Genomic DNA, 278209 nt, shown 5'->3' with positions numbered 1-278209 from the left:
CACAAAGGAGAAATGTTACACCTTTCTTTACAGTGCCAACTATGTATTTTGGATATTTAATTTGTAATATTTAAAAAATTTTACCAGATTATGGGATGCTCTGCATTTGAGTTCCCTTTTCTGTTCTTGCTTGTCAGGTTATGCAATGTCATTTTACTATAGTTTCAGCCTGCCAAAAAGCTACACCATCACATTTTTCTGTCTGTTCTATTTTGGAAACTGCCTTGCCAGTGCAGACAAGCAATAAAGTGTGAAATGCAGAGAGAAAGCAAATACAAATTGAACTTGACCACCTCCCTATAAGATCTGTGTCTCCAAGCAGAACCATGTTATTATAATTAAGCCTGTTCTGGTTACAGCAGTCACACAAAAGTTGCTGGTGCCTGCACTTCACCCTGCCCATACTGTTGATTTCCATCCCAAATCAGTTCAGTTCCCCACTGCAGTTGTCTCAGTGCCAAATGGATCATAAAGCAGCAAACACTGTATTTGGGAGGACTCAAGGTAGGTCCTTATCCTGTGGGATGTACCTGCCTGCGATGTTGGAGCCAGGGGAAGGATGAGGAATACACAGTCACGGTTCCTGTTCCTACCAGGTTTCAGTCAGTTTCTCAACTATATTAAGTAGCTGTGTTTCATTTCACAGCTCCAGTTTGGAGCAGACTCTCCTCTGGGCTAATGCTTTCCAGTTCTGGGAGGACATAATCACACCTTGCCTGAGAAGAGGAATAGGATCAGTCCCAGAAGCCACCAACACACTGCTCTCCAAAGGTGTTTGCTCCCCCTCTGAGTGCAGAGCTGATGCTTCCCAGGACTAGCACAGGCTCCCCAACTCTGTTTGAGAGCTGCACCAGCAGTGCCAAAACTGCTTTTCTCATACATCTCACATTGAAAACAGGAAGTGAATTGCTCACTTGGCTGCCTACCTAATGTGAGGAAAGAGAGAGATGGACCCAGGGGAGATACCGTTTCTCCTTGCATTGTGTTCAGACTACACAGGATCTGGCAGTTTTGGTTGAGCACCAGAAACCCTTGCACACCTAAAGCCAGTTCTGAAAGGACAGTGTGTCAGTGACCACTCACATGGACATACTCACCCATTGCAAGGGAAAACTGTGAGGTGGTTCAGAGGAAGACTAACAATATCGATGAGAGTTCCCGAAGCAGTCCCTGGATACCTTCCAGTGTAATGAGATGACTGGCTGAGAAGTGCTCTGGGAGCTTTTCACAGCTAAGCATGGAGTCACCCCTCACTACAGCTGACTGCTCTGGAGACTTGCAAGGGGGGATTTGCTCAGACCCTCAGTAAGAGGAGGGAAGACGTCCCACATCCAGCTCCTGCCCTGAACACTTTGGCCCCACAACTTTTAAACTTAGAGTTTGGTAATGGAGGAACGTTGTACCAGGAAAAGGTAGTTGGTGTAACCCACCTCCCTGCTTAGTGATGAGCAGCAAATCTTGTATTTTCAACTTTTGGCCATGCACTCACCTAACACCTTGAAGTTTCTGGGAGCTCTCCAGCTGGTTCTGTTGCTGTGAGCCGAGGATCTTTCAGTGCTGCTAATCTTAATTATGAATGGCTCTCTCAACTGGGAGATGAATCACCAGCGGGTGTCACATCACCACACATCACTGGGAATGAGCTCTCCCTTCCCCTGCAGTGAACAATCCACAGTCTGCAGCACTTCGAGGAAAGTGGGAGCTTCTTTGGGTGCTGAGTTAGTCACCAAGGATGAACCCAGGGTAGGAGTTTCTCAGCTCTGTCAGGGCCAGGCACAGTTTCAGTCACAAAGGCACCTCCTTGTTCCCTTGCCTGCCCTGCAGAGCCAGCACAGGCTGTGGCTGTCAGTGTGTCTGCTCCAGGCTCACGGGGTCCCTGGTGTCACCCACCTGTGCAGACTTTTTGCAGAGCACTTACCCTGAGGAAACCCGAGGGTGTGAGCAGAAGCTGGGCCAGGGCGAGCAGAAAGTCAGGCTGTGGCTCCCTGCCTGTGCATCCCTGAAGAAGCACACCAGATTTTCTCTGTTGTAAAAGTCCTGTGGAAACTTCTAGCATTTGTAGGAGCTACAAGTAAACCTACTAAGCTAAATTCCAACCCATCCTCTGTTTTAGCTACACCAACGATGGGCACCTGTGGTCTTGTCAACTCTGCTAAAAATAGAGCCAAGGCATTTGCAGCAGGAAGCACCTGACGTCCCTTCTCCTGGCTCCAGGGCTCGCTCACTCTTAGCTCCCCTTCTCTGCTCATTCTTACTGTCCCAAAGTGGGCTGTGTCCTTTCCTGAAGCACAGTTTTCTGAACCAATTCTGATGAAAAAAGATTTTAAGAGCAACATTTTCTCCCCATGAGATTCTACACATCACTCTGTGTCACCTCACACACTCCCATTGCGGCATCACCCAACCGTGCAGACAACATCTGCATCAGAACAAACCACAACAAAACACCACATTTTCTTTGGAAGCTTTTCCATTTTAATAAATAAGTGGTCCAAAAGTGCCAGATCTGTGCATCAGGGCTCAGGAGACAGGGGTTCTCTTTCAGGGCTGATGTTCCTGCAGCCCTGCCCAGGGACTGGTGCCGTTTCTGAGGCTGGTGGCTGTGGGTCTGAGCCTCTGAGTTGTTGCTGGTTCTTTGTATCGTTATAAAACAGATACTGAAACATGAGGAAAACTGCCACAAGCTGTGGATAAGGCAGGGATTCAATCCTTGTTAGCTTTTGTGAACAGGTTGGTATCTCATTCGGCTCCAGAGAACTACTGCTGTTGTAAATACAACCTCTGCCTTGCCTCTCTTGTAGGAAACTGCTTCTGTAGGAAAGCACAGGAACTAAATCAGAACATAATCCCTATGACTTAATACCATCATGCATGAGTCACCCTGACAAATTAAGTAACTGGCTGCATTACTGCTCAGCAATTTAAGGATTCATTTCATGCTTGAGAGGAGAAACCATTGCGCACACTGGCCACCCTCCCTCGAGTGGAGTGCAGGGAAATGAGATGGGCTGATGAGGTGGGGCTTGCCCGTGGTCACTGTGGGCAGAGCTCTTCCTCCAGTTGCAGGTTTGCAGTCGGACTTGTGTGGGTCTTCAGGCAGAGCATTTCTTCCTTTCAGTAACACCCCTTCTATGTGATTGTGGGTACAATTTTGAGAAGAGATTTCACTGAGGGATGGAAATCTCCCCTCTGCCCTTGTGCACGCTCACCAGGTGTGCTCCCACAGCTCAGCAAAGGATTTCTTCAGACTTTATGCAGAATACTTGAAATAAGAGGGGAAAAACCAGTGAGTTCACTGACTTTTAATCCCTGATTTCAATTTAACTCTTCTGCCTGTGACATTTTCTTTCCACGGATAAGTAGTGAAGTACCCTACAAAACATCCATGTCTAAGCAAAAGCCTCAGTCCTGCTCCCAGAGGATGATCCCTGAGCAGAACAAGGGGCACAGAGGTGTCAGAAGCACATTTCTGCATTCAGCTTCCCTCGTTGGAGAACTTCTGCTGGCATTTCTTGGTTGAACACAGGGATTTTACAGCTTTATTCTGCTAACAAAGGCTACAACAGAGGCACCTCTTAGACTGCTCAGCCTCCAGGGGGACTGCACAGGCCATGAGGGTTTTGGGGGCTCCTGTTCACAGCATGTAGCGACCTCACTCAAGCTGCTCCAAAGCAGCTCAGAGTTCCCATGCCTGTTGGAGGAGGGCAGTGCTGGAGCTGGGACATGGATTTGACCAATTTGTCTCCGTGGTCAGAATTAGCTTGGCATCAGCCAGAGATATGGCAGAGCACAGGGTGGGCTCCTCATGCTCCCCCACTGCCCACATGGGTTGCTGTGCATCAGCTGGCACTGCCAGCAAGGGCAGAGCTCCCACTGAGTCCCTCTGGCACAAACCCAATCCTCCCATCCTAAATAAACACCATAAACCAAATCCTCCCCCCCTGCATAAACACATCAACCATTTGCTCAGCTATTACCTTTGCTTTGATAGCAGGGCAGGGACTGATGCAGGAGCTGTGTTGATGTAGTCTGGCTCCTCATCTGGGCTCTCTGCAGGGTTGTGGGTGAGGATGGGAAACACTGATCAGTGAGTGGGTTGATGGAAAAACACACACACCCCCCACAGACACTCTGTGTCCTGCCAATATTTAGCCTTTGGTACTGACATGTTTCTGTGCCTGGGCTAAAAAACCTCATGTCAGTGTCAAGGTCTCCTTGAAGAGGCTTCAAAATGGTCAAGCAAATTTGTAAATACTCTGGAAGGAGCAAGCCTGGACAGCTCTTCAGAGCCTAAAGAAATGGACTTTGATTTAATCTAGAGAGTGTGGAAACAGGGTAACAAGATCAGTTGGCTTAGGCAGCTCTCACACCAGAGAGAGAAAGCTCTTAAATGTGTATGTGTGCATTCACCACTCTCCCCCAGGCCAGGCTACCCCCCTGCCTCACAGGAAGCCACATGTTAGATTAAACTGTGGTTAAAAGTTCAGCTTGAGAAATAGGCAGCCCCAATTACAGCAGGGGAGTCACAGGCTGCCCCACTGGTGTGTGCTGTCTGATTCTCTGTCAGAGGTGTGCTTTCACAGGACAACTTAAAATGCAGGAGGATGTAAGATACGAAAAGCAACATTAGTCTGTAACATCCCATGGTCAGGGTTTAGGCACAGGCACCTACATGGTGGCCCTGTGAGTGTGAGCATCAGATACAAGAGTGTAGCAATTTGCACATTACCTTGGATGTTCATCACAGAGAGTCAGGAAAAAAACAATCACTCAAGACAGGCGATGCATTGCCCTGGCATGGTCTATATGGTTCCAGTGCACCAGGCACCTGCCCACAAACCCCATCCCCAAGCAACAAACAACTGCTGAGCACGTACCTTCCTCTTGCTGCAGTCTCCATGTGTGTATGGCCGCACTGTTCTCGTAGTCTGCAGCCTCATCTGTGACTAAGAAGAGTTTGGAGAGGATGATGCTCAACAGCAAGTGGACTAAAAATGGACCTTTGTGAAACCCCCTCCTGTTCCCAGCCAGTGCTGCCACAGATCTGCTGATGCTGCCTCATGTCTTTCCAGCCCTGGCCACGTGCCCGGGTGACTGCAGGCACGGATGGGGATCAGACGGGCCCCTGCTGCTCCTGCCTCCTCTCATCGCCCCATCCACAGCCAGGCAGGAGCAGGGCAGGCTTTGGCTGTGCACAAAGCGTGTGCTAATTCGCTGAAGGAAACCAAACTGACTTCCTATTTTGATTGCAACATCCCAGGACTGGCGCTGGAAGCCCTGAAGCAGACACTGTGGCCCAGCATCATCCTCCAGCAGCTTCCTGGCTTCAGCCTTCTTGGACTGGATGTGGTGAGAAGCCTGAGCTGGGGGCTAGAGCCAGGATCAGCCTGGTGGTAAAACACTAAAAACCCAGAGATGCAGATCAGATCCCAAAGCCCCTGAATTGCTGCAGAAGCCCCAAGTCAAAGGGATCAGCTTGGAAGTATCACAACACATTTTCTTGCAGAAAGAGGAAATGCTCTGCCTGCAGCAGCCCTGGCACCCTGACTCCACAGCACAGAGCTCATAGGAAGAGCTGAGCCTGAAAACAACAGGATTTCCCTCAGCTGAGCAGGTTCCCATCCCTCTCTGCACTTCCAGATACGTTTGTGTGACACACGAACCATGACAGCAACACACCTACCCAGATCAGAGCCATGAGACACTCCAATGATGACGTTTTCATAGGAATAGGAATCCTCTTCTTTCTCTGGTGGAGGAAAGAAAGAGAGGAGACAAGTGTAAGTGACTTGGAAAGATCCCTCAGCACCTGCAAGAGGGATTGTGCTTCCCAAAATGAAACACATATTAGCTAAAGTGTCATTGGTCTTTGTGATGGCCTGTGCTGACCCAGGGATGGGGTATCCCAGCACACATGAACTGGGCGGTTGCTGCTTCACGGGAGCACCTTGAAGCTTGGACATCCCTCAAGCCCCAGGGCTCTGCTACACCCTTTAATGAATGCATCTCCTGGACCTGCACTTGCTTCAGTGATGCACAGACCTGGGCAAGAACAGTGTCACGAGCTCCCTGGAGCTGCGGGAGAGCTGGGCTGGAGAAAAACCCACCTCACTCACCTGGAGACCTACCCTGGGGTCGAGTGAAGAACCTGGCACTGTTGTTGTAATCCAGAGAAATGGGCTCCCTGTGGGAAGAGCAGCACTGTCAGCTCCTCCCACCCAGGACCCCCACAGGCTTCCCAGGCCAAGCTATGGGAGCAGCAGGACAGCACTGGGACCAGTATGGCTCCACTCAGTCGTGCTGGTGGGCAGCACCAGGTACTTACACATAGATAGAGTTCTCTTGCAGGTAGTCCTCTGCAAAACAAGGGTTTGGTGTCAGCACCCCACACCAGGGAATCAGCCCAAACCACCATCCCTGAGCACAGCTGGACAATCCCCTCGAGCACAGCCATGCCACATGTCCCCAGCAGCCACAAAGCCCTGGCACAGCCCCGAGCCCGTCCACAGCAGAACTGTGAGGTGGCCAATCCAACTTCGACCCTGAGAAAACCCCAGCTCACCATTTCTCATGGACACATCCTGCCAGCTGGCAGGGAGAGCGGGAACATCCTCCCCAGCTTGGGAAAGGAGAGAACAGCCCTGCACCCCAATAATCCTCTTAGGGCAAGCACCAGCTCACACTGCCCCGGCAGGGAGTGGGGGGCTCGGGAACATCTGTCCCCCTCTGCTCTGCCCAGTAATCAGATCAGTGTGTCTTACAGAGCAATGTCTAACTGACCAAGCAGCAGCTCTGCCAGCTGCAGTGCTGGCTGCCTGTGTGCTCCCTGCTGGCTCCCACTCCCAGGAAGCTCCCATCCCCTCAGCAATCTTCCCTCCCAACTCCAAAATGTGTGGCTGCAGCATTTACCTGTCAGGAAATTCTGGTACCTGGACTCATTCCTGCTCCCTGGGTCAAGAGAGTGGCACATTACACTTCAGTGATGGGATCACTTCAAGGATGAAGCAACTGAACGATTCAGCCCCAGCAGCTCTGCCCTCACTCAGCTCTGAGCTCAGGGGACATGGCTGAAAGGTTGGACACTCCAGGGTAGGGGTGCTGGGACAGCCAGGGGGGATATTAAACTTGGACCCAGGCTAGACCCAGATCATCCAGCTCAGGGCCCCCAACACAGGATGGATGTGGACCCGTTGGAGCAAATCCAGAGGAGGGCACAAAGATGCTCCAAGTGCTGGATTCCCTCTCTGCTAAGAAGACAGGCTGAGAGAGCTGGGGTTGTGCAGCCTGGAGAAGAGAAGGCTCCAGGGAGACCTTAGAGCCCTTTCCAACGCCTAAAGGGGCTCCAAGAAAACGCGAGGGACTTTGAACAACAGCCTGGAGGGACAGGACAAAGGGGAATGGCATTCCACTGACAGAGGGCAGGGTTAGATGAGACATTGGGAAGAAATTCTTCCCTGTGAGGGTGGGCAGGCCCTGGCACAGGTTGCCCATGGAAGCTGTGGCTGCCCCATCCCTGAAAGTGTCCAAGGCCAGGCTGGAGCAACTTGGGATAGTGGCAGGTGTCCCTGCCCATGGCAGGGGGTGGGACAAGATGATTAATTTGAAAGGTCCCTTCCAACCGAAACCACTCCATGATTGTGATTCACTGAACCTGGGTCTGTCCCAGGGACACACTCACCATATCCAGAGCGGTGGGAAGCACTGAGCTTCTTCTCAGTGGCTTTCCTGAAAGAGAGAAAAGAGACCTAAAATCCCAGGTCTGAGCAAACCCTGCCAGGGGTTACAAACCACCAGAGGCTCCATCCACAAAACCTCCCTGCAAGGTTATCACAACATATACATGGAGCAATGGAAGATGAAGGAATTTGAGGTCAAATCCCCAAATGGGATAACTGCCTGAACACTGCAGCAGAGTTATTGTGACTATGTAGTTCTTAGGGGGTTTAGTGATGGGGAGGAGGAGATTTATCACATCAAATTGTTTTTAAGCAAAGAATGGCCATTTCTTCTCTGTGATATACCTACTATGCAGAGCCACAGCTTGTTTCCTTGGGTTTGATTTAGTGGGTTGCCAGAGGAATGCAGTCAGTCTGAAGGAAGTCCAGAAAAACTCTAAAGCTACTATTGACCAACAATAAATTAAGAAACCTGATGGAGTTGCAGATGTCCCCACTCCTTGCAGAGGGCCTGGACTCGATGACCTTTAAAGGTCCCTTCCAACCCAAAGCATTCTTTAATTCTAAGCACAGCCCAAGCCACATCTACAGGGCCCAGAGCCCAATGCCAAATCCCAAACATTAATGTATCTTGGGTGAACTTCATCCAACTTTGCCTCTACAGCTAGATTTGGTTTGGTTCTTTTACCTACCTTGCTACTGATACACTTTCAAGTCCCTCAGTTTTTTCCACCCTTTGGGTTACACCTGGCACCAAGAACAAAACAGGTGTTAATTGTTACAGCAGCAGCAGATACTGCAAAGAGCAAAGAGCATCCACCAGTGAGGATTCCCCAGGACTGGCAAGCATTTTCCTAAAGTAGCTTCAAAATCATTCCTTGAACATTTATAAATGGTGAAAACAGGAAACAACTTAGAGGAAAAAGTGGTGTCTGGGGGGTCCTGGGGCTCTAGCCCAGCAGGGTGCAGGCCAGGGCAGAGCCCATCTGCAGACAGTGACATCTCATGCAGACCCAACAGCGGCTCATTGTGATAGAAAACTCAAAAGGTCAGCGCCAAACCCAACCTGGTGCAGGAAGCAGTGAGGGGGGATGATGAATGAGTCACTCCTGTCACTTCAGGCTCACCCACACCTTCATTTTCACAGGGTGCTCAGCATGGTTTGAAGATCCCCACTTACTGAGTGTCGCTTTTCAATGACATCGCTTTAGTGAATTATCTTCTATGCAAAGGGATTTTTTTTTTTCCTAGAGCTTAGAATTTGCATCCCTAGAAGCATCTGAGGTGGCTTTGATAAGCCAGGTCTCATCATTTCACTGCCTGGTGTCAAGGTGAGCCTTTGAATTTTACTCTGCCCCTGCAGTGTGCACGCAGGACCCCCACCCCACAAGGCAGGGACCCCGTGCGATGCTGATACTCACTGAAATGGGAGCGAATCACCTCAAAACTCTGCTGGCTTTCAAGCCTGGAAAAATAGCAGTACAACCTCAGCTGAATTTGGGGGTTCATGACAAGAAAAAGAGATGCAAGAGACCTCCAGCACCAGCCAAGGGCAGGGACTTCTTTGTGGAGTTACCAATTTCTCTGCCATATCTCAGGCCATGATAAGGACTTGCCCTTCTCTCCCAGGCCTTTTTTCTACTAGTTAACAACACACTGGCATCACAGTCAGAGCTTCAGTTTCATTTTGGATTATTCTTTTTAAAGGCATTACCCCTTTAGGAGCACCCTGAGCTGAGACACATTGCCCTTCGTGCCCCATCCTGGCATGATTTTATTTTATTTTATATAAATCTGGATTTCAGCTCCGGTGTGGCTCTGGCTCTGGCCAGGGTCACACCCTGGATGAGCTTTCTGGGGGAGAAACACGACTGTGAAAGGCAACTTACTGGCTCCTGTGCTCCCTCAGCTGCATCTCCCTCTTGGTAGCTGGAAGACAAGGGAACAAAAAGCTCTTAGAAAGTAGGTTTGGGAGTTAGAGATCAGAAAGACCAATAAAACACATTCACAAAACTCCTTCGACACAACAGGAGAGCAGAGGCACTGAGCAGCAGTTGCAATAAGGCTTTGATTCATTTTCTTGGACCCCTGTTTAAATTGTGGGGTTTGGCTCAGACCCCCCCAAAGCAAGGCAGCCATTCCTGTCCCCAAACCCCAAACTGCAGCCTCCCTTCCCTGCTTAAAACACACCCAGTGCTCAGGGAGGGGCCTGAACCCCCACTGGGTGCTCACCCCACTCTCTGTATGAATTTATCCTCCAGACTCCCCATCCTGCCTGCCCCAGACCCTCTGCAGGATTTGTGCATCTGGAGCTGGTCCTCCTGGTTGGGGTGTCCCAAAGCCACCACCATGATGCCCATGGAGAGGGCTCTGCAGCCCCATGTTCCACCCACCCCAGGGAAGGGGTGCTGCACTTTTGGGTGGTCCTTCCCCGCCAGCAGAGCCCATTCCCACTCAAGCTGTTGGGAGCATCCCTGCGAGGGCAAAGCTCCTGAGCTGGCACATGGCTGAGCACAACCAAACTCACCCCGAGGGGATTTGCCAAGAGGAAAGGCCATGCCAGGGGTGGGCAGGACTCACCAGAGAGCTGGCACTTGACACAGAGGCTGATGACAGCCCCAAGCAGCATCAGCGCGGCGGCCACGCCGAGCAGCTCCGGCTGCACCATGGCCTGGCCACGTCCAGCCTGCAACAAACACAGCAATGAGGGCAGCCCGTGGGCATCAGGGGCACAGGGGGCTTCCAGGCCATTGCTGGGAAAGATCAACCCCCAAACAGCCACCTCCTGTTTGCCCTCACACCCCACAGAGCCGGGGGGGTGCTGAGGATGCAAAAGGGGCGTTCAGAGGCACTGCCCTTTCCCCAGGCTGCTCCCATTCACTCATTGCTCCCATTCACTCACTCCCAATCCCCAAACCCACAAACATTGTCAGCAGACACTCATTTTTACGTATCTCAAAGACAGGGCAAAAAGGGAGGCACTTGGCAATATTCAAACTGCACAACGTGCTCTGGCTGTTTCCTGCAGCTCAGAGTGACTTTCAGTATTAAATTCCCCACACTTTTCTCTGTGTTGAGCTGGCTCAGCCACCAGCTCTTCCCCTGCTTTCCATGACAGGCTCTTCCACAAACAGCAGCTAACATTTTGTAATAATCAGCACGATTTGGCTTTAACTTCCTTAAAAATACAAAACATCCTATAAATATCACAGCAAACAGCCTGCTGGCACTGAGATGGATCCTTTAGCCCATTCCTATTTCCCAGGGTCAGATTTTCTTTAGTTACAGATTATTTTAATTTATTTTTGGTTTTAATAAACTTCTTTTATCCCTAGGGATGAAGACACTTTGACTTGCCAAAGGCCAGTATGTCATTGCTCCTGGCAGGAAGTTTTCCTGCTGCCTACCTTCAACCTCCCCTTTTACAGCTTCAGCCTGGATTGTGTTGGCACAGACACTGTGGATGGGAGAGGAAAGATACAAGTAAGAACTAATAATTAAAATGATTCAAAATAATTAAACAAATGGCAATAACAGACCATAGAAAGCAGCAATTTGATTCTGCCCTGCTCTGAACCTTCTGCCTCTGCTTGTGTAAAGTGGAATGAATTGACCTGAGATGAGCTCAGGTGGTTAAAACTTGGTTGTAATAATGCCAAGGTCATGGGTTCAATCCCCTGTGTGGGACATTGACTTGAGTTGGACTTGATGATCCTTGTGGGTCCCTTGCAACTCAGAATAGTCTGTGATTCTGTGAAATCACATTTGTCTGCCCAAAACACTCCACTCATAAAACAAACTCCAAAGCCCCCTGTGGCAGATGAGCCTGTGGGTGCTCAGCAACACTCTCCTGTCCCTGCTGGGTGCTTGGCACAGCAGCTGAGCATGTTGGGGGGAGGTTTGTGGTCCAGTTTGGCTTTGGAGTCCCAGTTCCATGTCAGAGTTCTAATTAATTACCAGGGCACGGTGTAAATAAATGTGGTGTGGCTTGGAGCAGGGAGAGTGAAGAAAGACCCTCATTTCTGCTCCAGACAGACCCTGGAGGAAAGCAGAGAATGATGGCCAAAGGGGTTTGGTGTCAGCATCCTCTAAGTGTTCCCAAGCACAGTCTGGCTGCCCCAAGGGGCCCCAACTCAGCTTTGAGATCACCCTTTGCTTGGGAGCAAACTGGGTTTGTTCCTACTTCCTTCAAGGTTGCCTGGGCCTCCCAGGAGCGGGCAGCTCCCGGCATTTGCTCCACCAGGGCTCTGCTCCTTACAGACCCCCAGGGGCCTGCACAGTTTCCTGCAACACTTTCAGAAACAGATGGTTCCAAATTAACAACATGCCCAGACCCCCGTGGAGCCACCCCAGAAGTGCAGAACCAGCACCCTCAGCCACTGCAGGGACATCAGGGACAGAGCCTGCTCACAACCATGTGGTTTCTCACATCAGTTTTCCTTGGCTCAGCATCTCCCACGGAAACCATGAGCTATGGATCATCTCTGAAGCATCTGCAAGAGGCAGCTGAGGGAAGTTGACTCAGTGCTGGTCACCAAAACACAAAGAGCTGCAACGTTGCTGTTTGCTTTGTAGGTTTTGGGGCTTGTTTTCTTTTTTTTTTCTCCTTTTGTTTAAAGTGAAGGCACAGCAGGGCTGAAGGCCCCTGGCAACACTGATCTAGTGTGTCCCATTGCATGACAGGCCATCATTCTCTTTTAGAGCCAGTTTTATTTCTTCTGCAGGCAGTGAGGCAGTTCCTGATCCCCCCACTCACCAGGAACACCAAAGGTGGTCACTGAGGGGCTGCCAAGAAGGGCACAGTGTGTCCCAGCCCATCACAGCATCCCCCCAGAGAAAGCTCCCAAGCCACAAGCACCCAACAAGCCCAGAGGTCATTTGTGCTCCCCAAACACCCAAGTCCATGGAAATCCTTTCTTTTGGAACAAACCCTGCTCTGGTAAGGAGCGGACAGAAGGAGGTGATGAACAGATTTATGACAAGCAGAAAGCTGGAAGCACTTACTCATGGCTGGCAGGATATAAATAAAATATTTGGAAGGCTGAACGTGCTTCCCTGTGCTCTGCCTTAGGGAGATAGAGAGAATAAATAGACTGGAGCCACTGAGGTCTCAGCACAGTGTGGAGTTCATGGCTGGCCAGCCTTGCTCTCAAGATGCTAAATCCAATCCCAGGGAGCAAACACATTCCCATGTTGTTTAGGAGTGACATTTGGATCGTGTCACAGTGCCCTGTGCTGGTCACACACTTCCCTCTTCTCCTTTGGCCCGTTTTTCCCCTTTTTGTGCCGGCAGAAGTTTCTCCCTGCACAAGAAGCTGGTGGGGCTGTGGCACCCACTGGCAGAGCAGCGGGCACAGCCTGACCAGCACAGCCCCAAAAATCCCCTGGGAATAGCTGCTCCAGAAAAACAACTCCCAGGAGAACAACACACTGGAGCCTGGCACCTCTTCTCAGAGGGAGAAGCCTTCCCAAACAGAGGCTGCTCCTTCCACGGCCTCAGATGATTTTAGCAATAAAGGAAACGGGCTTTTTTTTTTTCAAAAAATGGGAAGATTAACAAACTTGCTAAAGCTCATTCTCTCTGTGCCAGGTCTCTCAGCCTGGCTGCTGGTAGGGAAAGTTTCTAGTCCTAAATTAAAGATTCACGCCAGTAACAGGGCTCATTCTGGAGAGCCAAGGGAAGGAGAGGTGGTTTAATCCAGCAAGAGCAAAAGGGCTTTTAAATCCACTAAAGTGGAGAGTGAGAGGAAATGGTCCCTCATGTCCAAGAGCGACACACCAAAGGGAGAAAAGCTTCTTGAATTAAGACAATTCTGGCTTATAAAATGAGTGGGGATAAACTGAATATGCAGAGGTTGGAAATAAAATTCCTAATGGATGGAATGTCTGTGAGAACTTTCCAACATCAGCAGAAGAGGCACAAAACTCACCAAAAAAACCCCTGCAAGAACACTTAAAATGAACTTAAACTTTTTGCTGAGAAACCAGGAGAGTGAGGAATGTGTTGATGTGGCCTCAGCAATGTCTGGTTTTCCATAAGATAATTTCTCATGAAGAAATTTTAGCCCCTTTGCAAGTGTCAAGTTGCATAAGATAAAGACACAAATTGCAGGTTTATGTCATGAATTTAAACTATTTATCCAAAAATACCCAAAAGGCAAATATAAGCCAGTCACCTTTCCTTCCATCCAGAAAGTTTTGAGCTTTGCACCAGTTTGCAGTAAATTAACTCTAATTCAGGCTGGTGGGATGAGTCACTGGTATGAAATATAAAGTGGAGAACGTATTTAAAGCCTCACCATATGAAATTCAGCACACTGACTTGTTGAACAGATGCAATATTCAGCTTGACTCAATGTCTCTAACATGTCTAAGAAAAGCAACTCCACTTTCTGTTTGCCTGTGTGGCACAGATTGCCACAGAAACTCCCATCAATTCAGAAATTAAAGTCTCAGACCAAGGAAGCTGCTGTGGCTGGAATCCCTTCCATGACCAGGGCTGAGCCTCCAGAAAAGCTCCTTTCCAGAGGGCTGCACATCCCATTTATGCCAGTGTGAGGTTTCTTAGGGAAGCTGCTGCCATAGAGCTTGAGTCTGTTTTTTCACAGCTATTCAGGCAGATCAGGGTTTATTTTATGCCAGGGGAGATGCATTTCAGTAGAACACAGGACAAGAGGGGGAAATTGGAATTGATAAACCAACTTTCATATGGATTATCGCTTTGGAAAATGCTTTTAAGAAACCTCAGGTGGAAAATAGAGTGCAAACCCCATATCACAACAGACATGCCAGCACAAGGAGAAAATGCAAAGAAGTATCTTGTGTTTGTGACTTCCCCTGTTCCAGGCGGCATCAAAGCCACACAACATCCTTCATCTCCACTGTGAGCCCAGGGGATGCCACGTTAGCAACACAGGCAACCCCCATGCAGGCAACTACACACTCCAGAGCCATGAAAATGAGCCAACCTCACACAAGACCATCCCAAAATTATCCTCTTCTGCTCAAGTACCTGCCTCGTGGCCCATCTTACACTGAACATTGATCACAATCACAGAAAACTGATGCGAAGACAAAGCTCTTTCCATCCAGGATTAGCAATTTCAAGCACTCACAGGCAGTAAAATAAATACACTCATATCCACGATGCCACTCAGCCCTGAAACCCATGGAAACCCCAGGAAGTGCCGTTGGAATGGGCTGTTTCAGAGGATTGGGCTTTGGGAGGGGGAGCCGCAGTTCCAGAAGGTACAGGCAGAGCCAAAGGCAGGACCGAGCAGATTTGGGATAAGAGCTCAGCATAGACTGAATCTTCCAGAATATTTTAGTAGATGTAAATGCAGAAATAACGTAATTAAAACCCTTCCATGTTGCCATCAGCAGTGAAGAACAGTAGTGGAATGCAGGTGGGACAGACCCATCTGAGCTGCAGGGGGTGAAATGCTGCTGAGAGCTGGTCCTTTCCTACCTCGGAGCCTCGCAGGGGATGGCCAGGAGGAGATTCCCGCACGGTGCTACTCAGAGAGGTTTTACAGGGCTGACCTTGAACCCTCTGTGAAGGCTCACGGAGGTGCAGCCCAGGCTCTCTGAGCTCGGGGGGACACCCCACTGCCCTGGCAGGCTCAGGCGCCTTCCCTTCCCTTCCCTTCCCTTCCCTTCCCTTCCCTTCCCTTCCCCTCCCCTCCCCATGGGTCCCTCGCCCAGCTCACCCGCAGCCTCAGCCGCTCTCCCCGCGCTGTCCCATCCACTCCGGCCGCCGCTCCAGCCGGTTCCTCCGGGGCTCCTCACCCGCTGCTGGTTTCCTGTCCCCACGTGAATCACCAGCCCCAACATCCGCCGCTCCAGCCCCTCGTCGGCTCCCCAGAGCCTGCACAAACCCCGCGGGCAGCCCCTCGTGGGCTCCTCAGAATGGAGTTTGGAGAAACTCACCCAGGCAGCCCCTCGTGGGCTCCTCAGGCACAAACCCACCCGTTCAGCCCCTCGTGGGCTCCCCAGGATGGTGTTTGCACAAACAGGTGCCACCCCGGAGCACTTTGGTTTGTGGGGAGAGGAAGAGGCTCAGATGGGCATTGTTACCAAACAAGTTAAATCTCTTCAAAAAGGAGCCCGTGCAGCAGTGGGGGAGAATGTTGGGAGATTTAATCTGTGAAACAGATACTGGATGGTGGGCAAGCTCTGGGACATGTCCAGGTGTTAGAAAAGTAAATTAAATTTCAGACTTGATGTGCTTCAGTGCCCTCAGACCTGGGAGAGGACATTAATGTGGCTTGGGAAGAGGGATGTGCCACTGGGAATGGCAGGAGTTGGGGAGCACAGGGACATTTGGCAGGAGTTCCAAGATCAGGGGACAGTAACGGTGCTAAGATCAGCTCCAGAGGTGGTTCTAGTGGGGACATTTGTGAGCACCGACCCAAGAAAGCCCCAATCCAACACAAGAGACAAACTAAGCATGTGGATCAATCAGCATGAGAAGTGAGAGAATCATTAACTAATTGAAGTTAGAGTACAATTAATAAGAGAATTATGTAACGTGTATCCAATACACACGAATTCCTGTGGCTGCTAAAATGTGTTAGTTTCAATGACTGGTGTACATGTTCCATGGACTGATCCCCACATACATTCAGTGCTGAATATCAACTTTCTAACGCAACAAACTGGTTAGAGAGTTTATTTCCCAGTTTTCAGTGACAGTGTGGAACCACACCCAGCACTGAGGTCACTTTCCAAGCAGCTCTGGACCTTCAGATGGGGTTGGTGCCCCCAAATAGCTCAAGTTTCCTTCTCAGGATTTAACACGACTCACTGGAAGCAGCAGATGCTGCCTGGAAACACTCAGAGCAGACACAGCACACTGCAAATCCTCTCTTGGTTTTTACAGAAAAGATGATATCAAGTGTCAAAGGCAGCAAATAACCCAGGGCCACCATTGCTAATGGCCAAACCTGGAGCTGTAAGAATGAAAGCATTTCTTATGTTGGCAGTTTGCAGCCACAATTTCACTGCATTCCTAAAAAAATACATTTAAAAAAATCATTACTTTTTTTTGGTGCCTAAATAGTGTATGGAGTGTTTATGAATAATGTGGAACTTACATACTTAGAGCTCTGTCCCAGACCATGAAATGCAGATGCTGCTCCAGCACTAGGAATGTCTGCACACACACATAACTCCTCAGTGCATCACCCACAGGACACACCAACAGAGCACCTCGTGCTGCTCTCACCAAGGCTCTACAAAGCCTCTCTTACACACAGGCATGTAAATTATTCAGTAAAGGGAAATTTCGTTATATTTAAATTAGAGCACTCAGAAGCTGCCACAACCAGCCACCTACACCCAGCTCCCTGGGAGGGAAGGTGACTCTTCTCTCACCAAAAGGATTAAGTAGCCAAGTGGTTACAACTTTTGCAATTCTGGGATGAAATTTGGCCATCAAGCTTGCAGAGGAAATGTTGCCTTGATAAGATAATTAACCGCTGTAAGTGCAAATAGACTTCTCTCTTTCAATTCTAACCTGAGATGCAAAAAATAACTTTTGGATGCCCCTCCCAGAGCTGTTCCCAGGCAAAATCCAGGTGCAGAAGCCTATCTTAAAATCAGTAGCTGTAATGTGAAGCAAAGATTGGAAGAGGCAGGACCAGGTTTGAATTGCTTGCACGGTTTCTGGCTGGTCTGTCTGTGAAGGACAGCACAAAACATGAAATGCTCTCCTGACTGCCAAAACAGTTGGTACAAATTTGGCATCTCCAGCAGAGGTTTTAGCCATGAAGTAGCTTATTAGCAACCTTCTAGCAGGGCTTTTTACATGTTCAAACATCAGGTGACAACAGAAGTTTTGCAGGAGTTCCTTGCAGCAGAACTGATACTCTGAATATGCTGGAGACATTCACGGTTCATCTTTCGCATCAGAAATGGATTTCATCAGGAACGGCCACTGCTAAAAAGGTGCCACATATTTGCTTACAGGTTCTGTGGTGGGTCCCACAGCTCCAGGGATGACTCAGTGCTGTGGCACAGACGTTACCACAGTTGGCAGGAGCTGCACCTCCCGTGAGTCCTCAGCCTGTGTCCTGCTCGGCCACTCAGCCTCTCTAGAGCTGAAGCTGCTGCTGTGCCCTCACAGAACAGCTCGTGGGCAGGGTGATGACCTTCAAAGATTATCAGTCCCCTCAAGAGGCCAAACCACCTTGATTGGAGGGGAATTACTGCAGGAACACACGCTCTGTGCAAATTTTGTCTCACTTCTTCCCACTGCCCCTGAGCTGGGCTGGGTGTGGGGCTTTAGGATGAGTCTGCACGCCAAGAACCTCCCACCACAGCCACGGGCTCTGCTCTGTGTGAGGCCAGACCAGGCTCCTCCAACACACACAGAACCCCTCAGGCACCAAACCCAGCCTGGGATACCAGGCTCTCCCCTGTGTCTGTCTATCCCAACTGGAACCCCTCTGCCTCATCCAGACCTGCTGCTAGAAACCACTTCTGGTCAGACAAAAGTTCACAGACACAGGGGAGCCGCGTTTTTATCTACTACCAGCAGTTACAGAAAACACCGTGATACAATTTCACCTTTCATGTCCTTTTCAAAGCTCACTCATTTCAGCTCAGGTTTGTTTCCCCCTCCTCTTGACAAACACATAGTTTCGAATCCTTCAGGCAGTTTCCCCAGCAAACCAAACCACCTTTTTCATCTTTTGGTACAAAGCTGATCAGGTGCAGAAAGACCTATTAATTCAGAGAGATCAGGAGAACCCTCTTCCCCCCTGCCCAGCTTACCTGGGGTCTGGGAGGCCAAATGCCCTGTGGGGCTTTACATCCTTTCAGATAAAGGTGGGGGCTGCTCCAAGCCCAGCTGGCCTTGCTTGACCCAGGTGTTGTGACTAAGACTGATCAGAAATTAGCAGTGAAACAAGGGCTGGAAAACAGCACATCACCTAAACCAAACACACTCAGTGCTGGAAGGTTTGAGGAAGCTCCAAGTTTTCCAAGCTCCAACAGGCTCTTCCTCCTCAAGCTCACAAGTTTTGCAAGGCAAGTGCTGCCTGTTGTGGAGGAGACCAGAATCCAAACGCCCTGTGCTTTGGGGCAGAAGGAGCACGTGTGTCATCCCAAACACTAATTACTCATTTTCCCAAATTTTCACGGCAGCTTCAAGGCAAGCCACGTCTTAGAGGGAATTTTCTGGCGTGCTGAAGTAGTGCTGGGTATTTTTGTATACAGCAAGAAACAGCTTTTCTCTTGGCTGGAGGGGAATGAGCCTTTCCCCAGGCAAAGGGGAAGTGCCACCTCCTCCCCTGCCCCAGATGCGCTGTCGGATCTCCCCGAGCTGAAACCGAAAGCGGCTCCGTTCCTGCTGCAGGAAGGTAAATGCTGCTACCACCCAGTGGAAAGTCAGCTCACAGCCCTGCGTGCTTCATAAAACTTTGCCCAAGCAAAGTTTGCAAATACTAATCCTGAACATCCCTATGGAGCCACAAAACTTCTTCCCATTCTCAATTCATCCTTGTAGACACAATAATTCTGAAATTGGAACACAAAAACCTAGAAGGTTCGAATGCTTTTATTTGAATTTTTATACAGCGATACAAATTATACAGATTTGTTACAGTACAGGTTTTGCAAGGGGTTTATAGAGGTACTTTGTGAGTTTTTGGTTTATTTAAAAGAAAGAGGCAGATCTCAGGAGCTCAGTGACATGAACAAAACAACCTCACGGTAGGAAGCAAATCCCTACCATGGGGAACACTAACCTGGCTGAAACCTACTGGGCAGAAAGGTGGTGGCAGCGTTCCCAGCAATAACATCCCCAAAACATCAACCCTGGGATACTCTGGAGCTTGATACAGGAGTTGGTGAGTGTACAGGTAAGGGGGTTTTCCTGTAACAGCACTGAATGTCCTCACAGCCCTTGGATGCACTTTGCTGCAGAGGGGCAGAAATGAGGGAAGCTGAGCAGATGTCACAGAACAGAATTACTGCCACGATGGAAAAGGAAACCATAAAATGCTTCAGATTTAGTCACTCAAACAGGTACACCGAGATGGGGAACGTGATCTCAGACTGACACTGCGCACACTGTGACACCGCAGGTGCCACCAGGCCATGACTGCCCATTTCCTGTGCCCACCTCAGTGCTGGGTTCAAGGGATGGCACACAGGAGGCACAGCAGAGCTGCCCTGCAGTCCCTGGCACACAGGACAGGTGCCAGCCACACGCCCAGAGCTTGGGAGTGTTTCTCCAGTTAGTCCAGAACACAAATGTCATCGAGACACTGCTGTTCCTAACGTGCATCAGGCTTGAGTCAAGTGTCTGGCAATGAAGAATTAAAGCCTTTCAGAAAGCAGGGTCAAAGAAAAGATTACACCATCCTAAATGCTTCTATCCAGTTTGGTTTAATACTCTATAGCAAGTGGTATCACGAACAACAGCATAAATTACACATTATAGAGAGAAAAAGTATGCACCAAATAAAAGATGGCTCTGCCACTCCCAATACACTTCGCTCCTGCAGCGGGTCAGTGGCATTAGAGAGGAGGGAGTCGGTTTCCAGATGAGAAAATTCCAGCCTCAGCTGGAAATCAAATTCCTCTTCAGTCACAGAAACTCCCCTTTCTAAAGATTTAGAACAAGCAACATGTACTAAATTTCATCCTGAGAGCCAGTCCCAGAGAAGCCCTTGAGAACAACACAGGTAACTGATTCTAGGTTGGGATATGCCAGGATAGAGGAGCAACCTCGTTCTTTCAGAGCCTTTGTGCTCATCTGGTAGTGAAACACAGAAACCATTGGAATGCAAAACATAAACTTAACACGGATTTCAGGATGCTCAACATTAACAGCTCATCGCCCTCGTTCCTGCTGTGAGTGTGAACAACCAGGAGACCTGTGGAGAAGGAACGAGGTCGGGACAGACAACCAGTGAGTGGAGCCAACCTGGCACTCGCAGCCTGGGCACAAAACAGACCAGGGGGGATGGGGATTCCTGCTGGAATCACTCCAGGCAGCCTTGCCCAAAGCAGGCAGTGGGACACGGGCTGCTCTGGAAGCTGCGACACGCCAGTGCTCTGGTGAAGGGGTTGCACATGCATTCCAAGATTTGCTGGCTTTAGTATTAAAACTTTCCTACAAAGAGAGGGATTATAATATCACAGGATTTGCTCTAAAACTTTCACTATTTTATCATCCTTCCTGAAGACAAGTCAGCAGCCAGTACTACAGGTGGCAAATGCTCCTACTCGACTATGTGCCAAAGTCAGGGTTGAAACTATCATAATATTCATAAGACAAGTGAAAAACATCAGCATCATCCAAAACTGCCCTGGGGTGGTGAGGGTTGGTCACAATCCCCATCACCCCCAGCCCTGGGACACTGACAGCACATCAGGAACTCATGGCAGCACTGGAGACTTTGAGAAGTGCCAGCACATCTCAGGAGCAGGTGAACAAGTCGTTGCTGCTTTAGGAAGGCCAAGAAAGCCACACTCCAGGGTATAATTCATGGTGACTCTATCATCACCAGCCCATTACTGGAGTGTGTGAACACAACTCCACCTCTTTCTTCAGCCATCAGAGCAATCTTAATGGCCACAAGCACAAACAGCCCCCTCAGGAGCTGCTCCAGGCTGGCACAGCCCAGCGAGTTGGCAACAGCTCCATGCCAGCAATGGGTGCTGCCCTGAGGACTGGGATGAGCTCTCCCAGGGACACTCCTGGGCTTGGGAGCTCAGTGGAGTTTAATTTCAGGTGGTTGCCAGAGAGTTTTGCAGCATATCAGATGCTGCTGTTCACTCCTGCAGTGTCCCACAGCTCTTCCAGACACCCACCTTCCCCACCTGCAACTCAGCTGGAGAAACACACCAAGGCACTTCCTACAGTAGCAAACCAAAATTCCAATTTCAAAAACTGCCTGCTGCCTTCCTACCTTCAGTTTTATTTATTTTTCTAAGTTTAAGCTCCAACAAAGCTCTGCACAGCTACTAGAAATAACTCAAACATGAATAGCCACAGAGTGAATGATCCAATTGCTACATTGCTGGTACCTCCTTGGTCTGGGCTTTGCCATGCCAGGCTTAGCTTTAAGCTGCAGGTAAAGTTAAGCATTACAGGTTAAACCTCAACTGCTTTTTGCTGGTGGGATGGGGAGAAAATAATCTTGCTTCCTCCTACAAAACCTAAATGCCACATCCATGTATTAAATATAGTTGTGTCAACTGTTGACACAAGCTGGTTTGATGGGCTTCTGGATAGGAAAATATTCATCCATTACAATTTGGAAGGAGAGAAAGAAAAAGGACTGGAGGAGTCTGGCCCTGAGCTGCATGGGAAGCAGCAGTGGAATGCTCCAAAGAAACCAGGCAACCCATGAATATTTGCACATGAAGAACAAGAAGGAAAACAAAGGTACTAAATGATGTTGGGATCAGGCTGCATTCACTGGTGGAAAACCCCTGACCAAACCAATAGTGGCAGATACAGAAAGATTTCTAGAACTAACATGAGCCATTTGCCACCTCTCACAGATCAGGGTTCCTTCCCTCCATGCAGTGGTGCAATCGCTGCTGCCACCGGGGGGTCTGACAGAGCAGCTGTGGCAGCAGCAGCAGGACAGCAGCTCCCCCAGCCAGCCCTGCCCTTCCACACACACCTCAGGGCCAGGGAGGACACCCAGGTGCTCCAGCAGCAGCTCCAGAGCAGGGCTGGGACTCTGCTCGAGCTGTGCTAAGAGCAGGTTTTAAGAGAAGGTGGACTAAATAGCCAGAGGAAGGAACTTCCCATCCTTTCAGGCCATGGAGAGCAGTAAAACCAGCAGGGAGGTCAGAGCTCATTTCCTCAATTAAAACATGGCTCTGCCTCTTTTAAATTACTCTGCAATAACCATGTATTTCAAAGCCACAAGGCAACTGTCAGGTCTAGTGGGAAAGGTCAGTTGGAAAAGTTGGGAGAAACGCAGTTTGTGGGACACAGCACGAGGAGCTGCACCACTCCCAAATCCCACCTGGCAGCCTCAGCAATGGCACTGAAGTGACCCTGAAACCACAGGGTGAGGAACTTGGGCTCGTTTCCACCCATACACAATTTTTACTTCACTGTTCCAGCACTGCTTAGATTACATTCCTCCCCTTTTATCTTTTCTTCTTCCCCCCTTATTTTGTATCAGAATGGCTCTGGTACAAATTAACACAATATTTGAAAACTGAGGGGGGAAAAAACATGCTAGAGCAGACTCAAATAAAGACCAATGTTAAATATTACTTAATGTTTTCTTTTATTTAAAAGATCATTCACAAAATACCATATCCATAAATTTATTTTGTTATGAAGCAGAATGTGTTAAGTGTTTGGAATTTTTTTCTTTTTTTTTTGTCTTTGTTTTTACATTTAGAAGTCAAACTGTCTTGACTAGAGTTGAGTTTTTATATGGGAATTTGTTCTTAAAATCTTTTCCACATTTAAGATGTAAATAGATCAATTATTGGTTTGGAATACAACCACACAAATGCATGTCTGTCTTAAATTAAGTATTAGTGTTAGACAAATGGTTCTTATCTCAGAAGCAGAGTAAGTGAAAGGCAGAAGGAAGGAAAGAGTAGTTCTGTAAATTGCTGGGACTCTGACTTACAATAGGAACTTTAGGGAAGAAATTCATCACTAGCAGTGGTGCTGGTAGTGGGGCAGCCATGCTTCCAAACTCCTCCTGCAAGTACTCTGGGGTGCTGGCTGTTCTGTCTGAAGGCTCCCAGCACTGGCATTGGGGCCTGAGCTTTTCCCCATCCACTGGACACGTTCACACCTCAGTGTGGTAGAGCCAGATTTTGGCTTTCAACATCAGTGATCTCTCCTTTTGCTCCAGCCTCCCCTCCCTCCTCCCACACAACACTGGCAAGAGACATTTCCAAGTGAAGAGCGGAGCAGCAACAGCAGATGCTTTTTACCCAAATTTCTACATCAGAATCTAAAGCAGAAGGATTTCTAATCTGCCCATTTTCAAGGTATTCAAAATGCTGAGGTCCTAAAACTTTACCCCACTGGGCAAAGAAATACAGGGGATAGTGGCGATCAAATACTGTGTGGCAAAGTATACACTCCTTCAACAAAAATTAAAAAGTCAATTTTATTTGTAGAAATTTCATTTAAAAATTTACTAAACATGTAAAACCCAAAAAAGTAAGCTGAAAGAGCCAGTGAGCAGTGGTGCTCAAACAGGCACGTTTTTGCAGCACTAACCTTGAGCTCAGAGGTGTAGTAGTATCGTACCATTTGGAAGTCAACAGCCAGCAGGAAGAGGCTGCTGGCAGAGGCTTTATCTATACGGATTCCATCAGCTATTCCCAAGACTTGTCAGGCAAGGCATCCATTGAAATGATCCTTCCTGGCAAACCCTGTGACAGGGCAGCTGCCCCTCTTAGGGGCTCTGCTGTGAACAGTAACTATCACCAATTGTCAGAAATGGTATTTCATTGCTCGATTAGAACTGTAAATTTCTGTTCAACTCATCTGGACTTTTCAGTTTTCCTCTTCAGAGCCACAGCAATACAGAACAAGACATGCAGGTCAGAAGAGGAGCACTGAGAAGTAAAAGGAAATGATAGAGGGAAATAACTAAGTCTAACCTGTGCTTCTAAAGTAAAACAAACCCAGAAAGGAAGAAGTGAAGCAGCACCTTTGTCCAGAGACCTCCACACTGGTGGAAGCAGCCACACTGCCTTTTCTACTGGCAACTGTGCTGCTTGGAAGGAAACAGAAGAGGGAAACTCAGCACAAAGCAGGCACTAGATACAGCAAAGCCAAGAACGTACTAAAAACCACTTGTTAACAGCTGACATGCATTCACAAGCTCTGTGTTTTCGGTTTCAAAGAGGACAAATACCAGATGGCAGGAATGGTAAACTGCAGGGTTGACATTCCAGCAGAGCTAGTCACTCTGTACTGTCTTGCTTTTCCTCCCGCCTCCCCATTCCCCCTCAACCCCAGCCTCAGTCGTGCTCTTTTACTACTTCCTCCCGGGGCTTGGCTCCGCCGAAGATCGCAGAGTTGGGGTTGGCTACTTGATTGAGGGGAGTATCGACCGTTCGAGGTTTGAGCTGCAGTCGGGGTCGCTGTGCTCTTTCCTCTGGAAGACAAAACATCCCTGTCAGGTGGCTGCCAAGGGCAGGAGCTCCACCCTGAGCAAGGAACCAGGGGTCTCCTTCACCAAGGAAGGCTCAATTGCAGGAGATGAAAGGAGTTTACCTTCTGTTGGCTCTCTGAAGTCCATGGAAGACCCACGAAGGGGAGGCCCATCTCTGAAGCGGCCGGTGCCGCCACTTCCCATGGAGGCACCTGGTGGTCGCCGGTCTCCAGGGCGGGTTCCTCTACCCCGACCCCCCAGGAAGTCATCGTCCTTGAATCCTGAAGATGGAAGACAGTCAATTTAAAGAGTATATTTTGCAAAGCGTTTTTAATCTAGATTTTTATCTGGATGACTGGAAAACCTCTCCAAGTCACTGCTGTCAGTCCAAAGTGGTGCACTGAGCATTTGTGTGCAGACAGATTTGCCTCACAGAGGTCTAACACGTTCTGGAAGAGTCATTCAGATTCCATTATTTGAAACCAAGTATACTATGCCAAGTTCAGAAAGTGCTTTATCCACTTAGAGGCTTATTGGAGTGTCGGAGAGTGGGTCAAGTGAGCTTAAAATATGAGCTTCAGCTGCAACTTCTGATTGTTAACGCCATTAGCTGACTGCAGAGACAACACTACAAGTACTCAGAGTACTTCCACAGCCAGAAGATCACACGGGCTGCAGCCTTAGCATGAAATCTGTGGGAGCAGAGAAAATGGGAACATAGCAAAGGAGTAGTGAAATACACTATCCTTACAGAACAGAGCAAAACCCCAAGGCTTTTTAGTTTACTGTAAACTGACAAGGTATTTACTAGACTGATTAAAGGGCTGAGAAAAAGAAGAAATTCAGACTTTAAATTAACTGTATTTTTTCAGTTTATGTATCAAAAATATCACCGAGCAGAGTCCCAGTCTGTACCAGTGACTATGCTGGAATATCTCTCCAAGCCTCCACTGCCTGCATTGAACTGGAGGAGGATACTTCAGGTTAACAGCACACAAAAGGGAATATACTCAGATTTTCAAAAGCTGCCTGGAAGAGAAAGTTTTTTGGTTTCCAACTGAGATTTTCCTTCCCACTTCAGTGTTTGGTAGAGTTGTAGAGCTGTCTCTTACTTCAGTGCCAAACAAACCATCCTTAAAGACTCGATCCAGAGCAAGGCTGTACAACCTGAGAAGAAAAGCTTCTGCAACAACGAAGACTTAAATGCTAAACTTTCGGCTCACGAATCGCTCGTCCAGCATTTAACAGGCTGAAATGCATCCACATTTGGAGAAGCTGCCAAGGAAGGTATGAAGCTGTGGCACTAAAATGCTTAGCTCCAAAGGCAGGTTAAGCACAGTGCTGTAAGCAAGCTCCTCTCTCCAGCATCGCACTTCAGTCCATGCTGGTGGCAAGGGCACACTCTGGCACTGCTCCTACATCGTCCGTTCCACTCGCGCAGAGAGAGCAGACACTGCAAAGTTGCACTTGCCAACATCTCCCCATCAGAAAATGGACCAAACCCACAAGTTCAGAGGACAAAGCAATTCTGTTAATGCCACCCTGGATTCTAATAGGTAGGACTGGAAGGCAAGAGCAAACCCAGTGGCTCTGTTACTACCTTGCACTCAGCAAGCTCAGTCACTTGCTGCATTACTGTAACAGGTCTAAAAGTTCAGGAATATTTTGTATTTAAAAGTACTTTGGAACATCTTTGGAGAAGTCCAGGAATACACATAAAATGTCTCATCTCCTTGACAAGGTGAAAGCCTCTGCTCTGAAAGAGTATGAGCTTTTCCACATGATCTGTCTGTTTCTGCTACTATTGACAAATTTACTTAGCCATGTTTTGGAGAAATGCTTAAAACAGACAGCATTGGCTACATCTGGACAAGTATTCTGTCACTTTGGGTTTCATAGAATTTACAATCAAGACTCTCTCCTCTGTTACAAGGCAATGGAAGATTCCCCTTGAGGAATCCCACCACAGCTGCAGGATGTCCAAAGTTGGCACACACAGTAGATTCAAAGCAGTAATGGGAACAAATGAAAATGAGAACATTTCGGTGCCTTTTAGGCTTCCTCTCTGTATAAGTGTGAATACTGATACCAGAATTGAAGTCATCTCTGGAATCCCATCCACCTCCTCTGGATTCTCGGGAACCTCCTCCCATTCCTAGGAAAAAAGCCACAATTGTGTTCAGATCTGAAGCTGTTTGAAAGACTGAGCAAGGGGATACCAAACCAATGCTTCAGTCCTTCAATGTCCAAAGTCATGCTGCTGGAAAATCCTTTCCTTCCGGCATTACCCAGTTCCATTGCACAGGAACAGTCAGGTTGAATTAACCAAGAATAAATGGTCAGAAAAGTTTCTCCAATGGAAACCTTTAGTGAGTCTGGTTCAACCAAGCTTTAACTGCAGCCAAGCCTCTTTTCACACTGGAACTGGAGACATAGTCCAAAATAAGTATTTGTCTACTTGTGCTTACTCACTTTTCTTACATCATTATAAAATAGTAGCAGATCAGACTATTGGGCTTATGATTGTCCTCTGCAAGACACAGCACATTGTAAGGGGTATTGGTCTCACTTCCTGGGCTAGGAGTGACAACATATCCAGCCTTTGGACACAAAGCACAGCTAAATTCCAGACACCTCAGGAGCAGCAGCTGGTTAGAAACGTGTATATGCAATATTTCTCTTTGCAATAATTTCATGTTCACTTGCATGCCTTGTCTTAGCATTAGCCAGCACCAGACACAACCACAAGCACTACATTTAAGAAGCCACTTAGAAAAAGGGAAGTCACCTCTGTCATCAGGCCCGCCACCTTTTCTGAAGCCAAAGCCACCTTTGTCCTGTTTCCTGCCTTCCGCTATGTCCACTCGGAGTGATCGGTCACCCAAAAGCTGTTAAATCAAGGGGAGAGTCTGTTCAGGATGTATCACAAGGGCTGCCAAGGAGTTTGAGACTTATGCTGATCTCTGATTTCACAAACTAATTGCCAAGTGTACTTACTGCACCATCGTATGTGAGAGCTTCCTTGAGTGACTCCACCTCATCGAACTCTACGTAACAAAAGCCTGTAAAAAACAAACCTCAAGTTAACAGCATTTTAAAAGGCCTTTGGAAGAAGCTGTTACTCTTCCTGCATGTCTGCTAATAGCCTCTCTTCTCTCAGACATGAGCTGTGCTAAGAGCAAGATGCATTAACACTGAATGCATTTATCTGTGCCTGTTAATGATGGGGCAAATCCTGAAACAGAACTCTGGGCACCATGGGAATGCCAAGACCCCAATTCACTTTTCCACAGAGGTCTCATTACACATCACATCTGATCTACACCTTCAGACAATGGCTTAGCTGAATATTGACACTTTATATTTTTAATCAGGAAGTTGAGATACCTGCTTGGCCAGCAGTCTCATTTTGTGTCATCACATTATTTAGTGGATTTATTGCTTTTCAAAAAGACCCTCTCCCAGTTAAACTTTATCCACCCCTAAAAGTAACTTAGAAATATAGTTCCATTCCACTGGCCAATTCCAAGGGAAATTAGATTTGTACCCTCTAAAACTGTTGCCTGAATGGCTTATCTACTTGCTTTTTCTCTCTATCCAACAAAAAAGGACAGAGCTGAAGCAATGGTTGTCCTCTGAAGTACAGAAAGATTGTGTAAGTACTCAATCCTTAAGGTCATGGGTTGTAAGTGGGTCAGACACTTCAGGTCTGGTAGAATTCATACAAGACAAGCAAGGTTTGTGAAAGTCACACAGTCACAGACTGTTCTGAGTTGGAAGGGACCCACAAGGATCATCGAGTCCAACTCTTAAGTCAATGGCCCACACAGGGGATTGAGCCCAGGACCTTGGCATTATTACAACCAAGCTTTAACCAACTGATCCAATCTCAGGGTCCTTTCATGGCAGGGCAAATATTGACTCCTGTCACTCACTACATCAGGTGTCTCTTAAGATGATGAAAGTGAATCTCATTCAAATGAGACAAATGAGAAACCTGCGTAATTCAACATAAAGAGCACAGATCAACTGTGCTTTACACTGAAATTCCCCATCAAAGTGGCTTCATTTTCTCCTTCCACTTATCCATCTGCAGCCAAACCAGCTGGGAACACTGACCTTTAAATTTGTCTGTCTCCTTATCCCTGACTAGCCGCACGCTCCTTATGCTGAGATCCTTGAAGATGGCATCTATGTCTCCCTGGACAGTGTTGAAGGGCAGATTCCCCACATATGCTGTGAAAGGGGGTTCTGTTGGCAGCTCTTTGTTTCTGCGGGAGCCAAGGCCACCACCACGAGACCTGTGGGAAAAAGCAGAGTGCCCTGGAACTGAGTCCCAGCACAGCCACCATGCAGCTCATGGCACTGCTCAGTGCTGGGCCTGCCTGCAAGGGGATCCTCACACAGCTCTGGGCAGTTTGTCCATCCCTTTGCCTGCACCTGCCACCTTCACTGCTGCTCAACTCCCTTCCAGTATTACCAGATGCAGTTACTTCCATGGAAAAACCAAATGAACAATGTATTTAAATGCATTAGAGGAACTCAGTAACAAAGCAATGAATTAACTTCTTTCTCATCCCACAATTCATTAAGAAAATCTTACATTGCCTGTCTCTACTGTCCCCTGCTCAAAAACATTCCCTCTCCAAAACCACATCCTAGACCAGAGTTTAAGAATAATTTATAGCAGGGAAGAAACACGTGTATGGCACAACTTTGTCCATTTATCCTGACATTAAGCTGGATCCAATGCTTTTAACTAAACAGTGTATTATCAACACTCACCACAACCATCTAAATTATTTCAGCAGCATTTATCTTAACAGCAACACCTTCTCCTAAGTCTGAAGTTGTTGCCTGTCTGATACCGGGGCTGGAATGCTTTGAATCAAACACACAATAAAACACTTGGTTGAGCGAGGCAATCCAAGGCAGAAAAACCAATTTCAGTGCTGTCTGGAGGTTCACTTCTTCCTTTGTGTCAAGAATTACAGACTGAGGTAAACTAGGTGGTCGTCTCCTGTCTTGTCCCTCAGTCTCAGTTAAGCTCTTGGCCCTGGGTGCTGAGGACCTGAACTGTCCCAGCTGAATTCTTTACTGTACCAATGTAACACATCTGTGTGTGAACTTCCTGCAGAGCCTCATCTTCTAAAGCCAACGTGGATCTCCTGTAGAGAGAGCATGGCATGTACAAGGCAACCTGAAGTTCAATCAGGCATTGGAATGGGCTGCCCAGAGAGGGGGTGGATTCCCCATCCCTGGAGGTTTTTCAACTGAGCTTGGCCGTGGCACTGAGTGCCATGATCTGGTAAAGGGACTGGAGTTGGACCAAGGGTTGGACTTGATGATCTCGGAGGTCTCTTCCAACCCAATCCGTTCTATGATTCTGAAGCTTCTGGACCTGCAGACTTCAGGATGCCACGGGTTCCAACACCATTTCAGTTCACAAGCAATCTCTGACTGTCACTGGGGATGCCTCCCCACTCCTCTGCTCCATCCTCCCCTGACCACCTTCCTTTTCCCTTTCCCAGAGGCTCCCTGTGCCTTTCAGAGCACAGTGGAACACAAGCTGTACCACAGCACACCTGCCAATGTGACATGGACCAATGAGATTGCTGCAGAGTCCTACCTAAAATCTAGAAGGTCAAATAACTGTTACTGCCTTTTATTCTGGCTGGTTGCAGGCAGCCAGAAAATCCACTGGGCAAGCAAGGTACTTGTCAGTATTTTTCTTCATTCCAGAATAAATATTTTATTACTAATGAATCAGATAATGCATTAAGCTTGACTAAGATTCCTTAACTTCTCCTAGGTGAGCCTGTCATTTGTGCCTTTTTATGGCAGCAACTCCATGCAGGAATCATTTGTCACCAACATTATCAACATGCTGCTAAACATACTTGAATCACAACCTACATATCTTTAATTAGTGTCCACCCAGGTTTGGATTTTAGCATTTTTGACAATATTCCTCATCTGCCTTTGTCTCATTAACAAGTCAAAAACATCCTGGGTTCTGTGAATGTAGAGCAGAATTAACTTCAGTCACAAGGCCAAGTTTTAAGGAGGAACTCCAAGGAAACTGAGTTGCTCTTCTAAACAATTCCATAATATGTAGGATCAGTTCTGTGTCTTTGTCCTTAATTCACATCTATGGCATTAAGAACATCTATTAAAACATATATTTAATTTTCAGAAAGAAAAAAAAGAAGAAAAGCAATGTTTATGCTGTACAGGAACATCAGAATTGCCCCAGCTGAGTTTCCAAGGGGCATCTCCTCCCTGTGCACACTCTCAGCATGTTCCCTGAGCTGCCAATCACACCCTTGCTGAGCTGATTCACCCAAAAACCTGCCCTGGAGTTGAATCCTCAGCCAGATCAACAAGGTGATCTGGACAGCTGCAGAGAGCACCATGCCAAGATGGGAAGGAGAAGGAGAACAAGGGCTGGAACTTCAGCTTTCCTCAGCAACCTCCACTAAGCCCCACTTGAGCTGCTTCAGGAACCACACCCACAATCCCCAGAAGGATTCTCTGTGCTGCAGACAAACCCTGTTCCTACCACAGCTCACCAGAACTTCCCAGGGTGCCTGTGTGCAAATCCATGCCCTGTTGTGCAATCTGACTGATTTTAAGTCAGAAAATATTCTTTCTGAATTTGGTATTAAGGTTATCAGATATACAACCATGTATTTGGTATTTCAGTTTCTATTTGAAGAACAGGAATGGTCAATGACTAAGTTCCAAACTGTTTCCTACTGAATCCAGGGTATGGAAACAAAAATAAAGTATTTTTGTACTTCCCTACATTTTTCCACTACTGAAACAGTGAAATAAATTTTAAAAAAGGGCTGACTTCAGTAACCAAACAATGAGATTGGAAGAAGATTCTCTCATTTGCAACACAATAGGACAAAAGTGAAAAAATAATTGAAAACATCTCTGAACCAAGTGAACTGGGTCACACCACAGTGTGAATGAGTCTCTGCATTTCCCACTCAGTGTAACTTGCTCAGACACAATTAGGTAACAATTATGTCATCTTAATGTGGGAATCTGAAAGACATGATTTAATTTCCTTTCCAGAAAACCAAAGCAGAGCTGAAGAGGAAAACTTGCTTTGAGCCAACACCCTGTAACTGAGCTTACCTTTTGGGTAATGACTTTGGCCATCCTGAGGTGAAAGAGCAACTGAACTATGATTTTGAAGCTACTCTCTTGGAAAGTTTAGTTCTGTCTCTAGAAAACAAGATCTGCCAAAAGTTCCAAACAAAGGATATTCTGAAAGCCAGTGTTTGAGTGAAACTGCCCTTCCCTGATCAGAGCTCGGGGTTTACCAGGGACAGGAGCCCAGCTGGGTTCCAGCACTGAGGCTTTACTGGGGCAGGGTGAGGATCAGCAGGATGCAAGTTCTGTCAGGAGCCTCCAAGACCACAACTCTAAATCCTTACCCAATTTATTCAAGCCACCACATCAGATGTCTTCAACAAAAAGCTTGCCCAAGGCTAAAAGTGAGGAGACATCCATTACCATCAGATGGGTGAGACACAGGCCCCAAACTGCCAGAAGGGTAAGGACAAGCTCTCCATTCTCCCTGACCTGGTCAGTGTTTTAGCAGGGAAATCTCAACCTTTAGTAGAGTGGCCAGTGCTCCAGGCCACACCTGAACAAACAGCCCAGCAGCCAGTCAGGAGTGATAAAGGCTGTTTCTCTCAACTCTGCAGATGTCCAGAGTTTCAACCAGGCCTCAGTATGAGTAATTACAGGGGTTTGTGATAAACTTTGGGCTCCAAAACACTTTCCAGAAAGCCTTTAAGATGAGCCTTTTGTCATCAATGTCAGCAGCACATTCTCCATCAGGAATAAGGTGAGTTCTGCACCCCCCAGTGCTGTGCTGCAGCTCTCAACCCACCAGACACCTGAGGGGCAGCACAATCCTGTCCCATCTCACCACAGGCACAGTGTGGGGCTCTTATACCATAATTCTGACATTATGAGAAAGAGGCAGCTCTCACTATGTCAGAACCTGCTGGGCACTGATTTCCCACCTGTCACACTGAAACTCACCCTCCACACACACCAAAGGTTATGAAAAATGCTTCTCTCACAAAAACTACCACATCTCAACTGAGTTTACACTATTTTTACAGTCCCAGAGTACCTAAAAATGAGTAGGAGCCACTTTCAAATTAACAAAGGATTCTTTAATCAGAACCTTCAAGAACAGTCATGTTTCTGTTACACTTCACATATTACAGGACTATATACAAGGTACAGAGACTGAAATTGTAAATTAACTGTTAGTACCTTATTAGTAATATGTTCAATAATATGCAAGGACAAGTTGTACTCTAATATTAGTAGTGTCTGTGGCTTAAAACTGAAGCTAAATCAGAATATGTACATTTCCTCATCTGTAAATGCATCTACTAATTTACAGGATGCCTTTAGTTCACCAAACAAGGACCCAGACCTTGCCTGAGAGCAAACCGAAATTCTCTGTTACAGAAATCTGGCTATGAAATAACATTTTAACTATAAATTTATTACTTGTAGAATGTGCCTACACTGAGTAGGACACACTAAGCAACAACTTCTGTATTTATTTTGTGCCAAGTGCCACTTTAGGCCACTGGCAAGGTTATTTTGTTACAGAATTTTCAAAAGAACCAAAACAGAAGAGTAAATGGCTACATCATCTGTTTGCCTCGGGACATCTCTGGATTAGACACGAAGGGTAACTGTGCATGAAAATGAGCTTTAAAAGCTTAAGGGTCAGAGCTTAATGGCATTTTCCCAGCCAAGAAAACTTACTGCTGTTCTAACCCCAGCAGCAGCAGCAGCAGCTCCTCCCTGCTGCCCAAAGAGCCTGAAATGAAACCAAGTTATTCCCCTAAGAGCAGGAAAGGACATGAACACTGTTGAGCAGGAAACACACCTTGGAAGATCGGATAAGACAATAATATACATGTGGAGATTTGCTCACCAGGAAGTTTATTGCACAGTTTTAGGCTTGCTGTTTCATTTTGGTGCACAGAGAGACTTACACCAGCACCAGCCTCCAAAAAAGCCCATTGTTCGATTGCACCTCCCTAACCTCATTCAAGACAAACTTCTAATTGCTGGTTATTGTCTCTGTAGCTCCTCCTCTACACGCGCTCTCCAGAGGAGCCAGGGACGAGCCCTGTTCCCAAGGATCAGGATCTGGAGTCGCACCCGGAGCCGCGGATAACGCAGCCCGGCGGCTCCCGGCGCTCCCCGAGTGAGGCACCACAAAGCCCTCCCATTTCCTCCCGCCGCAGGCGTCACCAGAACGCTGCCCGCTCCCGGGGGCGCCCCGTCCCGCCCCACAGCGGCCCCTGCCCCGCTCCAGCCCCCCGGGACGCTCCCTCCGCCCATCCCGGTGCGGCCCCGTAGAATTCCTCGCGGCCTGCCCTGGCTCCGGCCCAGCACCTCCTTAAATCCCCCGCTCTGCTCGCGGCCGGCCAGCGGGGTCGGGGACAGGGGCATCCCCCTCCCCTCCTCCTCCTCCGGCCCCTTCCCGGCGCTGCCGGCCCCGAGCCCCGCGGGGGCAGCACGGCCGGGACCCCCCGGGACCCGCAGCCCCCGCCCCGCTGCACAAAGCGAGGCTGCCGCGGCCGGAGGGAGGGCACGGCGGCGCCCCGGGGGAGGGCGAGCGTGGGGCAGGGCGAGCCCAAACGGTTCGCAGAGGCCGCGCCGTCGCCCCGCTCCCCCCGCCCGCCATCCCCACAGCGCGGGGCAGGCCGGGCCCCGCGGCCGCGGCTCCGGCCCCGCCTCACCCGGCCTGGGGGCGCCGCTCCCCGCCCCCGCGGCGGGGGCAGCCCCGGGCGCGGCCCCCGGCCCCGCTCACCCGCGGCCGCCGCCGAAGCTGCTGTAGGCCCGGTCGTCGTAGGGATCGAAATCCGCCATCGCCGCCGCGGCCTCGTCCCCGTGCGAGCGCGACAGGACCGCGCCCGAGGACCCCGCAATGCTTATATACGGCGGCGCGCGGGCCGGGGCTGCCCCGCGCACTGCCTGCCTCCAGCTCCGCGCGCTGGCGGGGCTGCCCGCGCTGCTGCCTGTGCGGAGTCACGGCGCGCTGCGCGCTCCCGTCGGGACGGGGCGGGGATGGGGATCCGTCCGGGATGCGGTCGGGATGTGCTCGGGAGCTGCCCGAGGCTCCCCCCGGGGTCTGCACGGAACCCGCGCGGGGGCTCCGGTAACGCCTCCACCGAGCGGTCGGGGCTGGCACGAGCCCGGCCCGCGGCTCTGCAGCCGCTGCAGCCGCCCCGCCGCTGCCCCCCGGCTGTGTCCGGGCATCCCGCGGGCGCTGCGGGGGCGAGCGGGGCAGGCACCGCAGTGATCGTGGAGGTGGATCCTGCCCCAGGGGTCACATTCCTGCTCCGGCATCCCAGGGATAGATCCTGCCCCAGGGGTCACCTTCCTCCTCCAGGGATCCCAGGGATGGATCCTGCTCCAGGGGTCACATTCCTCCTCCAAGGATCCCAGAGATGGATCCTGCCCCAGGGGTCACATCCATCCTCCATCTTCCGGGGATCCCAGGGACGGATCCTGCTCCAGGAATCACCTTCCTCCTCCAGGGATCCCAGGGATGGATCCTGCTCCAGGGGTCACATTCCTCCTCCAGGGATCCCAGAGATGGATCCTGCCCCAGGGGTCACATCCATCCTCCATCTTCCGGAGATCCCAGGAACGGATCCTGCCCCAGGGATCACCTTCCTCCTCCAGGGATCCCAGGGATAGATCCTGCTCCGGGGATGCATTCCCTGCACTCCTGTGGCTGGCACGGGAGCCTGGCAGGGCAGCTGGAGCATGGCACTGGATTTGACCATCAATAAAGACAATGGGCTGCACCCGAGAGTTTTACAGTGTCCTTAAAACGTACCACGTGCACCGACTGTTTTGTCTCCTTTTCCCAGGCCACTATTTCAGTTTTTATAATAAAACCAAACAACACATTCTCACGTGACAACTGTGCCCACACCTCGTGTCCATCTTGTCCTGCATGGCTGCTGTGCCTGCTCACCCCTCGGGCTCTGCCCCCACTGAGCCTCAGGGGGAGAGGATCCAAAATTCCCTCCAGAACGGCAAACCTGGGAGAGAGGAGCCCAGGGAGCCCTTGGAGCAGGAGAGGGAGGAGAACCCAGGTATGGGGAGCCCAGGGATCCCTTGGAGCAGGAAAGGGATGAGAACACAGGTAAGGGGAGCCCAGGGATCCCTTGGAGCAGGAGAGAGATGAGAACACAGGTAAGGGGAGCCCAGGGATCCCTTGGAGCAGGAGGGGGATGAGAACACAATTAAGGAGAGCCCAGGGATCCCCTGGAGCAGGAGAGGGATGAGAGCCTGGGAAAGGGAGCCCAGGGATCCCCTGGAGCAGGAGAGGGATGAATGAGTCCTGGGAAGGTGCTGGGCTGGGGGTCAGGGAGGAAATATGGTCCTGAGGGGAGCAAAGTTGTTGTAAAATGTGAAATGTGTCAAGATTATCTTAAGTCAGGATGTTCTTTGATGTAAGAGCTTTGAACACTTTCAAGCCTAATCAGCCACAAAGGAGACCTGAGTGCAACAGGCAGCAGGAGCTTCCCTTACTCAAGGACATCCTGGAACTAACAAGCCTTAAGGATGTATTAAAACAAGATGCTGATGAATGTCTCTATATCCATTGCTAAGTCAAGAAAATAATTCAGGTACACGTATCCTGTAGCTGAACTATGTTCATTACAATACTTAAAATCACACTTACAGGTCCAAAAGGCCCTGCCCAGGTGAAGATCCGTCCCCTGAGCATGGAAAGAAGTTACTTGGGGTTACGTGCCTTGTATGGACATCACTAACCAACCCTAATAGATGCACCGTACCTGGAAAGTTACTCACTGTGAATTTCTGTGTGTAAATAATGGCACTTAAAGTCCGGTGGAGTGTTTGATTTGTGGAACAGGCCAGCCACTGGAGCTGAAATAAATAACCAACGTGTCAGTCGAGCTGTGCCATTATGGGCTTGTTGCACAGCAGGAAACGAACCTGATTTTGTGGGCTGAGGGGGAACCGTGAGGGGAATGAGTGTGAGGGGTGGCCATGAGGGGAACAAAGTGTGAGGGCAGCGAGGCTGAGGGGCGGCCATGAGAGGAATGAGTGTGAGGGGTGGCCATGAGGGGAACAAAGTGTGAGGGCAGCGAGGCCGAGGGGCGGCCATGAGAGGAATGGGGTGTGAGGGAGGGGTGGCCATGAGGGGAGTGGGTATGAGGGGAGTGGGTATGAGGTGAGCGGGGTCGAGGGGCGGTCATGAGGGGAATGGGGTGTGAGGGAGGGGTGGCCATGAGGGGAGTGGGTATGTGGGGAGCGGGGCTGGCGGACAGCGGGTCTGGGGGCCCGCACGGCCGCGGCTCCGAGTGCGGCCGGGCCCGTCCTGCTGCGGCCCCGCTGCCCCGGAAGGGGCGGAGCGGGCGGGTGGCCCCCACGTGCGGCAGCGGCGGCGGCGGCGGCGTGGCCGGGATGGCGGGCATGGAGGAGATGGAGGAGATGGAAGGCACGGAGGAGATGGAAGGGATGGAGGAGCGGGCCGGCGGCACGGCAGTGAGCGACCCCCGCGGGGTGCTGCGGCAGGGCCGCGCCTTCCTCGACTTCTTCTGGGATATTGCCAAGCCAGAGCAGGAGGTGCGGCTGGCGGCCACCGAGAACCTCCTGCGGCACCTGCGGGAGGGCAAGAAGGTGAGGCGGGGGCCGGAGGGGCTCGCTGGGTGCGAGGAGACCGGCCCGGCCCGTTCCCCTCTGCCTCCTGGCAGCGCTCGGTGCGGCCGGGCCGGACCGGACCCCGCTGAGCTGCGCTCTCTTGCAGGACGATGAGCTCAAGTACACCCTGAAGAGGCTGGTGGAGGGACTGGGAGCCACCCGCGAGGCCGCCCGCCCTGGCTTCAGCCTGGCCCTGGCGCAGGTCAGTGTTTCACGGCGCTCTGTAGCCCCTCGCCAGCCCCTGTAGGTGCCTGGGGTGCCTTGTGGTGTCTGTGCGGACCCTGGAGGGCTCTGCCGGCTCTGCGTGCACATGGCAGGGCAAGGCTCTCACCAGAGAAAAGAGGTTTTGAATAGTCCTAGTCTGCTTTAGGAACAACACACCTTTAAACTATACCAGAAGCACGTTTGTTCCACAGAATTCTGTCCTGCTTCAAGAGTGATCCCTAATTTGCAAACTTTGACCAGGTTTTCAAATAGGCAGCGTGTAATATTATTGTAGTTCCTTGAAACTGATTTGCTTCTGGCTGTTAAAGTGGGAGATCTGAAGAGACAGCCCTTTAAAAAAGACTTCAAAGTTTGGGTTTTTCCTTCATGCTAGTTCAGTCTGTAACATGGCAGAGTCCCAGCAGTTGGGGTCACTAACTGAGCTCAGCTAACCTGAGAAGTTCCTAAAGCAGGAAAGTCTGTGTTCTTCCCACTTTGATCAGGGCCTTGCCCATGCCAAACAGTTTCATTGCTTCTGTTACAGGACCAGGCAGTTGCAGTAAAATGTGTGCATTTTTCATCTGTTGTCTTGTACAGGGCAACAAAAACAAAAGGAATGTCAGCAGGTATATTTGTGTCTGCACAGAATCCCAAAATGGTTTGGGTTGGAAGGGACCTTAAAGCTGATCTTATTTCCACTCTCCTGCCATAGGCAGGGACATCTTCCACTAGCCCAGGTTGCTCCAAGCCCTGTCCAACCTGGCCTTGGACACTTCCAGGGATGGGACAGCCACAGCTTCTCAGGGCAACCTGTGCCAGGGGCCTCACCATCCTCACAGGGAAGAATTTCTTCCCAATATCCCATCTAACCCTGCCCTCTGGCAGTGGAACAGCATTCCCCCTTGTCCAGAGTCCTCCAGCTCTCCTGGAGCCCCTTTAGGCACTGGAAGGTGCTCTAAAAGTCTCACTGGAGCCTTCTCTTCAGGCTGAACAGTCCCAGCTCTTCCAGCATGGTTGCTATTCAGACACATCTTTACTGATCTGGTTGTCTCTATTCTGGCCCAATAAAGCATCACGTCTGCTGTTATGCTGAGCAACTGTTCAGCTCTATTTTAGCTGAACCCAATGAAACTTCATGAAATGAAAGCCCTGCAAAATGAGCTATTCCATCTCTCTCCTCAGGTTTTACAGACTTTTGAGGAAATTTCACTGTGCAGCGTCCTGGAACAGATAAAAGAAAAACACAATCTGGAAAAAGTGAAAAAGGTGAGTCAGGTTATGGCATTTGCCAGCTGCTACTTCAAGTCAATTATTCTCTATTCTTTGAAGTGTAGACTCTAGTTTTGGGGTTCTTGCTGAAGTAAATGGCTGTAATGAAGTAACAAATATTTGTGAAAACCAAGTTAATGAAGTTGTCATTTGGCCCAGTTTTAGCTGAGATTTGTCTGATGAAAAAATAATCTAGGACAGTTCTTAAATACCACGCAGGGGGTTGTTTTCAGTATGTTACCTGCCCGTGGCAGAGCTGTAGCTGCATGTGCAATCTTAACTGAAGAGTTTTTTTAATCTCTTTTCTTTTTCCTTTTCAGAAACTTGTGAGGAATGCTGCTTTTGGGAACTTTTTTGGAGTTATGTCTCTGTTCCAGTCTGGGCGGCTTGTGAAGGTAGCGCTGCTGTTGGGTGTGTCAGTCCTGGCTCTGGGGCTGTCTGGTGTGGAAGGAGGATCCACAGAGAAAGGGTCATGGCCTCGTTGATACAGTGGGATTTGAAGCATCGAGTTCAGTTCTTTTCTATTGCATTATCCACTTTCTGTGCCTTTTAAATGTCTGTTCCTGAACAGAATGTAGGAACTGTGTCAAACAGTACAGGAGGTTCCTACCTAGAATCATAGAATGGATTGGGTTGGAAAAGACCTCCAAGGTCATCAAGTCCAACCCTTGGTCCAACTCCAGTCCCTTTACCAGATCATGGCACTCAGTGCCACATCCAGTCTCAGTTGAAAAACCTCCAGGGATGGGGAATCCACCCCCTCTCTGGGCAGGCCATTCCAATGCCTGATTACTCTCTCTGGAAAGAATTTTTTTCTGATCTCCAAGTTAAATTTGCCCTGGCAGAGCTTGAGCCCATCGTGCCCCCTTGTCCTATTGCTGAGTGCCTGGGAGAAGAGACCAACCCCCACCTGGCCAGAACTTCCCTTCAGGGAGTTCTAGACAGTGCTGAGGTCACCTCTGAGCCTCCTCCAGGCTAAACAGCCCCAGCTCTCTCAGCCTCTCCCCATAGGATTTGTGCTCCAGTCCCTTCACCAGCCTTGTTGCTCTTCTCTGAAAAGAAGGAATTTGTTGTCATATATGGCCAGAAAACACCAATTTGGGAAAAGCTGTGTGGCCCATGAGGAAACAGTTGTGTATGTTTTTTTATTACAAGTAGGCATAGACATCAAGAATGGGTTATTATCTGAACCTTCAGCTTAATCTCTGATACATCCTCAGGTTTTGGCTTATCTTTCCTTCCTAGGACCGCAAGGCTCTGCTGGAGAGCATCCAGCTGCTGCAGCAGCTGACAAACCACCAAACACACCTCCGGGATCTCCCGCGCAAAACTCTCATCGACATCACCTCTGAGGTACAGGCACAGCACCTGGTGGGTGGGAGGGGGAGGCTTGGCTCCAGGGTTGGCTTTTCCCCGAGTTGTTCACAGCTGGAAGTTAAAGGGGATGTGGAAGAGTCAGTTTAAACTGTGGGAGCTGTCTCCTGTATTGCTTGTGGGCAGATGTTTGTATTCTGGGGAGGATGCTCTTAGCTTAGTCTGCTTTCCTCATGGACAAACCCATAGTCTGCTTTTTCCCAGTTTACTTGCTTGGATGGTACATTGGACCATCTGCTCTTTTGAACAGAGGTATGTTGAAAACTCTGGACAGCAAACCTTCTGTTTTTATGCATCAAGCCTGAATTTTGGGTTATTGGGAGTGAAATGATGCTGTGACAAGGAGTAAAGGAACTCTGAGGATGTAGTAAAAGATGAGTTTGTGTATTTCCTTCTTTTAAGTGCATATTGTTTGTGGATATGAAGACTACCAGTGTTAAATCAAAATAGTTTCCTGCTCCCTGGGCTGCGTGGCTGTACAGACAGGGGCAGGCAGAGAGCCAGAGAACAATTGCAGCTGGAGTCAGTTGACCTGAATTGCTGTCTGATGACAACGTGCTGTCCTACTCCCCATGGTTAAGCACCTGAGACTGTATGGCACTACTGGACACATTTTCTGTTTATTTTGAGTTGTATCACCATGAAGATTATTTCTAAAGTTTCCAGAACACTACAGGCTCTCAGTAAAATGCCCTGCAATGCAGATCCTTCAATATACTGCACTGCAAATCAGTGAAATACCCTCAGATGTTCTCATGTGCTCTCACTCTCATTCCTGTCTAGGTTCCTGAAAGTGTGTTTGAGGAGGTCCTGTTTGACATCTTGCAAGGTGACCTCTCTTCAGCCTTCACATCTCCAGAGAACCTGCACCTTTTGCTTGTGGGCATGCAGAAATTCCCTGGTGTTCTGAAACCCAAAAAGCTTAAGAAGCTGTTTGGCTCACCTACAGTTGTAAATGAGGAAAATATTCCCAGGTAAATTCTTAAATAAGGAGCATTAAATCCAACACTCTTCTCCTCTTGGTTAGCAGTAAGAGAAATGTGGCTCTCTATTCTGATACCTGTATTTGCCACTGCAAGTGCTGTTAAGGGTTAGGTGTTAACTGTTATGCAGGTTCCTAAATTACAGCTTTGTCATTTCTCCTGGGAGACACAGCCTGCAGTGCTCAGGAAATGTTCCATGTCCTTCAGCAGGATGAATTTTGCCTTCAGCAATCCCCTTCCAGGCCAGATCTCCCACATTATTTTATTTCTTCTTCTAGACTTGTAGAGCTTCTGAAAAGTGCTGCCAAGTCTGAGAAGGAGGACAAGAAATTGCCCAGTGTAGTGTTTGATTTGCTGCAAGTTGCACTGAAGGAAGGTGCCTTTGAGCTGTTCTGGAATGAAGTTGTGGAGAATGGGCTGTTGAAGGAGAAATCAGGACCTGTGAGGTTTGTTGTTTCCTGATTACCCTTCACTTTCTTGACCCAGAATTTTTGACTGCCCCACCACTGCCTCTCTGTCTTACCCCTGTGTGTGGATTTCCTGCTGTGCCTCAAGCTGAGGGAATGTTCTTTATTCCCACCCAGTTCCATGTGCTACCGGTTGCTGGGCAGTGCTCTCCCCGTGCTGTCCCTGGAGCAGCTGCAGGTGGTTCTCAAAGGGAATGTGATGCTGCACTATGGAGAACACGTGGTAGCAACTCAGGTAGGTCTTCTGAACGTGGTGCTCGGGGCTAAAGGCCCTGTCCTGAGCAGGAGTTGTCTCTGCTCCCCTTCTGGTTTCACATCATCCTGTATGAAAAAGGTTTATGTAATCTTAGACCTTGAACTCTTACTGAAAACAAGGTTATTGTATGACTGCTGGTTGCAGTGGACTGAGTATAATTGTAATACAATTATAATTGTTTAATTGTAATGTCCTGTTTTAAGGGTTTTGAAGCTGTTCAACACTGCCCCACCTGCTTTCATTGCAGCTGCTGAGAAAGCTCTAACGATGTGGGGAGCAGAGGAGGGGCAGCCTCAGCATATTGACAGTGTCAGATGTTGTCCTGTAGCAGTCCCTTTGAATCTGTGTGTCCAGAAGCTCTGTTTTATCTGTCATTGTGCTGGGTGTTGCATGAACATTTGAAGGCAAAGACAAAAAGGGACAGGTCATGCTTTTGTTTGGTAGTGCTTGTTTCCATAAGCACATCTGAGGTTTAAGCACAAAATTGATTTGAAATTAGATTTGGAACCCCTCTTCATCCTTCCTTCCTGGGAAGCCAGCAAACAACACAGCCCTGTTATAAAGAGAGGAAGAATGAAAAAGAAATACTAATAGAACCAAGCTTTATCTCAACTTACTGCATCCAAATTCTGTAAAGTGCTTTACTGGAAATGTCTAAGGCCAGATTGGACAGGGCTTGGAGCAACCTGGGCTAGTGGAGGGTGTCCCTGCCCATGGCAGGGAGTTGGAATGAGAAGAGCTTTTGAGATCCTTTCCAACCCAGTCCATTCAATGATTTGTACTTACCGAGCCACCCAGACTGAGTATGAAGTTCCTGACCTGCTTGTTTGACCCTGTTTTTCAGTTTCCACAGGGATTTAAGTTTGCTGCAGAAATGGAAGGCTACATAGACAAATTCCTGAGTGAGTGTGATGACCCGGAGAGGCAGCTGGCTGTGATGATGGGCTTCTCTACCCTTACCCATCAAGGGAAGCCGGTATTGATGAGTGTTTCCAGGGTAGTCAGACACCTGCAGGCAGTGACCTTGCAAAAATACGTTGACTGGCTCAAAGACATGTTCCTGAGGCCCGACTTGGACTGTTGTTTAGACTTCTCTGGTAACCGGCAAAAACAGAACCGGGAGAATGCAGACAGGTGAGTGGGGGATGCACCTCCCTCCTGCTCTTCGGGGGTTTCAGTAGTTGCCTGTGAAGTCTGGCTTGAACAGACAGTGTTTGCTGCTTCCCTTGCTGTGACCTGACATCTGAAAATTGTTTATTTCCTCTGTACCAGAAAGTTTAGCCCCAGCATCTGACTCTTTTGCTGGGACAAAACTCAATTCTGCAAATAGCAAACACAGTGAGAACCAGCCAGCCTGACCAAAACAGACTGGACTACCAGAAGAAGCTTTTTTCTTCTTTTTTTAGCCCTTGTTTTGGCAAAAATATCCAGTGGCTTCCTCTTTCACTACAGCTTCTCAGGTCTTTGTGGAAACTGTGCCTCTCTTTTATCTGTGAATGAAACTGGCCTGAGTGCCAGTGTGTCTGTGTGTTACCTTTGCACCTATAACCTCACTCTACTGACTGCTACAGTTCTTGAAGAACTCTTTGCTCACCTGCAGTCCTCAGTGGGGTAAATATACCCTTTTTTGGCACAGTAAAAAGCAAACTTGGGAAGATTATATCCCCTCTTATGTACCTGTTGCTCTCATACTACATAAGTGACCATCTTTGGTGTAAAGCCTCTAAATACCTGAAAATCACCCCTTGCTGCAGTGGATTGTGTGGTTTGTGTTTATTTTGAGTTGGTGTTCAAACTACTGTTTGTATCCACTTCCTTATTCAAAGAACACAGCACAAGATCTCTCGACTGAGGAGGTGGATCATGCACAGGCTGGTTAACATCACTGAAAGTGCAATGAAAAAAGAAGAGAGCCTTGTGATGGATATTGCCAGGTGAGAATGATTTAGTTGTGTGCTTGTGGTAATTCTGTTTAGTTCAGCAGCAGTGTTCCAGGTAAGCTGTCCTCATGACACTGAGCAAATTCAGTAGTGGAAATACTCCATAACATAAATTATTTTTGACTAGATTTTGTTTTCAGAATACCTTCTGCAACCTTGGGCCAAACTGTGTCCTAAATAATTGGCACTTAGAATCACGTTAGTCCCATTTGGTTTAAGTAAATTTTCAATTATTGCCTAAACTGCTTGAAGATACTACTTGTAATATCATGTCTTATATCTTGGAGAATGTGGCCCAAATCTGACTGAGTATTGCATTTTGTGGCCTCAAGTGCTGGCGCTTCACTTTGGTGAAGTCCCAAGTATTTTTCTCTCTTCTCTCTCCTGTGTACCTTGAGCGAAGGGTCTTCTAGTGAACAGTGGCTCTTTTCACTGCTTGGACTCCCTTGAATAAGAATGTGGTGAATATGTGGCACTGGTTTGCACACAGGGACTGGTTTTGCTTTGTTGTGACCAAGCTGGATCTTCATTTTGTTCTTGTTTCTGTCCGTTCCAGGTTTTGCTTCTTCCATGCTTTCTTTGTTGCTAAGAAAAAGACTTCCCAGATAGGTGAGGCAAGTGTCCTTCCATCAGAGCCCCTGGATGGACAGGATCACACAGAGACAGAAAACTACTTCTTTGGGTAAGGATTTCCTTGTGTGCTTTAAGCTTGGAAATTTCTCTCTTTTCCTGAGGATAAGATCAGCCTGTGAATGGCAAAAGGTTTGGAATTGTAACCTGCTACTGGAGCATTTCTCTGACTCCAGCACCAGGGAATGGCTTTTTTTTAAGGAGATCCTGAGTGTGTTTTCCAAAGATCCATGTTCATGGCAAAGCTGCTGAGTGTCTGCTGATCGGGTGGGTGTGGAGTTGAGCTCAGACTGCATTTTCCCAGGAGATTTCCATTGCCTTAGTTGCAATCTGGAAGGGGAGGAACACCAGAGAGGTGGTGGGGTTACACTGGTGAATTTTGCCTCTCTGTTCTCTGTGTGAGCTGCTGATGCCTCCACAGCCCTCTCTGTTCTGAGGGAGATGGAGTTGGTAATAGATGTTTTTAGGTGATTGCTAAACCTCAGCAGAGGGAAGGCAGAGGACATGGTGAGACACAGAGTGGGGAAGAGCTGAGAATAAGTCAGTGTTGTTGGGAACACCAGGTGTGCTTGGGACCAGCAGGACAATGAGCTTGACATTGCTCATCTTGGGTACAGGCGTGGGTTGAAACTTGAGCCCTGGAATCTGGGCTGCAGTGAGTGACCAGAACTCTGGGATGAGGGTGCTCTCCCAGTGGGCATTATTTTGGAAAGTGGGAGAAGACCATCTAGTTCCTCTAACAGCAACGTGCTGGCTGTTTTCCTTTGCAGGTTGCTTCAGACTTTAAACACCCTGCCTGTTTTGGGGGACACAGCAAAGGCTGCAGCCTTGAGGGAGAAGCACATCCATGGTGTGACTGCAGATGGGAAGCTGTGGATCTTTCTCCTGGCTGAGTATGCCAACAAACTGCTCTCCAGTGACCATGTCAAAGCTGTGAAACCTTTTACCAAGGAACAAAAGGATATCTGGGAGAGGTGAGAGGCTCAGGAAGCTGGGTGTGGGTTTGGTGAGGTTCAGGCATGTTTCTCCCTCTAGTTTGTAGCCTTGTGGAAAAGCCTTAGTCTTGGTCTCCCTTTTCTCCTAAAAATGCCTGTATAAACTTCTCAGTGACTCTTTTTCTGAATTTGATTTTCCACAAAGGTCTAGGCCTTGGCTGTGGTCTTAGGAATTGAGCCTGTGCTCAAGTGCAGGCTTTTATAAGCCACACTCAGTAAGACACTGTTGTTGGGTTAAGATTGTGTTCTATAAGTATGTCCAATTTCAATAAATTGAATGTTAAGTACAAAAAATGGTACAACAGTTTTTTCATGTTTTCAGTCTGTTCATAAGAGAAAAATTGCTCTTGTAATTGTGAAAAACTCAAGAGCTTTCTTTCTTCAGAACACTTCAATCTGTGAAGAATCTGCAGAAGAAGGAAAATAAATCAGACAGTGCCAAAGTTGGTGCTTTCCAGCAGCTTTTGCTTTCAATGGCTATTCATCTTTTCAAGGTAAGAGCTGTGAAGAATATTTCTGTGGAATGAAAAGGGCTGATTGCTGGGCTTTCTGCACACTGAGCTGGAGGGTTTCTTTGTGTTCTTTCACAGCCTCTGGCTTCTGAGAATGGGCAGCTGGCAGTTAATAAACTATGATTCTTGCACTAACTGGAGACATGTAGGGGGCAAAGCTTGGCCTGAGCATTAGTTTTGCCCTTGATTTGTTGCTGAGTGGAGCAATTTTCACTTGATTTCATGTTTTCTTCTGCAAAGGGGTTGTAGTAGCTGGTTGTGATATCTGTAGCTATTTAGAGTGGTCCTTAGATTTGGAGTAAATCCCCTCTGTTGCTGATGGGAGTGGGGAATTCTGAGGGTGTTTTATTGTGTGCTTGTGATCAAACAGAATGAGCCTGAAACAGTGGATGTTCTGAGTGACCTCCTGAACTGCACAGAGAGGGCGTTCAGCAAAGAAGCCAAAAAGAAAAAGACTGGTGAGTCTTTCCTACAGAAAGAGAGTGGGATTGTTAGTCTGTCTAAAGACAGAAGGTGGCAGTTCTGCATTAGTGGTTCTGATTGCACAGGTTCTGGCTTGATGCATGTATACCCAAGAGAATCCTCTCTCCTTCATTCTCTGTCCTTGCCTTTCTAAATCTCTTGCTCCAGGTCTTTATCTGCACCCTCAGTGTCTTGTGTGCCTCAAAAAGGAAAGCTGAGCTTCACAGCTGGCCATTGTTCAGATGAGCAGTGTCCAAGGGAGCTCACTCCTTTTGAGTTCTTGTTCTGTTCTGGCCAAGAACTTGACTGAAGTGGTGGATCTGCCTGGACAAAGCTGTGGGCTCTCCAGATCCCTGGCAGGCCCAAAACATGGTTCTTTCACAGCTCAAGGTCTGGGCAAAATAAATGCATCCCCTGTGTAGATACAGCCTATTTGCTGGTTGAGGCTGGTGCTTGTTTGGAGCCTGCAGAGCCCCCGGGCTGGGACTTGACCAGGAAAGAACCTGACTTGGTCTTGTGACTTCCTCTCTAACTGTCCTCTTGTTCTGCTGAAATCTGTGTAAATCAATTTGAGAGTGCTTTAAAAATAAAAGCTCTAATTCTATGTTGGCTTGGTTGTTTGTAGATCAGGATTCCCAAACCTTTGGACTAGTGGACAAGTTTTAAATGCCATCCCTTTTCATGGGCTGCTACAACTCCTGATTTCACTGGAAACACTATATATTTTGCTGACTAGGTGCTGATTTCTTTAATGTGACTAAATGGGTGTAACATGACTTGCAGAACTGCTAATCCAAGTAATGGTTTAAAGAATAGTAGGTTTTGTTGCTTTCCAGTTGCCAAAACATCATTTCAAGCATGTTTCTCCCTCTGCTTTGTAGCCTTCTGGTCTGTGTTGCTGAGTGGGTGCATCTAAGTCACCTGAAATGACAGTCTTTTTTCTGTGGTGAATTTTCCTGTAGTTCCTTACAGATGTGCCAGTGCCCCTTCCTGTCACTGTTTGTTTGTTCCTGTGCAGACAACTCGGAGCCAGGATGGGTTGAGGTGATGGTGGAAATCCTTCTCTCCCTCCTTGCCCAGCCCAGCGTGCTCTTACGGCGCATTTCCAAGAGCGTGTTTGTGTGGATTTGCCCAAGTCTGACCAAGAGGGGCTTGCAGCTGATCTTGGATGTAAGTGAGGCACTAGGAGGGCATTGTACTCTTTGCCTGTCTTGTCCCTAACAGATGTACAAACTTACCTCTATTTTGGGATTAAAGTCTACTTGATTTAGAAAATGTCTGGCAATGCATGTTACTGAATTTGAAATGTACCTTAGAGAGACTTTTGGGGGATTTTACTTAGTTGTGGGGTTATGGGAGCCTGAGATCTGTGCTCTTTGGTAGTTCTAGGCTGAAGAAATTTCTGGGTCAGTTTATATAACTAAATTTTGTATGTGACTATAAATGGTAACAACATTTTTCTGGAAAGGTTAATCATAGAGGTGCTGAAAGTAAGTGACACTAGAATTCTGAATTGGTCATATCACTGAGTGTGGTGGGATCTTCTGGGAGAGGAATATGTGGGTTGTGAAGATGGGCTGGCAGGTACTTTATGTGATTAACCTAATACTTCATTTGTAACAAACTAAGATGTGTGATGTCACCAACCTCATCAGTTTGTTCCTTGTTTGTTACTTACAGAAAGAACTTGGCATATTAACAAACAGAAAGTTAATGCCCTTGTGTACTGTTTCATTATTTTGTTGGTTTACTGTGCTGAAATTTCTGTCTTTGTACTCAGAAAATGTATCAAAACAAACCACTGAAAATACACAAGTCCCTTTTTTTATTTTTGGTAGGTTTTTGACCCAAACCAAGAGGAAAATGAAGAAGGTGCTGTCGTTGTGATGGAAGAATCAAAGAAAAAGACCAAATCTGCAAAGGACACGGTAATTTTTGTAGCATTGGCAGTGACAAATACTCTTCAGATCTTCACACTTTAAAAATAATATTTCTCCTGATCTGTGGTAACAGACTTAATTGCATTTCTCTGTCTTGAAGAAAAAAGCTGTTGCTCTATTAAGATTTGTTTTAAAGGTGCAGCACCCAGATGGCTTGTTGGAAGTGCAGTTATAGGTGTGGCTGGTTGAATAGGTGGCTTTCTGAGAAAAATTGACTTTATCCTGCAGTCAGCACAGGCCTCTCCTTTTTGCAGCCACAGACCAAATCGTGTCTGTGATGCTCAGCCAGCTGAAGGCCAGATCTCACATTTTAAGAACTGCAGAGATTCCAGTCGAAAAGCATTACAGGCATTAGCAGAGAGAGAGTCAAATGGGTGCTGTTACCTCAGATGTTCCTTGGAAGCTTCTGTTTGATACTTATTTAGTATGACAGAGAAGTCTGTATTGTGTTCTGCTTTTAGCTCTTGTGAAGATCTGTTACCTCAGTATCTGAGCTATCATTACTTGGATCTAAGGGTTGGAATCAAGACTGGGGTGTAGGGGAAGCTTGAGGTTTTATTTCTGAACAGTGACACACATGGGAATGGAGTAAGGCTTGAAGAATGGTGGGGTCAGGAGATGAACTTTTCTTCCTCAGGACGAGGAAGGAAGCGACGACTCCTCAGATGAAGATGACACTGACAGTGGAGATGAGGAGACGAGTGAAGAAGTTGATGATGATTTTCGCAGTCAGCTGATGAATGTTCTCCAAGCAGGGAATGCACTGGTATGTTTTCACTGCCTACCTTCACACAGATACCAGGAGGTTTGGGGTGGTGAAAGATGATCTCATATCCCACATCCTGTGTCAACTTGTGCAATGACAGCCCTGGCAGCCAGCTCTGTATGGCACTTGAAGCAGGAGGCCAGAACCTTAAGTAAGCTGTGGGAATAAGTCACTTTTTTTCTGTTTATTGTTAGTATGTCTTGAGCACTTTAGCTTGTCCAGTCCAGCCTGACACAGCCTGTGCTCCTGCCTGTAATAAATGAGATTGATGTGAGCTAAAGCACTCAGATACTGTACATGGTGACTGCACTGGCTGGCCTGTTACAAGAGTGATCCCTGAAGGCCACTCTGGAGTCTTCTTGTAGCAGCAATAGAGTTTGGTTTAATGATTCTAATAAAGGCTGCAGACATATCAACCTATGAACCTCTTTACTGAAGGAGCAACAGCACAGAGAGACTTGGGGTCAAAACCTCAGCCTCTTCCCTGTCCTGATCCTCTGGCTCTAAATGTTAGTGCTGTGCAGCCAGGGTTACCTGATGAGAAATACAAGTGAGATTTCTCAAGGGCCTGAGCATCTGTGTTCCCTCAGCAGTGGGAATGTCATTATTCTGGGTCTAGAGGCAGCTACATCCCCACTGTGAGTCTGGTCTTGGCTGTGGTTCTCTCCCTGCTGCCTTTTTTAAGTGTGTGAGTTGACACGTTTTTGTATTCTAAAAACAAAAGGGAGGAGATGGGAGTGATGAAGAGCTGGATGATGAGGCTATGATGGCTCTTGACAAGAACATCTCAGCCCTTTTTGCGGAGCAGCAGAAACGGATCCAAGCGAAGAAGGATGAGAAAGACAGGATGAGGAAAGAGAAGATCCTGCGGAGGAATTTCAAGGCTAAGGTGGGAGAGGAGTGTTTGGTGTGGAAACCTCTGGCTTAGTAGTCCCTTAGTTGAAGCCCATGCATGCCATGAGCTACCTGACACTGAACAGCTTGGTCACTCACCGTGTGCATCAGGAGCTCCTGGAGACTGAGACTGGATTGTTCTGGGTTTGTACAGCACCGGGCACAGAATTGTTGGGATCAGTGACTGGGGCTCCACAGGCCTGCTTCAAAAAGAAAAGAGGGTACTGTGCTTGCAGAGAGTGCCTCATAGTTTCCATTTGCTGATCTTAAATGCTTCCGTTTATTACATCCTTCCCCACACCTGCCCAAAGGTGTCTGTCAGTTTTTGTAGACTGGACAGGCTTGATGTTCAAGGAATTGTGATGAACCCCTTGGTTGGTTGTGACTGTAATGCTGAATTCAGGCCACCTGGTGTCAGCATGAACCTGGACATTCAGGGACTGCTCCAGCTGCTCCCAGACAGAAGTGTTTGGAGTCAGGTTAACCAAGGTAAAGGCTGAACAGTGGGGTGAGCCAGTGGATTTACTGCATTTCTGTTCTTATGCTGTTCTGTAAAAGAGCTGATTTTATGCACTGGTCTGTCTGGGAGTCAAGGGGAGCTTGCAGCAGGGAGAGCTGTGAGTTGGTGCTCACAGACACCTGTGCCAGGTTATACTGACTGCAGGTCTGGCCAAGTAACTGATTCTCACAACTGCCCTTTCTAAAGGATATCACTGCAAAAAATAAAGTTGAAATCAGCAGACAACCTTTAATCTTTAGTTTCAGTTTTCAGTTTCTCGTGCTCTAACAGGACAAATGATAGCAGAAGATATACAGATCTCAGCTGTAAATTGTTTTCTTCAGCCCACTCCAGTCTGGAGGAACTGCTCTGGGTAAATCCGTCTTGTTTCCCTGTCTGCTTTAGATCTCATGTCAGTAACTCTGTGTTTGCAGGTGCTGGATCTTATTGATGTGTTCCTGATGAAGCAAGCAGAGAATCCCTTGGTGTTTGACATCATTGAGCCCCTGCTTCAATTGATTGAACAGTGCATGAGCTCAGACTCTGACAAGCAGGAGGTCGACTTCCTGCGGAAGACAGCCAGTATCTTCAGGTGAGTGTCCTTAGGCTTCCAGATAATACACATTGGCTTGATAAACAGCAGTGGTGTTGGTTGAACCCCAGGAGTTGGTCTTTCTAAGACTGAAGACAACTGCTGTGCTTATACATTGTGTAGGATTAGATTACCAGCACCAACATACACACAGTGCTTAGTCATAACCTACAGGAAAGGAATTAGGATCTGGGCTTTCTAATCTAAGGTACTCCAAGTGTCAAACCTGTTTGCAGATGGAAACCTCAAGAGTAAAAGTTAGTATTGCAGGCATAATACCATGTCACTGATTATCTCCACAGGCCTCTGACCTCTTGAGTCAGACCATGCATGAACTCCCAAGGCTTACAGAGTGGCTGGAACAAAACTGCCCCCAAGTTATCATTGAGACAGACAGTGGAATTCTCTGTTCACAGCCAGAAGTGAGGGATATGATACCAGTAAAACAGACATAATGCCTATTGTGTGTATCATGAGTTGTCTTCTGTATACCACTCCTTGACATCCTCAGCGCTGCTCCAAAGCATTTTCAGTCCTGCTTTCTCCCCCCATTTGAGAAGCAGTTGTGAAGTAACAAGGTTTGAGGCAGCCAGTCCCTTCTGTGGGAGCTCTGCAGGAAAGTCGACTGTGATGCCTAAACAGGTGCTTGAAGGTGAAGATCAGGATGTCCTCACTCTTCTAGCCACAGCCATGTGCTGCCCACATCTTAGTGTTAGTTATGTGTTTGGTGTTGTTCTCACCCACCCTGCTGGGTGCTGAAGGTTCCTGGTGGGTAATGGCTGTGGTTGGTGTGTGATGCCCTGCAGGAACTCGCTGTGCCGCAACAAGCAGTACTGCCGCAGCGTGCGGGCCCTGCGCGAGGACGTGCACGCCCTGCTGCAGAGGCTGGTGAAGAAAGCCTGCAAGCACAGCGACTCTGCTGTGGCGCTGTACTACTTCAGGTGAGTGCCCATGAGGAGCATCTCTGCTGGTGCTCTGAGCACGTGTGATGTTGCATGTTAAAAAAGGTCTGAGAAGCAAGAGAATCACTGAAGGCTTGGTGCAAGCATCTGTGTCTTAATGAGGACTAGTCAATCCTGGCAGTCTTAAGACATTTTCAAGCAGATGTCTCTTTTTTTGGTGATAATCTTCTATGGGCTCTGTGACATAAATATGGTCTGAAACAGCTTTGCTGGTAGTGGTGGGAGGCACTTCCTTGAGACTTCCTTGAGGAGTAATGCAGTGTGTGATTTGGTGGGGGATGAGTGTAATTTCTGGTCAACTGTCATGTGCAGGAACCCTGATACTTTTGGCAGCACAGGGCTGGCTGTGTGTGCTGCATGGCTCCCTCACAGCTTCCCAGCAGTGGCAGTCCTGAGTGGAGCTGTGCCCAGTTAATACATTTTCCAAAAGCAGCAGAGTGTCTGCCTGCTCTCCCAGTTGATGTGTCCCACTTCTCTCCAGCACGGAGCTGCCTGGGCTGAGAGGCTGCACTGCAGCACTGGCTGAGATCTGCAGGCTCCAAAATCCTGGGTGAATGCAGAAGTCCTCAAGTGCCAGTCAAAAGCACTAGCTTGAGGAAACCAGGCTGATACTGACGGTGTCTGACTGCAGTGATGGTTAATGAAACATGCAGATTGCTCCTGAGATTCAATTGCCAGTAGACCGGCAAAAGTGGGTTAGACTGAGAGAAGGGGCCTTCTCAGACTCTATTTACAACAGAATAAGCTGCCTACACTACTTGGCCTGTGCCCTCAGGTGGCTTTGCAGTGACACTGTGGTAACTGATACATTCTCCCTTTTTCTTTTTTAGTGCCTCGTTATATCTGCTCAAAGTGTTGAAGGGAAACACATCATCAACTGCTCCTCCCCCTCAGCCAGAGAAACAGAGTGACAGCAGAGCAAAGCAGGTGTGTCAGGTAGGACACGAGGCTGCTCCTGAGGATGTGTTTTTGCTAGTGAAGTTGCATTACCTGATTTTACTGAGTGGGCCTTGCTTGTTCAGTGTCACTGGACCTGCTGCCTGCAGTGACCTATCTACATGGTTTCCATAAAGCCCTTCTGGCCCTACCCTCCTGCCTTTCAGTGCCTGCTTCCCCATAGCCACAGGGCTGCTGATGCACAGAGGATCCAGGTTAATGGCTGTGTATTTGTGCTGCTCTCCTCCCTGATTTGCTGTTTTTTCCATAAACCTCTTGGCAGTCCCTCTGAGTTTTTTCCTGGAAGCTGCTGAGGAGCACAGAGACACAGGACAGTAGTGGGTGGTTGTGAACTCCTGTCTTCCTGAGCATTGGGCTGAGTTATCTCAGGGTGAAGAGCATGTGGAACAGCCCTGATTTCAGTGGTACTTGTTTGCAGGAAGGCTTCATCTGGTTGTGCTATGAGTGTCCGTTACTCAGGGAGCCTTAATGTTTGGTCTCCTTTTACCTGCTGTCTGTGCTGCATTTCACAGGTCTCAGAGCATGGTGACCCTTTATACTGGGCAGCCCACTGCAGTCACCTCCACTAGAAACCCAGCAAGTGTTTCACCAACTGACCTGATACTTGACTCTGAACCTCTCCAACTGAGTACAGGAATTAGTGCTTTAATCCTGTTGACATCTTGTGGGGGAGAAAAATAAACAGGGCTACCTCATGCCAAGGGAGGGCCTGGAAATTACACACAGTGAGCTATTATTGGGGGCTGCAAAGGCAGCCAGTGTTTCTAGGGCTTAGTGAGAGGCTGAGAGTGTTAATCCAAGCAGCTCTTGTGCTCTGCTGGCCTTCATGGAAACAAAGTGGGGAATGTAAACAACATACTTGATGTTGAGGCTGGAGTGGGACATGCTTCAGAGCATCCTTGTGCAGCTTAACAGGGAAGGCTCTTCCTGCTGTGGGAGCAGAGCTGTGGTCTTGCCCAGGCAGGGTCAGAGCCAGCAGCTGACTTGAGCTGCTCATCTGAGGGAAGTGACAGTTCAGTTCACGTGCTGCTGCTGGTGCTGACATTGTGTAGAGGCCAGGAAGGTTATACAGTGAGGAACCAGAGACAAAGGTGTGGTGTGTTTCCAGTGAGTTCTACTTTGTGAGTGTCATCTGGAGCTTTTCAATAATCAGGAAAGAGCCCAGGGTGCACTGGCCAAATTGATGGAAAAACTACAGAAGAAATTTTTTTACTGTAAATGTATGCATGGGAGGATAAATCAGTTTTCCCCCCTGCAGATGTCAAACAAGTGATAAATAGAGACACTAAACTAGGAAACTGAGGTCACATGTTTCAAGATCCATCTGCCCTGTTCCACTTCACCCTGTGTCCAGCTGCAGTAGCACTGGGACTTTGACCTGAGAATGGGACACCATATTGACAGTTCCTTGGGAAGAGGTTCATAGAAGGCCCATCCACTATTGTGAAAATCACAGCTTTGGGAAGATCTTACTTCCCAAAGAGCTGTACTTCCCTGGCAATATAAGAACAGTCAAGAATACTGGGATGTGATGCCACATTTGGCTCTTCATTCATTCCTGTGTTTGTTCAGATCCATGTGGCCTGTGCAGGTCTTGGCTGTTTGCTGTGTCTGGAATCCTTGTTCTCCACCAGAGGGGGATATTGGAGCATGGACAAAGTTCTGGGATTGCTGGATCACCGCTAGGACTAGTCTGCTGAGGATCTGGGAGTCCTGGACATAGTTGCTGAGTGTAGATCTAGATATCCACACACTAACATCTACAGCTGAGAACACCATGTGCACAGCCCAGCCCAGCTGCTGCAGGATGGTCTTGGAGTGCTCTGTGAGCCTCATGTGTTAGACATGCCCATCACAAACACAGAGCATGTTTGGGACCCACTTGGTTGTTTCTTCATCGTTCTGTGTCATGTCTCATAGGCCTCTATCATACAAACTACCCAAGAATATTTAGTTGTTGGAAAAAAAATCTCTGTGCACTGATAAAAGTTAATTTCTTCATTGCTAATGATTCATCCTTGTGTTTCACTGGCAGTGTTTTTGTTCTGATTGTTCCCCACAGCTGTTGAACCCAGGCTGTTTGGATGTGGAGAGGGTGGCTGTCACCTACCGACAGGCACTGACCCAGTTCTTCAGCAAGAGGAACAGTCCCCTCACGTGCTCCATGTTCCATGACCTCTTCAAACGCTTCCCAGTAAGTCTTGTTGCCTGTGTGCTGACTGTCTTCTTCTGGCTGTGATTGTAATTCTGGGGGAAGTAGGGAGAGAAACGTTTCTGTTTTATTGTGGGCTTTTAAACTGCTCTGAGGCTTCCTTGGATCTTCATCTCCTCAGACTCTTAGGAGTGTGTGTTTTAATAGCAACACTGCAGAAGGCCAGGATCTCTTTTGTGGTTTGGACTGGGATTCTACATGGAGAATGCAGGTGAACAGAAAGCTGCTCTTTAAAGCATAGCATAAGAAGCTCTAATTTTTTACCAGTGTTCAAGACAGCATGGATGAATAAGGTTTACAAAAAGGCAAAACAGGCCATCTTGTTCAACCAGCCAGTGTAGCTCCTGTCCAGCTCTATCTGATTGCATACTCAGATTCTCAGTTTTCTTCCAAGAAGGCTGAGGAGTGTAGAGACTAATTGGGATCTAAACTGTAAGGCTGATGTTCAACCAGTGTTGGTGTCTGAAACGTTTGAGGTATTTCCTGCAAACTTGACCTGTGCCTGGGGCTGGTCTCCACTATGAGGACAGCCAGTTTTTAAGAAACAGACCTTGAGCCTGAAAGTCATGCAGTTCTTCAGGGATTTTTAGGTCAGAGCAAGCAGAGGCAGTTGCCAGAAGCCCTTTCTCAAAACCTTTTAGAATTGATGCCTGACATGAGGGTGGGAGGAGATGTAGGCTTGTGTAACTGGGGGAGGATGCTTTCAGGCTGAGGGAATCCATCCAGGACAGAGTCCTGCTTACCAGGTTTCTTAGGACACCAACCCACAGTGCCACCCATGTAAGCTTGTGAAATGGGGGAGGAGCAGGGTTGGGTGCTGCCCACATGGACAGCAAACTGAACATCCCAATGTGCAGGTCTAGAGCCTGTGGATTCCATGTGACTGTTCCTTGCAGAAATGTCTTTTAAAATCACCACAACCACACATCTTTTAAATACCTCCAGGGATGGTGACTCAACCAGTTCCCTGGGGAGCGTGTTCCAATGCCTGACAACCCTTCTAGTGAAGGAATTTTCCCCAATATCCAACCTACACCTCCCTGGCAGAGCTTGAGGCCATTTCCTCTGGTTCTGTCCCTTGTTCCCTGGGAGCAGAGCCTGACCTGCCCTGGCTCCCTGTCAGGGAGTTGCAGAGAGCCAGAAGGAACAACTTTAGGATGGATAACCTGTCTTCAGGGAGGCTTTCCTCCTGATATAGTTGTTTCTGGCCACTCCAGCAACTGATTTAGATCTTTACTGTGTACTAATGTTCTCCAGTCTAACTTGGCATGTTCTCCTTTGCCTGGGACTGTGCACAAAGTGAACTGACACTGCTTAAAGTGTCAGGCAGATGCAGACTAGTCATTACCAGGCAGAACACAGGAGGTGAAATACTCACCTGAATTTTCCAAATGAACAGTTTTGCTGCTGATTTTTGTTGTGATCAAGATTTCACTCAGGGCTGGTGTGAGCAAAGCTGTTAATTTTCAAATAAGCTGTTGCTGATTTCTGGGCATTTCTCTTTGTTGTGGCATTTTCATCTTACTCAAGAAGCTGTAAAATACAGACTGCTTTGCTTGAAAAATAAACCTGCCTGTCAGCAAACCATTAATAAGAGACTGTGTCTTTGTTACAGATCATGTGTAAGCCACTGGTAGATACTCTTGTCGAGTTTATCACAGCAGCAACCAGGCAACATCAGCAGGTAAGAATGGAAGTAAACAATCAAAGCTGTATTAAACAGTCAGTCAGAGAAGTCACTTCTTTATGGCAGCTCAGATGATTCTTAATGTGCTTGTTATATGTCCTTAGGGCTGCCCAATTTTGGAAGTGGCTTCTGAAGGGCTGAACTTTTTGCAAATACTGCCTTGCTGCTTCAGGTGTGTGACTGAAGGTGTGGAAGTGCCTTGTATATTCAGTCATGGAGGTCCTTTCAGCATCTCCTTTAAAAACTGCCTGCAGCTTTCAGGGTTGAGGCCTGATTGTGGGAGTGGTTGACTCCAGTTGCTTATTCCTTGATTGCTTCCTTCTTGGGAAGGTGTTCCTCTGTATTAATGGAGCGTGTTGTAATCCCTGCCTCCCCATGGCACCCCAGGTCAGGGTTAGAGCCTGTGCTGTGCCTTGCAGCTGTCCTGCATTTTCTGGGCCATGTGCTGCTGTGTTTAGTCTAAAACCACCTGTACCACAGACCTGATTTTTGATGGTTGATTGCATGTGCCTGACTAACACAAAATTAGTGGAGCTTTATCAATAAAACATTGCAGGGTGAGTGCACAGCTCAGTGTTGCTGGAGCAGGGAACGAGGCCTGTCTGCATTTTCACTGCAGTGGGGGGGCCTTCCACACAGTTAATAACCCTTTAGGCCAGTAGCACTGTCTCAAACTTTCCCACCCCCCAGCTGTACCCTGTGTCTGTCCCCTGCAGAAGTGCATCCTGGATTGATCTTTCTGTTTCATAAATAGCTGTTTTATTGTTTCTGATCATTGGAGAGACTGTGAAGGGATAGGTATATGTTTACAGTAAGGCTGCTTTATGTTGACAGTGTGAACTGCATTTCAGGCTGTTTTACCCAACAAGGATGGCTTTGATTTAGAGAAAAAAAATAAACAGAGTGAATTAAGCTATTAATGATTTCAGTGGATAGAAATAAGGATGTATTACACAAATAACAAACAAATTAATTGTAAGGCACATAATTGATCCCATCCTCAGGAGAACAGGACAGCATCCGAAGCAGACAGCTTCATTATGTGGGTATCTTTGCTTCCCCACAGGGAACAGCATTGTCCTTCTGCCAGGGCTTCCACAGTTATCTGCTCCAGCTTTGTTTGCAGAGCCTGTTTATCTGTGGGTGGGAGGAGTAGGGGAGGACGTGTGTGTGTGGGAGCTGAGTACAGAACATGGATATACTGCTGTTCAAACAAAGGCAGTGTGCAAAGTGAGCTCTGCACAGCCTGTGGAGCCTGGAGTTGCAGCTTTACATTTTTTACACACTACTTCCTTTTCAGGAATTCTGGTTTCCCATCATCAGATGTCCAGTTTGACAGTTCTTCAATTAAATGATTCTCGGGTGGTATCCTAAAGAGTAGGGTAGGAGTCAGGCTAGGTGGGTGTATGTGGCAAAGTGCTGTGGATAAAGCAGGGGGATAACTTCTCCCTGGTAGCCTCTGGGAGAATGAGGTGGAGAGACTCACCTACCAAAAGGGCTGTCCTAACTCAGAGTCCTGAAGACACCAAAGGTCTCAGGAGACCCTGAATTTAGCCAACTCTAATGGATAAGGGACAGGTGGGTCAGTCTCCCTTTTCAGCCCTGAATACTGGCTTCTAGTCATTAAACTAGCTTAGTCCCAGGGACAGGAGGTTTAAATTCCCTTCTAACAGTGCTGTTATTAGTGCTGGTCGTTCTGGCTATGCTGCTGGATGTGTGGACAGCTAATCCCAGTGGGATTCTGCCTTGGCTCTGCAGATCCCTTTGGCGGGGCGTCCTCAGGGCCGTGCCAGGTGGGGAGAGCCCGTGCTGTGCGTGGGGAGGGGCAGGCTCAGCCCTGGGCAGGTGTCTCCTCTTGGCCTGGTTCTGAACCCTGGGGCTCTGGCCCAGCAGGACTGCTGGCCACGGGCCCAGCCAGCCCTGGGGGAGGAGGAGATTCACCTTCAGGTTGTGAACTAAACAAAAAGTGGTTCTTGAAGAGGTTTAAGGGGGATGGTTCTTCCTCCTCACCCTCTGTACCTGGGAGTTTGTGAGACAAGCAGAGAGGCAGGGGATCTATTCACATCTCCTCTCAACCAGGCTGTTCCCTAAGGTTTCAGAATGTTTAAGAGAAGGTCTTGTGGCTGCTGGCATACATGCCCAGATCCTACTTCAGGGGCCTGTGTTCTTGCTGGGGCCTCTAATATAAAGTCAAATTTGATCACTGAGGGATCACTTTGGACCAGCCTGGCTGAGGTGATTTGCAGAATAACAAGAGTACAGTAAGGCCTGGACCTGCCTGGGCTCTTGTCAAGAAGCAGCAAACCTGGACTGTATTTGGAATGTCTTTCCTCTGCCTTCTGTTGTTGGCTGCTGCAGGTCTGTCAAACTCAATTTCTGGGCCGTTGTAACCAAGAAAGGCTCCTCTAGGAAATGCAGGAGCTGTTCAGATGCTGCTCAGCTGGTGCTGGCTGGGAGAGGAGCGGTCTGGCCTCTCCAGCCCCAGCCATTTGTCCTGCCCCAGGGGACCTCCCTGTCTGCTGCCCAGGTGTTCGTGCATTTACTTCACAAAATGGTCACGGGGATGATTTGGCTGAAAACTTAACCTTCCTCTTTCACACATACTTTTATCCCCCCCTTTTGCTGTGTTAAAGTTGACCTTAATCAATTCACTGGTCTTGTTCAGGGCACAGGGTTGGTCTGTTCAGGGCGGGAGTGGCAGGGTAAAAGCTGTGATTTATTTCATCAGCTGCAGTGCTCATTAACATGAAATTATGGCTTCTGTGAAATCAGTACAAGAATATTGGAAAGCAGAGATTGTCTGTGCACTCTTGGCTGTAGCTGTTGACTTTGCCAACTGGGTCTTGCACTGCTGCAGCCTTGCTGTGCATCCTGTCTCCCTCAGTCGCTCACCTCTAAAACCTGGAGAACATCAAAGCCTCAGCAGCAGTATTGTGACTGTAAAGACAGAGGTGTTTGTAGCTATTGGATGGGTGTCACATGTTTTTTTCTGGGAGGTGCATTTCTTTGGCCTGAGTGATTGCTGTAGAGGAGGGTGTTTTGGAAGTATCCAAAGGGTGCATCTTGATGCAGAACTTAGCAGAAAAAATGGAAGCTTGAGCTCCAAAGCTTCAGGTAGTGTGACTGAAATTGTGAGCCCTTTTCCTCTGACACTGTTCTTCCATGCCTAAAGCAGCAGGGAGTTTGTTCAGCTCCATGTTGAAGTAATTTGTGAGATAAAATAAACAGTACTTTGTTGGGATGAGAGCTCTTAAGGCAGTTTTAAGCGTGGCTCACAGTGGTTGGTTTGGTAGTTTCCTTAGCACTAAGCTCAACCTGTTCAACAAGTTTTAAACTGGAAAGGTGAATTTGCAATGGTCTTACTGAGACTGAAGCTTATACATGTGGCCAAGTTCTGCTCCTCTGATGTTATTCCTGGAGCTCAGATGCCTGCAGGAGACAGTAATACAGCAGTTTCCCTGGAAAAGGAAAGAGATGGAGAGATTGGTGTCATCTGTGAGTGGGGGAACAAAGGCAAGGGATGCTTGACCAGGGAAGGGGGGTTGTTCCCCACTCTGAACTCATTTAGTACCTGTTTAAACTTATACATCAGAATGAGGATCTGTGTGACTGTGGACCTGCAGGACCACCTTGTTTCAGGCAATTCATGCATCTGAGCTGGACTTCTTGCCTGTTGTGAGACCCCGCTGATTACAGGACCCTGTGAATCATATTCTGCCACTTCAAATGCACTGTGACCATGGCAGCTGTGAATGCTCAGTGTTACCCGTTTCAAACTCTGCATTTCTTCAAGTGTGGAGCTCAAGTCCCAAACATGCCTGTGTGCAAGTTAGAATGCTTCAGGGTTTAAAAAAATGAACATACTAATGTTTGGATGTCATTCATTTATTGAACTGAGAAACCTGGTGGGTTTTGTGTTTGTGGTTTCCTTTTGTTTTGTTTTTTTTTTACAGTAGCAGTGGGGATCTCTTTCCCAAACTGTTTTTGGTCCTTGCCTTCCCATATGTGTAAGTTAAACCACACTTAAACAAACTCAGACTTGTCACTTAAAGCTGCACTCTGTCTTCTCAGTCTGGCCTGCCTTGTGCCTGCCTTGTGTCCTTGCAGTGTTGTCTGCTCTAGAAAGAAGTGACTAAAACCATTTGAAATCCCTTGATTGTAAGCAACTGCTGTGAAGCTTTTCAAGAGGACCTTTAGTGTAGGAGAAGTGCTGTTAAAGTGAAAAAAAAAGAAGGTGGTAAAGAATGACATTTTTTGTGCAATCTAATCCAGCTTGTTGGATGCAGTTCTGTGGACTGAGGTCCTGATAATCTGACCCTGTCCTTGCTGTAATGGCCAGCAGGAATGTCTGCAGGGACAGGAGAATGGGGCCAGTGCACCCATCACAACCTTTTGGTACACACAGGCACATCTGAGACTTTCTCTTACCAGCAAGGTGCTTGCACCTGAGTGTAGCTGACATTTCTAGAATGCAGTACCCACACACATTCCTGCACACACAGAGGAGCTCTGAGTGGCTCAGGTACAAATGGTAAGTCCTCAGAGGTAAGGCTGGGAAAATGACAAGTCATCACAAATGGTTGTGTTATCCCTTTGAGTTGTCCTGGTGCTAATGAATTGTGCTCAGTGTCTGGCACAGATGATGCCATTGGCCAGCAGAACGTGGTGCTAACAGGGGGGGAGGCTCGTGCTTTTTGGCTGACAAAGGATGTTGCTGTCAGCCTTGTGTCTTCCACAAGCACTAAACACATTCTCTCAAAGTCTGTTTGGAAAAAATAACATGTGTGAGCTTGTCCTCACTTCCTCCTTTCTTAATTCATTCTTACTACTGTGATTGTTTTCCAGGAGTCCTTGACCTTCAAATTGCTTCCTTGTGCCTTGTTTCAGTGGGTGCAGTGTTGCTTTTGCAGTATGTACAAAAGCTTGGTTTTTTGGTTTGTGCTGATGGAGCATAAACCAGGGATCAAGATGTGTTTAGTTTAATGATTATTGCATGACTCAGCTACATACCAGAACCCTCCTGAGCCTTAGGTGAGGAATGTCTTCCTGGTTTATTTTTAGCTGTATTGGTGTGATGAGCAGAGCTACAGTAACACCTAATTCTGTAATTGTGCAGTCCTGGGCTGTCCCTCTGCTGCTGCTGCAGCACAAATCCCTGCATTGGTGATTGTGGTGAGGTTCTCACTGCAGTGCCCCCCTTTGTCATACCTGAGGACTGGATGAGTCCATGAACTAATGCTCCTACCCTAAAAACTCCCTCTGTATGCCTGAGGATCAGGCAAAGAGGGAAAACATGTGGCTGGTTGCATTGCGGTACCAACCTTACTGCTGATGCAGCTCCTTCAGGCAAGGGCATATTCCACCTGCCAGCTCCAAATTGGAAACAGGAGGCTGAGGCACAGCCTCTCTGGAAGCCTGGCCTGGAACAGCCATGCTTTTCCCTGAGAAGTCCACCTTTTGTTGGCCAGAGGTATTGGAACCAGTCTGGAAAGGAGGACTAGTAAATGGAACACCACTGCTACCAGGAGTAAGGTGGTGTCCCCATCTCGCTTGTGGCAGACACTGAAACCTCTTCTAGTCTGGAACTTTTTCCAAGGATTTATCAAATGTTTTGATGTCCTCCCGTTGTTCTTTTCTTTTGGGAAAGGCACTGGCAATGTACACATCAACACAATTGCTAAGAGCCTCTGCAATTACTTTTGCACTGTGGTCACACATCAGTTTGAATACATTCCTGTCTTATTTACATTCAAAGCTCTATTGATTGAGGATGTTGCAGTAGCTGGGAGCATAATGAGGCTGTATCTGTCCGTCAAGTGGGTTTATTTTCTGTGATTTGGCTGGAACTCTGCAGAGCTGATGTAAGTGCAGAGCTGTCATGAAAGTAATAAAAGTAATTTTACTTAGTGTGGAGATGAGAATGGGCACTGAGACAGAGTTCAAAATGTCATCTTATGTCATTAGTATTTCAGAATGTGTTTTTATAAAGCTGTCTGTGACAAGGAACCCTTTAAGATCTATCTAATAGAGAGTGTATTTTAGGTAAGTTGCTAATTAATCTTGGTGCTTTGGCAGTCTCCCCAAAGGGATCAAACATACATAGACATAATTTTAAAGAACTGAAGCAGGTCTATGCCAGAGCTGCCACGACCAGAAGTGTAAAATATGATCCCAAAGTCCTGCCAGAGAGTTCTTGGCTGGTTGACAGTTACCCTTCTGAACAGTTTATGTTCTGTGTAAATAGCTAAGTTAAAAAGTAATTAAACTTTAATACAGCAAGGGCAGTAAAAGCCCTGCAAAGCCTCAGAAGGCAGCACCCCTGTGTGTGTGTGTTTGGGAGTATTTCACCTCATGCTGGAATAGATCAGTGGATCCCTCCATTGCTGCTCCATGCCCTGCCTGTGTGCTCGTGGATGGCTCCCAGCAGGTGGGAGAGGAAGAACTTATTGTGGAACATCTTGTGTAGTAATGAAGCAAAATAAACCTCCCCAGATAAGAACCAGCACCAGTTCAGCTCTACCTCCTTTGCCTCAGGAATGAGCACAGGTAGGGGAGCAACAGGCCATGAGTGGAAGGCACTGTTCCTTTGGAGCATCCTCCATCCCTCAGCACAGGTGGGCACCCTGTGCCTGTGTCCTCTGTAAAGTGTCACTGGGAGGGGCTTGTGGTGAACAGACCTTCAGAGGGTGAGTTGTCCACAGGCAGAGAGAGCTTCTCACACAGTGCAGTGCTGAAGTGGCTGTTGCCTGCAGACTTCCTTTTTGTCTTCCTCAGTTCAAAATGTTCCCTCTCCTCAGTGAAGAGAAATCATTTGCAGCTGGATACTCCATGTCAAACTGACCTGCTTTGGCTCCCATAAGTGTCCTGTTCCTGTTTTTGTTTCCTGTAAGGTGGTGGTCAAGGATAGCCTGTGTTTTGCAAGGTGAAGCTGAACTTTGGGTGGGCTCTTGAGCATTTTTGAGCTATTTCATCCTGAGCCAGCAAAGCCCTGTGGCATGAATTAGCTCTAGGTATGTAAACTGTCCCTCTGAAGCTGAAGGGGAAGCAGTTGAATGCTTAAGTGCTTTGCTGGGTCAGGGCCAGGGTGCTCTACATTGTTGTGTAGAGATTTTTAATTCCCAGACCTTTAGGATGGTTGTGGATGTGGATTATTGCATCCTAACCTTTCATTTTTGAGAATGTCTCTTGCATGAGGATTGCTCAAAGAAACCATTTTGCTTCGGGGAGCTGGAGGACATTGACAGCCTCTATAAATAGTCCCTGATGTTCTTTGGAAAGGTGTCTGATGCCACAGCAAAACATGTCTCCCTGATGAACTGCTTTCTAACCTGCATTTCTCTCACTTGTGTGAGACTGTTGAAAATTTAAAAAGGTCTGTTTAAATTTTTCAGCTCCTCCTGACTGCATTTAATCAAAAATCCCAAGGCACAGGTTTTCACTTGTATTTGCATTGAGAGCTTTGTGTGCTCGTGGTGTATTTCAGTGGAATGTGGGACCCCATCGCTGAGCCTGCAGGGTCTCCTGGGAGCATTGTGCATGTTGGGAGGTGTTTATATGTTTGTTTTTTCCTCTATATAGCTTTTTGTTACATTTCTTGGTGCCTTTGAATGGCTCCTGTCTGTTGCCAGAAGTGTCCAGACAAATGTCTGCATTGCCCACAAACAAATCTATAGTGATTCCAGGCATTAATTGACTGGCAGAGAAACACTGCCCTGTTATCAGTCCCAGCCTTTGTATTCCACCATGCTCAGTGCAGCACAAACAGAACATGAAAAACTCCTGCTTGCCTCTCTGTTCTGATTCTGGAGATACAGGCTGTGTTTATTCTCCTCAGTCCTGATTGTGTAGCAAATCCTCAGGAGTGGAGGAAATATTCTAGTCTGTTGCTGGGAAGAAATAAGAAAATTAAAAGGTCACATACACTCGAGTTCTTACTGTGGCCACAGCTGCTGGCAAGAGCTGTCCAAGGAGGGAGGTGCTCAGGAGCATGAACAGCTCTGCATGTTGGGTGGACTTGCTGAGTTAGATCTACACCAGACTGCAGTGATTTTCCAAGTCTTAGTAATTTCCTAGCCTACTAAATTAAACTTGCCATCTGACACATGGGGAGTTGATAGTTTTTAAAAGGAGAGTGAACCACCCAAGTGTGTTTTGCTCAGCCTGCCAAACACAGCCCCTTCCACAGTCTGAGGAGTAGATGTTTGTGCAGAGCCAGTGGGACAAGTTTGCTTGGAGTTGGGGTCATTGCCATGTATTTAACAACAGCATAGCAGGAACTGGAGGGGAGGAGGTGGCTGTGGTGTGATAACACTGGTGACTGTCTCGGGCATATGGACTTGAGTTATTACGTTTGTGTTACAAAATACGACACAAACATCAAGATAGAATCCTGTTGAAGTTCTGGGGAGTGATTTCTGCTGTGTTTACAGTGTTGGATCTTGGTGTGTTGGAAGGGTGTTTTGTTGGCAAGTGAGGAAGGATTAGGGCTTTTGCAGCATAAAATGAAGTGCCACCCTGGGCTCTGCTCACTGACAAGGGTGTTCTCAAGGGTTCATGTAGAAGGGCCATTTTTGTTATGGTTTGGGAGGAGTGGGCTTGGGTTGCTTCTCCTCCTGCTTTCCCTTGCCATATATTACTAAAATGCCACTTTGCAAGAGTTAAAGCACAAGAAAGGAGTTTGGGTTGCTCTACAGGATTTCTCAGTGACTCCCAAGCAGAGCAGGGTCTGCAGCCCCATCCCTCTCCCCAGGGGCACTGTGCACTCTTGTCATGGTGCTTCTCTCAGTGGATTCTGCAAAATGAAGAGAGGTCTGCTGGTGAGCATCCAAAAATGAATCTTCAAAGTTCAACCCAATATAATTTCCAACCTTTTTTTTTTTTGCTTAGCAATGATTTTTATTTCAATATTCCAAGCTAACAAAATTACTGACGTGTGAGTCCCTTTTTTTTAATGCTGCTTGAAAGCTAAACTTCAATGGTTGGCATTTGACTGAATTGGAATTCTAATTTCTCATTATATGCTGATAAATGTTCTCAAAAGATGAAAACTTTTGTCCTTGCAACATCAAGCCTGGTCTGGTGAATCGGGGGCAGCAGCTAAAAGCACACAGTGTCTTGGCAACATGGGCTCTTTTGGAGCCTGTGCTGCTCTTAAATCTCCTAAATTATTAAATTTGACTTCAGCAAAGTCTCCTTAAATAGGCTGCATTATGCTGGAGCTGCCTTCTGAATTGCCTCAAGAAAATCCTATTGCAAGTCTCTCCTGAATTGAGGAAAATGGGCTTTGTTGTGCAGAGGAGACATCTGGCTTGGAAAGTGTTGGGAGGAGCAGCTGCTGAGGGAACTGGAGGGGACAGTGTTGGTTTTGGTCTTACCAGTGTGTGTGAGTAACTTGAGGTGTCAGTGAAGCCTCTTGGTGTTTGATAATACAATATAATGTGTAAAATAAAAACTGACAAAGTGAAAGCCTTGGGCTTAGGTTGGTTTGGTTTTTTTCCAAGAGGAAAGCCAGGGTTGAGAGACAGGAGTGTCCTGGATGATTTCCCCAGAGGTTTCTTGGTACTTGGTCATGATTCTTTGAGCCTCAGCTACTGGGATGTTCTGTGAGAGACTTTGCTTTGATTTCCTAACAAAAGAACATTTCTTGCTCTGATGTTGAGGGGGAGGAACTTGTAAAAGCAAAGTAGAAATGCTCCAAAATAAACAAGGTCATATGAAGAAAACAAATTGTCTTAATTTTTTTTTTTAAATCACATGACTGTGTTCTTAACTTGGGAGAAAAGTATTTGGGAAAGAAGAGGGAAATGGGCATATTTCTGATTATTACTTTTTAATATGGGAGAGTCTTGGGTACATAGCACAGAATCCACTGCTGTTCTTTTCTCCTCTGGTCTTTGCCCTGTGGTACCAGGATTTCCCAGCAGTGTTTCAGTCCTGCAGTAGGGCATTACAGAAAGAGTAAGAAAACACCAGAGCTCATGGTTGCTAATCTGTGTTCTGCTGCTGATTTATCTTGTGTGCTCATTGCTCATTTAATTATGCCATCTTTTCATTTTTCAAGAATTTAGGATAATAAGATATTGACTTTTTGGTTTTGGAGCAAAACATTAAGAGTGATTGGCCCTTCTGATCTGGTAAGTGGTTACCCTGGGGAGAAATGAATCTCTGTGTTGACCAAAGCTGCAGACCAATATATGGATTGTTGTATGGATTGCTGTGTCCCCAGGGTCTGCCTGTTGGCCTCTGGTGGAAGAAGAGCACAAGGTTTTCCCCAGCCCTGAATGCTCACCAGCTGCATCTTTGTGTTATGCAAATAAAATACTCAGAGCTGGTGTCTAATACCCTCAGCCAGGCCTGGTCCAGGAGTCCAGTGTGACATTTTATAGGTTCATTGTTTTGACTGGTCAGATGTCCTGCAGACCCTTCATCTCAGGCTGAAATGCTGCTGGTGGAGCCCAGAGTTTAACAGGCAGGGATCCTCTGGAAAACTGCACGGGCAAACCTTCTCCCTGTGTGCACTGACCCATCTCTACTGCCTTTAAAATCCAGCAACATCTTACTTCTGTCACTGCTTGTTAAATTGTGGTGACCATAGGAGGGAGCTTTGATTATTATTTTTAAATGATTATTCAATGATTTTTCCCCCTCCTTTCCCAGCTGAAGGAAGCAGCTGTACATGGATTGGGTTATTTTATGGGGCACAAATGCCCTGTTGGCGTGAGCAGACTCTCCCAAATGGGCTCCTCTGCTTAGGCAAGTACAAGATGAGGCTTTTACTCTGACAAGAACATCCTCCAGAGCACTGTTTGCAGTGCAACCAAGCATGGAAAAAATCCCCTTCTCAACAGCAATGGAGAGAATGTGATCTGCAGAGTCCCTGGTTAAAGAAAGCACTGCTGACTTAGGGCATGAAGGAACCCCTGTGACAGTGAGTGCTGTGTCTGTGGTCTGCAGGCAGGCTGAGTGCTGTCCTGGGGCTTCTGCTGGCTCAGGGACTTTGCAAACCCCTCCTTGGTGTGATTCTGTCAGTGAAATCAATGAGCATTTTTACCTGTAGGGTCAGGACTGACATAACTCATGTAGGTGCATCTGCATCATGTAAAGGTGGTTTCTGTCAGGTGTAGCTCACTCCACATCTTCAGCCAGGCTGAGCAGTGCTGGTTTGTGTGCTTGTGTCTTGAAATAGCTGTTTTCAGGTTGTGGAGGAGGATGTGCCAGTGTAGCTGATGGGATGAACATCCTGTGGTACAGACGAGTCCAGTGACCTGAACACCCATCTGATCAATTGGAAGCTGCTCTTCAGAGCCTCGGGAATAGTGGGGGAATTGTACAGGTTGCTTAACTTCTCATTGCTGCTGCTGCTGCAGGACACCTGAGCCATGGGTGGAGAGGTGTATGAAGGATAATAAAAACAAAGAGCAGAGGGGAGTCAGCAGGAGTGATAGGAAGGTGGAGGTTTCCTCACAGTCAATTTTGTCTCGAGTGCTGCCTTTTCAAGGACCTTTGTTCTTTTCAGAAGCAAAGTAGCAAATCCTGGAATCCAAAGGTAGAGTACCCAAAGTGGAGACCGAGATCTGCGTGTTTGGTTTTCCTCTGCTTGCAGTATTTTAGCAAGAGATTTCCACCAACCCCAAGTCACTGGTCTTGAGCCTCTCTCATGGAGGTGAGAGATCCAGTTCACCTGCTGCAAAGCAGGTGGACAGGTGATTACTTTTCCAGTTTTTCCACTGCTGAGATAGTGACTGGGAAGTTGTCCTGCACTGGGAATTACTGGGGTGTGTGTTCCAGCAGCTTAAGAGGACACAGAACCCCTTGTGTTTGCAAACTACTCTTCAGCTTGTCTAGAAACCAGCCAGAGAGAGATGTTGGCTTTTTCAGAGGTCTAGAAATAAAAGTTAATACACAAAGCCCATAAACTCAACGGAGTTCATTGATGATTTTTGCACTCAGGGAGGCCTAAACAGATCATGTACATGATGCTGATCAAATGAGCAGAATGTGTCTCGTGTGACAATTATTTTCAAAGTGCTAATATGCAAGCTGTTGTGAGGGGTTTAAAGGTTCCTGGATGGAAAGTCTCCTGCCAGAACTGTGGAAAACTGCTTTTTTATTGGGAGGGAAGAACAGGTCCAGGCAGCTTTGCCTGAGGCTGGGGAGCAGTGCAGGTTGGCTTGTTCTAAACCACATTGCAAGAACCTGATGACGTGGGATGTTTTTTGGGAGAGCACTGAGGGAGTTTGCCTTTCTCGTCCAAGGCTGTAAAATGTGATTTAGGTGTCACTTAAATGCTTTACATGTTGTAATTAACCAGCCTTGCAAAATTTTTCACATCCATTTGTCGCAGAAACTTAATTTAAGCTGTAAAACATCATTTGTTTTCATCACTTTTTGGCAAGGAGAATTTTATTCCTCGGTTCATAAATCTCCTCTCTGGGTTTTTTTTTGGCAAGGCCAGACTGAGGGAGGGTGAGGAGGAACCTGCTCTCTGGCCCAGAAGGTGATGTTTGGGGCACAGGGAAGGTGTGGGAGCAGGGGCTGATGGAGGGTTCTGTTCAGTGTTTCCTTCTGTTGCATTCTTGTGCCTTCTCTGTCTCTGGGGGCAGGAGGGCAGACCTGGAAATTGGCACCTGACGGTCTGGCAGCTTCTGTGCTGCCCAAACCGTATCGGGCTTGTGTCTGCCAACCTCAGACAGCAATTACCACACCTTGGCAGGGCTGAGGGGGCGTCTTGAGAAAGCCCTTTGATTAGTCTGAGCACACTGGGTTGTGGCAGGAGTTACTGAATTCAGCTGCCAAGCCAGGTGACCATACAGGAGATGTTTCCATGATCTCCCTGGGCAGTGTGGGTTCTCTCTGACTGTGCCTGTACCTGGCAATGTCTCTAGGCCAGGCAGGGCAGAGGAGGCAGCCAGGAACAGGGTGCAGGGAAAGCACTCCCTGCATCCCTTCATCAGAGGGAGGACAGTGTAAATTTGGGGTAAAGGGACATGTCTAATTTATGGTGCCGCTTTGGAGCACTGACAGCACATTTTTAAACTAAGAAATAGTTATGGAGGTGCTCAGGTGTCCTGGCATGGGGAGTTCTGCACAGCTGAGTAAGCCAACCATGCTCTCCCAACAGTCCTACTTAGCCCAGAAGGCACAAGCACTTTGCACTCTGAAACCTTTAGACATCTGTTAAATGGCAGTCTTGGCTCCACTGCTTGTGTGCACCTTGTTTCAGTGGTGGTGAGGAAGTTAAAAATTAATTTTTGTTCTCAAAAATAGCTTTCTTAAGCCACAGCCAGGGCTTTGCCTCATCCTCCCTCCCCCTTCAATTTGAAATATGTCTGTGTCCTTTTGAATAAGCTTTGAGGCTGTTGGTAACTTGAGTTCTGACTGCCAACCTGTTATCAAACAGGCCTGTAGTGCACAGCAGAGATGCTCAAACGCATGAGGCAAATGTGGTAGAGAAATAAAAAGCCCTGAAACTCAGGAGTGCTTTGTTGGAGCTTTTGTCTCCATCCCACATCCAAAGTAAATGCACAAGTGAAGTAGTTTGGCTGTAAGAGCAGAAATGGGGGTAGATTGGCACTTGCTTCGTGGCTCTGCATGCTCTTGGTTTTCTTTTTTTACAAAAGCTTTGACAGTAATTGGAAGACTTCTGGTGTGGTGTTCTGGGTCTCCTGCCCTGCAGTACCAAGTGACAGGTTGTTCTCCTGTAACTAATAGTCCTGTAAGCTGAAGCTTGTGGTGGGTGTGGGTTTTGGAGGGGGTTGATCTTTTAAACATCTAACAAGGTGCAGGTAGCTGAGGAATTTATTTTGGTTTATTTCTTAAAATTTGAAGAAAGCTCATTCAGAATTCCCCATAATCTTGGCTTGTGTTCCTCTGCCCACCTTTCCTGGTGCTGTTTGTCATGTGATTCCTGTGATTGCAGTCTCAGAGGGCTTGAGAGGAGAGAATTTCTAGAAGTGCAATTATTTTATGCCATATCCCTGTGGCTGTAGAATAGTCTTAATGCTGAGGATTACACAGTGAGAGCTGCTGTTCTGTGCTGTGTGCTGGCTCTGAGTCAGAGGTGCTGGAGCTCTGCTGCAGCAGTCTGGGAGCCAGGAGGGAAACATCAGTGCTCTGAAACACCAGGAGCCTCTGGGGAGTGTTGCCACCTGGATATTTTTGTCTCCTGGACTTCCAAGAGCAGTGAACTGTTGATAGCACTGAAACTCCTGGTGCTTCTTCGCTTCTGAAAATGTGTCTGAGTTTCACAAAGCTGTACTTTTCCAGGTAGGGTTTTCTTTATGTGTATATATATATATATATATATATATATATATATATATATAATATATGAAGGCAAAAAGAGGCTCTTGCCACACTGACGACGTGTTTCACCTTGACAAACTTTGTCCATGCTGCAAAAAATAGGCAGAAGATGGGGAAAATCCACCTTGATGTCTCTGGTAAGCATCTAAACTCCCCACTGCTTCTGTTAAAATGTGCAGGGAGGTCTCATGTAGTTCAAACACTGCCCTGGGGAACATCTGCTGGGAGTTTGTGGCCTGCCATGTGCTTCAGACAGGCCAGGTGACCTTGCCCACTCTCCCCTGAAAGCTGGAAATGCCATCAGGGAGTTTGGCAGGGTCAGTGAGCTGTACCTGCAAACTGCTTTGAGATCACCCAGCAGAAGAGCTGGGTGAGAACTCAGAGCTGCTGTTTGGTGTGTTGCTGTGCAGGCACATCTTCAGGTTCTTGCTGCTCTGATGGTGGCAGTGGTTACTGCTGATTTCAGTGGCTTTTCTCATGGGAGTGTGCCAGTGTGGTGTCCTTTTTTCACTTGCAAAGCTACCTCCAGCCACCCTCCTCCAGCACTTGGGACTGAAAAGTGTTTCTTTTTACACAAGAAACAAGTGTCCTCCTATTAACAACGTGCTTTTCTTTGAAAAAAACAACCCTGGATTTAGGTCATGCCTTCATCTCTTCAGGCCTGCAAACAGAATCTCTGCACCACTGCAAAAGCTTGTTTGGTTTTGTTCTTTTTCACAAACTGCAGTCGTTGAAAGACATCTGGATCTGTTCCCCTCCATCCAGTTCACCTGGATGGTGACTGGGGAGGGCAACTTGTGACCTACCTGTGCTTGACACCTGCTTTAAATAAGAAAACAGTGGCTGGGTTGGTGGGGTTTTAATCCACTGCCATATTTAATAGTCAGGCCACATGTCCTGTCCTTTCCTGAGCAGGGTAAAGGTGGGTTGTACAACCCAGCAACCCCAGCTGAGGTGTGTGAGCACACCTGGGCATGACCAGCACACCTTGGTTACTGCAGAGAGCAGGTTGCCTGTTCCAGAAACAAATCTCCACTATTTACACTGACTAACATTTTGTGTAATCATTGTAGATAAGAAAGAAATTACCAAAGCCACAGAAAATCCCAGGGTCAGCACTGCCTTTAGTTATTGTTTGTTCTCTGCTCCCACGTGGACTGATAATGAGCCTTTCTGCCTCATTTAGTCATAAGCTTGATAGATATATGTGGGAGTGTATATGTGTATCTACTACCTCTGCATGAATAGACTTCCCTTGTATTTATTTTTTCACTCTTTTATGGTTTTTATTTTTTAAAAAATGACTTCAAGGACAAAAGGTTTTGATGAGGCAGCTGGGTGGTTTCTAGTGCACGGGATGCACTGCAACATTCTCCTCTCCTTATAGAAAGCCCTAATGTTGTAACTATTCCCATTTCAGAGATTGTGCATAGTGGGGGATGACAACCTTCTCTTCTGAACTGGACTGGAGTTTGGTAGCTGGGACTCCTGAATCCTCTTCTATTTTTGCCCATTTGTGAAGTGTTGATAATACTTGGCTCCCTCATAGGGTGTCAGGAACACAGCAGGCTGGATTTGGCACTGAGAAAATGCAGAGAATACTCTGATATTTTCAGGAGCAGCCTCCAAAATTGCCAAGTGCTTGTTGGACAATCCAAAATCCCAATGGTGTTGGGGAGGGTAGGAAGGGAAAGGGATAACTGGGTAGTTGTTGAGCTCCAGGTCTGTGCTGGATTTTGTGGGAGTACTTTTCAAATTTCAGATTGCTGCTGGTTAACCAGCAAGTAAATATTTTATTTTTGTTGTTTCAAATGAGCAAAGTTGTTCATGGTTAGCACTAAATTATCTTTGGGGTAAAAAAACAATCAGGAAACAAGATAATGTTGAGTAAAGCAATAGTGATGTTTTAATTAGGTGAAGCTCAAAACATATTTCACTTTGCTGGGATCTAATCCTCAGGTTGGAGGTGTGAAAGCTCCCAGTGTGACCAAATTACTAAAGAGTGATAGCACCAGCCAGGATGCTCAGATGACTGAGTGTTCTGACTTCCTCACTGATGACACACAGAAGGGAATGTTCATTCAGTAGTGGGGGGTATTTTTCTTCTTTTAAAATTATTTCCAAGCTCAGTGGTTAGTGAGGACTAGGTCCCATTCAGGGCCTGTTCTGTTCTCAGGGAATCATGGGAGCCTCAGGTCTGCAGAGCTCCAGTTCCTTTGGATGGCTTTGATTCCCTTAGAATTCTTCTCTTCTTGACTTGCAGTGCTCCCACCCCTGCTGACTGGAGCAGTTCCTTGTTACTGGTACCTCTGGAGTAAATCTCTAGTCCTGAGGTGTCTCTGGATACCTTACCAGGACCCTTCTCTCTGCTTTGCACCCACTTGCAGGATGACTGTGTGTGTAACTGCCAGGGAACAGCCAGTGCCTGGAGCTGTGTGACCCTGCCTGAGCCTTTCAGAATGAATTACACTCTCTCATCTGCTCCCAGGGTCACGTTCTCTTTGTAATTGCACTGCAGTGACTTTCCACTACATTTGGTACATGCATGCAGACATGCCATAATTTGTTCTGGAAGACACAGTCTCCCCATAATTACAAGGAATATGTGAGCCTGCCTGCCTTGGAGATGGCATTAGGATGTTCTCTCTCATTAAATCAGCATAAATCCTTGACGTGGTCTTGTTGGCTCCCTGCTACATTTTTGCCCTCCAGTAAAGAGCAGAATTTGTGTGTGTGAGTGAAAGCTGGATTTGGGTGATTCTCCTCACTGGCCATACTGGTGCAAACTGGAGGGAAGCTTACAGGGATGTGTGACCCTACACTGTGCTGGTATTATCCACTGAGGGCTCTGTGTTCAGTGTCCTGTCCCTTCCAGAAGCCTGGAGTATGTTGTGCAGGAAGCAGAGACCTCCTCGAGCTTGTGATGGGTTCTGTTTGACTGCCTACAACACCGGATGGTCTTACTGCTCTCAGGAGATCCAGGGATTTCTTCTCTGTGCTCTCTTTGAATTATTCAGTAAACAGTTCCCTAAAAACACTCCCGTGGAAGGGTTGGTGCTGTACAGCTGGTTGGAGCCTCCTGCTCTGTGTTTTCCAGGTTGCTTTGGACCCAAGGGGTACCTGGGGGCCAGGCTGGGTATCACCAGGCTGTTTTTATTCTTGAGATCTCTTAGGCTTTTGATCTCAGTGATGTCTTTGATAAGGAGCTTTACAAACTGTGACATGTTTAAGAACAGCAGCCCTTGTTTGGATGAGATTACCTCTTATTGTAATTCCCTGTGATTTTTGGTGTCTATACCTGCACTCACTTTTGGGCTGTGTGATGGCAGCTAGAGGCAACACTTTTTTCTTTAGGTATGAGTAGAATTTGCCCACTCTATGCTGCTACAAAAAAAATTCCCTTTTAAATCCTCTAAGCTATTTGCACTAATCCTTATTACTGTATTTTGTGCATTTTTATCATCTGCTTTTCCCTGTTGCTGCGAGTTTTTTTTCTTGTACCTAAGAAAGACTTAAAATAGGAGTTCTAGAATAGAAAAGGACATGTAAGAAGATTGCAGATTACTGTTGGTTTTCTAGTGGCCCTTCTTTTCATAATGTGAAGGCTTAATGAGCAAGTTTGACTCCAGGGCAAGGCTGAGTGCTGCCCTGGACAGGAGTTTCCCTCAGGATTCCTTTGGAATGAAGCAGCTCTTGTTTTTGGTTCTGGTGCCTCCTGCATTCGTCAGGGCACAGTGAAGGGTGCAGGCACACAAAGGTGCTGCCTGGAAGCCTGGGGAGACTGGGAGTGATGCACTTGGAGCAGCTCCCAGAGCATGCCTTGGATATTAATGCCTAAATCTAGAAGTGACATGATCTCTGCTGCCCTCTGACCTTCTGTTTTATGTGTGTGCTTTCAACCAAACTCCGCCACCCTGTCTCCCAAGGAGTGACTCTGAGGAGCTGGAGAATGTTTTCTAACAGAGCCCTAAGCTGGTGGAGTGTGGGTTTAGGTGGGATATCAGAAGAAATTACCATTGTGAGGGTGGGCAGGCCCTGGCACAGGTTGGGCAGAGGAGCTGTGGCTGTCCCATCCCTGGAAGGCCAGGTTGGATGAGGCTTGGAGCAACCTGGGCTGGTGGAAGGTGTCCCTGCCCATGGCAGGGAGGTGGAACAAGATGAGCTTTAAGGTCCCTTCCAACCCAAGCCATTCCATGACACATGTTGGTGAGGATATGCAGCATTTGCAGCATGGCATTCCCTGGATGGGCTGAGCTCTTTGCTCCAGCAGAGTATTTGAGTTGCTAAGACATTTCCTAGAGAGTACAGAGTTTCATGTTCTCCTCTCCTTTCTCTTTCAGGCCATGGCTTGTTTGCTTCTCCACAAGGTTCTGCTACTTCATGAGCTGAAGCTCTTCATGACAGAGGAGGAGTGGGAGGAACTGATCAGCAGAAGCATCAGCCAAGTGACAGAGGTAACAAGCTCTGATGTGTTAAATGTACCAAGAACATGTGGGTGCTGCTTCCCTGCTGTGGTGCTCGGCCTCAGAGCTGCAGGCTGGGACTGTGCTCAGCTTAGGTGGCCTTACAGGCCTCATGCCCTGCTTGCACCAGGTGTGAGGAGTGCCCACCAGCATGGCAGAGTTACTGGAACATCCCTGATCGGGTGCATTGGCACAGAGTGCAAGAGACGTGCCTGGAGCAGCTCAGTAGCACCTGTGTCTGGATCCAGTAGGCAGAGCTCAAGTTTTAGAGGATACACTCATACAGATCAATTTAGGGGTTTCTCCTTTTTTTTTAAAGTTGAATGGAAAGGTTTTGGAAACATTAATTGCTGTCATGGAAGTTCTGTACTGGAATGAACTTCAGGGCTGAAGAGGTAGAGCTGAGGTGCCCTTGACTTTTAGCTCCTGGTGCTTTGCAGACCTTCTGGACCAGACTCCCTTGCTGATAATTGTTTATCAGGGAAACCTTAAAGTACATGGGGAAATCATTTATACAGAAAAACCAGTGACAGAAACTGCAGGGCTCCTGATGCAGTGGCAAGGACAGGTGGTACCTGAGGGCAGTTCTTGGGTGCAGCTGTTATGTGGGAGATGATCTGTGGGACAGGAAGATTGAAGGAGCAAATGCCATTCACTTGTGTTCTCGTGCACTGATGTGGGGAGAACCAAGCAGCCAAATTAGTGTTGTGACGTGGTGACTAAACTTGATGACATGGGAGATTCCAGACTTGGAGTTCCTATGTAGCTGTAATAATGACCTCTTTCTAAGAGCAGCTTTCATTCTCCACTTACTTCTTCAGCTGTTGGTTACATGGTAATTTAGGCTGTGCTGTAATTTGCTGTATTGAAACAGAACAAATAGATCTGTTTCCTTTTGTCAAGGAGAGACAAAATGTAAGCAAATCCAAGTCAAGGAACTTAAAGGTGTTGTTTATAATTCTTCAGGAATCAAGTAATCCTAGGTTACATTAAGTAGTTTTTATTAAATGATTACATCAGGAACCCAATGGGTGGAGTTAGGTATGATTTATTTCTCAGCTACATAAAACATTCCACTCCTCCCAGCCTGGTCATCTCCATATTTCTCTCTAGAAGCTGAATACCTGCAGGACTCAGTGATGCACTGGGAAACCACAAACATTTACAATGCCTTTATGTTGTTCTTGTCAGGGAAGGTTAAAATCCTGGTAGCCCAGCAAGGATTTTAGTGAGCTTTGCTACCAAAGCTTCCTCAATGCCTCTCATTTCTGTGGTCATGTGTGTTTAATGAAGAATTCCTGAGAAATCCTGTCAGTTTGTTTGGGTTGTCCAAGGTTTACCCTGTGGGCAGGAGGCCTCCCATACTGTTAACTGACAGTGGCATATAGGTACTGGTTCTTTTTTTGGCCTGAAAAAGCCCTGAGATAACATTTTTACACAGTGCTATTGGTGTTCATACCTGTACTGGGTTTTATCTCCCTCCCTCTTGTTCCTCCCCTGCACTAACCCAGTGCTGATGTGGCTCTGTGGGGCTGAGGCAGCTGCATGTCTTTAAATGTTGCTGTAATTAGGAGGAATCAAGGTCTTTCTATTCCATATAACAGTTTTGATTCAGAGCCAAAGGCTGGCACTTGTGCTGCAAAACTTCCTGAAGCTGCAAAATATATATTTGTGTCGTTTTGGTGGTGTAGAAATGCTCATTTAACTGGTAATAGTTGTGAAAACATGCAGTGGTTCTGTGGTGTGGTAGAACAACACTCATATTGTCACTCATCTTTGGAGATGGTATGGAATCCCTTGTAGCAGCAGTCAGAGGCTGGAAACTGAGCAAATGTAGAATCTGTAGAAAGTATGAGTTTGCCAAAGATAATCCACCATTAAAATAACTTGCTGGAGGGTTTATTAGCCCTGAATGTCCAGGTGTAAGTTGTGTGTTTGACTGAAAGGGAAGCTGCAGGTTGGGTGAAGTTCCATGGCTGGTGTTGAAGTTATGAGGGGAGTTTGTTTGGGAAGAGTTTGGGCTGAACAACAGCCCTTCCTGTCCCTGATAACCACACATTGCTGCTCAGCCAGAGGGCATGTGCAGGACTGGGGGTTTCTCTTGCAGCTCAGTCTCATCCCTTTTCATCCAAGACTTGTTTCCATGGGCCATTCCAGGTCAGCCATGATTATGGAGGTGAGTATGTAAGCAAATAGATGTTGGCATGTGAGTGCTTTCCCATGAGAACCTGGATGATGCTGTGGAAAAGAATTGAGTTCTGCTGCCTTCCCTCTGGTGGGAAGGTCTGCATTTATTCTCACTGGCCAGTCCTGCCACTGTCCCTCACAAATGGAAAAATGATAATGTAGAGTTTCATACCTTTGGCCCAGGGAGAAGTCTGCAGCTCTGTAACTGATGGGCACTTGTAACTCAAGCAGTGCTGTGGGTCACAAGGAGAGTGTCACCTGAGGGCTTTGCTACACTTTGTCTTGGGTCAGATTTGCAGCTCTGGGGCAGCATTGCCATGGCAGGTGTAAGGCTGTGAGAGAGGATGGGATGTTCTCTCCTGGTGTCTGCCTGCTTGTCCTGCCCCAGGGCTGGCATTGCCTTCCTCCAGAGATCCCTTAGTGAGGAGCATCCTGGCCAGGGGAGCCTGGGATGGGTTTAGACAGTGATACGTGCCTGAACTGGGGAAGAGGCAATGAGAAAAGTGCAGTCTTGGATATCATTGAATTATGCAGGCAAAGCTGTGAGGCAGATGAGGGAGAATGAATGGCCAGGGACGTTCAGTAAAGAGACAGCTGCCCAAAATAGCAGCCCTGGCTGCTGCAAGGCAGTGGCCCTTGTGCTTACATAAGCTGACTTGACCTTGTTTGTTCCCATAAAACAGACATCCCAGCCATGAGGGATTCCTCTTTGCCATCTCCTTACTGCCATTGAGGCAAGTCTTGATATCCCAGTGGGTACTTTGGAGTTTCCTCCTTCTTGTGAGAGCCCTGCTTGCTGTTGGGGCTCTTGGTTTGTGCTGCTGGCTCACCTGGACAGAAATTGTCATCCACAGCCCTGGCATTGCAAAGGTGAGGGAGCAGAGAAACAGCTCTGGCACAGGTTTGGCCTCCTAAGTCCTAAATAGTTACTTCATCCATGAACACAACCAATCTGTGTAGACTCCCAGCATCAGAACCTTGCTACTGTTGTTTGAGTCTATTCTGATGCTGGAAGTCTACACAGCTTGGTTGTGTTCATGGCTAAAGAATTAGAGTTGCTTCATGTTGTGACAGAGCTCACCTGAGATGCTGGAACATCTGACAGGAGCTTCTCTGAGAGCTTTGTTCTTTATCAGTAGCTCTCAAAGTGCTTTACAAAGGCAATTCAAGCCAGTGAATTGTTGATGTAATGGAGAAAATGTTTTGCAGAAACCCAAGAGTTAATGGACTTGGTTTGCTGAAGTTGTTCACCCTGTTTTACAGGAGACAGGCTTGGCTGGGAGCTGAGCCAGCAATCCAGCTCAGGTCTGCTGAGACATCCCAGGGACCCTCTTTGTCCATGGACAGTCTGCCTGTCTCTGAATGTGGCTTCAGAACAGCCCCATGTGTTGGGCAGCCATATCTGCCCCAAGCTCAGATGTGCTGGTGGCAACGAGTTTGGGCTGCTCAGTCAGGCAGGGAGGGAGTGGCAGAGCCTCAGAGCTCCAAGCAGGAACTTCTCATCCAGTTTGGTTGAGGGTTCTCATACTCTCTTTTTGACTCAAGCACATCGATTTTAATCTCTCAGCTCTCCTAGTTGTCAGTGTGGGCATGTTTTGGTGTTTGTTCCTCTTGTTAGATGCATTTCTGTTTTCTTTCTGATATGTTACAAAATTGCTGTCTTGGTTTTGGAGTGATCTTGAACCTGTGCCAGTTTTTCAGTGGCTCACTGACAGATTTGGGGCAGGAAGCTCCAGGTTCAGAATACATAATTTTAGAACTTTTTTTGGTCATCCCTTTCCAAGGAACCAGCTTGCCCTCCTGAACTGAGGTGCTTTGTGTAACTCCTTACTTGTGCTGAACTCCCAGTTATGATGTGAAAGTGAAAGGGAGCAGAAAAGGATTTTGAGGAATAGTCCAGAAAATGTGTATTTTATAGCTGTAAACCTCAGAAGACAACAGCCCTCAGAAAACTGGTGTTAAAACTGCTTTCTCTGGCTTGTGCACAGGGTTTCCTGAGGGTTTCCTTTGCCCCTCTCCTGCAGTAAGTATAGAATCATAGAATTGGTTGGGTTGGAAAAGACCCCTGAGATCATCAAGTCCAACCTTTGGTCCAACTCCAGTCCCTTTACCAGATCATGGCACTCAGTGCCACGGCCAAGCTCAGTTGGAAAACCTCCAGGGATGGGGAATCCACCCCCTCTCTGGGCAGCCCATTCCAATGCCTGAGCACTCTCTCTGGAAAGAATTTTTTTCTGCTCTCCAACTTCAATTTCCCCTGGCAGAGCTTGAGCCCATCGTGCCCCCTTGTCCTATTGCTGAGTGCCTGGGAGAAGAGACATCCCAGGAAGGGCTCAGCTTTACTACTCTCTTTCCCTTTGCCTGTTTTGTCAGTGTCATAAGGGATGGAAAGAGCAGATGATGTTCAGGTTGCCTGTTTAAAACCCAAAAGGGATCAAGGCATCCTGAACTGGAAAACTGCTGATACCTGAGTTCAGTGCAGGACCTCAGGCTCTGGAGACTTTGAGGTAAATCCCCACACAGTCCCAGTGGGGTGCAGGTGATGCCTCCACCACTGGGGTGGTTGCTTTGGCTTGGGCTGGGCAGGCAGCCCTGCTCCTGTTGGCAGACAGGGAATTCCATGGCCTGGGAAGGGATGGCATAGATAACCCAAGGCCTCTTTTCCTTATCATTTGAAAGCCACTCTGTGCTCCCTGAAGACTTTTGTTGTCTGGCATTCCAGGGTTTTGTTGCTGTTGTGTTGTTCAGTGAGGGATTTAAAACAACAAGCTGGAGCTACTGAGAATGTGTGTGGGGGAGAGAGGGATGTACTATGTGGCCTTCCAGTGTGGACATGCCCTTAATTTCTGAAGGGCATCACATTTGATTATCGGTGTCTTAATTTGAAGGGAGATAAATTATTAACAGTGACTTCATCAAATCTCTGAAAAAGCCATTCTTCAATTTTTTTCTTGAAGATTGCCTCAACTTTTATCTGTCCATCTTCATGAATTCTTAATTCATTGCCCTTTCTCAGCCTCTTAGCTTGTAAAATGAGGCCAGTAGTGATTTAACTGATATCTTCAATGTGCATTCAGAATACTGGATGTCTCTGAGGAGAATTCCTTCTTCCTCTGTTTCCTCAGCTGTCCTGTATGGTTTTTCCCTGCTGCATATGGTCTTTGGAAAAAAAAAAATCAGATCCTTGAACTATGGAAAGCATTGACATTTTCTGTGAGAGTGGCTCCTGGATTTTTTGGTTTCTCCCTCTAGTAACAGCCAAGATAAACATCACCACAAATGCCCTTTAGTTACACCCATCAGTGTGTGGGTCTGCTTAGTCCCCTGCCTTCCCCCTTTCTTTCAGTCAGAGACAAGCAGAGTCTTGGTGGTTCCTTCCCTTTGTAGGCATGGCTTGATGACTTCTTTCTGCTAGAGATACAAGGAAGCAAGTTTTGAACATTTATACTTTTAGTCAGTGCTTTTTTTCCTCTTTTTCCTTCTTTCCTCCTCTTGGCAGCAGCTGCTGCTCTGTACAGGTGGGTGGTGTGGGAACTCCTTGGGAACTTTGTGTACACAGAGTTGGGAGTGGATGTGACTCTGTGGATAGATGGAAACTGGAGTGAAGAGGCAGACTCTTCCCTCATCTCTTCTTTGTCTCCCATGATTTAGCCCTAAGTTCTGAGTGTGCTTGTGTTGTATAGTGAATATTGTCATGAAAGGAAGTATTTGGGGCTGGCATGTCTGGGTTTTGGGAAGCTCAGAGCTGATTCCTGGCTCTGTTGTGGTCTGTGTGACTCAGTCATGTCACTTGGCCTCTCTGAGCCTCTGTGGGATAGAGGGAATGGTGCTGGCTCCCTCCTTCCTCTCAGGAGAAACATGAGCATAATGACAGCTGAGGTGAGGGTGCTCCCGTCAGATAATAACAGGAGCCACAAGCACTCAGAATCCTGAAATCCTCCACTTGGTTGGCAGTTTGTTATTAACCTCTCAGTAGCAGAGGAGGGCTGTGCCCCTCCCAGAGCTCTCCTGTGTGTTGATGTGGGAAATCTTGTGCTTTGGCTCAGGAAATGGAAATGCAATCGCAGGGCCCCAATGCACTTTCTGGGTGTGATTCCAGCACAGGGACCTGAGCCCCACTGGCAGCAAAATAACATGCTGTGCCATTCTGTGGGAGCCTCCTGGCAGCAAGGGGCTGGGACAAAGCTTGATCTCAGCATTCAGAGATCACCCCTCCTTGGTGCTTCCTCAGCAGGGCCGTGGCTGTTCCATGGGTGCACATTGTGCTGCTTCTGCTGCTGGAGAAGGGAGTTCCCCTGAGTGACCCCAGGCTGGGCCAGGGCTAAGGTCATGTGTCCTGTGGAAGGACTTGGCTCTGTGTCCATCCATGAATCTGCACAGTTATCCATCAGGATCAGGTCTGGAGTGGGGGAGGAGGGGGATGGATGGAGATAGCACAGTGTGGGGAAAGAATGCAGCTGGCCAGGCTTCTCCAGCTCAGGAGCAGTGATGGATCTGCTGGGCTGATCCCACAGAGGGCAGGGACTGTTTGTTGTGAACAGTGGAATAGGCTGAAGGATGTGCTGGGAATGCATAAATATTGAATGGTGATCAAACTTCCAGTTTGGAAATGTGCTTGTCTCTGGCAGCCTTGAGATGCTGTGCCTTCTAAGTCTGGGCTGAGTGTCTCCCCTGGTCCCTGTGAAAGGGACAGAAGTGCAGGCAGGCGTGGATGTGGAGACTTCTAGAAACATTGCCTGGCTCCTATAACAGCTCCCATGTTTCCCTGCAGGGAGCTGGGCAGTGGCTGGGATGCTGACTTTGGCTCTAGGTGCACATGCACCACTTCTTGCTCTGTTGCTGGCTTAAGAAGAGGCTTGGGCTTAGTCTAAAATCCTTCCTGGGAAACTGAGGCATGGATCTGTGTGCTTAACTCCCTGCCAGCACTGCTTGTTAAGATGCTGAGGGTGTGCTGTTCTTGTAGAAATCCAACAGGCAGAGAACTTTGGCTCCAGGAGTGCCCTCCTCCAGAAACAGCCAGAGGCTTTTGGAAGCAACATGTGTGACATAAGAAGACAAAACCATCTCTGCCAGATGAATCCACGTGGGTGAGGCAGGAGCTGTGTTGGCTTGAGATGAGATGGGAGTTTCAGCTGTGAAAACTGCCTCCATAGTTTTCCCTTTTGGAAAATGACCTGCCCAGATCTGCTGACAGCTCAGATACATGGCATGATTAACCATCACAGGTATTGCTGAGCTGGAACTGGAACTGAGACTCCCTGTGAAGTGGGACTGGCTGTTACTGAAGGAGCAGAGTAAGAAAAGCAGAAAATGGGAGAAAAGCAACATAAATCAGCAAGTGATGCAATTGTAGCTCTTTGGTATAAATCTCATGTTCTCTCTGCTTTTAGTATTGAGTGATTGTGTGTGACCCTTGGGTTGGGAATGCTTTCAGAGGGCAGGCAAAGGGAGAGCTGGATGCCTTTGGAACAGCATATGGCAGAGAATCACAGAACAGGTGGTTAGACAAGTTCTTCTGGGTTTTCCCTTAACCCTCCACCACTGACCTGTAGCAGAGCTGGAAGCAAACCCCTGCTTTGTGCCTCAGCCTTGCTATGTAAAACAGGTCCTTCCCAGCCCTGTGTCTCTGTGATCTGATCAGTTTGGGGCTCTCCCAAGGGTGCTGCTGAGGACTGAAACACTGCCTCTCTTTTTAAGGCAGATGTTGCAGTTTGCCATCTGTTCCATAATAGCTTCTGCTTTAATTTTATGATTGTATAGATTCCCCAAATGAAATCACCATAGGCCTGTGAAATGATTGACCTCTGCAGTTGGGGTGGCAGAGCTGATTTCATCTCCTGGGGAGCTGAGTGAGGGAGCAGACCCACAGCAGACAAGGGTCATACCTTATGTAGCAAGAAGTTATAACACTTGGGATTAAGTTTGGGAAAGCTGGTTTTGAGGTCTAGACCCAGTTCCCATCGAAGAGATTTGGGATTTCATTCCTTGGGAGCTGTTCCCCAAGGCTTGCCAGCAGTCCCAGCCCAAAGGCAGCTTTTATGTAACCAAAGTGAACGTGTTTGTGTTGGTGCCTCATGGTAACACAAATAACACAAACCCCATCAGAGCCAACTCCACTGTGTGCACTCCCTGCTGTGGGAGGAGGGCAGTGAAGCAATGCCTGACAGGAGATACCATCTCATGGAGTGCCAGTGGAGAAGTGCCCTGAGTGGTGAGATCAGGATAATGAGTGACTCTGGGCTGAGCAGGACTTGGGCTCAAGTCTTAAAGGAGCTCTGACTGTCTCAACCACATCACCTACAGTGGTGCTGGTTTTGTGCTCTTTGGAGTAAATTTGTTTTACACCCTTTGTAGCAGAAGGGAGAAAGGGAGAAGACACATGTTGATAAAAAGTAGGAGTTTTTCTAAATCCAGGTTCCCCAAAGCCAATCCTTTCTGCTTCTGGACTAGAGAAAATAACACACTGTAGGAATGAATTCTCTGCTGCTGCCTTGCTGCTCCTTTGGCTTCCCCACACACCCCACTCTCTTCCTTGTTCCTTCCTGCTCTTTGAGAGCTGTTTTAAAGTGATGCATTTCTGCAGGGAGCTGTTTGTTTGCAGAGCATCTGAATTGTGCTGGATTGCTTCTGGCTGTTTACACTGGTGGAGCTGTGCTTGTGTTTCCAGACTCATGCAAAACACACTGCTTTTAATACAGATCCTTAGTCACTACACCAGTGATATTCTCCAGTGATATTCTCCACCTCCAGCTGGGCCAGCCACCCTTTTCATCCCACAGCTCTGCATGAATTTGGCTGGGCACCCCAAACTAGATGCACATCCCAATCTCCTCAGCACCTGAAAACTGCTTCCAGACCACTGACAATCAGCCCCCCAGGTGTTGCTCAGAGCTACAGGACTTTTCTGTTGGCTTCAGTAGGATTTGTTTCAGACCCTTCAAAGCATCAGGGCCAGCAGGAACAGGCAGAGTGAAGCCAGCATGATTCAAATGCAGTTGTCTACATCACTCATCTACAGTGAAGAGAAAAATGCAATTTATTTTTAACACCTTTTTAATTCTAAAGTGTTTGTACATTAAAAAGATGAAATGACAGCTGAGTTCACTGTGGGTCCATCTCAGCACTGCCCTGATTCCTCTTGTCCTGATGAGCTGACAATCCATACTTGATTATCTCTCACTGTGCACAACTTAGCAAACTAAGGATCTCAGTAGCCTCTCTGAGAGCTAATTTAACCACAAGGAATTACTTGTACCTTGGCAATATTTTGTTTTTCAAAATGCACAGAATATAGTTATGCAAATCATATTCTTTTGGTTTGTTATTCTTATTAAGCCTAATAAACAGAGTGTACCTGATCCCTGGGTGTTACATCCTACCTGTGAAGATTTTTTTATTTTTCCAATCACACCCCCTATATTTGTTTCTTGTTTTACCTGAGAGACTTCAGAGCTGTTGAATTGGGTGACCTTGTAGGTTAATCACAGCTCTGGAACAGAGTTGCAGTGCATCTGTCCATATCAGGAGAGAGTAATTAGCAAGTTATTGATAGTCAGATGAAGTTGCAGCTTGAATTCCAGCCAGCAGGACGTGGTTGCTTTCTAATACAGGCCTTGAGTGGACCATCCTGGACAGCAAATAACTGTATCTTTATTATTTAGAAAAGATACTCCCAGGGTGTGGAGCCTGTACAGATACTAAATAATTCTACTTGAAAACTGCTGTTTCTGCAGACACATTATCTGGTCTCCCCACTTTTTTGGCTGAAACTGTTCCCTACACTTGCTGGGCATCATTATTTTTCTGTTGTGGGTGTCATTACTGAAATAACTTGCTTTGGGGAATAGATTTCTTATTTCTCCCAGTGTCTGCAAGGATTTTTTACTTTATTTGCCAACTTTATGCTGATACAGATGGAGAACAGTTTGCTCAGAGTCCTTAAAATGACTTTCAGTCTGACTGAAGCAAAAGTAATAGATGGTTTGGGAGAATGATGACCTTCCCCTGCTGGGTACAGGTTTGGGGCAGGGACTTCCCAGCCTGGAGAACTGAAGATGCTGAGCCTGGGGTGGAATGTCCAGATTCCCAGCACAGGAGGGCTTGGCCACAAGTGCAGCCTTCTCTAGAGGAACAGACTGTGATGGGCCATGTCCCTGCCTACAACACATTGTCCCTGCCAGTCCTGGTTCATGTTGTCATCCACGTGGGGTTTGCTGTGCTGTGTCCAGAAACTGAGTGGGGAGGAAACCAACCTTGTATCCAGGGGCTGCAGGCAGAGGGTCAGTGCCCCTGAGCCACTGGGCAGCCTCTGATCCAGCTGCCTTTTTATGGCTGTTTTCTGCCTTTTCCACTTCTAAATAACTGGCTTTTATTTGTTCTGTCTTTGGAGTGATTTTCCTCTAAAGCCAGACCTTCCAGTGTCTCTGAAACTCTGCAGCACATAAGGGGAACACAGGGGAGATTTTCCCCTCAGTTATTTCTGTGCATTTGAGCTTGACAAGGCCTGTTCCAGGCTGGCACCTGGGATTTCCTGGGCATAAGCTTTAATGGATTTTTGCAGCAGTGCTTTAGGTGTAAATCCCAGCTCCTGCAGCTCAGTGGCTTTGGTCCCTCAGGTCAGTCTGCTGGCAGCCTCTTGGCCTTTCCAGAGCAGGGGCAGAGATGGTTTTACCTCTTTGTCTCCAGGAAGCAGCAACATGTCTCCAGTTGTGCTTTAGCTTAGAAACCAGGGAGAGCAGCAAGGCTGTGGTTTTCCTTGCTCTTGTGTTGTCCAGTTGTTTCTTAATTAACCTGGGCATCAGCAGCTTCCACCATGTACCCTCCTGAGGCTTTCCAGAGTTTGTTGGGTTTTGTGATCTGGAGTTATTTTGGTGACAGGTGAATGCTGTCATTCATTACTCATTTTCTGCTTTCTCCTGAGAGGTTGATTTGTTTCCCTATTTAATGTGTGTTTCTTCTTAATCTTCCCATATAATTTGCAGTGTTTGAAAACACTTGGAAAACCCATCATGAAGGCTGAGAAAGAGAAAGTTGCTAAGAGCTTGGAGCTGCTGAGCTTTCTTCTTAAAACTGTGACACAGCAGGTGAGTGTGTGACCCACTGTGTGGCAAATGCTATTTTCTGAGTATCTTTTAAATGTCACACTTAGATTTTGCCTTGTGACTGCTACATCCCACCTCATTTCCTACCACAGGTACCCGTAGGGGGAATGCCTGGTTGGATCTGAGGACAGAAAAGCCCTCCTGTCTGAAGGAGTGATCTGTAGCTCTTAGGGCTGATCTCCAGGGGCTTGCTGAATGATCTGTACAGTGTTGAGCAAACATGTGGCATCTCCTTTCTTATCAGCAGAAATCAAACCTGGGGTACAGTGAGGGTGGCTTTTGTCCCAGGTGATTGCTGTGGCCTCTCCAGTGAACCCCAGAGAGAGTGATTCCCAAAAACTGAGACTCAGTAGCTTTATGAGTGAGAGTGAAGCTTTATTCTGGGCCTTTGTTTTCCTTAATGGAAAATGACTCTTTTGAACATGAGAAGATTTTCTATAGGTGACAAAATATGACTCTAATATCCTCTTACTTCCTGGAGCAAAATACCACAAGCAGCAGAATTGCTGCAGCCCAGTTTGCTACTGACAAGCCCTGAGCTCTGACCACAGCCTATTCTTTGTGCAGACCTATTAGGAAAGTGGGTGGAGAAGAGAGATAATTTCCAGCATTAATTGCCTTTGAGACATCCTTTTCTGCCAGGTTTTACTGAAATTATCCAGTGGGTTCCAGAAGAGGCTGCCAGAGATTTAGAAACCAGACTGAAAGTGCTGCTGCTTTGCTCTCGGTTGGGTGCATGGTCCTGTGTCTTCTTCCCAGTGCTCTCAGCCCTGGACTGGAAAGGAAGGAAGGCCAAAGGACTCTCTGGTCCCTTTTATGCCACTGCAGTTCTACCTTAGACTCGTGACACTTGTGCTACAGACTCAGTTTTCAATCACACCCTGGTGCCTGCTGGTACCTTCAGGTTTTGCTCCCAAATTGGTGTTGCCAGTTGGCTCAGAGCAGTGGCTTGGAGAAGCCAGGCAGGATTGGCTGTTCCTGCCATAGTCTGCACCTAAGGATCTGCTGTGCCCTGCTGCTGTGAGTGCCCCTCCTGAGCTCACTCTGCACCTTGCCTCTGCTTGCCTCTTGCAGAAGCTGAAGGTGAAGCTGAGGGAGGTGGAGAAGGTGCTGCTGTCTCTGCAGCAGCAGGAGGACATCGGGAACTCCTCGCGGCTCGACTCTCTCTACTGGAACGTCATGCGCTGGCTGAACCACACGTATGTGTGCTGGGCTGGGGCCTGCCTGCCTGGCCTGCCTGTGGGCAGAGAGGAGGGCAAGGAAGGGAGCTCAGCCTGCAGTCTGAGTGAAATGGAACCCTTGGGTTGGTGGGGTGGAGACGCTTCTTGTTTTGCTTGTTTGGAATAATACTGGTCTTGCTATTCCATGTCCTTACAAGCTTGGGATTGCTTCTCAAAGGGAAGAGGTTGTAACACATATGATATGTTTGATACTTGGTTGTGTCCTGCCAACAGAGTGAGACATATGGTGACCCAGGGACAGTCTCTGCTTGCAACAGGCCCATGTGGCAGCCTGGTTTAAGAGCCAAAGCTGCAGAGAAATTTCTAGGCTGGGATGAGTCACTGAGCTCCATCACATCACTGTGGGTTGACTCTGCAAATGTGAGGCTGGAGGGAATGAGTAGCTGCCCTGGGAAGTGACTGGATACCACAGTGTACATGCCAGGACCTTCAGTCCTCTCTGGGGATCCCCAGCCTGGTGCTCGGAGTGGGTGCCTTGCAGCTCTGGGAGCTGAGGAGCCTTCAGTGGTTCTGCTTCAGTGCTTCACACTGAAAATCAGGCCATGGAATTAGAGCCTTGGGTCCCTTTTAGGACCCCTCTCTGGGCCCTGAGCTGGTGCAGAGCAGCACAGACTGGGTGGTGGGGCAGTTGCTGCCAGAACAGCAGCAGCATTGATGCCATGCAGGCAGCCCTGATGGAACTGGAATGGGCTCCTGGAGGTTCTGCTGGAAGCCTTCTTGGGATTGTTTAGCACAGTGAAGGCCTTGCTGGGCTGTCACCTTGGACAGACAGACAGAAAGTGTCTCAGTAGCCTTGCATGGGGCCACAGGCAGGTGTGCTCGAGGGCAGGTAAGTACAGCATTACCATGGAAGGGGAATTCTTCCTCACATCTCCATGTGCTCTCTTCAGTCCTGGTGCAGCTCCTGCTGCCCATGTCACCAGTCCCTGTGCAGGCTCAGGAACACCTCCAGGGTAACACTCATCCTCACAGCTCGCCTGTGCTTCCTGCACCTTCTCTGTGCTTCTGCCCATTCCTGGACTGTCTGTCACATGGATCACACTGTTCCCTGGCTGTAAATTAAACTGCTCTTGATTTTTGGCATTCTCTCTGCAGGAAGCCCAAGAAAGACAAGACAGCCAGTAAGCCTGTGCAGAACACAGAGTCACTGAAGAAGAAGAAGAAAGGCTTCCTGCCAGAGACCAAGAAACGCAGGAATCGCAAGAAAGGCATCCAGGAGAATGGGATAGCACCAGCTGAAGATGGAGAACCAGCAGCCCCAGAGGAGCAGCCCCTGGGAACAGAGACCTCCAAGAAGAAAAAAGGCCTTGTGCCTGGTGGCAGCAAACACAAGAATCCAAACAAAGGGGTCAAAGAGAATGGAGTGGCAAAGGTGGGCGGTGGGGTCCTCCCCATGGTTAATGGGGGAGAGGCTGTGGCTGACAAGAAGAAGAAGAAGAGGAGGAAAAACAGAAACAGAAAAAGAAAAGGTGATGAAGCTGAGCAGGCTCCAGCTGCAAAGAAGACCAAGGGGAATGTTGTCCAGGAGACCCAGCAGAAGCAGGACAAAGCCAGCCAGCAGAAGCAGGACAAAGCCAAGAAGAAAAGAAAAGGGAAAAAAACTCCAGTGCTGCAGGAGTAAACTCCATGGACTCACCCAGGCCTGGCATGGCTAGCATGGCTCAGTAGACTGTTGTAATATCTTTTATAACTACAGTTTTTATGCCCTCCATGACTTTTAAATAAACCTTCCATGATGCTGAGCTCTAAAGCTGCAGATCTGGCTTGTGTGGAGGGTTCAGCCTAGAGTACAGGGAGCTTCAGACTCTCAGAGATGCCCACTCTCTTCTCTGGCATTGCCAAACAGCCTGTTCTTGGGAGCACAGGCTCCTGTCTCCAGGATTTCCGAAGGCAGTAGCAAGAGCTGGTTTGGATTCCCTGGGGAGGGAGTTGGGGTAGATGAGCTGGCACTGCTCTGTCAGGTTCAGATGGAGCTCCTAAAGGCTCATTCCTGTCCAGGCCCAGCAGGGCTCACAGCTTTTCCAGTCTGGGAGATGCAGCCTCTGAAATGCCTGGGGTCAAGGGGTTTGCTCATGCAAACTTGGGGGTCGCATATTCCCAGTTTGGCCACTCTGCTGTTATCAGTAACTACCATGATCTGGTTTTCTTGCCTTTTTGCTGCTGGGTGCAGGAGGGGTCATGGCCCCTGTGGTAGTGCAGGACATCAATAAATCACTGAAGCAATTGAAATGGTTGATTGATTGGCCACTCTGCCAGGCCAGCAGCCTGTGTGCAGCCATGCAGGGCACCTGCAACAGCAACAAACAGTCTGGCAGGGTGACTGCTTGAACTTGCATCTGCTTGTTTATCCCCAGGCTCCTGACTGCCAGAGTGCCATCACCCCTTTGGAGAGCGCCAGGACCAAGTTCCTCTATGTGTTGGGTGCCTGTGTTTGGTTGAGAGCTGAGTCTCAAAGTGTTTGAAATGCTCCTCATGTTGTAGTTGCTCCTGGAGGCTCACAGGTGGGTGTTGGTGCCTGGGCCTGACTCCTCTCCCAATATCTGAGGGAGCAGGGCTGGGTTAGTGTTTGGACTCGATGAGCTCAGAGGTCTTTTCCAACCTAAATGATTCTGTGTTCTCTGAAGGCCCCAGTGGTCTCCTCTCTGCTGCAGGAGAGGTTGGTGCTGGCTCCTGGCAGAGGGAAGGGCCCAGAGCAGGGCTGTGCCTGCTGTGCCTTCAGCCTTCCTCCTGCAGGTGGGTCTGTACCAGCAGGCAGAGATAAGGGCACTGGAAATGTCATGTTGCTTTTGGAGGGAGTGAGAGAATTGCTGCAAAGGGCTGTGTTTGCTCATGGCTATTTATCTGCCTTGGCAATGATTCTCTTCTCAAATGGCACAGAAGTCCCTGTGAGACAGCAGCTGGCAGAGACACAGACACATCCCATTGCAGGCCCTGGGCAGGGGCAGCTTCCCATTTCCTGTCCCAGCAGTGATCCCAGAAGTTCTTCTGCACATCCATGGAGTGCACTGGCCCCCCTGAGCAGCAGGTGAGGGTTGGAGTTTGTGCCCAGAGGCTGGCAGGGTTCAGCCAGGAAATGTCCTTCCTGTCCCCGCCTTTCCCTGTCTCCAGAGCTGGCTTCCTCCAGCACTTGGAGAGACAGGACTGAGCATCTCTGTGGGGTGGCCTTGGAGGATTCAGCTCCTGTTGAGAAATGGGCAGGCTCTGGACTGCAAGTCAAACAGTGGCACAGATGGGGGCAGGAGGTGAAGGGCAGCTCTCCTTGTGCCCATCCTTGCTCAGTGTTGGCCTCCAGCCTCAGTGGGGTTTGCAAACAGGATGGGTACCTGGGCTGCTGGTGTGTGACCAGGACAGTGCAGACCAGACCTTCAGGGAGCTGACTGGTCCCTGCTGAACCTTTTCTCCCAAACCACTTACTCATCTGGAGGTGGCTCTAGTGTCTTCATTGCAATGGCTGCTGTTGGAGCCTGCAGAAGAGCTGCAAGTCTTTGTTCCCAGGCAGAAGGTGTTGGCAATTATTGCCAATCCTGTCTCCAGGGGAAAGGCCCTCTGCTCCAAAGGGGGCTGGTGGCACTGGGGCTGCTGCCTTGCCTCTGCCATTTGCTGTTGGAAGCTGGTTCGTCGCCTCGTTAAAACCTCAATCCCAGCTAAGCCCCTCCAGCTGTCGCCTGAGTGCTGCCTTTTCATGTGTTATGCAAATGCTGTGCACGGGAGGCTGCCAGGTCAGGGCAGTCTGTGGGCAGTGATCTGCAGGGCGGGGAGCAGGGGATTCAGATCTGAACAGTCTCATGATCCCTTTCCTTCTCTGTGCCTGTCAGTGGGACATCCCGGGGCTTTGTGCCACGGCTGTGCAGAACCAGAGGAGGAGCAGCAGGCAGGGGTGAAGGGAGCTGGGTAGGAGGGCTCTCTCCAGGCAGCTCAGGGAGGGAACTTACCCTGCCTTGAGAGAGCACATCTGTGTGGCACCCAGAGCCACCACACTCCTGCCATGGCCACTGCTCTGGGCCAGTCCTTGCCCACATGAGTGGGCTGAGGCCACAGAGCCTGGCAGAGCCACTGGGATACCTGCCAGGGTCACTGCGGTGAAGAGTTCATGTGGATCAGCTTGTCTCTCGTTTTGGGAAGGGCAAAGCACAAGGTTAGAGCAGTGCCAGCTGTTGTTTGTGACTGAGGGATGGCAGCTGGGCAGTGCCAGATGTCAGTGGCTGAGCCATTGGTGACTGACCTCTGCCTTGCCATGGCCATGGGTGTGTTCAGTGCTTGTGGAATGGTCAGGGGCGAAAGGGACAGGAGAGCTGCAGGGCAAGGTGAGGGTCGTGCTCCACTAACAACTCTCTTGCCAATTAAATTACCTGCCTGTAGGCTGGCTTTGGTGCACAGCTTAGAGAAAGCAGTCACTAATCCACCAACTCAAATCCTGTTTCACTGGCACTTATTTGTGCCTTTTAACACTTGCAGAGGTTTCATTTTACTTGATTTCATGTCCTGTCACTTGACCTTTAGGAGACAGAGCATGCTTTGATTTTAATGAAGCCTTTTCTCTCCAGCTGTCCAGAGCTCTTTGGCACGGAGAAGAGCTCAAGGGTTCTTCTGGATGCAAGAAAACAGCCTCAGGCCCTGGGCACTGAGCTCCAGGGAGGGATACACTGACAGAGACAGGCCAAAGGGGACAAATCCAGGCATGTGGAGTTCTGTGAGGGTGGGCAGGGCCTGGCACAGGTTGCCCAGAGAAACTGTGGCTGCCCCATCCCTGGAAGTGTCCAAGGCCAGGTTGGATGGGACTTGGAGCAACCTGGGATAGTGGAAGGGGGGGGGAATGAGATGAGCTTTGAGGTCCCTCCCACTCAACCCATTCTGTGATTCTGTGATTTTATAACTAATATCCTGTGTGTCTGTTACAGAGATTTTGGCAGGGACACTGGGAGCTGGGGGCAGTGCTGGAGTTCTCAGGAGAGGCTGCCATGCAGTCAGCACCTCTATGGCAGCAACTCCAGGCCACTGCAGCACAGACACAGCAGCTTGTACAGACAAGCTGGGGCTTCAGGAGGTGCTGCACAGCTCAGGTGTCAGCAGGTGTTGGAGAGGGGCAGGGTGGTCACCCTGTGCCAGCCCTTGAGGCTGTTTGTGGGTGGTCTTGGTGAGAGCCCTGCAGAGACACGGTTTGTGACAGGGGGATGAACAGAAGAGTGTGTGGGTATGTCCATGGTCCCAGCCCAGTGAGAGCAGTTAAGTCACGTGAGCAGCAATTGATGGATGGAATCTAAAGCTGCTGAGCTTCAGAGCCCATCTGCTGGAACATCAGAATTTATAAAATTATGCTTAATCAAGTCATTTACACAGAATGATTAAGCTGAAAGCCCAGAGACATGCTGCCAAAAGGCCATCAGGGTGGTGGGTTCAGTGACAGATCCTTTGCTTTAGGGATGTCCTGGCCTGGATATTTGCCCTGTGCTCAAGGAAAAGGACACTGAAGGGGGTGCTGTGGGAGGGGTCTCTCCCAGCTGGTGAGGGGACCTCTGCCACCCCTGTCTGTGTCACTGCAGCACAGATGGGCTGCAGAGCTCCTGATCCAGCAGGACCAGCCCCTTCACTCCCTTTCTCAGCATCCTGTGGAGCTGGTGGGCATGGCTGCTGCAGAATCCCTGGAGAAGGGCAGCCTTGCTGCCTACCATGGTATCCCTGGGGAATGTGTCTCCTGGAGTGTTCCCTGCCCGTTTTCCTCAGCAATCCACCCACAGCCCCCACCACATCAGTCACATCAGCAAGGTCTTGTAGCTCTGCTGTGCCAGGAAGGGCCTGAAAGGGGTGGAGCCCACTCTGTGCCCACCACTGACCCTCCCTGCCTCTGATCCTTGTCTGGATCCAGGGAGGCTGTTACCCATCACCTCTCTGCTCCCTCTGCCCTTCCTTGCTCTGGTGTTACTTTCAGATGAGCTCCAGGCAGGCTGGTGTCCAGGTAAGCTCCTCACCACCCACACCACAGTGTTCTGGGGGGCTCTGTGGCTGCTGGAGCTCAGAGCAGCAACCACAGGAGTGCCCAACCAAGAGGTGACACAAGAAAAGGAGCCAGGAGGTACATTTTAAATACTTTTATTTCTTAATTTACATAAAGGTATATATTTGGCTTATTTATCTTTTTTTATACTCTGAGATTCACAATCAATTGCTTTTAAAAAATAAAATAGTCATTTGCTTCTGAAAGAAATCAGAAAACTATTTTATACTCCTCCCTTGTATAACAAGAAAATACACTAATACTCCCATACATCACATAGTAAAAGTGATTGTAAGTGCTGGTTTACCAAACAATAAAGCTAATGGGGAAGAAAACAAGCAGTTGGGACGGAGGGTGCTGAGAGAACTCTGCTTCCCAGAGCACAGCCAGTCCTTTGTGGGATTTAGTCTCACCCTGAGGGTGTCCCTTGGCCAGCCTGAAAGGGGACAGGCTCCTGGGGCCACCCTGGGAGCAATGGCAGGAGGAGCCAGGTGGGTTGGCAGTTTGCTGCCTTTTGGGTGATTTGTTGCCTCTCTGAGCAGTTCCCATTGCCTTAGTTTCCCTCTCTCTGTACAAGCCATTGTTTCTGTAGCAGTGCTGCTGCAGGGTCAGCTGGGAGGGGGGAGTTAATGCTTTAAAAAATCCCCTTTATGAAGTGGAGTAGAAGAAAACCCTCCTGATTCACTGAGGGCATCCTGGTGCCCTCTGGGCACCTGCACAGACCCTGGCGAGTGAACACAGTAAGGACCTGACATTGTAGGTCCTGCAGACCTGGAGGGACCCTGAGCCTCCCTCTCCTAGCCTGGAGCAGGTGGGAGCAGGGATTCTGGGATCCCTTGGTGCAGGTAGGACTCTTCTCACTCCCTTGATGCTCCCTTCCCTCTTGGCAAACAGAACCCACAGCATTTCCTGCATGTGCACAGAGGATAAACCTGTGAGTCTGACAGGGACTGGGGCCTGGCACAAACCAGGGCGTTACAAACCAGTTCCCTTGTCATGGTTAACTCCTGAGAGTTAAGTTTAAGGAGAATTCCTAATCTCTGAACCTCAGCAGGAATGTTTCATTTTGTCAACAGTAAATGCTACAACAGAGGGTGCCTATTGGAAAAGCAATTTCGGAAATGTGGTTAATCTTCTTTGGTCTCTGAGATGAAATGACTGGTTGTTGGGTTGCTTTTTGTTTCTTTTAAAACAGCTTAACAAGGAATTTCTTAACGGGAACCAGAAATTCATGTGCCTTTAAAGCCAAGAGTTTGGCTCCCACACTACAGAGGCTGTTTCCCCTAGGAATGTAGATAGTGGCACAAAGTGGGAAGTGAAGCACTGTTTGGGATTTGCTCTGCTTTGTTATTTCTAGCACCTGCTTGCTGTCCTCCAGAGGATGCTCAGCCACTCCAGGAACACTTCTGGCTCTAGTTCTTTAGCTGAATCTTAGAGCTATTGTTATTTTAGGTGACAGAGCCTTTGCAGGAGTCCTGTGGGGTCTGAGGAGGGCCAAAGTCTCCTGGGATGACAAGAGTCACCTGTGGAACCTGTCCTGCCTGGGCAGGGACACAGCCATCCCCCCTGCAGTGCTGGAAGTCCCTGCAGGGGAATGGGAGATAACCCCAGATTTACTGACAGGACCTTGCTGTGTCTGTGAGGACTGTGATGGCACAGCCAGGACAGCTTCCAGCCTTGACCTGCATCCAGTCTGGGTTTGGCACTTCCTGAGCTGATTTGGTCCTGTTTGGAGCCCAACTGCAGCCACTGGTGAGCCGTGAGCAGGAGTGGGGGCCCCTCACCTGGTGCTGAGGGGATGAACAGGGCAGAGGGAGCTCACTGAGGTGGGCAGGGCTGGGCTCTCCTGCCTCCCCATCCACCTGCAGCATCCCCTGACACAGCTGAGCTTGGCTTGTGCAGGACAAGTGCAGGAAACAAAACCCCAGTGAGGTGGCACCATGACATGTTTCTGCATTTGGGGCTGACCCAGTTCAGGCACTGACCTTGTCTGGAAGGGCTCAAATGCACCTTTGGGAAGGTACAGGTGACACCCCAGCGAGAGCACTCTAGGACTGGGTGTGCAGGAACCCAAACTGCTTCAAGGAAACAGAGTATCAGCCACTGCTTTGGAACACTGACAGGGAGAATTAGCATTGACAGTCCGTGTGATATGGCATCATGTAAACAAAGCACGAGGTCACTGGCACAGCAGTATTGCACTCCCAGGCCCAAGGTGCAGCAATTCAGCCAGGTGGATTTTGGTATTTTAAAAGCCTGTGAACTTCCTGGGCAAGGCTGAATTGAGCATGTGGAAAACTAGAGCCCGTAGGGATTTCTCTCCAACCTACTGGGCCTTTCTGTGACAACCACCAGCATTCCCAGTGCAGTGAGACTCTCTCCTCTGCCCACTGCCCAGCCTCAGGTGCCAGGGAGGTCACCCACTGGAACTCCTGTGGTGCCCTTGCAGGGCCTGACACCAGAGCACTGAGACAGGGAGAGCTGTGGACGTTACTCTTGTCTGCTGTGGTTGCACAGGCAGCTCCAGCTTTTAAATGTTTAAATAAAAACTGTTTATCTAAATATATATATATATATCATCTAATGTCTTCAGCAGAGATAAAGCATCTTACGACATATTTAAATAAAAAATAATAATCTGAGTTGAGCCTTCAGTGTCAAAGAAAAGGTGATGCACAGAGTGGGGCCCAGCTAGTGCAGTCTGTGGGGGTGGGAGTGCTGCCAGAGCAGCAGCATTCCACAGGACACCAGTCCTACAAACCAGGTGGACTTCATTGGCTACAACTAAAACCATTTACACAATCTACAGTCACTCACTTGGGCAGCACTTCCTGGGTCTGGGGCCACTTGTTGATGCTCAGAGGAACAAATGTCCAGAAGTTCCCGTGTTCCCAGCGGCCCTGGCCCATCTCCTGGTGCCTGACCCTGCAGGCTGGAGTGGGGAGATGGATTTGGTGCTGGAGAGCCCCTCTGGGTGATGTGGAGCTGAAGGATCCACTGGTATCCAGTACAGAAGGGCTTCAAGCTTGAGATGGGTGTGGTGGGAGCAGGAGACCTCGAGTCCTTCCCTTCACTGGCAGCTGCAAACGGGGAAGGGAAGGAAGTGGTTAATGGGCAGTCCCAAGGCTGGATGGGTAAGCTCAGCTTTGGGGCAGGGCCAGCTCAGACAGCCCTGGGCTCTGTGCAAGGGGCGCCCAGCAAAGGATATAGCCCAGTGTGGAGGCAGCACTTTGGGATGTGCTGGAGTGGGAAATGCCCTGTGCCCCTGGCACAGCCTGCTCCAGGAGGTGACCAGTGCCAGGTGTAGCTCCTGTCTAGCACGTTAGGGCATCCGCCATGGGCTGTTTGTCAGGTATGTGGGCACAGCTGTTCCTGATGGGGCTGAAGCAGCTCAGCAGATCACAGGGACGATTTTGCCAGACTGTTTTTAACCCCCTCAGTTTATTAAAGGACAGAGGGATTGCCTTGTGCCTTAACTTGTCACTCTGCAAACTGCTGTCCCCTGGAGGGCCCAGCCCAGCCCAGGCTGCTGCTGACAGGGCAGAGCAGGCACTGCTGGTGGCACACTGTGGCTTTAAGGAGCCACATCAGCACCTCTCTCACTGCTGAGGGGCCACTCCTGCACACCAGGGCCTATCCAGCAGCTTTCCAAGATAACAGGGCAGGGATAACCAGTTCTCACTGCAGGATTTCCTGGGAGAGGGTCTGTGCTCCATGTTCTGCAGCAAATTGCCCCTGACCTTAAAAATCAGTGACTGCTCCGTTACAGAACAATTCCCTGTGACAGTGGCCTGGTTTATCTCAACCTGGATAAAACTAAACCAAAAAAGAAGAAAGTGCAGTGAAAAACCTTGCTTTGTCCAGGACCCAAGTGGGCACTGCTTTATAAGGCAAGTCTCAGCAACACAGTCTTGTATTTCCTCCCAGATTTGTTGAGGTTTAAAAAACAAAACAAAACAAAATGAACTGTTATCTAAAAGCTACTGATGAATAATAATGTGTGAACAAACATCCAGCCCAGAGCCTGCAAACTCCAGACAGCCCTATCCCAGAATCCAGTCCCCTCTGTGGAAATAACACATCTGCTGTGCTAGAGATTGTATTAAATCTTTTCCCTCAAAAGGCCATTCTTAAGTGTCTTATTGAGTTCTGATTTTCTGATTAGTCTTTCAATGCATTTAATTTATGGGGAAGAAATCTCCTCTTCAAAAAACTTGCTTTAATTAATTTTGGCTCCAGTAAAATGCTGTGCTGGGAAAGTGTTTATCACTCATGGTGGCTCCTCAGCACTGTGGCTGTGGGGGAGTGATAAGGACAACATGGACACAAGGGGGAAGGGAGGGCAGTGGGAAGGGGACAGTCCCTCTGGCTCAGTGTTGTCACCCTGGAGCGAGGGTTGCAGTGGGGACAGTCCAGCAACAACATGAAAGAGCAGGTGCTGCCAGAAGAATCTGGAATATGCCCAGAAGGGTGGTTTGGCTGCAGCTGGTGCTGGAGCCAGAGCAGGGCAGCAGGAGCTTTGTGAGCACCAGGGATGTTCCAAGCTCTGGTTGGGACAGTCACACCTGAGCTGCCCGGGGGGACTGGGGCTACCTGGTCTCACCTGCTCCAGGAAGGGAGCACCAGGTTCTGGAAGCAACTCCGTATCACAAAGGACATTCAAGGTGACCCCTGGTATCCCCATTCTTGGTTTGCTCTGATGTGGGATGAGGGTGGCAAAGGTGCAGGGCAGGGCTGGCAAAGGTTCACTTCTCTCCAATGATAAGGAAAGGAGTGGCTTGACAGGGGCTTTGGAGTGCAGGGAAACCCACAGTGTGGGTCACTCACCGTCTCAGACCTTCACAGAGGCTGGTGGCATCACAAGTTGGTTCACCCTGGGGAAAGAACACAAAAATGTGGTGTGAGAGCTGCAATCAGCAGAGAAACAGGTGCACAGTAACACAGCAGCCTCCTGAGTCCTGGTGTGGGCTGCTTGGCAGTGTTTGGACCCTGTCACACTTACAGGGCACAGAATACACAAAAGTTATTTGGCCATGACTCGAGCACAGGGAACCCACAGAGTCCACCTGCACTGCTGATGGGTGAACCATAAATACACACAACTTTGCTCCTTGGATTACTTATAGCTCAGCCTCCTATGGGAGAAAATGTACCTCCCTTTTATTTTAACACATTTCTCTCAAGTTCTGCATTATCTCTGTTTCACAGATGGGAACAGAGGCCTGGAGGAGCTAATCCTGAAATGCATTTGGAAGATTTCATGGGAAATTACACCCCACATGACTGGAGAACCTGCTGGGGAGAGCAATGACTTTCAGGGATCAAACAGGAAGGTGGTGGGCAGAAGGGAGAACTGAAACAGTCCCCAGATTTTGGTTAGTGCAGTCCCCCCTCCCTGTGAAGCCCCTGGGAGCTGCAGACAGTGCAGACAGTCCCAGTGGGGCTCAGCCTGTGGGTCAGATGGGGAATTGTTTATTTTTTTAAAGCAGACTCACTAATAATAAATTTTACACTCTCTTAGGTGGCAAAATGTAGTACATGGACTTAAATTAACAAGGCTCAAGAGCATCTAAATCCCTGATTAAGTCCCACTTGCCTTTCTAATAACGATAATCCTGCACTGAATGGATCTGCTCACTGAGCACTGGCTCCCAAATTGTTCTGTTTTCTCTGCAGTGTTTTCTTAAGATTGTGAATGTTTTCATTCCTTGAAGAGAGCAGAGTGGAAACCAGTCTGTTGTTTCCTGAGGGGGAGGAAACTCACCCAAATTGCCATTCAAAAACAGAAGCTGTAGAACTTTTCTTGGTGTTTTTTTATGGGCTCCTCCAGCAGTTAAAAATGTGGCTGATTCCCTCTAACCCCATCACTTCCTCTCCTGTCAAACCTAAATATTTCTCCTAGATCCTATCAAACCATTTCCATGTAGTGTGACAGCATCTATAATTCTGAAGTATTTATAAGTCTGTCTGTTTAATATTAAACTACATGCTCTGGAGCTGTTAAATATTTATACTATGTAAAATGGATCTAATTTCACAGCACCTCGGCTGGGCACAGACCTGCAGGAGGCAAAGACAGGGAATTTAAGATAACAGATGAGTGGCCAGGATCTCTTACAGGTCAGCTGGGCTCTGTTTCAGGATCTGGGCAGGATTATTCTCTGAATGCTCTGCCCCTTTCAGCCCACAGCTCTTGGAGGTTCCAGGCTGTAGAGCAGCCAGGACAGGAGTTCTTGATGCCACAAACAGTGCAAGAATGTTCTGCTCCACCCTGGGCCAGCAAGAGGAACCCCCAGACCTCCCTTCTCACCTGCAGCTCCATCTGCCCCAGCAGCCTGGGGGGAAGCTGTGAGGGTGTCCCCCAGACTGGGCTCTGAGCTCAGGGCTGGCACCAACCCAGGCAGGGACAGGAGGGCAGGGAGGAGGACCCACCCCAGTGTGTGCAGCCCCACTATGCCCAGGGCTCCAGGAGAAGGGCTGTGCTTCCAGAGAGCCTTTGGGAATGCTGCCAGCCTGGTTAATGGCACAGCTAAACACCACCTGTATTTCAGTGTCCTGCAGCTCTCCCAGAGCCCTGTTTTGGTGTTGTCTAAACAAGGCAGGCTCTGGCTTTTGTAACTGAGAAGCATATTAGGAAATAATGCCCTGGTTTTTACAGCTTGCTGTGCTTAACATCACTTAACTTTTACAACCAACAGTAAAATGCTTCAGTGGGGTCCTTCTAGCCTGAAAACAGCTCATTTTTTTGAGTTATCGAGCAGGAGTTTTTTAGTATTGAGTTTTTGACAGGAGCTTGTTCAGCAGAGAGGAGCACTGGGAATAAGGGGCACTGATCCCTGGACTGAGCAGCAGCTCCTGCCTGTGATTAAGGGCCCTTCTTCACTCCACTGGAGAGAATTCTGTGTTTCTGATGTACTGTGCAAACATCAAGTGCCTGATAGAAGCAGCACTTCAGGAAGGGATAGGGGTGGACCAGCCTGCAGCAGATCCCTCCCTGTCTGAACTTCCTCTGAGGTTTCCGGGAGGTTAAACCTCTCCAAAAGGCCTTGTGAAATTTTAAGTGATGAAATGTTTACATGGACAGACATCCTTGAAAGGTCATGAGACTTCATGGCTTTAATCTATGAAAACCCAAATCTTTTCAAATGCAGCTAAAGGGGGTTTTCTTGGCATCAAAGCATGAGGGGCAATGCCACCCTTCCCCTGTGCCCCAGGGATGAGGAGCAGCCCAGCCAGGTGCAGTTTCTGCAACTCCAGCTACTGCAACAGCAGCATTCCCATCCTGTCTGAGCCTGTGCAGGGAGAGCAGAGGCTGAGGAGGATCATTTGCAGCTCCACACCTGCCTGACTGCCAGAGGGAATTTCACCCACTGATAAATGAACATGTGAAGGTCCCTGCACACCAGGGCACTGGTGCTGCTTTTTCACTGTAATCCCTGCAGACACCTGACAGAACAGGCACGTGGCAGGAGGGCTGAGGCAGCTGCAGATGGGGTCTCTTCATCCTCACATGCACACAAACTCCCCCAGGTAAGTTAAAATCCCAGGGCAGGAGTGATGCTGCCAACATGCTCTCCCTGGCATGAAGGACAAGGGCAATTGCAGCTGGAAGGAGCAAAAAGATGACTAAGGAGTATAAAAAAGCGAGTTTAGGCACAGGCAGAGTCCTCTCTGCACCAGACCCACCTCAATTCCAGCTGTGGTTCAGACAGGGAGAAGTGGCAGAAGTGTTTGTGCCACAGACCAGGCTCTGTACATCCCCCCCTCCTTGTTGCTGCACAGATCAATTGCCCTGAATAAATCCTCTGGAACCAACTGCCCAAACACACAAACATTTTAGTACCCAAAGGAGGGAAATGGACCTGAGCTTAACAGCCCATCCCACTCCACCACTGCCAACACCCTCATACACACAGTCAGCTGCAGGGGGATGGAAAGCTCATTGCAGTGACCTGCCAGCAATAAACAGGTAACAGGACCAGGAAACACCTTAAAACACAACCAGCCACCCTCAGACATCACCACACCTCACTCCTGCTTTGCACAGACCCTCCTGCTCTGTCTCACCACGAAGGGATTTAGAGCTGAATTTCACCAGGATTTTGGCACATTTCCCAAGAAATGAATCAAACTCCTGCAGTGGCTGAGCATTTCCACCTGCAGCTGGAAGGAGGTGGCTTTGGCTCCATCGCAGAATTCCCCATGGATGCTGCCCAGGCTGCAGGTCCCTCCAGCTCCTCCCTAACACGTGGCTGCAGAACATCAACCCTTCCCTTCTACCAACAGAAGAACTGATGCTCCGAGAAGGCCGGGCTGGGAACAGAGGCTGGAAGGGGAGGGGCAGCAGTGACAGAGCAGCACAGGGACAGGGACGGGACAGCACAGCTAAACCAGCCCACGAGCTTTCTGAAGCATCCTGACAGGTCATGCAGCCCCCCAGGAACAGGCTGGTGATGGAGCTGAGCTCAGTGTGCTGAAGGAAAAGAATCACAGAAAGTTCTAAGTTGGAAGGACCAAAAGCATCACCGAGTCAAACTCTCAGCCCTGCACAGGGCCATCCCCAGTCACACCACGTGCCTGAGAGTACCATCTAAAGGTGAGCACTGCCCCGGGGAGCCTGCCAGGGATGCTCAGAGAACACCAACAAAATTCAACAGAGAATCCAGCACAGGAGGAGTTTGCAGCAGGAAAGCACTGCCCACCGTGGCACTGCTGCCTGAGCCACCCCCTGGGGCTCTGTGTCACCCCCTGGGGCTCTGTGTCACCCCCTGGGGCTCTGTCACCCCCCTGGGGCTCAGTGCCCCTCCAGCCCTGCTCCAACCCTGCTCCCCAGGGCTCAGCCAGGGGCGGTTTGAGCACAGCCCTCCCTGCAGCCCGGGCAGAGCTGCCCCTGCCCGAGGGCTGTGCCAGTGCTGGGGTGGCAGGTGCTGCACCAGCTGCAGCAGGAAATGAATTGGCTCCAATCCCCTCTCCCTCCTGCACGTCAGTGGCTTTAGCAAAGGCAGGATGATAATCATGGGCAGCAAATTCATCTTCCCTCTGTTTGGCTCAGCCCCTCAATGGGAGTGTTTCCCATCTGCTCCTTTAACCAAGGTGCTGATTTGCCTCCAGAGGAAGGAACGTGGGGCAGCTTCTCTTTTTCTTCTTTGGCAGATCTTGACAGAGCAGAAAACTGGCATAAAGGAAAAATCAATAACCTTTCCTGCTATTTTCCCAGGCAGCTGCAGCAGAACAGATGTGAAAACGAGCAGTTAACAGCACGAATCAGGGACCTGGATGGAAATGAACTCTGTGAAGGTCTGGGTCTCAAAACTTGGGCCCAGAATTCAGCCAGATATTGATGGGCTCAGAATTAAGGTGAAGGTCTCTCAGTGCCATGGAAGATGTGGATAACATCCCATTCTTGTGTCCACTGAAATGGAGGGAGAGGAAATGGAGGGTCTTGCTTTTTTCTTGGCATGATTGAAAAGGGAGAAAACATGACAAAAAACCAGGAATGATCTAATTAAATCTTGAAAGAGAAAATCCTGTAGAACTTCTGATGCCACTTGATTAGAAATATAATTCTTATCCTCCACAATAACTGCCTCATGATGCAGCTCTTTTCATCAGCCTCTGAGCTACGAGGTGTGGGCAATCACAGAACCATGGCATGGTTTGGGTGGGAAGGACAAGGACACCTTCCACTAGCCCAGGTGGCTCCAAGCCCTGTCCAACATGGCCTTGAGGCCTCAAGGAACCTCCCACCTGTTTCACTGCACTGTAGCAGTCTGGGCAAGCCCTGCCTGCCGTGTGGTGTTGGACTGGCAGCAGCTTTGGGAATGATCAAACCAGAGCACATGGGGTGGATAACACAGAGATGTTTCTTGCACAGAGCCAAGGCCTTTCCTACCCCTGGTAGTGCCACACCAGGGAGGGGGCACAGGCAGGACAGGTGACCCCAACTGACCAAAGGGACATTCCACACCATGTGACATCATGCTCAGTATACAAAGTGTGGGGAAGAAACAGGAATGGGGGGATGTTTGGAGTGATGCCGTTTGCCTTCCCAAGCCACCATTACCTGTGCTGGGCCCTTCTCTCCTGGAGAAGGAAGAACACCTTCCTGCCCATGGGAAGCAGTGAATTAATTCCTTGTTTTGCTTTGCTTTGCTTGTGTGCAAAGCTTTTTATTTCCCTATTAAACTGTATCTCAGCCCATGAGTTTTCCAGCTCTTACCCTTCTCCCTGATGCTCTGGCTGGGGGTGAGTGAGGGGCTGTGAGGGGTTAAACCCTGACCCAGGCCAAAGACCAACCACAAGAAAATTGCTCCAACACACCCACAGTCACAGCCTGCCAAAAATCTGCCTTGCAGATTGCTCCACAAGAAGGGGTCAGTGGGGCTGATAAAAGCCAATACCTGTGTAAAATGCTCTGTGATTGTGACAGGCTTCAGGAAACACAGAGCAGGGCTGAATTTTTCATTATTTCTTCCATTTCCTTGTGTCAGAGGTTGTTCCTGCCTTGGAAAGCTGCCACCCTCTGCTGAGAGCTCAGTCACCTGCGTGGGATCTGCTCAGGCTTTGTCTCTGGGCCAGGGCAGCCTCAGCAGAGAATCTGTCTCAGTGAGAGTTTAAAATCTCCTGCACACCAAGAACCCTCCTCTGCAGTGCCAGAGGAAAGGCTGAACCCTTTGGTAGGTACAATTTCAGTGCCCCTGGTACCCTGTGGGCCTTCAGTCCTGTTTTCCAGCCGATGAGCATTCCAGGGACAGTGTCTGAGTGCCTGGAGCTCACAGCACAGTCAGCAGCAGAGGCAGCAGGAGGAGTCCCACTCAGCTGTTGGTCTGCAGCCCTTGGAGGAGTGAGCTCTGACTTCCCAGAACTTCAGGCACACGGAAAAATTCCATTCCTGCTGTGGGACAGCACTTAAGTAGCCAGGGATAGCCTAGGAATATTGTTTTGCTCTCTCCATGGCACAGGGGATTAACCTTGAAATCTCAGCATGGAGGGGGATTGATGGTTTGGAGAACCCAGAGCTCTGCCTCGGGTGCCCTGAGCTGTGCCAGCACCAGCTGGCTCTGTCCTTCTGCCTGCGCTTAAGCAAAGCTCCCTCTGCCAACAGTGAACTCCAAGAGCACATTTCAAACACCAGGAGCATTCCCTGCAAGGACCACAATGAACTGAACTGGCTGTGAACAACCAAAGTGGCCTTTGGCTTTTCCCCACTGACCTGCAGGAAACCCTCAGGGTGGCTGAAGTGACAGAAAATTCAGTGTTTGTTCTGTATTTTCCAGCAGCAGCTCCAGCTCCAGGAGCAGCAAACCAGCACTGAGGCTCAGCCAGTCCCAAACTGCTCCAATCTTGTGTTTGTTGACTCTCTTTATAGAGCTGCAAACACAGCCAGTAAATGGCAGAACAACCAACAGCTCTACAAGCAGCTTTCCCCACCAACAATAAAACTACTTATATTTTCACCACCTCTTCCCTTCACACCCTCAACACTTTGATTCCATATAAACCATCTAATAGTCTAATCTTGATCCCTCTGCAGTCTGTGTTTTTATCAGGCCACTCTTGGATACTCCAAACACACTCTGCCTCCCTCCTTCCATCATCACAGATCCTCTGCATCCTAATCCAGGCTTTGGGCTGTAAATTCACAGGGCTTTAAAGGCCAAGGGCATCTTATCTGGGCTAAAAAAGCACTGTGAGTTTCTAGCACTGTAGGAAATGTTTAATTATTGTTCTTTTGTGAAGTAAGAAACAAACAGAGCGATGATATTCCTCCCCCAGACAGCGAGTGAACTGCTCAAATATCCCTTTGTGGGAGTTGTTAAAATCCACTTGCTGCCTCTGAAATCCTCACATCCAAACCCTGCCTCAGTGCAGCACTGAGACATCTCTGCAAAGTGCCCAGTCTCTTAAAACCCCTTTGTGAAACATCTCCAGCTATTGCAGAGAAGAAATATTATTTTTGGCAGTGCAAACCACCAGGATGGAGCACACTCTGTGCCAGTCCAGCTGCCACCTTAATGCCTGTGACAGTGTTAATGGAGGGGACTCTGGGCTTTGCTGGCAACAACAGGTCACCTGGTGGGTCCTTTCTGCCTCTGCTGCCACAGAAAAATCAGAGAAAAGGAGGGCTGACAACCCTGTGAGTCCTTCCCTGTCCCATATAATAGAATCTGCAAAGCAAAAATAAGGTCAGACACTTTCAAATTGCTGCAACAGGAGAACTGGGAGATCATTTTGTATCTAGTTCTGCGAAAGGCTAAAAATAAGCCTGATGGGAGGCAGAAGAAAGAGTCTGGAAATGGATTATTCTCATTTTTCCTGTAATGCAATTTGCAGATGTGCCATGTTTAAGACATCAGAGGAGGTGTCTGGGCTAGGGAAGGTTCTTTTTGTGGCTTGTGCTCTCCCCTCTGAAAAGAATCTTTTCTTTCTAGTGTTTGTACCCACCACTTTTAAAATGAAACTTTCATCAGCACTGCTGCCCACCAAGGGCTTCCACACCTGATCAGAGGTGTTAAAACTGTTTTCTTATTAAATGCTCAATTTTGATTTTAGGAAAAAAGAAAAACCTGTTGGAGTTGCTTAAATAACCCGATTCTTGTCAAGTAAACAAATGGGGGAACGACTCAGGCTTGCAGGGCTCTCAAGGGCTGAGTTTAGGGTGGTTTAAGACTTCAATTCTGTCCTGAGCAGCTGCATTGGGGCAGCTCTTTATTCCTGCCCTGGCAGGGACAGACACTGCATTGATCCTGCTGCCTGATCTGCGTTGCTGGATCCTCAGAGAAAATATCTGTTCTCTGTCATACAGGATGCAGAGAGGGACTGAGCAATTAGCAGACTTGGAGATCCATCCAGCTTTTCACAGCTCTGGAAAAAACCCTGGAAAATCTCTTGTTTCCAGGTGTAAACCCAGGGATTAAGTAAAAAAACCCCAAAAAACAAAAACCCCCAACAACTAAAAATAAAAAATCCTCTGAGGAGGAGATAATGCCACACCTGCACAAGGTGCTCCCCAGGGAGAATCCAGGTGAGCTCCCCTGAGGAGCAGCCAGGAATGGCTGTGGTTGGGGACAGGATCCTGCTCAGCACAGCTCCTGGGGGACACTCCCTTCCCAGGAAAGGCTCCTGACACACCAATTACAGGGATTTGTATCCCTGGCACCAAAAGTTGGCACAGCTTGGGAAAGGGACTTGTAAAAATTCCTTTCCCAGTAAAAGGAGCACGTTGCTCCCTGTTAGTGATGGAGTCTCTGGGAAGTCCCAGTGCAGGCATTTCTCCTGCAGTTCTCCAGGGGAAAGTTTGGGTTTCTCCCAGTTATCTGCACTGTGAGTGAGGCACAGGACACACACAGACCACAGGCACAGTTCTCAGCAGTGCTGAGGTTTTCCTTCCATCTAATGAAGCAGCTGGAGAGCTCCCAGCCCTGGAAGCTGCTCTGTGCCAGGGCTGCTCAGGTCCCTGGGATGGAACTCAGGGATAAGGGTGGACTTTCCACATCTCTGACCCATTTCTGAGGCCTGCCATGGCATGGCTGTTCATGTACAAATCAGCTGCCTAAAATCTGCCTTGGGCCTCACCAGTTTTCCTTCAGCAGGTGACAGAAATCCAGTACAGAGTGGAGTCAAGTTTGGAAATAAAATACAACTGCCTTAACCCTCCTCTGCAGAGATACAGAACAGGAGAGGAACAGCAAGCCAAGTGAAAGCATAGCAGGCATTGTATTGGAGTGGTTTGAAAAAGAATTAAAGTATTTATCATTCCTAGTGCCTAAGAGCTCTTACAGAGCCCATTCTTAACCATTTTCTCTCACTCTCTTATAACTCTGAAAGGGTGGGATTAAATTTGTGTTATAAAAATTGCCCCCCAAATGATTGGATTATAGCAGTGATGTACTCTGTCATGTTCTCTGCTAGTCCTGCATTTACTAAAAGCCTCTTTAAGCTGTCAGACTTCTGAAGCAGCAGGAAAATAGTTATAAAAGAATTGTGTTAAAAAAAAAAGAATTGCTATAGAAAGAATTTTTTTCCATGAGTGTTTCTGTGAGAGGGGCAGCCTTGTTGACTGGAATTCCTGTGCTAAAAATGTAATCTCCAAAATATGCCAGGAATTGTGCCAATCATAAAAGAAGCGTGAAAGCCTGGAAATTCTGTTTTTGAAAGGAAGTGTGGTGGAAGCAGGAGGAAGCTTTACAGGAAAGAGAGGTTGCTCTCCTGCTATCTGCCCTGCCTGGAAGAAAAAATTATCTCTGAGCAATGCCTGGAGACGGTTCCACAAAGGAACAAACACACACACAGATCCCAGCAATAAACACCCAAACCAGTTTTCACAGAGGTGTGGGAGTTCAAGCAGGGGAAGCTCAGCTTGCAGAGGCTGCAGAGAGCAGCATTCCACCTCCCTGCTCCCAATCAGCTCAGCAGAGGGGTCAGTGCCCTGCCTGGTGTGTCCTGACCCTGGCACTGATGGATGGTTTAATCTCCGGCGCTCGCCGGTCCCGCAGCTTAATTGATTTCTTTTGGCAAAGCACCTCTCCAAGTCCCGGGGTCTGAGCAGCAGGACTGGCTGGAGAGGGAAAACAAGGCATCCTGAAATAGAAATTCCTCAGTTCCCAGCAAGTAATAGGTAGGATGGAGGGGAGGGCTGGCAGAAAGTTGCCACTGCCAGGGGCAGATGGCCGGGCAGGGAGGGGGAGCTGGATGGCACATTTGAGGTCCAGCATGGAGTGTTGAGGGCTGACAGCAAAGTGCTCTGTTGTGTCTCCCCTCCCAGGCAAGCACAGAGCCACTAACTAATGAATCCTGCCCCAGAAATGCTGAGGAGAACACTGACCCTGCCAGCAATGGCAGCCAGGCCCCAGCTCAGCACCACTGCAGGCCAGTCCCTGCTCAGCCTCCAGCTCTGCTGCAGACACTGCCTGACTCCTCAGGAACTGGAATGAGGCTGCTCTTTCCAGGAATCTCACTGCAGGATGCCAGGGTATTTTTACCATGGGAGTGGGCACATCCCAGAAACTGTGCACTGGGAGTCATTTGAGAGAAATTATCTTGTTAACCATTATTTATGATGATTGTTCTCCTCAGTTTGAACGGTGTAAGATCTGTGGCTGAATAATATAAAATTCATAAACAAATGTGAGTCAGACCAACAAGGAAAGAGAAAGATGCTGAAAGAGAGAGAGCAACAAAACCAGGTCTGACACCTGCATGTGTTTCTTCAAAGAGTGGGGCAGGGGCTGGTTGGGAGGTTGGAGTGATTGGACGTGAATGGAGCACAACCAAAGCTGCTCAGGGTGGGCAGCACCACAGACACAAACCCTTGTGTGCAGGAGCAAGCAGAGCTGTGGGATAAGATCTGCCTCCCCACAGTAACACTACTGCAAAGCTGGGGCTTTGCTAAAACAACTGTGTAAGGCACACCAGCACTGGGCCCCCATTAGGGACCAGCCTCCTGACCAAGCCAAAGGCCTGTCCCAGAGAGCTCCACTGGAGTGAGACCAGGACACCACAGAGCCTGGGCCAGCATAAAGGTCCAAGTGGGCTTGACATGCTGATAAAGGAGGAGTGACCTGGAATTCATCAGTACCTGAAACACTGAGCCCTTCCTTCAGCACCTGAGGTGTTGCCATGCCATGCTGGCAGCACATGGTGGCAAGGGACACGTGTGTCCCCCCCAGTTACAGGGGGAGTGAGCACTCTCAGAGCACAGTGAAGACAAACACTGAAGCTTCCCTAGGAAAGCTCCCAGAACTAATGTTCATCCTGCCATGTGCCACACCTGGACTTGCTCACACAGCCTGTGTGCACAGGCACAGACACAGGGCTGGGGGGCACATGGAGAGTGTTCCCACCTTCTGCCTCAGGCCAAGCCAGGAAGGCCTTCAGAACCACAGGACAGCTTTCATGCCTTCTCCAAAGAACCTGCTGTAGCATTCACCTCTTTTTTCCCATAGGAAGTTCTTCCTAACATCTAATCTCCAATTTCCCTTCCTGCCATTTAAAGCCTTTCTCTGCAGATACCAAATCAGGCACACACATGTCACGTCCCCAAAGCAACACTGAGGTTCAGCTCTGCAGGACTCCACCTCCTTACCAGATGAGGTCTTGTTTTTCTACAGTGTTTGAACATCTCATTATAGGGGAATGTACATGTTTAAAGGCACCAGGAGGCAGAAAACTTCTCCTTTCTCTGGTGTTTATACGTGTTAGTAAAAGGAAGGTGGAACTGCTCTTACAGGGCCACAGCACCATCTGTGGCACTGTTTCCAGATCTCTTGCATCCATCTGATATGACAGTGTGAGCCAGAAAGTATCACCCGAACTGTTCACACACTTATGTCAACCTCCAGACACCTTATTTTCCTCTCCTAGTGGTACTGTGCCTACAGAGAGTGACATTCCAGGGCCCTTTCCTTGAGGTACTCCAAGGCTCCCATTCTCCACGGGGGGAAAGGCAAAGGCAACTTCCAGTCAACAGCAGACCAGTCACCTAACCACATATTCAGCATGATATTACACACAGTAACTCTTATTTTTTGACAATTATGAGAAAGAGACTAACCCCAGAAGTTTGTATGTCATGTGGAAGCGTCTTCCGAATTACTGTAGTTGCCAACCGTGAGTTGATCCGAATCGGTTTCTTTACTGAAAAACAGTAGCTTTTTTTTTACAAGCTGCAGGGAGGGACTGGGAAAGCCTTTTTGCCACAGCACCCCTCGAGCAGGCAGGTCCCCACACACAGCTGGCCTCCTCCTCACGTCACATTCCTGCCTACTGGAGGTGCTGAGCAGGGTGAGATGTGGGTGCAACGTGGATCACCAAGCTCTGTGGAGCGTCTCCTGCTCCTCACCTTCGAGCCCAACAGTTCCACAGCACAGCAGCCCCTCACCACACACGGCCTGGGCTGGGACATGCTCAGGCAAGGGTGAAAGGGGCTTGTGCCCTCAGCTACTGTGCTCCCCTCGAGGCCACACGGCCAACAACTGAGATCCACCAGAGCAGAAGCGTGTAAAGGATGCCCAGCCAGCACGACCCAAGCCCCTGTGCTTCGTGCAGCCTCATGCACTCTGCTGAGCCCAGGCTCTCAGCACAGCCCCACATCCTTTACCTGCAAGGACCGAGGCCAGGGAGAGAGAACAAGCACAGGGAGAGAAAACAAGCTGTGGCACCTGCCCTGTGCAAAGGCCACACTACTCACTGTTGCTCAGCTTTGGCTCGGTCACTCAGGAAGAAGAGGGCCGTGGCCAGGAAGAACATCCCTCCCAGGACGACGACGAAGGGGCAGAGCATGAGGGCATAGCCCAGGCTGAGGAACTCCCACACTGGAGACTCCTTTGTGCTTTGTCGGATCAGGTCTGAGATCTGCAAGAGGGGCAGAGCAATTAGTCACTCAGATGGAAAAGAGACACCATTTGCTGAACAACCACCCACCAACCACGTGCACGGGGTGGGAAGTGGAACAGTGTGTTCAGTGACAGCTCAATGTGCCCTCCACACTTCAGCCTTCCACGCTGGAGCCTGGGCAGCTCCTGCTGGGAGCAGCTTGGCAGGGGTCCTGCTCTCCCTGTCACTCTTGTGATCTGTTGTTCTTCCCACAGCCCTCTCCTGTTCTCCTGGGCTGCAGCAGGGACTGCACCCGTGGGTGTCTGACCTTGGCTGAGCCCCTGGGTGCCAGCAGGGGACAGTGACCAGCCTTCTGCAAGTCCTATCAAGTCCTGCTTACTCCCACACCTGACCCACCTTTTGGCAAAAGGAGGCATTAAACTGCATTTCTGGGTACTGAGTGGGAAGGGGGAAATGTTTCCCACAGAGCAAAAACCCAGAGATCCCATCTGATTGGAAGAAACAGAACTGGAACATGGGATTTTGTCCTTGTCTGGGCTGTGGAGGGCTCAGTCCCTCTTCCAAACTCCATAATTGTGTGCAAGACGTGGCTCTGGCCCCAGCTCAGACACAGAGGCTGCTCTCACACCACCAAACCCATGGGCTAAGGCAACCTGCCCTTCCAACAGCCAAAAAGCATAATTACATGAAAATGAACCCAGATTTGCACCTACACGAAGGAGGAGAGCCAAAAAATGGCATTATTTACTTCATTATGAAAAGCCTTTGCTAAAACTCAGTAAAATTTAATGCCTATCTGTAGCTAAAACTATCACAATTTAATATTTACTGTCCAGCAAACAACTTTAGTCCCATAAATCTGACAGGGTGGTGCATCAGTCGGGGTGGGTCTCAAGGCATTGGGTATTTAAATGTCCAGCTCTGTTTTTATCTCTGACCTTTTGCTGAGGCAGAAATATTAGTTTATACCAAAAGACTGCAGGGAATATGCAGCATCAAATCCTACTGCTGTGCACACAAGCAAATCAGCTCCAGAAACAGGCAAGGCTTGTGCAGCAGCTTCCAAACTGCCACTGGGGATGGAAAAGGTGGAGTCCAACACAACCTACGAGCAAGTTCTGACATTCAAGGTTTAAATCTTGACAGCCAAGCAAGGAAATGTCACAGGCAGCAGAAATCACCAATTCACAGCCCTGCAGAGATCTGGGAGGTGAATGTGTGTGGGGAGCACAACAGAAGGTCCCAGAAGGATGATGCTCATGGGGACTCAGACAGTGTCACTGAGTGTGTTTGAGCAGGGACACTCTGGGTTAACACCTCTCCTACAGCTCAGCCTGGCTCCCACTTGAAGGGATGGAAAGGAGCTGACACCACTGGGATACAGTTAAGGAAGAGTTCCTGCCCTCTCAAGGAGAACTTTATTCACAGTGTAAGACTCACAAGGGAAAACAAGAGTGTTAAGAACAAGTCTCATGTGAGAAATGATGTTAAAACATCCTTAGACTGAAACCAAGTAACAGTGGCCATTAGTCTGGGAGATTTATTAAAAATTAGCAACAAGACTTGAATGTGAAAAGAAAGGATCCACAGGAAAGCAGCAGAATGTGCTCTGCACCCAGGAGACAGGGACATCAGCTGGTCATTAATTCCCTTTTGTATCCAGACACCTTAATTCTCAACATTTCCCTCACTCTTCATTATGAACCAGAATTTGGCATCGAGTCAGCCTCTCTGTCAGGCTGCAATAGCCAGAATTGAGGCTATTCTAAGAAATCTAGACATTCTAAACCACTTTTCATTTTTGGGAATGGATATAATTATTCTCCAAAAGGACCAGACAATAAATCACTTGACAAATTGACATGATAAATCAGCAGCAGAGGATGGAAAGCCAGGCATGTGCTCCTGATTGCTCTCTTATGGATGACACGACATTCTAGGCTAAAACCAGCCTTGAAAACCTAAAATCTCCAACAAATAAAACTCCCAATCAGCTCATCCCACACCTTCCCTTCTAACACATTGACCTTTTATACCAACAAATCACATTAATATTAAATCTGCTGTATTTCTCCTGTTTAACCCCACACATCCTGTAAGTGCCCAGTTTAGAAAGGGCCCTGTTTCCTCCCAGCCAAGGTTTAATCCTTCCCACCAGCCAGCTGGGCTTTCTCATGTAGGTCCCAAATAATCCCCTCACCCACATGTAAAGCTTTAGCAGGGCCCACATCCACATTTTTGCTGTAACAGTCTCTGTTGTTTTGTTCCACTCAGTTACAAGCCACCTGCTAAGGCTGAACTTTGGCACCTCTCCTTGAGAGGACACAGGACAGAATTGCAGACTTGGGCTCCAAGAATGACACACCATTTGCCAAATGGTCTGCTCTGCATTGCCAATTTTGGGCTTTCCAGACTCCTCACAAGGACAGCCTCCTGAGCTGGCCAAGTGTGAATTGGCAACACCCAAACCAAGCATCATTTTTGGTGTTTTCTCTCCAGCATGAGTAACAAATCGTGGGGGTTGTGTGCACAGTCTGTGCCAGAGCTGCACTTGGAGTCCTGTGTGGGATTCCTCCCTTTGTTCTGCCAGCTGGGAGGTGGCAAAACCTTCAAGACATTTATCCAAAGTGTGGGGGTGAGAAATCAGGGAGGAGGTCCTGCTGCTGCTCTGCAGTCTGAACACAGGCCTTTGATACCAACCTGAGGAGGAAAGCTCCCAGCTCCTCCCTTGCTGTGCAGATCTCAGACCAAGAGGAATGACTTTGCTAAACAAACTCCAGCTCGTGGCATTCCTGCAGCACACAGGGCTGGAGTGTGCCCAGCCAGCTGGATGGAGTCCAGCTAGAGAAAGTGCCCACTTCCCAGAGGAGGAACAGCACAGCTGCAGTGGGCACGATGCCAGCCCCCAAATCCATGGCTGTGTCTCCATCCCAGGGCAGAAGACAAGGAAGGAACAAAGGGAACCTTCACTGCTTTCCTGGGAAGCACTTGGGGTGTTTGGAACACAGGACAGGCCACTGAGGCTGCAGGAGCTGAGGTGGGCTGAGCCCAGGGAAGGTGTCTGGACTCTGTCCTGTCCCTCCTGAACAGGGCAGGGTAATTAACTGACCTATTAATTAGTGCAGTGGTAACGACATCTCTGAAATCACCATTCCCTCTCCTCTCTCACTGCTGGGCCAACCTCTCAGTTCCTCTGCAACTGCTTGATTTGTCTACATTTCTGACACTGCCCCTTGGGCACAAATCCTGCTACATAAAAGGCTATTTCTGGCACAAATACCTGATTTTCATGATTACCAGTTTGACACAGCCCAGGTTCTCCCTGGCTGCTCTTTTTCTTGTCCCTTACACTGTATTCCCTGTAACCCCACAGTGTCACCACAATGGTTTGGGCTTCACCCACCCCCCAAGTCAGAGGGGCATGTGAAAGGTTTCTTTGTTTTTTCAAAAAAAATCTAATATGAATGCAAATGAAGATGAGAAAGCAAAAATAAGGGATTGTATAAGGTAAACAATTTGCTGGGCCTGTGGGGGAGCACAGGCATTTATACTGTGCTAAATGGCATGAGAAATACTCCATAATAAAAGGAAGTAAACCTGATTTTTTAATGATATTCATTCAGACAACTACAGAAAGGTAAAAGCAATTATAGCAAAAAGTTATTTCAATTTTAACCTTGGCATGTTTGGATGTTAAATCAAAAAAAAAAGGCAAACAATTCTGTTAATCTTAATAGCATCTTTTTGAGATTGCAAACAGATTTCATACTTGGCTGGTGACAATATCAATATCCTGCATCAATGTTTGGTGCCTGAGTTTGCCCCAGCAATGCCCACATGGCAAGGCCTGGGCTCTCTCTAATAGAGAGACTTTCACATACATTAAATGTTCATCAAAAATCCTGAGGAGCTGCACCTCTAACCAGGGCCATGGGAGGTGCACAGAGCTCTGGAGAAACACCAGAGCAGGCTGGGAACTCTTGGCAAAGAGCATTTTATACAGGGAAAGTCATTTGGGATTTTAGGGCAGACTTAAATCGTGGTTGTTGCTGAGTCACCAGAAGTGGGAAGCTCGTTAGCTCATTGCAGTGAGGAGATAAATCCCAGGAGGGTTGGTCTCCAGGTGGTTAATTCTCCCCTTATTTTGCAGCTGACAGCCATGTCAAAGATTTGGCCTTTCAGTACACTATGAAAAAGGCTTTTAATTACTCAGCTCGGCCAGGACCAGAGAAATCCTCAACTTAAAGTTACTGCTTGAAGAAAACAGGTATGAAGAGTGAGGGGCTGAGGGTTCTCTTTCTCAGTGTCTCCCTGACACATGAACAGCAGGTGCTCAGACCTGCAAGGGCAAGTCCCATTTTACCCACCACAATCTGGGTCATACACAAGCCCAAATGTGGGGGAAGATCTGCAGGAGGAGAGATACCATCAGGGCTACAGGACACCTGTCAAGCAGCTGGGACTTGGTACAGAAAGAACAATAAACCCCCAAATGTGCATCACATTTTATCTACCAGCTCCATCAGATGATGGGAGAGGCTGCCTGTACACACTCCTGTACACTATAAATATTGGAACATGCTGCAAAAGGCACCAAGAGCCCTCTATGCCATCTTTAAGCCCCCAACAGCAATGGAGTATCTGCTGATGGTCCCTGAAACAGAGTGAGGCCAGGGGAATATTTTGCACACTTGTCACAGGACAGGATTGCCTTTTTGACCTCAAGCTTTGGCAGGAGAGACAGAGCTGTGGAACCACCAGCAGCACCTGATGGGCCACACCTGAGCAATGGCTGGCCAGGTCAGGCAGGGGCAGAACACCCAGACTGCAGCATCACATCCTGAGATCCACTTCATTCCACTGCCCCGATGTAAGTCAGACAGCAGTGGAGCTGAGTCCCAGTGGGGGTGGTCTGTTTTTATCTAGCAAAATAAACAGGAAAAAAATCTTCTTCCAGAATAAGCCTGTCCTACACTGAAGCATTTTAAACCATAAAATACAAATTTTAAACCATAATACATGAATTCTGCACCCTCAGGCAGGGAAGCCTTTACAGAAAGAATCACTTTCTATAAAAATCTATTTACCTGGTTGGGTAAACACTTCCAGACCAAGTCACCAAAAAGGCTGCCTCAAACTGGCACAAAATGCTGTGAAATCTGCACCTCCAGTTAAAACTTTCATTAAAAAGTACCTTAATTGCTGCATTTACTCCAGTTTTCCTTGGTTGCCCCTAATGAAGTGGTGATCTTCCTGCCCTGAGAGTCTGTGCCAGGGATAATTAACACTGCTCTGCTAACTTCTTGCTAAAGGAAGGTGATTAGTATTCTTGCTGCTTAAGTAGCTCATTAGGTCTGGTTTATCAGCCTGCTCACACAGCAGGGCTGGGGAAGGGAGGAAAGTGAGGGGTGAAAGGGGTGAAATTCCAGCCTGGAGGTGTGTCCCTCCAGCCAAAGGGAGACAGCAGGAGCCAAGGAGGTCGGGACAGGTGGGAACCACCATCAGGAGTCCAGGGAGCAGCTTCAGCCCATCCAAAGGTGCTGGTGCAGGAGAGCTGATCTCTGGCACTTGAGAACATCCTCCTCACAGGCCGATGGTGCCAGGTGACAAGTGGGTACAGATGGGTCTCTATCCCTTGCCCTGATGGAGGGTTGCACAGAGAAGATGAGAGAGAATTTAAGCAGGCAGGAGAGCAAAGGGCACCAGGGCAGTGAGGACAGTGTGTGCCCACAGCCCTGGCACGTGTGGGGACAGCAGTGCCCACAGTGGGTGCCCTTCTCAGCCCTGCCAGGGCTAAAGGCAAGGCAGGGCAGGGGGAGGAAAGTGCTGCTGTGCTCAGGGGGGAAGCAAATTATAAAGAAAAGAAAAAGTCCCAAGCCACAGCCTCAAAATAAAAAAACCAACTCTGTCTGCACTCAGTTTTCCTGAAGGAAAGAAGAATGTCAGGGAATGGAGGGGGAGCTCTGGTGGTGTGAAGGATGATGATGTGAACCCTGAGCAGGGGAGACACCATCCATGAGCACAGAGGGACACACAAGCAGGGACTCGGGGGCCTGTCTGAGAGTTGCCCCATTTTACAGGGCACCAAAGATCTAACCAGAACTAGGAACACAAAGAGCTGGAGCTGAGAGGCAGCCTGAGCAAAGAACTATTTCACAGGCTTTATCTGGCACTCAACATGAGTGGTGGGACTTGGGGCACTTCTCTTAACTCTTCTGTGCAGAGTGGGAGCTGTCCAAGAAAAGCACCAGGGACATTTGGGTGTAAGGCCCTGGACAGGTGAGATTTCTCACCCAACCTCAGTGCAGGAACACTGAGCTGTTAGACAGGAACTATTTAAACCCTGCAGGTTGGTTACTCCTGGAAAAGTTACAGTTCTCTAGGAATAAAAGCTGTCTCCCCTAATGAAACAGCACAGCAATGCCTGTTCTTGTTTGTGAATGAACAGGCAGTGCTGATTTACAGGAATTGACCTCACAGCTGCCACCCTGAAGCTGCATTTGCATAACTCCTTGGCAAGTCAATCCTAAGCCTTTTGCCCATAATAAAGGTTATCAATACTTAAAAAGACATGAGAAATGGCCATACATATGAGCTCCCTGTCACTTTTAGCTTTTAAACACCAAAGTATATTTGTTGCTCTGGGTGGTTGTAAGGACAGTGTGAGATTTGGAAATAACAATTAATACTTCCCCAGTCTAAAGAAAGCAATTAAATTTGGGTAGTGCCTGTTTCAGCCAGGCATCCTTAACTAACTCACAACTTGCTTGTTCTCTGAATACCAGAAGGGCAAGGCACATCATTTCTACAACCAAAGGCTTTTTTTTTTTAATCTGTGACACTTAAGAGCCTTAGACAACTTTCAAGATTAATTGCAATCATTCAGGGTCCTTGGTATTCCTCCTGGACATCCCTTTTACGTAAGAAGAAGGAAGAACATGTAGCAGAGTCACCTGAGGCAGCCTGGGCTGCCCCAGCCCTGCCCTGCTTGTTTCACCCTCCTCCTCCACATTCCCCACTCTTCCAGCAATTCCTTTGTTCTTGCCACCTTCAAATAATTTCTAAAATAACTTCCTTTCTCCCTGGGTACCCAGAACACTGAAGTAAATAAAGAGTAAGCTAAATTGTGCATTTTATCCTCTTGAGACATTGCTCATTTCTTTGGTCTATTCAGCCTTATCTCCATCTGCCTTTTCATGTGTGTTCCAGAGGGCTCCAGAGCAGCCACAGCATTGTGGGGAGCTGCCACTCAAAGTAAATATTTATGCATCTTTAAATAGATATACTCACAAAATTAAAGATATCTATAAAGACATATGTATAGATACACACACCAGTGTCTATAGCATGAATAGATGAGAAATTATGGCTTTCAAAAATAAAAAAAGCCCTCCAGCAGCTGTGTCACACAGTTCTGAGCTGGAGCAGCACATCAAAGCCCTGTCTCTGAGGTGATGGGACCAGTGAAGATTCCAGGTACATCACTGGAAAACTGTGGCACCTTCAACACCCCTGAGCATCACTCAGGTTTGTGAGGGCAGATTAACACTTAAACACACCCAAACTTTTACCCAACCTAATTTCTAACAGAGCCACAAAAGCACCACTCTCTCTTTACAGAGCTGCCTATGAGCTTTATAAACACCTGAGGCTAAAATGATGTAGAAACTCCTTTCTCCCCCTCGCAGTGGCCCTCCCAGGTTTGAATTCATAGAATCATAGAATCAGTTGGGTTGGAAGAGACCTCCGAGATCATCAAGTCCAACCCTTGATCCAACCCTACTGTGATCACCAAATCATGGCACTCAGTGCCACATCCAGTCTCAGTTTAAAAACCTCCAGGGTCGGAGAATCCACCCCCTCCCTGGACAGGCCATTCCAGTGCCTGAGCACTCTCTCTGCAAAGAATTTCTTCCTGATATTCAACCTAAACCTCCCCTGGCAGAGCTTCAGCCCGTGCCCTCTTGTCCTACTGTTGACCCTCACCTGGCTACAACACCCCTTCAGGGACTTGTACAGAGTGCTGAGGTCACCTCTGAGCCTCCTCTTCTCCAGGCTGAACACCCCCAAGCTCCCTCAGCCTCTCCCCACAGCACTTGTGCTCCAGTCCCTTCTCCAGCCTCGTTGCTCTTCTCTGGCCCCGCTCCAGCCCCTCAATGTCTTTCCTGAGCTGAGGGGCCCAGAACTGAACACAACACTCAAGGTGTGGCCTCACCAGAGCAGAGTCCAGGGGAAGGGTCACTGCCCTGGGCCTGCTGGCCACGCTATTCTTGATCCAGGCCAGGATCCCATTGGCCTTCTTGGCCACCTGGGCACACTGTTGGCTCATGCTGAGCCTCCTGTCAATCCAAACCCCCCAGGTCCCTTTCTGCCTGGCTGCTGCCCAGCCTGGAGCAAACTGTAGTATGCAGAGAAGCTGCACAGCTCAGCAGCACTTCCCATTCTTCCCCAGCCACAGCCCTGCCCAGCAGGACCCAGCCTGGCACTGGGGATGAGCAGTTGGCAAACAAAGCCACCCCGGGCAGGGGAGCACTTACAAAGCCAGTGAGACAAGGAGTGCCCAGCATTGGGGAGCACTTACAGAGTTGATAAGACAAGGAGTGCCTAGCATTGGGGAGCACTTACAAAGCCAATGAGATAAGGGCTGCCAGCATCGCCCAGGAGGTGGGAAGTGAAGCTCTGCAAGGCCACGGCGGTCGCACGGCGTGTTGGGATCACCACGTACTGCAAAGGAGGGAGAGAACAAAAACAGGTAAGGAGAGTGAAGGGAGAACCTGCCCAGCTGTCCTGCCCTGCCCAGTTTGGACTCAAGGCAGGACAGAGTTAACAGCTGCCCCAGATGTTGGTGGCACACAGAGCCACCGGCCAGTCCCAGGGTGGCTCAGATTCCCAGCCTGGCTCTGGAGTTCTCCCGTGGCAGGTGCCAAGGGAGGGCAGCTCTGTCCAGCCCCCCAGCAGCACTTTGACTGTCAGCTTTGCCAGCAGACACTCTGCAGCTGCTCCTCAGCCTGTGTTTTGCTTTGCTGGTGGGCAGAAGGAAGTTCAAGGTTGCTCAGCACCACCAGCCCTCAAACCTGTGCTGTAACCTGTGATGTGTTTATTCCATAATAAAGTGATGATTTTGTTTCCTAAACCATCAGCAATCCACATCAGTCACATCCTCCCTTCCCACTCCACCTCCAGCCACTTTTAATTTTTCTCAGGAATTTGTGATTCCACTTGTGAAAAGTGACAGAGTCACGTTAGGAAAATTTTTTCACATCCAAGATCCTGGAGTTTGGCCTCCACTGCTCTAATAGGACATGACACCCTTAGCCAGGTCATGCAGAATCAGTCAGACTACACAGGAGCAGTGGAAAACACAAATTACTTCCACATGAAGGGATCAGAGCTTACAGAAAACAGAGCTTGAACCATGGCAAGGGATGGAAGATTAAAAAATAAAAGAAAAAAAGAAAAACCAGCAATGCCCTATCCTGTGGAATGACCTTAATTCTGTAACACACCTCTAGTAGCAGAAAAAAGTAATTGTCTCCTGCATAACTTGGGAAAGAAGCTGGTTAAGGACATCTGCATCGAGTCCACAAAGCCTGGTTTATAAATTGATCCTGTCTTGCTTTAAAGGCTGGAAGTAATGAAGAATTCAATAGGTCTGTAAATCCAAGTGAGCTTCATTTCTGCCTCTCAGCACTGAATCTCCCTGTGCCCCTTCCTGTGGCTCTGCAGAGCCTGTGCCCTGCAGGAATGGCTCTTGTTCAATGATTTGGAGACCATGAGCCCTTTTATTTGTCCACTTTCTCTCTTCAGACTTCCTTTAGAAGTCCTGCCTTGCCAGGCTTCAACTCATTCTCGCAATCCTTTCCTGGGGTCACTTATGAATTAAATGTGACATTTAGGACTGGCCAGAGCCACCCAGAGATGCATCACCTGAGCTGACTGAGGCAGGGGGAGCTCACTCAGGGCACAGGACCTGAAGCACATTCCAGTGCCTTCCCAGCTCCTCCAGGGGAAGGGGAGCTGCCCTGCCTGCAGTGGAAAGAATGAGCCATAAAAACCAGCAAGAAAAGGAAGAGAATTGAGAAAATCCACACCAGAGGAGAACTGATGCCTGTTTGGAATGATCATCTCATTCCAAGCACAGACAATTATGAGTGATGGGTAAAATCAGAGTAAATGCTTTTCCTCAGGGTTTTACCACGTGCTTTCAGAATGACCTGCAGTTCTTTCATCCCTGCTTTGACAAAGCTGCAAATGCACAGAGCTGATGCACTTTGATGCCATGTATTAAACAGGCAGCCTGGTAAACTCCTGTTGTGCAATAAAAGAGCAAAAGATGTTCAGATCCACAGCAGCCACCCAGCTGTGGAGGGCAGCCCTGTCATCCTTCTGCATCCAGGAGCTCAGAACATGACTCCAAGAAAGAAATCCCAAGAGGAAAATTACCTCTAGAGACACAGGAACGTGCTGAAGGTCAGGCTGTGAACAGGAGAGCCCCACAATTCACTGGCACCCCCAAAGAGGCAGGAAATGGGTGCAAACTGGAGAGGTCAGACAGAAAGAAAGAAAACTAAGAGTGAGCTGTTGCTGTTGTTCTTCTCACCTGGCTCCAGGTCACACAGGGCAATGGAGAAATTCTCTGCAAGGGCTGTTTGGGAAAAGGCATCTGAGAGGAGACAGTGGAATTCTGCCTAATTCAAGAGCCCAGAGCTGTGTGTGCCTGTGAAACAGGGGATTTTAAATCTAAAGTATTTTAATTTCTGCCTAGTTCATGTCAGCAAACCTGGAGAAGAAAGCCTGCCTGGCCCTGTATTATACCAATTTTCTCAGCAAAAGGACAAAGGACATGGCACATTTATTAAAAATTTACTATTTCCAGGGAGTGGCAATGAATTGGTGTCAGTGAGAGGAAGAAACTTGACTACCTGAACCATGTACATACACATATATATATTTATACACAGGAATACACACTCACACATATATTAGATATAATTTTGCATGGGTAGCTGTGTTATGCAGAAATAATTTTGCAAGTAGCACTTCAATTTCCAGCAAGTTTTCATTGTGTTTAGCTGAGGAAGTTATTGATGGTTGAAACAATAAGAATTGCCAAAACTTGGTAAATTTAGTCTGGAATTCAAGGGACAAACATCCCACTCAAACCTAAACCCCAACATGTGACAAGCAAATGAACACAAGACTTTTTGTCCTGCCTGAAAAGATATTGGAAGGGAAAAAAAAAAAGCTTAAACCAACATTTCCAAAACACCAAAAAAAAAATACTCCACCCTCTCCTTGCTTCAAAAGCATTTTCTCCTGATGGACAGGAAGCAATTGGTAGCAAACATCATCACTGTTCTAGGAAGACAGCAGTAAATTACAGCTCTAAATGGGCATTTGGATGCTAAAATAGCCCTAAACTCAAACCATGCCTGGCCTGGTTTGGACATGCCCCAGAGCCTGGAGGTGGGAGAGCCACAGCAGCTCTGCCTGTGGGATGGTCCTGGCCCAAGCCTGGTCCAGGTCCAGCCACAGAGCAGGGGCAGGGAGGCTGAGCAAGCAGCTCTGGAAACCTCTGCCCTTCACACAGGGGTTCAGAGGCCATGGGTTACTGTGACAGCTCCCTCCTGGGGGGACACAGGAAGCTGCTCTGAAATAAAACAACTGGGGAGACCACCCTTCTCCCAGAAAGGGGCCATGTGCCCAAGAGGGAACTTCTGGTGTTCATGGCTAAGCTTTGATAGAAAACTCCACTCTCTAAATAACTTTATTGCCCTTTCTGCATCAGGACAATTCATACTTCCAGCACCAAAGGCAAAGCAAACACACCTAACCCTGTGCCAGGCACTGACAGAGCCTGGGAATAGCCCAGTGTTCCTGAAGCACCTGCTGCTCAGAGGAGTCTGTGAGACTCTGAGATGAGCTCAGTTGGTTAAAACCTGGTTGCAATAATGCCAAGGTCATGGGTTCAATCCCCCCTGTGGGCCATTGACTTAAGAGTTGGACTCGATGATCCTTGTGGGTCCCTTCTAACTCAGAATAGTCTGTGATCTCTGTGATCTGTGATCCAGAGAGACCCTTCACAAAAACCAGGCAGGCACTGCCTAATAAAATACTCCTCAGTGAAGTCAAAAGGGCTGCCCTGGTGCCCAGAGCCCAGCCCAGCTCAGAGCAGGGCACCTCCACCTGCAGCCCCTGGCACACCTGCCCTGGCATGGCTTGGAATGAGCTCATTCCAGGCACTGCCCATCCTGCCTGCTCTGTGCAGGCACTGAGGGGAGCACCAGCAAGAGCTCTTGGAAATGCAACTTATCTCCAGCTTCAAAAATAGGGCAGCATTTTGGACTAAATAAATAACGGGGGGTTATTTATAGGGAAGGTAATCAGGACAAAAGCAACATTCCTCCCTGCCTGGGGCACAGTGAGCATCACTCTGTGCCTCTTTCAAGCCTAAAGGAAGGCTTTGACTCCACAACAAAACACCAGAGCAGCTCCTCCAAGGCAGGTCACGACCATATAAAAAGAACCAATGTTTTAAAAGGAAACAGAAATATGCAGAGCAATTCTTCTGCATGAGTGTCAGGACTGTGCATCAACTGGGGAATGGCTTTTCTCAGCAAAGACCTCAAGAGGCTGTGACTGAAATAGCCCTTTCAATTGCCTCCTGGCTCATACACAAATGCCACCAAGCCTCTGTCCATCATCTTTATTTTTGAGATGTGCTATGGAGGGAAAACCCCACTATTAGGACCTGATTCCACAAATTCCCAGGCATTCCCAGTGTCCCAGCCTGTTCCACACCTGCCTGCTGCACTGAAGCTCATTCATTATTGCTCTTACAAGGCAGTTTTAATGTTACTTTGGGGTTCTGGTAATTTTAAGGCCAATTTGCAAAGATGGCTGATGGAATTTGTTTCATAATTAGCATTCTCCATACCAAACATCCCCCCTCTCCCCAAGCACCATCTGAGCATGTGCCTGGGAGGGGATATGGAGAGCTGTGCCCAGGAGAACATGGCCTGCTTTGTACAAATTTGCATTTGGAACAAACATCAGAATCTCAGAATCTCAGGCAGTGCAGAACATTCTGCAGCACCAACAGTTCACCAGAGCCAGCCCTTGGCACCTTGGCACACAGTCAGGGAGCCACACAACGACCCCATCCAGCACATGCCATGGGAGCACCAAGCCAGGGAGAGCCAACAAGTAAATTGGAAGATAATAAGCAAACAACCCTTGTTTTGCCACGGAAATTCGACTTGCAAAACCTCTGGAGGTGCTTAACAACCTGCCCAATAGGGCTCTTAACCAGTCATGAGATCTGTAAGTCCTGGGAGAGCTGTGAGAAATAATCTGGGATGCAGTTTCCAAAAAGCCTCACTCGTGGCATAATGAGATCAGCAGGAAGAGTGTGCAGCCAGTGTTGAGAGCTTTTATCCATGAAAACAGGGTAATATTTATGTATAGGATAAAACTGTTGTTAAGCTCATGCTAATAATGCTTTTAAACTCCTTCCCAGCCCCAGGCAAGAGCAGCCACACTTCTGATTACACCAAATAAATAGTAATCAGTAGAAATTAATTTGCCAAACAGTTAAAGTGCATCTTGCTAAAGCACATCCACACCCTCCTCTGGCAAAGACTTCCCACACAGCATCTGTCAGAGGTGGGTCTGACCCAGAGACAGCCTGAACAGCCTCCCAACCCCCTGTGGCCCCACTGCATCCAGCCCTCTGCTCACAGCCCTGCACTCAGAGAAAAGATGCTTAAATTTATCTCTTCAGCACTTTCACAGGTCCACAAGTGCTGTTGGTGCATCAAGCTGGGCATTACATGTGACAGTTCAGTTTTCTAACCAGACCAGAGAACAGGGAGCTGAAGAGTTGGCAGGAATGACCAAAATCCAATTTTTAACATGGTTTTCATTCCTTTCCTTTGTTTTGAAAAATAGAACTACGACTTCCAATCATTTCTTATGGAGTTCTTTTACTCCAAAGCAACAGAAATAACTGCAATTGCATCCCTCCAAAATGCAGGATGACTGGTAAGGCTCTCCAAGGCTGCCACAGTCCCAGACAGTTCCTGTCTCTGCTCACTCACACCTGAGAGAGGTGGAATCCACCCACCCCAGTCCCAAAGCGTTCCCAGCACCAACGAGTTAAAGATGGAAAGTTATCACTGATGGCAACTGCAGAGCTGCCCCAAAATACAAACAAACCTTGAACCTCAACATAAACAGAACTAAAGCAGAGGCCTGAAGTCCTTTGCTGAATCAATACATCAACACCGTTATCTTTCCATCTCCAGTGCTGAGCCCGATTGTTTCCTCCTTGATGTTTGCATAACCAACAAACACAAGTCAAGGGAGGTTTCTGTTGATGCCAGACTGATTATATTTTTAGTTCTGACAACAAGCTGACTACAGACCTGGGGCAAGTCCTGTAGTGGTTCTGTGCCTCAGTGCCTTTTCTTTTTCATACAATAAGCAACACCACCTTCACAACAGGGTTTCGACATATGTTGTGTGTGATGGGCTTTGTACAGCTCTGATGAAGCCTCTGCAAAACACACGAGGCTCTTGAACAAATCTCCAGACCATTTCATGTGAAAATGGGGCTGCTGAGGTCAACTTGCTTATGTGAAAGACTTAAAAAGCTCTGTGGTAGAGAAAGAATGGAAAATGAAGCACGTGAGGTGAAAAGTCCGTGACAGTTTCCTCTTGGACAAGGTGGACACAGTCCAAAAATTCTTTCTACTTTCTTTTCCTCCTGCTCTCCCAGAGGTGGTTTCTATTGTGATGGTGTTGAATGGAAGGTAGATGGGCTGCCTTTGTGGTCGGAGGAGGGAGGGAGGGAAGGATTTCCTACTGCAGAACAAAGCTGAGTTACTGACAACAAAAGCCATGAATGTGCTGACTGTTTGGAAATTCTGCCTGAATTCTGTGCATGTGGGGCTTTGCACAAATACTTAAAATGTGGGGAAATTAATTCAGGAATGTTGTCTTGTCTGGACACCTTCTCTCCCTGATGCTCAGAACAAAGGACAAGAAGAATCTTCTCTCTCTCTATATATATATATCAGTAATAAAAACCAGAATAGGCTGAAGTAGGGGCTAGGATTTAGAAGAAATTGTGAATTTCAGGTTCTTCCTGCAAGCTCATGAACTGCTCTGAACACCAAAAGATGCTGTTCCAAAGTGCACTCACCATTAGAATGTCTGCTGTGATAGCCCAGTTTGAAAACAGAAGAGTTTCTCCGATAAAAATGCAAATCTGTTGTAACAAAACACACAAAAAGGAGAAGGTTTATTCACTTGACATTCAAAGGAAAAATAACCTGTTGCAAACTTGCCTTTGTTGCTAATTTGTCTCTTAGCTACACAATACACTCCTTGTTTCTGTTGTGGTTTATCCTGAATGTCAGCAAACCACGGACTTGTATCAGAGCTCTGCTGGGTTGATCTGCAACTTTGTTGGTGTAAATGAAGGTGATGAACTACAGAGCAGCTAAAAAAAAAGGCTGACACGTTTGGTTATAGCAGAATATGAGAAAGCAGCAGGAAGAGAGAGCCCTGGGCTTCCATACCAACAATCACAGAATCACTGAGGTTGGAAAAACACCTTTAAGATCATAAAGTCCAATTTTCATCATTCTGTTCCAAAAAGTCCGTTAGAACAGGCAAGAAGGCCACAACTCCCCCAGACACAGAGATTTGCATCACTAGGAACCAAATTAAGTGTTACACTCTGCAGCAAACCAAGTGAGGTTCTGCACCCACTGTGTGGGGGAACCTTCCCCCTGATGGCATAACTTGGGAAGTGTCTATGGACAGTCAGGACAGGAATTCATTATGGGCTTGGCAGCATCAGTGCCTTGTGGTGAAATACAACCCTTGGCTCTCTGGAGATGGTCAACAGGAGACATTCAAAGCCAAGGAACTGCAGGAGTGGCAGCTCTGGCACGACATGACCACTGCTGCTGTCTGTCCCACAAAGCAGCTGAGGTTCCCCAAACCCCTCAGACCATCGTGTCACTGCCAGGAAGAATTTGCTTTATTTAGCAAGTCTGACCTGCAGAAGCTTCCTCTATTTGTTTCTAAAACTGTCTTTACTTCCCACACATTTTCCCCTCCCCATCCCCTCTTTCTGTGGCTGTTTCTGCTTCCTCCGTGATGGGTCCAAGCTGGTCAGTGCAGCCCAGCTGGTCACCTGGTGTCCACTTCCATTTCCAAATCCTGGTTTCCACTTTCCCACTGCCCATTGGAGCTTGGCTCTCACTGGAGCTGCCAAGCTCAGAATACAGACCCACTGAACCAAGCTGACAGGACTTGAAGCCACATGTCCCACAGCCCAGGTGGGCTCTCAGACCTGCTCTGACACCTCTCCTGCCACGGCTTTGCTGCTGCTGAGGTTCTGTGGCTGAAGAGACTAAACTGAGCTTGGGGAAGATGCAATCACTCTTCCAAATGCGGCATCCACAAGCCCTGCCTGCTCACACACACAGCAAACAGGCACCTGCTTGCCTTGAGGTGATGTGAACTGCACACATGCAGGAACTGTGACAGGCAGCAGGAATTCAGCATAAATAAATCACTGAAATGCTCCCAGCTTCAGAGCACACCAGTTCTCAGTGGCTGAATGAGTATTTCACTCATTCCATGAAACGTGCTTAACATGTGGCTACTGCTAAAAGGAGAAGAGGAACAAGAGGAAGATCAAAAAGTAGGACAAAAGATACTGACATTAAAAAATGTCTGTCCTTCAGCTGCTAATGGGGATTTAGAGAAATGAGTTCATGCCCTGCAAAGGGCATATGAGGATATGTGATGTTACTGCTGGAGACAGACTCTGGGGATGCTGACTGCAAACAGGGCAGCTCCAGAACACATCAATAGCTCCTGAAATGCTCAGGGCTTTGACTCCTCACACACTTTTTGAAGCCTCACTTTACACTGAGATTTCAGCTCTACAGAAACATCCTCTTCTGACTCCAGCTGTGTAATATCTCCCCATCTCCATTTGGTATCCAGTTGCTCATCTGTGCTGAGCTGACAAGAACTCATGGCCCCCTCAAGCCTTTCTGTTGAAGTGAGTTAGCAGATTATGATTCCCAAAAATGATAAATAAAGTAAGTTTCAGAGTGGTCACATCAGCAGCAATGACAGCAAGGTCTAAGCAGGTCACAAACTCCTTCCATGGTATCTGCCAACATCTTCACTCTTTGCATTTCTCTCTGAACTGGTTGGTAAGACCCCCTCATGAGCTGTTGAATCTGGAGTGATTTGAGCTGCAACTCAGTGCTGGGCAACACTGAGGCCTCAGAAACAGGCAGGTCACCAACACCACGTCAACAGAAAGTCCCTGGAGCTCAGACTGAGAGGCTGTAAAAGCTCCATGGCAAGGTTTTACTCTGGGATTTGCTGCTTCTGCAAGATCATAAAATGTCTTTGAGGAATAGAAATAGATGCTGAAATTGAGGAACTTGGAACAGTGTCATGAGGCAGGAGAACCAAAGCATCTCTCCCCAGTCATTTGGAGATTTAAACAAGTGTAAAATCTGCAGTTGAAATGTCTGAGCAGTGCAAATGATGATGCCACACAGATAATGGGTCTCCAGAGGCAGGTTTGAAACCCAAGGTTTCAAAGAGTACATATTCCACAAAGAGTGGAACTCACAGATGTGCAAATCGGTGCTTTAAGGAGCTGGATTACAACACAAATCCACACACTGTAAGGAAAACTGAGTAGGAACTGGCTGGACTACACAGACAAGGAAGACAGTGAAAGAGAAATACAGGTGTCTGGGCAGCAAAGTGACACAGAAAGCTGGTTTATTCCACCTTGCCAGCCACTTCTACCACTTCCAATAATTGACTGGATTAGCATGGAAAGACTGGATGGAAAAACAGGCATCTGTCTACCAGTTCCAGGCAGGAGTGGCTGTGACAGGAGTGGAACAGCAGCTGTCCCAGCAAGCAAAACCACCTGTGAGAGGAAGCAGGGGAGAAACAGTGTGTCCAGGGGAGGGAGAGAGCAGGCAGCATGGAAGGGCCAGGGGGATCATGCTGATGGGTGTGCAGGTCATTTCCCAAAAGAATCAACCCTACAAATCTGAGGGCTCTGCAGGTTCTGGCTGGAATGCTGAACACTCCATTGCAGCTGATGCCACACTGGTTGACATTGGAGACTCCCCACTAACTAAGGCAGAGAGGGGATGGTGATCTGGTGGCCACCACACTTCAGTGAGAGCTCATTGTCTCATGGGGACCCATCTGACTGCTGCAAAGTGAGAATTCTGTTTGTCAGGATCTCTTTGCCATCTTTGTGTATAATTTGATTACAAGTGCTCAGGAAGGGGCCATATTTTAATGTGCATTTGTGCTGTGTGTTCCTGGGCTGTGGTAATACAGCTCACAACAAATTGAAATCACCCAGTAATTAATATTGGTTTGCTGCAATCAACCTGGTTATGAAAATGAATGATACCTAAAGGCATCCAAAAGCAGGCCCACAGACAAATTATACTCTAATTATAACCTGGCACCATTGCAGCTACAACACCCTCCTTGCAAGGGAAGTGGTGGATTTTCCTGCACCAAAACTTTAGGCAAGAGCCATAAAGGTGTGGATGGAGGTCCAGATAGAGCAGCCCAAGGCAGAGACCGTGGGTTTCCATGGCTGCTGGATGGCAGGCAGGGAGCAGGGATGAGCAGCAGGATATCAGACACCCCCAGACAGCGCCAAAGCAGCACATCCACAAGGGCAGGAGCACAACACCACCTCGGGCTCCCTGCAGGGGACACTGCACACAGGAGTTTGGCATATGGGGAGGATTATACTCACATAGGCTCCCACGATGCTGCTCTTGGCAGCCACGAAGATGAGGCAGATGAAGATGGCAGAGCCCAGCATGCCCACGGCACACACCAGAGGGTCAGCGCGCTGCGTCTTCAGGCGGCACCACTTGGTCGCTCCTGCCCCTGTGATGACCCCCAGGAAGCCAGTGAAGCACGTGATGGCCCCAAAGATCAGGCTGGGAAAGTAAAAAACCCACAAATAAGAAACAGGAGTGGGGATTTTTGGAGGTTTTTCCCAAAATGGGCAATGCTCTTTGGACACACTCCTAGGATAAACTGTCAGCATAGATTGTTAGAAACCTGCACACTGGCTTTGCAAATTTAGAACAGGTTTAAAGTTTTAAAAGATTGAAATAGATTCAAAAAGTAAAAGTTCCAAAGAGCTGCCCTGCTGAGTGCTGGTGGTTTCAGCCCTCTTCCCCTGCAATTAAGGAAAACAAAGCACAAGGATCTCAGCCTTGCAGACAGGCACTGACCCCTGGGCAAAGGGCTCACACTGCTGCTTTAGGAGGGACTGAGCTTCCTGCAGAGTGCCTTGTGCAGCTAATTATGCATGCACAAGACTAATTAATAACCTGCACATTGATCATGCAATGGGACATCATGGACAGAACAGGCAGCAGGAAGCTTAAAGGAAAGCAAACCTAGTAAGAGTCTTAAATACCACGATTTTCAACATACTTTGACTTTATAACTCCTTTCAGACCACTTCAAAGAACCTGTTGGGTTACACATTTGAAATGTGTTCCTTTCAATTTAAAGAGCCAGGAGCTGTCAGGGCTCTGTCCTGCATGTGCAGGACTTGCATTACAGAGTCTTTGGCAATGACATTTGAGTAGCTCCCGGGCAGCTCCAAATCGAGGTGTCATCAAGGAGGGGAAAGCTCTTTGTAAACAGCAGATGGGCAGGCTGGGGCTGAGTTTTCTGCTCACTGGATTTTTGCAGAACAGCCTGTGCCTGCCTGCTGGACAGTCTGGTTGATGGGACTCCAAACCACTAAGTAGTTTACTTGGGATGGGATTATGTCAGCTACAGCAAGAAGGTTTTTCCTAATATTATTTTCCCTCACAAGCTAAAAAGTGAAAGAGCTGACAAAAGGCAGTTATTCATATCTTTCATTTACCTGGAGAAATGCTTTTATAGCATTTTCTGTTTAGTGCCATCCTGCTAAAGCTCAAAATGAAGAATTACTTTTCATGGCTCATGTGCTGCAAGTGATATTGTTGCATAACCAGGACTGAAAACCCAAACCACTGTGTAACATCAAGCACTCCAGCCCAAAGTGTCCCAGATCTGTGACATTCTTCAGCAAAACTCAGCAATTTACAGAGCAATGGAACAGCAAAGTCCTGCCTCACCCAGGAACAAAAGCCCTTGGGGGGAGTCCCTGCAGCTTTAGGGGAACCATTCCAGCCTTGGAATTGCAGCCACCACTGGGGTCACCCAACCTGCAGCTTATTCTGCTGTTCCCACAGAGGGGTCTTCAGGAGCCAAATTCTCAGCTCTCCAAACATCCTCCAAGGTAAAGACAAAAGTCTCTTTCCCACTCTGCATCCCCAGCCTGGGAACTCCGACAGGGCTGAGGTCATTGCTTCTGCCTTGGTCTGACTTCACGCAATGAAGAGGAGAAATAAACCCCAGTTTACAAGCACAGCATTTCCTCTCATTGTTGCAAGGGCCCAGAGGAAATGACAGACATTCTGGGGACTTGCCTGTTTCCTCTGGTAAATAAGTCCCCACCCCCTGTCCTCCCCTCAGCCTGACTCTCACCTATCTTTGGTGCCACAGGGCTGGGAGCTGCAGGTCTCTGCTGTCTTCTGCACCACCTGTGCCCTGTGGAGGTACAGAGGGATCCACATGCCCAGAGCCCCCGTGGCAAAGGACACAGCTGAGGTGGCCAGGGACGAGAACACGTAGCTGCGGCTGCAGAGGCAAAACCCAGACAGGGATTGGTGGGAGAAGGGAAAAGCAGGAGCCCCACACAGGAGCCAGAGCTTCACAGAACAGTTCCCCCCCTGCCTGCCCCCTCCCTCTGCCAAGGGCAGGGATAACACAAGGTACAGAGCAATGGAGAAGCAGCAGCATGGAATATTCATGGGTGGTGCTCCAGTGATACCAGTGTACTGAACTCCTCAGAGCTGCTTCACAGAGGCTGCTCTTCATGGGGCCATTCCAGGAGACAAACAGCACTTAGTCCCTAAGACTACCAGGCACTCAGCAATAGGACAAGGGGGCACGGGCTCAAGCTCTGCCAGGGGAAATTGAAGTTGGAGAGCAGAAAAAAATTCTTTGCAGAGAGAGTGCTCAGGCATTGGAATGGGTTGCCCAGAGAGGGGGTGGATTCCCCATCCCTGGAGGTTTTGAACCTGAGCTTGGCCGTGGCACTGAGTGCCATGATCTGGTAAAGGGACTGGAGCTGGACCAAGGGTTGGACTTGATGATCTCAGAGGTCTTTTCCAACCCAATCCATTCTGTGATTCTATGTGAGAATTACAGAGCTTTCACTCTAATGTCACCTGTCTGCCTGGATTCCCAGTTTCATTCCTTCCTCCCCATCCATGCCCCCACATGATTACTACTTGCATGAACTCCCAAGAGAAGGAACACAGAAATACTGATAAATTATCCCTCATAGCTTTTCATAGTCCTTTGACACTGGATGACAATACCAGGAGGGCATTCCAGCCAGCAGCTCTAAAAATGAAGGACACCACAACTTCCCACCAGAATTCCAAAGTAACACTGAATTCCCAAGTGCAAGTGTTTGCACAATCCCAGCCCAGCTTTCTGGCAGGAGGCACAGCTGCCCTGGTGGGCATGAGCCCTTTTATGCTCATATACAAGCACCCAAACACATTCAGTGCTCCTGCATCCAGTCACACGTGGTTGTGTAAACACACATTTAATTAAACTTGACATGGAATGCAAGTTTTTTGTGTATTTTCTCCTCTTAATTTTTTCCAGGCATTTAACTCTCTTTTTCCCCTCAGTAAAGTAGCTCTTTTGAGGAAGAGAAAGCATCCAAGTGTCTGAACAACAGTGGCACAACAACTAATACAGGAACACAGCAATTTCTACGCTTCAAAAGCCTTGATTTGTGTGAAGCATGAGCCAAACAAAGCAGACTCTTTCTTAGATGTCAATCTTGGAAAGGTTAGAGCCAAAGTTGGAATCCATCATCATCCCTGCAGTCAGTTCCTCATGTAACTGTGATTTTCTTTCCCAAGTCCACAGACTAAACTTCCTGCATGTTGCCACTCTGCAGTCCCTCCGTGCTAAACCCAGGCCACTGGATGTTCCAGGGCAGCAGTAGAGGCAAAGCATGTTTCCTACCAGTGCTCTTACTTTCTGAGCAGAGCCTTCATGTCCCTCAGCCACGAGGTCCGAGCCTTCAGCTGCCCCCCCAGTTGTTCAGCATTCCCTCTTTTAGCAGCAGGCACAAACACCAGGATGAGTGTCCCTATTATCATTCCAAAGAGAGGGGATACCTGCAAGAAAGGGGCAGGGAATTAGCACTGGAGTCAGGAGGCTTTGCTTTCACTACTCAGTAAGCAGCAGAGTACATTAGTTTGATTTCAGGGACTTTTCCAGTCAGAGCATCACAGGCATCAGCTCCTTTCCTTCCTCCCTGGCATTCCCTGGGCTCTTATCTCCCCCTGGAAACAGGCAGCTTGGAGAACACCCTGATTAAAGCAGTCCATTGTGTGAATAAGTGCCAAGGTTCATCAAAATATTGGTTCTTCAGTGAGGTTTAACTCTTTGGAAACCTGCTGGGCTGAGGGACCAAATACTTTCTGGGTGAGTGCAGAAGCCTTTCCAAGGAGAAGGATTTCTGGATGTAGGGAGCATGCTGGCTTTGGAAACCTTGGCATGCCTCCCTCCTCCAGCCAACCCACAATGGCTTCCCAATTCCAGGCATCTTCCTCAGATTCCCTCAGGGCACAGCAGACCCAGAAACACTGAAAATTCAGGCTGGAAGACAGGAAAATGACACATTCAAGGGTTAGGCTTCCCAGGATCCCATCCTTTCTCCCAAGCACTGGACAAAAATCCAAAGACTCCACAGTGCCTTGCAAACTACAAACACTATTCTTGTTTTGACACTGAAATTCCATTATTGTCAGAATGGAAAATAGCTCTGTTAGGAAAATAGGAACAGGGATTTTCACTGAACTAGCATCCCATTTAGACATGCTATATAAAACTATGCTTCTGTTATTAACCTGAGAACAGTCTTTATACATGGAAGAGCAACGTTCCATGTCCAAAGAAGACAAAACAAATTCTGCTAGGAAAGGGAAGACAAAATTATTTCACAACTGGAAAGTCAGGAAAATCCCTCATCCAGGAATAAATGAAGCCTGATACAATATCCTTATGACAGCTGAACACAAGACAGCCCTGGTAAAAAAAAAAATAGAATTGCTGGTATTTTCTAGGGCCAGATAATTTCAAGTCTCCTTGATTTTTCTCTAAAGGCTTAAGCCCCAAACAGGACAATATCCCTGGACACTCAGTAATGTTCCCACAGAGGCTCAGAGGTGACCTTAGCACTGTCTGGAACTCCCTGAAGGGAAGTTCTGGCCAGGTGGGGGTTGGTCTCTTCTCCCAGGCACTCAGCAATAGGACAAGGGGGCACGATGGGCTCAAGCTCTGCCAGGGGAAATTGAAGTTGGAGAGCAGAAAAAACTTCTTTGCAGAGAGAGTGCTCAGGCAGTGGAATGGGCTGCCCAGAGAGGGGGTGGATTCCCCATCCCTGGAGGTTTTTCAACTGAGATTGGCCGTGGCACTGAGTGCCATGATCTGGTGAAGGGACTGGAGTTGGACCAAGGGTTGGACTTGCTGATCTCAGAGGTCTTTTCCAACCCAATCCATTCTATGACTCTGTGATTCCATGGAACACCCACATCACTGCTGGATCCAAAGCTGCCACTTGCCCAGGTGCCCTTCTGTCTCCTTCAGCCCTCTGGAGTACAGGTGATTCCTGACCTCTCCTGGATTTGGAGCCCATGGGAGATCACAGAGAGAAGTATGACCTTGAGGAATCACTCATATCTTGCAAGAGGGCAGTGACTGCCACAGGGGTGAGAACTGCCCCACACTGAAGTCTGGAAGCTTCCATGGTGCTGTGTGACCACAAAAACTGAGCAGTGCTGTCCAAAGCAACCTCCAAAGGCATGTGCAGCTCAGCAGATTCCCAAGGACTCTGTCACCAGGGAATCATGGACCAGTGTGTGATTTATAGTGGAAATCAAGGCTCTGTAAGGGCACAGTCCTGCAGACAGCCTGGGTTTCTCAGGATAACTATGGAGACATCATCTGAAGAGAAAAATTCTAGTGAGGATCTCTGCACAAACTTGGGTTTTACAGACAGGTTTGGGTTTCACAAGAGTGGTCCAGTGGACCAACCTCCTTAAAGCCCACTGAGCAGCAGGAGGGGCTTTGGGGAACTCACTCCTTGTGCTGGCCTCTGCTCAAGAGTCACTTTTACCCTTCAGTATTTGTGCTGCTGAAGGATGGAGCATCCTCCTGGTGTGAAGCTGCAAAGTGCCCTCCACCCTCCCCTCGCTCACGGTGATGCTCTGCCTCTGCTCACCCTGTGTCACAGAGGGCACGTTTTCCTGAGATGGGAACCCATGGATTTCATCACCTGCTCTTACAAATGGTGTTGGCCTGAGCTCCAGGAGATCCATGAAGTGCCAGAGCCAGGGAATGCCCTCACAGGTGCTCGTGCCACTCACACCAGCAAAGGTCAGGGAGCAGCTCTGCTGGGCCACTTCCTCTCGGCTCTTTCAAGACATCTTTGTGTGCAGGATCTGTTTGTGAGGGTGTGATTGGAGTGGATTATCTTTTCAGCACATTTATCAGGGTCCCAAGAGGTTAAAATAGAAGGAAACCGACTGTCTCAGGGCAGAAAAACAAGCGGAAACTGAAACAAAGTGTTTTTTCCTCAAAGCAGGAAGCCATTCTCGGAGTTTCTTGACAGCAGGGACTGAAAGACTGTGGAGTTGATTTAAGGCCAATGCCTCATCTTCCCATCCCCATCAAGAGGTTGATTGATTACAAAGGGATTGGAAAAGTCCTGCTCTCAGGCAGGGAACACACCAAGCACCACGAGCCACACTGACATCCCTTTCCCCTTTGCCCACAGAGTGCACCTGCTGTGCCCTTCACATCCACAGGTGGCATTTCCAACCCTTTGCCTTTCAGATATAACAACAGGTTGAGCAAGTGTGTGGTGGGACTGTCCCTAGCACAGACCCCCCACCCAGCTGTCCCTGGGGTGTGAGGATGGGGGACTTACCCTCAGTGCCCAGTGCCAGTCCCCAGCAACCTGCTTCACACTGGAGCCAATGATGTACCCCAGGCCACTGCAAGAAATGCCAAGAGGAGAGCGGGTCAGAGCCTGAGCAGAGCCACAGGCACAGCTGTTCTCAGACAAAGACAAAGACAGGCTCAATCAATCTTGGGCTGTCTTCTCCTGCAGGAAGAAACATGGGGGTTGAAGCACATGACGGCTACACTGTGACTCTTCCCAGCACTGCTGATCTAAGAATGCTCAAATCTGATGGAAATGTGGAAGTTTATAGCTGAGCTTTCAATCTACAGAGGATGGAAACGAAGCCCCCAAAAGAATGTATTGGCCAATTTAATTTCACCATCAGGTCTTTCTGTGCACTAATATGAATATTAAATAATTTTATGTTCAAGCTCTCAGTTAAAAGTGCCCTTCAAGGTCAAACCAGATTCCATCATTTAATGTTTTTCTTCTCACTTAATGGTACTTGGTTCTAATTACCCAGGAAGAGACCACTTTCCATAATCTTGTAAGGAAAACCAAGAAGAATAGTCAGGACATTCTGGTGGGAGAACATCAGAACTTCAGCTGTGAAATCACATCTGAAGATTGAGGAGCAACTGGACCTTCAGCCCAAAGACAAAAGGTGGCTCCCAAGAGACCATAAAGTCCCCTGAGTTCCACCCCCTGCCATGGGCAGGGCACCTCCCACTGTCCCAGGTTGCTCCAAGCCCTGTCCAACCTGGTCTTGGACTTCCAGGGATGTGGCAGCCACAGCTTCTCTGCCCAACCTGTGCCAGGGCCTACCCACCCTCACAGGGAAGGATTTCCTCCTAATACCTGAGCTGAACCTCCCCTCTTTCAGTTTACAGCATTGCCCTCTCACTCCATGCCCTGGTAATCCATGTCACTGTTGGATATGGAGATATTCAGTACCAGACAGGCTCAACAGGATGAATATTTGTAATTTCTTGCTAGTCACAGTCTACTGAATTCTCTGTGTGAATATTTGGAACCCTTGGTCCTCTTAGCAAAACATTTTTTTTGCCAGTTGAGGACTTCTCTCTCTCCTTTTCCTCAAGAGCAGAGGGATGTTTGTGAGTTTTGTCTCAGGGGTGTGTGCTCTAACTTGTAAAATGCACCACCAGAAGCTTCAATTCCCTGCTGGAAATGAACCCCTGATGCCCCTTTTGCACAGGATGTTGTCCCACTCTGGGAACTGGAATGCAAACTATGCAAACCCTCCCTGCCTAAAACCTCACAATAGAGGGTCAGCCATTATTTTTCAAAAATAAAAATAATGACAGATTCCCTCCTGTCCCAACAATCAGATACTGTGGTGGGCTGATAAGGAAACTCCACTGAAAGAAATAGTCAGCTAAAATATTTTGATTCCATTTCCATCCCATTGCTGCAAAAAAGAAAAAAATTCCTTCCCACCAATTCCCAAAAGTCACACATGAACCAGTAACAGGGCCAGAAAAAGAACCTAATTCCTGCTACTAATTAGTCACTGCTCACAATATTTTCCTGTCTAAACCATTCCAAGGAGAAGAACTATCATCATTGGCAACTTCAGATCTGTGTGAGTTTATTTAAGGGAAAGGCCCAAAGCAGACCCAAGACTTTGGTGTGACTTACCTGCCCAGGGGAATTGCAAAGTAGAAGACAGAGAGCATGAGGGTCCTGCTGTTCCTGGTGAACAGGTCCCCGATGATGGTGGGGGCGATGGTGGAGTAACTGGCCTCGCCAATGCCAACCAGACCCCGGGACAGCACCAGGAGCCAGAAGTACTGAGGGCAGAAATCAAAGCATTACCAGCCATGCCCTTGAATTCAGGATGGAGCACAGCAAAATGTGAGAAAACAAGAAACACAACCCCCCATGACTGGAAATGATCCTCTTGTATGGGTTTCTTTTTTAAAACCTCAGACTCGTTTCATTTGTCTCTTGCTGGGAGAAAAGGGACTATAATTTTTGTCAAGATTTATAGGCATGAAAGTAATAATAAAATGTTTAGTCAGTGACACTCAACAACATATTCCACGAGAGGCAGAAGACCCTCAGTTTGTTCCCAGGATGCAGCTCAGTGTTGCTAAACCCAAGTGTGGAAGGTCTGGGGAGGCAGATCCTGCTCGGAAATGCAGAAACAGCATCACCTGCTGAGCCCAACCCACCCTCCCCAGCCTGCCAAGGACAAGTTCTGACTCTGAAATCCCAAAGCTGTGAAATAGTTGAACCTGCAGCCCTGCAAACTGAGTTTTCTCCTTCATTACAAGCCATGGAATAAGGGAATTTTCAAAGGTGCCAACCCTACAGAACGAGGATATCCTTCCCACTCAGCACAACTCAGCCTAAAATGGACCAAAAGGAATTGTTCATCTAACAGGGGTTTGTTTTATTTTTCCATGGCCCATTTCTCTATTTCAGCAGCACTTTTGTGAACTGCAAAGACCTGATTTTCAACCTGACCCTGCCCTGCACCTGCACTTTTCTGGGTGCTTTGATGCCCAAATACCTGATACATGAGCACAAGCAAGTTCTCAGCCATCCAAGCAGCTTGAGTTTCACCCAGGAGTAATTGTGGGGGCAGAAATCAAACTGCCAATGCACAAAGGTGTAAGTACAGGGCAATGTATTTCTACAAATGTAACCTCCACAAATCCTCAATTCTCTGCTGTTATTCTGCAGATCATCTGTGAGAAGAACAGCAGGGATTTAATCTGAGAGAGGGCAGGGTTACATTGGATATTAGGAAGAAATCCTTCCCTGTGAGGGTGGGCAGGCCCTGGCACAGGTTGGGCAGAGCAGCTGGGGCTGCCCCAGCCCTGGAAGTGTCCAAGGCCATGTTGGACAGGGCTTGGAGTGACCTGGGATAGTGGGAGATGTCCCTGCCCCTGGCAGGGGATTGGAATATGTTAAGTCTTCATGGTCCCTTCCAAACCAAACCACTCCATGATTCTGTGCTTATGATACATCCTTAAACATCAAAGTGCTTTCAGAATAAGGAGCAATTACTGATTCTCCTTAAGATGGGAGAAGGCTGAGTGAAGGGAAGTGTCTGCCTTTGTGCCCTCCAGTCCAGCCAGGGTGCATCTGTCCTGCCCAACCACGGGCAGTGCCCTGCAGACACCAAGCCACGTGCCTTGGCCAGAAATACATCCACCAGCAGACAAAAATCTGCCCCTGACGTGTGTCTTCCTCACTGTAGTCCCCTGGCTGAAAAGAATTTCTGAGCATTCTTGTAGCCACACAAAAGAAATACCTGTGTGCACTCTGCACTTCCTCATATTTTGGTGTGACTTGGGCACCAATACCCACTTTCTGAGGGCACACCAGCTCCTTGTTTGCTGGCAGGGTGGGTGCAGAGCTGCTCACACAGCTCCTGAAGCTGCACACTCAGAACACACGTGGGTGGAATAGAAAGGGCAATGCTGTGACTCAGGAGGTTTAATTGATGCCAGTTAGCCAAGGCTCACCCACCCCAGTGCTGGCAGTGGTTGGTGCACAGGTAACCAGAGCTCTGGGGATGAGCAACAGTGTTTATCCTGTGCTGAAAGGCTTAGTCATGCAGAATTCCACGCAGGGAACTGGAGGCTGACTGTGGTTTCTGAGGAGGGTCACACAGTCACCTGCCAGGCCTGGCATGAGCAGGGACAGTGCCATTCACACAGTGCCAGGTCTGTAAAGGCACTGCATGTTCCTCAGATTTGAAATGCTTCCAGAAAAATGACACCATTATGTGCTCACAGGCCAGTATCACTCCCAGTGAGTGCACTGGACAGGAATTTCCTCCAAACAAGGTTGGTGGCAGGTTCCTCTTACACTCCTTGAGGAAGCAGGAAAACTACACAGCATTCCTTTGTGGTAAAGAGTGACTTGGTTTCATCAGTACTGTGGAATCAGATGCCCGAGACAGTGAAATCATCTGCAACAAGTCACTCATTCACTCTTCTCTCCAAGTTCCTCCTCAGCTCCTCCCTCCTGGCTTAGGTCATGCTCTCACACCCCAAACACCTGCTGAATATTTAAACTATGCTCTCTGAAGCAGCAATATCCACATTTAAGCAATGAGATTCTGCCACCATTTGGGAATAAAAGCAGCCTTAAAAAGCATAACACATGTAATAAAGACCCCAATGGTGTTGCCCTTCTGAGCTCAGACCCTCAGGACTATGGCACAAGCAGCCACTTAGGTGGGACAACCAGGCAGCACAGACAAAACCCTAAAACAATATAGGGAATTCTTCTGCCTGGTTTTGGAGCTCTAGATTGAGGGTTAGAGAGCTAATACCTCTTCTTATCCAGTTCTTCAGGATCTTTGGTTACCAATCACCCTGTGGGAACCTATACAATAAAATTAAGCAGCAATTTGTTACAGTAAACTGGGACCTCCCATCTCCCACCTCTAATCAGTCACTCAACACTTATGTTTTAGTTGTCTCTGAAGAGGGACAGCTCAGCAGCTCCCTCAGACAAAAGTCCTTTCCAGGGGGAGCTTTGTCCTTTTGTTTTTCATGTAGGAACAAAAAAAAATTCAAACTACAAACCAGCCCCAAAATTCTTACAGTGCTGCTCATTTGGACCACAGGAATACCACAAACCACTCAGGACTTGGCCCTCAACCCACATGCAATGCACAGAACTGCTGTTTTCTGTGTGCCTTTATATACAGATACATCCATAGGAACATCCCTCTCCCTCTCCAGGGATGTGCACATGGCAACCAGCACAAACAAAGGGCAGAGTCAGGTATTGCACAGGCAGAGGAAGCTCCTTTCTCCTCCACAGCTGCTGCAGGACAACCCCACCATTTCCTCTTCCAGCTCTGCCTGACTCCAAGGTTCCCAGCAGTTTGGTGACACAAAAAGGGCTGACACCAGCCCAATTCTCTCTGCAGGGTCTGGGCTTAAAAGCAGCACAGGCAGCTCAGGCTTTTACTGAATTTCACTGTTCCCCAAGCAGAAATTGATATATATTGAAGAAACCTGTTCCTGCCTATATGACTTGAGAACTCTGCTGTCATTTGTTCATCAGTGCAAACAGGTCTCTGGCAGGAAAATTGGAAGTGCCTGAGTCAGCTTTCAGGCCCTGAGCTAATTCCTTCCCTGCAGGTTAAGCAACCTCAACACTTCTGAAAACCAAAGTGGGTGAAACTCAAGGTTTTTTGAGACAAAGAGCAATCACAGCAAACTACTTATGTCTTTAATTTTGGTCAGCAATGTCAGAGATGTCTGCACCTCTGTGAGAGCTCCCAGTGTGTCCTAGTTTGGAGAGATGCACTGGGTTTTTGGGAATGAGGGTCTGGCATCAATGCCCCTCCTGCTGCCTAGATGGCTCTGAGGGACCTGGAGGGGGACACCTGGAGAGGGACAATTCAGGAGAGGGGACAATTCAGAAGAGGGGACAATTCAGAAGAGGGGACAAGTCGGGAGAGGGGACAATTCAGGAGAGGGGACAAGTCAGAAGAGGGGACAAGTCAGGAGAGGGGACAATTCAGGAGAGGGACAATTCAGGAGAGGGGACGATTCAGGAGAGGGGACGATTCAGGAGAGGGACAATTCAGGAGAGGGGACAATTCAGGAGAGGGGACAATTCAGGAGAGGGACAATTCAGGAGAGGGGACAATTCAGGAGAGGGGACAATTCAGGAGAGGGACAATTCAGGATGCAGAGGTGCTCCCAGTCCCTCTCTCCAGCTTGTATGTGCCACAAAAGGGCTGGTGAGACACCAGACAGGGAAGATTCCAATATACACCAACACACAGAGAGAGGGTGGTGCAGAGTCCCAGAACTCCACAGCCTTCCTGGGAATTTCCCTCTAAGGAATGACATCACCTGAAACCAGTGCAGGGAGAAAGCATTCCCACTTATTATGAATGTGAGGTACAAAAGGTCAGCAGACCTGCTTGTCTTCCTATCTCCTAAATATAAGGAAGGAAAATTACCCTCCAGCCATAAAGCTGAAGAATTTACTACTTTGTGATTTGAAGAGTAACAACCCAAACAAAAAAAGGAACCCAATTTCCCCAAATAGAGATGAGTTTTGGAAGGGATACAAATCCTTATGCTCCAGGGAATGGGCTGATCAAGAATAGAAATACTCTACTAACTTAGATCTAAATTTCTTATCAGCAAACTGTAGGGAAGAGCAGGCTCAGATGGACCTGGGCCCATCACTGGCACCACACACTGGAAGATGAGGCTTTGACACTCCTTCCAGAATTTACATCTGAAAAAACCTTTCAAGACTGGAGTTACATATTTATAATACAGAATCACAGACTCATTTAGTTTGGAAGAAAATCTCTGAGAACACCAAATCCAAGATAGCTCGGATATTTTCTCTAGAATGTATGATGTGGTTTATATTTCATACTGACTTTACTCTCAGTCTCACACACACACAAATGTTTGGTGGCCTGGGACACATGACTGGCTTTAATCATGTTTGGTGAAACCTTCTAATTACACATTTATCCTGGTTGTATAGACCACTGAGTAATACATGTTTTAATAGGTCTAATTAGTGCTTGAAGTTCCTTCTTTTTTAATTAGTTAACAAAAGGAGTTAAGTCCCAGTTCTTTAAAAGATTAGCTGCCAGTGATAAACCCATAATCTGCCAAATATGTGTACAACTGAACCACCAGATTTACTGTCTAAAGAATCATATGATCCTTAAGCTTTGGTTATTAAGTATTTGCATTTGAATGTGGAATGGCTTGTGAGGGTCTCCAAGGAAGCTGAACAGATGCTGCTTTCAGCTGAGGGACACATGGACTGCTGAGATCCCACAGGCAGAGCCAGCCCAGCAAAATTCCTGGTGTGGGCACATGCTGAGAACTGGGGCTGCTGATCCAAAGGAAGGATCTTTCATAGCACCTGAATCCTTGTGAGGATATTGAGTCAAACACCTATAGATTCTACATTTAGCTTCTGTAAAAGAGGACTCAGCATCATGAAATCTCATATTTGAGCTGAGTTTTGTCATATTTTCCTTCTTTTATTATACAACTGTTATTCCGAAAGCCAAGAATACAGGATCAGGTTTGCATTCTTGGAGACAAGATGTGCCTAAAGCCATTCCTGCCACCAGGCAGTGAGGATTGGCACCCAGATCCTGGAGCACAAGTGTGTGGAGTGACAACAAACTGAGGAGAAAGCACTGGGACCGGTTTCATTCCCTGGGTTTCTAAGCCAGCTCAGGTGGGCTGTGCTGCCCTGTGCCAGCTGCACTCTGTGTCCCTGCAGCTGGCACTGGGCACCCAGGGCAGCCACCAGTGGCCAGTGGCAGATTGGATAGCAAAGCAAACCCTCAGGGAGGGCTGGTGTGTGCCCAGGGGCTGCAGGGCAGGGCTGCCCTGTGTCAGCTGCACTCTGTGTCCCTGCAGCTGGCACTGGGCACCCAGGGCAGCCACCAGTGGTCAGTGCTAGCTCTGAGAGATGAGGGCAATGAGCTGAGCAAAGTAAACCCCCAGGGAGGGCTGGTGTGTGCCCAAGGGCTGCAGGGCAGGGCTGCCCTGTGCCAGCTGCACTCAGGTGCCAACATCTGCCTGCCCTGAGCACAGCCCACGTTTTCTGGCCAGGCAAACATCTCTTCTCCCCCTCCAGGAGGTCCTCCCAGCTGTCCCAGTGCTCTGCAGGATCTCAGTGGTTAGAGATGCCACTCCACACCTCTCAGGCCATGCCACAGATGCCCCATTAGAGTGATGTCACCCAGAGCAGTATCAGGGTGGTGTCTGAGGGCATTGCCTCCTGCACACTCACACTGCACATTCCAGCTCATTAACTGGGAGTCACTGGGAGAGCTGAGCAGTGCAATGACATTACAAAAGCAGGTGACACATTTGCTTAAACACCAAATGCTCTGGTTCCCTCAGCCCTCCCAGCAACGAGGGGTCACCTTGAAGGATCTCCACATTTCCAAGTCAGACAGGGACACTGGCACGAGAGACAAGGTGACATTAAACAATGATGTTGGTGTTTTAAATCCCATTCTGTGCCTGGATGGATGACAAAGGCCACAGCAGAACAGATAAGCCTAAATACACCTTCCACCTCTTGCATGCCTAAAGCTTTACAAATTTTGAATATCTATAACCAGGGCTGCCATTGGTGGGTGTTAACCCCTGGGTCCACACACCTGATGGAAATGCTGAGTCAAATCTAGACATGGAGCTCAAAGTGCCACGTCCCACCTTTTCAAACAGAAAGGATTCTCACCACGTTTTTCTTCACTCTTCCCTTAAGCCTGCTTGGGATGGGAACTATAAATATTTGTGTCCAACCAAGGATGCCTCTCTAACCCAAAGGGCCTCCCCTGGATTCTGACAGGCAGGTCACTAATATTGAAGTGCAAATGCCCTGGGCCTTCCTTTAAGTGTTTACACATTTTATTCACACATTCCCATGTTTTATTCACACCTGCCTGTTACACACCTGCTGGCTGGGGGTATAACCAGGGTACAGGTGAGACCATCACACCACACCAAGATTTCACAGCAAGCTACTGAGTTACTAAACCTTAACACCTTTGATTAATCACTTGCTCAATATTGAAACCCTTTTGCAATTAGGATGGACTTGTGGCACAGCTTCTAAAAAAGGTCTGATTCTCCTGCTGTGAGTCCTCTGCAGCCTCCACTTCATCAAACACTTCCAAACTTCAGCTCATTTGGATGCATCAAGTGTCCCCCCAAGTCTCAGCTCTAAACACCTCACCTTTGAACAATCCCCTTTGGGGAAAATTCAGCTGGTACTCAGAGCTCTGCAAGGAGCACAGAGACTGCAGCAAGCAGAGAGAGACCAAAATGCATATTTAAATACAGAAATGAGCAAGGGAGATGAAGCAAAGTCCACTCACCTTGCCTTTGATTGCCTCTTGTATTTGTTAATGGCTTCAGCTCTCCCAGGTGGCCTCTTCAGGCACACTTAATTGAATGTGGAGAGTTTTATTTGGAAATGCACTTCAGGTTCTGGCTGATTAAAGCATCCTTATTTTATGAGATTTTATTATTATTTAATAGATTAAAATAACCAATAAAGACTGTAAGATACTCCTTTTTCCCCTCATCAAACCCTTCAATCAGCAACCAAAGTGTTTAACAACTGCATACCTACAGATAGGCTCTGAAGTGAAGCACCTAATTAAGTGCTCTGGAGAAAAAAAACAAACCCCAAACCACCCTGGGAGCAGCAAGACTCCCCCAGCACTCCCAGAGTCGGCAGGAGCTGCTTTGTGCTGTGCAGGAACAAAAACCAGGGGCAAGACTTTCTGAGCTACTGTGAAATTCCCTTTCAACACCAAAATTGCAGGCTCTGAAATCCAAGTGCCCATCACTGCCCTCCCTCCAAACTCGTGGCACTCTGAGGGAACCTTCTGTTACTTTTCAGTCATTTTTAGGTAGGACAAAAGAAGAGTGAGCCCAATTTCCATTCTCCATCCCTTAGGAAATGGAATTACAAGACCCTGGGTGATGAGGCAGCACCACCAGGTCCTGACAATAACCTGAGATGAGACAAAGCAGCACTTGAGCTCTCTCAGTGAAGGGCTTTTCATCCCACTCACCTGCCCGTGGTAAAAATACATCATCACATGCAAATGGTGGGGGTTCCATTCCTCACAACTGAGCCCTTGGTCATTAATGCTGCATTAATTGCCAGGGGCTGGCATGGGATGGGAAGGAAGGTACCAGATTGGTTTGGTTATTCAGCAGAACCCACCCTGTGAGGGGCTACAGCATCACTGCTGCAAAACAGCCCTCACAGGAAGAGGCTGATGATTCCAAATAAATCACATTAAGAGCCCTGTGTTCCCAGTATGGAGTTAAAGCACTTCTGAGCCCTGGCTCTGGTGGAAGGCCCAGAGGAGTCCCTGGCACTTTTCAGGGCTGAAACAGTGGCCATTTATGCTGTTACAGAACCATTACAGCAGCTCAGCCAGAATGGATCTCCCAAAAGTGCTCCCCTGAGAACCCCGACAGTCCTGGGGTGGGAGGAAACTGTTGCTTTGGGTTCCAGATCCCTCAGGTGGGACACACTCACCAGCACTTACCACAAATCTCTCTGGCATCAGGCACCATCACCATTCCCTTCCTGAGATCTCCAGATACAACCCCAATCCCAAGAATAGGGATTGGGAGAAACACGGTGTAATTCTGGAAGCACTGCAAGGTTCTGGACACAACACAACTTCAGAAAGGCAGCTGGAGTGGGGCTGGTGTACCCAGAGCCCAACATTCCCAGGCAGGAACAGGCTGCTGAGTTCCAGCCACAAGCAAAGCCTCAATCCAAGCAACCAGCTCCAAACAGATCCCAGAGTTTTCAGAACCAACACTTTAAGGCACTGACACCCAACCCCACCACCATCTCCACCTCCAGTGATGTCCACAGCAAGGTGTGAGATCCAACTCCATTAACCCAGTGGGCTGTCTTGGCTCCCATTCTTTGCTTTGGACCAATTCCTAAACCATAATTTACTCAAATCCATCAGACAAGTTGGACTGGAGGTTCTTGGAGAGCACAACCCCATATCTCTATCCCTGAAACCACTGCAGAAACTAAGATTTCTCAGCACCCTTTGGAAAAAGCAGCAGCCAGCTGAGTGAGACACCCAGGTGGGAGTGCCCTGCCTTCACTGCACTCACTTGCAAGGGTAGGACAGGTTTGGGAGTCCATGAAGGACACATTGTAATGGAATCCCTCAAGGTTTAAATGAAATCAACACAAAATTACAGTCCCAGCAACTTTCCCCTCAGTGTTGGTTCCACCAATTCTTGGCCTATTTTACTTTGCATATGCTCAAAATTCAAGTGCACCAGCAGGGCAGCCCTTTGAGGCAACTGTGCTGAAGAACCATCCAAATCCCTCCAAGCTCTGAATTTATTGTTCCTGCTTTCTGTTTTCATGCTTCCCTGCCTTGCTGACTCAAGCAAGATCCAGAGGCCTCCCAGAACTCTGGGGAAGGCTGAGCTTGCAAGATGCTGTCCCATATCTGAGATGCCTCACTTTGAGCATCACATTTCCAGAGAGGAACTGATGCATCCACCAATTCCTTCTACCCAGGAGCTTCTTCTTATTCCTGATCATCTTTGAACAGTTGTCATCTCCCTTTTTGAAGTGTTATTAATTGACAAGGGCTTGTCATGCTGCAGCTCCATTTCCTTCCCCAAATCCAGCAAATGACAACCCTATTAAAGCACACTAAACACATTTGCATGTTTTGTGACTGTCTTCTCCTGAGACTTCATCACTCATGTTTTCAGACTCCATGATCAGCACCACTCCCAGGGATTTCCAGCCCCAAATCCATTACACAGGGTTGAGATTAGTACTCTAATTCGAGTCATCTGAATTGCAAATGCAGTGTTTTGTGTAGCCTGGGAACTTTATGCATTTAAAAGACATGTCAACACTTCAAAAGACTAATTTAGCACCTGGTACTGTAAGACACTTCCCATCTTCTCACTATTTGCACATGACTCAGCACACAATGGTCCTTTCTGCAGGACCCGGGAGGTCCCAGGCTGTGTGGCCATCGGGAAGCACCGACCCTTCCTCCAGTGAGGGATGCTTTGGGATCAGCAGGCAACCAGGACGTCAAAGAAAGGCTCCAATCCACACTTTTGCATCTGAACACAAGGCACAGCCTGAATAACACATTCCCTCCCTCCTGCCTCCTGCCTCTTCAGGACAATATGCACAACTTGCAAGAAGCACCAAGGCACTGCTAAAAGAAAGTTCAGATTTGTTTCCAGGCCTCCCAGTGAGCCTAAAACTGGGATGAATGGATTGTTTTCTTTGTTTGTGACACATCATTAACCAGACTCTCCTTCTTTCCAAGGCAAACCTTCCCCAATCCATAAACTGCCTCACTCACATCCCCTCCAAACACATGGCAGCTCACAGCCTTTCTCCAGACCCGTTTTGGAACATCCCAGTGGAGCACAAAGGAATGTTCTACTCCACCAGCTTGGCATCCTCCTGAAGCCCTCAACACACAGATACTGGGAAGGTTATTCCCAAAGGCACAGGACCACGTGGGGCCACTCAGCCACTGCTTAAACACTCACATGAAGCACTACTACTTTCTTTTTTACCTTTTCCACCAACTGATTCAATCCCAGCCTATTTAAGGAGCATTTTCCCTTTCTTCCATTCCTTGGATGTCTCGAACAAGGCTGAGCTTAAGATGCTGTAACACTTATTTATAAAACATAATGCTAAAGCATTATAGAGACTTCCACTAAGCCAGGGTTGAAGCAGTAAGACATTTTTTGTGTTCCATCAGCATGCCCTGGGGTGAGGCCTCTGCTGCAGCATGACAAGCACAATATACATTTCCATAGGCAACACAAGAAGAAGGAATGTTTCCAGGACACACACAGCCTGGAAATAAAATAAATATGTCTTCTTCCCTCTGTCTCCTCAGCAAGTAATTGGCCCAGATGTGATTTCTTGCTCAGGCACAACAAAAGCAGGACAGGTGGGATGTTACAGGAAGGCTTTGCTTCCACAACCCCATTAACTGACACAGCAACTGAACTTTCCTGCTCTTCAACACAGAGACTATAAATTCAGGTTTCTGCATAAAAAATGGGGCAAACCTCTAAAGGTCTTCAGCCTTTGAGGGTCTTTCAAGCACCCAGTCCCCAAATCCTGACTTAACTATTTTGATGATGTGATAAAACTGCATCAAATATAACTGTGTTCATTTAAAAAGATGCAGGGTCTGACTCAATTCCCATAAAGGCACACAAAAGGTTTCCACTGGCTTCCAAAGAAGGAGCTGAATCAGACCCACAATCACAGCCCCTGTGATAACGATTTCAACATTTCCAGCCCCCCAGAGAACCTGCAGCTCCCTGAGACAGGGCAGGTGGTTACACTGAGACCCTCTGCAAATCAGCACTGAGCTCTGAGCCTGTGTCCTGACCCTGTCCCAGCACAAACCTCTGTCCACCTGGTCTAGAAAATGCCTGAGCTGTGAGGGGCAGCTCTGGCATTTCAGTGCCAGTCACCCCAGAGCAGGGCCAGGCGCAGCCTCTGCAGCAGCACCCGGAGTGCAGGTGAGCTCTGACACTCAGCAGCAGAAACGGCTCTTCTTTCAGCACCCGCAGCCTTTGGTGCAGCTATTCCAGGATTTCAAACCAATTCATGACCCAAAGCAGGTGGCAGAGAGGCAGGAGGCACATTTCTGGACACAGCACACAAGGCTGGGGGGATTGGGGAGGTTTGAAGGGGGTGTGGTTGGGGCCAGACTGACCCTGAGTGGGGAAGGTGGGACTTGGGGGGGTCTCCTGATTGCTCTCAGGTGCAGAGCAGGGAGCAGAACATCCCTGTTCCAGACACTGCAGATGGGAAATGCAGTGTATGGCAGAGATATTCCTTGTGGTTCATTTCTCTCATCCCAGGAAGCAGCTCCTGAGCAGGCTTTGGAGTTGTGCTCTGTCTCTCTCCTGCTCATCACCAGCTTTGTTTTCAGTAACTCTTCCCAAATGCTTCACAGATACTGGATGGAAAAAACCAACACTCTGAGCAGAAAATACAACACTCCAATTTCTGACAACACCTCTGAAAAGCTGCCTCCTCTCACAGAGTGGCTTTTTGGGGGCTGATGCTCTGAGAACACCTTGATCTGGTTTTCTTTTGTAGTTTCCCTTGGAAGAGTGTCAGGTACAGAGGGACAAGGTAGGAATATAAAGCAACCAGGAGACAAACACATGACAGTAATTCTGCACTCTACATCTTTTCCCATCTCTTCTGTCCTAGGTCAGCAAAATCTGAGGGAACAAAGAGGACCCAAGATTCAAGAGTTATCATTATGTTTGTGCAAAAGAAGATATTTTTCTTACAGGAAAAGAGTTTCCCACATAGTATTTGGAATCAGCTGTGCTGAAGATTATAGACTTGACAGATGCCCAGTCTCCCTTAAGACCAGCTCAGTCAGTGCTTCATTATTAAATGAATAAGCAATAGTGTATTTTTTTCTACAGTACACCTCATATAATCCATATTAAAAAAGTAAGGTAGTAACACTTGTAATAGCACTGGGAAGGAGCAGCAGGTGCCTTCCAATTTCCATGGAAACCCCCATATTTCCTTGTCCAGCGCACATGGATTGTGTTGTCTCTTGTCTAGTCCTGGCTAAAGGTGGAGACTAAACCAGCCATGAAAACACCAAGGGAGTTTCTCACAGCAGAACTGCTGCAGGAACCCGACAATTCCCATCTCCCAAGAGCTGCAGCTTTGGAGATCTCAGCCCCATCTCCAGCAGGTGTAGCTACACCCAGACCTGAGGCAAATCCATCTCTCTGATGGACACCACCATGCCCAGCCTATGGCAGTGCAGGCAGAGCTTGGCACAGCAGCTGCTGAGGGGGGAGGCAGGTCAGTGACAGCAGGAGAGGAAAAGGCCTCAGGTTGTACCAGGGAGACTCAGGTTGGATATCAGGAAAATCCTCTTCACAGAAAGGGTTGTCAAGCACTGGAACTGTCCAGGGCAGTCACCATCCCTGGAAGTGTCCAAAAAAGTGTGGATGTGGCATGTGGGGACATGGTGGATGTGCTGGGTTGATGGTTGACTTGATAACCTCAAAGGTCTTTTCCAGTCCCAGCAATTCTGTAATTCTAAAGGGGGCTGTGGGAATTATCTTTCTTTAAACCATCTGCCTTCAGACATACAGGAGAGGGACATGGGGCAGCCTCAGTCTGTGAATAACTCCACTCAGAGCAGAGATGACAGCCCTTATCCCTTCCCTCTTCTGGGACTCCAGAGCCCCCTAAAGCCAGCACAGCCCTCCTTGCCCTGGCCCTGCTGCTCCCAGTGCCCCCAGTGCCCCAGCAGAGCAGCTCTACTGGGCTGAGCAGGGAGCTCTGACAGCTGGGGACAGCGGGGCATGCACAGCCTGCCTTTGTCCCCTCCCAGAGCAGGGGCAGAGCAGGAGGAGGCTGCAGGTGCCAGGGAACTGCAGCACTGGGGCAGGGAATGACCCACCTCACCTCTGCTCTGCTCAGACACACACAGTGGGGGTATTTCTCCTGAGCAATCCAGCAAAGGGCAAACGTGCAGAAAACCAAGTTCCAGCAGCATCTGCTGGGCTGCAGTGCCACACCAAAGGCTGGCACACACAGCAGAGCCAACCAACAGCCTGGACATGAACACCCTGTGCTGGTTCCAGAATCACAGGGGCTGACAGGGAGGGAAGGGACTGACTGCAGAGAGCTGCTGCAGAATCCCCTCTGCCTTCATTCTAAAAGAGAGTTCTGCTCAAAAATAATAGGATGGAAGAGTGGGATATAAACATTCCAGTAATTCACAGTGACTTCAAAGAACACACCCAGTGCTCTTCTCACACACCAAACGATGGCTTGGGGAGTTTAGTGCTGTTTGTTTCTGCTTTTCAAACTGTAGATTCATCTCACACAGGCACAGGAGCTGTATGTTTTATATTACAACTTCTGCCAGGGCACTTAAGACTAAAGGCTTTTTTTTCCCCTTGGAGTGAATCATTGTGTGCAAGGGGCTGGTTGGTTTATGTTTCTGTTTGTTAAAATTAACCCAGCTAACCAATTGTTCCATCCTGCACGTCAGTTGTTGCTGCTCTTTCAGGCACTCCTTGAAAGACAAGCTTTGGAAATAAAAATACATCTGGCAAGTCTGGAAGGCAGGACATGAGCAAGCACTGCAGGCTAAGTGGAATTCCACAGTGCACTATTTGCTTCCTGTTTCAGAGATAAATCAAGAGGAGAGGAAAAGAAAACAACACTAGAAGAAGTACCTATCCAGACTCACTTGCAGTGGGAGCAAAAAGGCTTTATCCTGTTAACTGTATCAACATTTAAACAGATCTACCTACCAAAACCTGGAGGATTCAAAAGCATAATCCTGATTTACCTTGGTAATTCTTTGCTTTTCCATTTCCCAACTTTGCAGCATGTTCAACTCCAGCCAACACAGAGCCCTTTGCTCTGGCTGGGGATGAGCTCCCCTGGCTCTCCCATCCCATGGAGCCCCAGCACTGAGCAGAAGCCTCTTCTTGTGTGTGAAACAGCATCCCTTTGACTCAGAAATACTATTTATTCAAGATATTGACATGAAAATAGCAGTATTTTAGAATTTCAACTTCCAAGCTGTGTCCTGCTTTAAGCTGTTGGTGTCTGCCCATGAGGGAGAGGCATCCTGAACTCCTGGAATGTTCCAAGCAGGGCAGCAAGCCCAGCACCAAAACCCCAGGGCTCATCTAAGACAAAGATCAGGAAAAATGCCTCAGTCACTACATGAAGAAAAAAACTGCAGCAGCTCCTCTCTGCCCCTTTGGCTCATTACTATGGCAGGAATTCACCTTGTTCCATGTGGCATGACTTTCCAGCTAGTCCAACAGTGATACCAGACTGGGAGGGACACCCTGGGGGATTGGGATTATTCCTATGGCCTGGCTCAAGTCCTGCAGCCAGTGGGTAAAGCACATCCTCAGAGCAGCTGCAGAGGTTCCCATCATCTCCTGGAGTTGATTACAAGAGCTGGGCATGAGACCTGTGGATTAATAGCCAAGTCTTCTGGCAGAGATGAGGATCACAGGAAAATCAGGGATTTTAATAAGTCCTAGGGTGGTTTCTATCAAAATGGTGGTTTGGGTCCAGACTTAGCACTGATGCAAATCCAGGATGAATTGACACAGGCCCAGCTTTTGATTTTGTCTCTCTTAAGACATCCAAAACATTGGGATCTGGATTCCAAACATAATCCAGCTTTATAAGCATCATTCTCCCTTTCTTTAGCTAACTATGCCACTTGCATTCTGAGCTCCTCTACAGGAATAAGTCTATATATTAATCCCTGAACTACTTCAGGGAGTAAGCCCAAAATCCTCAAACTGCAATTCAGCTCCAGTATAAGCCAGACCAATTTCCTGAGTTAAAGGCTTCCCCATTTGGCATTTTGCTCTGGAAATGCAGCACCAACTGATCCAACACAAACCCAGAGCTACAGTAAGAGCCACTGCCTGCTTTAGGTGGGAATTACCTTCTGTAAGAAACTGCAGAGCCTGGGGGTGGGCAGGAGGGAGGGGTTCAGTGCCAGAGTGTGACCACAGTGCTGCAAGCCCTGGCACACAGCTGGGCAGAAAGGAGGAGGAATGCCCTGTCTCTGTGAGGAAATCAGGCTGAGGATGCCAGGAGCTGGGATCTATCCCTCCAGGAATGTTGCCACCTGCAGCAATTAAATCTCCTCTAGAACATGATTTAAACAAGAGGATATTTTTTCCCCTAGAAACTGCCAGATCAGTTTCCTCCAAGTGGCTCTGACAGACAAGAACATGAATGCAATGAGGAGTCCTCAGAAGGGGGTCCTGGGGCTGTCCTGGGAGCAGGACAGGGATGTTGGGCACAGCTTGGCAAGATTAAGTGAGCCTGACAACTCCACCACCAGTTCCCAGGATATATCCATCAACTAGTGCTAAAGGAGCTGAAACTGCACCAAATCTCTGTGTTATCATCCACCCTCTCTGCCTTTGTGGACAGGAACCAAAGTCCACGTGTAAAACCACTGCTGGATGCATTTTGTTATTCCACAGCCACAAGCAGACTTCCCAAAAAACCTCCAATGGCTTCTGTTCCACAGCAGAAGACAGAAAGAACCACTTACAGCCATGGATTCCTTTCCCCAAGACTCCTGTAAAGTCTTTTTAAAGCTTCTCTAGGATCTCACTCAAACCAAAGTCCTCATGCCAAGAGAAACTCTTGCTCAGATACACCTCACTTGGGTTCTTTGATGAATGTGCACAAAGAGGAGCAGCTGTCACAGCTGGGCAAACACAGTGACACAGAACAGACTTCACCCACAAGAGGTCAGATAATGCAAAAAGCTGAATACGCACCGGGGATATTCCTGTTCCCCTGGGGAGGGATGGGGAGGGATGGGAAGGGATGGGAAGGGATGGGGAGGGATGGGGAGGGATGGGGAGGTATGGGGAGGGATGGGGAGGTATGGGGAGGGATGGGGAGGGATAGGGAGGGATGGGAAGAGATGGGAAGGGATGGGAAGGGATGGGAAGGGATGGGAAGGGATGGGAAGTTTTTTGGGAACACACTGCCTGTCTTTTCAGGACACAAAGAGCTTTTGCCAAGATCTTACCTGTTCAGTGATGAAGGAGCTTGAAAAAGTGACAGCTGACCAGAAGAAGATGCCACAGCTGAGAATGACCTTCCTGTTGAAACGGTCCCCGAGGTACCCAAAGATCGGCGCCGCCACCATGAAACTGCAGATGAACACTGAGGAGGGGGGGAAGGGGAAAGAAATATTTCATAAACATCAGTCCAAGAACATGAAAACTAATTTTCTGCAGACCAAATCCTCCAGGGAGCAGTTCCATTTAATTAGACATTCTGCAGCCCTGCCTTACAGAGGCTGATAGGCTTTTAGAAGTCAGTGCTCCCTTAATCAAACAGATTCCTCATTCCCAGAGAAACTTCAGACCAGTGAACTCTCTTACTTGAAAGCACCAGCCCCTCAGAGCCTGCTGGAGCTCAGGATCTGGGGATGGGCAAAACCAGGACACAACAAATCAAGAGCTTCTGCCTAAACATTCCTGAGAAGGTGAAGTGGAGGTTGGAAGCAGTTTCAAGCAAAGAGAAAACAAACCAAGGGCTCCTTGTTGGCTCTTGCTGCAGAGACCTGAGAGAAAAGGGCCACAGAAAATGAGGTTCTTTCATCCTTCCAAACAGAATCATGAAATAGTGAGGAAAACCAGGAAGCACCATTATTACCCTGCTGGAACCAGCCCTGTAGTTAAAAACTCCTAACTCTTCATTAGGTCCTTTTGCCAACACTGAACTTGTCTCTAAACCCATCACTGAACAACAAAGGAATGTCCTTATCTGAAGGACTACAAGTTGACTTTCCCCTTTTGCTTCCCCCCCAAAAAACCCCAAAGCATTAACTCTGGATCTTCTGTCTTGTAGGAATGAGGCTCTTGACAGAGTCACCTCTGCAGAATCACCTCAATTCAGGGCCCAGCTCAAACCAACCTGACCAGGGACACCCCTGAACACCAGAAACGGGGCACTCACACCATATTCCTCATCCATGTGGAGCTTGGCAGAAATTGCCAGGTTTTGAGCTGATTTACACCTGGATTTTGTCTGTCCACATCAGAGATTTGGATGAGAGCAATTACATGGATTTCAGTGCTGTTGTAACATGAACTTTCTCACTTTCACTGTCCTGTGTTCAGCAAAGCCAGAAGGGCTTGGGTGGGACAGCAGAATTCCTGGAGATCCCTCTTTGGTCAGAGTTCTGGTTCTCATTAATGAGCAGGTAGTTCCTGGAGGGCAGGGGGGAGCTTCTGGCATTGCCTAGACAATTAATTGTCTACTTTTAATTGCATAAAATGGGGGGGGGGGGGAATAGAATAGGTAAAAAAAAAAGGCAAGAGCAAAGGACACTTCCCCTTGATTGGAATGTGTTCAGAAAATTAAAGTGGCTAAGATCCCAATTATGAATTTTTCATGGATGATGATCTGTGATAGCTCAAAAACGTGCAGAATGCTGAACTATGACTAAATGTCTCTTCTTTTCTTAGCATATTAAGATGTCAAAGCTGCTTTATAAATAATACATATCCATTTGCATCTCTATTTTGTGAGCCATATGAGTGTGTGTATCTATTCTGCAGTGTGATATTTGATCTAAATTACAGATTTACTCTTTTTACATTTAGACTAAAATAAATGGAGATAACAGAGAAATGTTGGGACCTGCAAAGCAGCACAGGCAACTTTATATCACACACATTTCAGCAGTAATGCCAAGGACAGTGTTGCTGTCATGAACCCTGTGGACAGAACACTTAGTCCCTGCTCCCACCCCCAAATCCTTGTGCAAAGAGAACCTGTTGAATAACACCCTGAGCACGTGGCAGTGTTTTCATCCCTGTCTGACACAGAAACCAGCCCAGGAGTGGCTCACAAATCTCTGCCTGGCAAAGGTGTATCTGCCCTGGCCCTGCTCCAACAAGGCACTTAAGCACACGAATGTATTAGGCCCTTCAGAGTCATCAATTCCATGATTAAAAGCTTTCCTGAATTAACACCAAAGGCACTGGCACCTGGCAAGGCTGGGGCAGGAGTGGGGCATGGAGGGTGGTGGCTCTTCCATGGGGATGGGCAGCACAAAGTGACTCTAACTCGCCCACTGCAGTGTGACCCTTCCCTCCAAAGGACACTGCACTTCATCCAGCCCACAGTCACATTTCCTGCCACTTTTATGATGCAAAAGGACAGGAAGATAAAAAAGCTTCCAAGGGAAAATTAGAAACACCCAAGTCAGCATCCCACCATTTCAAACAGTGAATAACCTGATTAATTCAGCTCTGAGACACACAGGGTGTGATCCAAAATTCACAGTAATCAGTGGGATTATGAGCTGCAATGACCTCTGGATCATAAATGAAAAGTCTAATTCTGGATTTGGGGCAAAAAGCACAATGCTCCTCTTTCCAATACAACAATCCCAAAAAAGATCGTCCAATGACTTTCCAACAAGACACATCCTGCTGCTCCTGAAATCCCTGTGGAGGGTTATTTTTGGCAGGCTCTGAGCTGTGAGCTCTGTCAGGGGTGAGCAGCTCCCTTGACAGCTCCACAAGGTGTAAAACGAAAGGACAACAGAGCCAAATAAATAACAGGTAATGGAACACAGCTGTCACAAGAATAAATGCAATTTATATCAGAGTATTTATGACCCAAATATGCACCAGAGCATTGATTGACTCAAATAAATGCAGAACCTGATGGCTGTGTGGTCTGTCAGAAGGATTTACCTATTACAGGCATTCCCTGCGAATCAATATTTGCAATTACTCCTGCCAGTGACAGCCAAGATGCTGAGCCCCAGCCTGGGCTGGCAGGGCAGAGGGGGAAGGGAGGCAGGGCACAAGTCCAGGGGGTGAACACCTGAGTGACTCGAGGCTCTGTGGCAACCAAACACCACGAAGGAGACACCTGACCCAGAAGACACAACACTGCAGCACACTCAGATGGAGAGAGGGCAGCAGAAACAGTTAATTTGTAGGAGAGAACTGAGCATAAGGCAGAGGGTGGCATTTCAGTAAGGGAGCCTGGCACTTGTGCCAGCCTCTTCCTCCCTGGCTCCTCTCTCCTCTTCCACAGCAATTTGTATTCCTTGCACTCACTCGCTGTCCAGTTGATACCAAAGTGGCACCACAGCAGCTGCCACAGACCCGGGACTGGCACAGGGCTGGCACTGCATTTGCCTCTTCCCAACCAACAGCTCCTCTGCCCGTTTTCACTCAGGGACATCTCAGAATATTATCAGCTCTTGAAGAGATGCAGAGTGCCAGCCAAGGCAGAGCTAGAAACCCACTGGGATTTGGGAAGGGCTCCTTCAAAGACAGCGATGGCAGCAGGAGCAGCTGTGGGCAGGGATGGCTCTGGCAGCCCCACTCTGGATGTGCCCAGCTAATTCCTCCTGGTAAATGATCTCCAGCAGTGCCAGCAGAAGTGGCTCAGTCCCAGCACAGGGTGGAGCTGAGATGTATTTCTGCAGGAGCAAATTATCATGTGAGCAAAGGATGAACAAACAGACACATAATGAAAGCCATAGAGGAGGGAGGCTCTTTTAAGTACAGGTATTTTCAGAAGGAGAACTCATCTGTCTTTATTCCTCCCTTTGCGGTGAGGAGGCAGGAAGAGTGGAATTGCCCAAACAGGATGGCCTGGTGTCTAATTCTGCCTCTGGATGCCTGTCCCACCCTGCACAGGTGCACAGGCACCTCCACAGCAGCACTGCCCAGCTCTGGCTGCAAGGACAAAAATTCCACAGCATAAAAATAAAAACCCTTCACATTTCCCACCTGAACACCCACCAGAGGAGGAAAACATCCTCTCCAGCCTCAACTGCTGCTGTTTCACCCATCTCTCAGGGTTTATGGCTGCTATTCAGCCCACACTTTCCCCTCTCAAGAGCTGGCTGTGTATCCACTGGAAAAGTAAATCCCACAACAGTGGAAGCAAAGGAGGTGAGGGGAGAGGGAAGAACTGCAGACTTTGTAGTTAACAGTCACAAAAAGCTCCTGAGTACTGGAACTAGACTTCATTGCTCTTATTGTTCTCTTCATTCCCTCCAAACAAAATTTTACCAGCTTGACCCCACGAGTGTTCCCTGAAAAGGCTCTGACCCACCATTCCCACCCTGTGATTCCAAAGACACCGTTGCCTCCATCTCTGTTGCTCTTTTCTTACCTGGACTTCCCAACCCTTTGTACTGAGGGGTTTCTCCTGCCAGCAGGTCACCACCCAGAGCAGCCAAGAAGGAGGAGAGGCACTGACAGGGGCACATTCAGAGGCTGCTGTTCCTCAGTTCCTGGAAGGTTCAGAGGATCACAGGCACCCCCAGGAAAGGTCCTTTCTTTGTGTTTTGACTTCAACAACAAAGGGTTTATTTTTTCCTATCAGGAATAATGCTAGAAAGGTTCAGGCAAAAATAGCTCTCTCCACACAGGGATGCTCAACAAGAGAAAACTGGTGGTTGTCTCTGAGCTCTGAGTCAGCACGAAACCAGAGGTGCACATTTAATTGAGTGATGGCAAAGCCAGCCAGGCTCTGCCTCGAGGGACCAGCAATCCAGAGACACAGCTGAGAACTGGGTGCTGGGTGGTTGGGAATTATTTCCCAACAACAAATTCCCAAACAATGAGAACACCTGAACAGGCAGCTCAGCTCACTGTGCATGGGGTAATTCAGGGGTGTGAACAAGCACAGCTCTGCTCTGCCTGCATGAGACACAGCCCTGCTGGGATCAGCCTCAGCCACCTCTCCTGCAGGGACTTCCAGTCCTGAGTGCAGGTGGTTCTCATGTTTCTCAAGGTGTTTGTGGGACCAGTTACCACCTCCCTGCAGGGCTGGTGAACACTCTCCAACAGCCCAACCAGCCCCTCTGCTCCACAGACGTGTTTTTGCAATGCTTCGTGTTTTCTATTTTCTTTTTCACTGTAATAACACTCAGCACATTTAATCACTGCAGGACTTGGGATAATTTAGAAAGGAAGTTAAACATTAATTTCTACTTCAGGGCTAAGGAAATTAAGATACAGGAAAGTGACCTGCCCATGATGAACAACAGAAATCTGGAACCCACACAGGTTCTCCAGCTTCAGCAGTGTCCTGTTTACAGCACCATCTCTGTGTTAAAGGGAGGTCTACAGTCACAATTTAAAGTGATTTTTTTTTCTTACAGCACCATTTCAGCCAAGAAAGAACAAAGATCCTTTCATGCTACTTAAGCAGTGACCCTGAGAGTCCAGACACAGCGTGGTGATGGTCAAGCATTGGAATAAGTGGTGGAATGACCATCCCTGGAAGTGTTCAAAAAACACACAGACGTGGCACTTAGTGGTGGAGTTGGCAGTGCTGGGTTAATGGTTGGACCTGATGATCTTAAAGGTTCTTCTCCAACTTGAATGATTGTATGATGTGACCAATCTAAAACTGATACTTGCTGGTGGGACAATCCAAGGCCCTGGGAAACCTCAGCAATGGGATTTAAAGCATTCAGCCTTTGATGGAGATGAATTCTTACAAATCAACAGCCTGTACCAAACCTGCCCCTGAAACCCATCACTGCCACAAGCTCTCCTGTAGGTACCCTTGTTCCATGGGCTTTGTTTGTCTCCATTGCTGATTCAGCAGCCAGCAGATGGTTGGTGTCCCTGTGCCTTGCCAAGTGCAAAGTCTGGGATCTCCAGGATCCAGACTATCAGCCACAGGAGGAGCTGCTGACAAGTGTGAGGAGCTCAAACACAGCACCAGCTCCGTATGCCCCGCAAAGCTGTCACACACTGACAGCCTCCAACATGGGAACACTTCAGAAAAAAGGCCTGGGAATGCACCAAACCCACTGGACTGAGGGATACAAAGGTTTGGGCTGAAATGTTCTCCCAGAACTGACACGGGACAAGATGAAATAGGGAATTTCATAAATGCCTCGTTGTGTGTTTGTGCCCTCAGCAAATCTGGATTCAATAAAGTGAAGTGCCAAGTCCTGTCCTCGAGTCACAACAGCCCTGTGGGACACTCCAGGCTGGGGCAGAGTGGCTGGAAAGCTGGGACAGGAACTGGGGGTGCTGAAGATAAGCCCAGGTGGGCAAGAAGGCCAATGGCACCTGGTGAGGAATAGTGTGGCCAACAGGACCAGGGCAGTGACCATCCCCCTGTGCTGGGCACTGCTGAGGCCACACCTTGAGTCCTGCCTTCAGTTTTGGGCCCCTCACTGCAAGAAAGACATTGAGGGGCTGGAATGTATCCAGACAAGTGAAGGGAGCTGGAGAAGGGTCTGGGGCACAGGTCTGATGAGGAGCTGGTGGGGACAAAAAGAGGCTCAGGGGGGACCTTCTCACTGTCTCCACCCCCTGACATGAGAGGGGAGCCAAGGGAGGGTTGGGCTCTGTCCCAGGGAACAGGGACAGGACAAGAGGAAATGGTCTCATGATGAGCCAGAGAAAGTTTAAGCTGGACATCAGGAGGACTTTCTTCCTGGAAAGGGTGGTCAGGCATTGGGAGGGGCTGCCCAGGGAGGTCTGGAGTCTCCACCCCTGGAGGTGCCCGAGGAATGACTGGAAATGGCACTCAGTGCTCTGGGCTGGGTACAAGGTGGGGATGGGTCACAGGTTGGACTCGATGATCCTGGAGGTCTTGCACAAGTGACTTTGTGATTCTAATTAACGAGGAGAAAAGCAGTGTTTGGAAGGTGTGGAGCCCACCACTGCCACTGTGCTCCTCCAGTGTCTGACAGGACACTCTGGATCGTGTTTCCCTCACTGCTGATGCCACTCATCACTATTCAAGCTCCAGGCTCCCCCTCTCCATAGGGAACATGTTGCACAACGAGGTGCCAGTTTTTCTCTTAGAGCAAACTGATAGAAAATGTAAACAACATATTTAGGATGGCAATGTACACACACATTTCCAGCCATACCACCCAGCCCTGTTTGCTGTGACAGGGTCAGGACCTGCTGACAAAAACAACACTTGCCTGGCAAGTTCAGAATTCACCCAACAACACACAAGATGCAGCCCTGGGAAGAATTCAGCACTGCTAATTCCACCCCTTTCCCTCACTGCAGAAACCAGACTCTTCCAAGGGTTAGCCCTTATATTCCCAGCAAAGGAAATCCTGAAGCTTGCTTTGTTCACCTTAACCAACAAGAATAATTGCTTCAGTGGGAATTGCTGGGAAATCCACTGCTTGGAAACAGAAAATCAGATAAGAGCAGCCAGAAAACCAGCACTCAAATTTTTCAGTGTTTTTGATTAATTTCCTATATTATGTCCAAGAAGCTGCATTTAAAGATTCAGCTCTTCAGATCTTCCTTATTGCTAAAGCACTAAGTAGACAGTTGCAGTTATTATTTCTATACCTACTGAGGTTCAATTCTATCCTGATGTACTTCCAAATCTTTTAATCTACGTGTATCATGAAAATCCAGCATTTTACTGTGCTCTTGTCCTGGATTTTTACGGATTTTTTCCCTGCACATGTGCTATTGATCATAACCAAAGACAGGATAACATACTAAAAGAACCTCTAGTCTGGACTGGTATGATTATTCCACCCAAAAAGCTAAAAATTAGGAAGACAAAATTGCATCTGCATCATTTCCACCAGCTTGATTAGGCAATGGCTTATTAACATGCTATTGAATTGCACTTAAAATTATTTCTAAAAGCACAGGGTGAAATCATAACTTCCCAGTCAGAGCTTTGCCCTGCTGCAATTTCTCCTCCTTTTGGCTTGACCAGCTGTGCCTGGCTGAGCACTTGGCTGGCTGTGCCAGGGCAGGATGTCCCCCTGCCTCGGTGCCCACAGTGCGTGACACCCCTCAGTCCGTGCCATCAGCTGCAGGGAAAGTTCATTAACTTAGTTAGCCAATTAGGATGGATTTGTATCCGTTCTGGTCAATCCTGAATTAGCCATGAGATCCCAGAGGAGCAGGGACAGGTCAATAGCTTTGCAGCCCCATGAGTGGCACTGCTGCAGGATTGGGTTGGCATGACTGACATCCACCTCCAACCCCCTGTTACAGAAGCTGGCAGGAATCACTCCCAGCACTCAGGAAAGTGCATTAAACAAACTGCAGGTTTGCTTTTCCCTTTCCTGTGCAGTTTTCCAAAGTTCTGCCCACTTGCCATCCCCTCCCCAGAGCCACAGTCACAAATAACCCTCCAGCTGGGAGGAGGCTGCTCCCACTTGCCAGGAGGATGAACCACCTTCACCCAGGGCTCACAGCCACAGAAAGGTGTCTTTAAAAAGCATTTAAATAGCCACAAAGAGCTTTATTTTATTTTATTCCCTTCCTCTACTGGAGCCCTTTCTTTTTGCATTGCAATTATGCCACCAGGCACACACAAAGAGCCTCTGGAAGCAAAGGTGGGATCTCCTCAAAGAACTGTCTCGTGTGACCCTCTGGAGAACAAACCCACAAATGCTGAGGACTGAAAACCAACCTTGGCTCTCTCCTGGCAAGTTCCCTGATCCAAGAGCCAGGCAGGCAGCAGGGACCTGCTGCCAGGAGCACATGGATTCCCCCAGGGCAGGGACAGGGATGTGCACCTTGGCCCACAAAGCCTTTCCAAGCCCTTGTGCACTTCAACACACCAAGAAATGACAGCCTAAAGCTGGTAATGCAGAGTAATCTAAATCCCTTGATCCTTGAAATCTGCATTGAGTACCATGAATTAGATTTAACTAGCAATAAAATATGTTTAATCTGCTATTCTCATAATAGAATGATGCAACATTTGTATCTGGTATAAAGAGGAATAATGTTTCTTGTTTCCAATTTGAGACAGAGGGGGAAGATGGTTTTTATTCTAAAATGACTTTTGCCATCCTTCTTTACAACTGCACCACTAATCCTGCATCCTTCCTCAACATTTTAATTTCAAATAATTAACTGGGGTGCAACAGGAGTTATTCTGTCTCAAAGAGAAATTAATCTCAAAATCTACTCCCTGTAGCAACAGAGAACAGGACAGAGAGGAGACACTTTGGTGGATTACTAATAAATTCTTTGCTACATGTTATTTACCAACAGCAGCAGCAACTTCCTAAGGAAAACAAGGCAATAGGAAGTGTTTCCCCTTCTCCTAAGAGTGGAATCCAGAGCTCCTCATGCCACAGGACTCATGGAAACTTCCTGTGGGATATGTTCATCTGACACGCTCTTATCCCAGAGACTTCATCAGAGTAGGTTGGTCTGGGTTGGATTTTAAAATAAATGAGCCCAGGGCAGTGGGAATGCCTGGCTGAGCTCCACACACAGTTCCCCGTGGCTGCTGGTGCCATTTCAAGGCAGGAGGAACTGCAGCAACCAACCAAAGCCCTTCCAAAGGATTTTGGAGCTACCAGTCCTGAGGGCTGTGCTGGGGGGGGAGGCTGAGGGTGCCAAGGAAAAGCTGCAGCAAAGCCTTGGCAATCCACATGGCTCTGCTTTGGGAATGGGGACACACTCTTGGCTGACATTCTCCCCAGGCAGCCAGAGGGACTGACTGATCTCTCTTTAATTATTATTGCAGTTCTTTAGGGGGCTGTTGTGGCCTTGGCAAACACACTCCCCCTCTGGAAGGGAAAACAGCCATCCCTGCATTTTGGTGATGGAATTGGCTCTCAACTCTCACAGTACCAACAGCCTCGGCACAAACACTCTGGCAGGACACAGGTCTGAAAGGAGCCTCTGCTCTCAGTTTTAATGTCTGTCATTGACAGCCACCAAAGCTGACCCACTGGGAGTTAAAACTGAAGACAACTCTGCAGATTCCCAAGCAATTCCTGGAGCAAGTAAAGACAGGGTAATGAACAGGGAACACTGTGGGGTGAATGAGAGACACCCAGGGCAGCCCAGTTTGGTGTCATCACTAAAGGCACAGAGGCCTGATGTCTGCACAGGACAAGGATGTCTGTGCACGTGCAGATAAAAGTGTGTCAGGTTTGGAGCAAACTCCTTCCACACAATTGCTCTGCAAAACTGCTCCCTTTCCAACTAAAGCCACTGTCTTCAAGAGTGCTTTTAGCTGAGCAGTAAAATGCCATCTTTGAAACTCAGCAAAACTCAGTAACTAAGGAAATTACCAATCTGAAGGGAAAAAACACAGATTCATCTCTGTATTGTAGCTAAATTCCTTCACAGAGGCCAGATCAGATCTTTCTGAATTTCTAAACAGACTGACTTTGCTGTGGTCTCACAATGTGGGCCTCCAGTTATCTGGAGGAAAGCAAACATTTGTCAAATTAAACTGAATTCTGAGGGGGGAAAATATATTATTTCTCATCATGAGATCTTCAAGAGAACATCTGAAATATCTAATTGTTATTCACTTGCTCTAAGACACAGGCAGCACCAGCAAGGGGTTCTGCTCCTGAATTCCTGCCATCTGCAGCCTTATGCTAATTCATTTTTTAGGAATAGAAATCACTATGGAATGGGAATATGGCAAAATCCACAGAATACATGGATGGAAAAGCAACTGTGGGTGATTGCTTTTGTTTGATGTTAGTCCAACAGCATGGCATTGTCTGACTTTCCTCCAAGATTTTCCCTCCAACATTCCCCACTCCCAGGAATGTTTGTGCTATGACAGCTTCACATTTCTGGGTGCAGGAGACACAATTCAGGACACAGCCCACCCAACCCTTCCCTCTGAAAAGCTGTTTGCTGCTCACAGAGGGAATGGCAGGATTTTCTCCTGGCCAATTCCCTTCTTTTCCCTGAGCTGCCTGTAAAATGCAACAGTGTCTCAGGCAATGACAGCCCTCACTAAATAACCTGCCACCATTGGGGGCTGCACCAAAACCACTCAGACTTCACAGAGGAAATGTCTGTAGTGCTGACTGAGTTTCCATTCAAAGCAGCAACCCAGAAGGAATAAAAAAAAAGGAATCATCTCCTGATGGAATCTCAGTTTCTCCTGAACAGTCGTGGCCATCTCTCTGCCTGAGGCATTGCCAGGGAATAAATAATAAATCCCTCAGTAAAATATCTTTCATGAAGCCTCAGGGGACCACTTCATAAGAACACAGAACAATGACAAGAGATCAGAAAACCATGTAGCTTTGCATCCTGTCTGTGACAGGGACAGCATCCAGAGCCTTCTGAGGAAAGTTCTCTGAATCCCTCCTCAGGCAGCTGATCCCTCAGCCCTCCCAGGAACTCCATGTGTTACCCACAGAGAGACCTGGGCCTGACAACACTCCTCATGCCATCCATTCCCACCAGCTTCCCACTCTCCCCTGGGCAGTTTTGGTAACACTTTCCAGCAAAATGACCTCTGCTGATTGTTTCTGCCTCACAAGGGAAACATCAGAAAAACACCACCCCACATACCTCTTCAGGACTTTCTGTGCTTTGACATGACCCTTCCTTATTATGAAGGACAAGCAAATTAACATCACAGATATCCTTTAAACTTCTCCTGGAGAAGGAAGTGGAGGGTGGGTGTGTGGGACAACCTGAGAGCAGCATGGCCAGGGCTGGCCTGGACCAGACACACTGCCAAGTGTGGGGTGTGTGTGTGTGTGTAAAGACACCACTGTCTGGTTTCATTCTGAATCACAACCCTCTAAAAGGCAAGGAAGGAACCAGCTGAGCTGTGCCCTACCCTGAGCCCACTGACATTTATTACCCCAGCATTGCACTGAGTGTTTGGACACAACTCGGCCCCAAGTGCAGGGGCAGGAATGAACTCTGAGCACCAGCCCAGCTGGGTTAGGGGTAGGGGAGCCATGGGGAGCAGCCTGGGGGGCCACAGGCACCAAGAGCTCCCCTGGGCAAAGGACAGGGCTCCAATCCATCCCTGCTGTGCTGCTTTCTTCTGTTGAAGCACCCCAGGTAACTCCACCTGTGGGCTCTGGCACCTAAACTACAACACACATATATATTTTTTTATTTATTTATTTGTTTGTTTATTTATTTAGCTTTATATTACAACAGGCTTTCCAGACAACCCCCTACCAAGATGAGCAGCCAGAGGCTTTTGGAAGATACCCTCGGGACATCCAGAACAGCCTCATCTCCCCCACTTCTGGTGTCCAACATGCTTTAGAGGGAGTCTCACCATCATTCAAGCACCAGCACTCTGAGCACAGGACAGGGGCCATAAATACTTTCCCCTTCCCATCCAGTGCCACACACCAGTATTTAAACAAGCCTTTTTCGGGGTCTGGAGACCACCTTGGCCAGTGTTGCCAGCGGAATATTCCCAGGAAGATGGGATTTCTGGGATTGTCCTGGGCAGAGCCAGGAGCTGGACATAGAATGATAGAATCAGTTGGGTTGGAAGAGACCTCCGAGATCATCAAGTCCAACCCTTAATCCAACCCCACTTTGATTACCAGACAATGGCACTTCCTGATCCTGTGGGCCCCTTCCAAGTCAGGACACTCTGTCATTCTATGAGCTGGAAACAGAAATCAAAGCTCAAACTGCTTTACCTGCCTCCCTGATTCACTTTCAAGTCCCCTCCCCAGCAGTAATTTATTGTATCCATCCATTTAAAATTTGTGCAGCTCCAAATAAGCAATTATTGGAACTCCTTAATTCTTTAAGGCAGCTCTTTGCAGAAAAGGTGTATTGCCATTAATGTTCTCACTTCAACTCGACTGTCCTACAAGGGAATAAATTCAAGAGGCCACATCCCCAGTTCAGCTCATCTACAAACAAGAAGGTGAGTGATGCAGCAGGAGAAAATGTAAAATAAATCTTGCTTCTGTAACCATCAGTGGATGAAAAGGTTGGGAGGAGGAAGTGGTCAATACTGTCCAAATGTTTAATTAGGAATAACCTGATGTATAACAGGGAATAAAAGCAATCAGAACTAAACTCCCCCTAGGAATATCCTTTCCAGTGAAACCCAAAGAACTTCCCTGTGCTGCTGCTGCAGCAAAGAACACAGGAATGTGTGTGAACTCCTCCTCCTATTTATCCTGTCAAATAACTGTTTCTCATCTGAAATTTAATTCTCAGTCATTTGACTAAACCTTGAAAACAACTGAAGAGAGTTTCAGCAAAAACTCTTGATGCCTGTTTACATTTTTTTTGTTAGAACTCCGGAGTAAGTGCTGGATTATGGTCAGGAATATTTTCTCTTCAAACCCTGCATGATTTAAGCAGAAAATGGGTCTGTAATCTCACACCAGCACACAGGAAACATCCCGGGATTTGTGCTGGTACTGGGGCAAAGGGAGATTTCTTCTGAACTGTTGCAACAATACACCATTCATGCAGCTCAGGGTTACTTGTGTGAACTGGAATCCCGTTCTGCAGGTGCTCACACTACCCAATACCACGAGGAATGCTCATTTTTTACGTAAGTGATGCCCTGGAATTCATTTTCAAAGCCAGGTACAGGTGCCTAGAGATGAGTCACTGCTCAGGTGTGTGTCTATCTATGGGAATCACTGCTGACAGGCTGTTCCCTCTGCCAGGGCTGGGCTTCCCAAACTGTTCCACGGGGGAACAGCAAGTTCTTTGCAGCCACATGTGGAGCAGTGGTACTTTTATAGTGGTCTGATGATAAATCACTGTGCAAATTTGACTGTAAGGACACAGAGTGGTTTGGTACAGAATGTTTGAGCAGCACTGGTTTGGAAGAAAAGCCACCTGGAACTCCAGATGGGATGTTAGAGAAGCAAAACAATTGCATGGAATGGTCCAGGACCTCAACATTCCCACTAATATCAATATACCCTGGTACTTCCAGAGTGTTCTGGATGCTTCCCCTATTATAGCAACTAATCCCAGTGCTCTTCCCTTCACTCCAGACAGCACCTGCAGCTCTCCAGAGCTCCTCCACACTCTGTCAAGGCTATCTGGGTTATCCAAATGATCTCTCTCTCAAACCCAGCACCTCCTCCAACTGCTTCCAGCAGTCCTGCTCTACCTTGGAGATGTCCCAGGAGGCACAGACCAGGCCTGGCCTCTCTATCTCCACATCCCACCCTGTTTGAGCAGAGCTGCCCACATTCCTCACATGGAACTGCAGGTCCCTGCTCCAAGAAAATGAGAGCTCTTCAGGTGTGGGAGGCAAAACCAAAACAAGCTTAAAATAAATCTAAGAGAACACTTCTGGCTCCCCTGGTAGCATGTTAATTACAGCATATTAAATATGCTATAAAAATGTACTATAGAAGTTAGTTCTGTTCTCTCACCCCCAGTTCACAGAAGACCCTGATCCATCCTCCTTTAAGGTCAAGGCAAAAAAATCTTCCCCTCTGGGCTACCATTTACCTTTAAACTGGGCCCAATAGGTATGAGCAGCAACTGTGTGCACAGAACTAGGTGAGGGCATAGAGAAGAAACCCAGGGCTCCTCCTGATTCAGACCATACAAACACTCCTCTGGTCACCACACTTGAAAATTGAATTTAACAGGCTCAGTGAAAGGCAAGAATTAAAGCTAAGCAGGTTTTCCACTTCCTACCAAGAGCTTTTAGTGACACTGCAGAGGAGGAGGAAAAAAAAGTAAGTTACTTGTAAGGTTTTGAGTATAAGTGCACACTTCCCTTTCAGCAACAGGTGATCATTAAATACCTAATAACTGATAATGTAACCCAAATATTTATCTGCCTCATTCAACATTTCAAATATGGTGGTAAGGAAAAAGTCAAGGCAGCCAGCCCAGCCCTTTTGACCCATTTGTGCATGAAACACAACCCAGTGCAGACACCAAGACTGAGACTGCACAGCTGAGGAAGGTGTTTCAAAGAGCTACACAAGACCCAATAAAAATCTCATCTTCCACTTCACAGAGCCTGGATGGAATTGTGAGGCTTGAGAAACATGTCTGGGGGATGGACAGGCTGTGTTAGAAGCTGTTGGGACTCTGGGGGGAATGGCAGCTACTTCTTTAAAATGTGTGGGAAATCTTTCCCCTCGTTATTATAATAAATTACAGAAGTCAAGACAACCTTGGCAAGAGGTGTCTGAGCTACAGCCTGGGGGAAATGAATACCCAGTGACAGACCAGCCATGCCACAGGCAGCACAAGGGAAGGGCTCACTTGCCACAACCAACCCAAGGCCAAAGGTGAGCACAAAGCCTCCTTCTGCAAAGCAGGAAGAGAGGATGGGACAATGAACTGTCATCCTGTGTTAGTGGCCATGCAGCACCATAAAATGAAGATATTTATGAAGACAAGGCAGGCTGCAGTTTCCCTGGCCTAGCAAAATGCAAAGGCAAAATGCAAAGCTGGCTGAAGCATTTCCCTCCCCTCAGCAGGAAGCAAGGACACCTTCCCTCCCTTCCCTGCCCTTCTCCCCACACAGAGATTATTTACTTTGCCATCCAGGGCTGCCCACTGGGAGTGCAGGCTGGAAGTGGCATTTTTATGGTCTGGTCCTTGGTGCACTGGGCACTGGGCTGGGGCACAGACACATTTTCCTCTGATCTGCTCACTGATTCAAGAAAACACTTTCATTCCTGATTGCAGAGGCATTTCCAAATAGGTTTAACTGCCTTCATGAATCAGCCCCTCAGACTGCAGAGACTTCTCAGTGTATCAGACACTGGTTTAGCACACAGGAATAAAGGAACTTGTAAAGGACTTAGGTGGGAAATAATCAGGCTCTGGACTATCTCAACTCACTCCAGTCAAATAAATAAAAGCCAAGCCCTGTCACAACATTAATGAAGACACATTGAACACAGAGTCCTGTTTTTATTTCTTTATTGCTTAAACTGTCCCTGTTAAATTCCTGGAGCAGCAGCATCCTAAAGAAAACTGAGAAAGTTTAGGAAGAAAAATGACACAAAATCAGGTACAGAAAGAGAAATGGGTAAAAAGGTTTTGCTCAGTGTTGATACAACTCAGAGGATTTCCTGGCAAAAAGAGGACCCCACCTTGTCCTGGCATTCTGATCCCCACATTGCCAGAGGAGTAATGTGGATTTAAGAATGTGTGGCTGGAAGGAGGGAAGATGGACATGGTGGCCCAAACCATTTGAAGTCCTAAGTCAAGAGGAGCAATCACAAAGCATTCTGTGTCACCTCCTGGCTGGGACACCTGAGGTACCAGCACCTTGGGAGATGTTTTGAGGTAAGGACTCAGTCACTCCAAATGGGAGCCCATGGATTTTAAGTAGAAGACAATGTGTCTAGAATATGATTTGCTCTGTTCCAGCAGTAAGAAGTTAAGCAGGTGCAGCAGGCAGTGGAAGATGAAGATGTGGTTCAGTTCTGCACAGCACAGCTGAGGAGCAGCACAGCACCCATTCAGGTGCAGAATTAGGGGGCAGAAGAGGAACGTGCAGCACCTGCAACTCCTGCAATCTACACAGTCAAGGGGAGCACCCCGAGGAGGTGGTCTCTGTGTGGAATAAACACAAATAAACACAAATGCTAGAGAAGTGCAGCCTGACATCATAAGCCAATGACAAGAAGATGAACTGAATTTGGCAAGTCTGATTTATCCCTGTCAGTATTTGAGTCCCCTCTTCACTGCAGGTGCTCAGAGCTCAGCAGGTACAACCACAACAACCACAGCCCATTGCACATGGGCAAGGTTGAACCTGCTACAGGGTTACACCAGGGCAGCCCAAGAGGCAGAGCAACTCAAAGATAAAAGGTTTCACTGTTCCAATCAACAGAGGTTTTAGCTGGAATTGACCCTTAGAGGAAAGGTGAGCTCCCAGCAAGCCTTAAGAAAGCACCTGGCACTGTGAGACTTCCAGGGAAAGCAGGGGCTGAAGGGCATGTGAGGTCGTGCCCATCTCTGCACGTGGCAAGAGACAAGTTCCTTCAGAGCCCCAGATATCTGATTACTCACCTCTAAGGAGTCCTTGCAGATCTCTCATTTCCTTACAGTTCCTGACTTGTGCCCTTACGCTTGCCAGGGTTTCCTCCACTGCCATTCCTGTGCTCTTTCTGCAGAGAGACACTTTGTCTGCCTTTCCATGGAATCCCTGCCATACCCTCCCTTTGATGCCTCTCAGCTCCCACCTGCAGAAGTGTCCTGGGCTGGAGGGTTCAGTGCCCAGTAATAAGGGCAAAGCTCTGGGTCTAAGCACTGACCTGGAATGCTGAGTGTTCAGAACTGGAGCACAGCTCTCCCCCTGGCTCTGCCTCAGACCTGCTGAGCCACTTGGGCAGGTCATTGCTCCCATTTGCCTTTCTTGGTTTCCCCACCTGTAGAGAAGGACCAGCCTCACTATCCCCCTGATATAAAACATCCTGAGATCCTGGGAAGACAAACTGCATTGTGAGCCAAGAACTACTATTATTAGAGGTCTGGTGTGCTACAGAGACACTGGCAAGAGACACTAAAGCAAAATAAATCCAAGGGCAAGGAGAGCAAACAGAGCAATAAAGCACAAAAAATGAAGGAAGAAGGAGAAAGGCTCCAGTGAAAATCAGAGTACAGCACTGGGCCATTACTCCCATGGGCTAAGTATGTATGGAAGGATAACACCATTCTGAAGCAGTATTACAAATCCAGTTGTCCACCTTCTCAGTGCTTGTGTTCCTACAGGTCTGTAGTTCTGTAGCTGCTCCCTCCTAACCCCACCCACAGAAGAGGGAGTGGTTTGGTTTATAAATGTACTGACTCTCTACAGCTCAAGGAGATGCTCTACCACCTTCTGAGATCAGCCAGGATTATCCTTTCTCCAGATGAGTGAAGGACCCAGTAAGAAACAAAAAGCACAAAAACGGTTGGCTTAGACCTGAAGAACAGCAAACCAAAGCAGTATTTACATGCATATATATTTATATACATATAACTGCACATCACAGAATCATAGAATGGATTGGGTTGGAAAAGACCTCTGAGATCATCAAGTCCAACCCTTGGTTCAACTCCAGTCCTTTTACCAGATCATGGCACTCAGTGCCACGGCCAAGCTCAGTTGAAAAACCTCCAGGGATGGGGAATCCACCCCCTCTCTGGGCAGCCCATTCCAATGCCTGAGCACTCTCTCTGCAAAGAATTTTTTTCTGCTCTCCAACTTCAATTTCCCCTGGCAGAGCTTGAGCCCATCCTGCCCCCTTGTCCTATTGCTGAGTGCCTGGGAGAAGAGACCAACCCCCACCTGGACAGAACTTCCCTTCAGGGAGTTCCAGACAGTGCTGAGGTCACCTCTGAGCCTCCTCTTCTCCAGGCTGAACACCCCCAGCTCCCTCAGCCTCTCCCCACAGCACTTGTGCTCCAGTCCCTTCTCCAGCCTCGTTGCTCTTCTCTGGACCCGCTCCAGCCCCTCAATCTCTTTCCTCAACTGAGGGGCCCAGAACTGAACACAACACTCAAGGTGTGCAGTGCTCTGAAAAGGAAGCTCAGCACAGAATTCCAGCATCATCCAGAGATGAGTGAGGCTGGAACCAGCCTGGTTGCTGTGTGCGACTGCACTGCCCCTGAGCAAGCAGCAGAGCTGCTCCATCTGTCAGGGTGTCCTCTGCTGTCACAGGGTCCTGCTGCAGAGCCCACCCCACCCTGCTCCTTCCATTATGGATGAGCCTGGGCTGTCCTGGGGTTTTAATGTACAGTGTCCCTCTGACCAGGTTTCATTACATCTGTTGGGCAAAGAGCCACTTGGAGCTCAGGATTAGCATAAAGGAAGACAAAATTCAAACTGTGTCTTTGCAATTCCTAAGGAACCAGTCACCTCTGCTCTCCAGGCAGCAACTCAAGCTGAGAGTGTATGGATTGGCTTTGGAATGTTTGCAGGGAGAAAGCCACCAGTCTGGCTGTGCCTGCAAAGAAAGTGGCTATGGGATGAACACAGGGGCAAACAGAACCTCTGTGGATTTCTTTTCCCCTTTCTGTTTGAATTTTCTCCTCCTAAAAAACGTGGGCAACTTTGTTTCCTGGTTAAAAGGATTTTTAAAATTAATTATTTTACAGCCTGTTTGATGAGTGATATGAACTGCCAGCAAATACTACATTTCACTCCCCCTCATTAACATTGTAAATTAATTTAGGACTCATTTAGATGCAGGATTAACAACATGAGGACTCATGCTCTCTTTATTCAGAAGACACAGTCAGGATGAGCAGTGTTTGTCTCACATCACTCAATTAGTTCAGCAGGACCATCTCTGGGGAAGCAACTGATATATTTGTGTCCCTGCTTGCAAAGAGCTGCTCAAGGTTAAGGCAGAGGGGTGAGAACCCCCAGTCCTGGTCCAGCTCTGCTCCAGGTTCCTCTCCACCCTGGGCAAGTGCCTGGACACTCTGCATCCTTCTCCCTGCTCTGCACAGAGAGGGGTCACACTCAGAGAGCAGACAAAGATTAAGAGCAGTGTTTGTGGTGGTTCAGGACAGCATCTTTTATTTCACCAAGGCTGAGGGCACCTGGGCCAGCTGCCAGCACAGGAATTTGCTAAGCAGGAGGAAGACATTTAAGACATTTTCAGCCATGTGTCCCTACCTTTACTTATGGGAAATGGTGTTTCATTTTGTGGGCACTCTTCTCCTCTGATAGCACTGTGATTAGGACATTATTATCTACATTGCAGGAACAAAGTCAAGCCCTCAGCTTTCAGAACAGGAAAAAAGGATTCCCAAAAGCCAAGAGAAAACACTGCTTTTTGAAAAGCAAAGATTACCAATTAGAAAACTCTTGACACACTCAAGAGCAATCCTGCAAGATCTCAGTGATGCTCTTTCCAGATGCCCTGTGTGTTTGCTAGAGAAATAAATAACATTCCTTGCAATTAACAAATGAATGCCCTGTTGCAGCTCAGCTTTTACTTACTGTCAATAAATCACCTGCAGAAGGATTTCATCCACTGAGGGGAATGAAGATTAACTACATGCTTTGGCAAGTGTCCTTTCCCACCAGAGGATTTTCTTGAAGGCACTTTGTGCCTAATGCTACACTGAGGACCTGTTCCTTTGAGTACCATAAATAAACACAAATCATTGCAGTAGAAAAGAGCCTGACAGACAAGCAGTGCCACTTTGGGCACAACTGATTGATGCTACTTATAATCAGTGACACTTGTAAAGCTCAGCCCTCCTGTCCTGCACACCCAGCTCAGCTGAGCAATGTGGCCCACAGGGGCAGCACTTGGAAAGATTTAATATAAACTGGGTTTAGTTGTTTGTATTACAACATCACCAAGGAGCTGCAGCCACAGATGAGGGCCCTGATGTGCCACGGGCTGCAGGAAATAAAAAAGGAGATGCTGCAGTGGTTCACATAATTTGAAATCAAAGAGCAATCTATGGAGCTCCAGAATGTTCTCACAATTAGTGTGAGCATAAAGAATGAATGATTTTATGCAATTCAGTGTTGGCCACAGTTTCACAGCCAAGCTGCTCCTGACAGGTGTTTGGGAGCCACTGTGACAGCATGGGAGAACATGTCTTTCTGGCACACTGTTCCAAAGCTACCTGAATTCTCCTTTTTTCAGAGATGTGACTGGTCCAGTGAGGGTCCCTCAGACATAACAGCAACCACAGCACCACAAATCTGTGACTCCAACTAACAATTCTATAAGGAGGTTTCCAAACCAGACTGTTCCCTTAAAATACTGCATTTCCACTCTGGCTTCTTTCAACTGTTCATAAGGATCAAATGTGGTGTCAAGACTACATGAGATGCCACTCACTGTCATCACACCCAGCCCACTGACACAGGCAGGTCTCTAAGCCACCCCAGGGCCAGAGAGGTTTGTCCTGGGCTTGTGAAGCTCTGCCTGCAGGTGTCTGTGCCATTAGAATCCCTGCTCCATTAAAAGGACCTCAGGATTGCAATAATCCCTCTTTAAACACAGGCAGAGCCATGTCTGGAGCTCTCAGCACCACAGGGCTGCTGCTAATCCAGGAGTTCCCACGGATTGGTGGCCTTGCCTGCAGCTTTCAGCCTCAGCTCCTTGCCCTGATGAGTTTTACATTTTCATGCCATTGTCCATTCAGCAGATTCTCTGTAGAGCACATGAAGGGCATCACACATCACTCTTATTACCAGCCTGAAGGAGTGAGAACAACAGGATCCTGCTGCTGGTTTGTCATGAGTTTTGCAGGGCAAGCAGCCCTCTCCCAGTTGAATTCAGTTCTTGCAAACAACACCATTGGCTTGGTTTGCTTTTAGCCCATCCTACACTCAAGTCATTCTGAGCTCCATCTCCTGCCCAGCACCAAATCAAAGCCAAAAGCCCTTCATGCTCATTCATCTTCCAAGTAACAGGGGATTTATTCACCTTCCACAACCAGAGTGCCCAAGGGCCACAGTGAAGGAGTGTGAAGGAGGTTACAAAGACCAGGGAGAGAAGAAACTCCCTTACCTGTCTGTAACAGGCCAGCCCCACTGTCCTTGACTCCAAAGTGCTGCTGGATGTCCAATAACACACCTGCAAGGAAAAGAGAGCTTTAAATTCCAACAGTTCAGACACAACTTCTCATGTTTGCACACTGGTTACTTTTCTACAGCACACTCAGTAATTTTGGGCTGCTACAATAAAAGCAAAGACAGGCAGAGACATCATCATGCAGAGTTTGGGAATGAAATCCTCAGGAATGAGAAGCTGCTCTTTCCTTACTGCTTAAATAAGATCAGGGTTTTGTTTTTGTGTGTGCTTTCTGCAGATCCAGATCCCTTCTGTTATTTTACAGAAAGACAAGGAAACTGATTCTACACCTTCAAAGGGTTTGACAAGACAGACAGATTGAATCCAAGACAAGTTTTAACAAATCTGTTGGGAGGAGATATGACACATTGATAGTAGCAATGATAGAGGTTTTCATATTTAACCAGTTCTGGGGAGTTCTTGCTTTCAAAACAAATGTAGCAACTAAATTTAAAACAGCTTAGTGAAGGTGGGTAAGTGACCAAATGCTTTGCTTTAGAGCAGCTACACAGAGAACCAAACCCAGCCTTCTCTCTTCCCTGAATCCCCAATACATTAATTGGCACAAGGAAAAGCAACAGGTTTTGCAGTATTTACACATCCAGCAAGATTTAATGTTTTTGTATCAAACACTTAACACATTTAACATCAGGGATACAGGAACAGCCCTGCTTTTGTAACCAAAGGAAAACCCATGGGAGAACTTTTCTAACTCCTCTTGCCAAGCTGTTCATGGCCCAGTTGTCTCAGAAGCAGCTCCTGGACATTTGTCTGTGGCCCAAATTACCTGCATCTGATTTCTGGGTCTGGAACAGACACTGTGGCTCTCTGAGGATCTGGGACTTCCTTACTCAGGCCATTGTCTTCCCCAAAACTGATGATATACAAGGTTTTTTCAAAAAAAAGCACAAGAAACACCATTCTCTAACTACACTGGTCATCTATAAAAGTTCAAATTCTGATTCAAGGCTTTATCCAAAGTGATTCTGCTCATCACTGCAGGTCACAGGGATCAACTGAGCACCAACCTGAACTCACCATAAATATCTCAGCTTTTGGGACTGCCAGGATCACAGTCAATGACAAACACCCAGAGATAAAAGACTCAGAGATAACTATTCCCAAAAGACACGTGGGACAATGCCAAGAAAACAGTCATAAATTAAAGGCACTAAAGGAAAAGAAAAATGATGGTGAGAAGAAAGAGAAAAGCAAGAAAGCTCATTTGAGCTATTCTGTATATCACCATTTACTCAGGCCAGCACTCAGGTGGGCTTTGGACCACAAATATCTGCCCAGAAACAACAGTTCAACCTCCTGCAACATTCCCACTCCCTGCTCCCTCATCAGCCTGTTCAGCCCCGAGCTGAAGGCTGAGGGTGGGGAAGGGTGTGAACGTTATCAGTGTATGCCACTGATAACAGAGGGGCAGGGGCAGAGCCAGGCTCCTCACCTGGTGCCCAGGGAGAGGCAAAGGGCATGAACTGAAATCCAGGAGATTCCAGTTAAACTTAGGAAAAAAACCATTTCACTGTGAGGGAGGTCAAACACTGCTGTCCCCATCCCTGGAGATAACAAACCCCTGCTTGGATGAGCTCCACATGTCCCTCCCAACCTCAATTACTCTGTGATTCCATAATTTCCTGAAATATTAAGTGCCTGATTACCTCCAGCCTGGCACAGCGTTCCCCTGACCTTTCTTTTCCTTTAGAATGTTGCTGTCTAGCAGAATTCTAACAAGAATTTCTTTGCTTTTTCTTGGATGGCAGATTTAACTCCAGTTACAAAGTGCCCTGGCATTTCTTTGCTGTGCTCCCCTCATTTGCTCCATTATAACTGAGATACCATGAGCCAGCCTGTATCTGATGAACAAAAATAAATCTGCATTTGTCAAGCAAAACCCTCCAAGGCTGATTTACCTCCCCCCTTGGTGTCCCACCCTCCCACAAAACAGATCCAACCTTTTCTTTTGCAACCCAACCTACAAACCTCAATCAATTTCACCAGCTCTGAACACCTTCACTTAGTGCTCCTTTTCTGCCTGGTCCCAGACTCCCCACAGCAGGTGAAGTTCAGCAAGTCAGAACAACTTGTGGGCACTGTAATCCCAATTTGATGGGTGGTGCACCCATCAACATTCTCAAAAACAACAAGGAAGAAGGAAAAAATACTGAATAGTCTTTTCTCATGCTCTCCTGTCATCACTCAGCTGTGCTGCAGAGAAATGAAATATCCCACTCACTCCCTGCAGCTGAGCAGTGGGTTGGACTGGATGGAATATATTCCATGATGGAATACACCCCCACGAGTCTAGAGCTCCCTTTACCACCCTGAGGTGCCCTCCCTGCCCACTGCCCACATTCCCAGCCATGCCAGAATGCCAAACAGGCACATCAAATCACTGTAAGTTATGAGGAGCAGAGCCTGGGATGTGATGGGAAACATTGACTAAGAAAGAAGATTTTTATGGATTTGCATCAGAAACCAGAACAGAAAGTACAAGAGAACAAAATGGTGCCTACACAGCAAAGCAGAGGAGGGTTTCCAGCTCATGCCAAATTATCTGTCCAGTGCCAACAGCTTCACAGTCCTACAGGGATTCTTCACACAACAAACCATAATGTGCTTGACAAGCTCCAAACTCTGTAACCACAAATAAAACACACTCAGGACACTGCTGTGAGTTAATCCTACAACCTCATCCTGGTGGTGGAGAGGAAAGTGGGTTCTGTGGAGAGTCAGTGCAACAAGACAACGTAGAACCACAATTGTAGGTGCTGTGTGAGCTTGGAAGGAGGTCTCAGATGGTAAGAGTCCTGCATGTCTAATTGGTGTGGATTTCCTATTCCAAAGCTACTTTATATTCTCTTTGGACTACAGGTGCTTGGATTTGGGTTCAAAGCACTAACTTAGAGGCAGCAGCAGCAGATGATGCAGCACATCCACAAAGTGATAGGAGTCCCCTGTTGGGGGAGATTCCTGCTCAGCACACTCCTGTGGGAAGACACTCCTCCTTTCTTGAGTTTCCTCGGCTCTGTTTCCACCTCACCATGGCAATGAGTCACCCCAGACTTTAATAAGAGTCAGGGATGCAATTAAGCAATGACAGACCAGGGGAGAATACAGGAAAATGATAGAGCTTTTGACTTTCCCTTCTGCTCCTGTGTGATGGGCAGGCAGAGCTGGAGCCAGGCCCCAGACAGTGACCCTGTTTGGCCTCCAGGGATGTGCTCCCAGGTGTCCCCCAGCACCTGATGCAACCCAAGAAGGCAAAGCCTCCACATATGTCTGGCAAGGCCTTTCTTGGCTTAAAGCTCCTAGCTGTGGCCCAGGAGGATGCCAAGACAGCCCAGAGCAGGCAGAAGGCACCAACATTCCCCAGACAGCCTCTCTAGAGCCTGCAGGCCATGGGGAATGTCTGTGTGATTGCACGGCACACGCTGTGATGGCACTTCTTATTTCTTAAGCACATTCTGTATTTTCAGGACTGAACAAACGTGGTGCCAACCTCCTTAAAGTGTCTCACCAGCTGAGCCAGACTCTGTTAATGCTGATGTGGAGCTTGGAGCTCAGTGAGATGAAAGATGGGCAGCACCCAGGCAGGAGTGCTCATCAAGATGGGCACAGACAGGGCCTGCTGGGAAACCCAAGACAGAGCAAAGGCTGTTTCTGCAGCCCTGTCTGTCTGGGGCACTCTCTGAGGACCTGACAGAGACACTGAGCCAGTTACGGGATTTGGGGGTCACTGGGCATGGAGAGGACTTTTAAGAGAAATTTGGAGGATAAAAGGTCTTTGGGTGTGGACTGTTAGAGATAGGGAGGGAATGTCAAGGCAATGGGAGTAGGAAGGTGGCTGACCTCATCCACTCACAGGGGCAGAGGGTTTCCAGGGTACTGCTGACAATTTTAAAGACCATTTCACAAACAGTGAGTATAAAAGACCTGATCCTGAGGCTTTTGGAATGCAAATCCACATTAATGGCCCACCTTATCTCTGATTTAGGGGAAATACTTAGGGAAAGGCAAATTTTCCTGGAAGTGTGCAGTTCACACTTCAAACAGGGGGGCAGGTGGTACAGATGTGCATGAGATAATCTCCTTGCCTAGATAGGGTTGGTGTTCCTGACCAGAGCTACAACAAAGCCAAAGCTGCAGGATTCAGTGTGGGCTCTTCACCTACTACTGTCTGTGCTGCCTGTCTACAGCAAGGAAAAGTGTCCATAAGCTAAACCACAATGAAATCACAATTTCAAAGCAAAAAGACATCAGAGCTTCTCTGGGAGAGCCCCATTTTTCAGTCACCAAAACAAAACACCATGATTTGGTTTCAAAGTGCTTTCAAACTCCAGCTGTGGAGTTGGCCTGTGCAGAGCTCCAGAAGCAAAGGCACAGGTTCTCAGCTCACCCAGCCTTGCCTCAGTAAAGCCAAGGAACATCCCTTAAACTCTCCCTGTGTGCTGCAGTACAACCCAAGTACTTACTTCAAAAGTGTGTGCATTCTTACAGGTATTTTTTCCGAGGGAAAAATGATGGTGGTTGAAAGGACCCAGCACAGAGGATGCAGGGTGGGCACTGACAGCAATCCTGTGCCCCCTGCACCTCCCCTTCCTGCCCCTCTCTTTGGGGAAGCAAAAAAGGAGGTGTGGGAGGACCCAGACTCACACTCTGAACACTCAGAGCCAGAGCAGACTGTACTGACAGCTCTGTTTCCTCCATTACCTCTTGCCACCTTCCTCTCCCTCCTTAGGGAGGCATTTTCCTTCCCAGACTGTGCTCCCTGGCACTTCCAGAACCAGCTCTGTCAGGAGGAGGGAACTAAGCAGGGACAGCCAAGCTCTGGCCTTCTAACCATGAAAGGCATCCCACCATCAGGCTCTTCCTCTTGCCTGCAGCCAAATCCAACCTCCTTCAAACAAAGCATTCAGGAGGCAGAGGAGTGGTGAACACACCTGTCTGTTCAGAGACATGTGCAAAGATGAGGTGGAGAGAAGTTTATTCTGAGGTCTCTGTGATTGTATCTTCACTGCAAGCCCAAGGTGTGACAGCAGTTCACACACCAAACCCTGAGCTTCAAACGAGCTGCCTGAATTCAGCTCAGCCACCCACTGCTGTTAAACACCAGCAGCACAATTTGGACCCCATTTAAATATGCAGCTGCAGGAAACACCGTGGCAAGCCCTGCTGATGTTTGTACCTCGAGATAAATTCCCACTGCTGCCAGAACTAGCAAATCTAGAATAAAAGTGCAGTACCACCTTCTGTGGATTGCCATGAAAGTGTTCCCTGCCTGCTCCTCAAGTTTTGATAAATGTGTAGGGACATCTGGCTGAAAAACATTGGCAGGACCTTCCTTGGGACACACCCCCAGACTTTCCCTCTGCAAAACGAGTTTCCAGTGCTGCATGACAGGACAACATACACAGCAGGGAAACAGTCTTTGGTTTGGAAACAGCGCTGCAGGATTAAAGAGAAACAAACAAAACAGAGCCAGCAATTAGACAAATCAAAACAAGGGTTTCCTAAGACCTGCATGAGCAAAACTTGTGACCTAGAAAGCACTGAAAAGCAACCTGCCAACACCCACAGTGTCGTGTTTCCAAAGGGTTTCCCTGGGAAGGGCAACCCCAGCAGCTCCAGGTGAAGGTCAGAGCGAGCTGGGGGCTTGGGGGAATCCACAAGGCAAAAGAGCTGCTTGCAAATCATCAAACAGAATCACAGAATGCCTTGAGTTGGGAAGGACCCCCAAGGGTCATCCAGTACAACTCCTGGCCCTGCAGAGACACTCCAATAATCCCACCCTGTCCAAACACTCCTGGAGCTCTGGCAGCCTTGGGGCTGTGCCCCCTGCCCTGGGGAGCCTGGTCAGTGCCCACCACCCTCTGGGGGGAAGAACCTTTTCCTGAGATCCCACCTGACTCTCCCTGGCACAGCTCCAGCCATTCCCCAGCACAACCCTGAGCAGGTCAGGGTGAGAGTTCAAAGCCCTCCCACCACCTGCAGTGCCAAAGGTGACGGGGCTCCTCTCAGGTGACTCTGGACTGCAAGGACACACCAGTGCTGGGGAAAATGGAATCAAAATGCCTGGGTGCTTTCAGGTGACATTCCTGTTCCAAATCAAACCCAGTGTTGGCCTTGGAGACTCACACCACCTGTCACACCCATTTTTTCCATTCAATGTTTTTGGCTTTATTTTAATATCAGTGGGGAACTCTCTGAGCTATTCATTCATTCTTTCCCAAAGGCTACTGGCTTACCTGCACTGCACATAACAAGTAATTAAGCACCAAGAAAATAAAAAGGAATGCAATAAACCAAGGGCTTGGAGAAGATAAATATTAAAAAAACTACTTCTCACTCTCTCTGGCAGTAATAAATGATGGTTTCAGTAATGCAGCTCAAACCCTGCTGTAATGTGGTATGTAAAGTCTGAGTACAAAATTGCCTGCAAGACTGGGAGGAGATAAAAAAGTTCATCAGGTGTGGAATCGATTAGCACAAAGCATCATTAACACAGGACAGCTGGTCCTGTTGGGATTAAAAAAAAATCAAAACAAAACAAATAGGAGTTTGAACACAACCAAAGCTGCCAAATGCTGGGTTCCTCACTGGTAAACCCACACCCTAATCAAATCCTTCATCTCCCTAATTACATTGCAGGTCTGTTCCCAGGACTATGGCTGGGAAGGATGTCCCTGTCAAATGGGGAATGTGGGATACTCAGCCAACATGAGCCCAAGAGCTTAAATAAATGCCAAAACATGGAAGATTTTCCATTTATGATCCATTTCAACAACTCTCAGCAGTGAAACAGCAAAACAACACAGGACAAATCCAAGGAGAAGTTCCGTGTCCCTTCCCTCTTCTCTCCTGCCCCAGCATAGAAGGAGATCCCAAATTTCACCCCATCCTCATCTCAGCCCTGCTCAGCCCATCTTAATCAGCCTGGAATTCCTGCAGCCCAAGGGAAGACTTCAATTAGAGATAAGGGACAGGATTTGGCTCAAAGGACAGGCTAAACTGAACTGGCACCTAGACCTGAACTTAAACCCAAACTTATTCGTTGAGACTTGGAACTGCTCATTTATGAGGAATGGGGAAAATCAGAAGTTGTTATAACTTTGAACAACCAACAGAAACAGAAACTGAGGTTTCTCTCAGTCATCTGAAAGGACTGGAATCATTAACAGCCTTCAGACAATGCTGGCCAGACCTTTCTTACACTCAGCACCTCCAGCTCAGGACTCAGGTCAGACCCAATTTCTGGTGTTTTTATCTCAAGCAAACACCTCTGCTTGAGCACAGGATGAAACCCAACTTTCACCAAGGGAAAAGGTTACTCTTGGCACATTTTAGATCTAAGCAGCAGCCTCACCAGAATTTCAGATCACAGAGGAGAGCCTCAACAAGTAATGGTTATTCTTTCAGTTACACAAATCTCAGAAAATTCAGACTCCTCCCGTTCACAGCCTCCTGTGGAAGTCATGGCAGAAAAAAATCAAAAGCTCTGCTCATCTTCTGCCTTTCTAATCCTTACACAAGACTAACAAGTCAAGCTAATTCATGCAGTGAAACATATCTCTGAGACTTTGTATATGAACTAATTAAAATAAATAAACCCAGTATGGATAATGATAGAGCAAATCAAGTGCATATGAATTGAGGCAGTGACTCACTGCTCCCTTGTTTTCCTTATTGGAAAACTTGGCTATCACCACACTGGGGTGATGATGAGTCAGGGAACTGGCATGAGCCACAAACTGCAAGGAAATTAAAATAAGTATCTACAGAATCTCTTTCTGGAGAGATTCTGGAGATTTTTGCTGGCTTTGTAAGGATGTGGTTATGGATTTCACAGCTCCAATCTCATGGTTTTCTGCCTGGACAAAATCAACAAAGGCAAAAGTCATTTATGACTTTTAGAGACAATAAATAATGATTGGGCTCTTCTTGAATGAATTTGAGGCCTTTGCTTCTACATCTTCTTGGTATATTTTAACCAAACACATTCAAAGAATAATACCACGTTCAACTGAATGCTTGAGATCACCTCACTAACAATTTATTTGGGGATTAATTGGAACCAGCCAAAGCACATGCAAATGTTTTAACAGCACTAAACTGAGCACTAATGGTGTTCATGGCATGAGGGGCACAGTTCTCAGCCTCATCCTGGGCAGGCACAACCTCCAGCTGGTCACTCTGCTGCCTTCCAGGAGAACTTGACCCTGACATCAGCTCAGTTGGTTAAAACTTGGTTGTAATAATGCCAAGGTCATGGGTTCAACCCCCTGTGTGGGCCATTGACTTGAGAGTTGGACTCGATGATCCTTGTGGGTCCCTTCCAGCTCAGAATAGTCTGTGTAAATTCTGTGTAAACTTGCCCAGCATGTTCCCTTCTGACTCAACACCTGCTGGACTCGAGATTTTCAGGCAGGTTGGGGACACAAACCCCCCCAGAAAGCTGTGTCTGTCAATATTACTGCACAATAAAAAAATTCAATTCAAAATTCTAAGTTAAAAACATCACTTAGGGGTTTCTTTGCAGATTTCAGGGTTGTGAAGGCTCAATGTTCTCCAATATCACACTCCAGCAGGGGAGGGTTTTTTCACCCACTCCCTCCTCTCTTACAGCCACACACACAGAAAATTGAGATATGAGTGAACAACTGGGCTAATTAGTGACTGCTGATTTACAGCAGATGACAGCTAATTTCTCCAGTTAGGAAGATTTCTATCAAATGTGTAGAAATGTGCACTCAGATTGGACATACTTCCAAGTGACTGCATCTCATCTCTCATTTGCATTTTGCCTTGGAGCTATTTTGGAACATCACAAGCTGTCCAGGGCACAGTGGTACATTCTATGTAATTTTAAGGAGCTTTCTTGGGTTCTTTACCATGTTTATGAGAGGCAGGGGTGATGCAGATGGTGGAAGACCCTGAGATTGGCTCAGTTGGTTAAAACTTGGTTGTAATAATGCCAAGGTCATGGGTTCAATCCCCTGTGTGGGCCACTGACTGAAGAGTTGGACTCGATGATCCTCGTGGGTCCTTCCAACTCAGAATAGTCTGTGATTTGGGATCTGAGGTGCCCTGCACAGAGGGATCTGCACAGGAGCAGCCCCCAGGGGCACAGCACCCAGCAGGGAATGTCAGGCACTTTCCAGGCAGGTTTCTGCTGTCAGAACTGCCAGATGCTCAGGTAAAGCATGACATGTCCACTGTCATGTCCTGGGCTGACAAAGAGCTCTGACAATGAACCCCCTGCCAGCCCAGGGTGCCTGAGCTCATCTCCAGTGCTCCTGCACACTGATTCTCCCTGGGGGCTCTGCAATGGGCATTAATGTCCACTCCACAAATCTCCCTCTGCAACGCAGACCTGGACAGGCTCAGGGGCTTTAAGTGCACCAGCAGGAAAAGCTGGAATTGTCAATATCCTCCACAGATCAAAACCTGGATAGAACTGTGATGCAAACTTGGTGCCACCACCCACTCCTAAGATGACAGGAAATACATAAAAAACCCAAACCTACTATTTCAAGTAGGTACCTAAAACTGCCTTTAAACTCCAGATGAAAAAGCTTTTGAACACAGATAAAAATACCCATCCTAAATGTAGTAATCCTAGAACAGCCCTTACTCTTAGACATAATTTTAAACACCTTTGGGTAACTGCTGCAGATCATGGCAAGTGGGGTCATGAGTCTGTCAGTCCACGATCCAAAAAAAATTATGGAATGGCTTGCTCTGGAAAGGACCTTAAAGCCCAACTCATTCCAACCCTCTGCCATGGGCAGGGACACCTTCCACTAGCCCAAGTTGCTCCAAATCTCATCCCACCAGGCCTTGAACACTTCCAGGGATGGGGCAGCTACAGCTTCTCTGGGCAACCTGTGCCAGGACCTCATCAAGGAAGAATTCCTTCCCAATATCCCACCTAACTCTGCCCTCTGGCAGTGGGAAGCCATTCCCCCTTGTTCTGTCACTCCATTCCTTGTGCCAAGTCCCTCTCCAGCTCTTCTGGAGCCCCCTTAGGCCCTAGAGGGGGCTCTAACGTCTCCCTGGAGCCTCCTCTTCCCCAGGCTGAACAATCTGCTGCCCACAGACACTGGTTATTCTGAGAAACACACCTGTAAATCCATCTCCCTGCCAAGGCAAGTGGTTTGTACAGGAGATCAGTGAGGCACACAGGCACTCCAAGAACATCTGTGTAAGGCACAAAGCTTGTTAAGGAACCCACAGCATTGCTAAGGAAAAAGAAACCAGCTCCAGAGTTATCACAGGAGGTATTTAAATGCATCAGTCTAACTTCTTAAAATGAGCCAGGAAAGATTTACTACGTTCTACAGCAGCTCCAGAGGTGATGCAGCAAAAATCTGTGGATAAAACCTTAAATCTGCAGGGGGGTGTGCACTTGGGTGAGAACAGGGAGCACCAAAATAAGCATGAGAGCTTGGGCTGGTCCAGGTTTGGAAGGGGTGGGTGGTGTGGGCATGTGGCTACAGTGAGACCAGGACACCCTCACAGCACAGACAGGGCTTGGCCTGTCTTATTCATGGAGTGTTTTATTCAGGGCAAGTTGCAGCAATTTCTGGAGCCAGAAGACCCTCCCCAGGGAGGTTTCTGATTTGGCCAAGCTGCACTGCCACAGGAGCTCTGGGAGAAGGGCTGTGGTGGCAGGACAGGCTGCACACTCCTCAGTGACACAGCAAACCCTGAGTTCAGAGCCAGGGCTGCTCTGCTCCCACTCCTGACACTGCAGCACTGCCTGACCTTGGCTGAGTTAGTTGATCATGCAGAATTTCAGAGTCTGCATTAGCCTAATGAAGATAATAACAATAATCATGTGTGTCACAGATACAGTTGGGCTTGGTTATTATGCTCTTGTGAGGTGCTTAGGAGAGCCCCAGATGAAAGGGAAATTAGGATAAGGAGGATTAATTACAAGACTTGCATCCCAAATAAAAAACATACTGGGACATTTTTGTTGTTGCTGTTATTAGGGGAGAGTCTCTCTGATTTAGGGCAGCTTTTATTTCTCTGCTGGTAAAGCAGACCCATTTTAACCACTTGCCACATTCCAGCTTTATTTGCAGAGTGTGGGGAGGTGATAAATGCTGCTGAGCCTCTGATACTGCAAACATAAAGGCTTTTGGGCAAAGGTCTGAATTCACAGTAACCAGGGCCTGGGATATGACAGACCTGACAGTGTTTTCACCATTGTGAGGCAAAACAAGGAACCAAAAGTTTAGAGCCACTCTGAGGGAAAAAGGGAACATTTCCTGTGGGTGAACACCCCACAGTGAGCAGAGTCACTGGTGAGAATCCCTACAATGATATGACATGAACAAGCACTGGAGTGTTTAACAAGAAACTTGTGCAAACCAACACATCTTTTCTACAGTGATTTTCACCTTAGGAAGGTAAAGGACAAGCACTTCTCATCTGGGTCAGGAACTTGGCTGGTCTAGCAAGTGGAAAGGGACAAAGATGACACATCTGAGCTCACCTGTGACTGAGTTCTCCCCAAGCCTCAGCCTGGTCTTGCTCTCCCCTGGGGCAGCTTCTTCCTCTGCCAAAGAGGGACCCTTGCTCTTCCCACAGCACAATAAGGGTAGAAGATCCCAGAGTCATCAGGGTTGGGAAAGACCTCCAGGATCACCAAGTCCAACCTGTGCCCCATCCCCACTTTGTCCCCCAGCCCAAAGCACTGAGTGCCACTTTCAGACACTCCCTGGGCACGTCCAGGGGTGGGGACTCCAAACCTCCCTGGGCAGCTCCTTCCAATGCCTGAACACCCTTTCCAGGAAGAAACTCCTCCTGATGTCCAACCTGAACCTCCCCTGGCACAACTTCAGGCTGTCCCCTCTCCTCCTGTCCCTGTTCCCTGGAGCAGAGTCCGACCCACCCAGTTCCCCCTCCTGTCAGGGAGTTGCAGAGTGAGAAGGTCCCCCCTGAGCCTCCTTTTCTCCAGGCTGAGCCCCCCCAGCTCCCTCAGCTGCTCCTCACATGGCTGACTCTCTAGAACCTTCCCCAGCTCCATTCCCTCCTCTGGACACACTCCAGCCCCTCAATGAATCCCAAACTTCCATTCAACATCATCCAGTGACAAATACAGTTCTAACTCTTAACTTCCTCGTGTGAATTTCAAATTACCAAATTCCATGAAACCTCCCTTGGGGCATTCAGTAATGAATTTCTTAAAAAATAGATGAGCACAGGAACCTGGGAAAAAAAATTAGTACTTGCACATTCTTTCCAGGACACACAAACCTCCAGCTTTCACCTTGCACAGAAAGTTTTCAGGTTTTAAAAAACAGAGTGGTATTGAACCCTTCATTTCTCAAGAGTCAGATCTTTAAAAATTGCTGCCAGCCAAGTTACCTACACCTTAATTTGTGATAATTAACAATGCAGGAGAGGAAATAAAGAACAGAGCCTCCACATGTTTCAGGAGACACTGCAATACAGCTCAAGGAGGAGTTTCACCCCTCAACCATAAAGAGCAAAAGGCTCTAATTTGTTCAGCTTCTGCTCATGAAATGTGCACTCAAGGACAGGTGCACCCTGGGGCCAGGACAGCAAGCACAGCTCAGGAGGCAGCCCCAGAGAAACCCACAGCTTTCCAAAGAAAGCCTTGGCAAGGCCCCACCAGCCAGTTCACAGCAAATGGTTATTTCCTAAAAGTAGGACTAATGATCCCTGTTTTCCCATGGCTGTAAGTCTGGACACAGCATTCTCCAAGCTCTTTCCAAGGTGACAGACGTTCAGAATCTTTTGCCTTCGTGGTTTCTTTCCATCTCATAAACGTGGAGCTCGTGTTACAGGGGCTCCCTCACTTTCCTGGCTCCACATCTCTGAAACCTCCAGCAGTGCTGTGTCTTTGAGGAGTCTTCCAAAACTGCCAAAGGATTAAAGCAGTTAGGGGGGAGGAGAAGGAAGAACCTAGAGAGGGATTGCCTTACAAAACACTCTCTGTTTAACAGAAACTGCTCCCATTGCAATTCATGTCTTCATTTACTGGAATTGCTGAAGTTTTTGTATTTTGGTCATAGTGGTCACATTCTATTCCATAGTGCCTTTCTGTTTCAGAACAGCCACGTGCATTACAGATCCAAAGGCAGCCAGAGCAGCTCCTCCTCTCCATACACGGGCAATCCAGCAGTTGTTCCACTGAATTTACAACACTGAGATGTGTATTATCCCACCTCTTTTATGACTCTGGTGTGTTAATCCACATTGTCAGTCTTTTAGCAAGATAAACCACCAGACAACTTTGGTGAAAATCACACCTCACAGAATTTCTTGCGAGGATGTTTCATAGCTGGCCAATAAAACGTGGCTTTTGGCATAGTCCCTAACTCCCAGTCCTTATTTTGGGATCACAGAATCACAGAATGGATTGGGTTGGAAAAGACCTCTGAGACCATCAAGTCCAACCCTTGGTCCAACTCCAGTCCCTTTACCAGATCATGGCACTCAGTGCCACGGCCAAGCTCAGCTGAAAAACCTCCAGGGATGGTGAATCCACCCCCTCTCTGGGCAGCCCATTCCAATGCCTGAGCACTCTCTCTGCAAAGAATTTTTTTCTGCTCTCCAACTTCAATTTCCCCTGGCAGAGCTTGAGCCCATCGTGCCCCCTTGTCCTATTGCTGAGTGCCTGGGAGAAGAGACCAACCCCCACCTGGCCAGAACTTCCCTTCAGGGAGTTATGTGTGAAATGGAAAGCTGTGAGATCTTCAGAGATAACCAAGATCAGCCACAGGTGTAGCACATAAGGGACCATCACTGAACTGAAGCAAACAGAATTTATCTTTCCCTCCTCCCCACAGCCCACCTTTGCACAGAAACACCCAACCAGCTGAAGAGATGGCTCAGGGAGCACCTGCTCAGCCACTGAACTTGTACAGAACACAAGGCAGAGCTCACTTTGAAGAAACAGCCCACTGGGGTCCTGTGAACTTGCTTTCCTCCTCACTGAACAGAGAAGAGAAAGAAAAGATCCATTTCAGAATTAAAAGGCAAGTCAGTCCTAAATCTGGACAGTCATTAATCAACTCTCTTTGGTCCTGCACTTCAGTCACTGGTATCAAGGGTACTTCTTTCAGAACACATGTCAATCCTTTTGATCACTTACTTGTTTCAGGACACATGTTAATCCCTTTCATCATTTATTCTTGATATAGATGTTGAGCAGAAAATAAAGCACCTGAGTTGTATGCCCATTAAAATGCTGCATAACACAGAGGGGATGAAATAAAAAAAAAAAGCAGTGCCAGTCTGAGGCAAAAGGGAAAACCAACGTTGTCTGGGTACTGAAATCAATGCACAGAAGTATTGCAAAATGCCTGGGTGCTCAGTAAATTTACAGTAAATGATTCTGATACTGATTTAGAGTAAATTCAGGAAGCACTGCAAACTCTGAGCACCAAAATTGGTGCCATCAGATAAAGTGATTCCAGGATAAAAGAGATGCCGCCGTGGGGGTAAAAGGGACGCCACTGTGGGGGTACACACACTGCAGGTGGAGAGCAGGCTTGTGATCCTGGGTGATTGTGCCACAGCCCAAAGAATTCATCCTGCTCCTGACACTGGAATGCTGTGCCCTCCAAGCACCCTCCTGGTATGTGGGGTTGGGTGTTTGGGGAGTTGGGCTGTGCAGCACCTGCCCAGCACTGCTCATGTTTGCTGTGGCTGGGAGTGCAGAACACACCGTGGCACAGGTACAGCTCCCACTGAGCGTGTTGGGGCACACCTGGGTGGCAGGTAAATCCACAGGGACCTGCTGAGATAGACAGGTGAGCCCTGGCACAAAGGGCTTGGTTTGCCACGAGGCCAAAGCCAAGCTCAGAGGGCGCTTTCAAGTGCATCCAACGCCCCCAGTGAGAGCCACCCAAACCCCAGAGATAGCTGGGGCAGGTCTGAACAGGCACCAGGTGCTCCCAGCAGGAACACACCCCCCAAGGAGCTGCAGCATTCCTGCCCAGCCTCCACACTGCCATGGAGCTCACCAGGCTCCCAGGAACAGCCTGCCCTGGAAGCTCTGCCCCACAAGGTACTGGGGGAGATGGAAGGGAAAACAGAAGAGAATGAATCTTTTCATTAATTTAGGAAGATGCAATCCATGACTCACAGCAAGCTTGTATAAATAAATGACATTGTTTAAATCTTATTTGTAATTATAGTTAAAGCCAGAGACTTAGGCATCCAACTGCCTAATTTATTGTTATTTTAAGCAGGTACTGAACACCCAAATTCCCTTGGCAGATTATATCTCAGCTTAAATGTTTTGCTAGAGGTAATTTTCACATGTTCATGACAGCAGCAATGAGGAAGGAAATCAAACAAAAGAGAATTCCATCTATGTTGTCCAATTTCTTCCTCTCCCTGGCAAGGTGGAAGCGCTTTGTGCACAACTGCAGAGCTGCCCACTCCCTGCTCTGCCTGGCCTGGCAGGGAGGAGAAAAGGGATCAAATGGTCTCTTCTCCCAGGCACTCAGCAATAGGACAAGGGGGCACGATGGGCTCAAGCTCTGCCACAGGAAATTGAAGTTGGAGAGCAGAAAAAAATTCTTTGCAGAGAGAGTGCTCAGGCATTGGAATGGGCTGCCCAGAGAGGGGGTGGATTCCCCATCCCTGGAGGTTTTAGACTGAGCTTGGCCGTGGCACTGAGTGCCATGATCTGGTAAAGGGACTGGAGTTGGACCAAGGGTTGGACTTGATGATCTCGGAGGTCTTTTCCAACCCAATCCATTCTGTGATTCTGTGAAATGCAAGTGGTGTGGGAAAGGAAACAAGCCAGTAGACTTCCCTTACCTGCCATCCAATCTTAGAAAAATGAAGAACTGCTCTTTGTGCTCCTTCTGCTCACTCTACACCTGCTCATTACAGCAACAAGGAACCCAAACTCACAAGCAGATCACCTTGAGTCATGTTCATCCATCCTCAGACTCCTGCAACTCCCAACCACACACTTAAACTTCATAAGGATCAAAAAATGTACTGAAAACTGGAATTTACCGAGGGGGAAATAATTCGTGTTAATGCATAATATGCCTGAAACAGTGACCTGGCCAGGAAATGAGTGTGATTAACACCTGGCTGGAAATGCCCCGGGCAGGGCTGGAGGGCACTGGGCACCCTCAGCCTGAGGAACTGTCACAGCTGCTTGTGCTTGGAAAGCTGTCCAGAGAGCAGAAATGGCTGGAGAAATGCCTATCACGTATCTGCTGCTTTGGAACACCTATCCCAGGGCTGCACTTGCAGCATGAAATCCAAGACATGCAGCAAACACATGGGAAATATTGGCCTCCTAATAGATATCCCTGCCAGGAGCCAGAAGGGCCACAGTCACCCATTTATTCACTGCAGAAGTTGGGCTGGAAAACAGTTCCCATCCATCCCTTCCTCGAGGCACTGTTTTAGCCATGAGAGATTTCTACATGTAAGTATAATCAAATCCAAAAATCCCATATTTACTAGGACTGCAGGATATATATATATTCAGAAAAACTGTTCCCTAAATCAGCTTAACTTTTTTTCTGCTGCTAGAAAGCTGGACTGCTCCTCCCCAGATGAACAAACTTGCCTTTCATGTCAACTCAAATTCCCAAGCAATGGATTTGATTTTTGTTTTGTCTCCTGCTCATTTTGCTCCCACTTTGTGATGGAACTGACACTGAGGAATCAGAACTGCTCTTTGCACACTGAAACCAAAATCAAATAGAGCAGATTTTCCTTCTGTGTTCAGAAACAGGAGCAGCAGCTTGACTTTTATATGGCCATTATTTAAACACACACACACACACAACCTTATCCACCCTGCAACTGACTTCAAATTTCTTTCTTTACTTGGCTGTGTCCAATCAGTGTCTGCTACAGGTAAGAAAATACAGCTTGGTATCTGCCATAGCAGAGACTGAGAGAAATCTCTTGCAATTAATGCATTTTAAATGGCCTGTAATTTCTGAGAACACCATTAATTTGTCTCCTCTGGGGTCACAAACTGCTCTTCCCTGTCCTCTTTAAGGGCCCAGGGGAGGACTGCAGACATTTGGGGACAACAGGAGATGTTAAAGGATGCAGGTGTTAGAAATGACAAAGACATTTGTCAAATGCAGACACACTCCACCCTACTCCTACCTTCTTTTTTGTATAATTCCCTCCTTTCATACTGTTATTAATGCCACTTTTGGGGGAGAGGGGAGGAAAAATGATTCCCCTCAGGCACAGCACCTTAGGATCCTGCAAAAAGAAAAACCTGCATAAAACATCTATAGACACAAGGCTCCTGCTGGGGGCTGGAGGCAGAATATATCTCCATTCAGCTAAATGGTGCAATGGAGAAGTGGAGAAAAACTGCAGAAATTGCTTGGAAAACAAAAACAAAAAACTGTTTTCCTGGAGCTATCATCAGGTTTGCTTGTCAGATCGGATGATTTTTTTCCTGGGCTCCATTCAAATGCAAAGAAAATGCTTGAGGAAAATTGCTAGTTCTGATATTTACTCCCTTCACACGCAGCTGGAATGAGATTGTGCCGTGGTGGAGCAGCAGCCACAGAACAGCCTGAGCCTCATGGCAGCCACTGCTTAAACTCTTGCAAAGGGTTTCTTCATTCCCTGCTATGCACTTTCTAATAAACTTTATGCTTATGTAATTTTTAAGTATTTATTTTTCCAGCAACTTTTAGGAAATTGGGCCGATTCAGAGTGAGGAGTTTGAGCTCGAAAAGAAGAATGAAGGAGGTTAATAAAGGTATGAGGAGCATCTGTAGGTGTGGCACTTGGGGACATGGTGAGTGGTGGCCTTGGCAGTGCTGGATTAAGGGTTGGGCTCAATGGTCTTAAGAGGTCTTTTGCAACCTAAACAATTCTGTGCTTCTCTATGAAACTCCCCAGCCTCAGCAAGGAAAGCAGAAGCTCCACAGAAGGCAAATCTTTTGGGAGCCATCAGCAGACATTTGTTGTGTTTCAGTTTCCATCTGCCAGCAGCACAAGCTCTGCCTCCTTCTATGGCTTTCCAAGGAAAATCCTTACAGAGGCAGTCCCAAGTCTTGAAGAAACAGGATATAAGAACTGCCATCTCCTGTGAGTTTTTTTACCCCTGGGAGATCTGGCATTCTCCTTAAAACAGCTGCTATTGAATGCCTTAAGATGAAACTCTACAAAACCACGTGGTTGTGCAGAAAATCCCCACAAGAGAAAAAAAAACAGGCTCCAAATCCAGAATACAACTCAATCCCATCCAAAAGCTACTTATCTCTAAGTCTCAGGGCAAACTGCTCATTATTGTGGCCACAGTTGTGACAATTATTACCTGTGGGGCATGAGTTCCCATCAGACATTGACACCACACTATTATTTTCTTGCAAACAGAACAATGATGATTCCCAGTACAAAAACCTTGCTCAGTCATAAGACAAAGCCACAGGTTAATGGAGAGACAAATGAAAGGAGAATACAAGAAAACAATCCATCATTTCTGTCCCTCTGACAGATACCTGGGGGTTTAGATTGGATATTGGGAAAAGTGTCTTCACTGAAAGGGTTGTCAGGGTTTGGAATAGGTGCCCAGGGCAGTGGCAGAGTCACCTTCCCTGGGGGACTCAAAGACATGCAGATGTGGCACTTGGGAACATGGTATTGGTGGCCTTGGCAGTGCTGGGGGAACAGTTCCATCTTAGAGGTCTTTTTCAACCTAAACAAGTCTATGATTCCATCCTGACCGACCCTTTTTTATCATGTAATGCTATGAAAGAAGCCATCTGTAAAGCTCCAAGTACATAAAATCCTCTGCCTCTTGCTTTGCTACCAAACCACTACCAATGGCTTAAGGACACTGTCTGGGCTTTTACCCCCCCAAATTTAATTGCCTCATCTTTCTTATCGGATCAGCACAGCATCCCAGTACCTTCCTTATCAGCTGCTCATTCCCAGAAACCTGCCCTGCCCTGCCCTGACCCACTTGCTGCTGCTCCCCAAGTCACCTGCCAAAGCAACTCCTTGTGTGGCCAGGCCACAGTGGGGAGGGAAGGGAGCACCTGGAAGGGAAAGGGAAATGTGTGTTTCTGCTTTACTTTCTCCTCCCTTCAGAAAACAATGACTTACTTGCCTTATAAGACAAATGCTACTGCCTGCAAATATTCCAGTGAGCCTTCAGAAATGGCCCAGCATGTTATTCCAGCTGAAGCAGGTCCTAATCCTCACCTCCACTGCTCCAGCTGGACACAGACTGGTTCCAGAGCCTCCAACATGCTTTGAGTTGCATCAATTTCCTCTTCAAGCCCATATCAACTATTAAGTTCTGAATCACATCATCAATTTCTGTCACAGTACAGGTATTTAAAAACCCTCCATCATCATATTTTTACTTAAAGCCCTTGCCCTTTTTCTCCCTTTCACCCACACTCTCAGAATAATGCAGGGAAAGCTCCATGTTTCAATGCACACAAACATCAGCTGCAAACAAGAGGTGTGAAAGCAAATCAGGCATGCAAGTCAACCCTTCACAAAGGAGCTGCCTATTCATTTTCAGGAGAATGGTGTTCTGCCACACTGGAAGGCCTTGCCAAACAGCAGGCAGTGAGGGGAGCATCAATCAGAGCTCTTCCAGCAGCCTGGAAACCACTGGAGCAGGTACATGGAAAGATACCTTTGTTTCTCTGAGAAGCAGTTTCGGGATCGACCCTTCTGGTTGCTGCTCCCATTCCAAGAGCAGGGGAGACATCAGCACCCTCACCCACACTGTGAGATTAACAACCAACTCACTCACAGGTGTACTGTGAGCAGTTGGGTTATTTATGAGGAGGTTTTGTGTGCCCCAGAGCCTTGCCATGCTGGGTGGGACAGCAGAGGGGCTGTGCCAGCTCTGCCAGGGCACAGGACAGGGCTGAAGGAGTGTCCCTGGAAGAAGGGACATTCCCACCTGTGCCTGACCTGGCTGAGCCTCCTCCCACTCCTCTTCCTTTGCTGTCCTGCTCCCAGCACCACTGACAGGGATGCAGCAGCTGAAGAGAACAGAGACCTCTGCAACAGGATCCTGCCCTGCTCTGGGATACCACAAACAGATCACTTCATGGCAGTGCCCAAACCTGAGCTTGAGCTCACCTTTCCCTCTTCCATCCATTCTTTCTAAGAGGAGTAAACTCTGGTCCCAGCAGTGCAGTACAATCAGGCTGCAACTGCCCTGCACTCACACTCACATGAGGAGACTTGAGCCCAGCTATTTTCCTTCCAAACTTCCCATTACTCTGATCAAGATGTGTGTATCCTTTCCCTTCTGAAACTTTTCAGCCCAAAATAAACATTCCTTCTTCACAATCAAACATCTTTATACAAACCCACCACTAACATTTCACAGCACATTTGAGAAATAAATGGTTGCAGCCTATCAAGTAGAGTATTTTGCTTAAATTACACACTCTTCCTTCATAAAATTCCAGCATGTGGTTTGCCTTTTTGCCAGCTCTAGGCCTGCACAGGAGCAACATTCAGGTCCATATTCTGCTTCATATTAAGCAACATAGAAACAGAGACAATGATGGTCAGCCTTAGTGTGGCTGAGGGCTGCCAACAGCAGGGATTAGAGGGAAGGAAAGGCCAGAGAAGAAATCTGTGCCCACAGGGATGGCACAGGGATCCCTGTGCAGGCAGATCCACTCTCCTGACAGCCATCACTGCCATTCGTGTGCTCGTCACCAGCATGACTTTAATTGCAATTGTAAACAGGAACAATATGTAATTAGTGAGGAATCAAAAGCCCTCCCTGCCTCCCCAGATTTGTTTAAGGAGCATCCATGACTGCTTTAGGAAGCATCAGCATTCTGCTAAATTTTAGAGCTGAGCAGAAAAGTAACAATATCTGGAGCTTAAAGTATTTTTGACCTCCATGCACAGGGGCAGGTACATCCTAAGCCCTTCAAGACCTGCATAGTTGGTTAATTGCATTTACTTGCCATGTCCTCTTACTTGAGAGATCCATATTAAGGCTAAGAGTGTAGTAACAATCATGGTAACAACAGGAGATGCCAAGAGGATAAAAATGATGTAAAATGCAAACAACAAAGAATAAGGTTTAATTTCTCAGGACTCTTAAAGAAAAAAATCAACCCCAATAACAAAAAAACCCTCAAACTAAGATGAAAATCAACTGAAATGTTGAAAATGGATGAAAGTGCAACTCAGATCCATCTCTCCTTTCATCTCAGCATTTCAAATTCTCAGATTTGATAACAAACTATATATTCTTTCAGTTTATGATATAACAGTTAAACAAACAGCCTAAAATGAAGAGACTGGGTGCTACCTGAACCTCAAAGCACATAGTTGGTGATTTCAAACCAGCCAAAGGCTCAGAGCAATATCTAACCCTTCCAGGAGCTGACAGAATCATGGAATATGCTGAGTTGCAAGGACCCAACAGGATCATCCAGGCCAACCCTCAGCCCTGCACAGACACCCCAACAATCCCACCCTGTGCCTCAGAGCATTGTCCAAACACCTCTTGAGCTCTGTCAGGTTTGTGCTGTGCCCACTGCCCTGAGGAGCCTGTTCAGTGCCCAAACACCCTCTGCGGGAGAAGCCTTTCCTGATACCCAACCTCCACCTCTCTGAGCTTCATGCCATTTCCTCCAGTCTTGTCACTGCTCACAAGAGTGAAAGTGACAGGAATTAAAGAGCAGGGAACATGATTTGGGAGATTCCTGGGTTTGCACAGCAAGCCCCTCAGAACTGTTCCTGCAGTAACTCCTGACCCCCTAAGGGACATGTCCTAGAAGGTGCTGTTGCTGCTGGATGGTGACACAGAACACACTCACAGAGGTACCTCCTGCACCCAGAGCCCACCCCCGTGGCCTTCCCAGAGGAATCCCTGGGGAGTTCTGTCCCAGCACAACCCACAGCTGCTCAGTCCTCCCTGCAAGGCAACCTCCTCCACCTCCCCTGAGCAGAGACCACATCGAGGAGTCTAAAGCAGTCAAAATTCCAGCCCAGAAAGAAAGAGCTGCCCGTGGCCAACGTTTCCAGGGGCAAAATTACAGCATGTGGGAATTACAGAGCTGCAGACAAACCAGCAATTTGTGAGGAATTCAAGTCACCAGAAGCAACAAATTAAGGCCACAAGGCTAACAAAATTAGACACAGTCTCCTTTTAACCTCAGCTCTATTTTAAGGGCTTTTTTTCAAGAAGGGTTTGTATTTGTTTTGTTGTTAAAGTTTCCATGAAATTGGGCTGAGAGCAACTGTTTAAAAATGATGTTTCCCCATAACTTACTCTTGCTACCTTAGGATGTGTAGAATTACGCCCATGCCTGTGCAAGGAGGTTTCTCTCAGCCCTCTGACTCATCCAGCACAGATAAATCTCCATCATCTTTGCAAACATGCTGCTTGACAGGAGGCTGTCAGCTATGGGATTCATTTTTTTAGGTTCCCTTGGATTCTTCAATCTTGTGGCCAGTTAGGGACAGTGCTGGAGTCAAAAGGCAGCTCTTTCTCAATGTGACTCTCCCTCATCTGCATGTCAATAGTCTGAACTATGGAAAAACAAAACAAGAACGGAGCCAATTTCCACACTGCTCCACTCAATAACAATAAAATCACACAACAGCATCTTTAAAGCCAGGCCTGTTCATTTGGATAATTACTCTAACAGCCCATCCAAGCAGGACCTCTCAGCCCCTGCCTCCAATGGAGTGACCAAAACCTGAAGGAGGAGGAGGAAACAGCTCATCTGCTGCACACAATGTTCGGAAATGTGAGGTGAACATTCCTCACCACAGCAAGACAAATGTTCCCACCCCAGCACAAAGAAAAGGTTCATATTTCATACATTTCCCATTGTTTGAGCTTGGTTGTACATAAGTAACTACATTTAGCAATCACCAATGGGAGAGATCGAGCAGCTAAAAAGATTATCATGTTTTTAACAATGCAACAGCAGAGGCAACGAGGGAGGCTGCACCTTGTTCAGTTCCACCAATGTTCTCCTACTCCAGCAGAGATCCAGCTTTCCATGGGTATTGTTACCTCCAACACCCACCAGCGAGAGGTGCATCATCCACTGCCCAAATTATCCATCACATTAAAATTATCCATCACATTAAAATTACCCACAGTGATGGGCTGGAACAAGGAACCCCAAGGGGAACCAAACTCCACAGTTTGCTGTTCAGTCTAAGCTGGGCTTGTATAAAGTTCCCCTGCACAATGGTCTCAGTGATCTTCAAGGGCAGAGAGTGGATACCAGTGTGTGGAACCAAAGCATTCTGGATTGAAACAAGTCAGTTCTTTGAAGTGTAAAGTATTCAATGAGAGCAGGCAGTGCTGGAGGCAGCGGGCTCAGGGCTGGTGAGACTCCCAGGGCTCAGCACACAGTGAGAAGCACAGAGGGAGGGCTCAGGCAGCCCTGGCAGGTCTGAGAGCCCAGGGGCTGTCCCACACTCACACTGCTCAGGCAGCAGGGCTGGCACAGAGGGTCCTGTCCTGCCCAGGGACCTGCCCTGTGCCCCAGACAAGGCCCAATGCCAAAGGATCTGAATAAAAACAGCAAGAAAGGCTTTACCAGCCTACAAGGGCTTCCAAAGAGAAGTCTGCAGTGCTGCACGAGCGGTGGCTCCAGTGCCACAGCCCCCTCACTGTCACTGCCATCGCTGCCCACCAATTGCTGCTGGTTTGGTTTCTGCCTTTATGTATTTAACAGAAACCTCCTAACACTGCCTGTTCCAGCTCCCATTACAAGCTCTGAGTGCATCTTCCACTGCACCCTGTACAAACAAAGACAAGCTTTAGAAGACTGGCAAGGAATTAAGTGTCCTTAAAACCATAAATGGGGCTGGAAGGGACAGGGAAGGCTTCTCAGCACAGGCTGCTGGCACAGAGGGGCACAGCAGGAGCCAGCGAGGGCAGGTGCACACCATGGGGTGTGTGTGCACATGGAGAGGGTCCTGCAGACAGAGCAGCTCTTCTTCCCTGGGGCTGGGCCACTGCCTGGTTTGACTGCCCAAGGAGGGAGGGAGGGAGGGGAGGGAGGAGCAGGGACCCTCCTGGCACCCACGTGGAGCTGCGGCCCTGAGTGGGGTCCCAACAGAATTCCAGGGGCACCAGGGGGCTGACATGGCAGGAGCCTCAGGGACACAAGGAATGACTTGCTTCCCCCTCAGCAAACCACAGGCCACAGAGCAATTCTGGCTGGAAAGATGCTACTCCAGATTTAAAGGGCAACGAATCCATGAAAAGAAATGGATCCTGGAGCAGGAGGGTCTGGAATGGCTGAGTGAACTCCACACACACACTGGCACTTCATCCACAACTCCTGGAGGTGCTTCACTCAGAATCACAGACTATTCTGAGTACTCCTTCAGCTTTCCACCAACCAAGCCTCAAATATCTGTTCTAAGAACTGCTGAGAGACTTTTCTAACCATGAGTTGTAACCCCAAATTATCCAAAGTGTGCTCTTGCTTCCCCCTCCAGCCCTGAATTCTTACAGAAGCACCCAGGGACTGTGCCTTTAAAAGGCAGAACAATTCAGACTCTCTTGCATCCTGGGTTAAAAGGCAAAAAAACTCCTAAACCAAAAAATACCCCAGAGTCTAAGACCAAGTTCTCCAGACTAAGCCCAGGAACATCACTAAAGAAGAAAAATCACTCTTGCTGAGATATTTAGATACAATTTATTTTTAAATCTACCTTAAAATTGTCATGACATTACCTACCGGAGTCTAAATTATACTTTCCAAATTATATGTATTAATATCTGAAGTGTATAATTACAAAGGAGCTGATATGTTTTAGAAGCACCATACTTATAAACCTATTTTTTAAAATAGAAGCTTCCTGCATGACTGTAAGATCTGTATTTTAGGTCTCCTGCCTTTATGACTCAACACCAGCAGAGGCAACTGGAGTCCACATGTCTGAATGGAAGCTGCAAACAGGGATCTTCTATATTATGTCAAAGGCATTGATTAAAAAAAAATAAAACCCTTGCTCTTGCAGAATAAAGAAACTCCTGAATGCAGTGGGGAAACTGTGCTGCTAATAAGTTTTCTTTTTACCAGCTTCTTTCACTAAAGCAGTAAGTTTTGTGTTTTCAGTCTACCAAGAAAACTGAAGGGCTGCAAACCAGTGGTTTTGGCCAGCTGAAACTGAGATTAACTGAATTTACAAAGAGCTTAATTATCAGATCAGTGATTTAGATCTCCTACCCAGTGATGTCCACACCATGACTGAGCCTGCCTGCTGTTTTCTGGCAGTCTCTGCACAGAGAACTGAACATCTCTGGCTGTCTGGACCAACGGAGCTCTCCCATTGCTGGGCTCACTCTGCACACACAAACCTGAGCAGGAATGGCCCAGGAATCCTCTCCCATTGCTGGGCTGGCTCTGCACACACAAACCTGGGCAGGAATGGCCCAGGAATCCTCTCCCACTGCTGGGCTGGCTCTGCACACACAAACCTGGGCAGGAATGGCCCAGGAATCCTCTCCCACTGCTGAGCTGGCTCTGCACACACAAACCTGAGCAGGAATGGCCCAGGAATCCTCTCCCACTGCTGGGCTGGCTCTGCACACACAAACCTGAGCAGGAATGGCCCAGGAATCCTCTCCCACTGCTGGGCTGGCTCTGCACACACAAACCTGAGCAGGAATGGCCCAGGAATCCTCTCCCACTGCTGGGCTGGCTCTGCACACACAAACCTGTGCAGGAATGGCCCAGGAATCCTCTCCCCGTGCTGGGCTGGCTCTGCACACACAAACCTGTGCAGGAATGGCTCAGGAATCCTCTCCCACCCAGCACTGAAGCTGTTGGTGCTTCATTTGCACAAGTCTGAGGGAATAAAACCAAACTTTGCCAGGCTACAAAGCCCAGTAACTCCTAAATGGTGAGGAGCATGTTTGCCATTCACACAGAAAATGAGAAGGGATGGTACAAACAGAGCTTGGCTAAATATTTAAATCAGGAATGTCAAATCTTAAATCCTGATTCAGATTGTATTGCCTGTGCTTAGACAGAAGCCTCTCTCCAGCCACTCATATAACTCCTGCTTCTATTCAAACATCGGCTCCACTGCTAATTTATTCTTGTTAAGTGGCTTTCAGCAATGCAAGTGATTTAAATGCACACTTGTGAGGCAAATGGAAGCTTGCAGTGAGGTGCAGTCTGACATTTAAACCATTACATATTTCTGCACATAATAGGACTACAGGAGCATTACTAATTTTGAGCCACTTCCAAACAGAAGTTTAACAAGCACAATGAAATGCAGAGGAAAAGTGATTTACCTCTCTTTTTTTCAGCTACTGTTGCAATTCTCTTGAGCCACAGTCCAAAAAAACTGAAGATTTTGGTGGCTTTGTAGTAATTTAAATATTCCCACTGAACCTTAAATAGCTGACAAAAAATGTGCCTTAACACCATGTGTATCTCAGCACACCTTTAAGGACAAAGGTAATTTTAACTCTACTTGAGAAGGTGTTTTAGCTCCTCAGAGCTCCTCTTCTCCAGTGCCTCCAACCCCATTGGCTTAAGAGCATGACCCAAAATTTAAGTCTTATGGAAGGTCTGCCCAATTTCATGGGTGTTAAAGGACATATAAAACAGTCCACTCCCTTCCAGAACTGGTCACACATCCCACCTTTCCAAATTGCTGTGAGCAACATCCATTTGTGCCAAGCTGGAATTTGCCAACATATAAAGAGGTGCAAATTTTGACCACTTAAAAATATATTTTAGGAAGGAAGTAGCAAGTGACACTCAACTTTAGCAGTCCTACCAAGACCCTGCTATAATGAAAAAGGCAAGAGAAGGAAAGTCATTAATTTTATTGCTTTTGCAGCAGTTCTGGACAGTCCAAAGCACAGCACAGAGGCCACAGCAGCATGTGCTGGGGAAGAGCTCTCACTGCATGTGCATAAAAAGCAGATTAAATAAACACAGAGGTCAATGAAATAAAGTTGGTTATTCCCTCAACAGCTGAGAAATGCTGTTGGGGAAAAGGGAAGGAGCAGCAGTGGGTGAGTGCCCAGGGGTCAGGACTGGCACCCACCAACCTCACATCCTGAGCAGTGACACCAGGGATTGAGGAATTCCTTATGGAGTCTGTGTGCAGGTCCAGATGAATAAAGCACAAGGATTCCTCTCAGAGGAAAAGAAAATTGATCTTCCATTCCATAATACCAGTTGGGAACAAAACACACACACACAGACAGCACATCTAAACTGATCATCAGAAGCACAGGAACCTCAGCACGTTGTTGTTACAGTCAAAAATCAATGACTAGAGGCCACCACCTTGGTATTTTCCTTGTTCTAGGAGAGTCATCATGGAGAGATCAGTGTTTGCCTTTCCAAGCACTGTTACTCAGGTACCTTATTTGGGTACTTCTGACTGACAAATTCATGAAAAACTGCAAGAGGAAAAAAAAAGTCTTGTATCCTCACACTATCACATTAAATCATTTTCTGTCCTCCCTCCTCCTCCCCATGAGAGAAGGAGGTAACACATCCAAGATGGAGCTGATCAGGAACTGTCAGTTTTAATCAGAGCACTGGAGCTGTCAGTCACCAGTGGCCCTTGGGTATTTTGTTTCCTGAATATACACAAGATTGTTATCCTGAAAGTTACTCAGCATTTCTGGCTGCCAGACGGAAGTAACAAGACTATTAGAAATGCTTTAACACTGGCATAACTGCAGCAGCATTTGAGTTCTAATAGCTCAGCCACCAACAGGCAATGACCCCTCTTTATGAGCCATCCCGGTGCAATTGAAATAATTTCTCCTTATTGCACAGTTTGCACAGTCGGAATTTATTAATAGTGTTGCAATTCTATATTAATTATTATTTAGCACTGACAGCATGCCTGAAACTGCTCAAAATTAGTGCCTGGCCCCAGGCACACAAGCAGCCCTGATTCAGTGTCTCCTAACCAACATTTCCCACATCAACCTGCTCAGAGCCTGCACAGCAGTGGCACTTGGGCACCTGGTGGCACATTCACCCTGTGCCAACCCACAGTGGGTCTGGCTGGGACAGAGTTCACAAGCACAAATCTTGGAGAAGTTGGAGAAAACCACCCAGCACTAAAGGCAATGTGAAGTGAGAATCCAGTATCTTATGCAGAATTATTAGACAAGAAATCCTGTTGCAGTATTCCCTTTTCAAATGGAAAGTGTCACTGCAGAGGACCCAGCAGGAGCACACAGAGGTTTGGGGGCTTCCCAAACCACCCTCCTGGCAGCAAAACTGCACTAAAGCAACCCCCTCAAGGCAGGATAAAGGCACAACATCCAAGGACATCACCACCACACAGACACAAATCATGACATGCAGAAAGAAGTGAAAATTGCAAATCAGCATCAGGGCAAGACCCCCTTTCAGCTCCGGGCTGCTCTGCTGGCAAAGCCTCCCTCAGGATCACTGCTCTGGAATGGGAATATGCAGAGCCCAGACCAGCAAATCCCAGCACAGCCCTGGGAATCAGAGCCACCCCTTGGGCAGGTTTAATTCAGGCCCTGCAGGCTCCACACAGACACACAGCCCTTTCCCACTGTCAGGTCACCCACTCCTGTTGTTTTCCACATTGCCAAGAACCCAGGCCTGGCATCCTAACACAATAATGACATGTTTCTAACACAGATAAAGAAAATGGGAAGCTATGAAACAAATAATTAACTGTGATCTGTTATTTACATAATTATTGGCAGAAGCCTGAACAAGGAGTAAGATGGATTACTGCAGTTTTGGTTCAATGCAGCATTAGAATAATTTAAAAAAATAAAAAAAAATCATCACATGCCAAGGCTGAAAGGATTTTCATTCCAGCATGGGGTTCTCTCACTCTGACAGCCAAGCTCCAAGCTGCTCCAGCAGCTATTCCATGGATAAACCCTGAGCTTTTCCCTCTGCTCTTCTGTTCAGCCACTACCCTTGCTGGCCACCAGCAGAAGCACAAGAGAAAGGTATTAAAAAAAACCCCCAACCAAACCCCAGAGAAACAGAAAAACTCTGTAAGAGATAATATTGTTCACCAATAACATAACCCTGGTGTGTTCATATTTCTGAAACATGAATTTAGATGTGGAAAAGCACAAAGGTGAGTTTTCCTTCTGTATTCCTCTCCATTCTCTTCAGTTGCTCTGTGATTTCTGTCGTGGTAGGAGACCATCAGTTCTGGAGAAGGATGACTGATATTTTTTCCCTTGAAAAACAGAATAGTGGGAGCAGCTACACCACTCTCACAACACTCTCCACTGCTGTCCAGAAGGAGCAGCCTGACAGAAGGACTCGGCTCCTTCCTCTGCCACTTCACACAGTGAGGGATAACGTGGGCATTCCCATGAAACAGCACCAGGAGGAGTGGGAAGAGCCCACCAGGGCACCCTGAGCAGCTTATTCCAGAGCCTTCCAAAAGTAACCTCCTGACTGGCAATAAATCCAAAGGCATGGACACAGAAGTGCAGGATCCCACATCCCTCCAGCCATCCGGGATCCCTCACATTCCCACTTTCCTGATTATTTATATACTGCTGTAAAACCTGAAGCATGGAAATTAGTGCTACCTCCCTTTCACTTCCCTTCCCTGCAACCCTACAGAAATAGCTGAGTTACATCAGACACAAACACCCACAAAACAACAACGGAAACAGATGTGTCAAGAAAAAAGGTGCATGAGGTGCCTGCTGTGCTCACAATTAGGGAAAGGACTCGTGCAGTCCATGAATAGCAGAGTGAGATGTTTATAGCACCAAGCTCAAAAGGGGCTCTAGTACTTAAGGATTCCAAAGGAATGGTTTGGTTCAGGGGGTTGTTTTAGTTTTGAGTTGTTCAGGGTTTTTTCTTTTATTTTGCCTGTACCTGCCTCAGATTTGCCTCTTGACTTTCAGACCAAGAATTTCAGACCAGTTCACTAAAAATGCAATTTTCAAGAGATGCCCATACTGAATTTCCCTGGAAACCACGAGGTGTTCATCTCACTAACACCTCTCCGGGCTCTGAGCCCAAGCCCATTTTGCTCAACTCCTATTACCTTCCATGTCTCCTCAGGTGCCTCACAGGTCCTTTGTAGAGCTCATTTTGAGCACACATTATTTTTTTCTAGAACACTCATCATCCCACATCCACAGTGCCCATTTCCACAGAACTCCCTCAGCCAGAAAGGCATCACCCCTCATTACCCATTGCCAACAGACATCCTCATGCTTTGTTTTGGGATGCTCCTGGTTCTGGGAAGATGCTGTTTGCACACACTTGCTGAAAGCTGCCCTTGGCTCCCCTCAAATCCCTCCCCACCTTTTGGCCATGCTGCCTACAAAACCAGTCAGATCTGCTCAGAGTCCCTCACACTCACTAGTGCTGTCTCTGGTCTCCTTCAAACTCTCCCATCCATGATCTCCAGCTCTCCAACATCTCAGAGATGTGGATTAAAAGTACCTTGGGTGCACTGACTCAGTAGAAGCTGCACAATGATGTCCTGGTCTATAATACACATCAAGAAATGGTGATGCAAATAAGCATCTCACAACTCAGCAAGAGTCTGATCTCCAAATTTCCTACTTTCTATCTGTAAAATAAAATTATGGTTTCCCATTGAGTCTCCTGAACAGGTACCAGGAGCTTTTAACAACAGTTATAAGGAACATCAAGACCTTTACAAACCATATTTGATTCAGACAATGTTTCAATCACAAGTTCCTCAGCACTTGAAAGCCCAAGCAAGAGCTGTGGGATTTCATATTAGGGGGAAAGTCACCAGTTTTTTAACATCTCTTGAACTTTGTAGCCCACCATGCTCCCTAATCAGCAGCTTATTTGCTTCTGATGTACAGTCTACCAGAAGAAATAAAGACTAAATATTTTTAGTTGTTCCTATGAATTTCACAACTCAACTGAGGGAATTTAACCCTATTTCAGCTTGGTGTGGTATTTGAAAAGTGCTGAAAGAATCATTACACAATTCCAACACATTTGACCAGAGAAGCTTTTCCACAGAGCTTCTGATATTGACAGTCGTGGAGACCAAGGGACTAATAAGATCATCACATTATCCTTAAGAACACACTCAATATTTATGAGGATCTTAACTCCATGTAATAAGGGCCACATTCACTGGCTGTGATGACTTGGATGCTTTGGGGATAAAATTAATCAACATGAAAGAGAATCTCAAACAGGAAAATCTGCACATAGTAACAAAGATAGTTACTATCTGGCAAACCTACAGCACCGGGAAGAAAAAACCACTATGATTAAACATAATAAGACATCACTTGAAATGTAAAATCCTCTGGAACAAACTGTGCCAACTCACATCAGAGCTGGAAAACAGGAAGCAGCAAAATTGCAATAAAGCCCATCAGAGAGGGGAAACACAACAACATGAGGGAATGAAATAGTACTACAGAGTCCCTTCTCTCTGCTGCTGAGCACTTTTGGTCACCTGCTTTTGAAGTGCAGGAGGTTCAGTCCTAACTTGTGCTTCCAGTGCAGGACTGGCTGAATTCTGAGCCAGTTACAGGTACCTGTTGTCCAAGTGAAACACCGTCATCTTTCCACAAACCTTCACGTGCCTGAGCAGGTGGCACTGCTGGCTCAAGAGCATTCTGTCAATATTATCTTCTAATATTTTCCAACATTCCAGTCCTTCCACAGCTGAGTCCTGGACTGAGATTAGCTCAAGAAGAGACAGAAAAATGAAGGGCCTGCACTGCCACTTAATGGTTTCCTCCCTGAAGCTGTAAGCACTGAACACAGTTGTGTTGCAGGTGGAGAAGGAGCTCTTTTTATCCCATTCCATACCAGACAGGCTGCATGAAGCTGATTCAGTATCAAACACACTATCAGGCAATATGTTACAGTCACAAACATGAGTTCAGAAGTAAAAAGAAGCAGTTTTGGCTCATAACCTCTTGAATGTCTTTGCACCTGAACCTTCCCTAACCCTTCAGCTGGAGCTCGTACTACATAGTTTTAAACTTGACTTTCAACTTTCAGTGATCATTTGCATATATGTATCTTCAAAGAATGGCATTTGATTTGCAACTATGTGTTGTAATGAGAGCCTAATTAACACAAATATGGTTATTAGCAAGTTGCAGGCACTGAAAGGATAAAACCAAAGCCTGTGACATACTGTGTGACAGGGATGGAGAACCTCAGGGATGAGCTGGGACCGGCCAAGACTCTGCCACCAGCTCCAGTACCACAGGCAAATTACGGCTCGGTTTCCCCTCCTGCAGTGGGACAGTAAGACTCATTTACTTTGCTGGGTAGTTCTCCAGCTTAATTAAATCGTTACCTTTAAATTAAAGGCACTACAGAAATGCCAGGAAGCAGCGTCTGAATTAGAAGGTGGAGGTGACACCCTAATGAAGCAACACTATTTTCATCGTCAACAGCAGGCACAGTAAAAGGTCACCCATGGGATAATTGTGAAACCACATTCCAAGCTTCTGAAGGTGGCTTTTCCCAAAACTTCATCAAGGAAGAAGATACATCCCAGCATCACCAGGTGGCTGAAAAGCTGCAGTTTCACAGCTAACCTGCAATTGCTGTTTGTTTTCCCTTGTCCCTGCCCTTTGCTTTCCTAACAGCAGCAAAGCATCCCAGCTCTTGAAAGAAGGATTTTTCCATAGGCAACTATTTTCAGGGTGATCAAAGACCTATTAAGAAAATTGCAGAGGACCATTTCCCTTCAAGCTGGTAATGCTCAGCACAGAGTTTTCCATCCCTCCTTTGCAACAGCCACAGCAGAGGCACTCCACTGTTTGTCTGGGACAGCTTCTCCCAATATCATCATATTTTAACACACTCCACACACAGTGGAAATTCCCACCTTTGTGTAAAGATAAGGACATTATTGAAACATCCACAACTACTGTGGAGGCTTTTTAAAGTACTGAAATAAACTTATTCTGAAACCATAAGAAACAGGCCAGCCCCTTGATGGAGGCTCAATTTCATCATGTATTCCCAAAAAAGCTGCAGCTTAATGTCAGGTGTGAAGCTGATAAGTCCTGTCTTGGAAATGCACCCAAGTTCTGTCCCAGATACCAAAAGTTACATCTCATCCTAAACTCTTTCAGTCTGTACTGCAAAGTCATTAACCCAGAACCAGGAAAACTGGCAGCTACTTCCTTGTGTGTTCCACTTGAAAAAAGATTACCCAAGAACAGCTCATTACACACAATGTCCTCGTGTCCACAGTGCAAACACCAAGAAATACCACATTTGCTGTTTACTTTTCAGCAATGCAAAAGCTTTTAAAAGCAAAGTGTGCTATAGGAGAGGTCAGCCTAGTTCCTTCTATTACATAAAATGCTCTTGCATTGACTGGATGTGTATTATTCAGTTTCTGTGTGGATATGTTAGAAAATAGTAGAATACCCAGGGAACTACATTTGGAACAAGTAACTCTCTATATATGATATTTTTTCCTAGTGACTAAATATATACTTGAGAATCCTTGTTATACATAAATATACACACTAAATATATATACATTTTTTATACTAGCACTTATTTTAAGAAGACCAAAGTGACTGCAACCAAGTTCTCAAGTAAGACAGAAGTTGGACTTGTAGTATCGTGCCCATACAATTGGATTCTCTGTTTGCTTTTATCTGTCTGTCAGCTGCCTACTAATTGCTTTTGAGGCCACTGACCTGCTTTTGACTAAATTTGACAGCAGGAAAAAGTCCCAAAGCTCCCAACACTTTCATTAAAAAAAATGGTTGGGTAGAGGCGAGACTCTTATAAGACAAGAAGAGAAAGGTTAATGACAAAGGTCAACTCTTATTTGACGTCAGAGAACCCACAGGAGGGATCACCCCAGAGACACAAATCCTCAGGAACCAGTTGCCATTGGGACTGCTGCTCTTCTAACACTTGTTTCAAATACAGCTGGAACCAGAAATTAATTCCAGTTCTCACAACAGTTCACTGGCCTCAGGTAAATCATAACTTCTGATGCTACTTCCCCTGCCATAATGTGGCTGGTGTTAAAATCCCTTATTACGTTGCTGCAACACTTCATATTTGAAATGTACTTTGAAGGTCTGGAGAGTTGTGTTCACTAATTATTACCTGTCTTGAGACATGAGCTGAATATTCAAAGTGCCAACTTGATTCATCTGCAAGTGCACATCACATAAGTATGTGGTATGTACTAAGACTCAAAATACAAAAGCAAAGATTGCTTTCAGAGAAGACTTGATTATAAAGTCAGTTTTGAGCTCAAAACATGTAATTTCTATTGCCACAACACTTCTATTAGACTGGATTTAAATTATTCCATGTTTTGGATTAGCACTTTATAAGACACCAGATTGAAAAGTAAATACCAATTGACAGAAGACTAAAAGGCCATGCAAAGTTTGATTCTGCCCCCAAAGGCAAGTCTGATGTCTGAGATCTTAAAGCTTTGATATCAGGCTGAATGATAAGTTCCACAGGGCATTTATTGAGCACTGTAAAACCAGAGTTTATCCTGCAAATACTGACAATCATAGCACTGGGACTGGCAATGCCACATTGCAGCAGGCAGGCATTTTTATCTTCTGCTTGCTCAGGCACTTTCCAGCCTTCCCAGAAGATGCTGCTTTCAGTTCTTGCAGGCGGAAAAAATCAGCTGCCAAAGGTCTTGCTGAAAGTACCACAGCAAATAGGTGGACTAGATGGTAATTTATGATTATTTTAAAGCATGCACAAGGGGGAAATAGCCTTCCTAAAAGGAAACTTTCCATGCATTAAAGGAAAATGATGCTTTGTAGTAAAACTCTACTAGAGAGGTTCCTATTTGAGGGTAAGGGAGCAAACTACAATTTGCTTCAGTAATAACAAGTTAACCTTGTATCTTCAAGCTTCCTCCTGCAGCAGACTGACTACCAGCAGAGCACTCAATGCCTCCCAATACTGGCCTTTACATTTCCTGAAGGAGAAAGCTCTGTCTGCAAATAATAATAAAAAAGCCACAACAGGGCCAGCTAAATTTTCCTTCTAATCCTCCCCATCTCCCTACTCCAGACAAAACAAATACAACCTGGCCAATTTATTCTGACAACAGTGACTACATTTATGTCCCTTGCACTGTATCACTGCCCTACAAACATATATTATTTTAATGTAGTATAAACAAATATCTGATTTGCTTAACACCACATCGAGTCCTAGTGATTAAAACACATATATGCATGGAGCAAAATTTATACATGCACAAACCCCCTTACGAGCTCTGAAGATAAAATTATCAGTATTGCCAAACACAGAATATGCATTATATTCTAATGACATGAGACAGTTGATTACCAACAAGCCTACTTCGTTTCTAATTAGAAAAAGTTCAGTGATGATGTGCTTCCCTGCTGTTATTGCCTGGCAAGAACGAACGCGGAGTCCTCCCTGGGGATGGCACAGCAAACATCCCAATGCACATTTATGTCGGAGCTACACAGCAGTAGCACCCACCGAAGTGTTTCAGGCAGTGCTGCTGGTCACGCATCCCTCAGCGCATCATTTCACAGCGTTCAACCCCAGCAAACGGAGCTTTGCAAAGTGCACTGCAGCTGCCTGGCGGCTCTGCCAGCTCTGCTGTCACCTGCTCGGGAGTTCTGCAGCGAACGGACCCTCCTTGGCACGGGGCTGAAGGACAGCCGCGTATTCCAGGCGCTCCGCAGAAACAAAGCCAAAGGGGATTTGCCTCGCTGCGATTTTCCCCCGGCCCCGCTCGCAGCCCCGTGTCGTGTCTCTGCGGCCGCAGCCGCACCTGTCACCCCGTGCCGGGATCGATACCGCGCCTGCCACCGCCCCCCAAACCTTCCCGAGCATCCTCCGCCCGCCGCCGGTCCCTCCCGCATCCCACCGAGCCCGCACAAACAAAGGACGCCGCTCTAATTTTCGATAAAATCCACACAAACTACCGAACAATACCGGAGGGGCCGCACAATGGGCACTGGCCGCGCCGCATCCCTCGCTCCATCCCCGCCCCGGGACAGCTCTGGGCACGGCGGTGGCCGCAGCCGGGCCCGGGCGGGGCCGTCGGTGGCCGCGCTCACCTGCCACGGTGTACCGGTCCAGGTAGTTGAGCACGTTGCCCAGGCTGAGGATGCCGGCGGCCGCCACCCGGGCCCGGCCGAGGCTCGGCGCCTTGCGGAGCGCGGCGGGGCGGTCGGGGTGCATGCCGCCCGCCGGCGGGTTCATCCTGCCCGACAGCGTCTGCACCTCGCCCTCGGCGCTCCGGCCGCAGCAGCCCCGCTCGCCGTCCTCCTCCTCCTCCTCGTCGCCGCCTCGCAGCCGCCCGCCGCAGCCCGGGCTGCTGCCGGAGGAGCCGTCGCTTTCCAAGCACATCATGGGCTGCGGGAGGGGGGTCTCGGCGCGCGGAGCCCGGGCTGGGTGGCGGGCGGACGGACGGACAGACACACAGACAGCCGGACGGGTCTCGGAGCGCTCAGCGCCGCATCCTCCCCGCGGCCGCGCCGAGCCCGCCCGGCACCGGCGGCGCTGACAGCGCGGGGGGGCGTGACCGGCACAGGCCCCGCCCCCAGACCGCGCCCCGCCCCGCCCCGCCCGCCCCGAGGGGTCCGGCAGAGCCGCCCCGGCGGCGGCAGCGCAAGGGGGGTCTGTGCGCGTCCCCTCAGCGCGCCCGGGGACGGCTCCGCAGCGGCACCTCCACCGCTCACGGACTGGCCTTGAGGGGAGATCCTCAGTCCGCCCCAGCCGCCCACGGACCGGCCCTAAGGGGAGATCCTCAGTCCGCCCCAGCCGCCCACGGACCGGCCCTAAGGGGAGATCCTCAGTCCGCCCACAGACCGGCCCTGGGGGGGGGCTCCTCAGTCCGCCCACGGACCGGCCCTGAGGGGGGCTCCTCAGTCCGCCCCAGCCGCGCACAGACCGGCCCTAAGGGGAGATCCTCAGTCCGCCCACAGACCGGCCCTGGGGGGGGGGGGGGGGGGGCTCCTCAGTCCGCCCCAGCCGCGCACAGACCAGCCCTGAGGGGGTCACCTTCAGCTCCGCCAGGGATCCGTCACGCTCCTCCGGGCGGCTCTTCAGCCGCGCTCAGACCAGACCTTACAGGGCCCCCCCTTCAGCCCTCCTCAGGGTGGCCCTGAAGGTGATCCCTCAGACCGGCCCTTACAGGGGCCTGTCAGCCCACGCGAGGGCAGCCCCAGCCCCGTCCCTCTCAGCCCACCTCAGAAAGCCCTGAGGGGATCCCTCAGGGGATCCCTCAGCCCACCTCAGACAGCCCCGAGAGCGGTTCCTCAGCCCGGCCCTGAGGGGTCTGTCCCCCCTCAGCTCCCCTCAGCCAGGTCATACCTCTCCCCATTATCACCAGTGCAGTGGGACCTAATGAATTCCCTTTCACTGCCTTTATATTCTGCAGCACCCCAGAGCAGCCTTCAAACACACTGAGGGGCAGAACTGTGGAGCTACCTGGAAAAAACACCAAACCAAACCAATGTCTCCAGCATTACCAGCATTCCCAACAGTGAGCCCACACGGGCCGTGCAGGCCCACCCTCAGAGCTGGTTTTAAGAAGAAATGTGTACAAAATCTCTCCTTGCCTACTTGAGTGCCCTGAGCTGTCTGCAGTCCTGGGGACTGTCAGGGAAGGGACAATTTGAGGCAGGGCAAGGGCTCCCTGGAATGTGTCACCAACCTCACAGCTCCCTGCTCGGCCCCAGACTGTTTTTCTATTGCACAGAAGGAGCTTCAGGAACAACATGCACCTTCAAAGGGAGTAAAATTGCTCCAGAGTTCCCCCCACTGCAAACAGTTCCATCCCTCTCCTTGTAAAGTTCCACCTTTGAGCCAAGAACGGCCAAGAGACATTTCATTTCAAAAGGAGCAGCCTTCAAAGAGATAAAAGTGCTCACAACCAGAGTGGCTCCAGCCTGTCGTACCTGTCGTAAAACTACAAAAGGTAACTGAAAACAGAGAAATAAAATGATTGCTGGAGAGCCAAGACACTCTTGTCCAAGAACAGCATGATAGGATTTCGGATTTCTCTCAGTTTGTTGATCTTACCTAAGAAAATGTGTCATGATTAAAGCCTTTGTCTCCGGGATACACATTTAAACAAACCCCCATTGCCTTCCTGTGAGGAACACGGAGCTCTCACAGCACTCTGTGTGTGTGTGTGTGTGTGTGTGTGTGCTCGGCACACCTGGCTATGTCACACCCTGCCACTGATGACATCAGGGACAAACTATGCCAGAAATGTGGAGAGATACCACCAAGGGAGCCCCCGGGATGCTGCCAGGAGGGGAAAGGGCACTTTGTGCTGAGTCAGCAGCAATTCGGGGCTGTTTGAGCAACACCGCTGGGGAAAGGAGCAAACACCCTTCCTGGTGACACGCTGCACTCGCAAACAGTGGTGGTATTTTAATGCTGAGAATGGGGCTGCACAGATGCTCCAGAGTTCATTTCAGCAGCACAAACAACATATCTGGATTAATGATAATGTTCAGGTTGACTTGTCAAAGTCTAGGGAGTAATTTTTTACTCCATAGCAGCATCTGCAGTTCAGATGTGACTGACTGTATAGGAGAGGTTACACTGGCAAAACTGCTTATTCACATCCCCACTAATCTCAGAATTCTAGTGGTGTACTTCATTTGGTCAAGTGACAGTGCTCACCCAGAGCATTATATAGCCCAAAAGGAAACAAAAAATGAAACCAAAACAAAACCCCAGCAGAAAATAGTAGAATTAAAAAGAAGCACAGGAAAGGGGGGAAAAAATCAGAAAAAAAGGGGGGGGGAAGGGACAAAAGGAGTGAAAAGGCTTCACAAGGACTACCCAACTTGCCCAGCAGTGGAGGCAAAGCTCATGGGTTCTTTAAACCAGACATATCAGGCATTAAACTGAGCTGAACTGCAGGTTCAGGAGTTCCACAGAGCCCAGCCAAAGTGTCCAGGAGCTCTCAGACACATGGTCTGCTCCACTGTCTGTTCTCTATTTTCTTCACTGTTTGAGCTACCCCTGGGCTCTGCACACAGATGTTCAGAGGATGTTAATGAGATTAAAAGGTAAGGCAAAATTAAAGACCTTAGTCATGGATCAAGTGGTTCTCCTGAAAGCAGCTAAGAAAGTAGTTTTCTTAAGGAACTGAAGTTTAATTTAATTTCTTTTCTTTTAACCAGTACCAAGCACAGAAACACAGGTGTCACTGAAGCCAAGGTGCTTTTACTGCACATTAAAATAAATGCATAGAGAAGTCACTCCCCAGCCTTCTTAAGTCCCCTCCACCCAGCAAATCCCCAAGAAAACAAAAACCATCTCAAACACCAATTTATTAGTAAAGTGTATATGCTCCAGAGTCTGGGCAGGCTTCTGATGGCCATCAAACCTGGAGCAATGCAGGACCAAGCTGAAGGAGCTTGCAAGAGCATCCTTTTATTTCTGACACAGAGAGGAGTCTCAGCTCAGAGACACCTCCAAACACAGCACAGAGGCATTGGTTGGGCAGTGAGTTACATGGAGTTTTGCGGCCAATCCTAACGCCTTCAAATGTACATGGAAAACTCACAGACAAACAGAGCAGATGCCAGTGCATCCATACTATGAGATTTATATTAAGGAAAAGCTGAGGGAACTGGAAAAAATGTGATAGAATTGTCTTTAGTGGCAAGATGAATCATATGACTGAACTGCTAAAATCACTGGTTACCACCTCTTCCAAGGAACACAGTAGATTCCAGCTCAGAGACAGTGCTGGGCTTGGCTGTTACAAGTTGTTGAGAGGCATTTTGATTACAGTGTGCAAGTTCTAACATGGGGAGAAAAATGCCAGTTTTAAGAGCTCTAATCAAGAGGGAAAAGGCATAGCAAGAACCAGAACAATGGCTGAGAGCTGGAGTTAGAAAAATCCTAATGAATCATCTGGTTCACCTTTATTACAGAGTGATTATGCTCTGGAACAAAATGCTAAAGAAGGGGTGTATTCTCTATCCATTTATGTCCTTCAATCCAGGTTGATTGCCTTTCTAGAAAGTGCAGTATTGAATTCAACATGAGCTACTGCGCTCCCTGTAGAGAGAATGGGGTGTAATTTCATGATGCAGGAGGTCAGGCTAGGTGGGTTAAAGGCCCAAACCTGAAGATAAGAGTTCTTACTCTGCTTCCCAAGCACACAACATTTTCTGCACCCACTGCAGTCACAAGATGGATCTGAGTACAGCCCCTAAGAAAGCACATTACACCAACCTAGTCTTGAAATGGTGATTGCAAAATAGGAGCACTGGTGACAAAGATGGGCAGCATCTTCTGAGGAGCTCCCTCACACTGGGATCACTACAGGGAGGTGTGTGGATACACTGAAAACCAAGTCTAAATTCAGCTAGTTCATCCTTCTGCTTCCTGGTTATGCATGTCATCCCTGCTCCAGGAGCAGCCCTGGCCAGTGCCTGCAGAGTCCAGCTAAAGGGCATTAGTGGGGCTAAGAGAATCAGCAGCCTTCCTGCAGAGGAGTGACAGAGCCTTGGTCACTGTCCCCAAGAGCCCCTCACTGTCTGCTCCCAGTGGCCACAAACACAATACAGTGCATGGGTGACACCAAAGGAAACCAGGGCAGGTCCTTACCCACACTCTGCTCAGGGAACTTGCAGGCATCTGGCTGCATATTCAGTGAGGAAAGAACAGCCTCACTTGGTGGTGGCCCTGTTCCCTTACAGTGCAGTCAACAGAGCTTATCCCTTCAGGGATTATTTTCTGCCTTGCATTATTTTGTTAGCATCTTAAAAGCTTGAAAATGTTTATTTTAGTTTATCCTAGTCTGCTGTTATTGATTTTTCCTCACCTCCAGAGTTCTAGAGAGGGTCAGTATGAGCAGCAGCACTTCTGTTTGACAACAGCTGTAACTCATCTTTGAGGAAACAAACCCACATTTGCCAGTGCAACACTATTAACTTTGATGACTCAGTCCAGTAGCTGGTCCATGGGCTGGACCTGGCCTGCAGGGAGTTTGTGACCACCTCCCACCTTCTTCCCAAGGGGTGATGGCTGTTTGCAGAGGGGAATGGAGGGGCTGAAAGGCAAAACCCAGACCTGAGCCCTGTTGCTAACCCAGCTGGACCTTACCTAGTCCTGACAGTTACCACAGCCTGAGGAACTAGGCCATCAGGAGGACATCCCATTGCTAATTTGGAAAAAATGGAAATTATCTCTAATCTAGATTTCTTCTTCAGTTAATTAAAATCTCAGAAGAGAGACCCACTTTTTGTACTTCAGAAAGGTGCAGTAACCTCTCAACCACAACTACCAAAGGACTGGAGTCTCCCTGAAGTAACACTTCACCACAGTGTACACCAGTGTAGCCACCACCATTATCAGGAGCAGTAACTGCCTGCAAAAGTCTAACCTGTTCAGCTGCAAATAATTATGACTCAATTGTCCTTTTCCTGTGTTTTGCTTTATGTGCTTCAAAATCAGGACTCAAACACAAACATACATGTAGCTTCTCACTTAGGAAAAACAGAACTACATAGAACACCAAAGTACAGGATCACAAACCCCAGATTTGGGGTTATGCAGATGCCTTAACCTGACCAGATTTCATGGAAGGTCATATCATCAGGTGGTGACCAAGGCTGTGAGAGCCAAACACAGCACAATGACAGGAGTCTCTCGAGCCCTGTGCATTCTTGGGCTTCAAATGCATTGCAGCTCTTTGGAACAAGAACCCAAACCCTGCAATTACACCACTACATTCCCATTATGCCCCACTGTTATCTCTTGGCTTCCTTTTCTTCACAAACTTCTCAGCTGAATTAACCTGTTACTGACAATTAATATGACACAGCAGCATTTACAAGCTCATCCAGCTCAGGTTTCTTGTGAGAGATGTGGCCATGGAGATGTGATGAGCATCAAGCAGCTCTTCCAAACCATCTTCTTCTCCACATTTTCCAGCAGCCACTCTCTCCAACAGGCTCTCTACCCTAAATTGCCCATGGAGACCAGTCCCTGGAATCAGCTGTTTTATGTGTTCAGCACTCACTGATGTGAATCACGCCCTGCTCATCATCCTTTTCCCTCCTCATCATCCTTTTCCCTCCTCCCTCACATATGATACATCTCACACAGAGCTCTGGGCACTGACCATGTCACCTCCAGAACATTAGGCAAGGAAGATATGAACAGTGCCCTAAAATGCAAAGAAATTTAAGAATCTCTCAGAAGGCAAATTAAACTAAATATTGAAAGTGTAGCCATGTTTTAATCCTTGAATTCCACAAACAGTGGAGGCAGAGGCAGTGAATCAAAGGAGAAATTCACGAACAGAAGCTGGCAATCCCAAGGCCCAGTTCCTTCCTGATCCTTGCACTGCTGTGCTTGAATGATAAATTGGATGCAGAAGAAGTTATATTTCCATGCAAACATTAAGTTTTCGCAACAATACAAGCAGCTGGTCTCGCCCTCCCCTCCCATCCTACATAAGTGCCTGAATATTTGTTTGTGAATTTTTCAGTTACAACATTGGTATAGTGTTCCAGCCTGCCTGGCATAGAGTAGCTCATGCCAACCAAAACCAAATTAAAATTAAAAACCCACACCAAAAAAACCCCCAAAGCCTCCAAACAACCCTGTTCTCCCCAAAGCCAGAGGCAGTAGGTATAACAGGCAACACCACTGCTGTCCTTAGAGATTTCTTAGGGAATGGCCTTTGATGTTCAGGATTGCTGGACACAGTGATCCATCTCCAGAAGCCCTGGCCTTCATTATACTCCAAGGACTCTCAATGCTTTCAATAAATGGAGCACCTCAGGTCCCAGCAGGGCCTACAATTACTAGGATGCCACATTTTTGGCAAGTTTTGTCCCCTGTTTGAATGAAGGATGTAGAGCCTGAACTGCCTCTGCCCACTGGAGATTCTGCAGCGGTTGAGATGCAGCTTTGCCCTTTGTGTGCCACTTCTCAGAACAGCTGAATTCTTGAGGTCTCATTAACCAGCATTTAAGAACCCAGTGTGGAATGGGCAGCTACAGAAATAGCATTCTTGCACTACCCCAGCATTTCAGGGAGGGACTGCCAGGTCTGTGTGGGAGCAGAGGAATCCCAAAACAATAAGGACAGACCCAGCAGTTCCCAATTCCCAAACAGCTGCCTGGCATCTTACAGAAGGGCCCCAGCCATGAGGAGGAGATCCTTGCAAAAACAACAGCAACGGTTCCACTGCTTGGTTTTGCCCACACGAGCACAGATAAAAGATGAGGTCACACCAAGTGGAACAGGCTGGAACTGGACAGCTCTGTGTGGTTTTCTCAGTCAAGTTGACTTTACTCACTTCAAGACCAAATTTCCTCGAGCAACTTTGAAAATTCCAGACTAATACCAGCAGCTGTAATTAGAGCTGAGCATCCATTGTCCCAGACATCATCCCCAAAATTACAACCCCAGCCTCCTAACATCACGTGATTTATCTTAGTACCTCATCAGGGTCACTGGAATTTACAGGGCTCCAAGTGGATTGAAGAATTTGTACTTGGAAAAAAATACATCCATAGCTGCAGCACCCAGAGGGTGGATCTGTGCCTTAAGAAGAGGGGTTATTTCATTTCACACACAAGAATGTTCATGCCTTTTCAGCATTTACAGAGAAGCCATTTGGTTTATAACAGGACCCTGGGAATGCACTCAACCAGAACAACAGCAGTTACATCCTGGGACTGAAGGACTGCCTGCAGTTCTATGGGACAGCACTGGACAAGTAGATATACAGGATGGAAGGAACCAGCTGTTATTCCTAGTGCTTCAACACTTAGTCCAACAGTTTCAAGCTCTGAAGTCCACACTGGTGACTGACTGACTTGATCAAACAGAACAGACCATGCAGGGGTTGCTCCACTAGTGGACTGCCCTGCCCAGCTCGTGAAGAAACCAGGAACACTGGTCAAAGAGCTCTTTGTCTATCACAGCAAGTTCTATACCATGAACAATAAAATAAAAAAAGAAAGGCAAAGAAAGACAGTAATTCTTCAAAGCCAAAGCACTACTCCAAAATTAGAAAGCTAAGCTATGTTTCTACCCAAGGTACCAACGGTTGCAGGTACCAGTGAAATGCTTTGAAGGGATCACAGTTTGAATGTAGTCAGGATCAGGGAATTTAAGAGCAATTTGAAGAACATCCAAATTATTCTGAGATCATTCATGTCTTAAAGGGAAAGACAGGAAGAAGGAGGTTCTCAATCCACTGCCTGAGCAAAATAGCAAGGGGTGGGAGTAGGTAGATTTGAACTTAAGTTTGTCTGTTAAGTTTGGGTAGCTCAATAAATTGGGATGGAGAGTTAAGGGAAAGGAGAGAGAGAGAGAGAGAGAGAGAAAGAGATAGATGCAGAGTAAAGGGAGAAAGTTCCCTGCAACTCTGGACATTGTTAGCAACTACAGTTTCTTAGTTCAAACAATCCTGTACTGTAGTCAGAGATGCTTTAACTTGGGCTCCGTTTCCACCTCGAAGGAGAACAGGTCACATAACTAACACTGGCTGTGATTCATGTAGGTGTGCTCACACCTGGGTCATCTTTCTCACATAATTAATTACATTGTAGCTGTGTTTGTATATTACTATTGTACAATGCTTGGTGTCTTAACAGGAACTGTTTCACAAAGCTGGAACAATCAGAGTCCAGTTAGTCAAGAGAAGGGTTAGAGAAAGAGAACAATTAGGAAGCCACTCACTTCCTGAGAAATCAGCTGTAAAAGACATGCTATTATCATAGGAAGGAAAAATTTTTGGTAACTTGGAACGTAGAAATAAAACAAATTGAGAACAAAGCAAAAGGATGGATGCTCATGTTGTACCAATATTTTAAAGACACACTCAGGCCTGCAGCCTGGCACTAGTCCTGAGTGAAACTGGGAGGGTTGACATGGGACTCAGTTAACAGAAAAACAGGAGGGTCTTATAATTAGTACTAATGAACAAGAGTTTATTAGAAGGCAGAAGTTGCCAAACGAATTTGATTTTTATCTTGATGAGATCAAAAGTTTGCCTGCTAAAAGTGTCACTGGACTGGACTCCAGCACAACATGTTGATCAGGGAGCCACAGCACCTGAGACTTACCATGGGATATCCAAGGAATCCAACAATGGAAGTGGGGATATACTACTAAGTGTGTTTCTGAAGGAGTCCCTCAAGAATTTCAGCACTATTTGCTTTAATACATTGTTAATGACAAGGGAGAAGTCAACCAACAGCCACATTCCAGGCACAGCAGAGCTCACTGCTGTGCTGGGGAGTGCTCAGCCAGCTGGAATCATCTGCTTAATGTCCAAGAACACAGACCATGGGTCTTGCAGACCAAATGATTTTACTTTGGAAGGCACTTCCTTTGGAAAGGTGACTTGGCCGACAGTCCAAACCTGGGGAATTCCCAGCACAGTGTCCTGGGCCAACAGGCTCAGCACTGCAGGAGCTGGAACAGCAGCAAGAGCTGTCCCAGTGGCACATCCACCCCTGACACAGCAAGCACAGCTTTGTTGACTCCCACTCAGGAAGGCTGTTGATAAACAGAAGAGCACTCAGGAAACAGCTGCAAGAAAGATGAAGGGGCTGGGAGGGATGTTTGATAACAGCAGATTCAAGAAGCACACACGGGTTCAGATTTTTGGGCCAAGGGCTGATTTGCACAGGGGTTTGTGCATGTACAGAGGGAAACTAACTGAATTGTTACAGTTGTCTGTGTGACAAAACTGTAAAAAAGCCTGACCAGCTGGATACAAACAAGCAAAGTATGTTTATTAGTAACAAGGATAATTAGCTGGAGCAATTCCCCAGCAGTTGTACTTTACCAAAGTCAAATTTAGATATTTTTCTAAAACCTGTGTTCTTCAAACAGGACCTCATGCACAGAAGTCTAAAACATACAGGCTATAGGATTAAATTCCCAGAAAAGGTCTCATCTGACCTGATAACCTGTTTTTAAATATAGTCAAATTCAAATGTATAAACACACACATATATATGTAAAATAAGAAAAAATTTGGGGGCAAGTGTTTCTGTTTGTTCAAATGCTTTTCCCTTTCTGAGCAAGAGCAAAGACAGGAAAAAAGGGCTTTAACTGCAGTGGCAAGTGGAGCCTAAATGCCAACTGTTCTTATCACTTACCTCTTTCTGTGCTCTCTGCTGCAAAACATAATGAACCACAATTGATACGTGGCAAGAGGATGAGGTTTGTAAGCTTTGCTAAATAACAGAGAATTACAAAGTCAGAGCAGAGCTACAGGGCATTGCTAAGGTGTTAATTTTCAAGAAGAGAACAAATTTCTCAGGATTGCTCTTTCCAACTCTCTTTTTAGCAGCTGATTCTCCTAAGATGCATCTCAGTGTAGCTACTGCTCATCTGAGCTGCTGGAGCAGCTCAAACCTCTCCCTGCAATGTGACCCAGCAGTGGAACCTGAAGCAGGACCTGTCACACAGCCCTGCAAGCCAAGGTCAAAGGCACAAGGGGATGTGTCTGCACATGGGTGTGGTACTGGAAACTCACTGTCCTGCTGCTCAGGAACACATGCCTGGACACCTGCAAGAGTCCCACTCCCCTTTGAAGCACCAGAGCCCAGACACAGGTTAGTCCTGCAGCCCCTGACAGATCAGTCCTTGCTACATCCCAGTTCACTGCTGAGCGTTCACTGGAGGCAACTTCACTGCCAGGGGGGCTGGGCTGTGTGCTGGAAACCCACTCCAGCAGGAAGAATATTGTAAGGTCCCAACCTGCATCACTTCCTAAAGTGACTCAAGCAGCAACATTCCCACAGATGTATCCTATGGCTCATCTTACACATTCCACACGTTCATCGGTTTCACTGCAAAGAACATTAAAAATAAAATCTTTGCAAGTGAGGTCCATGTCTTGCAATAGAGGATCTGGTTCAATATAACTCTAACTCAGGTTTTCCTGCCATTCATCAGCTGCACAAACTGCCACCAGCAGTTCCTCTAATTGAGTTAGAGCCAGGTTGTAGAATCAGGAAACCTGTTCTCTGCTCTGAGGGGGTGATGATGCAGGCACAGGTTCTGTCAGAGTATATACATTCTACACTGGGTCACAGGCAGGTCTGAAAGCATTGTAGCAACGTGTGTATTGGGCAGAAAGTTGCCTGGTTACCACAAAAATAGAGGTGGGTGGCCTTTGGTAAACACTGCTCGAGATAACCAGACTCCACCTGAATGCTACTCATAAAAAATAGTCCAGTTTCCTGCCACATAGAACAAAATTATTATCTCCTGATGGCACCTGGTGCTTTCACTGTCAACTGGTTTGGCTGTGCCTGCATAAAACATGGGTTTGGAAAGGCTTTCCAGATCTCCATTATCTAAAACAAGTTTCTTCCCTCTAGAACTCCAATTTGGAGACTCTTTTTAAGCTTCCCTGTTCTGAGAGTTATACATTTTTATCTTGCTTCCAGACCAAGTTTGTGCCTGGCCCAGTCATACCCTTTTGCTCTTTGACTAATGCTATCCTTTGGTTTAAGTAAGTTTCTCTTCCTGTTGTTCATTCCTGCAGGATATTTATAGATGGTAGACCTCTTTCCTTCTCTCATCAAGTGGCTTCCTGGGGGCTTCCCAGGAACTGGGAACTGGATAAACTTTTACTGCAGTTGTTTCAGAGCTAAGAACCTGCAAAACTGGGTGGGCTTTCACCCCTGCTTTGTGCAGTGCATCACTACCCCTTATCCTTTCCTGATTACTTGAGCTGCAATGGCATTTTTCCCACCTGGCAGGTCAGACCCAGCCCTTGGCTCTCATCCTTCCCCCTTCTGAGGGCACCTCCATGCTGTGAACAGCAGAAATCCTCTGCATTTGGGGGCTTATCAACACTTTTTGTCTTGCTCAATTGTACCCATTTCAATTCCATCACACTTTAAAATTCTCCATGAATATAAATTGATACAAACACTGAATAAGATGCCACGTATTGTTGGGAACATCATTACCCTCTGCCCTCAGCTCATTCCAGTGCTGCCTGGTTGTGTCCCTCTTCTCCACCTCCATGGTTCTGTTCTCAAAGGGCAAATCTGTTCTAACACTGTTTGCTGCCAGATTCCACTTCTTTTGGAATGCTGGAGTGGAGAGTCCTGTACTCAGGTAAAATCCTGGTAATAATTGTACAGCAGCTGACAACAAATTCCAGATCTCTTCCATATTCAAGTATCTTGGTTTCCCTAATCAGTTCTCCCTTTGAAACAGAAAATCTGAATCGCAAACCTACTTTTGTTTATCCTTTCAGTCAATTTAAATAGAATCAATCTCTGATCACCCCAGCCAGCAGAGTGTTTTTCAGCAACCTCTTTATCATACCATTAACACTTGGAAGAATCATTTTTGAAGTCACATCATCCCTTGTTGATTCAGGCATATTTTGATGAGGAAAATCTATTAGATATTGTATCCAGGGATATCTGACCTCACATTGATGAGCATTTGCTCTCCAGTCTATTATCTGGGAGGTTTGTCTTTGTGTGACAGTCCCCAGTAATCTCTGGCTCCCTGATAACCCACAAGGATTTTATGCAGATGTATTCTAATAAAAGAGACAAGCCTTCCAGCACCAACGGGCAGAACATCATATCCCTGCTGGCCCTCCTGGTTCCTCACCACCTGCCTTGTCCTGAGCACTTGTCATGCCTGGAATTTTCTGCATAATGCAGCTGGATTTCAGAGAAATAATTTGCACAATCATGCAGGTTGCAGAGAAGATTGAGAAGTTTGAAACTGCACCATAAATTCACCCTTTTATGCTGGAACAAACAAATAACATAGTGCCTGCCTTTAGTTCTGTTTGCACAAGACTTAGACTGTGGCCCAGCCAGAAGGGAAAGGCTGGGAAAGCTGATTTTATCATCACTGATCCATCCACTTTCTACCACTGTGAAAAATTGCCTGAGTGATACCCTTGAATCTGAACTTTCAGCATTTGCTTATAAAAGCAAACCCAAGCCTTTGGAAGTATTACTGTTGAAAAAGCTGCCACATCTTTCTCTCTGAAGAAACCACAACCTGTTGAAGTGCAAAGTCCTTGACAATACAACAGCCACAGCACTTTTATCATCACAAAGCAGCTGGCCCTTGATACCACATGAATGTGCTGTGGGTTTTCTTTTCCATAAAAATAATTTTAGCATTTGGGTTTCCCCTGATTTTTGGTGAAGTCCCTCAGGAACGGGTGGTGGAATGCAATGAACTTTCTCACATGTGAGCGCCATGGGAACAGCCCTGCCCTCCACATCCAGCCCACACGAGTGGGCCATAAAAACATCGTTCAGTAACTGACTTCTGAAATTGCAGCTTCCCTCTCAGGCACTTGGAAACCTCCTCCTCCTCCTCCCACACAAACACGGTGGAGCTGATTTACAGCTTGTTTGGAGCTCCCAGGTAAGAGCTGATTTGCTTTTGTCAGTTATCACCAAGAGGGTGAGAAAAACGAGTTTTATAGGAAGCAAAGCCCGAGCTGACTCCAGGCCATAAGAATGCCCTGCTCCATCTAACCAGTCACTGGAGAGGTGTGGCTTTGGCACAGCATTGGGAAAAATTATACCAGATAAATAAATGCAGTTCTGACAGATTCCATTGCAGTCCCTGGACAAGCCACTTCACTCCTTTCTTCCTCCATTCTATAGTGACCCAGCAAAAGTGAAGTGCCCCAAAGAGATAAGAAAGATCACTTTGGTGGAAACATGGCCCAAAAATGGGGTCAAATGAAGGCTTTGCACAGGTAAACCCATGGAAGGCTTGATTGTTCACAGGCAACTCAAAAAATACATTATTAGCCTTCCCTTCAAGGCCCAGCCAAACATCTACAGGTTATACCTCTCAGCATGAGACACTTGTACAGTCTCCAGCTTCTCCAGGAGCATTTCCAAGGGGAGCTCCATGTCTGTAATCATCTTTAAAGTGATGCAGAAACACTCAAACACCCAGACAGTCCCAATGAGTCCCAGTGAGTTACTCTGCTGGGCTCTGAGCAGCTGACAAAAGTGATTGGGGAAGCTGCCACCACCAACTGGCATGACAGGCATTCCCAGGTAATATATAATGGCAGTGGAGCCATCCCAGTGGCATTTTACTTCCTTATGAAGGAAATCCAAGGGCAGGAAACACCTTCTTCCAGAATCATCATCTAGGTTTGCAGATGCAGAAGGAGGGGATCCCTTCAGAAAGGGCCGACCAGAAACCTGACTGGTCCTTCTGGTCTTTCATAGTGGGAAAGAAAGAGCTCCACGTGAGGTGTTCTGCAATAGGAAGGTATCTACCCATCAGTGTCAGGCCTCAAACAGAGCCAGCACCAGCTGTGTGCTCTGGAAGAAGTGGTTTCCTCTCAGGAAGTGATCCCTGAGAGCTGCTCCAGGACCCAGGGGAGGAGTGCCATGGTCTGGCATGCAGGAAAGGGGCAGGGTCCCGCTCCGAGGGTGTTGGAGGGAGAACAAGCCCAGGAGCACAAACATTTCTGTCATTGCAGCATTTTTACCTCACTGAGCAGTCTGGTAGCACTTCCAGATTCTTCAAATTGCCAGGAGGCATCGAGCTAATTGTCGATGCTGCTCCCGTAGCCGAGCTCACCCTGCCAGCCTGGAGGCAGAGCCAGCCCGGCGGGTCAAACCTCCCCCTCGCACCTCCCCACAAACTCCCGGTTCCGAGCGGCAGCGGGACTTCGGCGGAGCTTGCAAAACACTTCGCAAGTCGCTGATGGCAGGTGCAATAGAAACATTATTTACCACTCTCTTTTCCTGGCTGCTTTCCTAGATCCTCCTCGGAGCAGATGGAGAATGAGGAACACTAACGCTGAGCTGTGGGTGCAATCATTCACACATGCCTAATACTCTGAGTAGCAACCACTACTTAGAAGGTGTGCTCTCCATCGGTACAACAACAGCCAGAGTCCTCCCTGGAAAAAAATACTGTTCACAAATGCTCACTGGGCAGCTGGAAGGGGCTCCTCCTGCCAGGAGCTCTGAGAGTCCAGGGCCGAGAGTTAGAGCACAGCAGCAGTGACAAAATATGTGAAGTATTTTCCTCCAGCCCCGGGGGACAGGTCACAGTTCTATTAGCATGAAGCAGGGGGAAGGAGGCTTTAAGTATTGTAATGAAACCACCTTGTGGGAACGAGGAAATACCCTGTTTCTTGTACAATAATGTAAGCAAGCAGAGGCACCAGGAGTCACAGATCCTCAGCACACATGACTCACCTTAAATCCCCTGCGATGCTCCCTCACCTTTCATTCCCCACCCCCCAAGAGGTCCGTGCTCCGGGAGCAGAGCCCAGGCTGGGAGGCAGAGCAGGGGCAGAGCACACCTTCCCAGGGGATGCTGCACCGGGTGTAACCCTGCACTGCCCTCAGCTTGGAACACGAGTCAGGCTTTCCTGGCTCAGACCAAATTCCTTCTAAAAACCATCAGAACAAATAGCAGGGAAAATAAAACACAAAGCAATTTGAAAATATTTGTATAGTGAGGACTGTTGTTACAGCAGCTCAGTGACAGCAGTTTAAAAGCATGTCCTGGTAAATGCTGGCAGTCCTTTCTGTGTTTCCTGGGGTCCCAGATTCCTGGGTTCCCTGATGCCCTGCAGTGTCCTGTACCCACTGGTTTTGCGGAGGCCATCTCAGGCAAAGAGAACACCAGTCACTTCATTTGAGCCTCGTTGGCTCTTAAGACAATGGTGGGAACAAATACCCATCTCAGCCTTGACAAAGGCCAATGCAAGACCTGTTCGCATTCTCTGCTTCCCTTTCCCCTTGGCCTCCTGCCAGCCTGTGAAGGTGCAGGTGCCAAACTGTCCTTCCGCAGGGAGTGGTGGCACAGGGCACAGCCCAGGGCGCGCGTTCCCCTGCCCGCTCCTTCCGAGAGCAGGCAGCTCCCTCTCCTGGCAGAGGGTCACCTGCCACCTCCAGCTCACCTAAGGACACAGCTCCATAAGGACCAAGTTTCACAGTCCTGTGGGAGCTCATCTGACAACCACAGACTGACTTCTCTTCATATAACCAACAAGCTCCACGTGAAAAGCAAAAATAGAAAAAAATTAGGAGACAGCATATGGTAAACCTTTCCTCAAAGCCAGACAGCCCACAGATCAACCTCAGGCCAGGTTAGTTTGCAAATATTCCTGGTAGGTGAAGGAAATGCTTGGAGATAGAAGAGGTGGTGAGTTATCTGCCTGTCAGCCCCAGTGGGTCCGTTCTTCCCACACACCGGTGAAGAGCAATCCCTGCCACATGGTGCTCTGTGGGAATGAAGAAGACACAAGGAATCCCCCCGTGGCAGATGGGGCTGTGGCACAGAGCCATTAGATCCCCTGCTAAAGGTGTCACTGTGAGGCTGCAGCACAGCCAGGGCCCAATAAAGATGTCAAATGCCAATAACACTTCTGTGCTTTCCCCAGAGGACTATCTAAAAATCAGGCTATAAAAATTCAACCAGGTGATACAGGCATGGAAGAAAATACCTTCCCTGGAAAATTCTGTCCATACCTCCATCCTTCAGATCTTCCTGTCTGTCCCTCCCCTGACCTCTAGTGGCTTAGGGTTTGTTGGGAGGGAAGAGCAACTAAGCTGAAGTGAAAAGTGACTGTGCCAGTTCTGGCCCAGTAAAACGCAGTTTCTTTCTGTAGTGAGAATGGGTGTATAAACAGGAGCTGAATCCTGACAACCTCCAAATGATGTTTGGACCTTGGAGCATTTGAACTAGACAAGCCTGGTTTGCTTTCATTATTTGTAAGAGTGTTACTTCAGAAAGAAAAGGTTTTTCAGAGGGAACATTAACCTTGGCTTAGCCCTTCTAAGCTCAAGCACATTCAGGTTTTTAAGGGATTGATCTGTTCCTCCTACAGACTAAAGATGAGAGGGGAGGAATTCGAGAGGTACCTCACAAACCCAGATAACAGGGACAGCAGCACCTGGGCCAGACTCCTCAGGGACTGCAACAGCCAGTTAAAACATTTGTGTTCCTGTAACCCAGACATGAATGCCTATGAAATATCCTTGCCCAGGTCAGTGGATAAAAGCAGTTCATGCTGTGGGGTTGGGCCTTGGGTGGAAGGTGCCACAGACACTCCAAGTCCTGCTTGCTGCTGCACAAGGGTGTAGGACTCCTGATGAAGTCTGGGTGCTTTATGAAGCAGTAAGGCTTGAGCCAGAACATGCCCAGCACTCAGTTTCTTCACTGAACTAATGCAGTGCTTAAAAAGAGAACTCCAAGGTCACTTTGCTCAGCTCCAATTGCTGTGTGACACAAACAGGGACATGCCAACATGTGGGAAAAATTACAGCAGAAATCAACTCTGCTTTGTCTAACTGGGAATAATTCCAGGTGGGCAATGCCTCATAATTTGCTATTGACTTGGGAATGGATTTCCCATAATCTCCTTGTACAAAGGATGCAGTAAATAGCAGGAGAAAGGCAGGAGAGAGAACCTAGAAAAGATGGTTTATTGCTCAGTAAAAGACAAAGCAGGTCTTCCCTGTTATTTTTAACTTCAAGGACCTTCTCTCCTTCCCAGCTCAAGTCTGGAGCTTCAGCCAAAAAAACAGATCCCAGACTACCTTCAGAGCCCTTCCAGGTGATGGCTGAAACATCAGGGTATCAGCAGGAGCCCCTGCATGCACTTGTCAGTAATGCTAAGAATAAAACCATTTGCAGGATGAGGGTCTGTGAACAAAAAGAGGACTAAAAATTTCACCTAAATTTCTGTACAACCAGTCTTTCAGCCTCTCCCTGTTCCTGGCATCACACAGTGTTCCTTGAGGCAAAGAGAAATTATCTTCCACTGTAAAACATATTTTCTGATACCAGAATAAAGGAGACATGGGTGGAAGCTGATGCACACACATCCAGATTGCTTTGAGCTGTACATTAGTCACAAACCTGTGGAACACTCAGTGCCACACAGGACTTGGCAGGTACCACTGAACACCAGAGATGGAAGAAAGTCCTCGAAGCTCCAGAGAGAGGGTGCATAGAGGAGTACAAAGTATTGCAGCTTTTGTACAGAGGTTACAGAAATAGAGCTGTTAGTTTTACAGCAATGCATTTTATTAATCTGCCTCCATCCACAAATGTTCCCAGAAGAGATTGCTATTTTCAACTCCCTTCTACCCAACCCATTCAGATGGGTAAGAGCAACTGTTCTGCTGAAAGCTAAAGTTCCTTCCTCACAAATTGATCCTCAGCTCAGGTTTGCAGAGTGGAAGCACAGCCAGAGCCCTCCAGGCACTTCCAGCTGACACTGTCCTTATCTGCCTGATGCTGTGACCACCATGGGTTGTGCTTTCCCCAGCACTTGGATTCAGAGGAACAGAAATTGGAACTGCCCATCAGGCCCATTCCCTCAGAACTGCCCTGTGTCCTGTGCAGAAATCCTGACATTCACTTGCCTGGTCCAAAAACTTATCCTGCCTTGGTTTGTTATTGCAGGGCTGGTTTGGCCATATCTGCTTTTTGAGAGGAACAAGACCTGGATTTAAAGCCAAGGGAGATTTTGACACAAATCAAGTTTTCTTTTCCTCTACCATTTTTTAATTATTTTTTCTCAGGATACTGCTTTAATGCAATTAAAATTCCTTATTTGGGTAAAAAGTAGCATCATTTATATGTTTCATACCTGTAACTGGAGTGAGTGAATTTGACCACAAAGTCATAATTGTCACTTCATGAAGACCACAGGGAAGGTCAGGTCACTGCAGGGGCCTTTGGTCCCTGGGAGGGCACTGCTGAATAAGGACATTGCCTGCTCTGGGAGACATCAGCTCCAATAGTACCAGTTAATGGGAACACCAAAACCTGTTCCTAACCCAAAATCACCAGCCAGTTTAACCCTGAATGTTCAGGATACTCCACCCACACCTACAGGAGCTCAGCAGCACCCACAGCAGCCCTTGCAGGAGGGTTAGGGTGGGTCTGTGCACATTTAACCAGCCAGCAGATACCCTGATTGCACAAAGAGGATCTACAGAATTAGATCAGTTCATGCTGCTGGTAAAGTTTCACTACCACAAATTACCACAGAGACCCAGAGCCTGATCCAATCATCACATCTACAAAAAGACTCCCACTGGCCTCATTCTTTAAAGTCAGACAGGTTCCCTGAGACTTTAGCAAGGGATTTTCCTAAATGCACCTAATGGGAGCACATACCTTGGTCATTAATGCTTTAGAAAATGCCACTTCTCACAGGCCATTGCATTTTATTGCTAAACCTCATTTTCTTCATGTTATTTACCCAGGGTTCATTACCTTTCCCACATGGAGTGATTCCTGGGGCTGTCCTGTGCAGGGCCAGGAGCTGGACTTGGCTGATCCTTGTGATTCCCAGCTCAGAACATTCTGGGACTGCCCTGGGTTGTGTTGCACCCCCAAGCACCCAGGGACATCAGTGTCCCCCTGCCTGGCACGAGGCCCAAGGCACCCTGAGCACAACTCTGCTGCACTGGGGTGGGAGGGAGGAAGGGAGGGAGGGGCCTTTGTAACTCAGAACTGGGGTTAAGAATCATAGTATGGATTGGGTTGGAAAAGACCTCCAAGACCACCAAGTCCAACCCTTGGTCCAACTCCAGTCCCTTTACCAGATCATGGCACTCAGTGCCACGGCCAAGCTCAGGTTAAAAACCTCCAGGGATGGGGAATCCACTCCCTCTCTGGGCAGCCCATTCCAATGCCTGAGCACTCTCTCTGCAAAGAAGTTTTTTCTGCTCTCCAACTTCAATTTCCCGTGGCAGAGCTTGAGCCCATCGTGCCCCCTTGTCCTGTAGCTGAGTGCCTGGGACTCAGTGCCACCCCAGGGACAGGTTGGAGCAGAGTGGGGCTTCTCCAAGTCCAGTGCAAATGGCTGCCTTCATTTAACTTTCTGCCACAATTCCCTAAAGGATAAATAGTCTGGGAGAAGAGCCTACCAAGTGCATTGAGGAGTTTTCCAGGAGGAGACTGCTGCCAGCTCAGGTGCCACTGTGGGGACACTGCTGTCCAATATGGACAGTTCAGCACAGAAACACAGAGACCAAAGCCAAGAGCCACAACGAAGGATGTAAAACCCATTTCCTCCTCACTTGTCATAGTCCAAAGGGATTCTTGCTCAGATCTATTTTGACATGATTATTTTAGAGTTTAATGTTAGTAAGGACAAATTTAATTGCAATCTTGTTATTCCCTCTGCAATCATAATAGATACATGTAAATAATTCAAAGAGAATAACCTTTTTCACTGCACTTTCCCATAAAGGAAATCAGTGAGGGAAGAGCCATCCCTGCCCTGGTGTTGATAATACACATTCCAGAGAGATGTTCCCCCTGCACCAGAAGGCCCTGGACTAGGCTGCATCTGCAGTAGCGTTAATTTACATGCCAAGCTGCCAAAAACTGGATTTGGGGAGCCTTCCAACAAAAGAAGAGATTCCCTGTGGTCACTTCAATGTGGTACACAGTGATTATTTTTCTTTCTCTTTCCCTGCTTTCATGAGACTGAGGTTGCTCTAAATGTGCTGCCAATTCTCATTCATTTCTCTTTTTACCATCTGTTTCTGGTAACTTCTCTGTGTGCCAAACACTTGGGATTTTTATTACCCATAGTTAATGCAACTATCTGGAAGCCTCTCCCTCCCTGTTCTCCCTGTTCTTTCTGTCCTGAGCAAGTTTTCTCCATTGGTCTCTCCCTGTGAGACTTTATCCTGCATCCCAGGACATTTCCTATTAGAAGAGCATTTAAGCATTGCAAAAATCACTGAGAAAACACAGCAGGAGCTCCTGGACTGCACCTTTCAGATGTTTAGAACTGCCTGGCACAGCACAGAGTCCAATATTCACTGCCCTGGAAGGATGGAGAGGGCCACTCTAAAACATCAATAGCACAGGCTCTCTGGCATTTAAGCAATTACTTCCTTTCTCTCGCTGCTGGCTGGCAAACAAATCCATCAGCAGTGATGGACCTGAGCTTTCTGCTCTCTCACTCAGGACTAACTCTTGTTTTCTCACCCAGACTTTACCTTGCTGCTGTGCATATCCCAGCCAGGCTTTGTCCCAGAGGTCACTGCTTTAATCAGCATTCCAACATCTCCAGGAGTGGAAAACACTACATCAAAAATCAGGGCTTTTTTCTTCTATTTTAATAAACTGCTGTTCTCTTTCTTTAATAGGTTTAGTTCTCACCAGTGCTCGATTCTTACTGATTTGTTAAGTCTAATTAGTCAGTATTCAAATGTGCCATGCATTAATTTGGCCACTGCTCAAATCCCACACAGATTTCATAGGAAAATGGATTATTTGAATTTTAAATACAGCCTGTTCCACCAATTCTGACATATTAAGCAAGCTCACAAGCCATTAAGTCCATGAAATGCCAGTTGACCCAACAACCTGCCATGGCAGGGAACAAACAAAGCTATTTACATTATTAACTGGTGCTCTGGAGTGAGAGCTGCACACACTCTGATCCTGGGTGCTTTGATGTCTCCAAGGGCTGGGAGAAGCCCAGGTGCTCAGAGCCATTGCCATCCCAACACAGGAGAGCCCTGGGGCTCCCCAGAGCCAGGACTCCTCCAGCCCTCTCAGGCTGCAGCCTCGGAGCTCAAATCATCCTGCTTAACATGATGAAGTCATTTTGGCTAATAGCCTTTAACTACATCTCTTAGGATAGTCTAGACACCTCCTTAGCATTGTCCTCAGAGCAAGGAGGGCCCTTTGGTGTTCCTGGGCCAGTTTATGTTGGTGACTTCATCACTGTCTGTAACTCCCTGAAGGGAAGTTCTGGCCAGGTGGGGGTTGGTCTCTTCTCCCAGGCACTCAGCAATAGGACAAGGGGGCACGATGGGCTCAAGCTCTGCCAGGGGAAACTGAAGTTGGAGAGCAGAAAAAACTTCTTTGCAGAGAGAGTGCTCAGGGATTGGAATGGGCTGCCCAGAGAGGGGGTGGATTCCCCATCCCTGGAGGTTTTTAACCTGAGCTTGGCCGTGGCACTGAGTGCCATGATCTGGTAAAGGGACTGGAGTTGGACTTGATGATCTCGGAGGTCTTTTCCAACCCAATCCATTCTATTATTCTATGTTGGAGAACAGGCAGAGGCTGCTCAGAGCCCACGGTACCCAGTTAGAGCTGAGCCTGAGCCCCCACTCCCCTCACTGGCAATTGCTGCCCTTGAGCTCACCAAGGCTTTGCTTTCACTTCAAAAAATCCCAATTCTCCTTTCAGAGCTGAAGGAACTGTTGGATGCACCAGCTCTCTGCAGGTTCCCCCCCCACCTGTGGCACACAAATCCGTGCCCATGAGCTTGTCTGGACAGAGATATTGGTCTGATAACTGAGCTGTGTCAGCTCAGGGAAAGGAAAGTGCATTTGAACACAAGCACTGGAGTCTGCTCTGCTGATGCACCTGAACAGCCCAGCACAGTCACTGTCCCCTCACAGCCCAGACAAGCCCACAGGGAGCTGGAACCAGGGCTGAGCACTCAACATGCCTTTCTCAGAACTGCAATGACTTTATTTTAATTCAGCATGACAGCACCTTCCAAACACAGCAACCTGTGAAATAAATGTTTCAGGGTTCATGTCAGGGTTAGCCTGACTCCTTTGGCAATGCTTCCTCCTCCAAATAACAGCAGAAATTATAGGGGAAAAGCAAATCCACCCAAACCAGGGCAATAATCCAGGACAAGGATGATTAATAAAATCACCCTAAAGTGAAAAATATGGGACTGCTGAGATCTTGGTAAATAACAAGCCCTGTAATTCCACCACTGTAGATTCCATAGGGCAGCAATATTCCCAGAGGATACTGTGACAGCAAATGAAAGGGAACCTTCCAGCTCTGCCTCTCTACACAGGATCAGAAAAAGGCAAAGGATGAGAGCAAACTGGGGTTGCTTTGGCCACCAGAGTCTTTAGACATCACTGACTTGGTAGCTCTTTTCAAAATGAGCAGGGCACTGGGCAGAGAGGGCATTTGGCCAATCATCCACAAAATGCCTCCCAGCACTGCCCTGACAATGGGATCAGTGAAAGTGATGAAATTAGAAAAAACAGAAAGGAAAGGAATCTTAGAGCAAAGCTGTTCTACCACACGAGGCCACAGACACAGGGAATGCACTTTGCTGTCAGAAGGGGGAAAATGACCAGCAACGGGATGGTTTGCAATGGAAGATCCAGTTTCCATTACCTTTGTCATTCCCAGGTCAAAGTCATCAAACCTCTCTACAGCAAAAATGAAGGAGATGCAGCTGTTCTATGAGAGTGAAGAATGAGGACAAAGATACAAATCCAGAGGTGGAGAGGCCTTGGACATTCCCCAGGGGAGAAAGGCTTTTTGCTGGATTTAAATTCCAACTGTGCAAGGAGAGCACTGTGCTGCTGAGGGGAGATGGGTGGCTGCCACTGGCATGGACAGGATTGTCTGACACATCCTGTACCAGTGTAGTGACAGGGTTTGAAACAGTCTGGTGGCTTTACCCCCTCCCTGTGCCCTCTCCCTGGGGACAGCAGCTGTTTGCAGTCTTGTGTTTTCACTTCCACACTTGTTAAAATTCCCTTTTCAGCAATTACCTGACATTAGTTTTAGGACAAGTTTGGGGGTGTTGCTGTTGCCTTCTGTTGGGGTTAAGGCTGGAGAGACAGAGCCCAGAAGTGCTGGGGCTCCCCTTGATATGGAATCACAGACTATTCTGAGTTGGAAGGGACCCACAAGGATCATCGAGTCCAACTCTTCAGTCAATGGCCCACACAGGGGATTGAACCCATGACCTTGGCATTATTACAGCCAAGTTTTAACCAACTGAGCTGATCTCAGGGTCTCTTGGGCACAGAACAACCTTTCCCTTCAATAGGTTGGGAATGTGTGGAATATTCATGTAGGTTTGTCCATGACAGAACCAAAACTGAAAATCCATCCCTGGTAATTCCACCTGGAGAGGCTCTGCCTTGCACAAACCACTTGGCACTCCACAGCCAAAGGCCTTTCTGCCAAAAAGGCATCAGACCTCTTTGCAAGCTCCAGGCAGGTGCAGCAAATTGAACAGGGAGCATTATCTGTCTCCAGTAAGTGAGAAAAGCACAATAAATTTGGCAGCTTGTCTTAAAACCATCCAGGAATGTTGGATCCCAGCCCATTTCCCAGCCAGCAGCAGCATCTCCCCTCCTGCTGCTCAGTGACAGCACACACAGAGCAGAGTCCCTCAGCTGGAGTGGGGGGAGTTACTGGGAAAAAGCTGCCTCAAGGCCTGTTTGAAGCTGAAGGAGGACAGTGTAACCTTCAGTTATTCCTCATTATTAGTGGAAGAAGAGCCTCACAGTGATCATTACACAGCAAGATGTAGCAGAACTGAAGCTGTCACACCACCACAACTTTTAATCTCCTCCCCACCCTGCTCTGGCAGTGACTCCATGCAGGGAAAGCACATCCCAACTCCATGTCCAGTCTCTCCAGCCTTTCCACCCAGATGCACAGAGAACCTGGAGCTTATGGAGCTGGGAAATACTCTATTTCCTTTGTATGTTACTCCATTCATTTCCCAACCCTCAAGGACTTTGCTGTCACTCAGAAACAAAAGCATTTTGTTACAAAAAAAAAAATCATGCTCAGAGGAAGTCTCTGGTAAACCACGTGGAAAAAAAACTGGAGAAAAAGAGATTCCCAAAGCACCTCAACCAACCCTGCAATCATTAGACAAGTAGTTTGGAGAGGAAACAGAGTTAAACAAAGGCTGCAGCACGTGCAGTGCTCTCAGCCACACCATGGATTCTCATTAAGATAATGTCACTTACAGCACAAGTTAATCAAGATGTTACAGAAAATGGGCCTGTCAGCCAGACAGGGATTGCAGGCAATCTCCTAATTCCCAAACACAGCCTATTGACAGTGATTTACATGTGACAGGAAGGCTCCCGAGCAGATGGGAGGCTGGCAGGCTGCTTGGAGAGCTCAGTCCAAGGAAGATTGCCACTGAAAGCTCCGACAGTTCTATAGAACAGAGACAAACTAAATATGCAAACTGTAAATGTAATTAAAAGGACTCGAGGGATTGGTTAGGAAGGGAGAACGAGAAGGGTTTGAAAGGTATATGTGGAAATATTTAGGCTAACACGTAGGGTTTGTATGACAACATTAAGAAGGATGAATATCAGACAAAGAATAAATTTATGGGGAAATCCACAAGGCTGTTTACGAACACTACAGATACACTGAAGGAAGAGAATTTAAACTTATAAGCAGACATGACATTTAAGAAAAAACAATTACAGGAAACAATCTGGCATGAGCAAAGAATAAGTGATCCAATGCTGCTTTCCTGAGTCAGTGTGCCCAGGGATGCACTGCAGAGCACAGACACAGCACACACCCGATGGCCATCCCCACATGTGGGTTCCACAATTTCAGGTCTCTTTGTTCAGCATCAACATCGTCATTTCTCTTGGGGTATCAGGACTTTTCCCCTCAGTCAGCCTTTAGTTCTGCCTCTCAGGAACACCTCCTGCAGCCTCCCTGTGCTAAGGGAGGAGGGCACCCACGTGAGGGGGAACCCCAAAGTCCCAGAGGGTGTGTGCCAGCACAGCCCCTGCCTGCTCTATGCCTGCTCCAGGGGAATGGCCCAGCACAGCACTCAGGGTGCTCTGCAAACCCCAGCAGTGCCCAGGCCTGGCCAGAAAGCCCCTCACAGGTGGGGATGCACAGAGATGACAGATCCCTGCAGAGTTTCCTCTTTCAGCTGACAATGGCAAACAGACTGTGCCCATTCTGGGGCACATCAGGTGTCCTCTGCCTTGTACTTTACACCACACAGAGAACAGACCAATGTCTGACTCCCAGCCCCTCTGAGCCCCCTGCAGGCAGGAACAAACCCCAGGGTGATGGGGACAGACACCAGTGACACCCCTGGGGCTCTGGAGGTTATGCAGGAACCAGGACACTCTTTGAGCACCACCAAGGTCACCCCAAACACAAAAGTCAGTTGTACATTTTATCTACAGGGTTTCTATTCCAGATGAAGCACTCACAGGCCAACAATTTCCAAAGCACAGTTAACAAACACAAACTCACCAGTATCACCACTGACTGCCTTCAGTGCCTTCTCACAGCTGGAGAGATGCATTTCCCATCCAAGGCTCTGTTCTTCTTCCCTCCCAGGGCTGTTCTTTGCTCCATAGCACCTCTCACACCTTCTGGCTCACAGAGCTGGGTGAAAACTTGAAGCTCCTTGACTTTCTCCTTCTCTGTGGATACAGAAATCTGCCTTAATATTGCAGTGGGGCTTATATACCTAAAAGCAGCCTTGAACATCCCAACACATACCTGTTGCTCACCTAGTTAGTGAGATCCAACCAGAAACACTTCCTGGATGGACTTCTAACAAAGCAACAGTTTTATCAGAATATTCATCCTTTACAATAAACCCCTCACTGCTTAGGCAGACATACAGAAAACAACAAGAAGCCAAACTGAAACACTGTGAGCTCGAAAAGACTCAGAGCTGCTTGGGACAAGACCAAACTAGAGTTGCAGTGGTCTAATTTAAAATAAGAGAGAACACCTGGGTGCAATTAAAGGAGTCACGAGCATCATTAGTCACCTGTGGCATTAAGACCAAATAAGGCTCTCTGAGCACCTCTGCCTTTACAATGTTTGATAAGATGATGTGTTTGATAAAATTTTAAAATAGGAGTAATGCAAGTCCAACATAAAGTGATTGATGCACTAAGTACAGGCAAATGCATCACTCAAGATACAGTTTACAAGTATGTAAAATATGTAATTTAGGTATTAAAAAGCTGCACTTTTTTTCTGCAAAGAGATCAATGCTGAATGCCCATTCCTGCTACGTCCCTGCTAACCAAGCAGACTGGGTTGCTGCCATGGTTGGGATGTACATCCCTGCTGTGTATCAGCAGCTTTTGCAGATATTAACAAAAAATCCTACTTTCACTGAAATGTTGGCAGCATCTCCAATCAGGGGAGATGCAGACTAATTTTGTCAGGGAGAGAAAAACAAGTATCTTGCCTCCATCAGAGACCAGCCACTACTTCAGGAAAAGATGTAAGAAACTGTACAGAGTTTAAAGCTATTGCCTGATTTTAGAATAAAACACTTCCCCAAGGATCTTTAAAGTAACTGTCATTCATCTCAGGGATTTTTTTTCCTTGTTGCCCACCAAAAGCCTTTGGACATGTTTGTTTGCAGTTACCTCAGTGCTGCTGGGGTGTAGGAAGGTGTCCTGTGGGTACAGAAGGTGCAGATGTGTCTCACAGCTGTTCCACTGGCTCAGGTCCCAGCACCTCCTCAGCCCTGCATTTTCTCTTTGTGTGTGTTAAACATCAGACTGCAGAGTTTTCTATACCCATAAAATTATAATACAACCAGTAACAGACACTTATTAAGCAATAATCTGATTTTATAAACATAAATTGCCTCCAGACTTAGTACCCCACTTTAAAAAGCAGTGTCAGAGGCATCATAATTGTTAGAGCCAAACACAGCCCGTGGTTATCACAAGGTGTGAAGGAAAGCAATGCTTGGGCAGCAATTATAACATTCCTCACTGTTACCTGCAAGCATCAGAGGAATACAAAGTGCTTTGATCTAAGGAAGAGGCAGTGCAGGATTCCAGGTAGAGTTTAGCAGAAATTTATTTCATGAAAAGCTTCATTAGGCTGAGCTGGTTTACATCCCATTAGTTTCAGACATTCTGGTTTAGCATATGTTCATTTTCCTCCACTTCTCCACTCCTTCCTCCTCTCAGATGCTTCCTGAGTTCTTTGTTGTGCACCATCACCACCACTGGACACTGCAACAGTAAAACATGGACCAGCTCCAGTAAAACATGGACCAGCTCCAGTAAAACATGGACACTGCTCCAGTGAAACATGGACACTGCTCCAGTGAAACATTCTGGGGCAGGGAATACTTCACTGGCACTAAAGCCTTCCAAGGGAAGGGTGAAAGCAGATTTCTCTTGGTTGCGGAAAATTCATTTTCCTAAAGGTTCATCCCTTCCACAATCTTTTTGGCACAGGATCTAGTCAACAGAAACTGGTGAAACTCCCTCATCCCCCAGTCACAGAGACCCCACACTCCAGAGACAGAGGCCACCAAGCCTCTATCCTGTGTGGCATTCCTGTGTGGAAGCCAAGAACTGCCACGTGGCAGCTCCTTTTCCCCTTTCTGTGGATCCCTCTAATCCAAACACCTCTCCTCTGTTTCCCCCATCTTCAGCTTTCTTCTTGTTGCAGTCCCTGTGCCATTTCCTGCTTTCAGGTTACACACAGAGCATGGTAAATTCACCTGCAGAGCAGGGAGTCCTCCTGAGAACACTCACCTGTTTTCTGCTGGTTTAGGCTGCAAGAACTGAATATCTGAAAGCTTTACTTGGGTGTCTGTGAAGGTCTGATCTTGCAGATGGCACTGTCTGAGGGCCCCTCGCTGGCCACATCCCTGCACTGGGGGTTGTCACCTCAAAGCCTTTCACAACAGCTGAAAAGATGAAAAAGAGAAACTGAAGAAATGTGGAGGAGAGTCAGCACTGAAATGCCATGAAAACCATGACACTGCTCCATCTTGGTAAATAGTTGGGGGGGTTTGGCTACTTATAAGTGAACTGAGTGTTACACTCTTCCCTCCTTCCCATTTCATTCTCTTTTAAACAGACAGGATCTCATAAGATGGGAGAAAACTGCACTATCAGTGCCCAAGTCCCCTTGTTGGTCCCTTCAGAAGCTGAGAACTGCTGGCACCAGGCCAGGAAAATGGCAAAGAACAGGAGGAGTTTGGAGAGCAGCTAGACTGGCAGCTCTCAGAGCACTGTGAAAGCAACCAAACACCAGAGGATGATTGGCAGGGATGGCATGACTGCTGCTGGAAATGAAAGTGCTATGAATAATCAGGCACCTCTGACCCAGGAAAACATTGGCTTCATTTGCAGCACAAACTGATTGCAGATGGTACTGGGGAGGGGAATCAGGCTATTCACTGTGCTTTCCCCTCACCAGAAAAATTCATTTCCTCTGTGCTGTTGAGCAATAAAATACACCTGATTGGATCTGCTGAGACATAGAAGATCTGGAACGAGGAATGGAAGAGCCCACGGGGTGATGGTAAAGGTAATCTTGTTAAAACGTGAGCTAGAAGGGGAATTGCAACTATAACTCCTATTTTAATACAGAATTAAAACAAATCCCTTAAAGGAACCAGTCTTTAAAATCCTGATGTCACTGTTGCTGAATGGGGTGTTGGATGTGAGTGCACGAATGGGACATTTTTCAATGTCCACTGTTCCTCCCGTTCGTTCCCAGCGCTGCTTCTCTTGTTCGTTTCCATCGCTGCTCCTCCCGTTCGTTTCCATCGCTGCTCCTCCCGTTCGTTCCCATTCCTGCTCCTCCCGTTCGTTCCCATTCCTGCTCCCCTCTCCCTGCCCTCTCCTCTGTGATCCAGCCCCATCCCTGCCAGACCCACATCCCTGCCAGTGCCTTCCCTGTCCAGCCTCCCCTCCCAGGGGCAGCGACAGCTTCCCTTGGCTCGCGGCACTCCCGGCTGCTGGAACCCATTTTCCAGAGTCACCGCTCGGGGCTGGGGATGGGAGCAAGGCAGCCACAGCGCTCAGCCCCCGAGGGACCCGTGCTGGGCGTGTGACACACACCGTGTCCTGTCCTCAGCTGGCACCGGCACAGGGAGGGGCTCCCGCTGGAACGAAGCCTGGAGATGCACAATGACATTATCCCTTGGTGGAGAACAGGACGGAGCAGAGCAAATACAAACAGCTCAGACTGTCCCTGCCAACCCCCACTGCCTTCAGCGTGTGAGTGAGTGTGAGACTCACAGGGACCGCTGGGGATCAGGTGTCACAGCACAAAGGACAGATAGCTCTGCCTTTCCAGAGCCGTTAGAAATAAAGTCCAAAGGCAAGGAGGAGGAAAAGGAGGAGGAGGAGAAAGAAGAGGCATTTGGGTCCTTTTCTTGCACCTCCACAGCCCCACTGGAGGCCAGAGGTTTCTCACACAGGAAGAAAAATGGGCACCTTGTAGAGGGCTGTCATCCACATTTTATTCCACTACTGGATGAATCCACATTTATCTCTGATTGTATCGAAGAAACATTTTTCCACCTGGTTTCACTGTGCAAATATTCACAGTAAGAACTCAGGTGTCCTTTTCCACTTCATGTCCTCCCTCACAGCTCTGCCTGCTCTGCCACACCAGTTCTAGGGACATTTCCCACCTCCACCAGTTCCAGGATTCATCTCCTCTGTGCAGGGTGTCAGTGTACACAAAAAACAAGTTCATGCACTGAAAATGCAACGAAAAGCTGTGCAAAAGTTAATAGTTGGATTGTCTGCCAGACTGAAGCTTAAGCAGTACCCACAGACCTGCATTTCTTAGACTGATGTTTTCATGGAGCAGGATAGAAATATTACTGAAAAAAAATGCCTACAACTGAGATTTCAAAATTAGGTACCCAAGATTAGGTTTCTAAACCCATAATTAAATCTTTAAGTAAATGGCCTAATTTTCTTGAGTGCTGAACACACAGCTGCTCAGCCTGCCCTTTTCAGGAAAAGAGGGATGTAAGACTCTTGGGAAAAAGGGAATGAAGGAAGGGAAATACGAGGCCACTTCATATGATTCGTGTGGTGGGACTGAACAGGTATCTTGAAGTGATACTTCCATTTACATCAGTTTCAAGCCAACTACCCAACACATTCAATACTGAAAAGCAAATTATACCTGTGTACATAATGCATGAATTTACTTTGCAATTGCATTTAAAGGCATTTCACAATAATATAGAAAAGTATCAACTGTAGGAATATTAACACCAGAGTGAATGGGCAGATAAAGTCAGACCTGTGAGCCGAGGCTGGGACAGGTCAGGGTTGTCATGGCACACAGTCCTGGTTTTAGAGAGTCAGGGTGTGTTTCCCAAGCCCTGCTCCAGCTCCCTGGGCAGGGTCAGGCCTGCTGGGATTCAGACACATCCCAAACCTGGGCACTTGGAACTGGGCACTTACACAGGACCTGCCTACAGTGGCATCTGACAGCACTCCCATTAATGTCTGGAATTACAGCCATGTGAGCATTGCAGGGTATGCAGGTCATTTATATACTAATAACAAAGCAGTTATTAGTATATAACCACTGAATTACCCAAAGTGAGATCCACAGTTTTGCTACACAGCAACAGGCTCAAGAGTCTTCTCCTATCAACCTTTGTTGCCTTTATAACAAAAAAGCCTTCTAAGAACCTTTCCAAGGCTTTGTTGAATTACAGTGAGGGTAATTATAGAGCTGAGATGAATCCAGTGGCTCTCCTGTGATGGAATACAGCCAGTTCCAGCTGCTCAAATGCCAGCACAACTTGGCAGGGCCCCACAGATGTTTTTTCATGATTTTTGCCCATTCCAAGGGTTGAGGTGAGTGCTCCCCAGTGCCAGGCACCCTCACAGGCAGGGTGGGAGAATCCAGTGCCCAAAGGAGGCCTGAGGAGGGAACAGTGTTCACAAACCAGCAGAAGGACCACTGAAGAAAACTTTTGCCATAGAAATTTTGAGATAACATGGGAGACTTTGGGGTTTCTTAGTTTGCAAAAGACAATTCAGCTCCACAAGTAATGAGGGCAAAGAGGAATAAAACACAAACTGTTCTGAGGGGACAGCAGCCCAGGCAGGGTCTATGAATCTGGGTGTTCTGCCACCTGCACCTTCACCACGGCACAGGGAGATCCTGAGGAGCTGTGAAATCTCATTCCAGACCAGTGCACTGGGCTACTGGCTTGGGAAGGAGGGAAGAAGGTATTTCAGTTGGTGTCTAAAGAGAACTTCAGTTCCTTCACTGGCCATGTGCCAGGACTCAGTGGCTTTCCTTAATCCAAGTTTTTGGTTGCATGAAAAAGGTGTAATGTCTGAAATAGCTACAGTGCCCCACAGCCACACCCAGCACAAAGTTCTGTGCAGAACTTGGTGCCACCTGCTAAGAAGCAAATTTAAGACATGCAGAAAGTGTTAAGAAATCCTAAGAAAGTTCCATCTTTAAGACACAGGGCCAGAGAGGCTCAGGCTCAGAGCCTGAGTGGGTGTTAGTTCTGCTAAAACTTGGGAAAAAATAACAGAAAATAGACAACCTGTGCCCTTAATTACAAAGGAAAGAAAGAGACAGTTGAAAAGATGCAATTGAACCAGACAGCATGATCCTGCTCATTTCTAGGCTTTCTGGGAGGAGAGAAGAGTAGGAGTGGGAAGGAGTTTGTCACGGACTCCACGTACCATTTCCAGAACAGCATTTGGCATCTCTTGCTCATATGTCAAATCTGTGCCTGCACAGTGGGCAGATACAGCTTCTGATTAATTTTTTATATGAGGAATTTAATGCTGACTTCACAAAAGTGATAAATAGCTCATCTGTTTCCAGGGCAAATCCTGAACATACCCCTAGAGAAGCACTACGGAGCTGCTGAAATCCTGCCATGGCTGAACCTCTTACACCTCTACAAGCTGTTGCATTCATACCCAGTTGCCAAAATCCCTTGTGGGACATGGGTTCTCTGGTACCACAGGAATTTCCAAAAGGTCAGTGGTATAATGGCCATGGCTGGCTTTTACAACCAGAAAATGTTGCTCAGTCTTTCAGAACAGCAACTTTTATTTTAAAGGCAATTGTTACATTGAGTTTGACAAAAAGTTTCTCCATAATTTCCCTTAATTGCCACATTTCACTGCCTGGGTCAAAGTCAGATTTCAGTACAAATTTTTTAAAAATGAGGTAGACAGAGGGAGAAATAGTTGCTGGATGATGCTATTTATAGTGACATGAGACATTCAGAGTCATTAGAGAAATACTGTGCTTTGTGATCCTTATGATTTACTGGGGGAATCAGGCAAGATCCATAACACTTCACAATTCACTTGCCAGTGTCTTCCTCAGGCTTTGGCTTTAAGGTGCTGCTGGAAACCACGTTGTGACAAACAATGAAATTTGGCCACACTGACCATGTTCCTGTTTGGTACCTGGCATGGTATTGAGACAACAGATACCACATTCCAAATCCTCTTCACTTTAGAGACAGGAGCTCAAATGGACAGTTATATTTAAGTGGTTTTACAGCTGCTTCTGTTCCCTCATGAGAGGAGATACTTACCCAAGGCCTCAGGATGTGCTGAAGAGCCCCAAACGATTAGAAAGAGGGCACTGATATCTTACATATAAAATGATCACAACCCTCCACTCTTGAATCTGACACTGACTTTGTGCTATCTATATTTTCCAAATTCTTCAGGCAAATCTCATCCTTCTGAGCACTCACAGGCCTCCCTCCCTAATCTCTATGAGCTGTTGTGCCTCACAGCCAAAAGCATCCAAAAAAGTCAGTGTGCAGGATTCTCTGCCATATGGAGGGATTGTGATTTGGCCTTTTCTCCAGCTGTATCTCATTAAACAAAAAGGAAAGAAAAAGGGGGGATGGTCTTTTCTTCTGTGCAAATCTTGTCCCAGAGTTCATCTTCCTCTGAGAGACAGTTCATTGCTGGTACCTGGAAAAGCGAGAGCAGAAGGAGGCTGTGAGAGTTCAGGTGACTGAGGATGTGTCCTGTCCAATTCAACAGCTTTACTTCAAGGATTTTACACTTTGAACATGACCTGCTTTTGGGGAAGGGGAGAAGTGCTGCAGAGAGCCAGGACTGGTTCTTCAGGGCTGAGAAAGGCCAAAGCAGAAGACCCTCCTGTTCTCTGCAGTCTGTCCTGGTGCTTTCCTCCAGGGACTGCAGCACTTTGCAGGTGTCACCAACAGCCCTCCCCTGGTCCTTGCGAGCTCTGTGGTCTGTTTTGCTCCATGTGGGAGGTTTATTTAATCTGATAATTTGCTGGGATTTTGCCTTTATCTTTTTTATGGAAACTACCATGGCATTACCACCACGCAGACATTGGTGAGTTCCAGATCCCATACCATGGCTGGTGTCCTACTGGAAAGCCACCGGACACACAGACCCCTCAGGGCCGTTCCGATTCTCTCCGATCCTCCTCGATGTACAGGGATGTCAGGAGGAAGAAGGCTCCTCCCAGCACGGCCACGAAGGCGCAGGCGGCGAAGCTGAGCTGGAGGCTGCGGAACTCGCGCTGGAAGGACGGAGCGCCCTGAGCCTGCAGGGCATGGGACACCTGCGGGGGAGCAGGACTGGGTTAGTCCGGACAACCGCCGTCCTGCCCCGGCTCACACGGACTGTCTGCAGGGAGCGCACTGGGAGGGATCCAACAGGCAGAGGGATGAGATTTGCTCCCCGGGTTCGCCGAGCTCATCACTCTGTACAACTACCTGATAGGGGGTTGTACCCAGGTGGGGGTCGGTCTCTTCTCTGAGGCAACCAACAGTAGGACAAGAGAGCACGGGCTTAAGCTCTGCCAGGAGAAGTTTAGGTTGGATATCAGGAAGAAATTCTTTACAGAGAGAGTGATCAGGCATTGGAATGGGCTGCCCAGAGAGGGGGTGGATTCTCCAACCCTGGAGGTTTTTAAGGTGAGACTGAATGTGGCACTGAGTGCCATGATCTGGTAATCAAAGTGAGGTTAGATCAAGGGTTGGACTTGATGATCTCAGAGTGTCTTCCAACCCAACTGATTCTATGATTCTATAAGCCCAGTGCCCAGCATGTCTGTACTGCACTGCCCTCCTGCTTCCAGCCATCAGGGAATTCCTTTATGCCTCCAGTGCCTCCAGTCACAGGAGTAGGAAATACGTTCCACCATGTCCCAGCCCATCCCAGACAGCCAGCACGGGCATTTGGCAATGACTTTTAGCATTTCTTGATGCTGTTCAATAACTTTATCCCTCCCTTACTGGCACCCAGTGGGTAAGAACAGGGGGTTGCAGCAATACAGGCACAGGCAGAAACACTCCTTAGAAAGGGGAGAGCTGGAAATTAATTACAGACAGTTTTGAGCCAAAAGGCATTTGAGGAGTCATGGAGTGACATTGTGAGGAACTGGGAGAAGTTGGCAGGCAGCTGCTTTTTTGCACTGGTGGGAGGATGACCTTGTAAAGGTTATAAATGATACATACATGAATTTTACTTCTGTAGACAGAAAGAGAAACTGCTTTCAAGAAACTCAGTAAGATTCAACACTCAAGGAACTTGAAATCTCTTCTTAGCATAAACAAAAAGATAACTGTTGAAAGCAGTCATTTTTATTCCCACATTTGTTCTGGATGGTTAGAATACTCTGTGATTTGAAATGCACAAATATGAGACTCTTCAACCTTTGCTGGGGTTTTTATGATTATTTATGACAGTTTAGGCAGATAAGAGAAAGATCAACTCTAAATGGGCACCCAGGGACTACAGCAAGCATAATGGCCACAGTACAAACGTAAGGCATTTAATTTTAAAATGCCTAGTGATAAAATCAGTGGAGTGCAGAGGGAAGAAAAACAGACTCTGAAAAAGACTATTCCCTGCCTCTTCAGCCAGATATTAAGCTAAAGGGTTGGCTGAGGCAGGTTAGGAAAAACAGCAGGACCCAAAAGCAGATTTGTGTTTAACCAACAGCAGTCAGGGGCAGAGTTGGTGTCTGAGCTCACAGAAACACTCCAGAAGGAATGAGGTGCTTATTGCACAGGATCCCATTTGGACACAGAGCACTTTTATTCCTGGTTTACTGTCTCTGTTCAGTGGGAAGTTGCAAGGTTGCCTGTGTTAATCTCATCTGGATAAACTTAGATCAGGTACATGTGGGAAGGACAGAGAAATCAGGACTCAGGGACTAAGGGAATCCAAGAGTAAGGTAATCTGAGACCAGAGCTTTAAAGGTCAAGTAGTATCTAAAGGCAACAATTGTATCTCTTTTGTTCTGATTTCCAAGAAACTCATCAACTAATTGCCAGATTTCAGACTTCTAGATTTGAACCAAGAGCCTTGAGTTTTCACACATTTGATTAATTTCCATGAAACTCCTCACAAACTTAGCAGAAAGTCCCTAAATCCAAGTTCAATACCCGTGACACTGTCTCTGCAAAAATGTGCATCTTCAAAAATACTTGAGTTTTCAAATTTAAAAACAGAACAGATTTCTACACACTGCAGGGAACAACTCACACCTCCAGGCCCAGGATTATATTCTACACCCCTGCAGTGTCACAGCACCAGGTGTTTCATGCAAGTGAAAATGTGTATGAAACATGTCCGTGTTCTGGAATCAATGTGAGCAATTTGTGGGTTTGGGCAGGGTAGTGCCTGCAGTTCTGTGAGTGTGTGTCTTAGTTTGTGGGAGTTGCAGCCCAAGGAAGGCTCAGCAGGCGGAGGGTTCACTTACAGCGCCGATGAGGTACGGGCTGCCCGCGTCCCCCAGCAGGTGGCTCAGCAGGATCTGCAGGGCAATGGCCGTGGACTGGCGGCTCGGGGGCACAACGTACTGCAACAGAACAGCCACACAGGGAGCTCAGCAGGGGCCACCGACTCGGGAACAGCCCACAGAGATTGATACATTCGCTTTTTGTATTTTATATTCAAGCACTGCGTACAAGTTTGGAGACAGAGAAGTTATTCTGGGAAAAAGAGTACATTGCATGTTTTGTTGAGGAAAAAACATTCAGGGAAGGGAGACAAGGGAGGGAGTGACAATTGTCTCTCAACCAACAGTAGGACAAGAGGGCATGGGCTTAAGCTCTGCCAGAGGAGGTTTAGGTTGGAGATCAGGAAGAAATTCTTTCCAGAGAGAGTAATTAGGCATTGGAATGGCCTGCCCAGGGAAGGGGTGGATTCTCCAACCCTGGAGGTTTTTAAGTGAGACTGGACGTAGCACTGAGTGCCATGATCTGGTAATCACAGCGGGGTTGGATTAAGGGTTGGACTTGATGATCTCAGAGGTCTCTTCCAGCCCAACTGATTCCCTGATTCTGTGACTCTATGAAGTCCCCTGCCTCCACACACAGCAGCCTGTGCAGACCCATTTGGCCACGCAGCCACCAAAGCCTCCAGCCAAGTCTCCCTTGCAGTCATAATGATCTGCTAACAAGGATTCAGCACTGACAGCCCTGAGGAGAGTCTCCTCTGCCCCATGGCAGCACTGCTGGGGCACTCTGGGGTGCCTGGAGCCTGAAGGAGCTGCCGTGGCAGTGAAGGGTGTCAGTGGGGCCATGCTGACCATGGGAAGACAGGGAGGGGACCCAGCCTGTGAGACCAGGAGGTGGCTGGTGGTGCTTTGGTGGCAATGTCTGTAACTGGAGATATCTGGATATCTACACCTTCACTTGTGAGTGCTCACAATTGAAATAACAAGTTGGAGAAGATGTGGTGCACATGTAGAACACAGCAAAACATCATGTAGATTAGAACTATTTTGTCAGATGAAATGTAGTAATTTGGGGGTAATAAGGGCTTTGTGCCTGTGTTCCTGAAGACTGTGCCTGAAGGAGTACAGCATGATTCTCTATAATTTGTGTCTCTCTCAATAATGCACTTACACAAAAAGCATTCACAGTCAGAATGAGACAGAAGCAATTTCAAACCTTCATACCTTTGTTTTCCAACCTCTTGCTCATAGCAGAGACAAAATGCTTAATATTCTCCCAGTCCTCTGTTCAACAACATGTTTTTGTTTTGAAACAGATCTAAACATCCCTAAGTGTGTCTCAAACACTAATTTATAAGGTGATTGGTGTTTTACCAGGAGACAAACTCAAGCTATATAACCTGTATACTGCCCCTATAGCTGCCTCCAAGGAAACATTAACATTCATGGCAAACTGGTTCCTACTCCCTCCAAAGTAGGTGTTTCTAACCACAGAGGGAATATTTATTTTTCACTGGGAATATTCAGATAGAGTGCTTCAATAATGATAAATATTAAACCAGGGATGTCTTGGACATCTCCTCAGAGTTACAGAGAACCTCTCTGATGCCATGGTACCATGACACTGCATCCAGTCCCAGGCCAGGAAGGGCAGAGTTGTGAGGGATTGGCTGCTCTGAAATCCCTGTCACTGGTGGGATGAAGAAACAGCCCAACAGCTCCTCCTCACTGAGGCCAAGGCAAACCAGCCTACACTGAGGGTGTGCAGTCTACCCACGTTGTGTTTTCTCTTGGAACATGCCTGGAGTACCAGATGAGCATCTGCACTTCGGGAACAGGCTCTTGTGCAAAGAGAGAGATAAAGAAACTACAGCAGAAAACTCTGAGCTTGGGAATCAGACCTGGCTATGACAGACTGCACAGGACTGGAGACTGTCAGCTCTTGGCTCTCCAAGGATATCGTGTCATCTGTCCTACACTCAGATTTCTTTTACAGGCTGTGTTTGAGAAATACTAATCAAATATTGTTCTGCATTCATTATACCCTGGGCATTGCAAGCATGAGAAAAGCTGAATGTGCTTTGTCTCTCCCAGTGCCCTGCACCACCTCCTTACCACATTTATTTAATAGCCCATATCTCTAACTGCAAGAGACAGATGGGACAAAGCTCTAACAAGAAAAACAGAAGCATGGGATGTTTCCTGTAGTTTGGAGGCTCACAAAAACTCTGCCTTTGGCGTTACTCAGGTTCTTCTGTACGATGGAAACCGCACACTGACTCACCCAGTGAATCCCACAAGGCAGTGTGGGATTCACTGGGAAAAAAAAGAAACAAAACACTTCCCCACAGGGGACTTTGAAGCAGCCACAGGGACTGCCCAGGCCCCACCCCATGGCAGTGATGTTGGTGACATCCTGCACACCCAGCCCAGAGGCCTGGACAGGCCATCAGGGTGCCCCAAACAGGTGCAGTTTGCAGCCCCTGCTGTGCTGTCTCTGGAGGTTTGAGAGACCCTCCTGCACACTCTGTCACAGCACTATCAGCTGAGAAATCAGATGGAACACACAGGCTGGGGAACACTCCTGCAGCTCCCAGGGCGCTTCCAAAGATGGGAACACGTTGGTTGCCTTCCCAAGCCCCATTTAGGCTCCCAGTTCCAGCATCTCCCACTCCATTAGCTGCCAAACCCCTGAAAGACACAGTCCCATCACCTCAGAGGTGACAAACATGTTTCATGAGGGCCCCTCCAGGTGCAGCCTCAGCCCCTGCCCACGTGCACATGAGCTCTGTGGTTGTACAGCTGATCCCTCTGTGTTTACACTGAGCAGGAGGCACAAAGGTGGCTCCATGCAGTGCATCTTGATGCACCAGCCACAAAGGAGAGCCCTTATCATTCAGGCAGCATCTTTCTCATCTTCAGCTCCACAGGTTGCAGGGTAAATGAATTTCTAGCTACATTGTCTGGCTAGTAGTGCCATGTGGGAAGAAAGAAAAGTCATTTTCATGGCAAAATGAGAACATGCATTAGCAAATCCAGCTACATTATCAAAACTCCTATCGGTTCATATGGGAAACAAGACAAAAAGAGAAATTACTGCTGCTATCTGTGGCACCCTTCAGTCACTGGAACAGCAGAAATGCACTGAACCTGTGGGGTTCCAGCAGCACAAAACCCAGCTCCCAAATAAGATTGCCACTAAATGAGCAGCTATCCACAAATTCAACTCAATTCCATCATTTCTCTGATAAAATGATTAGTAGCATTTAGAATTCAAGAGATCCAACCCAGAGCACACTCATGGTAATCCACTGACTGTCTGCTCCCAGGAGAACACACCACACAGAGCCCTGCTCTGCCAAATGTGTCACCTTCCCACTTGGTGCCAGTTGGTGAAATATTGCTGGTGCCTAAACCCAAAGTATTCTAAAATGAATGCAACCAAGGGGTGTTGGTCACCTGGGAGACAAGGACCTCCTTCTCTTCTGGATTTACCTGGCTCCAGGACATGGCAGTGGCACTCCCCACAGGCAGTAATGAGATGCAACATTCCCTGAGCAAGCTGAGACCTGAGTGATGGAACTGAACCAAATCCAGCTCCTTCCAGGCTTTGCAGTTTGAGTTCAGGAAGGAGCTGAAGGGATGAGCTGACAGTAACCATCTGCCTCACTTCCCTCATCACATATCACCAGTCCCTCACTCAGTGTCACCTGCCTCTTTAACAGGGACAGAGGACAGAATTAAAATGCAGATGAAGAAATTCAAAGTAAAGTAAACTGAGAAGCTGAAAGAAACCCTCAATGGTGCCACAACTGATGTAAAAAGAATGGTAATTGGAATAATACTTGGTTCTGGTGCAAACCCCCAGTGATTTCAAAATAAGCTGAAACAGGAACTAATAAAAGATGTCACTTTGGAGCAGTGGCAGTTTTTCTGCACCTGTTCCCTGTTGCAAGGCACCAGCTCTTTTCTTGTAGGATAATTGTTTCTGACCATTCTGTGAGAGCCAAAGGAGAAAAAAATCCTTTTGCTGCTGGCTGCGATTTTAAGCAGGAGCCAATTCACTAATGCTGACTGCATTATTTATTTTTTTATTAAAATTCCAGAGTGCAGAAAACTGACATGTAGAGAGCAGCACCGTGAAAGAGAACATAATGCACAGTCAGTGTCAGTAGGGCTTTGCTGAAGACCCATGAAATGTAAGTAGTTCCATTCCTTCATCTCAATCAGCATGTAAAGAAAGGCTCTTCAGCTCTAAAATACAAACATAGACAGGCTCCTGGCAAGGCAAGGTCACAGGAAGGAGAGCTCTGTGGTGCTGCACAGCTGGGCCCTTTGGTCACTACACGGGGCTCAGTGTTTGCAAATTACTGTCACATCCTTTACACAGAGGACTGTAATAGAGATACTTTTATCTCTGCTCAGCTTGTCTGGGTTTAGAGATGGTAGAGATACTAAGAAAGGTGTATCTGAGCAACTCAAACCATGGTGCCACCACTCTCAGGGGGAACTCTGGGCTCCTGACAGCCTTGGAGGCACCTTTGTTCCACAGGAGGCACAGCCTGCAAGGCTTCCTTGGGGTGCCAGACTCTTGGGAACTGCTATTGTGCATCAGTGCATGTTGTGCTACACATGAATGCCTTCAGTGTGGTTCTAAATGAAGAACTCATTATGACAGTGGGGTTTGCAGCAGGAATCTGCAAATGGCTCTGAGCTCCCTCAGAATGAAACACTTTCACATGGAATGGGAAATGCTCATGTGACTCTTGCCTGGGAAGAAACAGTCAGAGATGTCTGTTCTGCTGTGCCCTTAACTTGGTGCCTCATCTCCCTTGTCCTCATGGTTTACACCATTTCCCTCCTCTCAGTATCTTACCTGTACCACACTTGTCTCAACACTCCTTGTCTCTCAGGGGCTTCCTGCTTGAAATGTTTGGGTTACAGTCACACCATTGATCAGCACAGGGATCCCAAAGCAGAGTTTGGGGCTCTCTTGTGACCCAGCACTTTACTCTTCACAGAAGAGGACAGTGTCAATTTAAATGCTCTGTCTTATGCCCATAGGTAGCAACAAAATAATTGTCAATCATTTAATTAAGTCTGGCTTTGGTACTTAAATCAGCTTTCTGCAGTCTGATTACTAGATGTGAATAGTAGAGCATTTCCTTGCCTATTTTACTAATAAACCATATTCCACTTGTTCAAACTATGGATTTAATAAAGAAGTCACATGAACTACTTGATAAGGCTGTGATAATCTGTCTCATTCAGTGTTGATAACAATATCTGTCCCAGGTTTTACATGGACACTGATTAGTGACTGTGGAGCTTCAGCACAAATGAAAGATTGCCAAATATTTCCTTTGAGTAAAAACTCAAGTGTGTTAAATATTACTACCTAAAAACCTTTGAAATGATAAAAAGAACAAGCTGCTCATTGAGACCCAGACTAACTGTGCCACAAGATGTGTGCTTTTCATAGGACTCCTTTCTAAAGAAATTACTGCTGGCAGAATCCACATGAAATCCTGCACTGCTCTTCCTTGGGCTTGTGGTGTCCTGGAATTCCATCACTGCTGGCCTGGCACTTTGGCTCTGCAGCCCCAAGTGTGAATTGGACTTGCAAGTGCTGGAATTCATCTGCATTGTATTCTGGATTAAGGGAACTTGTTAACAGTTCACAGACTATTGACTTTCCCTCATTTGGATCATGTTTTCAAACCTTTGCAGCACAAATAGAAAACCTGATTATAGACATAAAATCATCCTGTTTCTGGTGCAGAGCATTTCCTGGCAGACATCCAGCAACAGAGCTGTGCAGAAACCAAACTGCTCTGGGCACAGGCAGCACTGGAGAGTTCCATGTGCATGAACTGCACCCAGGCCAGAACATCTTTCTGGGCTTTCAGTGAGTGGGATGGCAGCACCACCACACCTGGATTGCCACTGGCATCCTTGCCCAGCAGCTCAGTGACAGTGACTCCATCCCTAAGGTGAGCAGGGGACCAATAAGGGCATTGTTGGTAGGAGGTCATTCATCTCTTCCCAGAAGATTCAGGGTTAGGAACAATATTGTGTTGAGAAAAAAATGTGAAATAAAGAAACAGGTTCATGAACACTTACCAGCAGTATGTCTGTCACAACAGCCCAGTTCACAGATAAAAACAGTTCTCCAAATGCAATAAAAATCTGCAAAAGAGAAGAAATCAGTGACCATACACAGTGCATTGCCCTCCTTTGGTGTGAGGATGAAGGCAGGCTCACTGACTGTGCTTTTGAGTGTTGCACATACCCAGCTACTTATAGATTAAAGCACCTCTGTCTGTGCTCACAAACACCAATTTCATCTTAAAAGTGGGGAAGGGCTGACACTTTAAATATAACAAGATGCAAATCCAACAGTTAGAGCAGCAGGCTCTGAAGGCTTCCAAACTGTTCCAAGGTACCATCAGTGGATGACTCCCTGCCTTTATACACAAATGAGAGATTGGTCTATCTCCCTTATAGGGATCTTGTGATGCTTAGCACTTTTAAAGGGTCATTTCCAGTTTTCCTTTCTCTTCATGCTTTTTCCAAGTTATTTAGTGCAACCTGGGATGGTGGGAGATGGCCCTGCCCATGGCAGGGGGGGTGGAATGAGATGAGTTTAAGGTCCCATCCAATCCAAATCATTCTATGACTCTAATAAGAGGTACATTTTGGCAATTCAAATCCAATATATTGGTTCACTCATCTAACACAGACTGGTAAATTATACTGTTGTTCTCCACTTTAATGACAAAAAAACCCAAAACTGAAGAACAAACTCAGAGAGGGACCATGTGGGAGCTTGAGAAGCAGGAAAAGAAAATGGCTAATTCCTGTGGCACTCAGATCTCCACTCCTGAATCCAAAAATAATCTTCAATTTCACAGTTTGCTTTGTGTACACACACTCAGACATGCAGATCCATTTGTTTATCTCTTGGTGTAAAGGTGTTTTTCCACAGGAATACACATTCCTGAGGAGTCAAAAAGGAAAATGTCTTTGAACAAGTGTTATTCTTAGAAGCAAAAACCTGCAAAAGTACCCTTTTGGAGAGAACTGTTGATTACTGTAATTAACTTTACTTCGATTTTCTTATTTATGTTAATCATGGTGATTTTGGCTGTGGAGTCACAGGAAAAATCCTTGGAGTCTTTCCCTGGCTGTTACCAGATTATAGTTGAAATAAGGTTTGCATTCAGATCCCTCTCCCAGGGATTTTTTGGAACTATTCATCATTCCTGGTAGGCTTCTGTTTTTTCCTTTGCTGAGAACAGAATTTAAGTGATTTATACTTCTGTTTGCTGTGCCAAAAGCTTGACTTTGAAGACCAGCTGGTAATCTGGGACTTTGAAGGTGATGGCTAAATTATTCTTAGCAAGAACTGTGTGTGTTGTACAGTCCCAACTACACCAATCTTTAAGTATTCAGAAAGCAAAAATAAATAAGAATACTAAATTAGCCACGTAGCATTAATAATTAACATAAGATTGAGACTTGTTTTAACTACATTTTTGGATAAGGGACAAGCTCCATGGAGCTAATTACATAGGCTTAGTGTTCTCCCCAGTGTGGGCACTCTGAGGCCCAGCTTGTGCTCTGCCTGCCCTTTGTCCTGGCACAAGGAATGCCCAGTGTGGATCCCACAGGCAGCACTGGAGCCCATTCCCTTTGCTTACCTGGCCACTTTGTCACAAGTCACTGAAACCTCCTAAAAGGCTGCAGAGAACTCTGCAAAACCCATCCCTTGCCTCCTCCTCTCCCTTCCCGTTCTCCTGGGGATGCCAAAAGACATTTTTGCTAATTTTCACTTACAAAGGTGGAAAGGATGTTTGTCTGGGCCACCATCAGGGCTGTGTAGAGGCACAGGGCAGAGATGAACATGCTGGTGGCACAGATCAGAGGATCAGCTGTATTGTAGACCTTCCTTAATCTTCTTGCAGCTTCTGCCCCAGCAATGACACCCAAGATTCCTGTTCCGATGGTGATGCCTCCGAATATTAGGCTGGTGACAAAGCAAAGGATTCAGCTGAGCACAGCACTGCAGAAAAATCAGGGGTGTAGCTTATACCTGTAGTGCCAGAGGAATCTTTAATGGGGAACTTGAATTTCATTCTGCTTGATGTAACCCTCCCACTCCTACATGGATGCAGTCCCAGCCTCAGTGGAAGGTGTGTGACCCGTGCAGCAGGAATTTCCCATGTACAGAGCAGGTGTGATGCACCCAGGCTCAGGGAGGGCCCTGCTCAGTAGGACCTGGCTTGGCCATGGAGTTATTCAGTCATCCTGGTTACCCTGTGAACCAATCTACTCAGTCATCCCTGAAACACAGATGGAGTAACTTTGCATCACAATCTGCTGTTTTGGAAGGGATCCTAGCACTGGCATGATACACATCTAAATTATAACCCTCTGGTTAGCACAGCTGAGGTGAGTCACTTCTCTGACTCTGCAAAACACCTACCACTTCCCAGAAGAGTTCAAAGAACACTAAATAGTTGACTATGCCAGATCCATGTAGCATTTCCTGAACACAGAATATCCAGCACCTTTCAGCTTTGTGTGTCTGCAAATGCAAATGTGTTCTTTAGGAATCACAAGTTCATGTTTTAAAAGAATGTGCCTGGATAGCTCAGAAGATTCAGCTTCCAAAGGGACTTCATATGAGCTTTTCTCTCTGTCCCCAATGAGACCCCAAAGACAAAGCAAATCTCTTGCAACAAGACCAATGATGCCACTGATTGTTTAATGCATCATAATTCTCTGGAGGCAAATGGGGACAGGACCAATGTATTCTGAGCACAAGTGCTCCTGAATATTTCAGACTGCTACATGGTAAGTTCTGTGCATTTTCCTGAGCTGTCTGTCACTGCAAAGCACAGTAACCAGCTGGGATAGGATCTGCTTCTTTAAACTACAGTGCATCCACTTCTTGTTTTCTTTCTGGTTGATTAGGAAGAACTGAATTATTCTGCAAGAAAAAAAGTATTGCTATGCAAGACAACAAACTTTTAGCATATTTGTGCTCTGCCTGCAAGTTCTTCAGGATTCTGATTCATCACTCACTACAGCTTGATAGTGACAGTAGAGATTGTCACCAGGCAGAATAACTGTCTTAGACATTTGCTCAGGAGAGGCAAGTTCCAAGGTGACATTAGCTGATCGAAGTATTTGTGGAATTGTGTTTAGAATAACTCATCTCTTGTAAACTGCAGTCGAAATAAACCTGCAGCTGGAATAAAAGAGAACAGCCAAAACCAAATCCAAGCACAGTTCAGTTGACTGGAAGAAGGAAAGTACAGAAGCCTAGTCCCAGGGAAAGGCTTCTGTGGGATCTTTTAGAGTCTGAGAATGTTCACTTGTCTGTCTGATCTGTTCGAAAGTGTCTGCACAAAGACCTCAACAAAACCCTCTTACTGCCTATTTATCTCCCTTGAAGGGCCTGAGACCTGAGTCAGCTGTGGTGCCGTTTGAGTTTGTGTTCCAGGGAGTCAAGTGACACAGCCCTGCTCCTTAAACAAAGCCACAGGGGAAAGTGTCCTTAAAGTATCCCTGGACAGGTTCAGGAACGTGCAGCTCAGTTCCTGCAGCACCAGCAGCTCCAGGTCTGACACAGCTGTTTATATTCTGTTTCTTTACATCCCTCTGGAATAACAGTCTAAAACCAGCCTTATGCTGCTTCTGGCATGACATGAGCTTATGCCAAGGTTATTTTTAAAGCATCCTGTAAGAAGCAGTACTTGAGGTTAAACTATCAGGTGCTCCCTCTCACTTCCCTGCAGACCATGTCTGCTCCAGCAACACTGCTGTGGAATGATAATTCAGAAGTGGATTAGAAAACAAACCAGAGGCCAACACCTTCAGTTTAACAAAGGAAGTATTTAAACTGTATCTCTGAACAGAAACAGACAAACAGCTTAAACTGTTCAGCTTCCCTCCTCTGCCTGCCCCAATCCAGCCTCCTGTGCTCACTCCCTTCTCAGTATTGTTCACTAAGGAATAATGAGCCACTGGTGGTACCCATGGAATTGCATTTTTCATTGAAGGATTTGGGGATGAATATTAAATCCATCTGGTTATGCTACAACTTGGAAATCACTTTTGAGCTCACTCAGCTATTCCATTGCAGACAAGCAGGAGAGCCCCGTTAGCAGAGGACACTCTGTGTGGTTACTGCTTTTCCCTTTAATGGTCTTGACCTAGAAAGGCAATGTAGGAAGCACTAAGTTCTCTCAATTCCATCATGAAGGCAGAGACTGAAACCAGATTTGGGATACCCCCTGGAGAAAGGGGCTCTGGTATGGAGCCACTGGTAGGGAGTCAGTCCCAGTGCTCACTGTGGCTGAGGGTGGCTGTGAAGGCTCAAGGGGAGCTCTGAATACATTTTTGTGTTCTGGAGAACACACTGTGAGGGGAAACTTCTCTTCCTAGCTGGGGAAAAATGATCTACAAAAAGTTCTGTTCTGATTAATTCAAAGTCCTCTACTATTGTAAATTCTTCTTCCCATCCAACATTTGATACTTATTCATGGGTCTTGACTGGTCTGACTGTGCTCTGTAAGCAGAGCTCTGCTGGAAGGTCCTCACAAGACCAAGTGCTCCTGGTTTGATGCCATGGTATGATACTGGATCAAAATCATCAAGCTTTCTTCATGCTGGGAGCCTCCGTGATCTGGCTAACAGGGCAGGGATTTTAACACCAGACTGACAAGAAGATGAGGAGAAAGTCATCAAAACACAGGATTTAAAGATATTTAAATGGGTGTTTCAGTAGCTTGGGGTGCACAGCCTTTTGTCAAAGGAAATTTTGCTAGAGCTGTTCCTTTTTTCTCCCCCTCAGGTGTTCCTTTTACTGCTTCTTCCCACTTTACTTAAACAGGGCTGGCAGCATCTTTGCAGTTAACTGAGTGATTATAAACAAACAGACAAACAACTAGAAGTGTCTCAGCATACCTGGGAGCAATTTAGTCTAACACTGACACCCCATTGCCTTGATATGAAGTGTTCAGTCACATCCTGCCTTCCCCCTTTGCAATCAGGCTGTGCTTTAGTGCTGTGCAGTGTTTCCAAGGGGTTTCACAGTCACAGCTCACCTGTTGGATGAGTTGCACGACTCTTGGAGGCACGGGGGGACACTGCCCTGGGCAAGCTGAGCCCTGTGCAGGAACACGGGTACCCACATCCCCAGGGCTCCAGTGACAAAGGCCATGGCAGTGAGACCCAGCGAGGACCACACAAAACTACAGCTGAAAGTCAAAAGAAAACAAAGGAGAGAAATTAGAAAGAATGGGGTGTGAGAGGAAAGGGAAAGCCTACCTGCAATACCCAGGACTTCAAGCAATAACAGAACAATTCATTCAGACATCTTATAATCCAAATCCACTCCCCTGAATATCTGAACTCTGATCAGGCTTTATTATGAAAGTCAACAATAAAGTACTAATTAGAGCAAAGGCCATGACCCACTGATTCCATGTTAAACCCTGGTCTCCTGCAGATTTCACTGCCAACTTCTGCTGAAACAATTGCTGTGAATTTCTTGATAGCAGAAGTACAACAATGGAGAGTGGGCAAGAATTTAATGGATTAGTAGCTAAAGGAAAGTGTTCTATGTGCAAGTCTAAATGCCTCAGGATGGTTTTGTTTCTGTAACCAGTATATAAATGAGAGTAATGTCTGGGTCTTTCAAACAGTGAACATGCAGTGACTGTAGCACTCCTTAACTCTGAGTGGGTAAAATTACACTGTCAGTCTGCACAGTGAGTTTTCAGACAAAAACTGTCTAACCCTTGTCTTCTCCTTGCCCTATTCCAGGAGAAAATGGACTTTTTGCTTGTCTCTTTAATTTGGGAAAAAGTCCCCTTGAGGTCAATAGGGAGGTATGAAATTTTGAGACTAAAGTGCTGCAAATGACCAAGTGAAACCAGAGATTTGTTAAGAGCTGAACCCACTTCTCCATCTTCTAAAGAAAAAGGACTTAGACTTGATCAAAAGTGGAACCACCTCGTTTTTTGGCAGTGTGACTTTTATACTTTGGAAAACAATTGCTAAAGGAAAAGAAAATTAAAATATTTTGTTACAACATTGCTGGAACATCTTTGTAGGAAAGAAACTGGTGATAGCCTACTTGTTGAAATGTCAGAAAGGTTCATTTTTGGTTCAGGAAAATTCATTTTTCATTCACTCCAGACTGTACTGCCTACAAATTGTGATCCAACAAACTGGATCTCTGGTGTAATGGCTTTTCTGGATGCAAACAGGATGCAAAACTAATTGTCAACTACAGAACTCTGATTCTCTTCGAGAAGAACACTCTGAAGATGGACAAGGTCCTGGGAAAGCAAGTGTTTATGGCAAAGACCTGGATGGGGAAGCAGCCCCGGCAGTGCCGAGCCGGGTCTGGCGCAGCTGCACAGCGGCACCTGCTGTTCCCAGCCCGGCTCCAGCTCTGCTGTTCCCATCCCGGTTCCAGCTCCTCCCGTCCTATCCCGGCTCCAGCCCTGCTGTTCCCATCCCGGGTCCAGCTCTGCTGTTCCCATCCCGGCTCCAGCTCTGCTGTTCCCATCTCAGCTCCAGCCCTGCTGTTCCCATCCCAGTTCCCATCCTGGCTCCAGCTCCTGCCCCTGTCCTGGTGAGGGCTGGCCCCGGTCGAGTGCAGGGTCACAAGAGCGAGAAACTCTCTGCAGTCCGTATTTTACTTCATCCTGCAGGTCAGCTGGTGTTCTCTTTGATGTTTTCGTGGTTAAAAGGTGTGTCGGCCACAGCTCAGCTGGTCAAAGCACAGGGGCAACTGCTTTATAAACCACGTTAGGGTCCCACATTCTGAATTATGGTGTCAAAGGCAGGGCAGGCTCCCAAATACCCTACAGAGACTGCCTGAGACGTGCTGTTTAACCTTCCCTGGGCACTAAGAACTACAGGCAAATTTACCCTTGCAAATAGTTCACTTTAACCAATCCAGCTTACCCTGTGGGCTAAAGCAAGAGGGGAGGGGAAGCTTGGTAGGAAGGAGAGCTGGATTTAAATAGGAGCACGCTGCCATCATGGCTTTGCCTCCTTCCCTTTCCTCAGAATGAGAGAATAGAAGAAGCAAAGAAATGTAAGAGTGGAATAAAAATTTTTAGTAAGGGTGTCAAATCATCTTGCAAACAGTGTGAGACACAAGGAGTGGAGAAGGATTCCATGGACAGATTTCTTGTGATGGAGTGGTCACTCCTCAGTGTAGCAAACACTTGTTGCTCAAACAACTTACTTACTTCTTGGCAAGTGATCCAACATCTTGACACCAAGTAGTCTTGGCAGTGCTGTGTACACCTGGTTTCTCATGTGCTCCTTGTCTTGTGCCAGAGATGCTCAGTGCTCTGTGTCTTGCTGTCCTTCTCTGGATCCTGTGAGGGACCAGAAGAACCAGGAGAACCAGTGCTAGGCCTCCCATGCAAGGAGTTACCTGTAGACACAAGGCTGGTTAGATCTTACGGTGAAAACTCCACAGAAATTCAAATTTTGTTAGAACCACATATCAGAAACTTGCAGGTATGTTCACAAGTAGATGTGTGCTGGCTTAAGTCACATTTATAAAGAAGAGGAGTGACTTTGGTGATTTGTGGTGACTTTGGAGGAAGGATGGTGTATCCTCCCTCCCCATCATACAGAGTCATGATTGCTCCCTCTGATTTAGAAGAAAAATATGTGAAGAAAAAAACTGTACTATAGTGCTCTGGCCACAGACACAAGAATCACTGATGAAGTCACCAGTGTTACCTGAACAACACAGTAAATATTCTGCCCCACTCACCTGCATATGCTGATTTATTTTGAATATAAGGCATAAAAGGATCTCACAAAGTGCCTCCAAAGCACTGGATGCTCAGTGTGGAGAGATATTATGATGACATGACCAGAACAGAAGGGGTTATTTTCTCGAAACCTTCAAATAATAGAAGTTGTTCCTAACAGCACTACAGAAAACTGGTGCTACCAGTATGATAATTTTACCCTCAGACTCCTCTGTTTGAGGAGGTCTCCATGCAGTGACAAGCATTCCAAACGTGTCCTCAGGTAAGAGGAACATCAGCACCTGCCATGGCTGCTGTCGAGTTTCACCTCCCAGAACCAGGCAGAACTCTGCCACTGTCCTGCAGGAGGAGTTCTCTCAAACACCATGTTCATGACCAGTCAGACAGCAGGAAGTCCTTCCACTGCTCCCCCCTTTGAACATAACAAATGTAAGGAATCCAAACCCCAGTGATGACTCTGTTACAGTGAATGAAAGGAGTGACTCACCCTGAATGCCCAGTGCCAGTCCCCTGTGCTTTTTGCCATGCCAGCTGCCAGCATATAACCACAACCACTGTGAGCAACAGAGCAATAATCAGTAAGCACCAATGAACTCTGGATAGCTGAAATGACACGTCTTAATGAGAGCACAAAGGACTGTTCTGTCAGAGTTCTCAAAAGGGATAAACAGAAGGAACCCTCATGGTCTGTGCTAGTTTACTTGCCAGTCTTGAGAATGTCCCACATTCCCCTTGGAATCCATATTCTTTAGAATGACACTGCAAACCCAGATCAAACAGCCCATAAAGTGGTTTATTACTGACTCCTTTCTGTGCTAGCCACAGGAATGATGTCCTGGGGGAATTTCTTTAGCTTTAATCTGCCTTCTGGGCCCAGCCTTGGCTGCCTGCTCCAGTACAGAGTATGTCTCTAACCCACTTGAAAAGCCCATCTCCTCTTTTTCAGGCACAATGTGAATTAGACTAAAAGAGGAGAAGGAAGTACCAGTCCTTCCTTGGGAGACATTTAGTGGAGGATTCTTGCAAAATTTGTCAAATAAACAAACATCTAAAAACTTTTGTCCTCCAAAATCCAGAAATACATTACATACCCTCATGTACATATTTATTTTAGAATTTATTCAATATTTTAATCAAAACCAGAGTTTAGATTCTCACCCAATATGGTGGGGGGAAAAAAGTGATTTTTTTCTTCAAGGTAAGTACAGAAATAAACCTAATCAGCTCTATTCAAACTTGTTAAGGAAGTGACAAATCCCTTTGCAAGAGCCAGGGCAGATACACATCAAAATATATCTAATTGAGGTTCAGGTTGTATTGAATTACAGGTGTGGTCAGACAGAGTTTCAAAAGGCCAGTCAATTACTGGCAAGAAAACCAACCTTCCCACTGGAATGAAGATGTAGAAGACAGATAACACTGTGGTCCTTTTGCCTTCCTCGAACAGGTCTGCAATGATGGTGGGTGCTATTGTGGAGTAACTGGCTGTGCCAATGCCAACCAGCCCTCGGGAAAGGACGAATATCCTGTAATACTGCAGGGGAAAGGCATATTACAATTCCAAACAGTCCATGCAAGAAAGAAAGCTCACTGTTACAGAGGGGTGTTTTAGTGCATCAAATTTACCAGAGGAAATCAGAGTTGAACTTTCTTTTGCATGTTTCTGCATTCCCTCCACTCACACCTGCTTCCCTCATACCCTACTCTGGGCTCTGTCCTGCACAGTTTCTCTGAGTGACACCCAGAGGGAATTTCAGGATAGGGTGGGTGGAATACATGCTTGCCCAACAAGCTGCCCCACTGTATGGTCCCAAACAACAAACATTCAGGACAAAAACAAGATCCCATCAATTGCAGCAGCGTTGTGAGGGCTTTCCACTGCTAGGCTGGACTCCAGCACCCCATCAATCATCCCTGCATGGAATACATTTAGTTCAGGCTTGGGGAGTGAGTGCCCACTGCTGCTTTTCCAGATGTGATTGGAGAAGGACCATACCAAGCCCTGCAAGATGTATGCAGGTTATTCTCCTGGTACCCTCTGAAACAGCGACCTACCGGCTCCGTGATGAACGAGCTGCCCAAGGTGACCCCAGACCAGAAGCACAGCCCAGCAATCAGGATGGTCTTCCTGTTGTATCGGTCTCCCAGGTACCCAAAGATGGGGGCAGCCAGCATGTAACACAAGGTGAACACTGAAAAACCAAGAACCAGCAAAGACAACATTGGTCTAATGGTTTTTATCACATGTGCTGCTTATCCCTCAGGTAATCAGGCTGATTTTAGGGCAGAGGTTAAGGGCAGGCTGAGTTTGCAGAACTAGGTGGGGGATTGATATTTGAAATAAGATAAAAGTGGATTCAAAATACCTCTACAACAATAAAATGTGTGTGACTCACTCAGGTTCTGTATTTCTTGAGAAATCCTTTATCTTTTGTGATACTGTGGGATTTTGGCAGGACTCTGGTGTGACTTCATGTTGCATTACAGCCAGGCTGCCCACAAGTGGAAGTGAGCAATACCACACACAAGGAGGAACAAGAAGAACTGAGTAGCTGGACTGTGTTTTAGGAGCAGACCATAGAGAGACAAGGCAGAGTGAACTCTCTGAACTGAAGAGATTTCATTACCTGTTTGCAGCAGACCTGTCTTCCCATCGCTAAGCCCAAAATATTTCTGTATATCCAACAGGATTCCTGCAACAGAGACAGACAGAGAATTAAAAATTCTTGTCACTAAAGATAAAATTAATGTTCTTCCACTGTATAGCTCTTATGAGAATCAGTTTATCCACTATGTCTACCCCAACTGTTCTGTTTGTTTTTCACCATTAGTGCATAGTTTAGGTTCAAAGTTGGACGCAATGTAGCACGAAACAGTGGCAAAGTTTGGCACCTCATGGGTGTTCAGAGAAAAAGGTAATTTTTATCTGCACATCCTGCCAAGGCTAACACAAGACTTGAGCTGAATCAGCTTCATCTCAAACTGACTGTCACACTGAGCACCATTAAATTGTTACTCCCTCCACACAACTGAAATAACTGACCTGAGCAGTTATTGGCAAATTACAAAGCATTGAATTGAACAGCTTGAAGCAGGGGGAGAGATCAGAGGGGAAAGGTCTGCATGATCACTGGTTTTAACAACTGAAGACTCAATTCCAGCAGACAATTTAGTGGAAGAGCTTGTTTTCTGTGTGAAGATTGATGTAAACTCTGTCAAAGCCTCTGAGCAGAACTGCCCGGAAACCACAACCTCGTAACCGCCACCAGGCTATTTCTAATCAGATCCTCACACCTCCCCTCCTTCCCTTTCCTGTTCACTTGGATCCAACACCACGGGCACACATGGACAGCCAGACTCGAAAGGACTGGTGCAAGAATTCTGCAGGGACACTGAATTCCAGCAGATGAACAGTGTATTGCTGGGCATAACCTGCAGTTTATGGCTGTCCCCCCATGGCCAGGAGGTCACAGAACTATCTAAAAACTGGTTTAGTCATCTAATGTAATTAAAGGAGATGTTTCAAAGGCCTGGGCATTGTCCCCACCTCTGCTCTTGAAGGTGCCTCACTCACAAGAGCATGTTGGGAAAATTTTCAGCTCTTAGCACATACAAAGAGTAGTTCAAAGCTTGGACTAAGCCAAATGGCTGCTGGCACTTAAACCTTGCAAGTGCACACCCTCCTCTCATCCCAGGTCTCACCTGAAGGTCTTTCAATCTATTCCTGCTTGCTTTCTTCCCACTTACTGGTGTGGTTAAGAAGTACTGAAAATAAAAAAGCTCAAACTCCTAAACCCACTACCATTGTGAAAGATATTGACTGGATGTCTTCAATTTCTGAGTGGTCTAAAGCAGTAAAATAACTACTTTGTGTACTGTTACTGGGTATTAATTCCAAATTTAACAATCCATCCTTTGGAGTTTTTCAAGGTTTTTAAATATTTCTGATTTCCAGGTCACTCAGAAGTAAAATAAAGCAATCTCACAAGGCTTTCCTCCTATTTTCTAAGTCAGATCCTTGGCAGCATGATAGATCCTTAGGAGTGATGCTAAACAGAATTATTTACCAGAGAAAAACCCATAGATTTCCCACTAGTTTACTAGAAAAAAACTCTTTGTTGTTCATTGCTGGGGTTAAAAAAAAAAAGAGATACAAAAAACACATTATGGAGGAAGGATATTACTTTTTAGACAACAAGTTGTACATATGCTGGGGGATGCTTAGGGAAGTGGATCCCTGTTCTCTTTACACAATCTTGTCTCCCTTTGTTGCAGAAGGCACATGGGTTGCTGCAGCTCATGAGGAAGTTAAGAAAGCCAAAAGTTAACATGACATAGTTATCTTTCAGTGGCACAAAGATAACAGAGCTTTTGAACTTTTAGTGGAGGGAATGGCCTTGGTGTTCCTCAGACAGAGGAATGCCATATGGTATCTACAAGATCCAAAGGAGGCCTGGGAAACTGCTCTGTACAGTAAAGGGAAGTTCCTTGGTCAACTCTCTGTAGAATCCAGACACAAAAATAGACCAGTTGCTCTGCTTGCAAGAGACATACATTTTAAAATATTATCTGATTTTTATAAGCATTCCATTAATATTAATAACAGATACATCATTCCTAGGTGCTTCCAGGTTTGTAATTGGAAGCTCCATTGAGAGTAGGATCAACAGGCTAAGGCTGCTGAGTGAGGAAAAATAAGAAGACATAAAACATATCCTTACTTTAGAAACATATCTAGAGTAAGTAGAGCTGTTGAGAACTTGAATTTCTCTTTCCTTAGAGGAAGAAAATAGGCTCTCACCTGGCACAATGCACCAATCCATGAAATTTATTAAATTCCCAAAGCACAGCACGGCAACTACCAGGCAATTCCTCCTTGCTGGGCTGTTCCTTGGCACAGCAGGCACAGCTGGACATTGAGTCCCACCTGCAGCAGCAGCTCCAGAGCTCCGTGCCTGCAGCAGTGGCTGGAGCTGCAGGGCCATGTCCTGGTGTGCACAGGGGGGCTCCATGTCTGCCTCCCCCAGCAGAGAGGGTGAAGTGTTCCCTCAGTGCTCCGTGCTGGGCTGGGAGGAACTTCAATCACTACGGTCATTTCCGGCCCCCAAAGCTGCACTGAGCTGCTCCCTGCAGACAGGAGAGCTGACACAGCTGGGGGCCTGTGCTTTGCAGAAGGACTCGAGTGCAGTGCCTTGAAGACAAGGGAAAGTAAATGTCAACAAAAGCAAAGTAATCTCTTGTGCACCTGAGAAATAAAAGTGCACAAGTCTGCAGTGATCTCACAGAAACTGCACGTGCAAAAATAACAATAATCCTTGTTGAGTCCTCAGTGAGTTGACAGAGCTAAAAATAGTCTTTCTAGAGAAGGGAGAGAAAGAAAGAAAGAAAGGGAAGCTCGTTTGCTAGAGCAGGCACCTGGTTTTTGACTTGAGTCCTCCTTTACCACAGACTTCTTGTGTGACTCTGGACAAGTCATTTGCTTTCCCTGCACCTCCACAACCCCTGGACTTTAAAACAGGGCTTTGTGGTCTTGTCCCTGCCACCTGCCCAGTGCCCACTCCCTGTTAACACCCATGTGCTTTGCACTGCCCAGATCAGCCCTCAGAACAGAAACCTTCCCAGTAAGCTCCTGAATTTTTGGATCAATCAGCAGCAAACTCATACCCCAGACTATGTCCTGGGTTTGGTGCTTTTAGGGGGCAACACCAAACAAAACCAACTAACCAATAACCCAGAATGCTCCAGTAGGCAGAGAAAGGGAGATGGAAACCAACACTCTTCCTCACCCCTGCTGGAACTGTGCACATCCCACAGTTCTGAATTGTGCCAAGGGATTTTTTCCCCATTCTTGCCCAGAAAACAACTCCAAAGGGAGAACAGAGGGCACAGGAAGGCATTGCTGTCCTTTTGGTGCATGTAAGAACCTCTATTTGCTGTCTCTTCTGGTCACTCACATTTGTTAAAGTGTTCAGTGACATGTCTTTTGAGACATTTTGTGGATTGAGAAGGTAATTTATTTTTTGCACCCTGTTAAGAAAGTTTGCAGTGAAAATTAACAGCAATCTCTAAGAGTTTAATAGTGAAGTAGCTAATTGGAATGAGCACTGCCTATGGTTTATGACTCAGGCATGAAGACAAGAATCTGTGGTTGGAGTTTTTTTTTAAGAACTGTGTATTTCACACTTCAGACTAAACTGAAAAATAGCACTTGGTATTTTTGGCCATTTTGTAAAATCCAGCCTCCTTTACTTCTGTGTGTTTAACACTGCAGTATTTCATTCTGTCCTCATTTCATGAAGATCCAATTCTTCATGAACCAGAAGGCAACTTTAATTTAATAATGGGCAAGTCGATGTTCATTTAAATTCAAGAGGGATCTTTTCCTTTATTTTTTTAACATCTTAACTCTCATCTATTTAAGGAAGTATTTAGACACAAATCATGGGCATCTCTCCCCAGTTTTGCTGAAGGGAGCTCTGTGGAAGTCAGTTTGTGTATGAAAACATTGCAGAGTGTGTCAGGTCCTACCAGGAACAATTTCTGCTCTATTCAATACTGCCAGTACTGCCTTTTTCCTCTGCTCTAGACCCTTCACTTAGTCCATGTGACATTATCTATGCACTCCACTGCTTTATTAAGTCAATGAAGTCAAGAGTTGACTGTGCTTGGGAGCAATAAGGAATCAGAGAGTGCTGAGCTGGAAGGTCCCATCAGAATCATCAAGTTCAACTTCTGGCTCAGGACAGCCCAACAATCCCACCTGTACCTGGAGTGTTGTCCCAACACCTGCTGAACTCTGTCAGGCTTGTTGCTGTGACCCTGCCCCCAGGAGCCTGTCCAGTGCCCCACCACCCTCTGGGTAAAACACTTTTTTGTGATATCCACTCTAAACCTCCCCTGACTCAGCTCCAGCCCTTTCCTCGGGTCCTGTTGCTGGTCACGAGAGTGAGGAGTTTGGTACCTGCCCCTCCCTGCCCCTCGCGAGGATGCCGAGGGATCACGATCCATCACGAGGATGCTGCATCAGCACAGTTCCGCAAGGATGAAAAACTTGCACTCCGCTCACAACCGTGGAGAAAAGACAACCAGAAACACAAATTACTTAAGAGGAGTGCGGAGTTGCCGCTGCCCGGCTCTGCCGCCCGATGGCGCTCCGAGCCCGCGCCTCGCCCGCCTCTGCAGCCTGAGCAGGAGCATCGCCCGTGTTCAATGCCCAGCCACATCTCAGACCTTCCAAGGAAGGCTTCAGGGCGGCTGTGGGGGTTTAACTCTCACTTTGTGTACATTAAATGCTTCTTGATCTAAACGACCTCGGATTTTCTGGGGCACATCCTATATTGCTGTCAACTCATGACATTTTCTGCTAGACTTGACGTTTACAGACAGCAAAAAGCAGGTTTCTAACTCTAACTGCTGTGGCAAGAACTCACTTCTGCTTTTCTGAAACAGAATTTCCAAATTCCAAATTTTCCAAAGACACAGTCAGATTAAACAGAAAATGTTCCTCACAAACACCAAACCACTAGTTCTAAACTCCTCTTAACCTCCTTATTCCCTTTCCACCCTTCATTAAAGTTTCCATCACTTCCACTTCATGACTTTTGTTGCTGTACTACCTGACCACTGGCAACAGCCCTCACCTCCCTTTGCATGTCCCTTTCTCCCTTATCTCAATGTCACAATCCACCTCCTTCCATCCCTTCTGGGTTTCACTGTTGAGTTCAACTCTCCAGTGGTTTCTTACAGGCCCCTGTGACTTTGCCTGCCTCTTCCAGCTCCTGTAGCCATCAGTCCTTGATAACCACCCTGCCTCTGACTGCTGGCTTGTCCTGTCCTCCAACCACAATTTCCCTGTTCTTCCAGACAACACCGTGCCAAAGAATTCCTGCCAAGCTTTGTGACAGTCCATTTTTGCTGTGTGGAATACAGAATGCCACTATACAATACAAGTCAGCTTTTGTTAGGCAAGATTACAGCTCATTTCTATATAGGCAATTATTTATTTTCCTTATTTGTTCCTTTCTGTCAGTCAGGCAGTTCCTTTCCCAGAACAGAGTGCAGTGTTTGCCTCCACAGCCTACCTGGGGGTGCAGGTGCACATGGAATATGAAAAACAGCTTTTTATCCCTGTCTTACTCCTTCAGAAGCTCCATTCTCTTGGTGTTTCATTTGGACATGAGATCTCATGGCTGTGCCATGCAGTTAAAGTCTTCTGTGGGAGCAGCAAGTCAGAACCTCTTTATTCTCATGTTTGGCACTAATCCACACACACAGCCACACATTTTCTTGCACCATTCAGAATCTGGCTGTGGTACCAAAAGTTGCTTTGACAGCTGAACCTGATGGTTGAACCTGACAGAGGCAACTGAGACTTCCCAGGAGAACATACACATTTGGTGGCACCTGAACTGGTTGGCTGGCACTCAGCAGGCTAACAAACCTGCCATGCCTGAATCCCAGCAGGAGTGTGAGAGCTTCCACCTTTCCCTGCAAGGATTTCCAAGTATTTACTGCAATATGCCCTTGAATGTATTTATTTATCCAAATATCCTTTGGTAGTGGATGGTGCTGCATCCATGAACTGCTTTGGAGGTTTGCCAGAGCTTTCCCAGAAAGCTACATTAGAAGGGGCATTAATAGTGAACCAAGATGTCAGAAAGATATAAACTGAACATATTTTACTATCCTGATTAACTCCAAACCATTTCTATACATGTAATGAGAAGCTTATTAAGCCACAGCAAGCAGCAACAAAGTCTGTGAAAAAACTGAATATAGAAATAATACTCATGGTTGACTAGACCTAACAATACTGATTTTAGGAAAAAAGAAATAGGCTGCTTTTGATATCTTTCTCATGCATCACCCAGAGAGATAACATGAAATAACCAGAAGAAAATATATACTTGTGTGTATTTGCAAGCTGATATTTAATGGCTGTAATATGGTTGCAAACAGCAGTATTTAATAGTGACCATCTAAGATTGGTCAGAATTCAATGGTGACCATCTAAGACTGGTCAGTATTTAATGGTGACCATCTAAGACTGGTCAGTATTTAATGGTGACCATTTAAGACTGGTCTGCATTTTGAGGTGTACATATTTTAAACCCCTTTGAGAGAAGCAAATTCACAAATCATGAGATTCTGCAAACACCTGAGATGTGGATTGATGCAGAAGTGAGTAATTTTAGTGTCTGACAAGATCAGAAAGTGAAATTTAACATCAGTCTGGTAGACAGACAGGTCAATAAATGCCTGTCTGGACTTACCTGAAATATTCCACTCCAAGTTGATTTAAAGACAATGGTAATAACTGCAAAAGAGCTGCAGAGGGACAGAGATTTAGAGAATCATAGACTCATTGAATGGATTGGGTTGGAAAAGACCTCCCAGATCATCAAGTCCAACCCTTGGTCCAACTCCAGTCCCTTTACCAGATCATGGCACTCAGTGCCACGGCCAATCTCAGTTTAAAAACCTCCAGGAATGGGGAATCCACCCCCTCTCTGGGCAGCCCATTCCAATGCCTGAGCACTCTCTCTGCAAAGAATTTTTTTCTGCTCTCCAACTTCAATTTCCCCTGGCAGAGCTTGAGCCCATCGTGCCCCCTTGTCCTATTGCTGAGTGCCTGGGAGAAGAGACCAACCCCTACCTGGCCAGAACTTCCCTTCAGGTAGTTATAGTTATGTAAGAGGCTGTGGGGTTTTTAAGGTTTGCCACTATTTGAGCCAAGGCTGCACAGTAAATCACTTGGGTTTGAACCCTGCCTGCAGTGCTATAACATAAAGACAGAGCTGGCCTGAGGCAGGGGCAGCAGCCTGACCTGCAGCTGGAACCAAGCAGTGACTGAGCCAAGTCAGGGCAGGTGACTCCAGAAATGCAATCACGTGTACAACTCAGCGTGAATTTCAGTTACAGAGGGATAACACAGTCAGTACTTTATCCTGCTCTCATAAAACAGTATCACAAAGGTGCAGGGATGACTCATCTCCCAACGTGTGTGTTTCTCTTGCTTTCAGCTCCAGCCCGATGAGCATTTGCCAGGCTGTTATTGCCGTGGAACACACAGCCCGTAGTGGCTGTCAGGGAGGGAACTCCAAGGGAAGTTTGAGAAATTCTGCCCCTGCACTTTGTTGAATCTGCTCTATCTCTGTGTAATGTTTGGGGAGTATTAGCCATGATTAACTGCTGATGACTTCAAAAACTGTTAGGACATATTTAGGATTTTAGAATGAAATTTAGTAGCAGAATGTTCAAGACTAGATTGCCACAGTTTTTCTTCACCTTTGCAGGCAGAATTAGATGTGTGAGCCATTATTCAATTTGGGTCTCTCTCCTTTGCCTACATCTTGTGGACAAATGTCTAGCAAGGGACTCAACCCTCCAGACTAACACACTTCATGAGCATCTCCTGTTACCAAAATTCTTCAAGACAGCCAGCTGGAGCACCTGATCTGCTATAGACTTAATTGGAAAATGTGTCTGGAAGATTCTCATTCTGTGAGTTTCAATAAATGCTACATTTCAGTCACCACATCTTTTTACCTCCTCAGCCAGACTTTTCATCTAAGATTCTTCCTTTCACATTGCCTGGATAATGGCACAAAACACAGTGTGGATCCAGCAGCCTTATGAGAGGAGCAAATAAAACTTGCACACTCTAAACTATAAAATCTACTTTTATATTATTACTGACAAATAATCTATATATGACTTCCTACTTCCTGGAATGCAAATCATGCTTTTGGCTGAGCTGAGAAGTTGGTTCAGACTCTTCTCCTACAACTTTTAAATTAAGAAACAAACTGCAATTTCATAAAAAATGTCTTGAGGTTCTTATCTAGATAACTCACCTCACAGGTAACATTCTCCTCAGTTGTATCCATATAATTCTGCCCCAAAAGTTAAAGAAGAAATTACAGTTCCAGCACATAATCATAGAGCAGCAGAAGATGAACACACTCCAGTTCTATTAACTGTTCCCTCCTTCTTCTCTGGGAAAACAAGAAGAAAAGAATAAAACCTCCTTTGCAAACGAGAACATTTTGCGCTAACATCAGACAAAGAGGAAGCTGCACATCACTGAGCAGAGCTGCTTCTTGGGGCTGAGATCTGCTCAGGCAGAGCAGCTCATGATGGTCAGAACTGAGGGTTTGTACTTACCAGGCATCAACGGTGTGATTTCACTAACCAGCTTATCTGCTTGGGCCTCTAGCAGTGTTTTTAGCTCAAGCTTATTTTTATTGGTGTAGCTGATAAGTGAATTTCTCACATTTTAGGATTCTGGTTACTTTAACACAATTATAGCAGAAAAGGCTGTGACATCTGCTTGGATTTGGGAAGAAAACTGTGGAATTAAATGTGTGTTTAACCTGTGTTTTGACCTTTCCACTACAGTGAAACACTGATCCCCAGTAGAGCCATTAGTTGACTACTGCAATCTTCACTTTGATACAGCAGAGTCCTCTTAATTAAGATAACAGCATAACAGATAAGGAGTCATTCATTATGAGTAATGACAGACAGACAAGGATTGACAGAACCAAAACCAGAAGCCTTTCCCTCTGAGGCCTCTCTTCCCAGCTCTGCTGCCTTCAGACCCAAAAGGGAGACTATTCTGCAAGAGACCACAGCATTTTAGTCACCACAGAGAATGCTGAGGTCAGGGTTAACTAAAAATTTGAATAAACAGACATTTAAATTAAAAATAGTCTAATTAAGTATTGAGAATGTCTTCACTTCCCAGAAGAGAGTCCTGCACAAGGAGATTGGTTGTCACCCTCAGTGCTTCCAGTAAGGCAAAGTGAGAATATATTCACCTTTTTGGGAAGGATAAGGACATGCTGAGCTGATGGCACTGGGAAACAGAGCCTGCCAGCAAAGAAAGAGAAACCTTGCCATTTTGAAGCACTAACCCCAGAGTGCTGATGTTTATGACAGTTATTATGCAAATATTTGGAAGTTCTTAAAGTTATGGTGCAATTTAGACAGAGAACTGGGATTAAAATATATCCATACTACCTCTCATGGGTACCCACCTTAAGCAGATGGCAGGTCCCACCCCAAGAAGGGAACCAATGCAGTCACTCTTTTCCTGGGCATCTTCTGTTTAATTTTAATCTGCTAGAGAGAAAAAAAAATCTGTAAAAATCTTGGCCAGTCAAACATTTGCTTTTAATGGGAAAAAACCCAAAAACATGAACACAGAGCAAAAGAATGTGAAGTGTGGGAAGGATTGTCTGTAGTCATATTGGAAATCTGGGAGACAGAGAGCTGGGGAGAACTCCTTGCTCTGCACTAATATCCTGTGCTGAAGCAAAGGGACCTCAAGCCTGTAATTCTAAAACAAATGATACCACTGAGCCTTTATGGGGAGAAAGAAAACAATAAGCATTAAAACTTTGAAAAACTTACACAGTTCTACTTAACATCTGATTTTTGCTAGTTAATGCAGAAGATGTTTTCAGGATTCAGCACTTGGTTCTTCCAGCTCTGCTTTGCATACAATATTCTTCACAAAATTTTCAACCACAGTAAAAAAATTACTATATGAATAATGTATTAATTACTTAGCAATACTAAAGTAAAATGAGAGAATTTTCACTTCTATTTGTTCCATTCACAATGTCCTTCCATCTACTCTTTGTACTACCAGAAACATTACCTGTTCTGAAAATGGTTTCAAAATGTCTTCAATATAAAACTAAAAGGTCTGTGAACAACCTCTGGCCTTTCTTTCTTTCCTGCCTGGAATCACACTGGCATTTGCACACTTTAAACACTTTGGACACAGCATAATAATACAGAAACTCAGACTGATAATAAAAGAATTTTATTCTCATTATTTCAGGAGCTACTCTAGCTTAAGACAAGTTCAGAAGAACTATTACCTGTTTGCTTTTATGAGCCAGCAACCAGCAAAGTCTTTTCAATACTTCAACGTAGCTTTTTAGGTAGTTTTCATAATAGTTGATACTTAGTGTTTAATCATGTTCCCCTGTTATGTAACACTGTTGTCTGAAGCTAAAAATAACACATATAGAAAGTAATACTGACATAATGCTACGACTTATCAATAGGAGCATTAATATCAAATTCAGCTGGTACATTTGATTGGGAAAAAGTGTTATGAGAATTTATTCCTGTAAATCCCAAAGTGAAACAAAGCCAAGAAGAGCCTTTGTTTTAAAGTCCAGAACAGTTGGAGGAGTTTAACTGGCTTCTCAAAGTCATGGAAGAACTGCAATCACTCAATTTTCCAACCTATAAAAAAATATTTTCTTTGCCTCACAACAAGGCTTATGTCAACAGAGTATCTTCTAACTTAGTTAATTAAAATGCTTCCTTAAGAAATAATTTAAAACTACAGAATAAGGACGGTGTAAATCAAAAAGCCAAATATAACTGAAACCACCTGTGTGTTCACTGCCTCCCTTCTGCCTCCCTCCTCTTCTCCTCCTCCAAGAAGTTCCTAATCCTGACAGAAAACCAACCCAGTCCTGCACAGCCCCACACGGAGCTCAGACAGACCCAGCACTGCAGTGAGAAGTCACCAGGCCCCACAGCTCCCAGCCATTCACCCCATGTGTCCACACTCCTGTTTCCACCAACAGACCTGCTTGGTGCTTCCTTGGCTGCTCCAAAGCCCAGTTTTCCCTTGGGCTTCTGCTGGTATCAAATTCAGTGCCAGAGTACCTGTGTATAATACAAGATCTTCCAGCAGAGGCAAATATTGTGTTATAACTCTACAGCCCATTGATGGCTGGATTTACACTCCCTTAACCTCTTTTACTTCCTTGAGGGGTCTAATCCTGACACCTCTGACTGCACCCACACTGGGGCATTTGGCACCTGAGCTGTGCCAGCCCAGGGTGTGCTGCTCCTGTTCCTGCACAGCCCTGTGCAGGTTGTGTTAAACCCACTGCTCTGTCCACCTCTGAATTTCTGCCCAAACCCTCCCTGTGTGCAGACAGATTTCCCTCCCTCTCGTGCACTGTGCTCATTTTGTGCTCGCAAAGGCACCAGGATGTGTCAGGTACAAACATGAGCAGATCTCAGGGAACTGCAAGTTTACTGATCCAGGAAAAAATTAACTTTGTTGCCAAGCACTTTCTGTACCTCAGAATCAACACTTTCCAGCCACAATTTGAGGTGCAGCATCAACGGGGGTACATTTTGCTAAACAAATTTAGGATACAATTTTGAAAAATGTGAGCAAAAGGAAAGAATTTACCAGCTTCAAAGACAATTTTTAAAAGCATAATTCTTTAATTTAAACCAAGTATGGCTGTTCTTTTAAATACAGCCCTATCTAAAATAAAATGTGAAATAAGGGCAGCCCACACGCCATGAAATGCAGCAACAGAATATGCAGTAGCTCGGGCTTGCTGCAGGAATTTCAGAGAAAGTCAAAACACCGAAGTGGTGGGTGTGACTGAGTAAGGGGCTGGAAATAGGAGTGCTAAACCAGCTCCTTCCAGCAGAGCTTCAGCTGCAGGTGCAGAAAGAAAGTGATTTCTTCATTTCAGTTTATTCAACAAGTTCGTTTTGATGACTGGTTCATTATGAGATGAGAAGTAAACAGGGATTTGGAAAAGGAAGCCAGCTTGGTTTGCCCTTTTCCAAACTGTGCACCGAATTGAGATGGAGGATGATGAGCTCTGACTTGTGGGAGGATGAGATCTGGTGGTATGAATATCTTGGAGGCTGGGGGAGCTAAAACCAGTTTTTCATCTCTCATTAATGATTCCTTTGTGCATTTTAACCGAATCCCATCACATGTAACTTAACAGAAGGAATCAGTTAAAAGCTCACAACATCTCATAAACAAAAGGTTTCAAATAAAGCTGGATGGACTAAAGAACAAAACCAGAAATTTGAATAGTTACATGTCCACATACCTTAAATCAATGGCTACTCCAGCCCTGCTGACTGTCAAAAAGTAACGTCCTGCCAAGCACAAGGAATCTGTTGGTATTTAAGAAAATAATTAAGAATTAGAAATGTAAAATAAGTAATGTAAATTATGATCTTCTGCTTGCCATTTTAAACCATCAGTCAATTATTTAAATCTCCTGTTTAAGCCAACAATAGAAAAAGGAAGAAGTGAAAACAGTATTTTAACTTCTGGCATCAAATTTACATACAAATAACCATTCTTGAGGATATGTCCTTGTTTTCTTCAAGGAAGAATCCTGATGTTTATTTTCTTCCAGGTACATGCCAGCATTTCAGAAAAGGCAAATCAATTCTGACCTGCCTCATATTTCACATCTCTGTGTTTGTTCCAAGGCTTGAACACTGACACAGCAGTGGATCTTGTGACTGCCTTCCATCAGGTATATTAAACTGATTGTCAATTAGGGCAGGCTTTGCAGGCTGCAAAGCAAAAATCTCTCACACTCAGTTCTTTAGAAGTTAAAATTAAAAAATTGCAATTTTCATTTTAGTTTAACCCTCCCCATAACTATTTTGGCATTCAAAACAGTATTTCATCATGAATTTCTGCTGCTTTCATTTGCAGTTTTATTTCCATGTCATTTCTCACTAATAATGAGGGTAGAAATCCAACTCTGGAGAAATTAAGTCCATGTTGTGTGCAATGACCACCTCTCAGGGGTCATTTTGCCTTCTCCTGCCATGAATGACTAGGCATGTCTCCATTTCCCAGCTGGGAACACTATCAGTTTAAGTAATAGTTTAAGCTTACACAAATAGTTTGGAACAAGGTCATTCTGGTTCACCTCGGTCTTAAACAGCACCTTCCTGCCAAAAGCCTGAGTCAACACCACCATAAGAATCCATAAGGATTTCCTGCAGTTCCAGGGACTGTTTTAACATGACCATTCCCATCAAAGTTGATTCATACCAGAAATCTTACCCAAAACTCAGGTCAAAGCACTTTGTTTA

General features: G+C 47.3%; 5 protein-coding genes across 9 annotated transcripts; 1 reads left to right on the top strand and 4 right to left on the bottom strand.

Moving 5' to 3' along the window:
- Nucleotides 1-2458: 2458 nt before the first annotated feature.
- LAT2 (linker for activation of T cells family member 2) lies at nucleotides 2459-15455 on the bottom strand. Of its 2 annotated transcripts, XM_071575011.1 has the most exons (14): nucleotides 15386-15454; nucleotides 11084-11133; nucleotides 10257-10362; nucleotides 9566-9605; nucleotides 9098-9141; nucleotides 8369-8423; nucleotides 7679-7725; nucleotides 6910-6948; nucleotides 6326-6356; nucleotides 6117-6184; nucleotides 5684-5749; nucleotides 4878-4946; nucleotides 3978-4050; nucleotides 2459-3262 (listed from the first exon to the last, which is right to left on the bottom strand). In XM_071575011.1, the coding sequence occupies exons 3-14, from the start codon at nucleotides 10342-10344 to the stop codon at nucleotides 3244-3246; spliced, it is 639 nt and encodes a 212-aa protein (XP_071431112.1). In that variant the 5' UTR covers nucleotides 10345-10362; nucleotides 11084-11133; nucleotides 15386-15454; the 3' UTR covers nucleotides 2459-3243. The 2 variants fall into 2 exon arrangements, with proteins under 2 accessions (XP_071431112.1, XP_071431113.1); XM_071575012.1 differs by lacking the exon at nucleotides 11084-11133 and having other exon boundaries at nucleotides 15386-15455.
- Nucleotides 15456-22923: 7468 nt separating this feature from the next.
- On the bottom strand, nucleotides 22924-34777 carry EIF4H (eukaryotic translation initiation factor 4H). 2 transcript variants are annotated; one of them, XM_071574758.1, is made up of 7 exons: nucleotides 34656-34776; nucleotides 28904-29085; nucleotides 27782-27846; nucleotides 27573-27672; nucleotides 26874-26939; nucleotides 24907-25065; nucleotides 22924-24787 (listed from the first exon to the last, which is right to left on the bottom strand). In XM_071574758.1, exons 1-7 carry the CDS (start codon nucleotides 34712-34714, stop codon nucleotides 24651-24653), a joined length of 768 nt encoding a protein of 255 aa, XP_071430859.1. In that variant the 5' UTR covers nucleotides 34715-34776; the 3' UTR covers nucleotides 22924-24650. The 2 variants fall into 2 exon arrangements, with proteins under 2 accessions (XP_071430859.1, XP_071430860.1); XM_071574759.1 differs by lacking the exon at nucleotides 26874-26939 and having other exon boundaries at nucleotides 34656-34777.
- A 2481-nt stretch (nucleotides 34778-37258) lies between these two features.
- On the top strand, nucleotides 37259-90170 carry MYBBP1A (MYB binding protein 1a). 2 transcript variants are annotated; one of them, XM_071575176.1, is made up of 27 exons: nucleotides 37259-37510; nucleotides 37638-37733; nucleotides 38918-39001; nucleotides 39325-39399; nucleotides 40250-40357; nucleotides 41162-41352; nucleotides 41640-41807; nucleotides 41946-42063; nucleotides 42929-43218; nucleotides 43911-44018; nucleotides 44581-44706; nucleotides 45425-45628; nucleotides 46035-46143; nucleotides 46532-46619; nucleotides 47642-47793; nucleotides 48462-48551; nucleotides 49201-49329; nucleotides 50054-50218; nucleotides 51157-51314; nucleotides 52121-52255; nucleotides 53107-53203; nucleotides 55296-55427; nucleotides 57061-57129; nucleotides 75777-75890; nucleotides 87068-87169; nucleotides 88262-88386; nucleotides 89524-90170. In XM_071575176.1, exons 1-27 carry the CDS (start codon nucleotides 37295-37297, stop codon nucleotides 90047-90049), a joined length of 3975 nt encoding a protein of 1324 aa, XP_071431277.1. In that variant the 5' UTR covers nucleotides 37259-37294; the 3' UTR covers nucleotides 90050-90170. The 2 variants fall into 2 exon arrangements, with proteins under 2 accessions (XP_071431277.1, XP_071431276.1); XM_071575175.1 differs by having other exon boundaries at nucleotides 53107-53212.
- Nucleotides 90171-94499: 4329 nt separating this feature from the next.
- LOC139681538 (sphingosine-1-phosphate transporter SPNS2-like) lies at nucleotides 94500-212737 on the bottom strand. Of its 2 annotated transcripts, XR_011699533.1 has the most exons (14): nucleotides 212306-212737; nucleotides 176197-176262; nucleotides 155041-155177; nucleotides 138549-138700; nucleotides 136914-136980; nucleotides 133955-134097; nucleotides 132380-132532; nucleotides 130596-130785; nucleotides 126960-127025; nucleotides 120380-120478; nucleotides 111609-111772; nucleotides 110973-111055; nucleotides 99248-99294; nucleotides 94500-97500 (listed from the first exon to the last, which is right to left on the bottom strand). XR_011699533.1 is itself a non-coding variant. In XM_071574983.1 (13 exons), the coding sequence occupies exons 1-12, from the start codon at nucleotides 212598-212600 to the stop codon at nucleotides 99252-99254; spliced, it is 1575 nt and encodes a 524-aa protein (XP_071431084.1). In that variant the 5' UTR covers nucleotides 212601-212737; the 3' UTR covers nucleotides 94500-97500; nucleotides 99248-99251. The 2 variants fall into 2 exon arrangements, 1 of the variants encoding a protein (XP_071431084.1); XM_071574983.1 differs by lacking the exon at nucleotides 110973-111055.
- A 32819-nt stretch (nucleotides 212738-245556) lies between these two features.
- LOC139681526 (protein spinster homolog 3-like) lies at nucleotides 245557-267321 on the bottom strand. Its single transcript, XM_071574963.1, has 12 exons — nucleotides 267099-267321; nucleotides 264925-264990; nucleotides 264353-264489; nucleotides 263680-263831; nucleotides 262785-262851; nucleotides 261758-261948; nucleotides 259595-259747; nucleotides 256317-256506; nucleotides 254601-254666; nucleotides 248499-248597; nucleotides 246139-246350; nucleotides 245557-245725 (listed from the first exon to the last, which is right to left on the bottom strand). Exons 1-11 carry the CDS (start codon nucleotides 267307-267309, stop codon nucleotides 246183-246185), a joined length of 1500 nt encoding a protein of 499 aa, XP_071431064.1. The 5' UTR covers nucleotides 267310-267321; the 3' UTR covers nucleotides 245557-245725; nucleotides 246139-246182.
- Between the last annotated feature and the right edge of the window lie 10888 nt (nucleotides 267322-278209).

The sequence above is a fragment of the Pithys albifrons genome, chromosome 21, assembly GCF_047495875.1.
Source record: "Pithys albifrons albifrons isolate INPA30051 chromosome 21, PitAlb_v1, whole genome shotgun sequence".
NCBI lineage: Eukaryota > Metazoa > Chordata > Aves > Passeriformes > Thamnophilidae > Pithys > Pithys albifrons.
Note: the sequence above shows the minus strand (reverse complement) of the source record. Positions and strands in the feature narration are given on the sequence as shown.

Excerpts from the sequence above, each read along its gene's own strand:
- LAT2 (XM_071575012.1), bottom strand. The coding sequence starts at position 10,344 with ATGGTGCAGCCGGAGCTGCTCGGCGTGGCCGCCGCGCTGATGCTGCTT. Across the intron at positions 4,947-5,683 it reads GTCTCATGGCTCTGATCTGG|TCACAGATGAGGCTGCAGAC; the intron begins GTAGGTGTGTTG and ends AACTCTTCTTAG. Across the intron at positions 4,051-4,877 it reads GAGACTGCAGCAAGAGGAAG|AGAGCCCAGATGAGGAGCCA; the intron begins GTACGTGCTCAG and ends ACAACCCTGCAG.
- EIF4H (XM_071574758.1), bottom strand. The coding sequence starts at position 34,714 with ATGGCGGATTTCGATCCCTACGACGACCGGGCCTACAGCAGCTTCGGC. Across the intron at positions 27,847-28,903 it reads GGAGACAGACAAATTTAAAG|GCTTTTGTTACGTAGAGTTC; the intron begins GTCAGTGTTCCC and ends TGTTTTTTACAG. Across the intron at positions 25,066-26,873 it reads CAGAGATGACTTCAATTCTG|GATTCAAGGACGATGACTTC; the intron begins GTATCAGTATTC and ends TTCCATCTTCAG.
- MYBBP1A (XM_071575175.1), top strand. The coding sequence starts at position 37,295 with ATGGCGGGCATGGAGGAGATGGAGGAGATGGAAGGCACGGAGGAGATG. Across the intron at positions 42,064-42,928 it reads AACACGTGGTAGCAACTCAG|TTTCCACAGGGATTTAAGTT; the intron begins GTAGGTCTTCTG and ends CCTGTTTTTCAG. Across the intron at positions 52,256-53,106 it reads GTGGCGCTGTACTACTTCAG|TGCCTCGTTATATCTGCTCA; the intron begins GTGAGTGCCCAT and ends TTTCTTTTTTAG.
- LOC139681538 (XM_071574983.1), bottom strand. The coding sequence starts at position 212,600 with ATGATGTGCTTGGAAAGCGACGGCTCCTCCGGCAGCAGCCCGGGCTGC. Across the intron at positions 138,701-155,040 it reads GCTCCTTCATCACTGAACAG|TACTTCTGGCTCCTGGTGCT; the intron begins GTAAGATCTTGG and ends TTCTGCCCTCAG. Across the intron at positions 130,786-132,379 it reads CCCTGTGGCACCAAAGATAG|CCTGATCTTTGGGGCCATCA; the intron begins GTGAGAGTCAGG and ends TTACTTTCCCAG.
- LOC139681526 (XM_071574963.1), bottom strand. The coding sequence starts at position 267,309 with ATGGAGCCCCCCTGTGCACACCAGGACATGGCCCTGCAGCTCCAGCCA. Across the intron at positions 264,490-264,924 it reads GACAGGTCTGCTGCAAACAG|TGTTCACCTTGTGTTACATG; the intron begins GTAATGAAATCT and ends TTGGTTTTTCAG. Across the intron at positions 263,832-264,352 it reads GCTCGTTCATCACGGAGCCG|TATTACAGGATATTCGTCCT; the intron begins GTAGGTCGCTGT and ends TTTCCCCTGCAG.